At 40.1% G+C, this 288,358-nt stretch overlaps 1 protein-coding gene across 2 annotated transcripts; it reads right to left on the reverse strand.

The window, feature by feature from the left end:
* Positions 1-40,836: 40,836 nt before the first annotated feature.
* On the reverse strand, positions 40,837-199,519 carry LOC124711314. Of its 2 annotated transcripts, none has more exons than XM_047241332.1 (13): positions 199,385-199,519; positions 197,318-197,738; positions 194,263-194,375; positions 193,531-193,666; positions 182,441-182,564; positions 167,939-168,145; positions 149,193-149,349; positions 124,677-124,874; positions 110,985-111,180; positions 90,985-91,195; positions 75,853-76,004; positions 60,116-60,430; positions 40,837-46,048 (listed from the first exon to the last, which is right to left on the reverse strand). In XM_047241332.1, the coding sequence occupies exons 2-13, from the start codon at positions 197,697-197,699 to the stop codon at positions 41,913-41,915; spliced, it is 6,327 nt and encodes a 2,108-aa protein (XP_047097288.1). In that variant the 5' UTR covers positions 197,700-197,738; positions 199,385-199,519; the 3' UTR covers positions 40,837-41,912. The 2 variants fall into 2 exon arrangements, with proteins under 2 accessions (XP_047097288.1, XP_047097287.1); XM_047241331.1 differs by having other exon boundaries at positions 194,263-194,384.
* Between the last annotated feature and the right edge of the window lie 88,839 nt (positions 199,520-288,358).

The following is a 288,358-nucleotide window of genomic DNA, read 5'->3' on the forward strand; positions in this document are numbered from 1 at the left end:
TAGATAAGTTAATGCCAATAATCCAATTGCAATTACAGGTGTTAATACACAAGTAGTTAATGTAGAAATAAACATCAAAGAGAAACTAGCAAACTCAGACATCATAAATGTAAGTAGTTTGGAGGAACACATGGAGGAAATGATAGATCAAAAAGTTGCCACGAGAGTAACCCCTAGGAATGTATCGCCTATTGCGATCCTTCAGTTTCTCCCGGTATATTTCTTGCTCGAACAGTCCACGGGTATACTGCCAGTCCATAGTGTGCAATGGGCACAATATTTTGGTGATCAGACATGACACCATCATAAGGTGTGCTGACGAACTGAGCTCCTGAGGGCAGGTGGCCATGTTAAATCATCTCCCCTTGCAAGGCATTCTCTCCGTGGTCTCCGCCCACACGTCAGCGGTCACTGAGATGCTGGTGTCAGCATCTGTGGTGGCATTGGTGTAATTGCCTCGTCCACCCTGGAAATTAAAAAGACGCTCAGCAAAGGAAACGAGTGGGCGACTAGGACAGATGAGGCAATTCCAGCAACACCACCACAGAAGCCGACGCCAACGTCTCATTGACTGCTGACACGCGGGCACGAACCTCGGAGAGAACGCCTCATGAGGGGAGGGGATTTACTATGGCCGCCCGACCTCATGAGCTCAGTTTGTCAGCACACCTGATGATGGCAACATGTCTGATCACCAAAATATTGTGCCTGTTGGACACTATGGACTGGCAGTACACCTGTGGACTGTTCAAGTATCACGTATTGTTTCTTCCAAATTTTCAGATACCTGAAAGGATATTGATGACTTGTGGAAAGAAATTAAACTTATCCAGGATAAAATAGACAAGAGGGTGACTTCTCCTAACATGGTATTTACTAGTGAAGTGGTGACTGATTTACAATGATGGGTCAATTCAAGTTATCCAGGCAATTCGCTAAGTTTAAACTGGATGGGGATGTACATCCGACTCATTTTTTGAAAAGATTCAACCAGGCTTTGCCAAAGAACTGGGAGGATTCTAAAAAGATCGAATTTGCTGTGGGGGCACCTCGTAGGGGAAGCCTCAGAATGGGGGTACTGTAAATATTGGGAACTTTTCTTCTTGGGGAGACTTTCAGAAGAAATTTAAAGAGAAATACTGGTGTGCTAGTACACAAGAGAAATTAATATCAGATTTGTGGGACCCAAAATATTTCAATAATACATGGGGTACTATGAGAAAGTATTTTGACTGGCATCTAACACAGGTGAAGTACTTAGATAAGCTGATGGAAGAAGAAGGATTAGTGAGAATTTTAATAAGACAATTACCCATTTATGTGAGAAAAGATATGTTATGTAGTGTTTCGAAAACAGTAGAAGAATTGTTGTCCTTTGTGGACACACTGGATACATTAAATTAGGACCACAATGAAAACTTACACTAAAGTGATTGCCCGAACTACAAAAGGAACAGTGGTATTAATTTTAAAAACATGAGGCTAACCTAGCTAGAGTACACCAGTACAACAGAAAAAATGGTAACAACAATTATCAGAAGCATCCACCTTCAAATTTAGGTCCAGTAACTCTGCAGGAATTTGTACCAAGTAATAATAGAACACAAAGTGGTAACATAGTATCTCGATTCGGTAACCAACCCATGATTACCAATAATGAGGAAAACATAGTGCAATCTGGATCCAGATCTGGGGCCCAGGTAATGGAAATACTCTAGGAGGCCTAAGTCCATACAAGTATGCTAACTTTACCCACAAAACACCTACAAAATAATGGTTGAGACATATTATTTGGTTTATCTTGGCTATTAGATTTTAAAGTTACCTTGAACTTTGTCTAAAATGTTTTATGTTTTGTGTTCTGTAAGCTGTAACCAATCTATCAACAAAATGATTGATAACAATAGAATAGAACATAGCTCCAGCATCATGCATAACCCTTTGGTCATGGTGAGAAAAGCTACAAGTGGGGTATGATTAGTGTTAGATGCTCATACATTGAATGAGCATATAGAGACAGAAAGAGAAAGACTGCTTAATATTGATGAATTGTTATCTAAATTTGAAAATGCAAGATTTTTTAGCACAATGGACCTGACTATGGGATACTGGCAAATAAAATTACACCCAGAACATAAAAGGTATACAGAGTTTCTGTGTGATGGTAAATCATATCATTTCAGTGTACTGCCATTCGGACTTAATATTTCTGTAACCATATTTATACATGCCCTGGATGAGGCATTAGGGAGAGATCTAGTGAAGGATTTAATAATATATGTAGATGATATCCTGGTAATATCAGCTTCTTAGGAAGAACATTGCCTGACCTTGAGTAAGACACTGAAAAATTTTAAAAATAAAGGTATTATGGTGAAACTGTCTAAATTGTAATTTGCATGCCATGAGCTTAAGTTTTTAGGTCATATTGTAGTGGTGCAGGGAATTAAACCAGACCCTAAGTGTATCAAAATTATTAAAGAATGTCCACACCCTAGAAATGTAAGACAGTTGAAGGGATTTATAGGAATGACCGGATACTATCACGGTACATACGAGGTCAAGAACTGAATGACCCAAGAGTTTTATGTTTATTAAGGAAGGCAGTACCATGGATTTGGGATCAAGAAGCAAATGATGCATTTGAAAATGCCAAAAGTGCACTTGTAGAATCATCCATATTACATCATCCAATTGTGGATGAACTGTTAAAAATTTCAAGAGATGCATCTGATTACAGTATTGCCACAGAACTTTTCCAAGGAGAGTGGGATCTAAATAAGGTAGGACACAGAATCATAGCTTTGGTAGCTGTAGTCTAAATAAGTACTAACTAAATTACATGGCTATTGAAAAAGAACTATTGGCAGTTATGTGGAGTATCCAGAAATTTCAAACACTAGTATGGGGGTCAGAAGTCCATGTTTAACAACAGATCATCAAGCTCTATCCTTTGTAATGAGTAGTCGATTGTTATACAGTAGATTAATGTGATGGATGCTTTTCCTACAGAAATATGATATTAGGATACAATATGTAAAAGGTTCCGAGAATATTGTACCAGATGCTTTGTCTAGGTTACCCATAAGAATGGTAGAATTAAAATGTATGGAGGGACCGGGCATTATTTTTGCAATTAATTTTATGTCAATAGAATATCCAAACATTAGGGTACAACAGATGGCTCAAAGAATAACAGAAACATCCATCATGATACCTATTTTACAGAAAATTTTTCTATGTTATCTGGAATTCCTCACACCCTAATCAAGTGGGAAAATGGAAAATTATAGGTCATAATTTGTTTTGGAGAGACAGCTTATCGTCACAACATTGGCACTTATGCGTTCTGAAGGTAATGGAAAATGCACTTGTGTGGTATGTTCATATAGGATACGGACACTTCAGAATCAAAAAGTCTATAACCCATATGAATAAGTTTTATTACTTTAAGAAGCCAGGGCATAAAGTAGCATCTTTGATTAGAACTTGTGAAATCTGTCAGAAGGTGAAAGAGAATAATACTCCTGTGAAATATAAAATGTATCCAATTATTCCCAAGTTGTTATATGATCTCATGGCAGCAGATTTCTTTGAGCCAGTTCCAAAAGGAAGGGGAGGAGTATCATACATTTTTGTCATCATAGAGTGCTGGTTGAAATATGTTAAACTATATCCTATGAAAAAGCAAATACGCAGACAGTTAGACACAGTTTAAAACACTACTTTCTGGAAGTAAGTAAACCAAAGTGGTTTCTTACAGATAATGGACCACAGTTCATGAGTAATGAATTTAAGGAATTCCTAGACTGGGAAGGTATTCGACAAGTTTAGATATGTAATTATAGCCCATCACCAAACCCATGTGAAAGAGTTATGAAAGAAATTGGGAAATTATGCCGTACTTACTGCTATGAAAAACATACTTCATGTACAACAAAAGTTAAGGACTTTGAACTCATCCTAAATGAATTTCCCATTTTTATCAACAGGGTTGTCACCTTTAGATGTTGTAGGTAAACCTTTTGTCAGAGAACCTCTCATTAAATTATTTTAGTTGAACCGAGTGTCAATCATGGAGTGAACCAGGAATTAGTTTCTATGAATTTAGTTGAAAAAGTGCAACAAAGAGTGAGTAAGCATAATGAGAAGGCTGTAGAACCTCAATACAAAGTCGATGACCTAGGTCTCATAAAACAACATCTTCAGAGCTTGACTGCGAAAAACGAGACTCATAAATTTTTCCAGAAATATGAAGGACCATACCGGGTACAGACAGTAATCCACCCTAAGATATTATTTTTAGTAGGTTCTGCAACTGGATCAGATAAAGGGAAGTACAATGTGAAAGACATAAAATTGTATATCCCCCAGGGACGTTAACGTTCTGAGTTAACGGTGGAGTGATGACCGTCGGATCCCGAGTTGTTTTCGATGTTTCTTCCATAATAGTTTTTATGCATCAAATTCTTATCAAACTATTCTGTTATCTATCCCCCAGGGACTTTAACGTTCTGAGTTAACGGGCGGAGTGATGACCGTCGGATTCTGAGTCGTTTTCGGTGTTTCTTCTATAATAGTTTTCGCACACTGAATTCCCTTCAAATCTTAAACTATTCTATCATCCCACACTCAAAGATACTATAAAAAATAACATTGTACCAACTAGGATTTGTCATTACATCATCCACAATTGTTCCTGGTGGGGGATTTCCTTATTCCATTCAGTTAGACTACTAACAACCTCTGGCTCCCTATATAATCTCTCATAGAACTAAAGAAGCTTCTGCATACGTGCTTCTGGTACTACTCTTATGTACCTTGCAAAAGCATGCATGAGGTAGAGATTTGTGTAGTGCATTCGCACCTACCTGTCCCCAGGCCCTTCAGTCCCGACTCGCCCAGACTTGTCCCGACTCATCCCGACTTGTCCCGACTCATCCCGACATGTCCCGACTTTGCTCGGCTGCAGCATGAGGTGAAAATTTGCACACATGTTGTCTCCAATCCCCATAATTTGGAACAGCTCTGGGACAAGATATACTAAGACCACCTGGTCAGCTCTTCTCTCCCTCAGGTTCAATCAGCGTGGTCTCCACGTATATTTAGGTCATTTTTTTGCTTGAAATGTTCTTTGTATATAATCTCTTCACCAGTTTCTTTGCAAACCTTTGTGTAGAGGTCTTGGAGAAATCAATGTCATAAATTTTGTATGTTCTATGGATATAAGGTGTCATTACGATGACTGCAACACTGATTTTCTTGAAAGCTGCCTGGTAATCCCTTTATTTATCACATATTTCTGTGTAAATATAGAGAGCTGTGTCCTGGCACATAACTTTCAAAATAATTTCTGAATATATATGTACATGCATAAAAACTGTGACAATTTCACATTGAGTATACACAGGTGTGAGTAATGAAACAAAACATAAGCCAGAGAGGAATTAATTGTGATAATCATTAAGGAATGTTAGTTTAATAAATACTCTGTTGAATTTTAGGATAGTAGACTTGAATTATAGGTAGACGTAGTATCTACTAAGACTATAGAAGTTGAGAAGTAAAGGAGGACTCTAGGGATTAATTGAAGTATTAAGAAGTATATGCGAAGTGTAGAGTAGATTTGTAGCTTTACCAGAAAATACTTAATTATAGTATACATAGGAATGTATACTGGGGTAATGAGCCATGAGGCCTACTCAGAAAGGATATGGGGGTCATACCCGGCATTTGCTAAGTATTTAGGGCAGGCGTACCTACAGGGAAATAGGACGACCTGCGGCCTAAAAAATAGGAATGTTTTATAAAGGGGCATACCTCCCAAAATGGAAAAAGGAAGTGCACTTATATGATCAACCCACAGGCAAGGTATAGGTACTGATCTTAGCAGAAGGGGACCGAAGTCACACATTTTATAGGAATTATTCTGGAAAGTACGAATTCTATGCACAATGAGCATTATTATGTTTTATGTAAGTTTATGAGTGTCAAAAAGAACACTTCCAGAGTTCCTCCAAACTACAACAGATAATGAATGAGTACATACTTAGGTAAGGTAGTACAAAAGGTGAGAACAGAAAGTAGGTTACTCATGTGTCATGAACACCTAGAGTTTACGATTGGAAAGATAGCAGAAAAAAAGAAAAGGACAATATGGCCCTCGTGATTCCTATATATTAAAAGAGCTTACTAAAACCTTGAGGGAAATGCTCACATTTTATTATCAAAGTAAAATGAGAAAAGAATAGCTAAATAATAAGCAAAAGGATATTCACAACTATTGATGGAAAAGACATGTATACTGTTAAAATGTGAATCATTATTATGTGTGATATTACTGTACATAATGATTATGTACAACATATCATGTGTTTGATCTGAGACGAGGGGGGGAGTGGATATGTAGTGATTCGAGAATTTCTGCGTAACTTCTAGAACCACTCGGCCTTCCACCATCTCGAACACACGATATTTTAGATGTGAGTGGGAAAAAGGAACCCTATCTACTGTGCACCACCTGTCTGTGTGCAGGTCTGAAATTTATTGTGAGAAGACTGTAGAGACAGTGGTCGAATGGCACTGACAAGTACTTGTCATTTGATCCATGGAAGTTGTAGTGAAAGCACACAGAAGAACCAAGGAGCTTCTGTGTTATTCTATGCTCTTTTGTAATGGTGACTATTGTTAGTGACAAAAGAACAGTGAGTTGAGGGAGACTTTTAAGTAACTCTTAACACAGACTTTCTAGAGGCAAGACATGTTTATGATTTCTGTGGTTGTTAAACCAACTCTGTTGTAAATGTATCTTAATTGTGTCTAATGTGAGATGACACGGGTGACTTACAAGAAGTCGAATATTTATGTGAGATATGGAAATTTGTTCTTTATGGAAGTTGAAATATACCAACAGTGAACTAATAGTATTCTTCAAGTACCTATTTATTTCACGAGTGGAGAGAGATAGTCTTAATATGTTCCTTTAACTAGCATTATTCTTCAGAGAAGAAGTTTTTAGAGATTCCAGTAGCTGGTTAACCAGCAAAGAAGATTGGCTGCGCATTCACAAGTAAGTCAACTCGTGTAAAAGAAGTGGGAAGGTTGCAATCCAAATTCCCACATTCTTGTCATCAAAAAATGTTAGAACCGTTGTATCACAAACTTACCCATACTTTCACATTTTCCTGTAACTGGCAGAAATTTTCCACAACTGAAAAAGCATTAACTGATTAGCTCACTTATTAATTAGTTTGTGTGATTTGAACCATATCATTTTCCTGTGCTCTAAGTGCTGATGCTTATCACTTTGACTTACATTATAACATGACACAACTAAAAACATAAAAAGCTCAAGCAAACCTTGTAAGGGAACAGCATGCATTTTTGTTGCACTCAGTCCTTTCCTGCCAATACAGTTTATAGATACAAACAATTAAGTAAATAATTCTTATCTTTCTTATTCTATGGTGACAGTCTTATCGCTACATCAGGGCATCTCAACGTGTGGTCCGCGGGCCCCTTAGGGGTCCACCGGCTCTTTCTAGAGGGTCCACGGCCACCCTTCACCAAATCGCATAAAATAATGAGTAAAATTATTGAATAAAAGTGTGAAAATCAAATTCATCACTATTTTTTTTTCATGTGAAAAACATGTGTACTTTTACTTCAGGTCATATTCCCAAGCAGCCTTTGCGGCACCTAAGTGAGAACGCATACACAGTTTAGTGCCAGAGAATGTGGCTTCTCTGATCAACTGTTTCGCAACAATATGGGGGTGAAACTTCCTGGCAGATTAAAACTGTGTGCCTGACCGAGACTCGAACTCGGGACCTTTGCCTTTCGCGGGCAAGTGCTCTACCAACTGAGCTACCGAAGCACGACTCACGCCCGGTACTCACAGCTTTACTTCTGCCAGTACCTCGTCTCCTACCTTCCAAACTTTACAGAAGCTCTCCTGCGAACCTTGCAGAACTAGCACTCCTGACAGAAAGGATATTGCGGAGACATGGCTTAGCCACAGCCTGGGGGATGTTTCCAGAATGAGATTTTCACTCTGCAGCGGAGTATGCACTGATATGAAACTTCCTGGCAGATTAAAACTGTGTGCCCGACTGAGACTCGAACTCGGGACCTTTGCCTTTCGCGGGCAAGTGCTCTACCAACTGAGCTACCAAAGCACGACTCACGCCCGGTACTCACAGCTTTACTTCTGCCAGTACCTCGTCTCCTACCTTCCAAACTTAACAGAAGCTCTCCTGCGAACCTTGCAGAACTAGCACTCCTGAAAGAAAGGATATTGCGGAGACATGGCTTAGCCACAGCCTGGGGGATGTTTCCAGAATGAGATTTTCACTCTGCAGCGGAGTGTGCGCTGATATGAAACTTCCTGGCAGATTAAAACTGTGTGCCCAACCGAGACTCGAACTCGGGACCTTTGCCTTTCGCGGGCAAGTGCTCTACCAACTGAGCTACCGAAGCACGACTCATGCCCGGTACTCACAGCTTTACTTCTGCCAGAGTGAAAATCTCATTCTGGAAACATCCCCCAGGCTGTGGCTAAGCCATGTTTCCGCAATATCCTTTCTTTCAGGAGTGCTAGTTCTGCAAGGTTCGCAGGAGAGCTTCTGTAAAGTTTGGAAGGTAGGAGACGAGGTACTGGCAGAAGTAAAGCTGTGAGTACCGGGCGTGAGTCGTGCTTCGGTAGCTCAGTTGGTAGAGCACTTGCCCGCGAAAGGCAAAGGTCCCGAGTTCGAGTCTCGGTCGGGCACACAGTTTTAATCTGCCAGGAAGTTTCATATCAGTGCACACTCCGCTGCAGAGTGAAAATCTCATTCTGGAAACATCCCCCAGGCTGTGGCTAAGCCATGTCTCCACAATATCCTTTCTTTCAGGAGTGCTAGTTCTGCAAGGTTCGCAGGAGAGCTTCTGTAAAGTTTGGAAGGTAGGAGACGAGGTACTGGCAGAAGTAAAGCTGTGAGTACCGGGTGTGAGTCGTGCTTTGGTAGCTCAGTTGGTAGAGCACTTGCCCGCGAAAGGCAAAGGTCCCGAGTTCGAGTCTCGGTCGGGCACACAGTTTTAATCTGCCAGGAAGTTTCATATCAGTGCACACTCCACTGCAGAGTGAAAATCTCATTCTGGAAACATCCCCCAGGCTGTGGCTAAGCCATGTCTCCGCAATATCCTTTCTTTCAGGAGTGCTAGTTCTGCAAGTTTCGCAGGAGAGCTTCTGTAAAGTTTGGAAGGTAGGAGACGAGGTACTGGCAGAAGTAAAGCTGTGAGTACCGGGCGTGAGTCGTGCTTTGGTAGCTCAGTTGGTAGAGCACTTGCCCGCGAAAGGCAAAGGTCCCGAGTTCGAGTCTTGGTCGGGCACACAGTTTTAATCTGCCAGGAAGTTTCATATCAGCGCACACTCCGCTGCAGAGTGAAAATCTCATTCTGGAATATGGGGGTGGTTTGTGCGCCGGCTCACGGCGCTAGATGCGCTGAAACCTTTTACGCATGCGCGGAGCGAGCTTTGTCGACCAACCACAGCACTCGCTGGGGCACGTATGCAGCCCCAGGCATCATTAAATGTTAAACATGCTTTGTCACTGCACTGCCTATTTCATAACTCGATTTTTGACCTTCAAGTTGTTTTCATTCATCTCTAAACCAAAGGCTATTGATACTTGTGGAGAGGGGGACGGGGGGGGGGGGGGGGGGGGAGTAAGAAGCTTTCATTTCCCATGGGTTTCGCTCTGAAATTTAAAGTTACTGTGCTCCTGACTGACTAAGGGTCCGCCATGGATTTTCGACTGAAGAAGGGGTCCACCAGTTGAAAAGGTTGAGAAGCCCTGCACTACATCCTTCTCATTTAGTCCCTGGACCTCAGGGCATAGGTATGCTTGTTTCTTCAAGCATAGCGAGGATGTGCTGGTATCACCCTATCTTTCTTCTTTTTCTATTTTGTTGTGGTGATACCTTTATCCCTCGGTGCAACTTAAGGGATGGGAGCAGGCAGTGTAGGGATGTCGGTTTCTTCAAGTATAGCAAGGATGTGCTGGTATCACCCTATCTTTCTTCTTTTTCTATTTTGTTGTGGTGATACCTTTACCCGTCAGAGCAACTTTAGGGATGGGAGCAGGCAGCGTTGTCTGAGATGGCACAGTTGGTCAGTGATACAGCTTTACTATTATAGTACGATCAAGCAACTGAATTTCAGCATTCGCTGGGGAGGTGATGCACAACAGAGGAAAGGAGCCCTCATACTGAGGAGTGAACTTTTTAGTCCATCCCATTTTTACCACAGGATTTTGAAGCAATATCAAGTTACCAGGTTTATACAGAGGGAGTGTAGTGCCTTTGTTGCTGCATTCTAGCTGTTTTTTGGCTTTGTAGTTACTGCATTTAACTTGGTTGCATATGGCTTTGAGTTGGTGGGCAAGCTTTTTCACTTCACATATATTTATGTCAGGGGGCAATTTGTCTATTTCAGTGGGTGAATTCATGGGTCTTTCATAGATTACTTCATACAGGGAGTAGCCCATTGCCTCATGGACATGACTATTATATGCTAAGGTGACAAATCCTGCATACCTATCCCAATCTAACTGAGTCTTCCCTACATAATAGGACAGTATTCGCACAATAGTTTTGTGCACTCGCCATAGGAACCCACTGGCTTTAGGGTCACAGGCTGTAGTTTGCCATTTTTTGATTTGTAACATTTTATGAACTTGTGCAAACAGAGCTGACATAAAATTTTAGCCTTGGTCAGTGAGTACTGCCTTGCGACTTTCAAAAGACAGAACCAAGTGATAGACAAAGTCGCAAGCAATAGTTTCAGTGGTCATATCTGCAAGTGGTTCCAAAATTAAGCATCTAGAGAAGTGATCAATAGCAGAAAATATATATTTATTATTTTTGGTGCTTTGTTGAAATGGGCCTCAGATATCTAGAGCCATGATTTGAAATGATTTCAATGGTTCTGGTAAAGTTTGTAAAGAAACTTTAGACCTTGGTGGAGATGCAGACAATTTTGTATATACTTCCTAACACCTATTTTTTGACATCTCCACCAATAATTTGAGGCTATTCTTGCATTCGTAGCTCATCACCCATTGTGACAGTCATAAGACTGTGCTATTATTCATTGTTGCCTTATGAATAGTGTTGTGGCGTAGCAAGACAGCCACGCCACGGAAGTAGCCGAAAGGCACGCGTTTAGCTCACGCAGGCAAGAGATAGGTCTGAAACAGGATACGTAATGAATGCTATAAAGAAAAGTACGTAGCTCCTGGAATACTTAACTTTAATCCATCCTTGTGGCACATAGCTCTTGACGATACAAGTGAGACTCTTTAGATACAAGCTATGTAAGGCTAATGGCGCCTTGCTAGGTCGTAGCCATTGACTTAGCTGAAGGCTATTCTAACTATCTGCTCTGCAAATGAGCGAGGCTTCGTCAGTGTGCAGCGCTAGCTACGTCGTCCGTACAACTGGGGCGAGTGCTAGTACGTCTCTCGAGACCTGCCGTGTGGTGGTGCTCGGTCTGCTATCACTGAAAGTGGCGACACGCGGGTCCGACATGTACTAATGGACCGCGGCCGATTTAAAGCTACCACCTAGCAAGTGTGGTGTCTGGCGGTGACACCACAAATAGTACACCATCTTCTGTAACCAAATCAGATACTGATGCATACCAGTGGTATTCTGTACATCTCTCTTGCGATTCTCTCAGTTCTTCTGTGGAAACCTCATCTGTTTGCACAACTCTAACCTCGCTGCTTAGGCCATAAGCACTGCTCTTAGGTGGCCAGGATTATGCCAAACTGTATAATCATATTCTGACAATTTTAATGCCCATCTAGTCAAGCGACTACTGGGGTCTTCTAAGCTTAACATTCCATATTAAAGCAACATGGTCCATAACCACAGTAAACTGACGTCCATACAAGTAACACTTAAAGTAATTTATTCCAAACATGAGAGCTAGCAACTCCTTTTTGGTGGCACTGTAATTAATTTCTGCTGAATTCATTTGTCTGGAGATGTAACCAACTGGTCTTTCCTCACCATCATATTCCTGACTTAAAACAGCTCTGAAAGAGTAAGGAATACTGTCTAAGATAATAAGTATTGTGCATAAAATATAATATATAGTGGAAACTGATTAAAAATTGCTGCTTAAATAATAATTTAAAAAATTTGACAGAATAATTGAAAGAAATTGGAAAGTACTCATATCGTGAGTGAACTTCAGCTGGCATTAATATCAACAGACCTTCAATATTCAATACATTATTAGATTAGCATTCATAAATTTATGTACATCCTTTTCCTATTACCACTATTGTGCATAGATATTGGTATGACAATACTGGTTCCAGATCACCCATCCACTGCTCACGCAAATTCTTCTTGTTTGCTTCGATCCTCTTGATGCAGGATTCTTGGTGCAGGCAATATGATGAACAGAATGTGAATGTACAGATAATATTTTCTTTCCTAATAAGTTTTTATAACACTTCTTTGATGTACAGTTTGGATACACACTTTTTAACAGTATTAATCCAGTGGAACTTGGCATATGTCTTCCCGCTTGCATTTATAGAGACAAAAGGTGAAAATTAATCAATTGAAGAGCATATCTCTCCTTGTTTTGCTTGTATGACATCATACGGAGGTGCACAGTGTCTGAGCTTATTCCTCTTTTTATAGGTTGATAACCCTGGCTGGTATGGGCATAGCCTTTATTTTTCAGCCATTGCAGTTGTCCTGTATGGTTGTCAGTTTATATAGACATGTCATCTCCTTTAACACATACATACATAAGTTTTCCTTCATAACAAAGTGCTTGCTGTAATTGCATAGTCCCATTATTGTCAGTCAGTATCTGCACAGTGTTAAGTTTGTGAAGCATGCGTGCACAGCTCGACATCCGTTACCATCTGAACTCGCTTTCACATGTTTAATACAAAGCCAGAGGTCACGTGTCATGCATTTACATAGCCTTCACTGCACAAATTCGTGAAGCTCGTGTTCAGCGGCATGATCCTTTGTGAAATCTTTGATGCAGTGACAACTGATTTCCATAGCAGCAGCCCAAGGAATGTATTTCACCTCATCACTCACACTTATTCAGTGGGTACTGACATCTGTCAACTAGTTAAGTTTCTTGCCACTTCTATGAATGTTTTTATGATGTATGTTTTTATGATGTATTGTCATTTTTAGTTCATCACACACACACCCACATATCTCACACTCACGCTTAACACTTTGTAGGCAGGTTTTGTATGTTTTTGCACTTTGTTTTTGAGTGTCTTACAAACTGTTGCACTACACAAAATTTCTGTTGTGTCCTTTCCACATACTATACACATAACAAAATATAAATAAAAATACAACTACAAAAATAAACTTATCCTATTCATTTGATGACATGCCATTATCATTACTTATATACATTATAGTCTGATTGTCATTTTGTTTCAGCACATTTTGTTAAATTATGATTTTGTTACATTGTTCAATTCCAATTATACACACTCTTTACTCTTGTTTGGTTTTACATTCTTTACACAACAATTCATACAATAATAGATTCTTTTTTTCTTTATGGCATAAATTGACATACATTTCATTTCAATTTACAGTGACTTCTTGTCTGAGCACATTTATCAACTTCAAAGAATTAAAGAAGTAAACAATAGTAGCTACAACAGATTCTACACACTACTCAAATAACTACGCATGGCCTTGCCTCTCTAGCATTCTCCAGGATGGATCTACACACAAAAGGGTTGAGGAAATTTCATGGAAAGGCACATATGTGCTTAGTTATGTCTCATTACTAGACTTAACTGTGATCCCAAGAACAAAATAGTTTGTTATTTATAAGCACAATGCAAACCTGACAATACCAATTGTATCAAATACTTATTCAGTGTTTAAAGTGCAGCTCAATATTTACTTGTTATGTTCATTGTATATAGGATAACCATTTCATATGCTGAGGTATACAGAGTTGTATCATCAATACTATATGTTATGTACAATGAGTGTAAAATAATGTTTATATAATTAACAAACACGTATAAAAATTTCAATGTAAATCAGCTGTTCGATGCTTTCGAGGGTAGTCGACACTCACAGTAGATAGGTTTCGACCCCTTGATGATTTGGTAGTGCTCCACCTTAGTTCAGCATCATGATATGTGACATACTGCAACTGTAATCTGCTACACATATTTTCACTCTATCACATTCATACATATCATAAACTTACAACTATATTTACTTGTTGTGCGGTCCTTTCTTATGTTTATCTGATACCTAACATCCAACAAGCATTTATCTTTCTTCATGTTAGGACGTGTCAATACGTCATTCCCTGGAAGAAAACAAACTTAATACTACCTTAAAACTAAATCTTCATAGATAAATGTACAGTGACTCGATGGTCACTAATACTTCTTTCATAGATTCAACCATGTAATCATTTACATCAGTGTGCAGTTGTGCTGTCACAAACTCATTTAATGCCATGTGTATGTCTCTACTTACCTTATAAATCTGAAAGATAAAGAGTGTTATAAGCATGATCCGACCTCTTATTCAGTTTGCCACTTATATTGTAATCGCTTGTTTACCTGCAGCAAGAGTTTTCTAGTCCCTCAATTACAATTAGTGGATGTACTTTCAATACTTAAATTTGTAAGTATATAGATATAATGTACATACTAGTGTAACATCAGTAAATATTATGCAGTTTAGGATCCCTCTCTGTGTACATAATCCCTTAGCTTATCTTAGTTTGTGTGTATTGTGTAGATAGTCATAGTTGTAATATAGACTCTCCCTTAATTACCTATGTCCCTTTTTATGCAATAGGCTTTAAAAATGCTAACGCAGTCTGTAGCTCATAGGGTTTGTTTTGTGTGCTCCAGCACTTTCAGCTGTGTCTGTCTGGTGCACACATGCTCGTGGTTTGTTGACTAGCTTTTTCCCTAATGTGCATGTGCTGCGTTGCTCTATTACCACTAATGTCACGGCAAATTGTGTAGTGCATTGCGTGCTATAGTGCATTTCACAAGTTTGTTTACTCATTTACAACCGGGCTATGTGCAAGGCAAAGTGTTGTGTTTAAAGTATCATCATCTCTAGACACACAAAAGTAAAATTCTTCCTTGTTACATCCACTCACCTTATCATTTACACATTTGACATATAAGAAAAAAAGCACATGAAACAAAAATTTTCCTTATAAACTAACAACATAAATTCTGTAATGTGATTTTCCAGCATCCAAAAGCTAATATTATTATACCTAATTACAGCGTAGAGGGTATACAGCCCTTCTTCAGTATATAAACGTTCTCAAGTCCTTGTGTGGGTAAAGGCCATTGTCTTTACCCATATTTGTGTGTGCTAGTCTGTATGCTTCCAGGTAGGGGATTTTAGTAATTATGTATGGTCCAGTGTATAGTAATTGCCACTTATGATTCAGTTTTCCAGTTTTTGTTCATTTGGGATGTGTTCTAAGTAACACCTTTTGTCCTATGTAAAACTGTGTTGTATGTTTCAGCTTTCTGTCATAAATTCCTGTCCTATATTCAGCCCAGGTTTCAAGGTCGATTACTGCTTGTCAAATTTTATCATCCAGTGATAATTCTGGTATCAGTAACTTGGGTAAAGTTTTTTCCCAATCAACTACTTGTTTGAAATTGACCCATCAGCTCATTTGGTGTAAATTCAGTGGCAAACAATACACTTTCTTACCACCTGTAGTACTCTTTGTCTAAGGTTTGGGAAATAACAATATTTAGTTATTTTATCAGTGCATTTTGCAGTTCTATAATGGACCCATATATTGCGTGTATAAGATAAAATCATCCACATATTCCTCTGACAATCACACATGCCATTGTTCAAGTTTGGGAGAGTTCCTATGGAACAGAATACCTTTGTGAGTAGTGAAAAACCTTTTCAATTTGTCATCACAGTTATGTGTAAGTTTTGCTCTTACCTTACTCCAACATGTGTCTTCCTGCTGTAATTGCTCCCTATGTCTACACATGTGCACATAGTATGGTCAGAGTGTTTTGTCCTCCATCACATAGCTCTTATTTCACCTTCCTGCTTTAAAAGTTAATTGAATTCCTCTAAGCCTTGTGGCAGTCAAGAGAGAGGATCAGCTACTATGTTTTGATTTCCTTTTATGTATACTATTCCAAAATCAAATTCTTGAAGATACATACACCACCTGGCTATCCATCAGTGTAGCAATTTACAAGTTAACAAAAACTATACTCTTTGGTATGTTTTCCCCTAAGGAAATATTCATACATTTTAAAGGACCAAATTACAGCCAAACCCTCCAACTCTGTGACTGAATATGAACGTTCAGCTGCAGATATGGTGCGACTGGTGAAGCTAATTACTTTAGAGATGAAATTTCCCTCTTCTTCTACCATTAGAAAAAGGCATGCACCCAGATCGTGAGAAGACATGTCGATGTATAAACAAAAACCTTTCTCCATGTCTTGTTGAGATAAGATATTAGCATTTAATAATGCTTGCTTGATGTTTTCAAAATCAGTTTGACATTGCTTATCCCATAACCAAGGTCTGTTTTTCCGGAGAAGATTGATTAAAGCATCAATGTTCATACGTTGGTTAGGTATGAATTTCCTGAGAAGTGACACTAGGCCTAAGTATGCCTTTAATTGTCTCTGGTTCTGAGGAACAGGGCAGTACCTAATGGCATCAAGTTTTTTAGGATCTAGCAGTATGCCTTCTGAAGAGATTATATGCCTAAAAATTTTACCTTTTCTTGCCCGAAATTAGATTTGTTGAGATTTGCTATTACTCCATATTCGTAAAACAGCTCAATACTTGTTTAATTAATCTTAAATGTTCTATCCAAGTGGGTATAGCGACTAATAGGTCATCCATGTATACTGTTACCTTACTCAAACATTCAGGCCCTAGCACTCTGTCACGTGCAGGGATTAAATACACCTGCACTTATGTTCAATCCAAATGATAATACTTGAAATTCAAAGCTTCTGCCCCACATACGAAGGTGGTACACTTCCGACTTCCTTCATGTAGTTTTATTTACCAATATGAAGACTGGAGGTCAATTATAGTAAGAAATTTAGCATTATGGAATTTCATAAGCTGTTCCTCTAAATTGTCTGGATGTGTTAAGACTGGTACAATAATCTTATTAATGTTACGTGCATCGAGGACCAATTGCACTTGCCATCTGGTTTGCTTACAACCAAGATAGAACTACAATAAGGGGAAAATGATGGTTGTATTATGTCCCATTCAAGCATTCTGTCAATCTCTTTTCTTACTGCTTTACTCTTTGACCATGGTATAGGGTATGAGATAGAATAAAAAGTTTCATGAGGATACACTTCCATTTTGTAAACGAAATCCTCAATAATACCTGGACTTTTCCAAATAAATCTATATAAGCAAGAATCAGATACCTAAGTTCCACTTGCTGTTCTTGAAACAAGCACTTTGATTCACTTATCTTTGTGCTTATTGTCTTGACGTTTACTTCTTCTACTGGCAATTGTTCATTATTGTATGTGTTGACAAACATAACTATGAGATTTACCAATTGAACTTCAAAGTCATGCATAGCTTCAGTTTTACATCTATTAGTACTTCCCCTGATTAGGTCTATTACAAATAATTGGTTATTTACAGTGAAATGACATTGGCCTTTTCCTATATCAATTTGTGCTTGGTATGTCCTAAACGTATCCATACAGATTAAACAACCATCTATTAATTTCTCTACTATCAAAAAATTGCATCATACAGAAAACTGCCCTAATTGTACAGGAATTAAGGCTTGTATCTTGACTCCTTTCTATTTCTGACCAGTGGCAGGTGTACCTTGCAATTTTGCACTGGCAGTGTGGGTATACATCCACATTTCTTCAATTCCTAAAAGAATCCCTGTGACATCAAATTAGTCATAGCACCTGAGTCAAGCACAATGGGTACATCAAGGTCAAATATTTTGTCTTTAATAGTAGCTTGAACCTTGCTCTCTGTCAAGTTTTTCTGCGTACCCTCATTAACTTGATACAGATCATCTCTCACATCATTAACATGATCATATCTGATAAAGCAAGTCTCGATCAAGCTCGTGTCCCCACCCCCCTCCAAGATGACAGAAAGGGGGCCTACCATGACTGGTTCAAGATTTCTGGCGTCACAGTGGCATTGGTCTCTGGTTTCGGCATAACTTCCACTATGTGGACTGTTGGTGTTTGATTACGCCAATTAGAGTTCTGAGAGGCTCTTGACTGAAATTCTCTTTGCCTCTGCATGTTATTTGGCATAGGTGTATTACTTTTCTGGTTGAATTCTGCTGTCTGTGGGTTATTCGGTTGTCTGCTATTATTTTGTGTTTGCCAAGTAATTGGCTGATTATTGCCAGTAGCTTGTGTCTGCACATACTGTACAGGCTGGCCATATGCTACTCGCTTATTGTAGATGTTTTTGCTAAATCTTGCCCATTTCTTTTATATCCACCTTTGCATTTACGGCTTTCTCCATTGCCATTGTGATTACCATTACCATTACCATAGGTCTGTGTGGGGCAAGGTTGCCACCCATGTTGTACTACAAATCCATTGTTCACTTGTTGGTCCATAAATCCCTTGTCATTATTGGCATATTAACAGGCTTGGGTTGTAATGGCCTCTCTTCATTTATCAAATCTATTGAGTCCAGTACACATAGAAAGTATTCGGTGTTGTGTTGCAGGATGGTAATGAGTTTCTCCCTAATGTGGGTAGGAAGACAGCTCTTTAAAATTTTCAGAATGTCTGCTTGAGATACTGGGTTCATCCAGTATCTGGTTTTATTCAAATATTTTTCAAAATAGCCTCTTAAGCTTCCATACTTGCTATTGAACGGAGCTGGGTTGAATACTTCACGTCTGAGCCTCTCTTGTATGGCCTCAGACCAATTCTTATCCAGAAACGCTCTCTCAAACTGTTCATAATAGTGGCAACATTCCACCATATCCGTAGCCCATAGCAGAACATTGCCCTGTGTATATCCAACAACAAATCTAATTTTCTGGGCTTTGGTCCAGGTACGAGGTAAAGCATTTTGAAATACTCTGATGAAGACCGCAGGGTGTGTTTTTTTCCCTTCCAAAGTAAATATCAGAAATTGTCGACGGCAAAGTAATCCCTCATCTGCAAGTAATGTTGACAAACGTGATGCACTGTCAGTGACAGGCGTTTTTATGCTCATTTGTGATGTAGTGCATGGCAACTGCACTTGCTCGACAGTTGCAACTGCCGGCAAGTGTTGTTGCATTATGCAACCTTCGCTATTTTCCTTCGATGGGCTAACCCCATATTGTGGGTAACCAGTGAAGGTATCTAACTTCTCCAAAAGTATAGGTTTGTTTTCTGTCATATGTTGTTTTGGAATGTCACTAGTTTTCCCATCACTGCCTCGTAACCTTTCCTCTGCTTCCTTTATGCCCAAATCTTTTTTACCTAGAAGATTACTTTCTTTCTCTTTTAGAGCTTCTTCTACAGTATCTACATAAATTTTGTATTCTGAAACTACCTTATCCAGCAGCCCGGTTTCAGCTTTTTCAGTTATTTCCTTTACATCTGCACATAATGCATCTCTTTATTTTTTGCCAAATTCTGTATCTAAACTTAACTGATCTACTCTTAGACTCAACTTGTGAATTTCTGTAGGTAGGTTTTTGCATACATCTTGCAGTTTGCTGACTGTGTTCATTACATTTTTTACTGATGCATCCAATCAGACTGCATCACCTGAACTTGAGAATGTGCTTCACTAAGGTTTTGTAACTCACCTGCAAGTTGTTCCTGTTTATAGTCTATGGATGTTACTTTTTCCATTAATGTATTTATATTGCAGGACATGTTGGTAATTATTTCTTGTTTTAGTTGTTTACCGAGCTCTGTGTACTTACCAGATAATTCGTCAAATAATTCAGTGCAAATAGTTTTGTTCACCTCACTGAACTGTTGACTAATGCTATTCTTGAAATCATGACATCCCTGATTTTACTGTGCAAACTGTTGTGTTATTAGTTGCATGAGCTGTGTCAAAGTATGTGTCTTGCTAGTATTTACATTGCTTTTGTGAACTGTTTCCCGTTCTTGCATTCGTGACGTCGTAAGCAAATAATCAAAGGAATTTTCGGTGTTGCGCACTTCTGTTTCGCTATTTGAAAAAAAATTTCCCAGTAAGACCTGAGAAATTGTCTCATCAAGCATCATAAAAGTGACATCACGATTAGTTATATTACCAATGTCATCATTTTTTAATAGTGGGACGCCAACCTCGTTGTTTTGGTAGCCATCGGCCAGTTTGAAAAACGAAATTTTGAAATTTTGTATGTATTGGTAGTTTTCAATTAAAGCAGTTTTACATGCATATTCATTAATAAACCTGATTATTCTCTGATACAGTCCTACAGAACTTGAATGAATTATTTTGCACTTTAATGTTGATTTTACATAAATTTTTGTCTTTCCTATAGAAATGCACTTTATGAGGATATTAATTAAAAAGTAATAGATATATTTTACTGAGAGAGAGACGGCACCAAGGACGGCTGTATAAGCATACAACACAGCAGCTTCCTACCTTTACTGCTGAAGTCAGCATTCCTGGTGTATCTCGTTTGTAGGCAGAATTTAATTTTAATTTGCTCCTTAAAGTTTTTATTAGTCCCAATCTCATGGACATGTAAGAAATGCAACAAAGGCCTCATTAGTTTCTTGTAATGACAAAATGGACCATTTATCTCAAAAAGGTTTCATCTCAACAATTGAAAGGTCTGTTTATATTCCGCTCAGCGCCATCCTTTGAACGGTCGCCATTGAATAGTATCTGAGTGAATAGGGGGAAGTGCATAAAATATAATACAAGGATTGGAACTTTAATAGTGGCAACTATTTATTTACAGCTTGTACAAAATAGATATGTGTTTCAAAGTTTTACTGATCTTATAAGTAGTCACCAGCATTATATATAACCCATTGGCAGTGATGTGGAAGTCGTAGGATACTCTTAGCATTGCCAGTTGTGTTTACACTGACTTGATGCTTGCTTTCACTCTGGGATGTCCCCATAGTATCAACTATCACCCCCAGTCACAGTTCTTTTAAGAAAATCTGGATTATTTTGGATTCACTCTTCAAGTCACTGCAAAAATTCATGTAATTTTCTCTTGGTCATCTGTGAGCAGGTGAGGAACAAATTTTGCAGATACCCAGGTCACAAGCAAATCTTGGGTTAAAATTTGCTGGACCATACTCCGTGACACTTTTGTTTCCTCAGAAATTTGGTCAGTGGTTCTTCAACAATCTTCATCAATTGCACTTTTGGTTGTCTCAATGTTTTTGTCATTTCTTCCTGTTGAAGAGCAACCAGGATGTGTCATGTCTTCAGTTGACATTGTACATGGGAACAGGTAAAATTCCAGCATATAGGATCGGCAAGAAAATATTGATTTGGATCAAATGGTGGGAAAGATTCCACTTCTGGACACCAATTTGTGCACATCAGGATGGTAGCAGGTGGGCATCTGAGGTGTTTTTCCTACCCAAAAATTGATAAATGCCAGGATTCCTGAGAAAGGTGGGCTTTATTCCCAAAAACTACCACTAAGGGATACAACGTTCATGAAAAATGGCTACGACTATGGAGTGAACCACACATGGCACAGAAAGAGCATTTTGCCGGAGTTGACAACTATTTTGCAGGCCTGGAGAAAACTTATTTTCGAGATGGGATCAAGGCACTAGAACGTCGTTGGACCAAGTGAATTAATCTACAAGGAGACTACACTGAAAAATAAAAAAAAGTTTGTGATGGAAGAACTTTTTTCTTATTCCATTCCAAGAACTTTTCAAACCACCCTTGTATATGTATGTAGAAATTTCACATAGCACAATACTAACCTGTGGCTAAGAAGTTACTCATGTAGAAGTTTCAAAGCAGGAACAGCATCAAGAGAAAAGATGTAGGCAGTTACCTGTGACAAAGGTTTGTGCATTAACACCTTCGTTAAGAAATCAGTTGAAAGAGAAGTTGGCACATTTGCTGGAGTCAGAGCAAAATCTATTGTATCCAGTGTTAGAGGAATATGCATGGTTGTTTGAGGAAAGTTAATACTTGCCAGCGACTGACCTCATACAACATGAAATTGCCATGGGAGATTCTACACCAATAGTGCAGAAGCTGAGTCATTTACCCCATCAATTACAACATGTTGTGGAAGATACAATTCAACAACAGGTTTTAGGAATAATCCTACCCTCCGCAAGCCCTTGGGTGAGTCCAATTGTAACTGTGCACAAAAAATCAATCGATGGGAAGAAAACCTATCATCTGTGTGTCGATATGAGAGTGGTAAATAGGATTACCACAACGGACACTTACCCTCTGCCACATATTGACGAGACCTTAAGACAGATTAAGAAATTGTAAGGCACAAGATAGGCCTAAAATAGCTTTTGTGGTCCCATATGGACTGTATGAATTCTTACAAATGCCTTTGGTCTAAGGAATACGCCTGCCACATTTCAAAGATTTGCTGATTTGTTATTGAGAGGTTTAAAGCCTACTGTGTGTCTTGTGTATCTAGACAACATCATAATTTTTGCATGGAATAGCATGCTAAAAGGTTAAGAAATGTACTTTCTAGATTGCAAAGTGCACATTTAAGTTTAAAATTAGTAAAAAATGTTCTTTTGCACAGTCGCAGGTTCAGTGCCTGGGGCACATTATTAGTTCAGATGGAGTTAAGCCAGATCCTAGGCTAACTAAAGCAGTTGATAATTTTCCAACCCCAAAAAATGTCAAAGAATTACAATCTTCCCTTGGCTTAGCCAATTATAATAGGTGTTTTGTGCAGGTTTATGCCACAATAGCAGAACCTTTAACAAAATTGCTAAAAAAGAGGCAGTATTTGAATCATCAGATGAGTGTGAAGCAGCAACGAGGAAAATTAAAGTAATTTTGACTAGACCACCTTTTATTCTTTTGAAAGATGCATCAGATTACTGTAAAGAATCATATTATCTTTCTTTTCCCTCATTTTGTTTGTCTCTATAAATGGTAGTGGGTGGATGTATGCCAAGTTCTACCGCATTAATAATGTTAAAAAATGTGTACCCAAACTGTACATTAAAGAGGGGTTGTAAAAAGTTATTAGGAAAACCAAGTTTATCTGTACATGCACAATCTGTTCATCAATTCATCTGCCTCAAGAACCATTCATCAAGAGGATCGAAGCAAACAAGAAAAATTTGCATGAGCAGAGGAGGGGCAATTCGGAACCAGTATTGTTGTACCAATCTATATGCACAATAGCGGTAACAGAAAAAGAATGTATGTAAATTTGTGAATGTTAATCTAATAATGTATTGAATATTGAAGGTCTGTTGATATTAATGCCAGATGAAGTTCACTCAGGATATGAGTACTTTCCAATTTCTTTCAATTATTCTGTCAATTTTTTTTATTATTATTTAAGCAGCATATTTTAATCAGTTTTCACTATATATGAGGGTTGGAAGTTTAATAGTGGCAACTATTTATTTACAGCTTGTACAAAATAGATACATGTTTCAAAGTTTTACTGACCTCCAAAGTAGTCACCAGCATTGTGTATAATCCATTGTCAGTGATGTGGAAGTCCTAGCAGTGCCAGCAGTGCCAGTTGTGTTGACAGTTTGAGTGGCACGGTCTATTGCCTGATGAATTTGTAGCAGTTCTGAAGCAAATGCCATGAAGTGTTTCCTTCACTTTGGAAATCAAGCTGAACTCACACGTGCTTAAGTCAGGGGAGTGCAGTAGGTGGTATAGCACTTAGCAGCCCCATCAGTCAAACAAATCAGTAACAGCTTGCACTGTACGTGCTTGAGCATTGCCCAGCAAAATGATGGTCAGGTCCTGCAGAAAGTATCACCACTTCTGTCTCTAAGCTGGTCGTAAGTTATGTTCCAAAAATGAACAGCATAGAGAAAGAAGTGATGACACTTTCTGCAGGACCTGACCATCATTTTGCAGGACAATGCTCAAGCTCATACAGTGCAAGCTGTTACTGATTTGTTTGACTGTTGGGGCTGCTAAGTGCTATACCACCTACTGCACTCCCCTAACTTAAGCCCTCATTAGTTAAACTCGATTTTGAAACTGAACTTCACAGCATTTGCTTCAGAACTGCCACAAATTCATCAGGCAATAGACCGCACCACTCGAACTGTCAACACAACTGGCACTGCTAAGGGTATTCTATGACTTCCACATCGCTGACAATGGATTATACACAATGCTGGTGACTGCTTTGGAGGTCAGTAAAACTTTGAAACATGTATCTATTTTGTACACTGCTTTCAGCAGTGGCAAAAGCATTAGGAAATTTCAATTATTTTTGTCCCCCTCCCCCTGATATTCCTTATTTATCATTCCTCAGTTTATTGGAATTACATACTCTGTGGGAATTACACCCCTCCTAATTGCAATTCCATTTCTGCTGCTATGATTATTGATGATTGATAGATAGTCCATGCCACTTAGGGAAATACATACTGTTCACATGACAATGATGTTTATTAACCTTTCCTTGAGTTGTGGCACCAGAAAATATATGCCCTAAACACTTAGTGTTGTACTCTCCCCCTAATGATAGTTACGACTGTACACAGGCTATTACAAAAATGAGTGGTTCACATGTGGTAGAAAAACTTTGCAGTAAAGTAACCACAATTCTAGAAGTCAGGTATGAAACCAATGGTACATGGGATATGTTGGAACGTGTCAATTTACTAGCAGACCAGTCAATGACAGTATCACCAAACACTGATGATTGTGCCAACCCACAGTAACGCGGTTGTTTGCTGATTGACTTGTTTGTTTATCCATGGTAGACAATGTGGGCAGGGGATAAACTTTTGATAGCAGGGTTTCTTAAGTTACTGACAAGGCGCAACATACATCCACCTGTACTTTCGTGACACTGCAGTTAATTTTGAACCCTCACCTGTTACTTTTTTATTCTACTGCCACACAATAAACTCTATTCTCTTTTTCTCTCTTCTGTCGATGAGAGACTAGCTTGGGTTAATCCAGACTGCACTCCATTCGCAGTACCAGTTCTACCTCACTTTACCAACCAATTACCAATGAGGTATCACTCCTCCCTTTTTGCAGTATGCGTTAACTCTTCCCTGAAGATCTGCCATGAGGTATGTACTGCATCCCAGCCAGACCATGAAGCAAAAGACTTATGTTAACAATTCTGAAGACTGAAGTTTACTCTTATAGTTATCCAAAATGGAGTCATGCACCATTAGTAATACAGTTGTTTCATTTACAAGAATAGCCACTTCAACATCTGTAGGTGCCCCTGTCATAGAGCAGGCAGTGCGTATGTGCAAGAGTTGCACTCGTACCCCTACACCTTCATCATTTCCTCTTTAATCATCATAAACCCTAAAAGTCTTCCCATGTACCAGCCAACTTGCAGTTTATCTGCAGCACTACTACAGGCTTTATTTCTTTCAGCATCCAACCAGATAATCAGTGCAACTGTCATTGTACTTATTTATTAGTCAGGTACGAGGTTGTTGATTGATTCTCTGTTCCTTGAGGGGTGTTCACCCAGCAGGATGTGGTTGGTGATCACAGAGACATCTAGCTGGTCATAGTACTCTCTCCTGATTCATACTCGTACTATGATCTACCTACTTTCTGTCATCTTGCTACTATCCCACAGACACACGCATGCCTCACATGTAACCTGGAAACTATGCAGTTTCATGTAAGTCATAGTAACCTTATTCACATACAACACAAACTCTTATAGAACACACTTACCCTGAGACACACTTCAGAGGATCACACCAGGAGTATTACCTTCTCCTATTTTATTTCTATTCTTCTTATCCAGTCTCCAGCCCTTGGGTTACGGGTAATAATCACAATACTGCCCCTCCGCCAGCAAGCCTTAGTTCAACTAACATACGTTATAACATATCAATTTCTGATTGTGAATAAAATGTTGCACCAGCCATATACTTGGCAGACATGAGGTACCTGACGGCCGCCACAACTCTGCATACCCTTAGCCAACTAACATACATCATAATAAATACGAGGTCTGTTCAAAAAATTCTGGAACTTTGTCCACAAAGTTTTTCTACACTTACATTTTACTTACTGTACATGGTCTCCTCCCAACTGATAGACCACTCCCAATGCCATTTTCACTTCCAGAAGCAGATTTGGAATGCCTCTTGCCAGAGCATGTGAAGCATTGTCTACAAATTTTCTTTTATCTTTGTCCTTTCAATGACATTTTCAACTTTACAAATAAAAAAAGTCTCCATGAGCCAGGTGTGGAGAGTATGGAAGATGAGGCACCACAGCAGATTTCATTTTTTGTACAGTAGTCACACACCAACAAGGATGAATGCGCGGGTGCATTATCGTGATGCAAGAGCCGCGAATTGTCTTCCCACATTTCAGGCTGTTTCCTTCTCAGGATTTCATGACATGATCCAACTGAAATGATAGATTCTTCTGCAATCTGTCAGACAGTCAGTCTTTGATTGGCACATACAATTTTATTGATGTTTCTGACATGAGCGTCATCGGTAGACGTCAAAGGGTGTCTTGAATGAGGCTCATCTTGAACTTTCATCCAGCCATTTTTAAACCATATGACCCATTTGTAACACTGAGTGCGGCTTAACCACTCATCACCATAGGCTTCATCCATCATGTGGTATGTCTCTGTAAGGATTTTCTTGAATTTCATGCAAAATTTACTGCAGACACTTGCTCCTCTAACATTTCACAAACAGTGCAACACAATGTTCTACTCAGTACAGTGCTAAACAATAACTAACAGACATATAAGGACGAAACTCCCGATTGTTACACATTAAACACAGGTGTGTGCAGGGATGCCAACTACATTTCACTGCATCACACCATTGGCACAAAATTATCAATGTTCCAGAATGTTTTTGAACAGACCTCATATACATCCACTCATGGAGCACATCGTCACACTATTCTTCCAACTAAGAAGAACCAGGCTCTACTCAAATAGCAGGAGCTATTAATTGGTCAGTCCTTGCATCTGGAGCTAATATCTCAAGCAGTAAAGCTACAGACAAGACTATGTTCTCGTAACTCCACCATGAAGTACAATTGGAGTGAGACTCATGAGTAAATAGTGCACCTATGAACGCAGCCTGCTCACTAGGCCTCACTAGCTTAAACACTGTGTGTATGAACACAGTCCCACTGCACTTATCAATGTGACCATGTAGTACTAGTACTGGCTACTCATGAATTTCTCAGCTGTCAACTTTATCACTCTCTGCTAAAGTGACAGATAGCCCTGAGGTGTATACGACATTTCCTGTACCCTTGCTAAATGATGCTGTACTTCTGCCTTGTCATTGAGACCGGTCAGTCTTACTTGCTGACTTATCAGCTTTCTTGGTACTCTAAATGTCATTATGACATATCACAAATGGTTTTTGCTTATAAGCCCCAGCAACAGTGCAGGTGCCACTTACAAGGTGGACATCCCTACGAGGATGTCCTTAAATGTTATATGTGTACACTATCTTACGTGCTTCTATCTCATTGATACTTACCTACTAATTTCCCCATGGCTTTCACATTCTGATGACATTAAGTTAAGTCTTCAAACATAATGGACAAACCCATATACGGTACACTTCTGTTGTACATACACACACTATGATTAATCATTTGTCTTATGGGCTTACACCTTTACATACTTTACTTCATTGCAGCTGATCATGATGAACATGTTCTCTCCCAATTATTTAACATATTCTGCTCAGCACATTTGTATGCACGACATTTTGTGGCCTTACACCACAACTGACACTCCCTTCACACGTGGTAACAAGTCTGAACCTAAAATACAATTTGGGTTGCCTTTGTTAGGCACTTACTGTTGCTAACAATGGTATCAGGCAGCATTTGGCAGTCACTTCCTAACCAAAGTTGTACTATCAGTATAGTTGCTCATATTTGACTAAACAGCTAAACATATACACACACCAGAGCATGCCTACACCAATGGGTCACTCTATTCCTTTTTAACACAAGGTTGAGAACTTGAATCGTTAGACTCTATTATACTGGAGGAGTAGCTGCTTTCTTTCATGGCTTCCATCATGCCCCGAGGGAACTGCACTCTAGGTGCACTGTCTACATTTACTGGATGGAGGCTCACAGTTATTCTCCTTCTGCCTTTTACAGAAAGCGTCTGCACTGTGTTGAGGCTTTTCTGGGATTGTTGTGAGACGGACTGCACCTGGTCCTTGGCTATCTCCCCTCCAAATCTAACAAACCTCCACGCATTCTACATTTTATGCTAGCCAAGAGCACCTACAGACAGCCTCAGCTTTCAGATGTAGAAATACACCTGCCACTTCTGAGTATGTTGCACAACTCCTCCTTGCGAGTAGTGAGTGAGCCAGTGCCGGGTGCAATGTCCTGGGTTGCATAGGATGCCATAAGCCTGAACAGAGGATCAGAATTACCTTCCCAGCCTCCCTTATGCTTACCTTCATTCTCCTTCCGACATGAATATTGGTCTGCACCTTGTTTCATCTGACTAGTTTACTGTTGTTTGTGAAACACACCTGACCAATCCATGAGGAAAACACACCTAAGCTTTCACTTAGGCTTCTCTACAGTAAACTGCTATGCAGCTCCACCATACTATATGAAAACTATTAAATTTTATTCTCTCTGATTGTGAGATAAATTCAAACTGTGTTGCTCCTTGCACCTCTGATTCTTTTCTTCTCTGATTTCATCACTTGTACTGGATTCATGTAAATTGGTCCACATGCCTCAACTTTTGGTGAGATACATGCCTAGCTGTTTACTTTGTCATGTAAGTCCCTGATTTAAAATAACTACATTTTTCTGGAAGAAATTTTAAAACCACTATCAACAGAAAGAACATGATAGCTGTAAATGAGATGCATTTATTCTCTGTTGACACACAAACGTTTATGTCCAATTCGCTCATGGACTCATAACAGTCCTTGTGGCTGGACCCTTAAACAAAAAATTGGATTTGAATCTAAAACTGGTCAATACTCACAACTATCTATAATCTATATAAAATACTTATAATTATGCACTTTTGTGGTTGATGAACCATTTACTTTTTCTTTCCTTGTCCATCATACATTCTGAACAAATCTTCAATACCAATCAGCAGATTTATAGCATGAATCAATGTCTCAGTCTGCCTTATCAGTCTTTGTAAGCCTTGAGCAATATCATCCTACAACTATTACTTCACTTGCACACAACTTAACTTATACAAAGCTTTACCAGCTGTACCTATTACTGTAAGGAGTGAGGCCCTTTACGATATTTGATGTTCCACAACTAAAAATGATAAGGGTTACACTTACATCTGCATGTACATATATGTCTGCATTACCAAATGTCTTTTTGTTGTATTTATAGAGTTATGCTCTAAGATTGTCAGCAAGGAATTTTTCTGATGTTTACATGTCTTTGTTGTTGGCTCCATTTTATCTACCATTGTCTGTGAGTCTGACAGTACTACTACTCGATCTGGTGCATGACCACCACCAATATAAACTATACTGCCATTTTGTGTTAGGATTCAGGGCTATCAGCACCCACAAATTTACGGTCAATTTTTCCAACCGATCACTTTGGTCATAAGACCAACTCCAGGTGTCATGCTATGCCCGCATTCCCGTGAGTGCTGACTCACATGATTTGTAAGCATTCGGGACACTGTTCGTTACCTCTGACCAAGCTGATGCTGATCACTGGAATAAAGCCCTCCATCTGGCCACATCTTTTCTTGCCCAAAATAATGAGATCCTTGTTCATCAATAGTGCAACTTTTGCATATCGAAGATAGCTTTCTGGCCACTACCAGAAAAATCCAGAGTGTAGCTATCGAGCTGGTACAACAATATGAAGAACTTAGGAACTCAGTCCAATGTGAAGTAGTCACTGTATATAAGAAATTATCATACCTAATTGTTAAGCTGGAAATAACCAAAGTGTTACAGATCTTGCTATACAATACACATGAACCCAGTTACATGTCAGCACTTCACAATCTATCATTCAGGCTTAGCCCAACCTGTTACTCACCAAACATTAAACATTAAGTAATATTTCCTTTAATTTATTGACTCCTATGCTGATGATTTACCCCATATGGGAATTGACTCTACCATATTACAACTCAGCTACTAGTGTACAGTTTATTGTCAAAGTCTCTGGATGCACTAAACATGCAGGTCTCGTTGCCTGTCATTTGTGCAAACTATGAATTTGAATGTTACAATCTTTGCCCCTTCCAAGTTGCCCAGAAATATGTCCTCAGCAAACCAAGAACACATTGATTGTTAGTAAAGACTGCCACATGCACTTGGCTGTGTCACTTAATATGCTTCAATATTGCATTCGCACTTAATTATTACGTGTGTCCTACCCTGTCTCTTAGCACTGGGATAAATAACTGTGAATCTGAACTATTTTTAGAAGAAACTAAAATACCTCCCAGGCCCTGTACTATTGTCATGATATACGAAGCCTGGTTCATCCCGGTCAGTAAGAACTTACTATATTCTATGCCACAAAACACTATAGTGGCCTTACTTTGTTTGGATCATACATTTATGTCTCAGACATATTGGGTTACTCTGGCTAATAATGGACTTCTCTTTAACAGTTCCATCTGTGACATAGTTGTGCCCAACAGCAAACTATCTGCCTGTCTTATATATGCACATAATGATAGTATTAAGCCTTTTCTGTTTGTCCTGCATGAAGCCCTCCTAGTGTTGATTCACCCTGACAGCCTATGTGTATTGCCAAGTAATACCAAAACTCATCTCATAGAGTCTATAAATCATTTATTCGCTCGAAAACAGGGACAAATTACCCTTGACTATTTGATTGCCCATGTTAATGACTGGAACATTAAAGACTACAAACACTGCATAGTCATTCCTAGTGTTACATCTGATCCCCTTACCCGAGCAGCAGCCATCTGGGGAATACCATGAGTGAAACCGTTAGGAACATGGAATGCTTCAGGCATGAGCCCTCCTTCCTAGCTTAAGATTTGGAAATTTGTGCTAAGTTCCTATGGGACCAAATTCCTGAGGTCATCGGTCCCTAGGATTATACACTACTTAATCTAACTTAAACTAACTTATGCTAAGGACAACACACACACACACACTCATCCCCGAGGGAGGACTCGAACCTCTGACAGGGAGCCATGCAAACTTTGGCAAGGTGCCTCAGGCTGCACGGCACTTCTGATTTAACCATTATGCACTCATAGAAGTTAGTAATCTTACATTTGAATGATGTATTTACATGTTTATGTACTTTACACTGAAGAATTGTTTAATGAAACATAAGATATAGTAATATGGGAATTCTGTGCTACACTTGATCCCATTGGAATAGTGTCTCTACCAAGTGTAGAATTTAATTGCTAATGTTGTATACCATTCTCATGTAAGAGAATAGCATAGATATTAATTAGCCTAGTATTGTAAACTTTTGTCACTGGCCCCAGAACTTGATTGCAGAGATCTTTGTTCTGAAAACTTTGTACAGTTATATGTAAACCCACTTTGTACTGACACTTGCCCATGAGCCCTTGCTGATTTGCCTCTGTGACTGAGTGTTGCAGTCCCCTGCTGCATGCGAGGCCAGACAGCCATCCACAGCAGTGTAAACACTACTGGCTATGACTACAGCCACACTGCTGTGCTCCACACTGAAAGCATGCCAGCTTAGCCACTGCCCAGCTGTTGCTTCTGTGCCATGTTCATTGACTCCAACCACCATCACTGCCCTGGTGATACTTCCATCCCAACAGTGTCACATCACTGTAACAACTCAAAGAACCACCATTTTCCCCTCTATTTTTGTAAAGTTTTCTAACTGTTGGGCTCATTACACAGTCCAAATCCTTTATGTTCTTTTGTAATATCAGACAATATTACCTTGATTTGTACACTCTGAACCACTTAAAGAATTTTATTCCAGCACCCCACAAGAGAATAAGCCCCCTGGTCAATGTTGGCAACCTGTCCAAAGGAACCCTTAACCTTTGACTACCAACAGATATTTCAACATTCATTTGATCCATAAAATGGCTTCTGTGGAAGAGGGAGGGTGTGAGTATTGAGCAACCCGACTGGGAGGGACACTCAAGGTTTGAAGAATCTTTCTTTCAAAATTTTATTATGTTTTATGATTTCGGTATTACGTTCTTTGATGAGGCAGTGGCTGGACCTAGTGGGTGGGTACTGGAAGTTACTTGATGTGCTCCTACCCATGGCTAGTTGTGTGGGTAATGTTTTCACCATGGGTACTGCTGACAGCAGGCACTATTTTATTGCGTTGCTGACCATAGTAGGCCTTGGGGTCCTCCTCTGCCGGCCAGTAAGAAAGACGGAAATTTTCATGTAAGGGACATGGATTGGGCCAGCAAGAAGAATTCTAGGAGAGAGACAGTCACTCTCTTGTCTACCAGCTCTTCTACCGCTTAGATGTGTTTGCTAGCTCCTCTTTTAGGGAACCATGCTCTCAGTCTGACTGTGGCAGCATCCCATTGGCATAGCTCATCTCTTTTGTGGTATCCCTCAATACCAGGGCCTGGAGCAATAAATTTCAAATGTGGCACTGAAGTTCTTGTTATGATTCTCATTTTGAGAAATTCACTAGCTCACCCTAACACTCACATGACGCACCCATTCTAACTCACTTGTACCTGGACATTGTATTAAAATACACTTTTTTACTACAATGGAGAGTAGAAACAATGTACCATCAGTATTGTATAAATGTTTTGCCCAATTTTGGATTTGTTCTAACAAATTTGATTTGATATTAACAATAAATCTCACTTCCTCTAAAATTAATAAAGGAAGAATCAAACCTTCCATAAGGTGACACAATTCAGTCATGGAACTTGTCCCTTCTATTAATATTTTTGTTATTTTTCTATTCAGATGGTTCCAAAGAGCTCAACAGTGTGTGTGATAAGGCATGCATGGAACATTAGGCAGACAAAGTAGCAGGCCACTACTTGTTCTAATACTCCAATTACAGTTGTGATTATTTACAATGTTACAATAATAATTATTAATTAGGCAGCTCAGTTGCTCAATGGGTAAGTGTCCAACGTTGAATTCCAAGGTCCAGCGTTAAATCCCCAGTCAGCCCTAGGATTTTTCTCTTATCTCCTTTCACCTCTGGGCATGATTTGTACATATGAAAACTGCTGCATAAACCCATGTTTCAGAGTCTATGTTAAACTCTAGTTCTCCCTGTAACTGGCCAAGAAAGTCGGTCTGAAGATCAGAGGAAGGCAATGGTAGTGTGACCAGTCATCTCTAGGCTCCCACAATATTCTTGTTAAACTAAGTACAAATAAGAGTAACATTTACATTATCTCATGTGGTGGTTCTCCAATGAAGCCTCATATGCCTTACACCATAAATTCTCGTTTGCAAAAAAAATAATTTTGTTCATTTTAGATTTGAATAAGTAAAACCAATTAGTAAACATCAGTTTATTCTTTTTCTGCTGTATTTTTGTGACAATGCAAGTTGTCAGTAAATGAACATGATTGATCATTTGATAAAGCTCACAAGCCCATTTGAAAATCTATCTGTGAATTTGAGCTAGGACCAACAGATCACCTTTTACCCTAACAATATGTTTACAGTATCAAAGGCCATCAAATTCTGAAGCCCTTACCCTTCTGTCATCATGAAATGGAATTTTCTTACACTTTACTGCATTTATGGACTGCTGAACGTGCTTCACTATGATGAAATATCCCGATATTGTCAGCAAACAATTTACCTGGTAACTCAACGAAAGGTCTCGCAACCATCCTCAACAATTAGTAAATGAAGCCAGAAATATTGTTGGTTGTTAAGGATGCCAAACGAAAATACAAAGTGTATTAAAACAATTTGAATGTTTGAGTTTTGGAAAGATTTTTGTTTATTCAGCTGCACCAATGTTATCCCCTTCAAAATAGTCCCATTAGATGTTATACTTTCATGCCAGTGCATTTTTCACTTCCCAAAACACTTCTGTAACATTATGAAATAGCTTTTCAGTTTCTCAGGAACATGTTTCTCATCTCACCTACGCAAGCAAAACCATGACCCTATGGTTTTTTTTGTTTTTTTGGGAGGGGGAGGGGGGGGGGAGGGGAGGGGGGGAACAGACATAAGATGCACGGGACCATGTCTAGCAAATACAAATTCATAAACAAGCAACGAAGTACGAGCTGGTACATTATTGTTTCACCACAAATCCATCTTTTTTAATTGCTCCACACACGTGGCGATGAACTTTCAAGAAGTAATCCTTATTGATAACTGGACATAGTGGCGAACTCATGGCATACTGTGCCATTGAAACTTAAAATCAGTGAGCATTACCTTCACATATCAGTGCACTTCTTGAGCTTTTTTTAAGGTCTTGACATTCAAGAATGCTGCTACTGGGATGCTTGAGCCTTAGCCTCCGTCATATATGTGCAAGGGGGTACCCAAAAGAAAACGAACGAATTTCTTGGTGGGGAGAGCTTTTGTAGCACCGTGTTTTGCCACTGGGCATGCATAGAGCAAACATTCCAGAGTCAGTAAGCCAAGTGCTAGTTTCAGCAGAGTTTAAAGTGACAAATGTTTTGTGTGATTGTCATTTTTGCAATGGCTTATTTTGATGAACAGCTTGCAGCAGTGAAATTCTGCTTTTTGCTCAGAAAAAGTGGAACGGATACTCTTGGAATGTTAAAAATGGTGTACAAGGATAATACTGTAGGGAAAATCCAAAGGTTTGAGAGGTTTTCCTGTTTCAAATATGGTGAAATGTCAATTAATGACAAACCTTCTTTTGGTTGTCCTCATACAGCCAAAACACATGAAAATGTTGAAAACATTCATGCTATCATCAACAAAGATCAACAACGGACCACTGAAGAAAATTTGGGAATGAAAAGGGTGGCTGCCAAATTTGAGCCATGACTGCTGAACAAACACAAGCATGCTGTGCCTTGAAATAAGAGTCCTAAAATGATCCAAACTTTTTTTTTTGATATTATCGAAGGTGAAGAAACTTGGTGCTATGCTTTCAATGCTGAATCTAAGCAACAAGCAAGCCAGTGAAAGACTTTCAAGTTTGCCTTGCCCCAAGAAAACTCGTCAGGGGAAACCAATCATTAAAACAATGCTGACTTGTTTCTTGAATGAGAAAAGAGTCATCCCTTCAGAGTTTGTTCTGCACAGTGAGACAGTTAACCAGGTTTTCTACTTGTAAGTTTCAAAAAGATTGTGCAATATTGTGTGACGGAAGCAGCCTCATTTGTGGTAATCAGGTGACTGATCTTTTCATCAGGACAATGCCTCTGCTCACACAGCCCTGCCTGTATGACAATTCTTTACCAACATTTCACAGTTCTAAGAATTTTGCAGTAGTTCAACAAAGGACAGGTGATTGGCATGCTTAGGGAACGTCTCAGATGAGTTAAATCAAGAATTTAGACACTGATTTTTCTAATTTGATTGTTACAAAAGTTTACGTTTAGTGCATTTACATCTATGTACTTATATTTGTGCCACTAAAACTGTAACTTCAGTGGTCACATGAATGTTGGGTCGAATATAATCCGACTGCCTAGTTGTTATAATTTATCTCTATTATGTAGTGGCTATAAACTAACCTAACCTGTGTTTCTGAAATGGTATACATTTCCATCCATTGCGTAATCTTGATCACTCAACACTCACGATTAATAAATTTATCTTACAAATCACAAACGCTATCTTTCATAACTAATTTTGATTCTCTTCCATAAGTGAAGCTATCTTTCTTTCATTTTCTCACATCAGTAAATTTCATTATGCAAAGTAATTCACACTTACAAAGCATTTCATGAAAAAATCATATTTTCTCTGACAAAAAACATATTAGCCAGATACCTTAAAGCTCGACTGTCAAAATGGAAAAGTGTGCAGATGGCATTGAGTGAGAGGAATGTCCACATTGTTTTCATTGAGGACATTGTAACACAAGCTATATTAGTAATGATGCTTGTGACTTCTAGAAATACAATAATTGTCATGACCACTGCACAATACACAGCACAAAATTCGAGCTGGTAAAACACTAGCACAAAAAAAGTAAAAGGTAATGTCAGCTGCGGTCATAATGTTGGGCTGCTCAGAAGACTGGATTGTAATCAAGCCTTAAGACACTCCAAGAAGTTCAGAATCAATCTGACAGTTCACAGTGTAAGGTTTGGTCTAAGTCTAGGTAATAGCCATGGATGGGAAATGTTAAAAGGCGGGAAAACTATCTGGAAAGTGATGAGATACCTAGCATTTTTAGGCCAAATGTAGGGCACAATGACATCACTTACAATTTAGTTTCTTTGAAGAAGTATCTTGCAAAAGATATGCAGCAGTACAACCTTCATTTTACAATTGAGAATGACATCAGGCACATTGCTAACAGGATGCTCTTCACATTACTGCAAAAACCATGCCACTCTTTGAACAGTATGGTAAGCCTAGGTTAAGCATTTTGTGGCTTGTATTAACTGAGCTTGGAGAATCACTCAAAGGAAGGGGCATTCACATACAGGTGTGACTGATGAAGCCTCTCTCAGTTATATCATATATAGCATGGTTTGTATCTGAAAGCATCTGGTACGAGGCTACTTGTTCAGCTAACTGCCTGAAGCATCCATTCTGATCAAAGCAGCATCCACCCCATCGCAATGATTTCCAATGTCCTCTACGCATTTTTAGAGTATTTACCAAAAAAACAAGAGCTGCAGAACAAATTTAGTTAATGGGAAAGACAATTGGGAGGGGACATTTGGGAGGGGGAGGGGGAGAGCTACAGTTTGGAGAAAGCCATGGATATTTAAAAAATATATTCAACTCTTCCATCAAAACATTAGAAACGTTGTCTAGAACAGGCAGCAGTCCTGTTCAGGAGATGGCTAGGTGAGTGCGAGCACTAACCATATCGGTAGAGCACTCATGGTAAAATGGGATGGGCTGACATCATTACACTGAGGAAGTGCCAACTGTGCACTATGTTGTTTGCCATACTCTTAGATGTTAGCATATATACTTAATGACAGTGCTTAAAGTGGATACTAGCCTTTTTTACATCGATGAAAGGCAGCATCATGGCAGAGTTATGAACTTCAAAGAAAAAGCCTAACATACCAATATCAATTTACAAGGCATCAGTACAGGATGCCCAGCTAGCTAGCTAGAATGCCACAGCCAGCTGTGTGAAAAATTTCGTAATAAAATAAGCCTTTATACACTCATCTAAAACACGTTATGCAACATACACTTCCACAACTTCACATTTTCAGTTATGCTTATGTTGATGTTTGGAACTACATACTTGTCCAATAGACTTTCTACACAATGAAGAGAACAAAGTCGAACCAAAGTAGCTCAAAAACTGCAATTTTAAAACTTACCTTTGAATTAGCAGTGCTCTGAAAGTGGTACTAGACACTGATACTTTAGTGAAAAGCAAATCAGTGTAATTTATTGACATCCAGTGTTTTTGTGTGTGAATAAAATAGTCACAAAATACAAGATGTCAGTTTAAACTTCAGCTCAAAACTACATCCATCATAAGGCTTGCACTATTCTTAAGCATTATCAGGTTTCATACTTAGCTGCTCCGTGTTCTTCACCCCATTAATTAAAAGAAATGTAAGTCTAAAATAAATTTGCTATGAAAGGTATTAAGCAGCCACCACAAAGCGATACTTCTCTGTAGAACTGACATTAGCAACTGTAGAATACATACACTGACAGTAGTTTCTCATGCCCAGCTGCCCTGTTCCAATTCCTCCTCACCTGCCATTACTCAACTTCAGCTCACTCCTGAGGTGCGAGTGCGAGCCAGTATGCATGAGTAGATTTGTGAGCAGGCCTGGCCTAGAGTGCATGTTTGTGAAGACACTGTGTTTCATATATTTAATGATTTTGTTGCATCGTTGTTCATTGTGCAGATACATGAATCTTCAATTCAGAAAACACCAAGTTCTACACTGTCCAGTCACATTCATGTGATAACCTGTCAAAAGCCTGAATAATCACGTTTTGCAGTGCGGACTGCTACGAGACATGCAGGAAGAAAGTCAATGAGGTTCTGGAAGGTATCAACAGGGATGGGTCAAGTTGACTTCAGTGCCGTGTCCCACTGCACTGGGTTTCTCAGATGAGGATTTATGGCATGTACATCCCGATAAGGTGGCCCCACAGATTCTTGATTGGGTTTAAATCCGGGTAGTTTGGTGGCCAGACGAGTACAGTAAACTCATCCTAGTGGTCTTCAAAGCCCCCCCCCCCCCCCCCCCCCCCCACACAGCGAAGAGTGTGACATCCCACTGCCAAGGAAAAGCAAACTGCTTGTAGGGGTGTATATGGCCCTCAAGGGTAGATGCATGCTTGTGTTTCTCTACTGCGTCTACCAGAATGACTAGATCACAAACACAATGCCACGAAAACTCTCCCTAGACCACACCACTCCCTCTTCTGGCCTAGATCCTTCCGACAACTGTTGCAGGGTGTTTGCTTTCAGACGTATCATGTCATACACGCCAATGGCCAACTGTCCAATGGAGCATAAAACACGATTCATCTGAGAAGGCCACCTATCTCCACTCAGTGGATGCCCAGTTATAGTACTGCACAGCAGTCAGCAAGGTTGCATAAACCAGGCACCTGCTATGGAGGTCCATATGCAGCAATATTCATTCAATGGGAGACACAGTTGGTATCCCCTTGGTTCATCTGAGAGATCTGCTCAACAGTTGCGCATCTATTTGCCCACACACATCTCCGCAACCATCATTTACCTCATTATCTAATGCCTATGGTGCACAACAGTTGCCCAGGGGCCAGTTTTGGGTAGTGCCATTTTGCCATGCACTGAATACTTAAACCAAAAAGCAGCACACAAGCAATTTACTAACTTTACCACGTATATACACTCCAAGAAAGAATTCTGACATTGTTTCTTTGCTCAAGAGGCAGCCCATATATTCATCCACACAATACAGATACACACTTGACAACAGGATGGGGAAAAAGCAAAGCAAATCATTTTACCCATAACAACACAGGATTCCCGTCTCTTCCCCAATGCTCATTGCCTGAGTACAGGACTGATTTACTTCTACCTGCTCTGAGGTTCCAAACAGAAAATTGTGGTTTAGGTGGAAGGTCCTGTTACAAATCTGAGTAAGCACGAATTGCTGTGAACATGTGTGATTCTTTCACCTGCAGTGTCATACTTTACACTTTTGATTCCATAAAATTTGCTAGTGCTCAAAAATTAATACTTGGTACTTTATACGGCAGTCCTTCTCACTTACTCTTTCTTGAATCTATAATATTACCCTAGGTATCACTTTGAAACACACTACTCCCAAAGACATGGTACATTTTAAAACTGTAGTCCAAACTGAAATTTCAAAAGGATATTACTACTTTATTAAAAATGTTAAAAGTTTCATGCAAAAAAAGTACCTTTTCTATAGACACACAGATACAATTCTGGACTGTTTTACATAACATATTTTCTCTCTCCAAATATAACTTGTGGTGTAATCCTTAAAATTCAACAAAGGAGTTATTCTGAAAATTAAACGCTATGACTTCTTGGACCTCTTAAATGGACTTGAAATTCAGGAGTAAAAGTGGTGTTTAAAACCTTTTCATTTAGGTTAAATTACATCGGTATAAGGGTATTTGCTTACTTTTCATTTCTGAATTTAAAACAATTAACTCCTTAAGTACTCTACCTTATCTGTCTCGTAACACATTATGATACTGTTTTGAGGCACTCTTAAAGCACTTGCACACACATTTCATTAAAACCAAGTAATCATCTGCCCTGCTTTGCCTCCCTCCTATGTAGTTTTCGTCTTTTTGTTTTCTCATTTACCTGCCTATTATCTTCTCAATGCTGCTTCTATACAGTGAGTAGTCTTTTCTTATGGTAATGATTCTGTACTCCATCTGGGAGTAGTTAGTGTACTGTTCGTACTCTGTAGTTCAACATGAATGGGGATAGTGAAGAAAAAAGCTGTCTGCTCAGTGTTCACTTTCATATGATAATGATGTGAATATAACCTTTCCAGTGAGAAATTCAGATACAAACATGCTCCATCTCTAATCTACCTATGTTCCACAAATTTAAGGATTGTTTACAGTCATTTCAATAGTAACAATAAATTTGCTTAGTTGCTATAACATCTGACCATGACTGTATCATTCCACTCTCCTTTACACCTTACTACTACTTTTTATTTCTACCCTTTCTTAGCCTTCTATCTTCCAAGATGATGACATCATATAACATATTAAGTAAGCAAGCTAAGTAAACTTGGTAATTGTAATTTTGTAATAGTGCTATGCTTAGCTGAATGCCTTATAGGTGAGTAGGTGCCTTCACTAATTTTTGTTTCTTGAACCATTCTGTTATTTCTGCTACTGTAACAACTGTTAACTTGTTTTAGAAATTTAACACAAATTACAGTTCATCCAAATCTGCTGTTCAAGTAACATGTTGCTTTACTGCATATTCTGCTTGTTTATAAAGGATTTGTGAGGAAAACAAAAATAAACATCACACATCACATTTAATGATAACTAATGATTGGTATAAAATGTATTTTATTCATCCTGACCAATTATCTGCAGCACAGCAGATGTAAAGTGTCTGAACATAAGTAGCCTGTACAACAAAAATTGTCCATCATATTACACAGGATGTGTTATTGTACTACATATAAACTTTCCACTAAGAGACAAAGTCATTACAAACTAACAGTACATAGCAAATAAAGAACAAAATATATGAAGCAAATAAAGAAAATTCAGGTAATTACAAATGGTAGTTCTTTCATTTGCTACATAAATGCAGAGGTGTGTATATAAACATGTGTCAAGAAAAGTTTTAATGAAGAGATTGACAGAAATACAAGTTGCTTCAAAAACCTGTTGTTTGGACAATGCATAAAAATATTAAAGTAGTAATTAAATCAGTCTATCTCACAAATGGAAGATTGACTAGTGACAAAGGCGACACGGCTGATATTATTTCAAATACAAAACTGAAGACATAGGAACTGTAGGAACCTGCATTAACATATAAAAAATAATTAAAAACTCTGCCAGTGGAAGACTAAATTATATCACATAGTTCAAATGCAATATGCCTGAAACCTGTAATACAGAATCTTTGTGAAAACTGACTGCTACAAAAAGTTAGACACATTGTACTTGGATGCTGCATAAAACTAGACGTGGGAGCAAAACCCAAATTTCTGTAACAGCAGAACTGTGGCAAGGAGTGTTGAACTGATTATTATTGCAATTTTACAAAACAGTTCTAGTTCAGCCAGATCTTCACTTGACATGTAAATACTGTTGGATTATATATAATTTCAATAGTTCATATAATATATATACTTTCATATAAAACCTGTGAATACCACAGCACCTCTATTTCACATCATCCACTTTCCCATCCCATGCTAACCCCTTCCAATTACCCACAGAGAAGGAAAGAATTCCAGAGTCTTTTAGACACTATTAACATATTCCACAGGAAAAAAGACCTCTGTATACATAAATAAATTAACTCTTCCACAACACACATGAACAAAGAAAAACTAACTTAACTTGGAATGTGTGTGAATTCCTCTGAACTGGTACCACCAACAACAAAAATCACTGCTCTGATGTTTCCACTTTAGGTTTTTTCTTTTCAGTATTACTTTCCTGATCACCAGTTTCTGCATCATCACTCGCACTCTTCCTCTTTAGTGATTCAGGACTTTTAGAACACTGGGAATCAGAAATAGATGATATACCAATATTACAGTCATCAATCTTTACTTTTTTAGGGCTAACTTCAGTCTCATTTTCACTTTCCCAGACTTTTCTTTTTATAGAAACTTCTGTTCGTTCATTATCAGTATCACTGTTGACTTTATGTTTAACACGAGCTTGTGAATCACTTTCATTTTTCTTTGCCAATGGATCTGAAGTTGGTGAATGTGTCTGATTTTTTTCTGTATCTTCCTTTTCACATGAATTACCATCATCCTCACTGCTGACACATTTTACATCAGGTTTTGACTCCTCTGATGCGGCAGACTGACTAAGATGATTGCCAGCTGTGCCTACACTACTTTCAGAATTTTCAATTACTTTTTCTTCAACAGAAGACTGAAGAGATGTAGATAGTAATACAGAGTCAACATTTGTTGGGGTATCCTGTATTTTTTCTTGTTTTGCCAACTTTTGATCCACCTTTTTGTCACAATCAGGCACATCTTCCTCGGCTAAGCATAATTCTGTACCTGTAAATTTTTTACTTGCTGCACACAATTCAACAGCTTCCTCATTAGTTTTCTCCTTCATAAAATGATGTTCTGACGTTTTAATTAGGTCACTTGATTGAAGCAAAATTTCACCTGCTGCCTCAGTTTCAGCAGTTTCTGAATTAGTTTTCTCAGGAACAAATTCTGATGTACTGCAATCCACAGAAGCTTTATTCTTAGCTGTAAGAGAATTTTGACTAGCACTGATACCATCACTTCCAATTTCTTTTGTAGCCACCTTTTCAAACAAACTCGTTTCATCGGAAGACCTTGGTGAAATTGAAATACTTACACTGCCCTGATTAACTGAGGCTTTGCCAGACAATTCAGATGTATCATCAGCTGTTTTTCTTACAAATAATTCTTCACTTATTAAACCTGTAGATGTTGGCACCTCACAAGACTGTAATGATTTTTCTGTCTTTTCTAATATAGCTTGCTGTGAAGCTAACCTTTTCTCAGATTCCACACATGATACTTTTACACTCTGTGTATCATTCCCCTTTAAGGACTGCTCTACTTCACCTGATTTACCTATCTTTGCTACAATCATTTGCCTCTCTTCTTCCATTTCTATAGTTGCCACCAGTTTGGATCTTGTTGAAGTTTCTGATTCTGAAGTAAATGCTGTTTCTACCTCTTCTGGCAATGCACAACTTGAGTCCAATGGTGTCACAGAATCTTTCACTATTTCTGATGATTCATGGACAGAAGATGAGGCCAATTCAGGAGCAACCAATGTCTTTTGTGCATTTTGACCTTGCTCTTTGTCTGAAGATGTTTCTGCATGAACACATTCAATCATCTTTGCAGGTATCTCACACTCTAACACTGAAGGCACATCAGTAACAGTCTGCTTTGTTACCTCAGATTTTACCGCTTGTTCAGAAGGTCTTTCTTGAGAGAATTTTCTTTTGCCCCCACAATCTTGTTCTGAGAGCTGATCTGAGGCATGTGCAACACTTTCCTCAGATTTAACTGCTGGAGTATGTGGTGCTTCAATTTCCTGCACATCTGCAGTCAATGATGTCCTTCTTAATGGCATTTCTATGCCTGACAACTTATTTGGTTCAACAGTAGTTTTCAGAGCTTTTGATGATGTAGTTTCTAACTCATTCTTTTCTACACACATGTTTGATGGTTCCTTAGTTTCCAAACACCGGTCGACTTGCTGAAGAATTTCTGTTTCAGAAACTGGAGTTTCAGTTTCTTTCTGGTCTTTTTCCAATTTCAGCATCATATTTTGAGACATTTGTGAACTTAATACAGCATGAGCAGTTATGTCCAAGCCTGGTACACCAGGAACCTCAGTCGTTCCTCGAGGAATCTGGAGTCCCGTAGTTTTCATTTCCTGTTCTGTACCTTCAGAAGCCATTGCTAGCTGCTCACCTGTAAACTGATTTAGTGGAGGCACCATACTTTCAAGTTTTTCAGAAACAATCTCTACTGTTGATGTAACTACTTTAGACTTGGCATCTACAACTGACGTTTCTGCTTCAGAATGTGATGAGACTACAGTAGATTTGTTTGATGGTTTTGTCAGTGCTTTCATGGATTGAGCAGTTTCTGATGATTTCGTCACTTCAAGTGTTTCTGTTACTGTCTGTGAAGTTGTCAGATTATTTTCACTTACTGTGCACAATTTAGGTTCTTCAGACTTGACTTCAGCTTCATCATCAGATACAAATGTCCTCTCTGGCACTGGAGTCTCATCTGCCTGTGAATGTGCCAATTCCTTCAAATCCAGCATGGCTGTTCCTGTCTCATTAGTTGTTTCTTTGGACAACTCAGCTGCTTTAGATGTGTGTGTGTTAATACTTGAGGGCGTTTTGTCTGTTCCCACTTCACTTGCACCTGATAATTTATCTGAACGAAATGCAACTTCTGGCATCTGAAGTTCCTCTACTTCTGTTTTTGCAATTGTCAAATTTTTTGTAACATTACGGGCAACTGAAAGTGCACTTTCTGGCTGGGTTAATGGCTCTGGTCTACTGTGAGTTTGATGAACATCCATTTTAGGCAAGGATTCAGAGCCTGCTTTGTTACCCTTTTCAAGGACAATTTCTCCTGTTCGCTTTACCTGTTCTACATTCTCATGCCCAACTTCAGAATCTGTTCTTGCATTTGGAGTACTAACCGCACCATCTGAAATTATGGTGCCTTCAATGGTGACTTGACTTGTTTCTTCACATACTTCATCAGACTCTGATGGGCTCAAAGTGGCTTTTACACTTACTGAGGTAGCCATGAGAGTATTTTTACATTCTGTTTTTTCATTTACAGGTTTATCAGAGCTAACTGCAGGTTTTCTGTCTCCAAGTAACTCTTTCTTGCCCCAATGATCTTCTGCTGGCAAAGTTCCTTTATTTTCTGTTATAGCTGATGATGCAGCTATCTCTGCAGTAGTTTTTTCATGAGGTACCACACCTTGAGCCTTTAGTTCTTCCAGTGCTTTAATTTCTTCAGTTTTACTGGATGCGACTGTCATAACTGGGCTCATTGGTGCTATTTCTGATGTACTTAAAACTACATGCACTGTTTCCAAATTTGTATCCATTCTGTCTGAAGATGATACATGGTTTGAGCTGTCAGTTTGAAGACACACCCTCACACTGGAAGTTTCTGTTTCATGTTGTAGTGTCTTTCGTATGTTACATGGTGAACCATCTGATGGTTCTAAGGAATTGTCTACTGGATTAATGTTCGGTTTTGACATTTCGACATCATCTGATGGCAATGGCACAGCAACTGTGTCTTTAGGGAACTTTCCTTCATCTATAATGGTGGCACTGGCTGTGAGAGGACTTATTCTTGTCACATTTTGTTGATCTGGCACTTTATCCTTTGTAGATGTAATTGCTTGACTCATCGGTGCATCAGATGTAAGGATTGGCTCTACACACAAAGGCACCATAGAACTTGTTATTAATTCTGCAGAAGTGTTAGATATGGACGATGTCTTTTCTGGTGGTAAAACTGTTGTGTTTTGTACTGACTGTGGGAAAACATCCACAAATTTCGATGATACTTCTTTCTTCCCCATATCATCTGACAACTCTCTGGCAAGTCCTAGTTTGGTTTCTGCTGATGCTGACAGATTTGCAGCAGCATCTGTTGCCGCATGCAGCTGCTCCTGTCTAGCACTGACAGTATTGGATGCCTGAGGAACCACATTTGTCGTATTTGGTTCACACTGTACAGCATCCTCTATCTTAATGACTGCTACTTCTATGTCTAATGCTGACTTTTCTGTCAAACTAGATTTGGAAATTATGCCATATTCGCTTGGTGTTACTGACTGCACATTTTTATCAACATCCATAGGAATGATCTCTTCAGAATGTAGTGTTGGATGTAGAGGCAAAACCACTGCAGTTTCTGTTGTTACCTCTGAAGATGGTTCGTCCTTCTCTTCTATCTCCGAAGCAGAAGGTTCTGGTGTTTCCCCTCCTGGCTTGCTTTCAATTTCCATCTGCTCATCTGTAATATCAGAAAATGAGTTCTTATTACCAGCAATTTGGACAGTTGCACAAATATCCACATTAGGTGTTATCTGACTTTGACATTTTTCTTGAGATTTACAGGTTAAAGGTTGCACACTGTTAGTTGTTTCAGTCTCTGCAGCACAGACAGGTTGATACTCAAGATCCACTAATGTATCTGCTTTCTCCAATGACAGCAAATCACCTGCCACTTTATTCTTCAGAACATTTTCCTCTAAACTTCTTTCCAATATATCAGAATTAAGTTCTGGTGTCACAGAAGAACTCTGTTCAGTGTGACACCTCTCATGGTGAACTGATATTTCTTTAGACTCTTCACTGCATGGAAAAACTTCATTTTCCACTTTTGTGGCCTTCAATGTCTGGTCTACATCAGAAATTTCCTCAGTAACACAACTTGTATTTACTTCTTCACGAGCACTAGAAACATAAGGGCCTATGTTCTCTGAAGCACTATCTCTAACTAATGACAGAGAATTTGCAACACTGCTTTCAAATTCCACACTTGGCAATGTATGTCCAGTTCCTTCTGCAGTTTCTTTCTTTAAATCAATGTTACATGGAGAATTACATGCCTCCTTATCTGTGTCAGCCATTTTACTGCATAAGGTATCAGCAACTGATTTTGAAAGTTGTTCTGTTTCTGTAACTCCCATCCCTAATGAGGAACTTTCTTCATGTTCTCTATCAACTGAAGACAGTGTTTCTTCCATACATAATGTAGAAACAGCAGTGGAAGAAATATCACTTTCTTTCTTCTCAACTAATTCACATTCCTCGACATTAATGTTCGATATTTTCACATCCTCCCCTACTTCTTGGGAACCATATGATTTCTCCATTTTGCTGGAAGTAGTATCAGGAACATCAGAAGATTTCACCAGTTTACATGGCTTCACATAGTCTTTTAAATTATCTGCATCAGATCCCGGAGAAACTGCTTTTCTCTTCAGTGATGAGGAACTGTGATATACCAAACCTGTATCACCTGTTTCCGCTTTATCTGTTGAGCTTCCCTCCTTACTAATTTCAGGCGTCACGCTTGATTCTGTAGCTTTTATTTGATCTGAATCAGTCAATGGTGGTAACTGCTGATCTGCCTGAGAAGATCGCTCAGTTGATGAAGTCAATTTATCAGAACTGCCTACTTGATTGCATAATTTGAATTTGTCAACACCCACAAAACTCTTAGGTGTGCCACTTTGTTCTGTGGCAGCAGCTTCTGATTTGTCTGGCTGTGCAGCTACTGCCAAATCATCAGACTGATCAGACTCTCCTGTGGCCGCTGGTTCCTCGCATTTGACTGAATCTGCAGTTGCTGTCGGTGACTCACTTTCATCTGGCTGTGCTGCCACACTTGAACTTCCAGTTTTGTCTGGCCATGCTGCTGCTGGCGGAGCCACAATTTTGCCTTCCCCCGCAGTGTCCACCAGAGCCTCAGTTTCGCTGGGCCTTGTGGTGGCCACTGGAGCCCTACTTTGGTCAGCTTCCACAGTTGTCCCACTTTCGTCAGAAACAGCTACCACCTCTGTCGACCCCAACTCCGACGCAGCAGGAGACGCCTCAGTTTCCTCTGACCTGGAGGCAGCAGACGCCTCAGATTGCTCCTCGCCGGCACCAGACGCCTCAGATTGCCCTGGCTCGGCACCAGACGCCTCAGATTGCCCTGGCTCGGCAGCAGACGCCTCAGTTTGCCCTGGCTCGGCAGCAGACGCCTCAGATTGCCCTGGCTCGGCAGCAGAAGCCTCAGTTTGCCCTGGCTCGGCAGCAGAAGCCTCAGTTTGCCCTGGCTCGGCAGCAGAAGCCTCAGTTTGCCCTGGCTCGGCAGCAGAAGCCTCAGTTTGCCCTGGCTCGGCAGCAGAAGCCTCAGTTTGCCCTGGCTCGGCAGCAGAAGCCTCAGTTTGCCCTGGCTCGGCAGCAGAAGCCTCAGTTTGCCCTGGCTCGGCAGCAGAAGCCTCAGTTTGCCCTGGCTCGGCAGCAGAAGCCTCAGTTTGCCCTGGCTCGGCAGCAGAAGCCTCAGTTTGCCCTGGCTCGGCAGCAGAAGCCTCAGTTTGCCCTGGCTCGGCAGCAGAAGCCTCAGTTTGCCATGGCTCGGCAGTAGAAGCCTCAGTTTGCCCTGGCTCGGCAGCAGAAGCCTCAGTTTGCCCTGGCTCAGAAGCCTCAGTTTGCCCTGGCTCAGCAGCAGAAGCCTCAGTTTGCCCTGGCTCAGCAGCAGAAGCCTCAGTTTGCTCTGGCTCAGCAGCAGAAGCCTCAGTTTGGTCTGACTGACAAGATGCAGCACTTACTTCTGCTACTTCTATCAGCATAGATGTTTCACTCTGGCACGGTTTCAGAACTAGGGTTGTCTGTCCAGCTGCTAAATCTGCACCTGATACAACTTTCTCCATTACATTTATTCCCTCAACTGTCTCAGTTTGGTTCGACTCCAGAGGTATGTTTACCTGACCTGAAGCTACTGCTGTCCCAATATGATTTGCCTCAACTTCACCAGGCTCTGCTGCTGCTTCGATTTTCTCAGTTAAATCTATCTCCACAGATAAATCAGTTACTACTGGTTTTGCAACTTCCTTAGTTTGCCTAGGCTCTGTCATAGCCATCTCTGCCTCAGTTAAACCTGCATTCACAACTGCCACAGTGCATCTTGGCACAACTCCCGCAGCCTGAATTAGGTCGGGATCCGCAACAACTCCAACCACCTCACTTTGGTCAGGATCTGTATAAGCTCCAACCACTTCACATCGGAAAAACTGTGCAGTAGTTCCAGCTGCCTCGGTTTGGTCCGGTTCCGCAGGAGTTCGAGTTACCTCTTTTTGGGCCGGCTCCGCAGTGGCTCCAGCCGCCTCAGTTTGGTCCGGCTCGGCAGGGGCTCCAGCCGCCTCAGTCTGGTCCGGCTCCGCAGGAGCTCCAGCCTCCTCAGTCTGGTCCGGCTCCGCAGGAGCTCCAGCCTCCTCAGTCTGGTCCGGCTCCGCAGGAGCTCCAGCCTCCTCAGTCTGGTCCGGCTCCGCAGGAGCTCCAGCCTCCTCAGTCTGGTCCGGCTCCGCAGGAGCTCCGGCCTCCTCAGTCTGGTCCGGCTCCGCAGGAGCTCCGGCCTCCTCAGTCTGGTCCGGCTCCGCAGGAGCTCCGGCCTCCTCAGTCTGGTCCGGCTCCGCAGGAGCTCCGGCCTCCTCAGTCTGGTCCGGCTCCGCAGGAGCTCCGGCCTCCTCAGTCTGGTCCGGCTCCGCAGGAGCTCCGGCCTCCTCAGTCTGGTCCGGCTCCGCAGGAGCTCCGGCCTCCTCAGTCTGGTCCGGCTCCGCAGGAGCTCCAGCCTCCTCAGTCTGGTCCGGCTCCGCAGGAGCTCCAGCCTCCTCAGTCTGGTCCGGCTCCGCAGGAGCTCCAGCCTCCTCAGTCTGGTCCGGCTCCGCAGGAGCTCCAGCCTCCTCAGTCTGGTCCGGCTCCGCAGGAGCTCCAGCCTCCTCAGTCTGGTCCGGCTCCGCAGGAGCTCCAGCCTCCTCAGTCTGGTCCGGCTCCGCAGGAGCTCCAGCCTCCTCAGTCTGGTCCGGCTCCGCAGGAGCTCCAGCCTCCTCAGTCTGGTCCGGCTCCGCAGGAGCTCCAGCCTCCTCAGTCTGGTCCGGCTCCGCAGGAGCTCCAGCCTCCTCAGTCTGGTCCGGCTCCGCAGGAGCTCCAGCCTCCTCAGTCTGGTCCGGCTCCGCAGGAGCTCCAGCCTCCTCAGTCTGGTCCGGCTCCGCAGGAGCTCCAGCCTCCTCAGTCTGGTCCGGCTCCGCAGGAGCTCCAGCCTCCTCAGTCTGGTCCGGCTCCGCAGGAGCTCCAGCCTCCTCAGTCTGGTCCGGCTCCGCAGGAGCTCCAGCCTCCTCAGTCTGGTCCGGCTCCGCAGGAGCTCCAGCCTCCTCAGTCTGGTCCGGCTCCGCAGGAGCTCCAGCCTCCTCAGTCTGGTCCGGCTCCGCAGGAGCTCCAGCCTCCTCAGTCTGGTCTGGCTCTGCAGGAGCTACAGCTTCCTCAGTTTGAACTTGCTCCACAGCAGCTCCAATGGCCTCAGTTTGACCTGACCCCGCAACGGCTGACACTGCCTCAGTTTGGCACAGTCCCGCAACAACTCCAACAGCCTCAATCTGGTCTCGTTCTGCAGGAGCTGACAATGCCTCAGTTTCGTCTGGCTCTGTTGCAGAAGACAATGTCTCAGTCTGATCTGGCTCTACAGCAGCTGATAATGAATCAATAACACATGACTCCACAACCGCTCCAACTGCCTCAGTTTGGTGTGGCTCCACAGCAGGTCCAACTGCCTCGGTTTGGTCTGGCTCCACAGCAGCTCCATCTGCCTCAGTTTGGTATGACTCCACAGCAGCTTCTACTGCCTCGGTTTGGTGTGATTCCACAGCAGCTCCTACTGCCTCGGTTTGGTGTGACTCCACAGCAGCTCCTACTGCCTCGGTTTGGTGTGACTCCACAGCAGCTCCTACTGCCTCGGTTTGGTGTGACTCCACAGCAGCTCCTACTGCCTCGGTTTGGTGTGACTCCACAGCAGCTCCTACTGCCTCGGTTTGGTGTGACTCCACAGCAGCTCCTACTGCCTCGGTTTGGTGTGACTCTGTTGCAGCTAACAATGCCTCAGTTTGGTGTGACTCTGTTGCAGCTAACAATGCCTCAGTTTGTTTTGGCTCTGTTGCAGCTAACAATGCCTCAGTTTGATCTGGCTCTGTCACTACTGGCAATGCCTCAGTTTGATCTGGCTCTGTCACTACTGGCAATGCCTCAGTTTGATCTGGCTCTGTCACTACTGGCAATGCCTCAGTTTGATCTGGCTCTGAAGCAGCTAACAATGTCTCAGTCTGATCTGGCTCTGAAGCAGCTGATAATGAATCAATAACGTCTAACTCCACAGCAGCTCCAACTGCCTCGGTTCGGTCCGGTTCCACAGCAGCTCCTACTGCCTCGCTTTTGTCCGGCTCCACGGCATCTCCAAGTGCCTCGCTTTTGTCCGGATCCACGGCATCTCCAAGTGCCTCGCTTTTGTCCGGCTCCACGGCATCTCCAAGTGCCTCGCTTTTGTCCGGCTCCACGGCAGCTCCAACTGCCTCGCTTTTGTCCGGCTCCACGGCAGCTCCAACTGCCTGGCTTTTGTCCGGCTCCACGGCAGCTCCAACTGCCTCGCTTTTGTCCGGCTCCACGGCAGCTCCAACTGCCTCGCTTTTGTCCGGCTCCACGGCAGCTCCAACTGCCTCGCTTTTGTCCGGCTCCACGGCAGCTCCAACTGCCTCGCTTTTGTTCGGCTCCACGGCAGCTACAACTGCCTCTGTTTGTGCTGGCTCCACGGCAGCTACAACTGCCTCGGTTTGGTCCGGCTCCACGGCAACTCCAACTGCCTCGGTTTGTGCTGGCTCCACGGCAGCTCCAACTGCCTCGGTATGGTCCGGCTCCACGGCAGCTCCAACTGCCTCCGTTTCGCCCGGCTCCACGGCAGCTCCAACTGCCTCGCTTTTGTCCGGCTCCACAGCAGCTCCAACTGCCTCTGTTTGTGCTGGCTCCACAGCAGCTACAACTGCCTCTGTTTGTGCTGGCTCCACAGCAGCTACAACTGCCTCGGTTTGGTCCGGCTCCACAGCAGCTCCAACTGCCTCGGTTTGTGCTGGCTCCACAGCAGCTCCAACTACCTCAGTTTGGTCCGGCTCCACAGCAGCTCCAACTGCCTCAGTTTGGTCCGGCTCCACAGCAGCCCCAACTGCCTCAGTTTGGTCCGGCTCCACAGCAGCCCCAACTGCCTCAGTTTGGTCCGGCTCCACAGCAGCCCCAACTGCCTCAGTTTGGTCCGGCTCCACAGCAGCCCCAACTGCCTCAGTTTGGTCCGGCTCCACAGCAGCCCCAACTGCCTCAGTTTGGTCCGGCTCCACAGCAGCCCCAACTGCCTCAGTTTGGTCCGGCTCCACAGCTGCCCCAACTGCCTCAGTTTGGTCCGGCTCCACAGCTGCCCCAACTGCCTCAGTTTGGTCCGGCTCCACAGCTGCCCCAACTGCCTCAGTTTGGTCCGGCTCCACAGCTGCCCCAACTGCCTCAGTTTGGTCCGGCTCCGCAGCTGCCCCAACTGCCTCAGTTTGGTCCGGCTCCGCAGCTGCCCCAACTGCCTCAGTTTGGTCCGGCTCCGCAGCTGCCCCAACTGCCTCAGTTTGGTCCGGCTCCGCAGCTGCCCCAACTGCCTCAGTTTGGTCCGGCTCCGCAGCTGCCCCAACTGCCTCAGTTTGGTCCGGCTCCGCAGCTGCCCCAACTGCCTCAGTTTGGTCCGGCTCCACAGCTGCCCCAACTGCCTCAGTTTGGTCCGGCTCCACAGCTGCTCCAACTGCCTCAGTTTGGTCCGGCTCCACAGCTGCTCCAACTGCCTCAGTTTGGTCCGGCTCCACAGCTGCTCCAACTGCCTCAGTTTGGTCCGGCTCCACAGCTGCTCCAACTGCCTCAGTTTGGTCCGGCTCCACAGCTGCTCCAACTGCCTCAGTTTGGCCCGGCTCCACAGCTGCTCCAACTGCCTCAGTTTGGTCCGGCTCCACAGCTGCTCCAACTGCCTCAGTTTGGTCCGGCTCCACAGCAGCTCCAACTGCCTCAGTTTGGTCCGGCTCCACAGCAGCTCCAACTGCCTCAGTTTGGTCCGGCTCCACAGCTGCTCCAACTGCCTCAGTTTGGTCCGGCTCCACAGCTGCTCCAACTGCCTCAGTTTGGTCCGGCTCCACAGCTGCTCCAACTGCCTCAGTTCGGTCCGGCTCCACAGCAGCTCCCACTGCCTCAGTTCGGTCCGGCTCCACAGCAGCTCCCACTGCCTCAGTTCGGTCCGGCTCCACAGCAGCTCCCACTGCCTCAGTTTGGTCCGGCTCCACAGCAGCTCCAACTGCCTCAGTTCGGTCCGGCTCCACAGCAGCTCCCACTGCCTCAGTTCGGTCCGGCTCCACAGCAGCTCCCACTGCCTCAGTTTGGTCCGGCTCCACAGCAGCTCCCACTGCCTCAGTTTGGTCCGGCTCCACAGCAGCTCCAACTGCCTCAGTTCGGTCCGGCTCCACAGCAGCTCCCACTGCCTCAGTTTGGTCCGGCTCCACAGCAGCTCCAACTGCCTCAGTTTTATCTGGTTCTTCAATTGTTTCCATTCCCTCAGTATGGTATGGATCCACAGCAGCTGAAACTGCCTCAGGTTGGTGTCTCTGTGGAGCAGCTCCAACTGACTTAGTTGGGACCTGCTCTGTAGCAGCTCCAACTGCTTCAGTTTGGTCCTGCTCTGCAGCAGCTCCAATTGCTTCAGTTTTATCTGGTTCTTCAACTGTTTCCATTCCCTCAGTATGGTATGGCTCCACAGTAGCTGAAACTGTCTCAGTTTGGTCCAGCTCCACAGCAGTTTCAACTGACTCAATTTGGTCCAGCTCCATAGCAGCTCTATCTGCCTCAGTTTGTTCTGGCTCTACAGCAGGTGACACTGCCTCAGTTTGGTCTCGCTCTTCATCAGCTAGCATTCCCTCGCTATGATCTAGCACCACATGTGAAGCCATTGCCTCTGTCTGATCTGACTCCACAGGTGCTGCTGCCTCCACAAATTCAGAGTCTACAACTGTTTCTGCCTCCTTCGTTCCGTGTAGTTCCTCGTCTCCATGTACCGTGGAAGAGAGCTCGATAGCTTCAGTTTGGTCTGGCTGCAGACCTGCTGCTGTCTTAGCTAGGTCTGGGTCTGGAGCAGCTGCCACCGCCGCCGCCACTGCAGTCGCATCTGGTATCGGAGTTGCCGCCATCGACACAGTTGGGTCCGGTTCTGGAGCAGATTCTGCTGGTGCCTCAGTTGTGGCAGGTTCCCAAGCTGCTGCAGCAGTAGCAGCTTCTGCTACCACCTCTGTCGGGTCTGGTCCCTGAGCAGCTTCTGCTGCCACCTCACTTGGGTCTCGTTCCTGAGCAGCTTCTGCTGCCACCCCAGTCGGGTCTGGTTCCTGAGCAGCTTCTGCTGCCATCCCAGTTGGGTCTGGTTCCTGAGCAGCTTCTGCTGCTACCCCAGTCGGGTCTGGTTCCTGAGCAGCTTCTGCTGCCATCCCAGTAGGGTCTGGTTCCTGAGCAGCTTCTGCTGCCACCCCAGTCGGGTCTGGTTCCTGAGCAGCTTGTGCTGCCACCTCAGTAAGGTCTGGTTCTGGAGCAGCTGCTGATGCTGCTGCTACCTCATCTAGGTCTGGTTCCAAAGCACCTGCTGTTGCCACCCCAGGCCGATCTGTTTCTGGAGCAGCTGCTGCTGCCGCCTCAGTCTGATCTGGTTCCGGTTCTGGAACAGCAGCTGCTCCTGCTGCCACCTCAGTCTCATCTGGTTCCGGTTCTGGAACAGCAGCTGCTCCTGCTGCCACCTCAGTCTCATCCGGTTCCGGTTCTGGAACAGCAGCTGCTCCTGCTGCCACCTCAGTCTCATCCAGTTCCGGTTCTGGAACAGCAGCTGCTCCTGCTGCCACCTCAGTCTCATCTGGTTCCGGTTCTGGAACAGCAGCTGCTCCTGCTGCCACCTCAGTCTCATCTGGTTCCGGTTCTGGAACAGCAGCTGCTCCTGCTGCCACCTCAGTCTCATCTGGTTCCGGTTCTGGAACAGCAGCTGCTCCTGCTGCCACCTCAGTCTCATCTGGTTCCGGTTCTGGAACAGCAGCTGCTCCTACTGCCACCTCAGTCTCATCTGGTTCCCGTTCTGGAACAGCAGCTGCTCCTGCTGCCACCTCAGTCTCATCTGGTTCCCGTTCTGGAACAGCAGCTGCTGCTGCCACCTCAGTCTGATCTGGTGCTGGAGCAGTAGCTGCTACTTCCATCACCTCAACTGGACTTGGTTCTGATGCAGGTACAGCTAGTGCCTCAGTTGGGTCTGGTATTGTTTCTGTTGCTGCTGCCACTGCTTCTTTCAGGTCTGGTTCTTGCGCACTTGCTGCTGCCTTAGCTTGGTCTGGTTCTAAAGCTGCCGTTAAAACTTCAGCATGGTCTGATTCAGAAACTATAATCTCTGTCTCACCATGATACTGTTCAGCAGTTGCCAACAATGTATCTGCTCCTTCTGGTTTTGCAGCTGCAATCTCTATTTTCTCTGGTTTCACTGTCCCAGATTTCTTTAGTTCCACTGATGATGCAATTGCTGCAATGTTTCTCTCTGGTTTCATTTCAACAGTCTCAGTTTCATCAGGCATTGCAGCCATCACACATATTTCTTCTTGCTTTTTGCCCACTGTCCCTGTTTGCTTCTGTTTCATAACTGTTGCCTCCATCTGCAAATGCTCCAAAGTGCTTGCCTCCATTCGCTCTAATTCCTCAGCAACAGGCATCATTTGCACCCGTTCTTCAGTTAAAGGTGCAATGTGCTTACACTCCGAAGACATTACCTCCATTTTCTGTGGCTTCTCAGCAGCTTCCAGCTCCCCTGATACTCCCTGTTGCACCAGCTCCTCAACTGATGGCTCCTTTTTCTCCAGCTCCCTTCGTTCTGCCTGCCCTACCACTGTCTTTGAAAGTTTTGGCTCCTCAGCTGCAGTCGCTGGTTGCTCCATTTCCTCAGCTGTCCCCAACACATTCTCCAGTTTCTCAGCCACTGTCTGCGTTTTCTCTGGCCTCTCATCCACAGCCGTTGTTTTCTCTAGATCCTCACACAATACCTCAATTTCACCCTGCTCTTTAGCCACCTCATCCATTTTCTCTTGGTCGTCAGCTGCTGGTTCAGACTGGCCAGTTTCTGCATTTGCTGGCACAGTTCCGATTCTCTTTTCGGCCACTGACAGAGTTTGGTCTGGAATAGTAACTGTTCCATCACTCTGAGCAAGTTCCAAAACATCTACCAATATATTAGTTTGCTTTGGCGCCCTCGTCAGTGCCTCAGATTCACTTCTCCCTACAACCATTGCCAAATTCTGCTCAGATTCCACTGCCACAGTCTTCACTGGCTCTGCAGCTGCTGACCCAGTCTCCACCGCTTTCGTTTGTCCTTCCTTCACACCAACTGCCTCTGTCTGCTCTAGTCCAGAATCCAATGACTCTGTCTTTCCTACCTCTGATGCACCCACATCTATCTGCTCTCCCTCTGCAGCAGCCGCATCCAACTGCTCCTCCTCTGGAACAACCAACCCCACTCGTTCTTCCTTTCTGGCAGATGCATCCGTCTGCTCCCCCTCGCCGGCAGCCGCATCCGTCTGCTCCCCCTCGCCGGCAGCCGCATCCGTCTGCTCCCCCACGCCGGCAGCCGCATCCGTCTGCTCTGCCTCCACCTGCCCCTCCTCCGCAGCGGCCGCCTCCACCTGCCCCTCCTCCGCAGCGGCCGCCTCCACCTGCCCCTCCTCCGCAGCGGCCGCCTCCACCTGCCCCTCCTCTGTAGCAGATGCCTCCACCTGCCCCTCCTCCGCAGCAGATGCTTTCACCTGCTCCTCCTCTGCAGCAGATGCTTTCACCTGCTGCTCCTTTGGTCCTGCTGCCTCCATTTGCTCTTTGTTTGAATCAGATCCCTCCATTGGCTCTTTCTCAATAGCTATCGACCCAGTTTGCTCTGGCTCTGCATCTGGCACATTCAATTGCAATTTTTCATTACATTCTATTACAACGGTACTCGATTCCTGGCATAGTTTTTCTTGTATTGTATCACAGTTCACATTTTCAGCCTTCATGTGTACTCCTGTCACATCTGGTACTATTTTCCGTATTTTCGACCCGCAGCCATGAGCAAATATATGATCATGCTCTTCGTCAGTTTTTCGAGCAATATGTACCATTAAATCTTTTCCCATCACAAGATATTCAACTGTTTCATCTTTACTCGGTATTGCTGCATTTTGTGCTATGTTGGATTCTTCACAGTGTTTCCCAGTGACAGTGCTGGGAACTGGTTTTGAATGGTGAGCAGTAGATATACAGTCTTCAACTGGTACCAATTCCTCGGTGTTAGCAATGGGTGACAATTTCTCATAAGTTGTCTCATCTTCATTTAGTTTGTGTTTTAGCCCTATGAGTTTAAATGTAATTTTATCGCCACATTTTCCATCAAAGATCTTACTTCCCCCAGCCATCAGCACTAATTTTGTTTCTGTGGCAGTTGTTATTTGCTTTTCAGCTTCTGTTTGCTGATTCTGCTCCTTTTGTGCAGTCTGTGACACTGTATCACTCATGCCTTTAGCATTATCACTTTCTTGATGGAGTTTATGATCACTGCACAATAAATTATCTTCTGGTGCTTTAAGAGCAAAAACTGATTGTTCGAAAACTTTTCCAGATGAATTTGACTGCTGTTCTGTGCAATTTTCTTCAGAAACATTGGATTTACCAGTTTCAGTGACACTAGTCTGAGCTTTAGTTTTCAAGGTAGTTTTGTCTAACCTTGATTCTTTATTTTCACTTAGGGGAACTTCCCTACAGGAATCTGAATCTTCAGCTACAGAGTGCACCTTATTTTCCATACAGCAGTCATCTACCACCAAATCTTTCAATTTGTCCTTTGATGATATATGCGTTTCATATTTCTCAGGACATGTCTTCACAGTAGCAGCATCAACACTTTCCATTTCTCCACCAATGTCTTGCTGAACAGGTGTCACAACTTCCACATCCATTTCAGTCTGTGAAGGGGGTTCATGCATTTCCTTTTTGCTTCCTTCTTTGTCCCAATTTTCTTTGACAACTGTTTCTTTAATCGGGTCATTTACTTTTAACTGTGACGATTTGCTCTTCATCTGCATATTTTGCTCAGATTGTACTGATTCTTCATGGGACTTTTCATTCTTATTATGTAAGTTTGAACTGATATCTGAAGTTGACTTATCAGATATAACATCATCATTTACAATTTCCATTTCATTCTTCACAGCATCTGTGACCAAATCTGTAAGAACTGTTTTTATCTCCTCTTGGACTTCAGAAGTAGCAGATTTTTCATCCAACTCATTCCTCTCAAGTTTGCGTGTGCAAGAATTATGTTCATCAGGTACCGTGCTGACTTCCTGTTCTGATACCAACTTTGCTTCACTCAATGACGGCATTGAATCTGCACCTGGAGATATGATAGTTTTACTCTCTTCTTCTGGTTTTAATATTTTCTGATTTAATGAATTTCCTTTGGGCTGTGGAGATTCTGTGCCTACTTTACAACTAGTATCAACAAAATAGTTTACACTAGAATCTGCACAATTCTGTTCTTTCTCATTTTTCTCCTCCTCCACATTCTGGTTTCCAACTGCACTATCACGTAATGCAACATCAGATTTGCACAGCGAGCGTTTTCCATCCCTAGACTTCATATCCACCTCCACTGACCCCTCTTCTTTAGTTGACTCTAAGGATACTTGATCCAATGAAGACAAATTGGAAGTCTCGTCAAAATTCTCTGCATGCTCCTTTAAACTCCCATTCCCATTATCTTCACAATCTGGAGCACTGTGCAATTCAGAAGAATCTTTATTTATATTTTTATGTTTGAAACCACTATGAGAAGCTGCACAGTCCACACTACATAATTCGTAAGAGCTGGAATGAGACTCCTCTTCTGTGGCTGTAAGTATGATTCCTGTATGGCCCAGATTCTTTTGAGATGGCTTTTCGTCCTCTTTACAATCAGAGGACAAAACAGTACCTGAAACCGCTGACCCTGAAGCATCCTGACTACCTATTTCAGTAACGTGTGGGTTTTCAACTGGTGAAAGAATAGCAACTGTTTCAACATCAGTCTTTATCTCACTTACAGATGAAATCTGTGTTTCAGTCTCTGACTCAGTCTGTCTATCAGGTTGGTCAACAGTATCCAGTGCAGAATGCTTTAAAATCTCACTCCCTCCATCAGTCACACTGGCATCAGTGTTTCCACTACCGTGTTTTAGGTTTTGTTTCACTTCTGTGTCACTTAAATGAGATGTTTCACTACCTTCTGAATGTCGAAAAGGAGAAACCAATGCTTCTGCACATTCCACTGTTGGTTTTTTTACGTTTCCTGTTTCTTCATTATATGTGGAACTTTCTCTGCAAGAAAGTTCACATTTTGTGCTTTCATTTCCATCCCCTGGATGGATTTTAGAAATGTCTGATTGGATTTGCAACCTATCAGTCTTATGACTCTCTTTAACAGTATCAGTCTCCATTAGCACAGAGCTTGTTACACAGCTCTCATCAGTCTCATGTGAACAGCCAATACTGGCTAAAATTTCAGTCTTCTCAGATGAACTACAAACTACGTTTTCCACAGTACCAACAGTGGATTTCAGATCTGTAGTTTCACTTCCATTTAATTTGGAAGACAATACTGAGCTAACAGTCTTTTCCTGCAACATCACATTGCACTCTTGTGTACATGGACGCATTTCTTTGGAAATCTGAGTATTGGTGATGCTAGTTTTAACTTGAGTATTAGTAATACTACTTTCTACATACATTTGCTCTGATGACGCACCAGATGAATTTTCTGTTCTGACCTCAGAACTAACTGAACATTCTACCTTCCCAGCCTGAACTGCAATATTTATGGAACCTTCTGACCCACTGTCATGCTCTGTAGTTACTTCACTGTCATTATTTACACTAACTTTCAACTTTTTCCTACTTGAATCATGGCCTTTACTGTCTATTATGTCACTGTCACAACCTACATCTATATTAGTTTCTTCAGTTTCTAATTTCTTTTTTACGGTCTCTTCCTCCAAGCCTACTGACAGGGATGTAACATGGGCTTGTAATGGGGCATTTAATTTATTGTTTTGTGGGACCACCTCTACAGAAGTTCTTTCTGTAGACCGGTCAACTTTTAAATCACACTGCTTAGAATCTACAGCACTTTGAAAACTAGTCTCCAGTACCTTATCTACATGACGTTGCTTGCTTCCACCTCCAGTGCTCTGACTTTTTGTGTCCATAACATTCTTTACTGCAGATGGATCTTTTTCACTATCACTAGCAACCAGTCTGCTGCTGCGCCTAGTTCTCCTTTCTGGTATAGGGGTAACATCAATTTTTATGCTAGTACTATGGGATGCAGATAAACTCTGTTCAGTCTTCAGCTTTTTCTTATTGGGAGCACCATCCTCAGAATAACTGTCTGATTTCTCACCTGAATCCGTAGTCTTCTTCTCCCTTTTCGTAGCCCTTGTACATATAGATGACACTTGATGCTTTGTAGATGTTACTTGATCTTGTGGTTCCGTTTTGACATCTTCACTCACAGAGGAAGATGCTGAATCTCCATTTTCTGCAGATGACAATCGCCTTTTGGGAGTCCCATTTGGGCCTGTGGGTACATGGTAATCATTCAGCAATGCCTGACTGTAGCATGATGTGTCTGATTTCAGTACTTCACGGACTGCCATTGTAGCATACGTAGAAGATGGTAGACAGAAGTCCAAAATGAGGGCTTTATAAACTCCATCTGTTAAAACAAAATATACATACACATATTTAGTGAAGACTTATTTTAATATAAATTTAAATATTTTAAGGAAGGGCATGTTTTTAGGCTTGTTTGTTTACATGCTTAAAAGAGATGTCAGTAGATTGTTTTACACCATACAGGGTGGTCACAAGCAGTTTGAAAAGCCTATAAGGTTATTCCAGTGTACATTGTCCAGACAGCAACACAAAAATTGGGCATCGGATGATAGTAAGGATTGAACCTGAGCCAACAGCTCAGCAGTCCCGTGCACTATCATCAATGCAATAAGCACAAATGACACTAGTTCGCATCTGGTGGGTCACTTGAATTTACACAAGCAACAGCTGACTGGTTAACTACAATGCTAATTAACTCAGAAATGGCAGAACATATCAAATTTTTTCTTAACAATTCATTCTCAGCACAACCTACCCTGCTACATTCTTATAAGCTTTTCAGACTGTTTCTGACTGCCATGTACAATACTTATTGAATATTTTAGTGCAACGAAATCTTTATATATATATTTCTGTATGACTGACACAAAATACTATTCTATGCCCACACTGACAGGAGATGACAAGACTGACACTGATCAAAACACTGCACCTTTCTCACACACTCACATGGTAGTAAATCCAAAGAGTTTATTTGTTTAACTCATTAGGGAAGTCGAGATTATTCATTGTCAGTACCATTTAATATCCAGTTAAGAATTATTAATATGCACCAATCAAACCACATACAATAAAGCATGACTAGCACATGGTTAGTCCCACCAATGAACACACCTCAAACTCAAAATTTTGTAACCAGTTCTGTCACTAATGCAGGTTACATACTGGAAGTTTCTGTCTCTCCAAACTGCCATGTTATTAAAGCAGATAAATACAGAACACAAAGCAATGATGTTAACACAAGAGCCAGTACTCTATTTTTGAAAAGACGGAATATTTATTTCACCAGCTTACTCAAACACATTTGCCCAAGCCTTCTTAATTTAATTTATTCATGACTCATCATGTTCCACATATACAATAAAGGAGAAATTTCAATGATGTGATATATGTCAAGGCACACCTGCATAGAAGATAACCAAGATACACAAACTCATTCTGTACACATGAATAACAATAACCATTCAAAGTAATTGGATAGATTAAAAAATGTACTCACCAAGTGGCAGCAGGAGCACACACACACACACACACACACACACACACACACGCACACACAAAGGGTTAAGGTATGCAAGATTTCAGAGCCAGTGGCTCCTTCCGGCAGGAGGACTGAAAGGTAAGGAAGAGGTGTGAAGGAAAAGGACTGGAGAGGTTTAGGAAAATGGTTAGATTTCAGAAAAGTCATACAGAATGCCAGCCAGGGGAGACTTACCCAACAGGATAAGAGGAGAAGACTGACTATTTGGGGACTGCATTGGACAAGATTAGAAAACCTGAGAGCTTAAAGGTGGAAGACACAGTTAACGCATACAACAGAGATTATTGCTAAAATATTGTGAACAAATTAATATGAGTGAAAAGCTAAGTGCAATGTCTTGTATAAGAGGTGGGGGGGGGGGGGGGGCATTGAAAAGTAGACTGGTCAGAAAATGAAAGACCCAGAAACCTAAAGCAGAGTGAACAACAGAATGGTTACTGTTACTAAATACCAAGACAGAAGAAATTTGCATAAATGAAGGCCAGGTGGGTGGCAAGAACCTAGAGCATGTTGTAGTGCTAGTTCCCACCTGCAGAGTACTGAGAAACTGGTGTCTGGGAGAAGAATTCAGATGCCACGTGTGGTGATCAGGCACCCAGGTCATGATTATTATGTTGTAGAGAGCATCTCTGTAACAGGACAGTGCGTTCTGCCAGTGTACACACTATGCCCATTCTTCCTAACTGATAACTTGGTGGTAGTCATGAAATGTAAAATGCTGCACAGTGTTTACATAACAGCTGGTATATGATGTGTTCTTTCACAGGTGGCACTTCCTTTGATAGTTTATGTTTTGTCAGTTACAAGGCTGGTAGAGCGGTGGTAGGAGATGCATCTGGCAAGTCTTGCAGCGGGAATGGTCGCAGGGGTAGGAGCCACAGGATAGGGAGATGGGTGCAGAGGGAGCATAGGGTCTGGCAATGATATTGTGGAGATTGGGAGGACGACAAAAACCTATCCTAGGTGTGGCGTGCAAAATCTCAGTCAGAATGGATCTCATTTCAGAGCAGAATTTTAGGAAGTCATTGCCTTGTCAAAGTAGCTGATTAAAACATTTAAGACCAGGATAATACCAAGTGACAAGTGGTGTGTTCTGAAGATGTTTTTGGAGGGATCAGCATACTAGAATTGGATGTGGTGGCATGAGAAATCTGCTTTCTAACTAGGCTGCTAGGTTAATTACGCCCAGTGAAGGCTGAGGTGAGAATGGCGGTGTATTGCTGTGAAGAGTCTGCATCCAAATAAATATGTTCGACTCGAATGCAACGGCTGCATGGGAGAGAACGTTTGAGATGGGAAGGATGGCAACTGTCAAAATGAAAATGTCATCAATGTATCTAAACCAAAATACGGGCTGAAGGCTTACAGATCCCAGGAAAGCCCTCTCCAAGCGAGCCATGAAAAGGCTGGCACAGAAAGGAGCCATCCTGGTTCCCATGGCAATACACCCGGATCTGTTTGAATGTCTGCCCCCTCTTAGGATATTTGACACCCTTGAAAAGGAGTTAAGCAAAACTTCAAACCATGCATTACCATCACACTATCATGAGGCTCTGACCACAATGGTATTTGTATGGTTCTGGGCAATAAATGGCGTATGTACGATTCCAAGAATACTGCTAACAGATTAATAATGTATGGCTACTCAAAAAGAAGGGAAAGATTTCAAATATTTATGGCTTCCAAATTACAAAAGACAGAAACATGACTCCATCGTTCCTGGAAAGGGAAAAGTTGAAATTTTTATGCATTAGTGTGAGCACCACATGTTACACAGCAAATATCATAATGGTGGCTTATTTCCTGCTACACACGAAGCACCTGGTTTCTTGTTACTGAATTCACAGCTTCAACAATGCCATGTCCCACACTTTCAAGAGTGTCAGGCATTGGGGGGATAAAAACACGGTCTTTTAAATAATCCCATAGGTAAAAGTCACACCGTGTTAAGTCTGGAGACCTCTGAGACCACTGACGACGACGTTCATCTAATGCTGCTCCTCTTCCAATCCAATGTACTGGAATGGTGTCATTCAGTTAACATCGGAAGTGCTTAGAGAAATGAGGTAGGGCATCATCTTGCATGAAGATGAAGTCATCTGAATCAACTTTAAGTTGAGGAAAATAACCAGTTTTGAAGACTGTCTAGATAGGTTAGCCCTGTCACAGTTTTCTCCATGAAGAAGAAAGCAGCAGCACCGATGGGTGTATGATACGAACGTTTACTTGGACTGTTCAAATTTTAAACTGTTGTCTGTCCAGAAACGTTGGCATTATGATGCTACATTACATGGCTCTGAGCACTATGGGACTTAACTGCTGTGGTCATCAGTCCCCTAGAACTTAGAACTACTTAAACCTAACTAACCTAAGGACACCACACACATCCATGCCCGAGGCAGGATTCGAACCTGCGACCGTAGCAGTCGGCTACATTACATAATTTGGGAGATATATATATTTGAAATCTGTTCCTTCTTTTTGTCTTCCTTCCGAATAGCAGTATATATAAGCACTGCCATCCGCAAAGTCAAAACAACATGCTTTTCCCCTCCAATCATTGTTTAAATGAAGAAAACTAACGTAGATTATTCCGAGAATGCCGTTCGACCAGCTGTACTAAGATCTAGAAACCATGTGAGTGTCAAAAAGGTGATGATGCAAAGAAAACTAATGAGATTTGTTATATCATAAGAAGCGGCTCGAGAATTCAATGAGGAGGTCTTAAAAGTGTTGCAATGAACACAACAACGGAAATACTGAAGTACCCACCTACATAAAAATAATGTATGATCCCCACTACAAACGAAACAATTTAGAAAGAGCCACCAAACTCCAGAGAGCATACAGAATAAAGTGGAAACACTACAATAAATAAGTGATATCTCATAATGTGAAACTTCGGCATTACAGGACAGCTGTCTTGCCTGAAGCACTACACACATCAGAAACTCCATCTCTAGGTGGCCATTCAATAATCGATGTCCTTGCAAAGAAAGAGTGAAAACTTCGAAGAAAAATTTATGGGCCTTCTAATATAAATGGCATATGGATTAACAGAAAAACTACAGACACATACACAGCACTGGACAAGTTTACTGATGTAATATGTAGATGACACTAATTTTTTTTTTTTTTAATTTTTTTATGTCCATTCTTTTGGCAGGAGGCCTTTGGGATGACTGCCATTTACTATTGTGACAAAATAAAAACACCTACAGCCATCTTTACGATTTTATTTTGTTTTGTTGCAACCAGTTTCAAACTTTCAATGCACCATTTTCTGAGTATACAGTTATGCTGGCAACTGATGTGATATAAAAACTGGGTGATCAAAAAGTCAGTATAAATTTGAAAACTTAATAAACCACGGAATAATGTAGATAGAGAGGTAAAAACTGACACACATGCTTGGAATGACATGGGGTTTCATTAGAACAAAAAAATAAAAAATAAATAAATAATTCACAAAATGTCTGACAGATGGCACTGGACAGCAAAACGTCAGTGACAATTATGTATAAAAGGAGCTGTAATGAGAGAGAGAACCAGATGCGCCAGCATGCTGACGTTACCTGAAAAGGCACTTTTAGTGAAGCTGTATTATCAGAATGGGGAATGTGCTAGTTCAGCATTACGATCCCATTGCCATAGGAAGGGGATTCAAACGGGTAAAGGTCCATTGATAAATGCAGCTGTGGCGAGAAATATCGAAGTTCAAAGCCACGGGTTGTTTAGACGATAGTCCCTGCAGTGGACGACCGAGCACAAGGCGTAATGCTGCTGAGACAGTTCAGGAAGAAATGGAGACTGTAGCGGGTTTGTCTATGCACGGGGAAGTCAGCGCTCATGCAGTCGCATGTCGCACTGGCATTCCATACACTACTGTTCGGTTGGCACTTAGGCGTACCCTCCAATGCTATCTGTACAAAATCCATTGGTATCATGAACTGTTACCTGGCGATTTAGTGATGTGGAGGGCATTTGCGGTGTGGGCGTTTCAAAGGTGGCGGAAGATGATTGGTTGAGTAACGTGTTGTGGACCGACAAAGCTCATTTCACGCTCCGAGGGTCTGTCAATGCCCACAACTGCAGAATTTGGGCTACCAAAAATCCTAGAACTGTCGCGGAAACTCCATTGCATGACGAGAAAGTGAACGTATGGGTTGGATTTACCACATCTACCGTTATCTTTGGGCCTTTTTTCTGCCAGGAAATGCATGATTCCGGTTTTGTAACTGCTACCGTGACGGGTGATATGTTACAGAATCGCATCATCCCCAACCTGGCTGATAAACACCTGATGGAACCTACGATGTTTATGCAGGATGGCACCCCACCCCATATTGCTAGACGCGTGAACAATCTCCTGTGCGCGTCGTTTGGTGGTGATCGTGTGCTCAGCCGCCACTTTCGTCATGCTTGGCCTCCCAGGTCCCCAGACCTCAGTCCGTGCGATTATTGGCTTTGGGGTTACCTGAAGTCACAAGTGTATCGTGATCAACCGACAGCTCTGGGGATGCTGAAAGACAACATCTGACAACAATGCCTCACCATAACTCCGGACGTGCTTTACCAGTGCTGTTCACAACATTATTCGTCGACTACAGCTATTGTTGAGGAATGATGGTGGACACATGGAGCATTTCCTGTAAAGATCATCATCTTCGCTTTGTCTTACTTTGTTATGCTAATTATTGCTATTCTGATCAGATGAAGTGCCATCTGTCAGACATTTTTTGAACTTTTGTATTATTTCGGTTCTAATAAAACCCCATGTCATTCCAAGCATGTGTGTCAATTTGTACCACTCTATCTACATTATTCCGTAATTTATTCAGTTTTCATATACTGACTTTTTGATCACCCGGTATACATATAGGGATAATATCAACCCATACCACATCAACAACAGCCTGAAGATGGCTCATTGAAACTGGTTGCAACAAAATAAAATAAAATCATAAGGCTGGTTGTAGGTGTTTTATTTTGTCACTAAGTTTTATGGCCACATCTACAGAATAGACAAGACTAGGCAAACGAAAAACTAATTAATGTAAAATAATTCAAAAAAGTTAAAAACTGCTTAGTTATAAGAAGTTAAGCAGGATTTACGACAAACAAACGGCACAGAAGGTTATCCATCAGAAAATGCAAAGCCTTTGGAATCCTATATAAAATATCACGCATTCCCACAGAAAGATAAAAAACCATGGGGAAACAGTGTACAGAGGAGCACAAGAAGCAAAAGAGATATTTCATGAAGAGACTTTGTGAAGACAAGATGAAAACAAAGCTGTCAGACCAAGCTAACATGTTCCAAATGCCATCTTTAGCTGGGCGTACTGAAGAAAAGGAAAGAGAAAAGATGAAAAGAAAAGAAGTACTACCTTAATGAACAAATTTATTAAGTTATTACTTTTTGGTAGGTTAAAATAGATTACTGCTATTATAGAATATTTAATATGTTTATGTTCAGTCTTGGAAAAAATTCCTGTTTTTATGTACTTTTTTAATTTGCAACTGGAAGCTGACAAACGTTTCTTCACTGTTGAATTATATAATTTATAGTTTATTTATGAAATATAATTTTGTTAAGACCTCAGCAATTTATACCATTACCATTATTCAATTAAATATGCTTCCTGAAAAACTATTTTTTGTTGTTGACTTGAGAAAACACTCCTCAATTAAGGGTGGATAGCAAGTGAAAGTTCAAGTTGTAGCTCCTGATGCAGTAGGGACTTGCAGCACAATACACTGGGAAGCTATGGTTGCTAAAGAACTTAGCCCACCTCTTCATGAAGTGCCACAAATGTTTATGGAAACAGTTAAGCCAAAATCTATAAATTCAAAGCTTTTTACAGTGTTATGAGAGGAGATGGGTGCTGAACACAATCAACTGCTCTTCTTTTAGTAATGCTCGATGGTTTCTATAGGTGTAATGCACTAGAAAAGTTGTTTGAACTGAGGAATGAGGATTCTTGAAGGTAAAAAGTCAGACTGCTTCAGCAACAGAGATTTTCTATTGAAAATGGCTCACCTCACCGACATTTTTGAGAAACTGCACTTGAAGGTGACCAGTCAAAAGTGCTGATTTGGAATGAAAAGAGGAAGTTGTTCATAAAGAATTTAGAGCTGTGGCAAAACTGAATGGAAAATGGTATGCTAGATATAATCCGGACTCTAGTGTCACTGTTCAAGGACACAGATAATCTGATACTTCCAATGGAGATAAAAGCCTGCCTCCATTACTATGTTGCAACACTAAAGTTCATTTAGAAAAGTATTTTAGCAATTATTGTGGTAAATTTAATTGTATTAAAACTCCATTAAAAATGTTCCCGTGTCATTATGTCCGATTAAAGAGCAAGAACAACTTTATGATCTCATTTGTGATACTTCACTGAAAGCAAATTTAATGAATGGTCTTTGTTGGAGTTTTGGACGTATATCAGCAAAGAATTCCCAATGCTAATGCAATGAAGATCCTGATTCCTTTTCCAACAACCTACTTATGTGAGATTCACTTTTCACTTTTGGCAGCCATGAAGTCTTACTATACTGCGAAGAATTTTGATTGTGTGTTTCTGCTATTACATCATGTCTTGAGAAACTCTCTTTTCAAAAGCAAGTTCATTCATCACACTGAAATTTGTAATCCTGGTTTGCTGAAGATTAACTACTGTTCATTTCATACTTTTTGAATAAATGAAAATATGGCAAAGATAAAGAAATTGTTTCTTATTTTCGCTATAATAATTCATGTAACTTCGGTTTCTGCTGCGAAAAATTAAAAGCCTTATAAACTGGATTTGGTAAAACAGAGTGTAAGGGAAAGAAAATGACTATTTTTAATAATAAAATAGGATTTGGGGGGGGGGGGGCTGATACTATCTTCCCTCATTTAGGGGAGTAGTGGGGCGTGGTGGGGGACGAGTGCAGAGAAAAAAAGTTTGAGAAATCAATGTGCTATATGACTATGTATTAATGTATAATAGGTAACAGACAGTAAGGCATAGTTTTCCTCAAGACAAATATACAGGGTTTACATAAAGTCATACAGATGTTATACATAGTGCATTTTGAAGAGAAACTCTAAAGTTGTTTTTTTTTTTTTTTATTTTTTTAAATATAAGCATTCAATATGCAAGCCATGAGTGACTCGGCAGACATCAATACACTGATCGAATTCTTGCCATACCCATCCCAGCATGGCATCCATCGACTGTGGCAGTCACTTCCCGTATTCTCTCCCAGAGCCCTGCTACATCACGCGGTAGAGGTGGTGCACACACCAGATCTTCCACTTCTCTTTGCCAGGCACAAGCAACCCGTCTTAATGAATCTGTTGCGGCAGTGGTAAATGGCCTTCCTTGTTGGTGTCAGTGCTTACCATACTCGGTATTAAACATCCGCTGAACAGCTGTAGCACACTAGTTTTTGTCAAACTCCAACACACAGAAAGCTTGCTCCGCTCCTGAACTCAACGTGTTTGCAATTACCAAATTACGCTGTGGTGGTATATACTGGGGAGGGGGGGGGGAAGTAACTGGTAACTGAGCTCGCAGTATGTGTGTATTTACCACCCGTGTCAGTAGTTCCCCTAGGTGAATTGATTCACATGTTAACACTGTGGTATTCAATCTGTAAATATCGCTACAGAAGCTGTTGTTCAATTTTCTTTTTCAAACACATCAACAGAAACATCTTGCACCTCAATCTGTTTACAACTGAACAAACCTACTGGTTCTGCAGTACTTCTCAAAAACTTGCGATAGACAATGGCTAACTTCATTTGTTATTTGTAGACATTGGAAAAAAAATTGAATTTTTGCGACAAATGCGAATTCTGCCTCAAAATGCAAAAATGTGAAAATACTTCTTAGATGCTATTTCATAGGGAACTGTATCCAGATGAACTATTTTGTCAGGGATTGTTTGAAATAGTTTCACTTTCTGCACATGAATATCAAAAATGTAATCATTTTCCAGTTACTGGTATTGTACATCACCTGGTAAAGTACAATTTGGAAAGATAATGTGCATAAGAACCTGTCTGCAAAATAAAAAGTGTATGAACACAACAATGTATCAATGCACTCAATAATCTGTTGCCACACCAGTTGTGGGCAGTTGAATGGTCTATTTAAGATACATGATGTGTACATTTGCTAGCCAAAACTCAGAAGATAGTGTACTGTGGATACTTTTAATATGGCAAAATAGATGGCAGATGTTTTGAACTGTGGTTGCATTGAATACAGCCAGAGGTCAAGCCTGAACTATGTTGTTAACAAAACTATACTAACCTCAAAGATCAATTGCACGGTAGCTGTCCCTGAATGATTCGTGTTGTGTATTGCTCACTGCCCCCTTTTCTAATTTTAAAGTAAGTGAAGTGACTAATCCTGGTCCTTCACAAATTTTGATTATGACCCTTAAAACACCAGATGACATTGGCAATCTCTGTGATATGATATCAATTCTGCTGTAGGCTGGCTGCCCTCAAAAAGAGAGGTGGAGCTTGTTATCCATACTCTTCACTCCTTTCTGGCAGTCAAAATTCTAGTTTGTTTATGCTCATGGCCGTCTGCCACTATAGTCTATAGTGCCCACAACTCTGCGCTACAGCAATTAGACAACAAATTCTGTAGTGTTTTTCGTATGTGTCAAAATTCTGCCCTTACATTAAAAATAAAGTTACTGTACATTCGGTTCCACTTCTATGTTAAGTGCTTTAACAGCTCTACCTGTAGCATTGTCAAGTGTGGGTCACGCAACTGTGAATGGTCACAAAAAGTAGAAATTAACTGTCTAAAGATTTTACAATCATTGAACTGGGCAGGGAAAGACAAATAATATACAGAAACACATTAAATCAGAGACACATTCAGTCCATCAGCGAGAAAATGTAGCTACTTTTCAATAGAACCATCATTTTTGAAAGTGTAAAACCGCGAAACAAAGACCATTTTGGAAGAAAAAGATGTTTAAGTTTTTTCAAAATCGAACCCTCCATTCAAAAAGTTCCCAATCGGCACAATTTTTTAAACAGTCAATTTCAAAGAACTAATGCTTCGTCTGTCTTCACTTGTGTAGCATGATAAGCTTTTAAATTTGTGCATCTAATTATTTATAAACAAAATGAACAGACACAAATTTCAACAAAAACACACGAATTTTGAAAAAAAAGGAAGTTTTGTCAGAAACAGACAAATCATTTTTGGCCCCTAGCTATTGGTAGCTTAATGACGACCTGATTACATCGATATTTATCAAAGAAAATAGTTACCTACACCTTTAAATACAGAATCCTGCCTACAAAATAGTACTATATGGATGCACCGTTACAATGAAAACTGCTACAGTGCATACAAAATGCAGTGGCCACAAGATGTGCAGTCGGCTGGCAAAGCATGGTGAGAGCAGCAGTCGTGGGGGGTCGCTCAGAGCACTGTAGGGGAAAAGTCTAGTGCTAGAGGGGAAGCGCCATTCTAAACTGAAGCCTACACTTGTAAATATTAAGTGGGAGTCATCCACATATACACTTGTGTGGTGGCCATCCAAAAAGATCTACTGTAACCTCTGCTTTCATTAGTACCTAAAAGGAATTCCACCAAAAATGCAGTGATTTATTTTTGCTTGGCTTGTTAACTATTAGTAACTTTCAGAGAAACATAACGAGTGGCGAATTTTGAGTAGACCCTACACATTTCTCAGGTTGCCATGACAAAATTTTCTTGTTCTGCCAAAACACAGCAGAGTTTACGATGTCTCACCTCACTAACATGTTGTGCAGACACAGTTGAGAGAGAATTCTGAAAAAGTGGTATATTAAGTCTGTTAAATGAGGAACAAGGCAAAAAAAAAAGTCAGTAGCTTATGAAAAAAGACATCCCCTGTACAAAAAACCTGTAATGTCTTCACAGCTGTTGTTCTAAATCCCATACCATTTCTCGTTTCACCACCTATTGATGGCCCTAAAAATTACATTCTTCCACCAAAAAAAGTTGGTAGTTATTGGAATAACATGGAACATAATGAAGTTTTATACAATAACAATATGGTAAAATACTCTCCTCTTTGCATGCTATCATTTGCCAAAAATCTCATTTTGATATCTGAAATTGTTTATGAAATTCGAGGAATGTTGTTGTTATTTCACTCTTTATCACTGGTGCGGCACAATCGCAAATGATTGTGCTACATCAGATCAATTTCTTAGGACTGGTGACAGATAGGTACCTCTAACAAAGTCTAAAGAAAAATTCAGTATGTCAGCTAAAATTCATGTGCAACAACATATTATGTAATATGCATCAAACGCAAAAATCATAGCAACCCATATTTTTCATTGCACACTTTTCTGAATTTCACACAGTGTCTCACTTTCACATAAATATCACAACAACTATGACCATTAATGAAATGTTGGGCACATCATCATGAACCTGACATATAAAGCTAACAGCAAAGCAAAAATGAAATTGTTTTACCAAATAGTTTCTGTAAAATTGTTTGAGAAAGACTGCAGGGTGCACGCCTCGACTGTCATTGCCGACCAACTGAAAAGTGGCTGAGAATACATTGTTTACACAAAAATTAATTTTTGTTTTGAACAATGAAAAATCCATGATGGAATGTATCAATATAATGAAAATGATAGTTGCTACTCACCATATAGTGAAGAGGTTTAGTCGCAGAAAGGCACAACTGCCAGAGACTGTGGTTGTGTGTGTGTGTCAGTTGCGTTTGGGCAAGTGTGAAGCTAATTGTATGACAGTCTTTTTGTTGCGCCTTTCTGCGACTAAGCATCTCTACTATATGGCGAGTAGCAACTATATTTTTCGTTATATTGTTACTTTTTTTGACTTGACTGTCCATATCACTGTTCCACTGAAACTGATTTTTGTTGCTACCAGCAGAAAATGTCGAGGAGTAAATAGGGAAGCAAGTATACGAATTCCAAGTCTTAAAAAGGCTCCAACAAGATAGTCATTATCTACTTTCACAATATTCTCAGTGCTCACCTCTAATGCATAAACTCAATTTTCTGTAGAGCACTGCCCCATAAAACGACTGCATACGGCAACAGGGAGTGAAAATATGCAAAGTAATACAACACCCTTGTCTTTAGGTCAACACAATGACAGATACTTCTATGGGCAAAACATGTTTAACTGTGCTTCATGCTTATCTTTGTACTGACTTCATCTTAAGTTTTTATCCAGTTGAATCCCATGGAATTTTACACAGAATAATTCATTTAGTGTAAGATCTTTAATGTCTACTTGTAGGTGTAGGACTCCATTTTTGTTTGCAATCACATAATGAGTCTTTGTGGGATTAATGCTTAAATTGTTAACTGTGAACCATTTGTAGGCCTGTTAAGCTATAATATGACCTGACACTTTTACGTTGTGGTTTGTATCGTGGAGTATAAGGCTTGTGACATTAGAAACCCTTAAAGATTCATCAACACAGTGCCCAAACCATGATGCTTATGGTTATCACTCAATTTCAGAGTGGGTAGCACATTTCACCTCCCTATACAAGTAAATTCAAGCATTCCATCATATTAATATATGGAAATGGAAAAGAGCTCTGGAAGAACTAAGTCGAAACAAAGCCCTGGGAGTAAATGATGTTCCATTCAAACTACTGAGAGTGTTTGGAGAGCCAACCATGACAAAACTCTTCCACCTGGCGAGCAAGATGTTCGAGACATGTGAAAACCATCAGACTTCAAGAAGAATGTAGTAATTTAAATTACAAAGAAAGCAGGTACTGACGTGTGTGAAAATTACCAAACTATCAGTTTAATAAGTCAAGGTTGCAAAATACTAACAGGAATCCTTTAGAAAAGAAGAACGAGAAAACTGTCAAAAGTCGACCTCCAGGAAGATCATTTTGGATTCTGGGGGAATGTAGAAACACGCGAGGCAATACTGACCTACTACTTCTCACAGAAAATAGGTTAAGGAAAGGCAAACTTATATTTATAGAACCTGTAGACATGAGAAAGCTTTTGACAATGTAGACTGGAAATTCTAAAAGCAGCAGGGGTAAAATAGAGGGAGCAAAAGACTATTTACAATTTCCACAGAAGCCAGATGGCGGTTATAAGATTTGGCGGGTTTGAAAGGAAAGCAGTGGTTGTGAAGGGAGTGAGACATGATTGTAACCTATCCCCGATGTTATTCAATCTTCACATTGAGCAACAGAAAAGGAAACAAAAGAAAAATCTGGAGTAGGAATTAAAGTCCACGGAGAAGAAATAAAAACTTTGAGGTTTGTCGATGACATTGTACTTCTGTCAGCGATAGTAAAGGACTTGGAAAAGCAGTTGAATAGAATGAACAGTGCCTTGAAAGGAGCACATAAGATGAACATCAATAAATGCAAAACAAGGACAATGGAATGCAGTCGGGTTACATAAGGTGATGCTGAGTCAGCCTGATAAGGAAATGAGACACGTGAAGTAGTAGATAGTTTTGCTATTTTGACAGTAAAATAACTGATGATGGTCAAAGTAGAGGGCATATAAAATGTACACTGGTAAAGGCAAGAAAAGCATTTCTGGAGAAGAAATTTGTTAACACTGAGTACAGATTTAAGTGTCAGGAAGTCTTTTCTGAAAGTTTTTGTATGGAGTGTAGCCATGTGTGGAAGTGAAACATGGATGATAAACAGTTTAGACAAGAAGAGAATAGAAAGCTTTTGAAATGTGGTGCTACAGAAGAATGCTGATGATTAGAGGGGTAGGTGATGTAACTAATGAGGAGGTATTGAATAGAATTGGGGATAAGAGAAGTTTGTGGCCCAACTTGACTAGAAGAAGGGATCAGTTGGTATGACACATTCTGAGACATCAAGGTAGCACCAATCTAGAACTGGAGGGAAATGTGAGGGGTAAAAATCGCAGAGTGAGACCAAGAGATGAATACAGTAAACAGATTCAAATGATGTAGGCTGCAGTAGTTACCTGGAGGTGAAGAGGCTTGCATGGGATAGAGTACCATGGAGAGCTGCATCAAACCAGTCTTTGGACTGATGACCACAACAGCAGCAGCAGCAGCAACACCACTTACTACTACTACTCCTGTACTGTGGAATCACAAAGAGACAAAGGTATTTTGCTCAATTGCCAGTTACATAGCTTCCACAATGATGAGAAGCTTAGAAACATGGACAGTTGGACATTGCATGGTCCATGTATGAAATTCTTGAGGGAACTGTAATTTGCACAACTGTATATGCACATTTAGTCAAAGTGTTTGTCTCAGATAATGTAAAAATTTTTGACCTGCCTTTCATTTAGTCTAATGTATGTTTAATATTTTGCAGCCATTTAAAACAGTTTTTTTTCCCTTTCTGGAACATTGAGCAGTAGATTAAGTCATGGTTCTTAATCCTACAACAAGTGTGTTATTTTGGAGATAAAACTCTCAAAGTGACAGAATATTCAGTGTCATATGAGCCCATGTAACAGCTCCCCATAAACCCACTGTACAATGACACTAACATTCACCTATTGTGGAATGTTCGAGAATGACCTCTATGCCAACCCATATGGATCAGTAAAAGATCTTAGTTTCCCTTGATCCTGACAACTGGTGAATCACCGTCATTCTGGGGTCTACGTGACAGGCTATTCCCTTCTAACCTTTTTCAACCTACCTTCTTTCTTCTTTAACTTTGGCAGTATCGGAATTTCAGCTCCCCAAAATACAACAGTATTGCAGGACTATGAAAATAGAAGGAACTCCACCTTTACATATGAATAATAACTGCCAAATGACAACTCCTTGACCAAAGCAAAAACTGACTGGTAATGAACATATAGAAAAGAATACAATGAGACAGAAGACCTATGGAAACATGAGGCAATAGGTATAAAATAGGTAAAACAAATTTTGATTGTGGGCTAAAGTACAAACTCAAGTTTCGACGATCTCTGTGCACATCTTGCAAAGAAAATGATCTCCCACAATGAAGTCATTAAAGTCCTGTGTTGTGTTTTTGCCTGTAAAAATGTATTTGCCAATTTGTGTAGCACCTGTGAGTTTAGATTTCTTGCTTGACTTGTCAGAATAGATACCACCAAAAGAAACTGCCTGCACTTTACACTGTTCCATGTAATAATTATTTTATAGTTGTGTCATCTAAATAGAATTCAACATTCCACTTTGACATACCTTTTTCATCTTCTGGTGGCATAACTTTCTGCATTTCCTCAAGATCAGAAAGCACCAGAGTAGTTTGTGGATCTGAATAATGCATTATTTTCCAGCTCACATTTGTAGGACGAACTGCAATGTGTCTGTAAGCACCTCCCACGGAATAAGCTCTGAAAAACAAAGATGAAAGATTTGGTATTTGAGTGTACAACCACAAACATGTCTGCTACTTGTGTGATACACCAATGAAACTTCTTTGGAATCACCTTTATAGGGCTTAATGAATTCCATTACACAGTCTCTTGTGTCCTGATGATAATGCAGCCAGAAATATCTCTGAGAACGAAGGAAGTATACCAACAAATTTTGTAAAGTACCTCAAATGTTATTGGTGTATCAAACAAATTTAAATAAAACTAATAAATTATTCAAATTATTTTGCAGCAGTACTAGCTCATGGAGAGGAGATGGGAGGAGTAGGTAAGTAGAGTATGGACATTGCAAACTATTCTAGAAATCCATTAGACGTAGAGTTCACAACTTGGAAGGAGGAAAACAAAGAATATCAAGGTGACTGAATAATGGAAAGTAATAAGACATGTTTTACAATATCCTCCTGAATAAAATTTCTGTCCATTAAAAACACAGTCATATTTCAGATGTTTACCATTTGATTTTCAAACTAGCGAGAGTATCTGTTTTGTTTTGGGGTGCAAAAACAAAGAGTGTCGTATGCACCCATGTCAAAACTGAGAACATAAAGACAAAAAAGGAGTTAAAAACTGACTATATGTTAAGCCCAATCTACAAAAGGAAAGACAGCTAAAAACAGGGACTTGGAGAATGGACAATAAAATGCGCCACAGAGGTCCTGAATTAAAGATTAAATGTCTTTTGCCATATTGCTACAATGGGTAGAAACTAAAACTCAGTCAACAGCCCTCGTGTTGTTCACTAAAATGGCCAATAAGTCACATGGCGAACATAAATGAGAACATAAGTCGTTAAAAAAAGGGCATTCTATCAGGAAATCTGAACCGTCAAAGATTGAGGGGAATGAGCACAAAATGGTGGGGGAGCACCACTTAACAAATGTCGACGGCTAAGAAGACAGTGTCCAATACACAATCTAGCTAAAATGGTCTCATGGTGAGAGGGCCAAGAGGTGGTCGTCCAAGCTGCTAGGAGAGGCTCAATTCCCTGGAGGTTGATCCCATGATAGGAGAACCAGTGCTGATGCCAAAGTGACACTATCTGTCGACAGACGGCAACACAGAGACCATCAGAAGGAATGGAAGAACTAGGAGGCTGAAGTATGAGGTCTGCAGCCTTGGCAGCAGCATCAGCAGCCTTGTTTCCGGTCAGACTGACGCGACCGGGAACACACGTAAACATCACAGTGGATACATCACAAGTGAGCAAGTAACAGCTGTCCTGTACGCATTGCACAAAGGGATAGATGGTGTACAGTACACAGAGGCTCTGAGGGGTACAACGAGAGTCAGAGCACATAATGCAATTGAAAAGCCTCCGTTGCCGGATGTACTGTGCGGCCTGATACAGGGCGAAGAGCTCTGCTGCAAATACTGCGCAGTGCTCCAAAAGCCAATACTGAAAATAGTTGGTGCCAATGACTGACACCATGGTCACTCGAAGAGGTATCAGTGTACACAGAGCTACTATTGCAATGTTCCGTGTGAAAGTTGTGAAACTTATGGCGATATAGTGAGGCAGGGGTCATGTCCTTAGGAAGCAAATGAAGGACAAGGTGGACACAGGCCACCGCACAAAGCCAAAGTGGTGAAGGGTTCACACCCACTGGGAATGTGGCTGGTAGTGTGAAGTTAAGCTGCTGGAGCAAGAGGCACAAGCGAAATCCACAAGGTATAAAAGAAGAGGGATGCGCACCGTACTGGCGATCAAAGGAGTCATCGAAGAAGGAAGCATAGGATGGGTGGTCAGATTTGGCAGACAAACAGCATGTGTACCTGCTGAGGAGGAAGTCACAGCAGAATGACAACTGTAGTTTGGCAGCTTCTGCATACAGACTCTCAACCGGGCTAGTGTAAGAGACACCAGTGGCCAAACGGATGCCACATTGGTGGGTAGTACCAAGATTGTGTAAGAGGGATGGATGTGCAGAAGCATAAACATAACACCCATAGTCTAGTTTCGAATTGACAAGGGACGGGTACAAATGGAGGAGGGTGGTCTGATCTGCTCCCCAGGAAGTACCACTGAGGACACGTAGGACACTGAGGGACCGCATACAGCACACAGTCAGCTAAGACACGCGAGAGGACCAAGGAAGTTTCCTATCAAGCATAAGCCCCAGGAATTTCGTAGTTTCAACGAACCGAAGAGCAACATGCCCAATAAGTAAAGACGGTGAAAGAAACCAATTGCACCAGTAAAAATTCAAACAAATGGTTTTGCCAGCGGAAAAGTGAAAGCCACTGTCGATGTTCCACGAGTAGAGATGATCAAGACACTGCTGAAGACACCGCTCAAGGAGACAAGTCCATGGAGAACTGCAATAGATTGCAAAATCATAAACGAAAAGGGAGCTGGAGATGCCTGGCGGGAGACACAGCATAATAGGGTTAATGGTGATAGCAAAGAGGACGACCCTTAGGATGGAATCCTGAGGCACACTGTTTTCCTGGATAAAGGTGTCCAACAAGGCAGAACCCACACATACCTTGAAAACTCTGTCTTTTAAAAATTTCTGAAGGAAACGGGGGCATGTGGCCACAGGAGCCCCACATGTAGAGAAACAAAGAATATCAATCCTCCAGCGGGTGTCGTAGGCTTTCTCCAAAACGAAAAAACATGGCCAAAGTCTGGTATTTCTAAAAAAAAAAAAAAATCATGACCTGTGTTAACAAAGTGACAGGGTGGTCAACTGCAGATCGGCGTGCTTGAAATCCACACTGTGCAGTGGTTAGTACACTGTGAGACTCAAGCTACCATACCAGCCAAGCATGAATCATCCATTCCATCACCTTGCAAACACAGCTGGTGAGAGAAATGGAGTGATAACTAGAAGGAAGATTTTTGTCCTTACCAGGCTTAGGTATGGGTATGACAGTGTGACAGTGGCTTCATGCCAGTGCCTGGGAAACATGCCCTCTACCCAGATGTGATAGTACATATGACGGTGGAAGTTCTTGTCCGCAAGAGAAAAGCTGTGCAACATCTGAATGTGGACATGTCCCAGCCCTGGGGCGGAGGATCGGCATGAAGTGACAGCATGATCTAGCTCTGCCATTGTAAAGGCAGCATTGTAACACTCAAGATCCTGAGAAGAGAAGCGTATCGGCCAAGCCGCCTCCACTCGTTTCCGATGGAGGAAAGCAGGAGGATAGTGAGTGGAGCTCTAAATCCCCACAAAATACCAGGCCAAGGTGATGCAGATAGCAATAGCGTCCAATGTGAGTTCATCTGCTACTGTCAGGCCAGAAGTTAGGGAATGGACCTTGGTCCCAGAGAGCCATCGGAGGTTGGCCGACACAATGGAAGGAGTGGAATTGTTAAAAGAACCAATAAAGGAAACCCAGCTAGCTTTTCTGCTATCCCAAAGAACATGACAACACAGTGCATGCACCTGTTCATAACGAATGCAGTTTGCCATCGTAGAAAAGCTGTTAAAAACACAGACAGACATCTCCACGCACGCACTGCATCTCTGCCCAGTCCAACAAGGGACCAGAAGACAGCATTATAAAGAGGAAGTGTGCAGAGTGCAACGTACTGCAGCGATAAGGATAACATCTGTAAGATGTTCTACCTGATCATCACAACTGGAGAAATGTTGTTCGCAGATCACCAGGTTAAAAATTGCTAAGAAATAGGCTGTTCTTATTGTTTTTCATAAATTTATGGAGATAACCATCTTTGAAGCTTTCCCAGCCACTGCGTGTAATACAGTTGATAAGTATATCCACATCACACGAGTAGCGCAGTGCAAATGCACTTAATGATTCATTGGTTCACATCTTTTTTTTCTGTTGTTCAATAAGAAATACCTACATCTCGTAATTATAAAAATCATTTTTTTTATGAATAATGCATGCCTTCTTGTTTCTAATTACATATTGGATGCAAAATTCCTGTTTTCATTTCAAATACAAATTATTAATTATCGATGTTTTTATAAAAGACTGTTCATGAAAAGTTGCTTAAATTAAAAAAAAAAATAATAATTTAATTTTTAAGGCAAAAATGAGACACAAAATCCTCTTTATTTGGACCATGTCCATCGTTTTAAGCCACAGAGGAAGATATGTATCGTAGAAACACGAAAAACAATCATTTTCACAGCATAGAGCACATCATCATACGAATGCTGTAGTTTTACATTTGCTTCTGTACAATTACAATATGAACCCAACAGAACTAATCTGGAGAGTTCTGGAGCCAAGTTGTGGGATTTGGCCCAAAAAGTAACAAGACTGTTAAGCTGCCAGATATAATGGAACTAACGCACACAGCTTTTTCACGTGTCACTGCCGAACGATGGCATAATATAGAACAGCTCATCATAAATGAAAAAGAGAAAATGTTGGGCCTGGCTGGCTTCGTGGATTCTGTTGTCGATAGACTCATTATAAAAGTAGCAGGTGGCACTTTCAGAACTGAAATGTATTTCTCAGATTCAGATAAGGAAGGAGCTAAGAGATAAGCAGACGACTGACGGTAATTAATACATTCAGTGGCTTCAGTATTCAACACACACAGCTTGCTCAAAAAAATTACCCTATGTTTAAGTTAGAAATTTTCCTCACTCTTGTTTGTAATTAGAATACCATGTCAGGTGAGAACGAGTGGATTTACACTTTCCGTTTAGTCACCTAAGATGGCCACAGTAGTGTGGGAGTTTCTCCGAATGTTATTTCATTCTCTTTAAAAATTAAATGACATCAGAGCTATATTGTCCTTTTGGTCATCTCTTTTTATGTATGAACTGCAACTGCTCACATCACTGCGGGTTAGCTGGAGCGGTGGTTGGCCAGTGCTGTCCAAGCATGCACCGATAAAGCTGCTGTTCAGCATAATCGCACGGTCTGTGCGCATGTAGCACATCATAAAACGTATTCTTATGATCGCACTTGACAGTACTGGTCACAGCTTGGCTTCCATTCCATATGAAACAAAATCCAATGAGATCCAAGCAAATGTAATGTTTACATCAGGTTTATTCTTATCATGAACAGAGTGTAGTAACTATACATGCAAATCAGGTGTTGTTGGAATTTTCTATGAGCAAATTGTTGTTTGTTTCTAAATTGGTACAGTTAATTTGAAAGAGATCACTCTCCTACTTTATAGAAATATTTTACCTTTTGAAGAACTTAATTCATAAAATCTCAACAAAAATAAACAATTTCTGAAAATATAACTGGATAGACAAATCCACTCACCAAGCAGCAGCAGGAGAAAACACACAAAAGTTAACAAAATGTGCAACGTTTCAGAGCCAGTGGCTCCTCCTCCTGGCTGAAGAGTTGAAGGGGAAGGAAGAGGGATGAAGTGAAAGGAATGGTAAGGTTCAGAAGATATCACTTCCTCTCATTTTTTGGCAGGCTTCAGGAATCCTCATCTGTCTCAAAATATACCCCAAAAAGTAGTACCTATTATTGTGCTGTTTTCTAATTATACAGCTATTAGTTAACCTTATCATGGTGTCTACTGTCTCTCTGACTCCTAATTTTGCTTTTTTTATGCTATTATTTAGTACGTAATAGGTGTATACTTCAGGCAAAATATAATTTCTGATATTACATGCGTCTATAAAATAATAAGTTTTGAACAAAAAGTATGAGTTAATCATTAGTTAGCATTATTTACATCAGCAGCATGCAGTCGGTCCATTTAGCTGCCAAAATATAATCGTCACTTTGTAAGTCAGTAGGAGGCTACCATATTTAACAATCATGCAATTTGCCACTTGTGTTCAGACATCATGACGCTAATATATAATGTGGACAGTGTGTACTTCGGTATCAAAATGTACAGTCCATGCCCGAATTACGTAAGTTAGTGTGCTAGTCTGCAACCAGAGAACTTTCGAAATAGTACTTATCAGTGTAACTTGCTAACCTGGTTCAAATATTTACACTCTTACACAATGTGTGGCTAAATAAGAAGAGAAAGAAGACCAATTACTGCAGTTTGACTGTCATTGCTTAACCACTCAACTTCAAAACCCGAGTTGTCTCGTTTTCATTATTCTGACAAACTTAATGGTGAGTACACTCAGGCAACCTAAGAAAAGACCTACAGAAAAATAAAACCGTATTTATATCTGTTTCAGCATTGTGTTTGGCTGCTAGAGAGCATCTGGTACTACATTTGAAGGCTGGCTGTTGTGTTTTGGTTGAGGTGGCTGTCACTAGGCATCATCTTTAAGCTTTGAATACTCGACAATTAAAGATGGGCTTTCAGACACACTCCTATCTTGTTTAGGCAATGCTTACAAAGAAGGATAGCTATAATGATACCAAGTTTGACACTGAATTTATCGGCTCAGAAAGTGAAGAAGAATGTGATGTTACTTCATTAGAGACTGAAAGTGACAACAGTTCATTAGTTGAGTGACAAGTGCTCGCTAGTGGTACCAGATGAATACATCCACTGTACTCCAGCCAGCTCTTCGAAGATTTATGTTCACAGGAAAGCATTGCACCAGTGGTAAGAGATAAATATATCAATTATGCTCCAGCCTGCTCTTCCAAGATTTATGTACCCAGGAAAGCATTGTGAAACAAATGGTTAGACTTCTCAGCTACAAAGAAACTAAAAAATGACTTGAAGATTCAGGATATTTAGTCAAAGCCCAGCGCATCAGTGTGCACAGGATTTTATTACTGGTGATCTTCATAATTTTGTAACTCAAAATTATGAGCTTCAAAAGCTGTCTTTACATATCCATTGTAATGTCACTCACTAATAAAAACATTTTTTGGAACATAATTTGGGAAAAAAATTGTCAAATTAAGGGGTTAAAATATGTTAGTCAAATTCATTAACAGCTTGAGGACAATAAACAGTGAAAGACCGAGAGCCAACTGAGGCTTACTACCAGCTACCAGGTTACGTAAGTTACAAGTGGGAAAATGTAATGTAAAAATAGTGTTATAATGCATGTTTTATTTTATGCATGATTTTGTGGAAAACTTTTAGCATTGATTTCAAGTGGTCCTGGCTTGGTTCTTCACATAAACATACACTTCACTTTTTAAAACTGACACTACAAATAGGATAAGATGCACATGTATCCTTCCCAAAAAATAATGCACAATGATGGTTGTCAGAGTAGCAGCTGCCCGCCACAGCTTCTCAATCGACACACAAACTTCACTTGTGCCGTTGGTGGCAGTGTCCACAGATCACTACTATGTGCAATGGGTGAGCTGTGATTTTGTCAGTCTAGTGAACACCTAGTTTAACTAATTAGTTGGGAATTTAATTAGTAGCGTACGGCTGCGTGATCTAGAAAAATGGGACCAGAATAGTTTAAGTAATTTAATTTGTGGAGTAGAACAGTAAAGCTATGGAGTAAAACAGTAAAGCATTTAACGAGAAATTAGAAGATACATGAAGAAACTCACACGGTGCCCTTAAACCTGAAGTGGAAGCTACCTTTCCAGCTCAAGGGGATGCTACACTCAAGAAGTTAGAAGAAAGTATGAATCAAAAATTAGAGCCTACTGCTAATGAGTTGCGGTGATTAAACTGCGGACATAAGAATTTAAAAAGGATTTAATGATAACAGTTAACGTACAGAGAAATAAAATTACTGCTATGAAGAAATAATTGAATAATTTGCATAGCAAAGTATAGATAGATATTAACACACAGTGTTTTCATGAGCAATGCGGTACATAATCATTTGAAAGAAGTTCACAATAACGTACAATCCTATGACACCCAAATCTCACGTATACATGAGCAGTCAAATTGTCAGAGGTGGAAAAACTGTTAAATGAAATTTTGAGTCCTCAATCATCCTTGACCAGTTTGGTAGAGAGATTACAGGAGTCTGTTACACGAAGTACAGGATACAGTTGAATCTACTAGTATTAAAAAAAATTCTTTGGGATGTATTGTAGACACAGAAAGGCAATGCAGAAATTATGGGACATCTTAGAAAATGCAAAAATAGAATTTAGAACTAATGAAACTAATAATAATAATGTGTTGGTGTACCTCTAGAGTTTTTTGGAGATATTCAAATGGGAAACAGAATAAACATTTCGAAACAGTTTGCAAAGCTCAAACCAGATGGGGAGGTGAATCCAACACATATGCAACATGGGCACAGATGATACCGAATTCCAGGTCATATTGAATTTGTTACTCCATACGTCCACTGCATCATCACCAGTAGAGATAATGAAGAAGAAATTTATAGGAGAGCCAGTATTAGAATTCTTTAAATGTTCCCCTCCAAAGAAAAGAGGCAGCAGTAATAGACAATAAGATAAAAAGCAAGTTAAAGGAGTCCACACACAGCAGACTACCTAAGTTTAACAACACAGCAGACATGCCTATATTTAGTATACATGACAACTTAGTAAAAGATGTCCATCATAGTTCCAACTTAAAGGAGATGAGTAAGTTCTTTCCACGGTATTGTGGAGCTTTCCAAGTGGTAAGAATACAAAATCCTAAGGCACTGCTCCTGTTGATCCAAATACAGGCCAGGAAAATGAATTATACAATATTGATACAGTTAAGAAATATACACCCCAGGAGAATTTACACACTGCAAATTCGGCAAAATAAAACCACATCTGCAGTCCGAGTTAATGGCTTGGATATTTCTTCTGTAAGTTCCCCATACAAACTCCTTTCCCTTACGTTACTCTATGTTCCGTACCTCTTACTATTCTATCTTATTTAATAACTAAATTGCATCCAAGTTTGTGAAAGCAAGAATATAGCACTCAAAGTTGCTAAGCAGATAACTGGAATTATCCATTTTTTTAAACTATTTATAACATAGGGTTGGTTTCTTAAACAAAAAAGATAGACACATACATACACAGAGACGAAAAATGTCATAGGATACCTCTAATTGTCGGACCTCCTTTTACCCAGCATAGTGCAACTCGATGTGGCATGGACTCAAGTTGTTCGAAGTCCCCTGAATATTGAGCCATGTTGCCTCTATGGCAATCCATAACTGCAAAAGTGTTTAAGTGTAGGATTTGTGCACGAACTAATCTATCAACCATGTCACCTAGATGTTCAATGGGATTCACATTGGGCTATCAGGTTGGCTAAATCATTCACTTCAATCATCCAGAATGTTCTTAAAATCAATTGCAAACAATTGTGGCCTGGTGAGATGGTGCATTGTCATCCATAAAAATTATATTGTTGTTTAGGAACATGAAACCCATGAATGGCTGCAAATGGTTTCCAAGTAGCTGAACATAACCAGTGGACCCTATCCATTCACGTAAAAGCAGTCCACACCATTATGGAGCCACTACCAGCTTGCACAGCGCCTTGTTGACAGTTGGGGTCCATGGCTTTGTGGTGTCTGTACCACATTCAAACCCCACCATCACCTCTTACCAAGTGAAATCGTGGGTCACCTGACAGAGCCACAGTTTTGCAGTTGTCTAGGGTCCAACAGGTATGGCAATGAGCCAAAGAGAAGCACTACAGGCGATGTCAGGCTCTTAGCAAAGGCACTCACTTTGGTCATCTGCTGCTATAACTCATCAATGCCATATTTTACCACAATGTCCTAGCGGATACATTCGTTGTATGTCTCAGTGATTTCTATGATTATTTCATGCAGTGTTGCTTGCCTGTTAGAAATGCTTTCAGTTGTCAAATGAAGGTCATTGGCCATTGCATTGTCGGTGGTGAGGGATAATGCCTGAAATTTGGTATTCTTGACACACTCTTGACACTCTGGATCTTGGAATATCAAATTCTGAAATTATTTGCAAAATGTAATGTCCCATGCATCTAGCTCCAACTATCGTTTCATACTCAAGGTCAGAAATATTTCCACAAAATTCACCAGAGTACAAATAAAAGCTCCACCAATGCGCTGGCCTTTTCTATTATGTGTATGTGATACTACTGCCACTTGTATATGTACATATTGCTCTCCCATGACTTTTGTCACCTCAGTATACATATACTGTTACACATACTTGGGATTTCTTTCTTTTTTTATGAGGAACAATACAAAATGGTAGGGTTTCTACTGCTTTATGCTAGGGGTTCTTTATGGTGAGTTGATAATGATGACAATAAACAGACAGACTTCTGATGATGACTGACAATTTACTACCCAACCTCCCCTTCTTTCACCTGTGGCTCTTTCTTTCCAAACTTGCAACAGATATTTGCTAAGGTTAACTTTTGGGGCCCGCAACAGTGAAGTTGTGAAAAGTCTGTTCATTAGCAAATGTTAAACAACTTCTCCCTCCGGAGCCACAACAAATAGCATTGGCAGACGTGGTAATTCCTTGGGGTAGGGAGTAGTAAGGGATTCTGTTTTGGAGCCATCTTCTTTCTTCCTTCAACTTTAATGAATCTAATCTCTACTTCCTTTCTTCCTTCTCTGCAAAGTGTACAAGTTCTATCTTTTCCTCTATCCATATTCATAAGTTTCTATTGGTTAAACCCTTCTGTTTTCCGAGTGTTTTGATCACAACCTGTTGCAACAGGATGACCGGTAGGACTTGTACATATGGACGTAATTTTCATACCATACATTTATTGTGTTTGTCAGTATGCTGCACGTTAGGTACTTCATACATTGTGGGGGGAAGATAACAGGGAAGAGCCCATGCGTGCAGCGCAAGAATCTGAAATTAACCATACTAACATGAGCGTAACGAGCAGAAGAAGCAGTGCCATTTAGCTAGAAATCAGTAAATTGATACCACAGATTTCCTATCAACAGAACAACATTATGTTACCAACTTTAAATAGAGAAGGTGCTACACAAGGAATAGGAGTGGCAGGTACAAAAATTAGGTTATATTTAAGAAACATAACATTCCATCCGTGTCAGAAGACAGAAGACAGTTAATCACCCGAATATATATTAAGACATATGTGTTTTATGAAGTACCTGAGTATGGAGAGACGAAAATACAGTTATCTTGACTATTGTAGCAGGTTTTGTCACCAATATAAAAATCCACTGAGTTTTCGAAGCATGAAAATGGCAATTTCAGTCCTTGCTTTATACAGTGAAACCTCTATTTTATATTTTCGTGCAGTCCATACTCAAAAAATGCAAAACTGAGGAAAATGCAGAATTAAAGTAAATCTTAAAACCCCCCCAAAATATGAGCAAAAACACATGTAACTGGCATATATGATGATAAAGTGCAATCCTCTCCAACACTTTGTATAAAATCTGTCTAGTTGAAGGAAATTAAATGTATAGTACAATGTTTCTACAACAATTTGTGGTAATGAATTTCATCAGTTCTTAAAATCTCACAGATGAGGAAGTGGTTAAACAATATGCATAAATGTGGAAATCTGCTTAATGACATGCTTTGTCACTATTGCTGTTATTACTTAATGTTTTTCTTATGAGCCACACTTCATATGCTCACTACTGTTAAAAGTGATATTTTGGGCTTGATGAGAGAAACACGAGACATGAAAACATGAGTTTACTTCCCCAATTGATGTCAAAAGCTTATAGAAGCCAGTTCAGTGAATTTCTGTAGACTGTGCAAATTGTAAATTTGAAAGAGAAAGCTCAGGTGCCACAGTTTCGCTTCATGCCTTCGAACACTGCTGCCAATCTTTACGATCTACAGTGTTTGGTGCTTGTGGTGCAAAGTATGTGTGTATGTACTTGTTGCAACTGCATCATGTCAGATTTTAACACGAAAGTCTTTAAAATGTGCTATTGAAAAACCTTTGTTCTACTTCCATGTGTAATCTCTGTCTTACCACATTAGCTGTTGAAAAGTAATTTTCAGCACTTCGCACAATGCTTTCACCCCACTGTCGCTGAAGGGCTACTCCTCCTTGCCACACATCTTGTAGGCAATCTCATTTTACATATGTTAGTGTGGGGTGGTGGCTGTGGTGGCTATTGGGTGACTTAACAAATCGCCAGCCAATAAGAATTCACTAGCCAGAAATGGGCAACGTTTCGTTGATTATGACTGAGCATATTCTTCGAGACTCAGTGTTTGAATTTAAAAGGTTGAAAATCGATTTTGTTGCTTAATATAGTACATCGGAAACACACGCAAAAAGATGAGACTGAGTTCTACGTGGCACAAGAAAAGCTGATGGCTGAGCTCCTACATCATGTATCCGCTTATCCGGAACACATTGTGGGACAGTCTTGTTTTTCCATTACTGCTGCATCCTAGGAGTATTTGTATCATAATTGTGCGGTGAAGCTATATGTTGCAAGTCGTGTTGGCTACACCAATGCGGATTGTGCCAGCATTTTCTCTCTCCCGTCTTCCCTCTTCACAATGCCTAAAATATTCCCTTAACTCCGCCACCACCTCTGGTGTGAACTGTGTGTGTTGCGCCACTTATAACTCATTCAGTCACATCAAATGTCAATAGGAAGCAAAAGGAATAAAGTCAAGTGAGAGGCCCAGTAAGAACTCGAAACCAAGGCAAACATTACTAGGAAGAAATGTAAAATCAGTTGAATTTTTAGCATTGATCCTACTGGTTTTTCACAGGAGCTATGAATTTATGGTGTAGAATCACAAAAAACGTAAAACTGAAGAATGTAAAATCAAAGTTCCACTGCATATCTTGCAGTATTTTAATAATAAAGTGAGCTGTATGTGTTGCTTGGAATAATTTTAAATACATACATAGTAGCATACCTAAATCATCCTAAGAAAAGGGAATGAATATGGGAATATTGTTACCCAAAGTTATACACTAACACCAATGTGTTTTCGTACATCAACAAAATTGTAGGTAAATTTTTTTTTAATGAAGGGTATGGTGTGGTATGTTTTAAAAATGAGGTAAAGAGACACCAGAAGTGAAGTAAACCCTATCTGTCACGATGTGAGAAATGAAACTGCGGTACTGTGCAGACAAATTTTATATGGTGACTCTACCCTGCGTTAGATGAGATGAGGGAGTTGAAATGGGTAGGCAGATCTACAGAGAGGCTGTCTTATGACAGGTCAGGGCATTTAAGGAAAAAATAACAACTGGGGCTAGATATATCCAACAGAGCTATCTACTCCTTTGCTTAGCATCATTTTCATCTGAAGGGAAGAATGGTTGTACAGTAAGTTCTCATAGAAAGGGCTGAAAACAGTTATTAAAGTTGGAGAAGTCGTGCCGAGTCGCAGTTGTTAACTATGTTGGAAGTGGAATCCAAACTAGTTAGCAGCAAACAATTTTACCACAGAACCAATGTGTGGTAATCTGCATTCTGAGTATGCTGATATTTTGTAACTGAGATTTGAATGCATTCCAAATTACATGAAGAAAACAAATCTCACACACTTATACACTAAAAGCACAATTAATGTTATTGAGTGAGTAACAACCGGGCATTAACAACATGGTATGGTTAATTACTAGACCCATCTTTCGTGCTAACTTGAAGAGCCAAGGAAATACTCCATATATTTACTGAGAATAAATGAAATGGATAACAGATTGTAATATAGTAACAGATATCTTACGTTTAATTTTAAAGAATGCGTTAAAAAAGAGTGCCCAACATCTTTCATCTCAGTGGTGGGATCTGTAGTGAGGGTGCTCATGGCTCTTACAAATACTTTACGGAGTGGGGAAAAATGCACTTTGTTCATCCCAATCTGTGATATTGCACATGGTGCATATGCTGTGACGTAACATAGCAGGGGCAAGGAGCACTGTGGTGAGCGCAGCAGCACTTGCTAGCTGTGGACATTTGTGTCTTGGTGACACCTCTTGAAGGTGTCACGAACACATCCAAGAAATTGGACATACTACAACGTAAACACTAAAGACAAAAGAAGACTGCAAATACTCGGCTCTTAAGTAAGTTCAATGTAGTCGGGCTATTGACTGATGTCTCTGAATGAATTTATGAGTTACTACTATTTGGATCAGTCTTCACAACAGATGTACATGGTAGAAACAATACAGGAGATTATAGTTTAAGAGCTGCTCTTCATTCAGCAGCTGGAAGGAGTGTGAGACACTCTTAGAGCAACAACCGGCCTTGGGATGAAGTGAAGAGGAATATATGTTCACGTACGGCCGTGGTATGGAGTATATGGACGACTGGAACAAAACAAAAATGTGGCTGTATTGGAACAAGAATAGTCAAAGATAGCACACACCACAGCACCCTGACAAATCCACCACATAATGTTCCCCCACTCCAGGTCGAGGTGCTACATTCAAGTCAAACACCCCCCCCCCCCCCCCCCCCGCAACACACACATTATATTGTACTAAGGTGCACCAACAATAAAACATTAAAGATGTTTTTAATATTTTATTTCCATCTACATTTTTGTAACATTAATCAGATACATTCAATATTTAAAGCATTTTGCGAACTTGTAAAACCAAAATACAAGTTGAATTTTGTATGCACATGTATACAGGCTCTCATTACCCAAATTGCGAATGTGATTTAGCAGCTTGGAGGGTCTATCGGAAAGATAGAAATTGAGAGATGGTTGTTACATGTGAATTAATTTGTGTACAATGATCCAGCATAGGGAAAAAGGAGGCAAGACGATGACAAGCAGCAAGGAAGGCTAAAATGTGTGATGATGGCAGAAGGTAAACAATATCTGAGTGAAACAATGACAATATTTATTTCATACAGAATGCCACACACAGCATCTGAACTGAAACATGCCTACATTATTTCAATTAGATTTCATGTAACAAAGGTGTCACCCCACTACAGTAAATGTATTTCATTGCCTGCAACATTTGCTCATTCACAACTACAGTAGCTTATATACAAAAAGCAGACTGCCATCCACAGTTGAAAAGCAATCCAAACAAATCTCACAGACTCAGATTTAGCAAGAGCACATGCACAAACACATCATTTTCAAAGTAATTAAATTGTTGCATAACTACGTTTACTACTACTTGTTCAGAAATTTATAATAAAACAATCATTTAAGTTTATGATGTACAAACCTCACACTCTGTTTCAATTTGGCAGGTGACAGCCCATCTGCTTGGAGAAGTTCTTCAAACCATTCTTTTGTTTCATTCTGTGGGTATACTACATCATGGCCAGGTAGTGGTAAAACAATATCATAAATTGTGAAGTCTTTCACATCACTTTCTGAAAGTATTCGCACAGAGGGTTTCTGTCTGTTGCTCGCATTGTCATCAGCAGTATCACCTAAGTGAGAAGTTTTCATAACTTCAAGCTTAGAATACACAGCACATGGAAGATTAATACTTTGCATTTTCTTAATGAATTGCATAAAATTATTTATCTCACATAAGAATCAGTATCTCTATTTGAAGGATTATAGTGACTATTATGTTAGACAATTTGTTAGAGCCATACAGCAAGAGTAAAGTGTTGTTCTTTGTCGGATGTCCATTTTCCACAACATCTGTTCAAAATCTGTCTCTTATTAGGATAGGGAAACTACCTTACAATATATCAAAAAACTTTGACAACAAACACAAATTGTAGTTTACGGTACAGGTACATATGACAGTAATTCATGTTACTATTTATTAATTTATGATGTAACTGCATAGATGAAAAATCTATTCACCAACCAGTGGCTTGTGAAAACACATAAAAGTAATAGAAATGTGCAAGCCTTCTGAGCCAGTGGCTGCTCCTCCTGGCCAAAGGATCAAAGGGGAAGGAGAAGGAATGAGGGGAAATGATTGGCAAGGTTTCAGAATGGAAAGAGCTAGGGAAATGTTGCCCAGAACCCTGAGTCAAAAAAAATTGATGGAAAGGAAGGCTGAGTGTTGGGGGCTGCACTGGATGAGGTCTGAAACCTGAGAGCTTAAAGGCAGAAGACAGTGCAATAAAGAAGACAGAGATTACTGAAAAAAACTGAAAGAGTTAATAAGAGTAGATTACATCTTTCATGGTGGTTTTTCAGTAATCTCTGCCTTGATTATTATCCTATGTACCACCTTTAAGCTCTCAGGTTTTTGAATTTCATCTCTTGCAGTCCTCAATATATCATTTGCATTAGATTACTGCCATAAACAGAAAACGCAATTTGCCAAACTTTTTCCACTCCATTGTGGCAGGTTGCTACACCAACTGGTTTCGAATTATTTCAGAATGAAAACAGTCTTGGTTGAAAAGTTTTTAAATATCAATGTGTGTCACACTTTTGGGGCATCAACAGATTGTCAATAAAAACAAGAAGCCAATCAATTTGGAACAAACAGTGAAATGGAGCTGGAACGCATCCATCATATAAACACACAAAATATAAAGTGGACCTCGTTAAAATGAAGCTGCCACTACATTATCAAGAAAGTGGCATAAAAACTTCAACAACTATCACATTACTCTGAGCACACCAGCCGACTCTGCCATAGCTGTATCAAATAGGGCCACACTTACAAAATAAACACGGTATGAGCCACATGCAGCACAATTTCCATTTAGCCCACACACAAAGAAATATTGTTGTGACTGATCAAGATGCAAGCAAGACAGAGATTATAGTGACTAGTATGTTAGACAATTTACGAAAAGAGATGCCATGACAGTGTGTATGATCAGCATAAGGAACGTTTACTAAACACAAAAACTACATAAAATCAAAATATTAAGATGCATATATGCAAACCATTGCAATCACATGAAACCAGAAGTACAGCAAGGTACCCCTATATAAAGCAGAAAAAAGTAAGTAAAACGCTGAAATCAAGAATATTATGATACAATGCTAAAAGCGTTTTGTATGTTGCTGGAATGATACCTTTTATTTTATGTCCACAGCATTATTTTTAGCTTACGTTCATTTTATTGTGAGGGAAAGATAGGGGATTTCAAGTGGTCTTATTAATGATCTTTTACCATAGGTTACTGTTTTATGTGCCATAACTTATATTTCTTTATTTTAATGACCAAAAATAGCTCTTCAACCTAGTTTGCAATGCTGATGACTGCCCCTTCCCCTGACCCTGATGTTTGCACTTGTTAATCTTGTACACATAGGCTATCCATCCACTTTAAAATTCAGCTATTTTACTTCATATGACTGTTTCAGTGACATATTTTGACTAACTGTTTCTTCATCTCATGATTTCACCTATTTTTTCTGCTCTGCATAGGAGTACCTTAACGTACTTTCGCTTTCATTTGATTGCAATGATTTACATATATTCATCTTAATTTATTAGATTTATGTAGTTTTTCTCTTTCGTAAATGTTCCTTATGCCATTCACGTGCGCCACCTGGGCACATTATACACAGTATTTGCATTTTTATCTGACACAGTAATATCTGTGTATGTGCTGAATGGACATTGTGCCATGTGCAGCACATAGCGCGATTATTTTGTAAGCATGGTCCTACTTTGTACTGCTGTGGAGGAGTCAGGTGGTGTGCTCTAACACAACACATGCAGTCGAAATTTTTCTGCGACCTTGTTGATGATATACTGGCTGTTTTCTTTTCTTTTAACTAGGCCCAATTTACATTCCTCCCCCCCCCCCATGAACCATGGACCTTGTGCCGTTGGTGGGGAGGCTTGCGTGCCTCAGCGATACAGATGGCCGTACCGTAGGTGCAACCACAACGGAGGGGTATCTGTTGAGAGGCCAGACAAACATGTGGTTTCTGAAGAGGGGCAGCAGCCTTTTCAGTAGTTGCAGGGGCAACAGTCTGGATGATTGACTGATCTGGCCTTGTAACATTAACCAAAACGGCCTTGCTGTGCTGGTACTGCGAACGGCTGAAAGCAAGGGGAAACTACAGCCGTAATTTTTCCCGAGGGCATGCAGCTTTACTGTATGATTAAATGATGATGGCGCCCTCTTGGGTAAAATATTCCGGAGGTAAAATAGTACCCCATTCGGATCTCCGGGTGGGGACTAGTCAAGAGGACGTCGTTATCAGGAGAAAGAAAACTGGCATGCTACGGATCGGAGCGTGGAATGAATGTCAGATCCCTTAATCGGGCAGGTAGGTTAGAAAAATTAAAAAGGGAAATGGATAGGTTAAAGTTAGATATAGTGGGAATTAGTGAAGTTCGGTGGCAGGAGGAACAAGACTTCTGGTCAGGTGACTACAGGGTTATAAACACAAAATCAAATAGGGGAAATGCAGGAGTAGGTTTAATAATGAATTAAAAAATTGGAGTGCGGGTAAGCTACCACAAACAGCATAGTGAACACATTATTGTGGCCAAGATAGACACAAAGCCCATGCCTACTACAGTAGTACAAGTTTATATGCCAACTAGCTCTGCAGATGAAGAAGATATTAATGAAATGTATGACGAGATAAAAGAAATTATTCAGGTAGTGAAGGGAGGCGAAAATTTAATAGTCATGGGTGACTGGAATTCGTCAGTAGGAAAAGGGAGAGAAGGAAACATAGTAGGTGAATATGGATTGGGGGGAAGAAATGAAAGAGGAAGCCGCCTTGTAGAATTTTGCACAGAGCATAACTTAATCATAGCTAACACTTGGTTCAAGAATCATGAAAGAAGGTTGTATACCTGGAAGAATGCTGGAGATACTAAAAGGTATCAGATAGATTATATAATGGTAAGACAGAGATTTAGGAACCAGGTTTTAAATTGTAAGACATTTCCAGGGGCAGATGTGGACTCTGACCACAATCTATTGGTTATGAACTGCAGATTGAAACTGAAGAAACTGCAAAAAGGTGGGAATTTAAGGAGATGGGACCTGGATAAACTGAAAGAACCAGAGGTTGTAGAGTGTTTCAGGGAGAGCGTATGGGAACAACTGATAGGAATGGGGGAAGTAAATACAGTAGAAGAAGAATGGGTAGCTCTGAGAGATGAAGTAGTGAAGGTAGCAGACGATCAAGTAGGTAAAAAGGCGAGGGCTAATAGAAATCCTTGGGTAACAGAAGAAATATTGAATTTAATTGATGAAAGGAGAAAATATAAAAATGCAGTAAGTGAAACAGGCAAAAAGGAATACAAACGTCTCAAAAATGAGATCGACAGGAAGAGCAAAATGGCTAAGCAGGGATGGCTAAAGGGCAAATGTAACGATGTAGAGGCTTGTCTCACTAGGGGTAAGATAGATACTGCCTACAGGAAAATTAAAGAGACCTTTGGAGAGAAGAGAACCACTTGTATGAATATAAAGAGCTCAGATGGCAACCCAGTTCTAAGCAAAGAAGGGAAGGCAGAAAGGTGGAAGGAGTATATAGAGGGTCTATACAAAGGCGATGTACTTGAGGACAATATTATGGAAATGGAAGAGGATGAAGATGAAATGGGAGATACGATACTGCGTGAAGAGTTTGACAGAGCACTGAAAGACCTGAGTCGAAACAAGGCCCCGGGAGTAGACAACATTCCATTAGAACTACTGATGGCCTTGGGAGAGCCAGTCATGACAAAACTCTACCATCTGGTGAGCAAGATGTATGAGACAGGCGAAATACCCTCAGACTTCAAGAAGAATATAATAATTCCAATCCCAAAGAAAGCAGGTGTTGACAGATGTGAAAATTACCGAACTATCAGTTTAATAAGTCACAGCTGTAAAATACTAATGCGAATTCTTTACAGACGAATGGAAAAACTGGTAGAAGCGGACCTCAGGGAAGATCAGTTTGGATTCCGTAGAAATGTTGGAACACGTGAGGCAATACTAACCTTACGACTTATCTTAGAAGAAAGATTAAGAAAAGGCAAACCTACGTTTCTAGCATTTGTAGACTTAGAGAAAGCTTTTGACAACGTTAACTGGAATACTCTCTTTCAAATTCTGAAGGTGGTAGGGGTGAAATACAGGGAGCGAAATGCTATTTACAATTTGTACAGAAACAGATTGCAGTTATAAGAGTCGAGGGGTATGAAAGGGAAGCAGTGTTTGGGAAAGGAGTGAGACAGGGTTGTAGCCTCTCCCCGATGTTATTCAATCTGTATATTGAGCAAGCAGTAAAGGAAACAAAAGAAAAATTCGGAGTAGGTATTAAAATTCATGGAGAAGAAGTAAAAACTTTGAGGTTCGGCGATGACATTATAATTCTGTCAGAGACAGCAAAGGACTTGGAAGAGCAGTTGAACGGAATGGACAGTGTCTTGAAAGGAGGATATAAGATGAACATCAACAAAAACAAAACGAGGATAATGGAATGTAGTCAAATTAAATCGGGTGATGCTGAGGGGATTAGATTAGGAAATGAGACACTTAAAGTAGTAAATGAGTTTTGCTATTTAGGGAGCAAAATAACTGATGATGGTCGAAGTAGAGAGGATATAAAATGTAGACTGGCAATGGCAAGGAAATAGTTTCTGAAGAAGAGAAATTTATTAACATCGAGTGTAGATTTAAGTGTCAGGAAGTCGTTTCTGAAAGTATTTGTATGGAGTGTAGCCATGTATGGAAGTGAAACATGGACGATAACCAGTTTGGACAAGAAGAGAATAGAAGCTTTCGAAATGTGGTGCTACAGAAGAATGCTGAAGATAAGGTGGGTAGATCACATAACTAATGAGGAGGTATTGAATAGGATTGGGGAGAAGAGAAGTTTGTGGCACAACTTGACTAGAAGAAGGGATCGGTTGGTAGGACATGTTTTGAGGCATCAAGGGATCACAAATTTAGCATTGGAGGGCAGCGTGGAGGGTAAAAATCGTAGAGGGAGACCAAGAGATCAATACACTACCGTATTTACTCGAATCTAAGCCACACTTTTTTTCCGGTTTTTGTAATCCAAAAAACCGCCTTTGGCTTAGAATCGAGTGCAAAGCAAGCGGAAGTTCTGAAAAATGTTGATAGGTGCCGCCACAACTAACTTCTGCCGTCGAATATATGTAGCGCTACACAAGCATGCTTTGTGGGCACAAAGATAAATACTGGCACCAAAACCTCTGCATCAGTAAATAAATTTAAAAAAAAAGGTAGAAGACGAGCTTTTTTTTTTCTCCGCCCCGAGTTTCGACCACTGCATTTTCATACATTATCCAACGAAGTAAATAAAAATTCCGTATTGTTCATCTTCGAATGTAGCAGAATTTCAATGTACTACGAAAATCCGACTGGCAAGACTGTTAGGGATGTTTGTCAATATGGCCAACTCTACGTTCCGAGTTTTTTCCTACCTGTGAGAAGAGATGGTTGCTAATAGGAACCTGATGAAATGTGAATCACATGCAGTATTCTCTTCACCATAAGAATAATACGAATATAAACATTTTGCCATGTATTCTTTCGTGTTTGCTGCTATCTCATTTAAATCCTGTCTGCGTAATAAACTACAAAACTAGAGTGAGACAACAGCAAACGCGGAAGAATATACGTATAGTGTCATGTTTATATTCGTATTATTCTTATGCCTAATAGTGATACAGTCAGAAATGAAGCATGGCAACTGACTAGATTATAAATGTAAGATGACTAATTTCTGTGCAGAATTTGATGTACTAAAGAAGCGGCCGCAAAGATTTTCAAACGGAGGAAAATTTTCGTAAAACTCTCGTTCAGAACATTTTCTGTCATACGCATGTTCTATCATACGCATTTGGTTCTTGTTGATCATTATCAAAGAAAGCAGCAGTGTAAGTAACAACAAATAGCAGTATCTTGCCATTGTTTCGCTAATGAGACGATTCCTCTTTTTTTTTTAAGCGGCGGTAGCGCGCACAAAAGCAAGTCATGCCGCGAGTGGCGACAGGCCGTAAACACGCACTATCAAAATGCGACAAACAATGCATTACACAGTACAGTAATGCATTTTCAGCTTAGAGTGACGTAAACACCTATAACAAAGAAAACGGCACTTATCAGATCAAAGCAAAATAAGCAATCGATTCAAACCAGACGAAGCACGTAAAAAAGGAAGGGTACCCGTATAAATACGGACGGAGCGCCTGACGCATAGCAATGGCTACCTGGTAAAGCTTAACTGCTAAGCTTACGACTCGAACAAAACTACTGTAGCTGTATCGTCTTTCATTCGACCTAAATTGTCTCTCATATTACAATGGACCAACTTTGTTTCGATTTGGAGTTGCGGCCTAAAACTTTTCTCTCCCCTTGAATTTCGAGTCTCAAATTTCAGGTGCGGCTCAGATTCGGGAAATTTTTTTTCCTTTATTTCAAGTCTCATTTTTCAGGTGCGGCTTAGATTCGAGTGCGGCTTAGATTCGAGTAAATACGGTAAGCAGATTCAGAAGGATGTAGGTTGCAGTAGGTACTGGGAGATGAAGAAGCTTGCACAGGATAGAGTAGCATGGAGAGCTGCATCAAACCAGTCTCAGGACTGAAGATCACAACAACAATTTACATTCTACATTTTTATGATCGATGGATTACATATCCAGTTACTTTTACACCCTTTCTCCATTTTATATGGCTTTATGATGAATGGGCTACATATTCAGCTACTTTTACATCAGTTGCTATTACTTTTAGTTGTTTTTTACCTGGATAGTCTTACGAGATAGGACCACACCCTCTCCACTATTTCTTTGTAGCTGATTGGTTTCTTCTTTTTATCAACAATCTAATGATACCTCAAAAGGGTGAAACAATATTAAATAATATTAGATAACTAGATAACTTTGTAACCAAGACTTGTTTCCATTCTGAAATGATTTTTGCCATCACATCTTGTAATGTCAGTTGGAATCAATTTAATTGCCACACAGATTGACAGTTCAGTATTCAACAAGATACCTATTCCGTATGCTGTGGTTGAGCCCCATCTTGCATGAACCACATTATGCCTGGTCTATCCTCCAATGCTTGCTGAGTGGTGGCAAAATGTTACTGTTTTAAAACTCCAATGTAGTGTTCACTGCTTACTGTTTCTTGCTTGAAGAAAGGACCAATACAGCCTCTGATGCATACTGGAGCTCAAGCTGTAATTTTGGCAGAACGCAGTGGTTTCACTTCACGCTAGTTTTCTTTATTCATACATTCATTCACACGCTGAAATTTGATTTGACTGTGAACCATATGCAGAAAACACCAAATCCTTTATCACCAATTAATGTAAGACTCTGGTTTGCAAAGTCAGCCCTTTGCCCCACAGCATGTAAAGGTTTGACCTTGTGACTGGAAACACACACAGATTGTTTCTCAACTCCACACATCCTCAAATGCTTCAAAAACAGCCTGTGATGCAGTTCTTCAGATAGATTTACTCTGATGTCTCTGAGTAAGTCTCGAAATTGTGGTGACATTTTCAGGACAAATTTAAGTTGGCCTGGACCAACATTTCCATTAATTGTCACTCACACTGCCTGCCCGTTCAAATCTACCAGAGCACTTGTGAGTAGTTTTTGAATCGTGTCATTTTGAACATTAAATCGTCTTTGAAAACTGCACCTTGCTGCTGTAATACTGTATTTTAACCTGTTATATTCCAGTACCAGAAACATACATTCAATAGAATTTGATTTTGGCCTCTTTCTTAAAAGTGGATGTCACCACCCTGGGCATTGGAGTATTATTTATAGGCATTAGGTCTGGTATTACAGTGCATCTGTTAGTAGCTTTTGTAACTATTAATTCAGAACTGCTCTATAATATTCTCACTGTTTTCACAATACATGTACCTTCTGTTGCATTGCATTCTTCTACTAATCTTTGTTTTCATGTTATTTAATATTAAAATCAAGGAGTTCCTGGTTAGCCACCCTGTACTAGCCCAAAACATGTTTAAGTCAAAAGAGTCGAACAATGAAAAGTCCAGGCTGAAACAACAACATTATGGAAAGGATAGACTGCCACTCACCATAGAAGATGTGTTTAGTCACCTGACAGGCATGTTGAAAAAGGCTGCTAAAATATTGAAGGTTTTTTGGACGAAGTCCTTTTTCAGCAGAAAAACACACATATTTACACTAGCACAACTCTCAAACACATAGCCATTGTCTCAGGGCACTGGACACCAACTGTGACTGCATCTGACAAAGCAGCAATCTGCTTAGATGGGTTGTAGGTGTAAGGAGAAGGCATGAGGCGGATGGAGGTGGGAAGGGGAGGGACAGCAGAGTAAGTGTGGGAGAAGATGTTTGTGGTGTCTGTTGGGGCATGCAGGGTCTTGGTGGGGACAGAATAGGGCTGTTTGGTGCAGTATCAGGAGCTATGCTTGAGGATACGAGAAGAAGGCAAAAGAACTTGTAGGGGCTCTGGTTTTAGAGGACATTTGTGATACAAGAGTGGGAGCATGGAAGGGGATACGTAGGTGGGAGACAGGGGCTAGAGAAGGTTGAAGAACAGGGTTAGGAGTTCCTACCTGAGCAATTCAGAAAAGCTGGTGGTGGTAGGAATAATCCAAATGGTACAAGCTGTGAAGCAATCAAAGTTAAGTACACTGAGTTAGGCAGCACATTCAGCAACTGGGTTGTCCAGCTGTTTCTTGGCCACAATTTGGCAGGGGCCATTCATGCACACTGACAGCTTATCTTATCCACGTAGCCTTATATCCACGTAGAAAGTGTCACAGTGGTTGCAGCTTAGTTTGTAGATCACGTGGCTCCCTTCACAGGTAGCCACGCCTCCAATGGGCTAGGTGTCTGTGAAAGGACAAGAGTAGCTAGTAGTGGGATGATGTACGAGACAGGTCTTGCATACAGGTTTATTGCAAGGATGCAAGTTATGATACAAGGGGGTAAGATGCAGGAATGGAGTAGAACAAGGATAGTAAGTAGATTCGGTGGGCAGCAGAACACCACAGAGAGGGATGGGGAGTATATTCCTTATTTGAGGCCACAATGCTAGACAGTCAAGACCCTGTCAGACAATATGATTCAGTTGCTCCAGTCCTGAGAGATACAGAGTCATGAGAGGAGTGCACCTATGTGGTTGTATAGTGGGTATGCGGGAGGTGGTAGAAGACTACAAATGCAAGGAACAAGAGATCTGTCTATCCACATGAATGGCCATCATCAAACTGGCCAAGAGAGCTGGTCCATCCAGTTGCTGAAAATGCCACTCAACATTACATGCTTCACTTTATTGACCGATTCACAGCCCATGCCATCTGGGTTATTCCTACACACGTCAGCTTTTCTGGATTGCGTAACTTTGAACTCTTTCTATAACATGCCCTTTGTTCCCGTAAGCCCCCTGGCCTAAACCGTCATTAGTCCCATCTTCCACCTACCTATACCCTTTCCTGCTCCTGCTGACGTACGACATGTCTTCTATCCCGCCAATGCACCTGTAAGCCCTTGACCCACTTCTACTTCTCTCCTCATTCTTTTTCTGTATAACCATGTCCCCAATCCGTTGAGGCACTGCCTCTCGACACTCTGCTTCACTGTCCTATCCTGTTCCCACCAAGGCCCTGCATGCTATAACAGGTAGCACTAGCACCCACCCCCTCCCCCCACTCTGCTATCCCTCCCCGTCCTACCTCATGCTTCATACTTACCCACACCACCCGTCCCAGCAGACTGCTGTTTCGTCAGACTTAGTGTGTGTGTGTGTGTGTGTGTGTGTGTGTGTGTGTGTGTTTTCCACTACAGAAAGACAGTCCAAAAGATTCATTATTTCAGAACTCTATTATTGTATCTATTTGAGACTGAACACCACCTTTAAATGGTGAGTAGTAATCTATCCTCCATGTTGCTGAAGTTAGAAGAAGATGAAGTTAGAACAGAGGAGCAGATTAGATGTGAGTAAAGTGGAGTAAAGGAGAGGTCAAGTCAACATTAAAAATAAAAGAGGGGGGAAGAAAAGGAGAGGGAATTTGATGAATAAATTAAACAAGGAGTAAGACCGGATTGCTAGGTTGCAGGATCAGTTAAGTAGAACAGGAAACAATAAAACAGGACAGTGAGTACATAAGAAGCTAGACTATCAGTCATATGGGCAAACTGATGCATATATGAATTATGGCAAATAAAGTTTTAAGACTTTGTGATAACAATGGAGAAAGGAGAGGGACCCACAGAAACATGACTGATATATGACTGTGAGGAAACCAATGGAAAAACTTGCACCTTTATACAAAAATAGAACATTATTAAACATGAAGTACTAAGAAAATTCACTGTCACCATACCATAAAATTCTGAAATACTGTGGAATCTCGTTAGCACATTTAGAAAGATCACAGATTTTGAATGTCACAAGTGAGGAAACGTACTACTGAAAAATACCTAATCTCACAATGATTCGATTTATTCATTAGTAAAAATGCAGAATTAAGGGTATGCCGAACTTCCTGACAAGCTATCTCATTAAAGTATAATGGAAAATGCAAGAACATGTAATTTACATGTTAGTATATAAGAAGCCAAAATGTCGTAAATACAGTAACACTGGCTACCCCAATATAATGGCTGTGTGCACTTCTACCATCACCCAACTGGAACGCAAGAAAGTCATGCGACTTGAGAGTGTAGCCTCTAGCACTGAAAACATGAACCTGGTATGACAGACAGAAAAAATAAAAATATTCCAAAATTGAAATTTTTAGTACTGTTTTCAAAACAAAAACACACTGTTCATTTACTGTCTCTGCATCGGTGAATCACTAATGGTAATCTAATAAGAGATTGCCACTTCAACAAACTATTGATACCTCTTTATTGATACCTCTTACATCTTGTTAGCCTAACTACACTATAACACAGTAAGATATTGTGTGCCGTCCTGTTTTCACAAAGGTCTGAAAAACTTAGCAATGGTTGACTATTTCTTTTAGTCTAACTTTACTATTGTTTTGTCCATCTTAGGTAATACGTTCATCAATTCTTCGTCAACTGCAAAACCAAAAACAGTTCTTTACTGTGTCCACTGCTTTAATAACTATTGACACTGTAGGAACTGGCAAAGATTCTTGTTCATCCTTATACTCACTTTCTTATTATTTCTCTGCCATCTGTTTTAATAGGAGCTTCAACTGTCATGGACTGACAAGACACCAACACCTTAGTCACATTCAACGCATTCATCGAAGCTGAGGGAGGTAGGCAGTGTTTTCCTCTTGCCCATTTCTTGCAGCCATTGCTCAACTGCAATTCCTGTTTACTGCCATAAAGTCTTCTGTAAGTATCTGGTGAAACCCAGCCTTCTTTAAATGATATGAGATCATGCAATCTTGCACAGCACCCCAGACACTTCTATAAAATGCATAATGTCCAAGATAGTAACATTTCTCATTGTATTATGAGCAAGTTACTGAACATGGTTGTCCAAAATTCCTTTACCAAAGAAGACCAAGGAAATATTCCAGAATTCAAATCAAGAACAACTGCCAACACAAGTAAGTAGATATCCTCAATGTTCCTCTGCACAGTGAAACAGCTTAAATCACTTATAAATGAAATGTATCCGGTCCTGATGTCAAAGAGTTAGGGGGCAGACATCTCTGCCCAAACTCTTTGCCTTTACAAATGTCTGCTTGTGTCTGTGTATGTGCGTGTGCGTGCGAGTGTATACCTGTCCTTTTTTCCCCCTAAGGTAAGTCTTTCCGCTCCCGGGATTGGAATGACTCCTTACCCTCTCCCTTAAAACCCACATCCTTTCGTCTTTCCCTCTCCTTCCCTCTCTCCTGATGAGGTAACAGTTTGTTGCGAATGCTTGAATTTTGTGTGTGTGTGTGTGTGTGTGTGTGTCTATCGACCTGCCAGCGCTTTTGTTCGGTAAGTCACATCACCTTTGTTTCAGATATATTTTTCCCACGTGGAATGTTTCCCTCTATATATATATATATATATATATATATATATATATATATATATATATATATATATATATATATATATAAAAAAAAGAACCGCAGGTCCCAACACACTTCCCTGCAGCACACCTGAATTTGCTTCTACATCTGATGACGACTCTTCATCAAAGATAACATGTTGCATCCTCCCAACCAAAAAGTCCTCACTCCCATCACACATGTCACTTGAGCATACTTTTGACAAAAAATGAAGGTGTGGTACAGAGTCAAATGCTTTTCAGAAATATACTGTATCTACTTGACTGTCTTGATCCATAGCTTTCACTGTGTCATGTGAGAACAAGGTAAGTTGGGTTTTGCATGAGCAATGTTTTTAGAATCCATGCTGGTTGGCACTGAGGAGATCATTCTATTCTAGATACCTCATCATGTTTGAGCTCAGTATATGTTTTAAGATTCTACAACAAATTGATGTCAAGGATATTGGACAGTAGTTTTGTGGATAATTTCTACTACTTCTCTTGTAGTCATTACTCACGTGTTCACGTTAAACCTACTTTTACATGGAAATGCCTGCACATTTTTTGAAGCATCACAGACTTTTCACCTTCCCAATTATTAGTGCAACATAATAAAATATTTTGCCTTGCTCTACCAAATTTTCCACAATGGTTTTCTCAGCTCTGAACTACAAGGGTTTTGTCTGGCAGATGGTGAAAAGTAAGAGGCCAGTTTCATCTGCATTAAAAATGTCACTGGGGCTATACTTTTCTAGGATTGATGGAAGAGATTTCTTCCATGACTGAACAGTGTCAACGTTTATGCTTCCAGCCTCACACTTTTCTACACTAAATTGCGTCTGTTCTTGAACCTTACAATTCAACCATAAGTAGATAGTTAGAAATTTGCAAGACTCAACTTGAGTGCCAAATATATTCCTTTAGCACGAAACATAGTAAGATCAATTGGAATATTTGAAGCATAAGCTTGTTTTGCCAACATCAACAGCACACGTTATCCATTTCTGGAAACTGGTCGTTGTGCACTCATCTTTGTTTGTCATTTCATCCTACCATACATGGTACTTCAATCATTTGTTTGCTCACCACTGTATTTAATGTTGATGGAGGAATGTTCAGTTTGTTGTGTAGTATCAGCACTCTTCATGTGTCAATTTTTGTCCACTTTCTGAATAACGTTCCACTTTTCTTCATTTGTTAACTCTCACTAGAAATAACACTGGTGACTGAGTTACACACAATTCGGTTTGTTGTTGGGCTGCTACTGAAGTCTGATGTTGTCAGAGCTACTTCCAACCTACACGAACTACTTATGCGCATCATTTCTATCACAGTAAACAATCTGCATGAATAGCTAAGTTGCAGATGTTCAATAGTACTGTCTCCCTGCACGTTTTCACACCCTACAGTACTGAGGAATGTACTAACGAGATTCCACTGTAAATGTTTCATTAATTTTCACAAACCATTATAAAGAAACATGAGGCTAAAATATTTTGAAAATTTCTCAAGAATGACTTAGTATGTTTTTGTGCCCATGTTAAGAGACACTTGCTGAGGCATTAGAATGAAAATTCATTAACTCACAAGGAGAGGTCCTCAGCAGTGGGATCAACTTTTTAAATTCACCTATAGAGTCATGTAGGTTAAGGTCCTAAATTTCACATCCTGCAGCCTTTCTCTCTGGCGAGCCCTCATCTGCGAATAATCGATGAAAAAAAATTTAGGAAATTTTTCACGATGCTCTTCAATTTTAAAAACAACCATGTTGCCGACTGGTTGTGGAGTGTCACACTAAGTACAGGCCTCATGTGCAAAGGGTTGTGCGTTCAAACCTTGTCATGTGCTTTGAAATTTTTAATGTTTCTTTATCAAAATTACTTTGATCACTATTTTCATTCAATTAACTTATTACATGTAATTGTTTTATTTCTACTGCTTTGTTCCATCATTTTTATCAACATAAATTTGATTATTTTTGTTTGTCTATCATACATAATATTTATATATAAAAACAAAGATGAGGTGACTTACCGAACAAAAGCGCTGGCAGGTCGATAGACACACAAACAAACACAAACATACACACAAAATTCAAGCTTTCGCAACAAACTGTTGCCTCATCAGGAAAGAGGGAAGGAGAGGGGAAGACGAAAGGAAGTGGGTTTTAAGGGAGAGGGTAAGGAGTCATTCCAATCCCGGGAGCGGAAAGACTTACCTTAGGGGGAAAAAAGGACAGGTATACACTCGCACACACACACATATCCATCCACACGTACAGACACAAGCAGACATATTTAAAGACAAAGAGTTTGGGTAGAGATGTCAGTCGAGGCAGAAGTGTAGAGGCAAAGAAGTTGTTGAAAGACAGGTGAGGTATGAGTGGCGGCAACTTGAAATTAGCGGAGATTGAGGCCTGGAGGATAACGAGAAGAGAGGATATACTGAAGGGCAAGTTCCCATCTCCGGAGTTCGGATAGGTTGGTGTTGGTGGGAAGTATCCAGATAACCCGGACGGTGTAACACTGTGCCAAGATGTGCTGGCTGTGCACCAAGGCATGTTTAGCCACAGGGTGATCCTCATTGCCAACAAACACTGTCTGCCTGTGTCCATTCACGCGAATGGATAGTTTGTTGCTGGCCATTCCCACATAGAATGCATCACAGTGTAGGCAGGTCAGTTGGTAAATCACGTGGATGCTTTCACACGTGGCTCTGCCTTTGATCGTGTACACCTTCCGGGTTACAGGACTGGAGTAGGTGGTGGTGGGAGGGTGCATGGGACAGGTTTTGCATCGGGGGCGGTTACAAGGATAGGAGCCAGAGGGTAGGGAAGGTGGTTCAGGGATTTCATAGGGATGAACTAACAGGTTACGAAGGTTAGGTGGACGGCGGAAAGACACTCTTGGCAGAGTGGGGAGGATTTCATGAAGGATGGATCTCATTTCAGGGCAGGATTTGAGGAAGTCGTATCCCTGCTGGAGAGCCACATTCAGAGTCTGGTCCAGTCCCGGAAAGTATCCTGTCACAAGTGGGGCACTTTTGTGGTTCTTCTGTGGGGGATTCTGGGTTTGAGGGGATGAGGAAGTGGCTCTGGTTATTTGCTTCTGTACCAGGTCGGGAGGGTAGTTGCGGGATGCGAAAGCTGTTGTCAGGTTGTTGGTGTAATGATTCAGGGATTCGGGACTGGAGCAGATTCGTTTGCCACGAAGACCTAGGCTGTAGGGAAGGGACCGTTTGATGTGGAATGGGTGGCAGCTGTCATAATGGAGGTACTGTTGCTTGTTGGTGGGTTTGATGTGGACGGACGTGTGAAGTTGGCCATTGGACAGGTGGAGGTCAACGTCAAGGAAAGTGGCATGGGATTTGGAGTAGGACCAGGTGAATCTGGTGGAACCAAAGAAGTTGAGGTTGGCGAGGAAATTCTGGAGTTCTTCTTCACTGTGAGTCCAGATCATGAAGATGTCATCAATAAATCTGTACCAAACTTTGGGTTGGCAGACCTGGGTAACCATAAAGGCTTCCTCTAAGCGACCCATGAATAGGTTGGCGTACGAGGTGGCCATCCTGGTACCCATGGCTGTTCCCTTTAATTGTTGGTATGTCTGGCCTTCAAAAGTGAAGAAGTTGTGGGTCAGGATGAAGCTGGCTAAGGTACTGAGGAAAGAGGTTTTAGGTAGGGTGGCAGGTGATCGGCGTGAAAGGAAATGCTCCATCGCAGTGAGGCCCTGGACGTATGGAATATTTGTGTATAAGGACGTGGCATCAATGGTTACAAGGATGGTTTCCGGGGGTAACAGATTGGGTAAGGATTCCAGGCGTTCAAGGAAGTGGTTGGTGTCTTTGATGAAGGATGGGAGACTGCATGTAATGGGTTGAAGGTGTTGATCTACGTAGGCCGAGATACGTTCTGTGGGGGCTTGGTAACCAGCTACAATGGGGCGGCCGGGATGATTGGGTTTGTGGATTTTAGGAAGAAGGTAGAAGGTAGGGGTGCGGGGTGTCGGTGGGGTCAGGAGGTTGATGGAGTCAGGTGAAAGGTTTTGCAGGGGGCCTAAGGTTCTGAGGATTCCTTGAAGCTCCGCCTGGACATCGGGAATGGGGTTACCTTGGCAAACTTTGTATGTGGTGTTGTCTGAAAGCTGACGCAGTCCCTCAGCCACATACTCCCGACGATCAAGTACCACGGTCGTGGAACCCTTGTCCGCCGGAAGAATGACGATGGATCGGTCAGCCTTCAGATCACGGATAGCCTGGGCTTCAGCAGTGGTGATGTTGGGTGTAGGATTAAGGTTTTTTAAGAAGGATTGAGATGCAAGGCTGGAAGCCAGAAATTCCTGGAAGGTTTGGAGAGGGTGATTTTGAGGAAGAGGAGGTGGGTCCCGCTGTGACGGAGGACGGAACTGTTCCAGGCAGGGTTCAATTTGGATGGTGTCTTGGGGAGTTGGATCATTAGGAGTAGGATTAGGATCATTTTTCTTCGTGGCAAAATGATATTTCCAGCAGAGACTACGAGTGTAGGACAGTAAATCTTTGACGAGGGCTGTTTGGTTGAATCTGGGAGTGGGGCTGAAGGTGAGGCCTTTGGATAGGACAGAGGTTTCGGATTGGGAGAGAGGTTTGGAGGAAAGGTTAACTACTGAATTAGGGTGTTGTGGTTCCAGATTGTGTTGATCGGAATTTTGAGGTTTTGGAGGGAGTGGAGCTGGAAGTGGGAGATTGAGTAGATGGGAGAGACTGGGTTTGTGTGCAATGAGAGGAGGTTGAGGTTTGCTGGAAAGGTTGTGAAGGGTGAGTGAGTTGCCTTTCTGGAGGTGGGAAACCAGGAGACTGGATAGTTTTTTGAGGTGGAGGGTGGCATGCTGTTCTAATTTACGGTTGGCCTGTAGGAGGATGCTCTGAACAGCCGGTGTGGATGTGGGAGAGGAAAGATTAAGGACTTTTATTAGGGATAGGAGTTGACAGGTGTGTTCATTGGCTGAGTTGATGTGTAGGTGAAGGATTAGGTGGGTGAGGGCAATGGATTGTTCAGTTTGGAACTGGTATAGGGACTGATGGAAGGAAGGGTTGCAGCCAGAGATGGGAACTTTAAGTGTGAGGCCTTTGGGGGTAATGCCAAATGTCAGACAAGCCTGAGAAAATAGAATATGGGAGCGTAATCTGGCTAGGGCGAAGGCATGTTTGCGGAGGGAATGTAAATAAAACTTAATGGGGTCGTTGTGGGGGTGTTGTGAGGGTGACATGGTATTAGAAGGTGGAAAGTGTAACATGAGGTGAAATGAAAATGAAAATAAAAATATATGGGGAGAGATGAAGGTGAACCGGAAAGTAACTGGAGATCTGGAATGAAAAAAGGCGAAAAGGTGTTGGTTACAGCTGGGCTATGTAGGACTTGGGTTGGTAGACAACGATGTGCATAAAGGTTAGGTGGTTGTGTTGCCGCCAAAACACGTAAAAGGACGGAGAAATTCGGGAAAATTTCGAAAAAACTGCGTGTAGTATATTAAAAGGAGTGGTTTTGTGGTGGCAGATTATGAAAATTAGGCTAACAATTGTCTGACTAAGAAATAATGACGTTAAAACCTGTGGGAAGCGGCTAAAAATTATAAGTGATGTGGGAAAAACGGAAATGGAAATAAAGCGAAAGTTATTAGAACTGGCCGAAATGGTTGTTTAAAAGGTGAAAGGAACTGTTTGTGAACTAGAAACGGTGGATATTATAGCGGCGGTAGTGCTGAAAGCGGAAAAAAAAAAAAAAATTTTTTTTGGTTATGGTTTGGAAGTGCGTTACGTATTATTGAGTATATATAGGCAGGATAAAATGGTATAGCAGATTACGGTAAAAAGGAGAAGGTGAATACAAAGTGAAACTACTGGCAAAAACAGAAAGAGGAAAATAAGACGACAGAATAGATTTCGAAATGCAACAGTGACAATAACAAACATAATTGTTGGATTCAAATGAATGATATCAATATAATAGAGGGAAACATTCCACGTGGGAAAAATTATATATAAAAACAAAGATGAGGTGACTTACCGAACGAAAGTGCTGGCAGGTCGATAGACACACAAACAAACACAAACATACACACAAAATTCAAGCTTTCGCAACAAACTGTTGCCTCATCAGAAAAGAGGGAAGGAGAGGGAAAGACGGAAGGAAGTGGGTTTTAAGGGTGAGGGTAAGGAGTCATTCCAATATAATTAATAATATTTAAATACTGCAAAGTGCCAATGTATCGGTCAGAAAACAAAACACTGAATAACATTTACATTACTGTGCTATTGAGTCAAAAGCGTATTTTTAGTTACAAGATGCACTTTTTTTTGTATAACTTCATAAAAACATTTAAAACATTGTCGTTCCACTACGGGCAAAGTAAGGCAGATGACAATTTAAACAAAATAAGGGATTATAAAGCAAACAAAACTCAAGCAAAATGAGGAATGGAAATAATGAATGCAATAACATGGACAAAAATATAGGGTGATAAAACACATCAAATTAAATCGAAGTTAACACACAAAAACAATTACAATCACATTCTCGTCGATTCTAAGTGAAAAAAGAATGATAGGAAGAAGAAATGTGAGCACTTTGAAAAAGTTAATACATCAAATAAAATGTGACGAAGGAAAAGAAATAAATACATTTAACCCTATTAACTGAATAAAAATAATGATCAAAGTCATTTTGATAACGAATTAAACATAAAAGATTTTAAATCGCATGAAGAGATTGATCCACAATCTCCTGTATATGTTGCCTATACTTTAACCATTACGCTGCACAACTAGTCTACTAAATATCCCTTTCTCAAAGCTGAAGAGCGTCATGTAAAATTCTAACCCCCCCCCCCCCCCCCTTATGATTACTCACAAATGAGTGCTCATCAGTGTGAATGGTGGCAGGGTGAGAGACCGGGGACCTTATCCTACATCACTGAATAAATGATTTCAGAACGTCAATCTCGTCGCTGGGGATCTCCCCTTGTCAGTGTCAAATATGATTTAATAGTGATGTACCTCTACACAGGGAAGTCTGCTAGTGGTTAAATGTAAAGAATGGTTTGCATGATTAAAATAACCCTCTTCAAGTCACTGTAGCATTTGATACCCCACTTCATATCTACATAATATTTTCACATGTGTCTTTCAATTTCAAAGGCAAGTAGAAGTTAAAATCATATGGTTACACAGAAGTAATATCTTGAATACAATTTTTTTCCTTATTTTCTTTTAAATGTTGCTGCAATACTATTATTACAGTTAGCAATGATAACTCTGGTTCCTTAAAACTGTATGTGAATCACTTTCTTACTTGTTTGCTGAGTAGCTGTGGCATCATGGTCACCAACTTCTAGTAATTCAACTGGTTCTGCTCTCTCTTCACCCTGAAGCACCAGGTCACCTGCTATAGGCTGTAAACCAAACTTCTGCATGCGCCTTGACACAACTTTGTTCCATATGAGGCTCTGATATGAATGCAGGTACATAAGACGTGTACCGCGAGGTATCTGTCAGGTTAAAAACAATCAAAATTAATTATAATAGTAACAAAATAAATAATCATGTAAAAAGTGAATCATCTTGAATGAAACCAGAATCCATCTACAAAATCACGAAGTTATGCAGCCACTGTAATCTTCAATAGAATTTTCTTAAGTTAACTGATCATGCTGCCACAATTTTAGATTTACGTGCAGTCACTGTTGCATGTGGCTTTTATCATGATGATGTAACAGTTGCTGAAACATTCATTTAGGTACACGTTACCAGATAGCAACAAGAGGAAGGCTTATCAAGGCCTGTAAACTAGCTTTTGCAACCAGACTTTCATCCATGCATCAAGATAAAGTTAAGCACTAGAAGAATTACAACAATCAGAGCTTCTATGAGACTTGAATTCACAATCCATTCTGGATCATCTGAATAAATTTTGACATGTTAAAGCCCCTTCATTAAGGTAACGTAAAATTCAGAAAGAATTAACTCTTTTCTTCATGAAATCTGAAACACATCGAACATCACTGTCCAGGGTGTCTACGTGGACAAGGAAAAAAAATTCCTGGATTTCCCGGTTAAAAAACACACTTTCTCCCGGATGACAGTATATTTTCCCCTATCACTCTTTTGAATGGTTATGGTTTTGTACACGGGCGTACAATTTCCCGGCACTTTAGAAAACGAAACTCAGAGAACAAGACACGTTTTGGAATTATCTTTGATGTGCGGCAACATGTAGGCTGCGTATTTTCGTATTACGAAAACATACATTGGAAATCCACCAAACGCCACATGTTACTTTCCGAACCATTGAAACCGAGATTTCGATGCGCTTTTGTAAGCCGTTCGTAACTCATGTCACGTGATCTCGCCAGCCGATGACAGAGGATATTCTGAGCATGGGACATGTGATGCAGTCAGCCAGTAGCAACATCAGTGTTAAGTAGCGTGTCAAACAGGGAAAGTTAATAGTTTAAATTAATATACATAGTGTTGTCACAAGAAAAGCAAAGCTTTCACATAAAATATTGGTCTCAAGCTGCAAGAGAAGCTAAGCTTTCGCATATACTGTTGATCTTTTTTGCGCGTGTTACACTTTAAGAGATATCATACAAATGTGCCTGTAAAATTTTTAATAATGACATAAATGTCTGATCTTCAGGGTTCGAGGGTTCGAAATGCTTCTAAATGGCTCGTCATCAGACACCTGATTTTTAAATGGAGTCAAACACTTTGTGATTTAATAAATTCACGGTCCATTCTTGTACGTAGTTCAACTTACGTAAAAGGATATTTACTTTGAAAGTAACGCTTTTCAAACCACCAATCGTAATATCTTCCCGCGACCTGTCACAAATAGGTTCATTTCAGCAGTTGCCAGAGAGTTCAGGTAACAGACGACACCGCGCTTGGGTAGATATCATGACGTAGGAAGCCCGTATGTACGTACGTGTAAAAGATCATCAATGAAAGATGATACAGCAAGAGCATTGGAATTTCGTGAACCATATTAAAATTGCAAATTTAAAGTGCATACTTAAAGGCACACTCGTATGTCCAGATTCCCAATGAAGTACCGTAAACCCCGACCTGATATTAAGCTTTTAAGTGTGGTTTTCAGGATGTAAATTTTCTTGGAGCACCAGGACTGTATTATATCATGTTTGGTTCTTTATTATGGCATAATGCCACACGTGCTAGAAAATGAAAACATGCACTTGAAATGCAGCGAACAGTTGAAGCTACCCAGTACTGTGGAATTAAACATTTCGTTTCAAATACATTGACTGCCTCTGCGGAAAAGATTAGCAAAAGTCAAATTTCTTTAGCAAACAGACAAAAATAACTTCATTGTTCCGCAAGGCGATTAATGCTTGACTGCCAGAAAGGTGGAAATAAAATAAAATCTGAAACTAATGACATATTTCAGCCTTTAGTAATTATGTGAATGTGTTTTAATCCACTTGATAGCTCCCGGCCACGGATATCCATTTTGTTTTCATTTGACGTGAGAGTAAACGAAGGGGAAACAGCAAAATCACTGAACGTAAACACGGGTCACGTGGAGACTACCCACTATAGCTCAGATTGCTCTGCGCATCAGCCCCGGATCTACGACATTTGCGAACCGGGTCAACACTAAAAAAAATTGAATTTTCAAAATATGTTCATCTTGTAGCTCACATCTTTCTGAAAAGTCTGAAACATAAAACATATGTATTCGAGGAAATGTAAGACATATTATTTGGTCTTAAGTACGCCCAAGTGCAGTTCCATGCCTCTTCATAAAGCATTTTTCTACTGCACGTCCAAACTATATTCAGGAGAGTGGAAATTGCAATGTCCTGTGGTGCCTCTCCTGCTCCCAGTCGGCCGGTTTGGCAGCCTCTCTTAAAAAAAAAAATCTTGCAATTAATAGCGGATGGGATTATTTGTAATCGAGAGAACAAGAACTCTTCAGAAAATCTGAACTCTTCATTGCCCCTTAATTAATAACTTGCTGTTTTGTGTGACATAAAATTAAATATAGGATACATAAAACCAGTACTGACAAGAGATAAGCAAGAAATTACACATTTCTTCAAACCTTAGCTCCTAGCATTTTTTTCTCTCTAATCTTGCTACAGCTTTACATGGCGTGTTTTCCTTTCTGTGGAAGGATCTTTTACCTCATCAAAGTTTGTCAAACGTTTTGCTACATGGAAAATCGAAATGTAGTTATCTAATACTGAAAAAGCTGTTAATACAAATAATACCCAAGACTGGTGTGGTTTCTCGATCTGATTACGTCTACTTTGTCACTGCCTGCTAGATAAAACAAAATAGGCCTTTCTAATACGGCAGCAATTTTATAACACACCAAATAAACGAGACTGTTTTGGCACAAATGGTCATTTTTATAACATGACAGAATATAATCCAATAAGTATTAATATGAAATGCCTATTAGGCCTACTACAAGCAAAAAGCTTTATGTTAGGAAATAGTTTCACATTTCATTCATATGCACCAGCTTCTCTAGCATGAGATCGAAAACTAGTATTACAAAATTTTTATATAAGTTTGAAATCGTCTTATTCTTCCGTAATTTGTGTGATGTCCTCGTTTCTTCTCCGTCCTAGTTCTGACAAACAATCCTGTCATCACCAATTCTGTAGCTATTGCTGCCACTGTCAAAATTTGTTCGCCGATTAACTTCACTAACCCTGCCAGAATCACTGGTTTGGTTCTCCCGCAATTATTCTCCGGTTAGGCATTGTTACGTGTACGCACAACACGTTTTCCGCATTACTTCCATAATAGAACTTAAGCGGCTGGTAGCCGGGAACGGTACTACTGGTCCTTACTAGTGTAGCGATCTGGCCAAACATTTTCTGTCAAAACTTCATTTTCTTGGACACACCGAGAAGATAATACATAATCTTTCTCACCTGTTATTCCTGTCAGTCGTTTATTTCCATTCTGATAGTATGAATCTATGGATTTCGCTAGTAATTATAACAACGCTTATCATTCGCACACCCAATCAGCCACATAATCAGACAGCAATTGCCACTCATCCATTTGGCTTTACTCCACTCAGTTCATATAGCCCCGTCCCCTTTTGTCTGTGGAAAGTTTATTTCTAGATGCGACGAGGATTCTCCCGACAGAGACATCACGTACACTAATGCATGCATTCAAAAGTCAGCTTATGATTCATTCAGAAATCAACTTAAAATGTGTTCAAAAACCAACAGAGAAGCGTTTCAAAATCATATGACTAATTGATAGGCAAACGTGTGCTGGATGCTAGGTACTTTGTGAAACAAGCTTTTTTTCCCCTCAATAATATGAATTAGGCACCCCCTTTTCCCGGAAGTATCTAGCTGCTTGCTGCGACTGCTTGCACAGCCAACAGCCACATTCCTGTTGACAGAAGCGGGAGAATCTACTACTCAAACGTGACTCTACTGCGCAAGCGCATGAGCCTGCGCGTTAACTGCTAAAACAAATCTAATGTAAACAGTTGCGACTTCACGCTCATTGGAGGCAATTTGTTGTTATGAAGCACTGCTAGTCTTCCTAAAGCCTTTGACACATTTTCAATCGGCAGACGCTTGCATGAGCACTTGTGTCGTCGTCGTATATGGCGCATTTCCTTTGCAATTTAAGTTATTTTCGTTTTTTTTCTCTCGTTTATGTTTTATTGTTGAAGTATTATTCTGCAGTAGCGGGATACAGTAATATCCTTTGTTAGTGTGTCGGTTCTTACTAGTCAAAGTTACAAAAATTTAACTGAAAACTAAAACAATGAAAAAATCCCGGAATTCTAAAAATATCCCGGGTTTTTCCCAGTTTTCTCCCGGATGAAAAAAATCCCGGGTTTTTCCCGGATCTCCCGGTTGGCCCGGGTCGTAGACACCCTGTTGACATAATTTTGAACTTCCCGCTTTTCAACAAGAAACCCTCCCTACACCAAATTCATTGTATTCGTGGCCACTGTTTGAAACAGTTGGCTCAATACATGAGTAAGTAACCAGTATAGTAACTGCCTTCAATTCTCACACTTACCTGAATCGCATGGATTACAAGCTGAATCCATTCAGACATTCCTATAAAACAGTCTGTACCTCTTTTTACACATCAATTTCTTCTTCAGGGCTACGCTTTTCTGAAACCTGGGATCAAATGAACCTTTGTCTTCCCATATTTTACTCCTACAAAAAGTAACGATGTCATATGGCCAAATATTGTTCTGGATGCCACCACACATGGTCCTGTTGAATGTAGTATGCCATTGCCTTCCTCCAATCTTCTGAACTGACTGACACCACCAGTTACAGGGGGCACTACAGTTTAACATGGATTCCGAACCATGTTGGAAGTCTGAATTTTTTCACACCAACAAACATTGCCAGAGCTGAATGAAGTGAAAAGTGACCCATAAAACTCTAGGGTTGATCAAGAAATAAGCCTTTGGATTTGTATATTTCATTCACTATAAGAACAAACCCAAACACAAACGCGATGACTGATCAGCAGCCATAGCACACATACACCAGTGTTTTTACACTCTTGGAAATAGGACCAATGAATGTATTAGGTGGTATCTTATTACGAAGTCGCTGCACATGAAACTTTAGAATATTCTAATGTATTAACAGGCATCAATGTTTTTCTTAATCATACTTTAGCTATGTAGTTTGCACTTCAAAAATCGCATACAGATGCAGTCTCTGTAGACACTACTTGTGCTCTGATTGTTACACTGTTAATACATACTGTGAAAATGGTTGACACTCCTTCCCGATTTGTAGTGAAATACATGCGCCTAACTCCATTAACACATGGCGCGAGACAAGTTCTTAATGTTTTTCATAAGATTACAAGCAAAATCTGCTTTGAAGGTTTTTTGGAGGCCTAGTATTTACTGAATACGTAAAAGTAACATATTAATATAATAGAGGGAAACATTCGACGTGGGAAAAATATATCTAAAAACAAAGATGATGTGACTTACCAAACGAAAGTGCTGGCAGGTCGATAGACACACAAACACACAAAATTCAAGCTTTCGCAACAAACTGTTGCCTCATCAGGAAAGAGGGAAGGAGAGGGAAAGACGAAAGGATGTGGGTTTTAAGGGAGAGGGTAGGGAGTCATTCCAATCCCGGGAGCGGAAAGACTTACCTTAGGGGGAAAAAAGGACGGGTATACACACTCGCGCGCGCGCGCGCGCACACACACACGCACGCACACACACACACGCACGCGCACACACACACATCCATCCACACATATACAGACACAAGCAGACATATTTAAATATGTCTGCTTGTGTCTGTATATGTGTGGATGGATGTGTGTGTGTGTGTGTGTGTGTGCGCGCGAGTGTATACCCGTCCTTTTTTCCCCCTAAGGTAAGTCTTTCCGCTCCCGGGATTGGAATGACTCCCTACCCTCTCCCTTAAAACCCACATCCTTTCGTCTTTCCCTCTCCTTCCCTCTTTCCTGATGAGTTTGTTGCGAAAGCTTGAATTTTGTGTGTATGTTTGTGTTTGTGTGTCTATCGACCTGCCAGCGCTTTCGTTTGGTAAGTCACATCATCTTTGTTTTTAGATATAAAGTAACAGATATGACATATATGGCACAATCGGTAACAATGGAGTACGATATACAAGTATACTATTGGGCACTTGACCAAATCTCACTGTGGACCTGTTTTTGTTCAGCTTGAATACCTATGTCATTAAAATATGAAAGTCATTAAATACATGCTAATTATCACATATTTAATCATCATTTACCTATAAAAGATGAGTGTCTTTTTGTTTCCAATTACATATTACATGTAAAATTCCAGTTTTGCTTGCAAATATAAATTCTTAATTATCGACAATTTATAAAATACTGTTAAAGATTGTTTAAGTTAGGAAAACCTTACACAAATTTTGTGAAGAAAAATGGAAACAACCAAAGACATTTTATCTGGATATGTCCACTGTTTTATACTACAGTTGTGGTCTCACATGAGCCAGAGTGGTAAGTGTCATAGAAACATGGAAAACAACAATTTTCATGGCATCTAGCACGCTTGTTGATCACCTCATTATCAACATGGTGCACGACAGTTCCAGCACTGAAATGCATTCCTCGATCCATTCCTCAGAGTCAGATATGGAAGCAGTTCAGAGATTACCAGATAACTGATTGTTATACCTTCAGTGGCTTCAATATTTAATTTTCATCTTACGTTCTCCGATTTTAGGTATTTTTATTTTATTTTGATGCCATAAAATTGAAACCTCTGTGGAAAACCCATAACATCAATGTTAACAATTCTCTGATTTTACATTTCTTCCTAGTAAGGTTTATCTCAATTCTACATTCTTGCTTGACTTTATTTCGTTCTCTCCCTACCGAAATTTGATGTGACTGAACAGGATGTAAGTGGCATAAAAAACAAAACATTCACACCACAGATTTTAGCTTCACTGCACAGTTATGATAAGACAACTGTTAGGTAGCGGCAGCAATGGAAAAACACAAGTTGACGCGAAGTGTTCTGGATTGTGCCAATACATGACAAAGGGGCCCAGTTGCCACCTATTCTTGTGCCACTTATAGTTCAGTCTTGACTTTTTGCATGTATTTCCAATACTGATCACAACCTTCCAAATTCAAACACTGAATCCCAAAAGATGTGCTCAGTCAGAATCAATGAAACACTGGCCATTTCCAGCCAGTGACCTCTTTATCGGCTGGCGACTTAAACATGACCCAACATCTAGCGCAGCCACCACACCACTTGCACAGTTTGTTTAGCTCACTATGTCATAAGTTTACAGATCTTGGCCTAAGTAACATTAAAAATTCCTAAAGCACTGGATTATAAACAGGCACAGAAGCTGTAAATCACAGCTGATGCAAGAATTTCATTCTCCTCCTCCTAGGTAACAATTTAACCAACACTTATAACATCAACTGACATAACTAAATTTCCAATTCATAAATAAACATGAAACAAATTTCAAAATTTTACATCATATAATGGACCTATTAGGAAGAAAAAGTGGATTTTGCCACTAGTAATAATCTAGGGTACGTAATTGAAAAGATTATCACTTTTGCTGATATAATGATGATTGAGCCATTTCACAACATAGTACTGTCACAAATTATAACTTAAGACACGCAGTTTTGAGGGCTCTTTCATTTTATGTTAAACTCAAAATCTTTCATTTTATGTTAAACTCAAAATCTTTCATTTTATGTTAAACTCAAAATCTTTCATTTTATGTTAAACTCAAAATCTTTCATTTTATGTTAAACTCAAAAATAGCAAACATTTATAGCCTATATGGTGAAATAAACTGCAAACTATCAAATACAGTGAAAATTGCTGGATTACAACACCTCAGAGGTTTGTAACATCTCAGATGTTTGTTTTCTGCCTGAAGTCAATACCCGCACAGCAAGATGATGTCAAACTAATGCAATGCATACAAATGTATAAAGAGCAAGCTTATTTGTTGGCGTGTTCCAGAGTACAGCTGATGTGATCAGTGTATGGCAAATGGAGTGACTGGCTTCCACTTAGGTTTAATTTATATACTTACATCATGTATGTTCTTCACTACTGTGCATTAATTTTACATAAATTTCTGTTTGGGGCCTGTTGATAGAATCTGGACTGTACTGTGCCTCTAACAACTGCAGCCAATGTAAGCTACTCCATTTGCTATATGCGGCGCCACAATTAACAGGATATGTTAACTGAACAGTTGTGCGATGGCTTGTTTGTCTTTGTCACAGTCCTCCATTGTGTTCAATGTGCTGTAATGGCAGCAATTGTTATAAATGTAATGGGTTGCTGGGACAAAGAAACACTTAAATCACAGCAGGCTGAACTTTATTTCATATTCACTGGCGTTAGTAAGTACCACACATGATGGGAAAACCTGTGCGTGTATATGTGCTTGCATGAAACCATCTGTGTTGCACTACAGCAAGCGATGAGTTCGAAGTGCAAATGGCGCGCACTGGCACCACCGCAGAATGCTCCACTTCCAACCGCTCAGCACAATGAACAAGTAAAAGTTTACAATAAATACACTAGAGGTCACTGCCCTTGCATCACCAGAGTATTGGTTACACAAGGAAAACACCCCCCCCCCCCCTCCCACCTAGATTCAGACACCTTTCACCATATTTCACACTTTTCAATTTAATTCACCATGTTTATCAATTTTTGCTTTTTTTCTGGATGAGTGCAAAGGGAAGATCTCTCAAAAACATATGTTCTGACATATGGTTTGTGGTCATAGCATGTCGGAAAACATGCTTGATTACCTTGTACCTAGATAACAATTTCAATTTTTTGATGAGTTCTTATTTTCTGTTACATGTCTGGTTTTTATGTAAAAAAAAATCTGATTATAGAATGTATTGGCAAGGATTACGATTTTTAATCATGTATGCCAATTACATATGTTTTTGCTTGTATTTTGGAGGTTAAAACTAACCTTGATTCTGCATTTTCCTCAATTTTGCATTTTTAAAAGTCTGGATTGCATAGAAACTTAAAATAGGGGTTTCACTGTACATGGTGAAATCTCTGGGATATGCTTTTACATCACACACAGCTCTCGCAGAAAAATTACCATGTGTCACCTAAGAATTGTTTTGCCGGATTTTATCATTTATTATTTCATTCTGTTTGAAAATTAAATGACATTGGTTGCTATGTTGTTTCTCTCTCTTCTCTCATGATATCGTAACTGCAACTGTTCACATCACTGTAGATTAGTTGAACCACTTGGCTGGCCAATGCTACCCAAGAAGTTAAATGCACTGGTAAAGCTGTTGCCCAGTGTCATCGCTGAGTCGATGTACGCATTACGCCCAGCATAAAACTTATGCTTATTATCAAACTTGACTGTATCCAAGAGTGCTTGGCTTCAGCATCATGTGAAATTAAACCCAATGAAGTTCCAGCAAATGCGAAAGAATACATAGTGTAATGTTTATATCAGGTATCTTCTTACAATGAAAGAGAGATAGTCTGGCACTTTACCACTCTGCCATACCCACGCAACACAGAATTATGAGTTTAGTCATCCACCTAATTTAAGCAACAGCGTGGTTAGATTTTAAACTGTTGCTCAACCAATTTCTTGGCATACAGTTCATATCTGGATCAATCCACGTCAGTTGGCAAAGTGCTCCTAACATGACCCTTTCTTGTCTGACAAATATTTCACGTGCACACCTGGCAGAAATAAAACTAAGCTGTCCAAAATCTGAGTCCAAGATATAAATAGTTAAAAGATTTTAGGAAATGTTTAGTGGATTGTTGCTTAAAGATGTGTTGAAGCAGCAGAGAATCAAACAGGTTAACAGAGAAGGCACAGCAGAATTCCTTGGTAATATATGAGATCAAATTTAACAGATGAAACAACAAGATATAAAAACTCAGCAAGGGGAGCAAGTAGAGGGGAATGTAGATGTCTAAAAAAATAAGACTGACATATTTCTTACTGGCAAAGTAGTAAGATCTAAAGGACAAATGCAAGGTTGTGGAAGTATGCATGAGTAGGAAAAATAAATGTTGCCTACAGCAAAATGAAAAAGTCCTTTGGAGGAAAGAGAAGATACATGGCAAGCCGGTATTAACAAAGATAAAACTGAAAGGTGGAAGGAATATGTAGGAGGACTATACTATGAAAATGAACCAATATTATAGAAAGGGAAGAAGCAGCAGATCTGAAGAAATAGGAAATATGACGCTGCAAGAAGAATTTGACAGAGTATAAAGAGACCTAAGGTTACACAAGGCACATGGGGTATATGACATTCCTTCAGAGTTACTGAGATCCTTGGAAGGCGTATCATAACAAAACTATTCTACCTAATATGCAAGTTATATGAGGCAAGAAAAATACCGAAAGACTTAAAGCAGAAAGTATAACTTTCTATTCCACAGAAGACAGGTGCTGACAGGCATGAATAGTACCCAAGCCATCAGTTTAAGGGGTCATGGCTCAAAACACTAACATGAATTATTTGCAAAAAATGGAAAACCTGGTAGAAAGATGATCTCATGGAATGCTTGTTCATCATTGTTTGACAAAAACACGGAACAGTTACATTGTTTCAGCCACCATATTTCCCAAAAGAGCTTGGGTGGCAAGGCGCACTTGTGTGTGTGTGTGTGTGTGTGTGTGTGTGTGTGTGTGTGTGTGTGTGTAGAGGGATGGGGGCACATTCTGAAACTCTATAATCACTAACTCTAGTGTGTACAAGACATACGATGGTGGAAGAATTCACTGCTGAACAGCAAAGGACAAAAAACTAACATTAAAAATTATTGCAGTATCACCCAAGCCTCCACTTGTGAAGTCCTCCATCTAAAACCATACCAGACTGCTGCAAAGTATTTTTGCCCACAAAATCTTAGGCAATCAAGAGCATACTTAATTAGCCTGAAACATTGCCTGTAGGTAGTTGTCAAAACAGTATTAAACAGGCTTGTTACATCCACTGACAATAGACAGTCGATAGTAGGTAAGTAAAGCTAGACAGTCGATAGTAGGTAAATAAAGCATCTATCAAATTGGCAGGTTTCAACTTAACAGTACTTCACCACACTAGCAGTACTAGAACTTCGCATCTCCCTCCCCATAACTGACAACCTTCAATTTCCTAGCTTTAGTAGTAGTATTAGCAATTTTTTCTTCCAAACATTTTACAATGATAATGGATTTGTCAGCTTAATACAAAGATAAACTTACAGTAAAACCCCAAAATTAACAAAACTGCTTTTAAGGGAATACCATTTTTAACAAATATTTCCATTGACCACAGCAAAACTCCTGTAAGAACAGTGTTATTCATTCCAACTTTTAATGAACCCAGCTTTAAGAGAAGTATACTCTTAAGGAATAAATATGAAATATTCTGCAAACTAAAATCCAGTTTTTATGCAATTCCTAACATATCCAAGTAAGTTTACAATTTCTTTCAGTTTCACACAGGTCGTACTTTGTGTTAAGTGAAAGAAATAAATGGTAACTCATTGTTTCGGTCAGCAAGTACCTAGTTCTTACCTTTTCAGTCAATAACTGTAGCTCCCTTCTAGTGATACTGGCAAATGTATTACACAAATCAGAAACAGATTTCTGCTCTGCCTACCGTACAGTCTGGGTCATGTCATCTGATGTCAGTCACCCAGTCTAAAAAGAGTGAGCCGAGAGATTACGTTTTTTACTGTCAAATTTACCAGCTTTACTTTTGTAGATTTATAGTCTGCATTCAGAGAAAGCTTACAACTTAGCAAAAGCTGATGATAATCGATGACATCTAGATAGTCTTAATGTACAATTTTCTGACATTGCAAAGAAGCAGGATTTGGTACCATCTTCATTGTGCATACTCAAAAAGAAACAAGTGCCCTAAAATACCAGAGCTAGTGTTTCCTCTGGATCCAAAAGAAAGAACACTTACCATGTCAATGTTGAATGATGTGGAAAACATTCTTTTAAAATGCTTTCAATGAAAGGTGGGAGCATTCCTACAAGTGAAAACATGCTTCAACAGAAGGCTCATGTAACAGTCCTGAATAGTCCTCAAGACCAGTGTTGAATAATAAAGTGCATTGAATGGCTGACTGAGTCATTTTACAAGAACAACATAATTTCTCACTTCAGAGTAAGAGTGGGGAAAGTAAGGCTACGGGCACAGAAAGTGTAAACCCTTGTAAAAACATTACATTACCACAGCTGATAGAGGCTTCTAAGCCAAGACATATTTTCAACACAGATGAAACTGGCAATTTATTTCCTGCAAAAATGTGTTCTAAGGAAGGAAGGAAGGAAGTTAGAAAAGGATGACTGCAGTGTTGTGAGAAAACAGCAACAGAAGTGAAAAGTTGCCTCCACTAGTAACAATTTTAAAACTTCCTGGTGTTTCAAACACATAAGAACACTAACCTTGTACTTACAAGTACAATGGCAATGCCTGGATGTTGTCAAAAATCGAAGATTTCTCAGGCAGTTAAGATACCAAAATGGCTACAGCGGGGACGGAAATAGTACTTACTATCAACTTATGGCCTGTAAAGCCCTAGGAAGCACTATTTCTGAGAAATGTAAATGATGTGTTTCCTCCTCTGAACTGCAGAAGTCATCTGCAGCTTTGAACCTGGGCATAATACACTTTGTTAAAGCCAAATACAGAGTAGCAGATGCACGGAAGTCAATTTGATTTCTTGAGAGGAAGTAAGTGACGATACTCAATATTCTACAGGCTATGCGTATGTTTGATGTCATCTGGAACTATGTAACACAATAGCTTGTGTTAAAATTGTTTTGCGAAAGCTCATTATGTACATCAGTTGCTGTTAACCATTGTTCCAGAAGAAGAATGGAATAGCACCAGAGATATTCCTGAAAATATGATATTCCAGGACCTTGTCTGTTGTGCTGACAATGTCCTGACTTTCATGCCTGAGATGAATGTGAGAGGTTTGCAGAACTCGTGAAGGAACTCTGAGCTAGGAAATGGTGGTAACAATAACACAGACCAAGAAGAAGAGGAGGCCTTCGCACCAAGTGTTGTGCAAGGAACTCATGACATCAGAAATTTCTTTTCATCACGTACTACTTTTCTTCTTTAAACGAAGATATAACAATTCTAATATAAACCAACTGGAGTGACAATTTGTCACTACAATATGCAAAGCGCAAAAAAAACTATTCTTGTTTTTTAAAAAAAGGATGTTTTCTGTGATCACTCCTTTCATGCACTTGGGAATAAAACCCTTTTAAGGAAAAAGCATTTGGGTCCTCAGATGCAATAAAAATGGGTTTTACGATATATACCTTGAATTACTAGAAATTATAACGACACAACAGACAAAACTGCAGTTCCGCAAGATCTACTAACAAAACATCAATCTCCTTAGGATCACAGTAAAAAATAACAAAGATAATTTTCAATAATAGTTTCTTAAAGGTACACTTACATTATCCAAAGCATTTAAATAGTTCTTAGGTCCATGACGGCTGAGTCCAAGAAGCAATTTCCCTTCGATCATCTTGTCCTTATTGCGTAGAATTTTTATCGCCTTAGCTGGATCCCTTGTCTCCCACCAAACTTTACGAGCTTCAGCTAAAAAACGTAGTGGCTCACCATCTCTTGGTTTCAGGATGAGTTCCACTGCCTGCAAATTATTGGAATTGTTTGCATTTTGCATTCAACATGCACAAGCTAAGTTACACAGGAGGTAATTCTACTAATAATACATACAAAGCTAATGTGCTACTAATTATTTTACATCTTTTTAAAATAATTTCTAATGCTACACCAACTACACCAATTTGTGTTGCTGCCATCTCCTATCTTTTACTTTGGGAGTCTATAGCTGCCATCACAATACCAATTAGCACACTGGTCTCTTATGTCTATCAAGAATTGGTCCATTAATCTCTTGTGCTCACAGGAAGAAGGTTGCGTATTGTAATGGATAAAGCCAGCTACCATTCCATGCCAGCTGATGGACCACATCTTTAAACTGGTGTAAAGCAGACATCACGGACTGGCTTCAGAAGAAGGGCATCAGTTTACCCCTGCTGAAGCTAAATATGAACTTTTATCCAAGTCAGAGGTAAAGGGTATGATGGAGATCTATGAGTTGGACCACCTAGCAAAGACAGAGACATGAAGTTGTCCAACTACTGTCATAACTGTCAGTACAGTCCTATGGAGTTGGTATGGGCTAAAGTTAAACAGAATGTAAACTGTGTACGAAGTAAAAGGTGCACAACTAATACCGCAAGAGACCTCCACCAGACAGGCACAACCTCACCCGGCACCACTGAGTATGTGCAGCACCCTCCAGATGATACTCATAAATGTTACCTCTTCCTGCTTCCGTGCCACTTTCTCCAGTGCGATGTATGTGTCCACCTATAGTGTGGCCAGCCACCATTGGGAGTGCTGTCAACTGCAAGTGGCACTGCTGCTGCCATGTACTGGTTGACATGGAAATCATTCTGCTGAAACGTTCTGCTGTTACAGTACTGCCCTATCAGACTGGTGTGTAATTATCATAGCAAACAATGGCTACCTCTACGAAACTATAGCAAATAAATGCTTTTCTGCTACTGTGGATCTTTGGGCAGGATTAACAGTAACATTCAGTCACTACATTCACAGTAATATTGCAAAAAGGAGCGAGTTTCACGATTGTCAATGTTGAGTGTCTAATACATGAAGCTCTGGTCTGCATCACAATAGAAGAGCTGTCAAAATGCTGAAGACACATGGAGGAGAAGTGCGCAAAAGACTACACTAAGCAATATTTCAGAGATGCTATAGTGGAATAAATTTTAAACAATTGAGTGAAAACACCAACAGTGAATTTGAATCACAATAAGAGGACGAAAAAATTTAAGTACAGTAAGTATAAAATATTGAACACCATTCAGAATTTAACTGCTGATAATTAGCCAAGCCAATATTTCTACCTCATTGTACATTTTTTTCCTTATAGAGGGTCCTGCGCATACGTTTCCATGTACAAAAAAGCTTTAGACATCTGAAACTAAACAAATGAAACAAAACAGTAATTGTTTTGCATAAAATTTATTTTTAGAAACATTAGGGTACTGATTAAAATTTTAGGTAAATCTGTCAAGAACTCTGACATTTTGGCAACAATATTTCCCCTTCGTAAATTTGACATTTATGTATATATTATACATTTTTGTTGTTGTTGTTAGGGTCTTCAGACCAGGCTGGTTTGAAGTAGCTCTCAACGCTATTCTATCGTGTGCAAGCCTCTTTATGTCCCAACAACTATTGCAACCTACATCCTTTTCAATCTGCTTAATGTTTAATCTCTTGGTCACCCTTTACAATTTTTACCACCCACACTTCCCTCCAGTGCTACACTGGTGATTCCTTGATGCCTCAGATTGTGTCCTGTCAACCAATCCCTCCTCCTAGTCAGGTTGTGCCACAAATTTCTTTTTTTTCCAATTCCATTCAGTACCTCCTCATTAGTTACATGATCTACACATATAACCTTCAGCATTCTTCTGTAGCACCACATTTCAGGGGCTTCTACCCTCTTCTTGTCTAAACTGTTATCATTCATGTTTAACTTCCATACATGGCTACATTGCACACAAATAAGCTCAGGTGACACTTCCTACCATTGAAGCCTATATTCAGTGTCAACAAATATCTCTTTTTTTTTTTTTTTTTTTTTTTTTTGACACTGCCATTCTACATTTTATATCTTTTCTACTTTGGCCATAATCAGTTATTTTGCAGCACAAACAGCTAAATTTATCTGCTATTTTAAGGGTCTCATTTCCTAATCTAATTTTACTCAGCATCATCTGATTTAATTCAGCTACATTCCGTTATCCATGTTTTGCTTTTGTTTATTTTCACCTTATAGGTTCCTTTCCCCCCCATGAACCATGGACCTTGCCGTTGGTGGGGAGGCTTGCGTGCCTCAGCGATACAGATAGCCGTATCGTAGGTGCAACCACAACGGAGGGGTATCTGTTGAGAGGCCAGACAAACGTGTGGTTCCTGAAGAGGGGCAGCAGCCTTTTCAGTAGTTGCAAGGGCAACAGTCTGGATGACTGACTGATCTGGCCTTGTAACAATAACCAAAACGGCCTTGCTGTGCTGGTACTGCGAACGGCTGAAAGCAAGGGGAAACTACAGCCGTAATTTTTCCCGAGGGCATGCAGCTTTACTGTATGATTACATGATGATGGCGTCCTCTTGGGTAAAATATTCCGGAGGTAAAATAGTCCCCCATTCAGATCTCCGGGCGGGGACTACTCAAGAGGATGTCGTTATCAGGAGAAAGAAAACTGGTGTTCTACGGATCGGAGCGTGGAATGTCCGATCCCTTAATCGGGCAGGTAGGTTAGAAAATTTAAAAAGGGAAATGGATAGGTTGAAGTTAGATATAGTGGGAATTAGTGAAGTTCGGTGGCAGGAGGAACAAGACTTCTGGTCAGGTGACTACAGGGTTATAAACACAAAATCAAATAGGGGTAATGCAGGAGTAGGTTTAATAATGAATAGGAAAATAGGAATGCGGGTAAGCTACTACAAACAGCATAGTGAACGCATTATTGTGGCCAAGATAGATACGAAGCCCACACCTACTACAGTAGTACAAGTTTATATGCCAACTAGCTCTGCAGACGACGAAGAAATTGAAGAAATGTATGATGAAATAAAAGAAATTATTCAGATTGTGAAGGGAGACGAAAATTTAATAGTCATGGGTGACTGGAATTCGAGTGTAGGAAAAGGGAGAGAAGGAAACATAGTAGGTGAATATGGATTGGGGGACAGAAATGAAAGAGGAAGCCGCCTGGTCGAATTTTGCACAGAGCACAACATAATCATAACTAACACTTGGTTTAAGAATCATGAAAGAAGGTTGTATACATGGAAGAACCCTGGAGATACTAAAAGGTATCAGATAGATTATATAATGGTAAGACAGAGATTTAGGAACCAGGTTTTAAATTGTAAGACATTTCCAGGGGCAGATGTGGACTCTGACCACAATCTATTGGTTATGACCTGTAGATTAAAACTGAAGAAACTGCAAAAAGGTGGGAATTTAAGGAGATGGGACCTGGATAAACTAAAAGAACCAGAGGTTGTACAGAGATTCAGGGAGAGCATAAGGGAGCAATTGACAGGAATGGGGGAAATAAATACAGTAGAAGAAGAATGGGTAGCTTTGAGGGATGAAGTAGTGAAGGCAGCAGAGGATCAAGTAGGTAAAAAGACGAGGGCTAGTAGAAATCTTAACAGAAGGAATATTGAATTTAATTGATGAAAGGAGAAAATATAAAAATGCAGTAAGTGAAACAGGCAAAAAGGAATACAAACGTCTCAAAAATGAGATCGACAGGAAGTGCAAAATGGCTAAGCAGGGATGGCTACAGGACAAATGTAAGGATGTAGAGGCCTATCTCACTAGTGGTAAGATAGATACCGCCTACAGGAAAATTAAAGAGACCTTTGGAGATAAGAGAACGACTTGTATGAATATCAAGGGCTCAGATGGAAACCCAGTTCTAAGCAAAGAAGGGAAAGCAGAAAGGTGGAAGGAGTATATAGAGGGTCTATACAAGGGCGATGTACTTGAGGACAATATTATAGAAATGGAAGAGGATGTAGATGAAGATGAAATGGGAGGTAAGATACTGCGTGAAGAGTTTGACAGAGCACTGAAAGACCTGAGTCGAAACAAGGCCCCCGGAGTAGACAATATTCCACTGGAACTACTGACGGCCGTGGGAGAGCCAGTCCTGACAAAACTCTACCATCTGGCGAGCAAGATGTATGAAACAGGCGAAATACCCTCAGACTTCAAGAAGAATATAATAATTCCAATCCCAAAGAAAGCAGGTGTTGACAGATGTGAAAAATACCAAACTATCAGCTTAATAAGTCACAGCTGCAAAATACTAACACGAATTCTTTACAGACGAATGGAAAAACTAGTAGAAGCCAACCTCGGGGAAGATCAGTTTGGATTCCGTAGAAACACTGGAACATGTGAGGCAATACTGACCTTACGACTTATCTTAGAAGAAAGATTAAGGAAAGGCAAACCTACGTTTCTAGCATTTGTAGACTTAGAGAAAGCTTTTGACAATGTTGACTGGAATACTCTCTTTCAAATTCTAAAGGTGGCAGGGGTAAAATACAGGGAGCGAAAGGCTATTTACAATTTGTACAGAAACCAGATGGCAGTTATAAGAGTCGAGGGGCATGAAAGGGAAGCAGTGGTTGGGAAAGGAGTGAGACAGGGTTGTAGCCTCTCCCCGACGTTGTTCAATCTGTATATTGAGCAAGCAGTAAAGGAAACAAAAGAAAAATTCGGAGTAGGTATTAAAATTCATGGAGAAGAAATAAAAACTTTGAGGTTCGCCGATGACATTGTAATTCTGTCAGAGACAGCAAAGGACTTGGAAGAGCAGTTGAATGGAATGGACAGTGTCTTGAAAGGAGGATATAAGATGAACATCAACAAAAGCAAAACACGGATAATGGAATGTAGTCGAATTAAGTCGGGTGATGCTGAGGGAATTAGATTAGGAAATGAGGCACTTAAAGTAGTAAAGGAGTTTTGCTATTTGGGGAGCAAAATAACTGATGATGGTCGAAGTAGAGAGGATATAAAATGTAGGCTGGCAATGGCAAGGAAAGCGTTTCTGAAGAAGAGAAATTTGTTAACATCCAGTACTGATTTAAGTGTCAGGAAGTCATTTCTGAAAGTATTTGTATGGAGTGTAGCCATGTATGGAAGTGAAACATGGACGATAAGTAGTTTGGACAAGAAGAGAATAGAAGCTTTCGAAATGTGGTGCTACAGAAGAATGCTGAAGATTAGATGGGTAGATCACATAACTAATGAGGAAGTATTGAATAGGATTGGGGAGAAGAGAAGTTTGTGGCACAACTTGACCAGAAGAAGGGATCGGTTGGTAGGACATGTTCTGAGGCATCAAGGGATCACCAATTTAGTATTGGAGGGCAGCGTGGAGGGTAAAAATCGTAGAGGGAGACCAAGAGATGAATACACTAAGCAGATTCAGAAGGATGTAGGTTGCAGTAGGTACTGGGAGATGAAAAAGCTTGCACAGGATAGAGTAGCAGCATGGAGAGCTGCATCAAACCAGTCTCAGGACTGAAGACCACAACAACAACAACAACAACAGGTTCCTTTCACGGCACTGTCCATTCCATTCAACTGCTCTTCCAAGTCTTCCCCATTTCTGAAAGAATTACAACATCACTGGCAAACCTCAGAGTTTTTACGTCTTCTCCTTGGATGTTAAATCCTACTCCAAATTTTTCTTTGGTTTCATTCGCTGCCTGCTCAGTGTACAGATGGAATAGCATCGGGGATAGGCTACAATCATGTCTCACTCCTTTCTCAACTATGTAATATTCCTGGCTTTACAGCCATCATATTCAGCTACAGGAAGCTGCTCTTAGAGCAGTTGAGAAGGCACCAGTGACAAGATGATGTAATGCGGTGTGAGGTACTGATGACAGATGGTTTGCTCTTTATGGGTATCATGAGAAAGACTGCCTAAATTGTGGTTCTTGTCTGTGATTGGCTACTGCGTTCAGAGGTTGTGCGCCAAAATGATAATCTTCTCTTCTCTTAATAATATTAAAAAATCTAAACAATGTATTTACTTGCAAAAGCAATACTTGTAAAAGCATCTCTCAGTAGCAGGCTATCATGCCACTATTTCAAAAGTGTTAATTGCCAGAATAGTAAACAGTCACTAAACGAAAAGGCAGACAAAGCACTTCAGAGATATTCGAATTGCACCTAGCTTCGATGGTGAGCGAAATGATTTGGCTGTAAGATCAGAGCTGTTTCAGCAATTATGGAAAACAGACATGTTGGTTACCGTGGTCGGTGCCAAGCAAGACTTTATTAGCAATCTCTGATTTGTAAATGTGAGCACTGGTTCAGCAGTCTCGGAAGACACTCTCATATTGTCTGCCTAAATCGTATCGGTTAACGACTTATTTGGATGTGTAATTGAGAACAATTTTATGGTAACTACGCAAAAAGGTAGTTCATTGTTTTGGTTTTTTTGATGGGTATGTGAAGAATGAAAATTGTTTGTGATCCAGAAAGTGGAATATAACTGTGCAGTTTCTCATATTCTACTAACAAGAAGCAAGTGGCAGCCCATATAAACAAACTAATTGAAAATTTTAATGTTCGTATCAGTTCCTCACTAAGAGTTTATTACAGCCTGAAGATAACCGATTCACGACCTACATGCTGCTTTCTGCGCAGGGGACAACAACTATTGTAGTGCTTCGAGAATTTCCGTATAAATTCTAGAACCACTCGGTCTTCTACCATCTCGAACACACAATATTTAAATATAAGTGTGAGGCCTGCACGTCGCCTGTCTATCTGTGCAGGTCCGAAGTGCGTAGTAAAAAGACTGTAGACGTGGCAGTTGAATGGCACCATCAAGTGTTTGCTGGTCGTGCCATGAAAGATCACGGCAGACTCAAGGGACTTCTGTGTTATTCCGTGCTGTTAAAAACTTTGACTATTGTAGTGGAAAAAAGAACAGTTGAAATATTGTTAATTAATGCTTGTCTTGGACTTGGAGAATATAAGATGTGTATTCAGATTCAGGATGAGAATGGACTTGGGTTCTAAGCCAACTTTCTATTATGTGTAAATGAAATTTGTTTCTAACCTTCGGATATGCGAGGAGACTTGCTTGACAGTGTTTGTTTACATGGAGAATGAGATTTGTAAAAGTTTGATTTTTAAATATACACCATTAAGTGAAGCAAAAGAAACTGTGTATGTAAGCTTATTTTTATAAGGAAGAGTCTTGATAAATTCCTGTTCCTAGCAAATATACTTCGGAGAAGAAGAGAAAAGGAGGTTGGAGCAGCAAGCTAACCAACAAGTCGGCTGACAATCTCAAGTAAGCCATATCGTTAAAGAAGTGGGAGTTTACACACATACTTCACCACTTTAAGTAGTCCAAAGCATTAGACTATAGAAGACTGCAGGTTGATGAACATTAATTAGAATAAATGCATTCCACTCAGAGGGGTTGACGTAAATAGGTACCTCGCGTGTACTGCAATCTTAGTACAAATGACATAATAAGTCTACAAACACTATAAACATATTTTTTCCCTTCCTTTAATCTATCTTCTAGTAGAAGTCATAGGGGTCAGTATTACCTCCCGTGTTCCTACATTTCTCTGGATCCCAAACTTATATTATCCGAGGTTGGATTCTACCAGTTTTTCATTCTTTTGTAGAGAATTTATGTTAGTATTTTGCAGCTGTGACTTATTAAACTGATAGTTCGGTAATATTCACACCTGTCAGTATCTGCTATATTTGGAATTGTAATTATTACATTCTTCTTGAAGTCTGAGGTTATTTTGCTTATCTCATACAACTTTCATACCAGGTGGAAGAGTTTTGTCATCACAGGTTCTCCCAAGACTATGAAGTAGGTCTGGCTGAATGTTGTCTACTCGAGGACTTGTTTCTACTGAAGTCTTTCAGCACTCTGTCAAATTTTTCTCGTAGTATCATGTCTCCCATCTCATCATCTTCAATATTCTCTTCTCTTTCTACAATATTGCTTTTGAGTTCATCTCCCTTGTATAGATCTTCTATATAGTCATTTCATCTTTCAGACTTCCCTTCTCTGATTATGATTGGTTTTCCATCTGAGCTCTTGATATTTCCGCATCTGCTTCTCTTACTTCTACACGTATTTTTATTTTCCCTGCATGTTATATCTGCCTTTCCCTTAGTGATATAAGCTTCTACATCCTTACATTTACCCTCCAGCCATTCCTGCATTTCTTCTTTCATAAACTACATTCAGTATCTCCTGTGTTATCCATGTATTTCTACTTGCACTCATCTTTTTACCCAATTGATCATCTGCTGCCTTCACTATTTTATCTCTCAAAGCTATCAAATTATCTTCTGCTGTACTCTTTTCTGCTGTTCTTGCCTATGATTGCCTAAAGCTTCCTCTGAAACTCTCAACAGTCTCTGGTATTTTCAGCTTATCCAGGTCTCATCATCTTAATTTCCTACATTTCTGCAATTTCTTCATTTTTAATCTATAGTTCAGAAACAATAAATAAAGGTTAGAGTCCACATCTGCCCTGGAAATGTCTTACATTTTAAAATCTGGCTCCGAAATCTGTCTAACCATTATGTAATCAATCTGAAACTTTCCAGTGCCTCTAGGTCTCTTCTACATGTAAAACATTGTTTCACGAGTCTTAAACCAGGTGTCAGCAATAATTTAACAGTGCTCTATGCAAAATTCTCCACATTCACCTACAATTTTCCTTCTGTTCCTTTTCCTACTATTGACTTCCAGTCACCTACCACTACATTATAGTTTCAGCTCCCTTAACTATCTGAATAGCTTCTTTAATCTCATCATGCAATTTTTTTTTAAATCTATTCATCATCTGCTGAGCTAGTTGGCATATAGACTTTTACTACTGTGGTGGCTGCGGGCTTTGTGTATCCGGCCACAATATTTGTGTTCACTATGCTGTTCATAGTCGCTAACCCGCATTCCTATTTTCTTATTCATTATTAAACCTACATCTGCATTACCCCTATTTGATTTTGTATTCACAACCCTGTATTCACCTGACCAGAAGTCATGCTCATCCTGCCACTGAGCTTCACTAATTCTTACATCTAACTGCAACCTATACATTCCCTTTTTAAATTTTCTAACCTATCTGCTCAATTAAGGGGTTTAACATTCCACACTCCGATCCATAGAACACCTGTGTTGCTTCTTCTGATGACTACATCCTTCAGAGTAGTCCCCATATGGATATCTGAATGGGGGACTATTTTATCTCCAGAATACTTTAGCCAAGAGGATGACATCATCATCTAACCATACAGAAGAGCAGCATGCCTTCAAGAAAAATTATAGCTGTTTCCCCTTACTTTCAGCTGTCTACAGTGCTAGCAAGGCCATTTTGGCTCATGTAACAAGGCTAGCACATCATTCAATCATTCAGACTGTTGCCCCTGCCACTACTGAAAAGGCCCTCTTCAGGAACCATAAGTTTGTCTGGCCTCTGAACAGATACCCCTCCATTGTAGTTGAACCTATGACAATGGTTATCTGTATTGCTGAGGTACACGAGCTTTTGCCCCCAACAGCAAGGCCAATGATTCATGGGGAAGGGGGGAGGGGGAGGATATACATTATAATATTTTATGTACTATTTTGCTCAACAGTTGCATGTCTATTTGCCTGTATAACAGGTTCATAAAAACGTGTGTATTCACATGCGAAGTTGTGTCAAAATTTCAAAGCACTCAGCGAAGATCTTTCAGATATTTAAGATTATGAACATTTATATATTTATTTGTGTGTATGATTTCTGAGACTCGTTTTAAGTCTCAAGGATCACTATCTGGAAGAACATTTGAAATTGTTAGCAGAGTGTAGACTAATACCAATGCTAATACTATCACATTCTAATCGAAACAGCAAATTGTTACGGAGTTACACACAATCCAGTCACATTAATTTGATCTTCAATGTCACCATGCAATAACCACTCTCCGACAGCAGGTACCAGCACTAGCAGTGGTGGGTATATAAAGCATGTCAGTTAGATGTGAAAAATAGTGTAGTCATTCTCATAGTGCAGAAATTGAGTGATTTATCCCACAGCCAAAAGGGCATGAGCATTGGCTTTCGAGCCAAGGGTGGAAGCATTTCGGAAAAAGTAAAGTTTTGAAACTGTCTGTCTGCTGTTTAGGTAAAGTAAACCATGTCTGAGAAAATGGCGCTATCCAAAACCGGCGTCGAGGCAACTATGGTGCACCATAGGCCATTGATAACACAGGTGAACAACAGCTGCATAGATGTATACAGGTGAATAGATGTGCAACTTATGAGCAACTGACTGCCCCAACGAACAGAGGGGCTACGAACAGTCTCCTGAATGACTGTTCAGTGAATGTTGCTGTGTTTAGGCCTCCGCAGCAGGTGTCTGGTTCATGCACCCATGCTGACATTTGTTCATTGGCGATGAAGGCTCGAATTTGCACACCAATACCACAACTGGATGTCCACTGAGGGGTGACTGGTGGGGTTTTTGAATTAATCACACTTTATGCTGCATCAGATAGATGGCCATTGGCATATGTGAAGTGAAATGTCTCAAAGAAAACACCCTGCAACAACTGAGGGAGCGTTATGGTCTGGGGAATGTTGCTGTGGCATTCCCTAGGTGACCTCGTCTTCTGGAAGGCACAATGGATCATCAGAAGTATGCATCTATCCTTGGACGCCATTTTACCCGACAGGCTGTTTGTTTTTCCTTGGCAAATGGCATCACCCTGAAGGACAATACAAAGAATATCACAGCTCACAGTGTATGTGTTGGTTGGTTGGTTTTGCTTTAGGGCACAAAAACAACTGGGGTCATATGTGCCCAATTCAAAACCATGATTGCAAAGACAGATAGGAGCTAAAAAAACGGTTATACGTCAGTCCCAACTGAAAACAACAGAAGACAGCTAAAAACAGACACATGGAAAAACGGCTGGAAAAGACACCATACGGAAACGGAGGTCAAAGGTTAAAAATTAAATGGTCTTCGCCCTATTGCTTTGGCAGATAAAAAGTAAGGCCCAGTTGACAGCTCGCACGTCATTTGACAAAACAGTTGATAACTCAGACCTCAAACACAAATGGAAATGTAAAAGGTTAAAAAATGGACATTCCATCGGGAAGTGGTTGACAATTAAAACTTGAGTGCAATGTGTACAACTTGGTTGGGCAGCACCACTTAGCAAATGATGATGGCTAAAAAGGCAGTGCTCAATACTCAGCTGAGTTAAAATAACCTCCTGCTAGCAGGAGGGCCGAAAGGAGATCGTCCAAGCCACTGGGAAAGGTTTAATAAGCTGGAGCTTATTCCGGAGAAGAGAGGACCATTGGCGATGCCAAAGGGAGACCAGCTCCTGACAGATGGCAACACAAAGATCATCAGAAGGAATATAGGTACTCGTGGGCTGACGTACGAGGACTGCAACTTTGGTAGCTGCGTCAGCAGCCTCGTTTCCTTGCAGACCGACATGACCAGCAACCCATAGAAACATCACAATGGCTCCACCAAGAGTCAGCAGTTCACAGTTTTCCTGAACCTGCTGCACTAAGGGATGGGCAGTGTACAGTGCACACAGACTTTGAGGAGTACTGAGTGAGTCTAAGCAGAGGACACAATTGAAAAGGCTGTGTCGCCAGATGCACTCTGTGGCCCGATACAAAGCGAAGAGCTAAGTTGAAAATACTGAGGGGTGTGCTGGAAGCTGATATCGAAACACATGGGTGCCAATGACGGAGGAACACCTGACCCCATGGTCAGTTCGAGAGCCATCAGTGTATACAAAAGTACTATCGCTAAGTTCCAAGCAAAGGTCATATAACTGAAGGTGATAGACCAAGGCTGGAGTAGTGTCCTTAGGAAGCAAATGAAGGCCAAGATTAACATTGGCCACTTCACAAAGCCAAAGTGGTGAAGGGTTCACATCTGCCAGGGAAGGTTCTGGTAGTGTGAAGATAAGCCGCCGTAGCAAGTGACGAAAGTGGGCTCCAGGAGGTAACAGACAAGAAGGACGAGCCCCATACTGACAATCATAGGAATCATCAAAGAAGGAGGCATAGGATGGGTGGCCACACGTGGCAGACAAACGGCATGCATAGCTGCTGAGGAGAAAGTCACAGCAGTAGGACAGAAGTAGTTCAGCAGCTTCAGCATACAGACACTCAACCGGAATGGTGTAAAAGGCACCTGTGGTCAAACGGATGTTGCGATGGTGGATAGTGTTGAGACGGCGTAAAACGGATGGGCGCGCAGATGCATAAACAAAGCACCCATAGTCTAGTTTCAAATGGATAAGGTACAAACAGAGGAGGGTGGTTCGATCAACACCCCAGGAAGTACCATTGAGGATAGGTAGGACATTGAGGAACCGCACACAGCGGGCTGCCAGGTAAGATATATGGGAGGACCAAGATAGTTTCATATGGAGTATTAGCCCCAGGAATTTCATAGTTTTAACGAACGGAAGGGCAACAGGCCCAAGATGTAAAGATGGTGGGAGAAACCACTTGTGTCGGCAGAAATTCATACAGATGGTTTTGTCAGTGGAAAAGTGAAAGCCATTGTTGATGCTCCAGGAGTAAAGACGATCAAGACACCACTGAAGAAGCCGCTCAGTGAGACAGGTCCACAGAGAACTGCAATAAATGGCAAAATCGTCAACGAAAAGGGAGCCGGAGATGCCCAGTGGGAGACAAGCCCACACTGTTTTCCTGGATGAAGGTGTCTGACAAGGCAGAACCCACATGCACATCGAAAACTATCTTGTAAAAATGCCTGAAGGAAACAGGGCTGGTGCCCACGGAAGCCCCACATGTAAAGAGAACAGAGGATACCAGTTCACCAGCTGGAGCTGTAAGCCTTCTCCAAATTGAAAAACATGGCCACAATCTGGAATTACCACAGAAAACCATTCATGACGTGGGTGGGCAAAGTAACGAGATGGTCAACTGCAGAACTCCGTGTCCAAAATCCACTCTGTGCATTCATCAGTAAATTGCGAGACTCTAACCACCGTAATAACCGAGCATTAATCATATGTTGCATCACCTTGCAAACGCAACTGGTAAGAGAGATGGGTTGGTAGCTAGAAGGAAGGTTTTTGTCCTTACCGGGCTTAGGTATGTGTATGACAGTGGCTTCAAGCCAGAATCCGGGAAATGTGCCGTCTGCCCAGATGCAGTTGTACGGGCTATGCAGAAAGTACTTTCCTGCAAGACAAAGGTGCTGTATCATCTGAATGTGGATGGCATCCGGCACTGGGGCGGAGGATTGGGATGAATTGAGAGCATGATCGAGCTACCTAATAGTAAAGACGGCATTGTAACTCTCACGATTCGGAGAAGAGAAGGGCCTGAGCCGCCTCCACTCGTTTCCTATAGAGGAAAACAGGGTGATAGTGGGAAGAGCTTGAAAGTTCTGCAAAATGGTGGTCCAAGGTGTTGGAGATAGCAATAGGGTCCACGATAACATAGTCTGCTATTGTGAGGCCACAAATGGGGGAATCGGTCTTGGTTCCAGAGAGCCATGGAGGTTGGCCAACACGACAGAGGAAGGGGTGGAAATGTTACAAGAACTAGTTAATGAAATCCAGCTAGCTTGTTTGCTATCCCGAAGAATGCGACGACACTTCGTACGCATTGTACATAATGAATGCAGTTTGCCACTGTGGGAAGACTGTTAAAAACACGGCATGCCTCATTCCACCATGGGACTGGGACACGACATGGCGAAGAGGAAGTGTGAGGAATGGAACATTCTGCAGCAGTAAGGATAATGTTGGTGGGATAGTCCATCGGGTCACCACAATTGGGGAAATCTTGTTGAAGCTCGGCAGGGAGGAGTAAAGCTGCCAGTCAGCCTTAGTAAGCTGCCATTTGGTTGTGCATACGGATGGGGCGGGAGTCAGCAAATGGAGAGCAACGGAAAATGGTCACTTGAGTAGGTGTCAGAAAGAACAGACCACTCAATATGATGGGCAAGCTGGGCAGTGCAAAAGGATAGCTTCAAATAGGAATAGATGTGCAAGGAGTCAGAAAGGAAAGTGGGTGCGCTTCAGTGTTAAGGCAGAAGAGGAGAACCCCAAAGCGGATGATGCACATTAAAGTCACCGAGGAGCAAAAATGGGAGAGATAGCTGCCCAATAATCTGAAGGAAGTCTGCCCTGGTAACATCGCATGACAGAGGTACATAAATTGTACAGAGGAAGGAAAAGGCAAACTGAAACAGCTTCAAGATGGGTAGTCAGGGAGATGGATTGACTATGAAAGTCATCCCATATAAGCACCAGGACACCCCCATGAGATGGAATGCCGACCTCAGGGGGAAGGTAAAAAAGAATCAGTAAGTAATGCGAAATCTCAAAGCGGTCGCGAGGGTGCAATTTCGTTTCCTGAAGGCACAGTACAAGGGGCTGCTGTGATGCTAAAAGCAGCTGTAAATACTCTTTGTGGGACCAAAGGCCGAGAACATCCCACTGGAGGACAGTCAAAAGGAGGAAGACATGTAGGGGCGTCAAATCGGCGGCCACAGGAGGACAGCCGGTGTAGAGTCGCTACTACAGGGCACAGAAGCAATAGAATCCTGCTCGATAGGGTCCACAGAAGCATTGGCTTGCTTGTGCGATCTGTCTGTAGAGCCCAATGCTTAAAAACGGTTGGTGGTGCACACCGGTGAGACAGAGGCTGGCCGCGGTAAGGTACCACATGGCAACATTGTCGAAGAGGATCTTCGAGTTGGCGAAGGAGAACACTGTTTGCCTTTGGTGGACTACTTTGAGCGTTTCCGGTTAGAGAAAAACTCTGGTGTTGTTTGGCTGGAGGTGCAGAGGAAGTCTTCACGGGAGTACTCCTGTCCTTTCCTGCTTACTGGTTGTGTAGCTGGTAGCTTCACCCCTTAAGATGAGAGTTTGACGGTTTGTTGCACAGAAGAATGGGGGGATGGCAATGCTAACTTGACACTGGGCAATTTCACAATCTCCGAACTGAATTTGAAGTCCCATATCTGTGTGGCCATGTCCTCCATGGAGGGAGGGGTAACAAGAACAGAACTATAATTGCTGGATGGGAGAGTACTCTTGGACAGCCCATTCCTCAAGATACACGGGACAATCCCGAGAGGAGTGCCATGGCCGCCATTGCAGTTGATACAGCGGGGAGGAGCAGGCAGACAATCACCCTCATGTGCATCCCTACCACAGGTTACACATTTGGCTGGGTGTCGACAAGACGTTCTAGTGTGGTTTCAGCAATGACACTGGTATTAGTGCATCGGGTTCGGATTGTATGGACGGACTGTGATAATTTCATAGCCTGCTTTGATCTCGGACTGCAGCACCACTCTATCCAGGGTCAGGAAAAGAGTGCGGGTGGGCACTAAGGAGGAATCTACCTTTTTCATTACATGATGGACGGCAACGATACCGTGATCAGAGAGGTAAGACTGGATTTCGGCCTCTGTTAGACCGTCGAGCAACCTGATGTAAATTACACCACGAGAAAAATTCAAAGCTCTATGGGCCTCGACACGAATAGGGTAGCCGTGGAGAAGTGAGGTAGCAAGCAGTTGTTGTGATTGAGAATCAGAAGCAGTCTCCAAAAGCAAAATGCCATTCCATAAACAAAAGCAGGATTTCACAAGGCCAGCAATTTCATCAACACCTTTCTGAATAATGGAGGGACTGACCGTGGGGAGGGACTGACCGTGGGGAGGGACTGACCGTGGGGAGGGACTGACCGTGGGGAGGGACTGACCGTGGGGAGGGACTGACCGTGGGGAGGGACTGACCGTGGGGAGGGACTGACCGTGGGGAGGGACTGACCGTGGGGAGGGACTGACCGTGGGGAGGGACTGACCGTGGGGAGGGACTGACCGTGGGGAGGGACTGACCGTGGGGAGGGACTGACCGTGGGGAGGGACTGACCGTGGGGAGGGACTGACCGTGGGGAGGGACTGACCGTGGGGAGGGACTGACCGTGGGGAGGGACTGACCGTGGGGAGGGACTGACCGTGGGGAGGGACTGACCGTGGGGAGGGACTGACCGTGGGGAGGGACTGACCGTGGGGAGGGACTGACCGTGGGGAGGGACTGACCGTGGGGAGGGACTGACCGTGGGGAGGGACTGACCGTGGGGAGGGACTGACCGTGGGGAGGGACTGACCGTGGGGAGGGACTGACCGTGGGGAGGGACTGACCGTGGGGAGGGACTGACCGTGGGGAGGGACTGACCGTGGGGAGGGACTGACCGTGGGGAGGGACTGACCGTGGGGAGGGACTGACCGTGGGGAGGGACTGACCGTGGGGAGGGACTGACCGTGGGGAGGGACTGACCGTGGGGAGGGACTGACCGTGGGGAGGGACTGACCGTGGGGAGGGACTGACCGTGGGGAGGGACTGACCGTGGGGAGGGACTGACCGTGGGGAGGGACTGACCGTGGGGAGGGACTGGCCGTGGGGAGGGACTGGCCGTGGGGAGGGACTGGCCGTGGGGAGGGACTGGCCGTGGGGAGGGACTGGCCGTGGGGAGGGACTGGCCGTGGGGAGGGACTGGCCGTGGGGAGGGACTGGCCGTGGGGAGGGACTGGCCGTGGGGAGGGACTGGCCGTGGGGAGGGACTGGCCGTGGGGAGGGACTGGCCGTGGGGAGGGACTGGCCGTGGGGAGGGACTGGCCGTGGGGAGGGACTGGCCGTGGGGAGGGACTGGCCGTGGGGAGGGACTGGCCGTGGGGAGGGACTGGCCGTGGGGAGGGACTGGCCGTGGGGAGGGACTGGCCGTGGGGAGGGACTGGCCGTGGGGAGGGACTGGCCGTGGGGAGGGACTGGCCGTGGGGAGGGACTGGCCGTGGGGAGGGACTGGCCGTGGGGAGGGACTGGCCGTGGGGAGGGACTGGCCGTGGGGAGGGACTGGCCGTGGGGAGGGACTGGCCGTGGGGAGGGACTGGCCGTGGGGAGGGACTGGCCGTGGGGAGGGACTGGCCGTGGGGAGGGACTGACCGTGGGGAGGGACTGACCGTGGGGAGGGACTGACCGTGGGGAGGGACTGACCGTGGGGAGGGACTGACCGTGGGGAGGGACTGACCGTGGGGAGGGACTGACCGTGGGGAGGGACTGACCGTGGGGAGGGACTGACCGTGGGGAGGGACTGACCGTGGGGAGGGACTGACCGTGGGGAGGGACTGACCGTGGGGAGGGACTGACCGTGGGGAGGGACTGACCGTGGGGAGGGACTGACCGTGGGGAAGGACTGACCGTGGGGAAGGACTGACCGTGGGGAAGGACTGACCGTGTTCAGTACGTGAGACCACGAGAAACCGTGATGCAGCGGGAAAGATCTTCGAATCATTAGCCTCATTACGTTTATGTTTCGTAGACTTTGATTGAGAATATGATTGACTCACTGCAAGAAAATCTCCCGTGATTGCCAGCATCTCTGATGGCACACTCCCTTCACAAGGGGGCGCACCGCCCTGTGATTGTTCACACCTCAGGTCATACTTACCGAACATCTGAAAGAGGGACCAATTGGCAATTTGGGAAAGTTGCAGCTTAGGTAATCACCCCTCCCTGGGCCTGGCCTGTACCAGGGGGTACGTGCGAACCCTACCTGTCGACCTGGGGCTGGGAATTACGCATTACCCAATCAACTGTTATACATCAGATGCATGGGCCAGCCTTCAGGAGCGCACAGGGAGGAAGAAGAAAAAGAGGATCCTCAAATGTCAAAGCGGAGGCACGAGAGGAGAAGGGAAACAAAGAAAGGCAACGGGAGCGAAAACTAAAATTGATACTGTTCATACATCAGCGTCTGAATGCAGACCATTCCCAATAATACCCCAGACATGTTCCCCAAGGGAGGGAAAAAAGAATAACAAAAGGATAGACTTGCAGCACAGAAGGAACAATGTATGTGTGTTGTTAGTAGAGCACCACAGAGAGTTTACCATAGTCCCCTGACCACCCAAATCCCCTGATTTAAATCCAATCAAGAACCCGTGAGATCACCTTGATTGGGGAGTTCATGCCTTTTACAACTGAGAAATCTATTGCAGATGACCACATGGCACTGGAGTTGACTTGATTTCACATCCCTGTCATTAAATTAAAAAAACCCTCATTGACTCCGCCTCCACGTTTCGCACAGGTCGGCACTGCCAAAGGTGATTAATGTGACTGGACAATTTATTATTAATGGATGTATTCTGGCACTATTTCTGGATTCCCATTATATGTGGGTACTAAACTAAACTTAATGGAATACAGTAATAAAGAAGTTTCTATATCCAAGATTTACAACCCGAAATCACACCAACAAAAGTGTATGTAGTCAATTCCACTTTATATTTTAGCAAATAAGTTCACTATGATTCCATATCAGTTTCACCTCCCACATGCAATTCAATATCTAAACATACATTTTCAATTTCTGTTATACAATCATTTGAATTTCATCTCCTGATGTCTTCAAAGTTTCTTTGGTTATTAAATGTCTGTAGTTTGTTGTAAGCTTCCTTTGCTCATGAGTAGCAATATAGGTGAAGTGTTTACTTTTAAATCATGGGTCACAGATGGGAGCAATAGTTGCATGAAATGTATCTTCACCGCCTGACACATTCTTAATAGGTGTTCACCAGTGTCTTATGAAATTTTTTAATGACAAAGCTTCATGTAACTACAGAGATGTACATCAGATTGAAAAAATATTTCTGTTTTTCCACAACACTTACTGAAGAGATTGCCCTGGAACACCTATTTTGAGTGACTTTTGATATCCAAGTTTTACTGTTTTGTTTTGTGATGCATTTCCACTAATGTTGTCAAAGGAGATTAAATCAGTTGATGTTAATCACAACAAACCCACTAAGACCTTACGTTACTCAGTCTTTTTGTAGCACTAAAAATAAAAGACTTGCATGATTATATCAATGAGATATCCATATTCAACAGCATTAGTCACCTTGGTAAATTGAGGAAGGTACTGAAGATTAGCTACGTTCTCATCTTTGCCTAGTTGCTAGTGGTGGTAGGGTGAAGATGAAGTACTGGTAAACAGACAGAGTTGAATGGGGCCATATTGTTAGTGTGAACTGCTAAGGCCATTTTCCTGTGAAGTATCTTTAGGTACCCTCCTCTCCCCCCCCCCCCCCCCCCCCCTCAAATACATATCCAAAGAGAAGTACCCAAATGCGTTTACATTCCATAATAGACAGATTCCTTGACAGACTGTAGATGTGGACAAGGAGAAAATTTCCCAGAGTTCCCGGTTTAAAATACACATTTACAGGTGAAAATACAATTTCTCTGTGTTAAGTGAGAGTATACTTTCTCCTAATATCATGCCTTTGAATGGTCAAGTTTTATACACTGGCTCACTGACACAGAACATCCCCACCAGCAAAAAAAAAAAAAAACAAAAATGTTTTGTAAAGATCTTTGATGCACAGCAACATGTATGCTGCATATTTTCGTATTACAGAAGTATAAATAGGAATTCCACCAAATACATCACATTAGTTTCCAATGCACTGACACTGGGATTGAGATACGCTTTAACAGCCAATCATAGATCACATCACCTTATCTAACCAGCAAATGACAGCAAATAGTTAGAGCAAAGGACAGATGATGTATTTAGCCAATAGAAACATCACTGTTAAGTAGTGTGATGACAAACACAAAAAGTTCAAGGTTTGAATCTAATACATATAGTATAGCTACAAGAAATGCTAAGCTTTCACACATGTCAGTCATTTTACTCATGTGTTACCCTTCAAGATATGCCAAACACAAATGCGACAGGGAAATTTTAAATGATGACGTCAATGTCTGCTCTTCTGGGCCTAGAATTTTGATTCTCAAAGTGTTAAGTTTTGAATAAGATTTTAAGAAATTCATTGCAGATTCTCACACAACAATTCATCTTACATAAAATGAAATTTCTTTGAAAGTAATGCTTCTCAAACCACCATTCGCAATACTGTCCCATGAACCATTAGAAACAGGTTGGTTCGGGCAGTTGCCAGAGAGTGCCAGAAGACAAGCATTATTGTGCACACACAGCTACGATGATGTAGGAAGCCCATGCTTGGTGTCTGCTCTGCTCATACACGTTTTGTCGCATTTCTGGTTGAAATTTCATGTGTAGCAGGCCATCACGTGACCATGTGCAGCAGTGCGGCACATTATTCAGAGGGCACATAGGCAGTTATTGTAATTAGGGCAATTGTTTTATCATATCCTATCCAGGTAAGGAATGAAAATTTTTAACAGTCCTTGGAACAATATTCATTTCAAAACTAGACTCTACAATCCAAAGGATCCCAATATATTGCCCTGTGATATGTGTGTGTGTGTGTGTGTGTGTGTGTGTGTGTGTGTGTGTGTGTGTGTGTGTGTGTGGAGGGTTACAGGCTGTGGTGCCACAAGTGGGGGTGGAGTGGACCTATGCACTTGTCAGCTACATCTGATGAAGAACAGTCTGATAGCTGAATATCTCTAGTACAATCTCATTGTGATTCTGCAGCTCAACATCTCCTCAATGTGGTGAGTAGTAACTTATCCTTCCCATATTACTGTTAACTGCTCCACAGACCTCAAGGACCAGTTTCCTGTCTACCAGTGCGATGCACCATGGGGTAATTTACGTAGATTTTATTAACATGTGTTTCTTGCATTAGTTACACTAGCTACTATTTCCTATACTTGTGTATCATTATTAAATTAGTGGGAAATGAACACATTGCATTGTCGCTTGTATAAAAGGCATATTAAGGAAGGTTCAGCATTACTTTGTGAAACAGTTTATAGTTGCTCCTTGAGGCAAAGTGCATTAAAGATAGTGGGGGTTCACCTGTCGGCTCTACAGTTTACAACTATAGAAGCCAAACAGGTCAAAAATAAGTGACTTTTCCAGAAAAATGTAGGAACAAATGAGGCAATATCCACCTTACAACTTGTCTTACAAGACATATTGATGAAAAGCAATCCCAGATTTACAGCATCTGTAAATTTTGACAATGTTGACTGGACTACAATCTTCGAAATTCTTAAAGTAGCATTATATGAGTCATATGACATGAAAGGGAAGCAGTAGTTCAGAAGTTTGAGAGACAGAATTAATCCAATTTCTGATGTTATTCATTATACAGGACACTGAGCAAACAGTAAAGGAAATCAGTGAAAAATGTGAAAAGGGAATTAAGATTAAGAGAGAAAAATAAAAACTTAAAAAAGTTTACCGATAGCATTGCAATTGTATCTGACAGCACAGGACTTTGAAGAGCAGCTGAATGGAATGGATTGTGTCTTGTAAAGAGGTAAGACGAAAATTAAAAGTAAAACAGTGGTAATGGCAGGGTAGTCAAATCTCGAAATGCTGAAGGCTGAGAGCTGTGCCCGCAACAGCATAGCTACTGGCATGTCTAACCCAGCTGGACAGTTCTCAGCAGTGTGTCACTGTGTGCTTCACAATGCTCCCATCTTCCTTTATGTTCCAATCTCTTCCTTTCCATCTACTGATTTCCCTTCCATCACATACTTCACTGATGGAGGCAGGCAATGCCAATAGACAAAGGCAATTGGTTTTTATATCAACGAGGCAGGGCAGGCCCACAGCCAGGCCAAAGCCTGTGTGAGGACGGAGGAGGGTAAATGACTAGGTAAGTTTTGAGGGTTCATACTGAAGTCTAATAGGTATATCCAGTAGCTCAAGTACAGTTTTTGGCAAACATGGCAGCTGTGTTTGAAGCCAGTAAATCCTATCTATCACTGCAAAACGTGGGGGTCAACACCTGGCACCTTAAACTTGGTCCTTATGGCTAGGATATGGCAACCCCGACAGAAGAGCCCCTGGTCCTCCAGGTTGGAGGTGGTCATAGTGCTGACAACCCTACACCATAAAAATTTAATCAAGTTAAAAAATCGACAAATACACCTTGTATACCAGAGAGATTAATTGGAAGACAAACACAGCAAGAAAAACTGATGAACGATTTTGTCATAGCAAACTGGAACTTCCAAAGTCTCAACTGTAAGGGTCGTTATGGTGGTAGCATCAGAGACAACACATTACACAATAGGTGTAGCAGCACTGCAGGAAACTAGAAGGATAGGTGAAGGGAAATGAGAAGCAGATATGAACACAACAATTTTTTATGGAGAAGGATCTGAAAGACAATTTGGTGCAGGTTTTGCCATCAATAAGAGCATGGAAAACAAAGTGAAGGAGTTCAAAGCTGTGAGAAAGCTGTTTGACATACGTGACGATTGAGCAGAAAAGCTATGCCACCACATTCAACGTCCGTGTCCCTACTGAAGACAAAACAAATGATGAAAAAGAAGTTTTATGGTGGGCTAGATCATGTTTATTACGAAGACTAAAAAAGAAATACACATTTACTTCTAGGTGATTTTAACACTGAAGTAAGAAAAGAAAGCATTTACTTTCCGACCATAACAAAATACACCGTGCATGAAGAAATCATGTTAACTGCTTCAGGATGATTACATTTGCCACTACAAAGAACATGAACGGCATAACAACAACATTTACCCATAAGAAATTTCATTTAAGAAAATGATGCTCACTGAATGGAAAAACCATCAATCAGACAGATCATGTAATGACAGACATGCAGTATAGGCAAACAGTGAAAGATATCATGGCTCAAAGAGCAGCACATAGTATGAGACCGGCAATTCTTGGTGAAAACAAAGCTAAACCTAGAAAAGTTCATATCTGGTAAGAAAACAAATGAATGGAAACTCAGTGTTTGACATGGCAAAACTAAAAAGTGTAGAAAAAAATAAAACTTTTTGATATACCACACAATGCAGATAAGCAAAGGCATGGAGAAAGTATCGCACACAACGGTGACAGACATTGTGCATAAAGTGATGTGTAGAAAGAAAAAACAACAGGGAGAAAGATGGTTTAATGAGGAATGTGGAGATGTAGTTAAGAGAAAGGAGAAAGCACACGTGCAATGGCTACATGATAGAGACAATGAAACACTGAAGTGAGCGGGGAGACATCTAACGTACTGAGAACTGAAAACAGAAAATACCTACCTACCAAATTTTCCTGAAAATTTGAAAAGATATGGCCAAAATTCGGACTGTAGGAGATTCTTCCAACACGTGTAAAACCTCAAGTAATTTTTCATTTGTTTTATTAATTCTGGAATTCTATCAACATGCAATACTATTTGGGAACTGCAGATGTGTTAACTTTGTCTACACTAATCCCTGCCATTACTGTTATGATTTGATGAAAGTCACCAGAGAAGAAAATGGTACAGAGAAGAAAATGGTACAGCTGGCCATATGGCTGCTGTTGTTACTCAATGTTGACTTCTTCTGCGAAGTGCTACAATGAATATTTTATGCGTCATTGGAACCTCATCCCATACAATGGAAATGCAATCCTGCATTAATTACCAGTATTATTCTGCTTTGAAACATTGCAAATGCTGCACATATTGTAAGCACAGACTGTCAAGGAATGTCCGTCTGTAGAATAAGAACATTGTTAAGGGCCTGCGATGATAAGTGCCAGCTTAGTGGTCAGCCAGCCTTATGCCTACCACTGCTATGTGGCAAAGGAATCTTTCCCACAGCGGCAAGTGACTTCACTTTATCTTAGCTCAGTCAATTAGCATAGATCTTTTTAAATTTTCTACACTCTTCCTATTACTAAAAACTAAATCAAAATCCCTACATTAGTTTCTGAGATTCTTGATGGATTATGAGTCCAATGTATGGATATAATAATAATTATTTTATTTTTTGAGATATAATTACAAATTTTCCAATTTTTTCCATTTACTTAAACTATGAAACCTTCTTTCTTGCCAAATTTCATTTAAATTTCAAGGCGAAGTGCCCTATAGATTTTGATGAGCGAGTTTGAGAATATCAAAAAATAGCCGTATCTTTCAACTGCATTCAATGGCATATTTTTGCACTGCCAAGGAACCATAGACCCTAGCATGCGTCAAATTCGCGCCTGATACTTCTACTTTTCCTTGGAAAAGGGGTCTTTAACTATAATCCAGACAGATGGACAGACAACACAGTGATCCTACAAGGGTTCCTATTTTACCATTGAGGTAAGGAACCCCAAAAAACTACAACCAAGGATTTCTAATTCAACAGTTCATCAGAGAAAACGAAATTTTTTTCCCGCTTATTTCATACATTCCATATTACTACCTATCACAACAACATCTGATTTCAATATTAATTCTATTGTCAATGTAAAAATGAATTAATATATTGGTATTAAAACATTTTTCTCACCTTCTGCCAGTTACCCAATAGCAGAGCTTTCCCAATTTCATGTGTTGGAACAGCCAAAGAGCTCCCGAATCTCTGAAGTCCATAATAATTCAAGAAACCTTTTGTCTTTAGTGATGTTAGGCCATCTTCAATCTGTTTGTCTGATCCTGTCACATTTCTGAAAAATACGAGAATAATTAATGAAAAATCAACAATGGAAAATTTAGGATGGACTAATAACAATATTATGAAAAGGATAGTTGCTACTCACTGTATAGTGGATATGCAGAGTCACAGATAGGCACAACAAAAAGACTCAAACAAATCTTTCAGCCAAATAAGCCTTCATCAGAAAACACATACACATACACACACGCATGCGCGTGCGACCACAGCCATGGCAGCGAGATACTGTGGTCACGTGTCTGTGAGAGATGCGCGCGCGCATGTGTGTGTGCGTGTGTGAGAATTAGAGGACAAGGTAGGGGGGGAAGGAGGGGGGGGGGGGGGTTAGGATATGGATGGAATGTGAAATTTCAATGAGAAATTGTTGTCTTTTTATATAAGTATTTCAGCTCTTTTTTGCTTCATGTATCTCAGTTTTTATCAAACCAAATAATTCTCAACTATAATGACCTCCATCATATCATAGTGCATCTATTGTGTACATCAGTGTACATCAATATGTGCATGTTGTTTTGAAAAATGACTTAACCAAAGAAAAAATACCAATGCAGAGAAAACACATTTTTGGATAGCCTAATAAAACTATGTTCTTATTCTAGATGCTTTCTGACAATATTTTACAGATGTTATGTATCTGCAAGCATAGGATTCTCGCCCTGCAAGGTTTACAGTAGCTTAATTTGGAACTGTAAGCAGAGACAGACCAAAGGTAACACATTTATACACCAATGTCGTGTTTCATGACTTTTAATACCAAATACAGTACTTCAGCTTCGGAACCATGGAATCCAAAGTGATGTTAAAAACAGTTTTCATTGATAACTAGTGCTGCAGATGGTCAAATAATAAATCAATGTGTTTCAGCAGTGCAGAAAAGCAAGTCTGCACATGTTAGTGGATCATTTTTGATCATGCTAGTGAATCATTTTTGATCATGCTAGTGAATCATTTTTGATCATGCTAGTGAATCATTTTTGATCATGCTAGTGAATCATTTTTGATCATGCTAGTGAATCATTTTTGATCATGCTAGTGAATCATTTTTGATCATGCTAGTGGATCATTTTTGATCATGCTAGTGGATCATTTTTGATCATGCTAGTGGATCATTTTTGATCATGCTAGTGGATCATTTTTGATCATGCTAGTGGATCATTTTTGATCATGCTAGTGGATCATTTTTGATCATGCTAGTGGATCATTTTTGATCATGATAGTGAATCATTTTTGATCATGCTAGTGAATCATTTCTGATCATGCTAGTGAATCATTTCTGATCATGCTAGTGAATCATTTCTGATCATGCTAGTGAATCATTTCTGATCATGCTATTGAATAATTTCTGATCAGAGATCCACAAAACTACCAACCAATATCATTGACATCGATTTGTTGTAGAATCTTAGAACATGTTCTGAACTTAAACATAATATGGTATCTTGAACAGAGTTAATTCCACAAAGCCAAGCAGCATGGATTTCAAAAACATCAAGACATACTGAAAGCTTTGGATCAAGGCAACTAGGTAGATGCAGTGTTTCTTGATCTCTGAAAAGCATTTGACTCATTAACACATCTACACTTACTGTCAGAAGTATGATCATATGAGGTACCAAGCAAAATCTGTAACTGGATTGAGGACTTTTGGTAGGGAGGACACAGCATGTTACCTTGGATGGAAAGTCATTGCCAGATGCATAAGTAACTTTGGGTGTGCCCCAGGGCAGTATGTTGAGACCCTTGTTGCTCCTGTTCTATATTAATGATGTTACAAGCAATATTGATAGTAAATACAGGATTTTTGCAGATGATGCAATTATCTATAATGAAGTACTATCTGAGAGAAGCTGCATAAATATTCGGTCAGATCTTGATAATATTTCAATGTGGTGCAGGTATTGGCAACTTGCTCTTAGTTCAGGAATCTAAAATTTTGCCTATCACAAAATGAAAAAATTACGTACTATCCTATGACTATAATATCAATGAGTCATGTTGGAATCAGCCAATTCATACAAGTACCTGGGTGTAACACTTTGTAGGGATATAAAATGGAATGATCACATAGGTTCAGTCCTGGGTAAAACAGGTGGCAGACTTGGTTTATTGGTAGAATACAGGGGAAGTGCAATCAGCCTACAAAAGATATTGCTAACAAATGCCTCATACGAGTAGTTTTAGAATACTGCTCAAGTGTGTGGGACTCATACCAGACAGGACTTACATAGGAACGTATGCAGAGAATGGCAGCATGAATAGTTTAATCTGAGGGAAAGTGTCACAGAGATACTGAAGGAACTGAACTGGCAGACTGTAAGACAGACATAAACTAGCCTGAGATATTCTATTAATAAAGTTTCAAGAACCAGCTTAAAATGATTACTCTAGGTATATACTACAGCCCCCTACGTATTGCTCACAATGGGATTGAGAGGATAAGATTAAAATAATTACCACACACGGAGAGTTACTCCAACAATCGTTCTTCCTGCACTCCATATGTGAATGGAACAGGAATAAACCCTTATAACTGGTACAATGGGACACACCTCTGCCATGCACTTCATGGTGGTTTGCGGGGTATAGTTGTAGAAGTAGATGATTGCTTGAACAAAGCTGTTTAATTTCTTTCACTTATTCCGGCCAGTTGATGGGTAATTTTCTCTTTAAAACTTGCAACAACCATTCGTTATTTATTTACTTATTAGTTAATTAGCTTGACCAGATTAGGGCTCATTGGCCCCTCTTGCATTTGACCATCTGCCTTTAATGAAGCAGATACTCTAAATGATGTTAATGAGCCATGAGATGCTGTGAATGAGTGCCACAGTGTTCCATCGACGACTATTTGAAACTCGGAAATTTATTGTTGGTTATGATTTGAATCATGTCCAGTATCTGTCACTTAAGCTCAGCTTGGACACAAATGTTGGACAATAGTCATGACTTATTTAAATACAACATTCAACAATTAGTAAAGTCAGTGTAAGTAATTAAAAGTACAAATCAAACAATGGAAAATCCAGGATGGAGTGAGAGTGTGATTTCAGTTGCCTGTGACTGCAGTGTGTGTGTGTGTGTGTGTGTGTGTGTGTGTGTACTGCTGAGAAACGCCTTAATGGCCGAAAGCTTTAATTGTGTAAATCTTTTTATTGTGCCTATCGCAACTCAGCATCTCCACTATATGGTGAGTAGCAACTTTCCTTCTCTGGTATTGTTACAATCCATCCTGGATTTTCCAATGTTTGAAAAGCATTTATTAGCAATTCACTTCCATGAAAGGGACATTAAATGCCCTGAGCGACAGTGAGCCTAAATATTATCTACAAACACAGTGCTCTATTAACTTGTGCAAAAAAATAGGGGCCCTTTTATCCAACCCATCAGTGATGACGTTAATCACTATTTAATCACTTTGAATTGAACATTTCGCAACAAAAATGTATCCTGATTGAGAAATGTAAGTATACTTGTTCTAGTGGATTATCATACACAGAATCATTAATATGTGACAATGATTAGGTTCGGACTGGATGGTGCACTGTGCGCTCAAGCATTACAGCAATCAGATCCTCATTTAGTTTAAGTTTTGCACACTGCTAAGGTTTTCGAGATTTCTCAAGAAGCTCAGATACAAGACTGAGATGTCAGAACAGTCTTCTCAATTGGCAAATACGGCATGACCTGTCCATCTGATGGTCAAACCATAAAAATGTCGCACAGTCCACGCAACAGTACATGGGCACCTACCTGACCAGACAGGAATCAAACTTAGCACCATGAAAGTTCTTCCACCTGACCAAGACAAATTTTATATGTACTGCACCGTTATCTTGACTGTTTCTATATACGTGCTAGAAGTTGTTGCATGCATTATAGTCGTGTATGTCAACAGTGTTTCCACCACGGTCACAGATTTTTGTCAGAGCCACCGATGTCATCAGCAGTGAGTGCACTGATGCAAACAAACAATATCACAGAGTCAACGTACCACCACACTGTCTTACACTGTCAGAAAAAATTCAAAGTATTATCATTTTATTCCTTTCTGATAGGGGGGGCCTCAGTCTAGATTATCATAAGCCAGCATATCTCTGCCTGGGATCTCCATTTTTTAAATCAGTAGCATCAAAGCTGTGCACATACACTCAGCATGAAATTTCAATACAAAAGGGAACCACCGACTGTTGGGGACAGCACTGGACGAGTTTTGTAAACCTGAGAGCTTACAGGTGGAAGATAAGGTAATATGCAAGAGAGATATTACTGCTAAAACATGATGCGTGAGTTAACAAGAGCGAAAAGCTAATGCATCTTACGTGATAGAGGTTGGGGGAGGGGTGGGGGAGGTGAAAAATAGACAGGTCAGAAAATGAAAGATGTAGAAAACTAACAGGGAGTGAAGAAGGGAATAGTTACTACAAAAAAAATTAACATAAATTAAGACCAGGTGGTTGATGAGAACTAAGGACACAAAGCAGAACGTTTCTCAGAACTCTCCCTTAGGAAGCAAAACCCAGCAAAAAGCAACACATTTTGGGAAGATTTTTATGTGCGGCAATGCTAATTGAGATAGTGACATGCTTTTGTCAGTCAATCACAGCTCATGTAACTTTATCTCACCAGCCAATGACAGCAGGTATTCAGAGCATAGGACATGTGATACCATCACTGTTACGTAGTATGAACATACAAATATGAATAGTTAATGGTTTAAAGTAATATATTTACAGTACAACTACAAGAAAAGCTAATCATTCACATCTGGTTGCTCGCTGATTATGCTATGGTGTACAGGAAGGTGTCGAAGTTAAGTGACTAAGTTGAAACAAGACGACCTAGACAAAATTTCCAGTTGGTGTGGTGAATGACAGCTGGCTCTTAACAAAAAAGTTAATACGGCTGAGTAGGAAAAATAAACCCATAACGTTTGGATACAACATTAGTACTGTCCTGCTTGTCACAGCCATGTCATTTAAATATCTGGGCATATAGTTGTGAAGCAATATGAAATGGAACGAGCATGTGAGGGTTATGGTAGGGAAGGCAAATGATCAACTTCTGTTCATTGGGGGAACTTTAAGAAAGAGTGGTTCATCTGTAAAGGAGACCACATATAGGACATTAGTGCATCCCATTCTTGAGCACTGCTCTAATGTTTGGGATCCACACCAGGTCAGATTGAAAGAAGACATCGAAGCAATTCTGAGACGAGCTGCTAGATTAGTTACTGGTCAATTCAATCAGCAAGCAAGTGTTACAGATATACTTTGGGAGCTCACGTGGGAATCCGTGGAGGGAAAATGACATTCATTTTGAAGAACACTACTGAGAAAGTTTAGAGTGTCAGTAATTGAAGCTGACTGCAGAATGATCCTACTGCCACCAACATATGTTTTGTTTAGGGACCACAAAGATAAGATACGAGAAATTAGGGCTCATGCAGAGGCATATAGGCAGTCAATTTTGAGGTTGTGGTTAGGCAAGATCTGAAGAGAATAACTTAAATTGCAGCAACTCAATATTTCTGACAAACACAATTATAAGTTTCACTGCTGAGCACTGAACATTTCGTGAGTTACATGGCTGAATACCTGTTCCATCAAGCACTGTGTGTGCATAACTGCCCTAGAACTCTAGAACTCTCTTTGCACTTTTTTAAGGACAATTAAACTTTCTGCCATCATTCATGCATAATGTGAAACCTATATGACAACTATGAAGTGCTTAAAATTAGATGTAAATTTTGACAGTTCAGTGGACCAAGTGGAGGGAAGCATATTTCACCAGGGCTGCTCGGCACGTAACCTGTCAGCTGCGCAAGCTGGCTGATCTGCCATCCTTCTCAAACTATTTTAAAGAAACTGCATGGTAATAAACTCTGCGAGTCTTGTGCATCTTATAGCTTCATTCATGAGCTTCATGAATAATTACCTTTCATTTCACTAATGGCCATAGTTATGGTGATATTTCAGTATTAGCTAAACTACTGCAAGGAACTCTCATAGTTTGCTGTGAAATATTAGGGCCACTGTGAATTTGTGTTTGGTGTGTGTTAGATCATGTGTCGCTGCATGTGAAATGTAGATAATACATTAATTTAATCTTTAAACATTGAAGGATACCGCTCTCTGTCTCCAATGTTGAGGAAATGTTATGTATATAAAGGGCTCAGTGAAAAAGTCAGAATGAAATATTCATAAATCCCTTGTATCTCAAACTGTCTGAGATATCGAAACAAGATTTTGGCAAATGATAACACTCAAATGGAAGAGTATTTTTCCCTACGATTAATATTCAAAACTTCCGTATCTACCGCAATATTCAAGCAACTTTAAGATTTTTGAAAATAAAACAATGTAATTTTAAAGTACCATCAATACCCTGTGAAATGGAATTGCTGTGGGTTTTCCAACAATATAAGCGAAGAAGCTGCAAATTTATTTTTATATTGAGTGGGCTTTCTTATAACTATTGATACATCTCACCCTCAATTGCTTATTTAATAATATGCTGTTTTATGATTCTGCCACAATTTCAACTGCATCAGAATGTTAATGAGATGTATACCCGTACACTGCTGTGTTTAGGCAAAAGAAGCAGATATTAACATAGTAACAAGAGAAGTAAAATATTACTCAAAATTCGACACAGTCCTTCATGAATCCATGTCTCCTCAATGGCTGACAACTTGAGACCAGTCCTGTGGCGTAGCACTTGCAATTACTACGTTTGTCAGAAGTTCAACCTCACTGAGCATAAATTTCTTGGTTTTTGCCGTTTTACTTTTCACCTTGGCCCACATATTCTCAGTCAGATTTAAATGCATATTAAAAGGACAAAGTCTGATTAAACTACGATCTTTAGCATTACCATTTCGATGACCTGGTAGCATGGAATTTTTAGTTTATACAGTACTACAAGTTCCATTAACTTCGCCTTACACAATATAGGTTGAACTTCATCCAATCAAACATTTCTTTGTAACCAAAGAAAATAGTCACTTTCCTCTGCTGCTTTGTTGGAGCTTTACCCATCACAACCGAGCAGCACTGTGCATTGTCCATTACTATTGTTATATTCAAAGGGATATTTTGCAACAGAACATCACTTTCACAGCTGGTGAACATGTTTTTGTGAATCTCATGTTCAGATGTGCTGCACTATTGTCATTAATGCAGCGCCAACACAAAACATTCATTCACAGTACCTGGCAACTGAAAAACACATTTATATCAGAAAATATCACTTTCCAACAAGAGCTAATGTACGTAGGTACCTCTAATGCAAGACATCACGTAATACTGTTTATCCCCAGCATGGAAACAGTCACTTTACCAACTGAACTGCTGGTGGCAGGGTAGGGAAAGATGGCTTACTATTGGTGTTACCTGGGCAATGGCATCATGTCCCCTCCCGTGAGCCAAATGTCAAAAGTCGCAACTAATTTTAAACACATTATAAAATAAGCGTGAAAAACTAACCTTGAGGAACTTGGTCTTTTTCAGTATGTGTTACCCCTAAGTTATATCACACACAAATATACCAGTAAAATTTTAAATAATGGCATAAATGGCTGGTCTCCTGGGGCCAAAATTTTTCGAAGTGGCTGGTCCTCAGTGTCAAGTTTTGAATGGGAGTCTAGTGCTCCGTGATTTAAGAAACTCATCGCACACTCTCACATGTAATGTAATTCATTTTGTGAAGCAGGAAATTTACTTTGAAAGCTTCTCAAGCCACCATTAGCATTATTTTTCCAGGACCTGTACTAAATGTTAACAGTTGTTGCATCACACTCATCAAAAATAGGCCAACAAGAGAAACGCATCAAAAGCAGTTTGTTGTTACGAAGTATTGTACAGTCTGACATTTTGCCGTCACCAGATGCTTGCATGTGCACTGTGTTTTGTCGTCGTAAATGCCACATTTCTTTTGCAACTAAGGTTTTACTCTCTTGTTTATGTTTTATCGCTGCAGTATTATTCTACAGTAGTAGGTTAAAGTAGAACTATTTGTCAGAGTATAAGTTCTTACTTGCAAAAATTACAAAAATTTAACTGAAAACTAAAACAATGAAAAAGGACCAGATTTCTCCCAGATGTCCCAGTGTGTATACACCCTGCTTTAACTTGGTGTAGTCATATCAACGTAAAAGGCTGAACTGAGTTTACGTAACAGCTGGTATATGACTTTCCTTTGACAGTATATATTTTGCCAATTACAAGGCTGGTATAGGTGGTGGTTGGAGGATGCAGAGGGAAGGTCTTGCAGTGGGACAGTCATTGATGTAGGAGGCATAGGATAGGGAGACGGGTTCAGGAGTATAGGGTCTGACAAGGACATTGCAGAGACTGGAAAGGTGACGAACAGCTATCCTGTGTGTGGTGGGCAAAATCTCTGATACAATGGACCTCATTTCAGGGCATGATTTTAGGAAGTCATAGCCTTGTCAGAATAGCTAATTAACACATTCAAGACCAGGATAATAACAAGTGACGAGAGGTGTACACTTAAGTAGCTGTTTGGGTCTAGGAAGTCTGCTTTTGGATTGGACTGGGGGGGGTGGGGTAATTATTTCAAGTGAAGGCTGACCTGAGAATGGTGGTGCATTGTTGTACAGAATGTGCAACTGAATAAATATGTTTGCCTTGAATGCCAAGGATGTATGGGAGGGTACATTTGACATGGGTAGAACCACGGACCTTGGTGTTGGTGGGGAGGCTTGCGTGCCTCAGCGATACAGATAGCCGTACCATAGGTGCAACCACAACGGAGGGGTATCTGTTGAGAGGCCAGACAAACGTGTGATTCCTGTAGACGGGCAGCAGCCTTTTCAGTAGTTGCAGGGGCAACAGTCTGGATGATTGACTGATCTGGCCTTGTAACACTAACCAAAACGGCCTTGCTGTGTTGGTACTGCGAACGGCTGAAAGCAAGGGGGAACTACAGCCATAATTTTTCCTGAGGGCATGCAGCTTTACCGTACGATTAAATGATGATGGCATCCTCTTGGGTAAAATATTCTGGAGGTAAAATAGTCCCCCATTCGGATCTCCAGGCAGAGACTACTCAGGAGGACGTTGTTATGAGTAGAAAGAAAACTGGCGTTTTATGGATCGGAGCGTGGAATGTCAGATCCCTTAATCGGGCAGGTAGGTTAGAAAATTTAAAAAGGGAAATGGATAGGTTAAAGTTAGGTATAGTGGGAATTAGTGAAGTTCGGTGGCAGGAGGAACAAGACTTTGGTCAGGTGAATACAGGGTTATAAATACAAAATCAAATAGGGGAAATGCAGGAGTAGGTTTAATAATGAATTAAAAAATTGGAGTGCGGGTAAGCTACTACAAACAGCATAGTGAACACATTATAGTGGCCAAGATAGACACGAAGCCCATGCCTACTACAGTAGTACAAGTTTATATGCCAACTAGCTCTGCAGATGAAGAAATTGATGAAATGTGTGATGAGATAAAAGATATTATTCAGGTAGTGAAGGGAGACGAAAATTTAATAGTCATGGGTGACTGGAATTCAAGCGTAGGAAAAGGGAGAGAAGGAAACATAGTAGGTGAATATGGATTGGGGCTAAGAAATGAAAGAGGAAGCCGCCTTGTAGAATTTTGCGCAGAGCATAACTTAATCATAGCTAACACTTGGTTTAAGAATCATGAAAGAAGGTTGTATACATGGAAGAACCTTGGAGATACTAAAAGGTATCAGACAGATTATATAACGGTAAGACAGAGATTTAGGAACCAGTTTTAAATTGTAAGACATTTCCAGGGGCAGATGTGGACTGACCACAATCTATTGGTTATGAACTGTAGATTAGAACTGAAGAAACTGCAAAAAGGTGGGAATTTAAGGAGTTGGGACCTGGATAAACTGAAAGAACCAGCGGTTGTACAGAGTTTCAGGGAGAGCATAAGGGAACAATTGACAGTAATGGGGGAAAGAAATACAGTAGAAGAAGAATAGGTAGCTTTGAGGGATGAAATAGTGAAGGCAGCAGAGGATCAAATAGGTAAAAAGACGAGGGCTAGAAGAAATCCTTGGGTAACAGAAGAAATATTGAATTTAATTGATGAAAGGAGAAAATATAAAAATGCAGTAAATGAAGCAGGCAAAAAGGAATACAAACATCTCAAAAATGATATCGACAGGAAGAGCAAAATGGCTATGCAGGGATGGCTAGAGGACAAATGTAAGGACGTAGAGGCTTGTCTTACTAGGGGTAAGATATATACTGCCTACAGGAAAATTAAAGAGACCTTTGGAGAAAGGAGAACCACTTGCACGAATATCAAGAGCTTTGATGGAAACCCTGTTCTAAGCAAAGAAGCGAAAGCAGAAAGGCGGAAGGAGTATATAGAGGGTCTATACAAAGGCGATGTACTTGAGGACAATATTATGGAAATGGAAGAGGATGTAGATGAAGATGAAATGGGAGATATGATACTGCGTGAAGAGTTTGACAGAGCACTGAAAGACCTGAGTCGAAACAAGGCCCCGGGAGTAGACAACATTCCATTAGAACTACTGACAGCCTAGGGAGAGCCAGTCCTGACAAAACTCTACCATCTGGTGAGCAAGATGTACGAGACAGGCGAAATTTCCTCAGACTTCAAGAAGAATATAATAATTCCAATCCCAAAGAAAGCAGGTGTTGACAGATGTGAAAATTACCGAACTATCAGTTTAGTAAGTCACAGCTGCAAAATACCAACGCGAATTCTTTACACACGAATGGAAAAATTGATAGAGGCCGACCTCGGGGAAGATCAGTTTGAATTCCGTAGAAACACAGGAACACGTGAGGCAATACTGACCTTACGACTTATCTTAGAAGAAAGATTAAGGAAAGGCAAACCTACGTTTCTAGCATTTGTAGACTTAGAGAAAGCTTTTGACAATGTTGATTGGAATACTCTCTTTCAAATTCGGAAGGTGGCAGGGGTAAAATACAGGGAGCGAAAGGCTATTAACAATTTGTACAGAAAGCAGATGGCAGTTATAAGAGTCGAGGGGTATGAAAGGGAAGCAGTGGTTGGGAAGGGAGTGAGACAGGGTTGTAGCCTATCCCTAATGTTATTCAATCTGTACATTTAGCAAGCAATAAAGGAAACAAAAGAAAAGTTCAGAGTAGGTATTAAAATCCATGGAGAAGAAGTAAAAACTTTGAGGTTCGCCGATGACATTGTAATTCTGTCAGAGACAGCAAAGTACTTGGAAGAGCAGTTGAACGGAATGGACAGTGTTTTGAAAGGAGGGTATATGATGAACATCAACAAAAGTAAAACGAGGATAATGGAATGTAGTCGAATTAAGTCGGGTGATGCTGAGGGAATTAGATTAGGAAATGAGACACTTCAAGTAGTGAAGGAGTTTTGCTATTTGGGGAGCAAAATAACTGATGATGGTCGAAGTAGAGAGGATATAAAATGTAGACTGGCAATGGCAAGGAAAGCGTTTCTGAAGAACAAAAATTTGTTAGCATCGAGTGTAGATTTAAGTGTCTTGAAGTCGTTTCTGAAAGTATTTGTATGGAGTGTAGCCATGTATGGAAGTGAAACGTGGATGATAAATAGTTTAGACAAGAAGAGAATAGAAGCTTTTGAAATGTGGTGGTACAGAAGAATGCTGAAGACTAGATGGGTATATCACATAACTAATGAGGTATTCAATAGAATTGGGGAGAAGAGGAGCTTGTGGCACAACTTGATTAGAAGAAGGGATTGGTTGGTAGGACATGTTCTGAGACAAAGAGGGATCACCAATTTAGTATTGGAGGGCAGTGTGGAGGGTAAAAATCGTAGAGGGAGACCAAGAGATGAATACACTAAGCAGATTCAGAAGGATGTAGGCTGCAGTAGGTACTGGGAGATGAAGAAGCTTGCACAGGATAGTGTAGCGTGGACAGCTGCATCAAACCAGTCTCAGGACTGAAGACCACAACAACAACAACAACAACAACAACAACAACAACAACAGAATGGCAACTGTCAAAGTGTAAGTACTATTTGTTTGTTGGTAGGTTTAATGTGGACAGAAGTGTGTAGTTGGCCTTTGGTGAGGAACACCAAGTAAAGTAGCATGGGATTTGAAATAGAACCATGTGGAATTTAATTGGGAGGATTTATTTAGAGATTAAAGGAATTTTAACAGGTCAGCTTCACCTTTAGTCCATATGGCAGAAATGTCATCAATGTATCTAAAACCAAACCAGGAGCTGAGGGCTTATGGATCCCAGGAACCCCCCCCCCCCCCCCCCCCCCAAGTTAGCCATGAAAAGGTTAGCACAGGAAGGAGCCATCCTGGTTCCCAGGGCTGTAACCCCGATCTGTTTGTATGTCGGCCCACGAAAGCAGAAGTAGATGTTGGCAGGTATAAAGTTGATTAATGTGAGCACGAAGGATATCATAGGTTGGAATCCGGAGGGCGCTGACTGTGGAAATGTTCGGCAGCAGACCATGTGCTTGGGGGACATCAGTATAGACAGAGGTGACATCAAGTGTTGATCAATTAAGGCATATATACATTCGACAGGGGCTTCGAAGTCAGAAAATATTGAACAGTGAGAGTGATAAGTTTGTACATCTTAGGAAGATTGTAAGAGGTGGGGATGCATGGTTTGGGTGGGGTAAGAAGTTCTATGGGCTGAGGTGTTAGTCCTTGTGAGGAGACTGATGTTTTAAGGAGGGACTGCAGGTCAGTTTGAATCACGGGGATGGGATCTCGATGGCAGACACTGTATGAACAGGTGTCAGGCAGCTGGCGTAGACCCTCGCCTGCATACTTCCATCGGTCAGCTACTACAGTGGTAGGTCCCTTGTCGAATGGGAGGATGGAGTCATCAGCTTTTAGGGAATAAAGAGCCTGGAGTTCTGCGGTGACAAGCTAGGGTCATGTTGTAAGAACCTGACGGATTTTGAAACAATGCTAGGCGTGAGCAATTCTTGGAAGGTTTGTAAGGGATGATTTTCAAGTAGTGGTGGTGGATCAAGTTAGGATCACGTTCTGAACTGTTCAAGGCAGGATTCAATGTCAGGTTTGCTGTTAGATTGGTTTTGGGACTGGGTTGCGAAGTGCTATCTTCACTCAACATTAGATGTGAAGGAAAGTAAGTCCTTCACCATAGTAGCATGATTAAATGCAGGTTTAGGACAAAGTGAGACCATTGGATAATACAGATAATTATGGAAAGGACAGCTAAGAACACTGTACTGTTGTGACTGGTTCTTGTCATTACGAGTTGTTATTGGTCTGAGAGGCAGTGGTGAAAGCTGGGGGATGGTCAATCTCAGTCTGTAGGAGAGGAGTGGTGGTTGATGGTGTGGCTGTACAACAGACAGCTGCAGACAAGACAGGAAGGCAAAATACAACTTCTGAGACAGATAGGAGAAGGTGGGACAGCTTTTTGAGGTGAAGTTTGGCACATTGTCACTGAGACTGGCATGGCATCCAAGGGAATATGAGGGGCAGATAACTGCAGGATTTTGCAGAAAGAGAGAAGTCTGGGGCATGGAAATTGGCAAATGAGGCATGTAGGTCACAGATTAGCCAGAGAATAAGCAAGAGATTGCTTATTTGAAATTTTAAAACAGGCTGGTGTAGAATAGGATTACATCCAGAACCTGGGACTTTCAACGTTAGGTGTTTGGGAGTAACTCCAACAGACAAACAGGTTTCAAGAAACTGAATGTGAGACACTAGTTTGGTAGTGGCAAAAGCATGTTTTCAAAAGGATTGGATGTATTATGTGATGGATTCATCATGGCAAAAGAGGAGGGTCTGGAGTGCTAGAGATGATGGGAATGACGGAAAAAGGGAAGCAAAGGGTGGAAAAAGATAAACAGAAGAAAAGCAAGCAAAAAGATTGGAAAAATTAGTACAAAGATCATGACAACACACAATGTTTTACAAGAGGTAATGAGTGAGAGAGAATTTCCCGTTAGAAATGTGCCTACATAAAATTGAGAAAATAATTGGAAAAGAAAAAAATAAAATAAAATTGACTGGAAAAGTTATGAAAACATACAAAATTTTAAAATCTGGACAAACAGAATGACCAAGTCTTTGGAGAAAATGTAATCTATTGTGCCTGGCAAATAAAGTAATGTAGGGGACGGCAGTAAAAGTCGCTCAGAGTGGTTTGGCCAAACGCCCAAAAATGTGAAATAATTACGCATAAGTGGAGGGTGGGAAAGAAAATAGCAGTCAAATTTGCAAACAAATTTGTGAAAGATGATGGGGAGAATGCACTGTAGTGTAATAAACTATAAATAAATAATTGTCATAGGCAAATTCATATGTAACGATGGACCAATCTACATGCATGAAGATCAGTACAGACTAACACATAAAATAGAAAACAGAGAAAAGTTTGAACAAGATCAATGACAACAAGACTGACAAGAGTTACATAAGAAGAAATGATGGCCACTTGGGTTAATATATCAATGAATGCTATCAATTTTTGAAGATGTAAGTAACTGGATAGATGAAAAACCTACTCACCAAGGGGCAACAAGAGGTCACACATATTATTTATTATGGCTGACAGAAAAGAAGCGCAGTTAAGTGTTGCACAAACAAGCATGAGCACTAAAAGAGACAGGAAAAAGTACTTTGTAACCAATTTTGACGTAATTTTTGCAAGTTCTTATATTAACTTCTGACTATTTTTAAGTACTCTGAGTTCTTTATTTTTGTCTTAATTTTTTTTAACTACATTGTATTTATTGACATCACGTATCACCTTCATTGAAATTACTGTGGGAAATAAAGTCATTTGCATTAAACCTTTTAAATTTAATCAATGAAGGTAAAAGTAACTCTGCAACCACACACCATTTAAAAGTTTTTCATAGAAAAGCACTTTATTAACTTTAAAGCTCTCTTCTGAAAACCCACTTGTATTCCACATTTGTCTTCAGCATAACACAAGACATTTCAGCTGATGTGGGAATATTACTTTTCTAGTAAACTGTGAAGGGATTTGTATCTGTTAAGGATATCTATGTAGCTGAGACCTACCATTCCCGGTACACTAAACATCTTTACCATGCTGGCATTATATAGCTCATCATCCCACAGCTGAAACAAGAATTCATGACTTAACATCAAGCTGCACGGATCTTTGGCCATAGGAGCTCTGATGCTAGTTTGACAGTGCAGTTTAGTGAGTTCCAGTTTTTTCCTTCACCCCTGACCTAAATATTTGTCCCATCACGCTTTTCAGTGGTTTGCTCACCAAACATTCATTCTTCCACAACAATGAAGGAATCTTTTAATTTAATATAAGAACAACAGAGTTTTATTTAGCAACAGCACATTCCTTGATGTATCTGCAAAACAAACCATGCAAAAAGACACGGTTTGGCGAATTCAATAATGGGATGCATCAAATAAACTGCACATATTTGTCAATAAGCGCAAATATAAATATGATAACCACCAAATATGGCACTGAGCAATGGAAAATTCAGGATGGAATGTAACAATACTATGAAAAGGATAGTTGCTACTCATCATATAGCAGAGATGCCATGTTGCAGATAGGCACAAAAAAAAGACTGCAGAAAGTTAGCTTTTGACCAACAAGGCCTTCATCGAAAACACACACACAAACCACAGTCTTGGCGGGGGATGGTAAAGTGCTGCCTGTGGGAACGTACAGGGATGAGGTGGAGAGAGGGTAGGGCAGCTAGGTGCAGTCTGGAGGTTAGACGAAGGGCAAGGAAGGAGGGGGGGGGGGGGGGGGGGGGGGAGATAGCAGGAAAGGAGAGAAGTGGAAAGTCCATGGGTGTGTTGGTGGAAAAGAGGGCTGTGTAGGGCTAGAATGGGAACAAGGAAGGGGCTAGATGAGTAAGGACAATGACTAACAAAGGTGAAGCCAGGAGGGTTACGGAAACTAGGATATACTGCAGGGAGAATTTCCACCTCCACAATTCAGAAAAGCTGGTGTTGCTGGGGAGGGATCCAATTGGCACTGGCTGTAAAACAGTCACTGAAATGAAGAACAGCATGCTCAGCAATGGGGTGATCTACCTGTTTCTTGGCCACAGCTTGTCAGTGGCCATTATTGCGGACAGATTGCATTCTACATGGGCATGACCACCCGGCTGCTTGCAGTCTGGCCTCAGCAGCCAGAGACTGGTTGTGTATGAGAGTTGCTTTTGTGTGTGTGTGTGTGTGTGTGTGTGTGTGTGTGTGCGCGCGTGCGCGCGCGCATTGGAGGGGGGGGGGGGGGGGGTGTCTTTTTGATGAAGGCCCTGTTGGCCAATACAAACTTTCCGACAGTCTTTTTGTTGTGCCTATCTGCAACACAGCATCTCTACTATACGGTGAGTAGCACCTATCCTTTTCAAACTATTGCTGAAATATGGCACTTTAGTTTCACAAGACATGTGATATAATGCAAATGTGTTTCTGGCAGTAAAACAGATCACTGAGAATGTTTACATCAATATTTATTGAATATTACTTTTAATATTCTGTGAATACAGTCTGCACTGACAGCTCAATCTGTTGCATAGCCAGACATGTAGATTATGTGGAAAGGTGATAACCCGATTGAGAGTTGTTGAAAACAATGAAAGTGATTCCAACCTGTCAATCTTATTACTCGTGAATTATGATTTAAAGTCTGTCATTTGTCATGCATAATGACAGTGATGTTTGTGGGAAGACACGAATCCTGATCCGGGACTGATTGATAGAGGCAAACCATAGAGAAGACATGTTGATTTTATGTTTGCAAAACTTAAAAGTGCGCTGTTTGGTGGTTTCTGTATCTGTATATATATTTCTGTACTATGGAAGTATGCAGTTTAATTACTGATATCTTCAAAATGTATCTTTTTTGTACTATTTGTTATGCAGAAGTATCCGAAAATGTGACTTCAGCAATTACAACTCATCTGAAGTAGGGTGTTTTCTTTCGAGTTCACACAATCGTTTGTTACATTAACCTCAGCCTTGAGGAAAAAGCAAGTCAAAATCCAATTTTGGCATTAAATATCAATTACTTATATTAAAATATTTCCATACTCAGATTTATAACACTTTTACATGGAAACACAATTTCGTAAAAACCTCTTTCACGAAATTTTCCTGCCCCTATCAATTACTCATCAGTAGTAAATCTTATTCTCTTGTGGAACGAACAACGGCATTGTCAGCTGCAAGGAACCCCATCACAAACACGCGGAACGGAGAAAGTGCTGCCCATACACACATCACAAGCAGATAAAAACTTTCCTAACAGTCAGAATGATTATTTCCTTCATAAAGGAGCACAGTTTTTTCTCGGAGTGGTTTACCTGACGTCCAAAAGGGCGCATTCGTCAGCTTCCCGGTCAAAGGTACAAGCATTTCCAAAATGGCAAAGTTTATAAACTGTTTGCGTGCCACCACGGTTAAAGTATTCCACGCATGGCAAAATGGCACTACTGAAAACTGGTACCAAGTTAACTGTGGTGTACCATAGGCTATAGACAGGATGAGTGAACAATCACTGCAGACCCGTGTACAGGCAAATATATGTGCAATTGTTGACCAAATAACTGCTCAGATGAACTAAGGGGCAACCCACAGCATCTCCTCAATGACCATTCTGTGAACGTTGCTGCCTACGGACCTCCACAGCAAGCACCTGGTTCATCTATCCATGCTGACTGCTGTTCATCAGTGATGAAGGTTGAAATTTGTATACCAATACCACAACTGGACACCCACTGAGTGCCAATGGGTGACTTACATTGTATGCTTCATGGAACAGATGGTCATTGCCACGTACAGCGTGAAACATCTCAAAGTAAAAGGATCCAAGTTGGAGGAGAGAGTTATACTGTGGGGAAATATTTTCATGGCATTCCCTGGCTGATTTCTTCTAGAAAGCACAATTGATCAATGGAAGTATCAATCTGTCCTTGGGGACGATGTCCGCCCCCTACACACAGTTTGTTTTTCCTCTGCACAATGGCACCTACCAGAAGAACAATGCAATGTGGCACACAGCCGGAATGTAGGTGCGTGAGGTTTGAGGAACAGCAGGACAGGTTTACTATGCACTCCCCAGATATAAACCCATTCAAGCATCTCAATTGGCAGTCACTCTATGCATCCTCAACCAAGAAAACCAGCACACCTGGCCATGGGACTGTAGCACATGGCTTCACATCCCTGTCAGTACCTTCCAAAACTTCACTGACACTCTTCCTACACTCCTCGCAGCTGTCCACACTGCAAAAGTTGATTATTCAGGCTTCCAACGGGTGCTCACAATGTGACTGGACAGGATATATCATCAATATTGGAACTGCATCTCATGATGGATTTCACAAAATTCAGAAATAGAGCAGAAGTTTGAACAGTAATGTTTTCTGGTTATTAACTGTTCATATGAGGAACTTTTTTCCCTGAGGTGTGGAACTGCTTGTACCCACAATTATCATTTGTTTTCATTAAGGAACTACCTTACCTGTTATACAGCTTAAAATATACAAAAATACATTTTCGAAATTCATACTAATAAAACACATGGTACCTTACAGGAAAATTCTCAAAATTCAGCGTACCTGAGAACAATGCGAAAGCGATTACCACGCAAATCACCAAGTCGTAGCGGCCGCTGATGAAAACTGTAATTACCCATCTCAACACCTCGCAGGCTTCGACTAACATTCACCAATCGTTGAGGTTCCACTTTCCAAACACACATCAGTTGACTTGTTTTGGCACGGCGATCCTTCATTCCTGCATATGTTATCAAATTTGGTTTCACTCTGAAATTATGTAGAAGTAAACAATTAGTTCAATCCAAAGAAGCAGCACGCGCGCACACACACACACACACACACACACACACACACGCACACACACAAAAATCACATCATCTTATCTTATCATGCAGTGAGACTCTAGCAACGTCCCCACATTCAATGAATGCTAAACATAATTCTTCTTGCTATTACAAGGAAACAAACTCGCCAAGTAACTAAGATAAGTAACAGTTCATTCCCCCTGATTCTCTCCAATTATTTTCATTACCAATTAAAATGGAAAACAAAGAGGTAAGAGAAACTATGAGTTATGTAACATGAACTACACTTGCCCAACAACATATCGTCGTCTTCATGCCACAACGAATGTTCATTATATCAGTTTTGAGAAACATGGGAAAACGTTTCGTAGTCTTAAAAATCAAGTATGCCAATTTAAGAACTTGATTTGCACCTGATTTATTGTTACCACATTTACAAATGACACTGTGCATTCATTGTTGTGGAAATGTCAAGACATACTGAATTTTTGCATACATACTAAAAGTAAACAAACATATCTAATGCCACTCCAATTTCACTGCTTCAAAATCAAGAAGAGAAACTCCCAACCAAAGACTGAATCAATAAACAGTGAACAATGTAACGCAAAGAAATCTACCATCTGCATCACAATCCTAGTCTACATCAGGTTCAGGCTACGCATTACGCAGTCTTATTGTTTAACAAACTGTGGTCATATTAATTTCCATTCCCCACATAATCATTGCTTCCCACACATAACGAGCAATTCTTAAGTTTTGCTGCTGATGCCAAAATTGTGTGTGTACACCCTGGGACTGATATTTACTGAAAGTTGTTACTTCACGACATGGCCTTTCCCATTCTGTCTTATGAAAACTCAAGGAGGTTACTTCTGCCATAGTGCAGCAGGCAAACATTCTGCACTGGAATTCATTGGATGTCCTCCTGATCACTGCACGGTACAGCACAGGCAGTATGACAAGGATTCCTTCTGCAACTTCCAATGATTTGTGCCTATCCTACTGAGTAGTACACTGATACATACATACATACATCCTTTTCTATTCTATCTGAAATGAATAGTCAATCTTCCTTTTTGAGTGACCTGTTTCATAAAATGTGTGCCAAATTGACTAAGTCTGGACAGTTCTTGCACAGAATAATACACAAAGACACAAATGTAGAGTTGTTATCCAGACCCATCTTTCAATCAAGGCTGTTCAGAGTTACTGATCATCAAGAAAGAGAAGCAAGTAATTTGCATGCTCATTCTAAGCTACAATGTTGAAATACGGTTTGTATATAGTGAACACATGTTTTAAACGCACAGCTGAGAAGTTATTACTCACATTGTTACATGTAAAGTAATTAAATAATGCTGAAATCTGTAAAATCACATGTTAGAAAATTTTGAAGAATATCCAATCAAGGTATGAAAACATTCATATGTTTGCACAATACACTGAGGGCTCTTATCCCTTTGACTTCTATGGATGTGCTCACTGCATCCCATGGTGAGTGTGGCTTTGTCATTGCCTTATACTGCTAGCGTGAAAGACAATGTGTTCCAGCCACTACCTGCATACTATTTTAGCCACACCGTACAGCTTGCCTGTGTTGAATATTCCTGGAGTGCTGCGTGTGACAACTTTTGTCTGCTGCTGTGGGTTTCGACATGCTGATACAAAATAAGTGCAGTTATTCTGACATGTTTTTGACTTTAAAGTTGCACCAAAATGAATTACTGCACAGAAAAAAACACGGGAGTGTCAACATTGTTTCATGACTAAAAATTACAAATTTCCTAAAGTTTTAGTAGGATTTCAGAAGCCTATTACAAAATCGGTGTGTTGCCTTTAAATTAGCCTCAGTAACTTTGTTGTTCTATAATTACTCTTCCACAAAATCTGCTCTCCTTCATATATTTAAACTCTAATAACTCAAGAACATGATGAATCTAATCATTGTCAGTCATTGGGCACCACAGCAACAACATTTTAGCTCCATGTTTCTCGATTCCTTGTCATGAGACTACTTCGATAATTTTATGAATGATTTTTTTCGTATACAACAGCGTACTGAATATTCTGTCACAGGAGGACATACTGCCAAGTGATGCAACGAGAAGTGGTGTGATGAGGTTACTCTGTCCTACATACGCAGTGCAGCCGCGTTGCGCAACCTGTCAGAAATGTGCCTGAATGGACATTCTGGTCACTATGAATATTTAACCATCAGATTTTAAGAAAACTATTATGCAAGAAAATTTGATTCTTTCACATTTTACAGCCTGATATCTTCATTCGATAAAGAACAGGATTTCTTTTCATTATTCATTACTGTGCTGAAATCACTCGAACCATTGCATGAAATTTTAAGAATTTAAGAACTTAAGAGTGAACTAAAAATATATATGGCACAAAAATTGTGATTAGACGGTCAGCCATCGCTGAGTACGAAACATAGTTAATATATCACAATTTTAATTAAAGGTGAGAGCAGAGCAACCTGTTTGCAAGATTTTGGGTTTTCTATCTATGGGAGGCTTGCACATCGATCGCCCACTGCTTTTTCCATGCACAATGTGAACTGTGTAATTGTAACACCCACCTATTACAATATATCAAAACAAGGATTGTTCAAATAATAGCACACAAAGAAAGTAGTATTTTGCCGTATGATTAATACTGACAGTTTTTTTTTTTTATCTACAGAGAGATGGAAGAGACTACAGTTTTTCATTGGAACAATGTACTACTTTTAACAGTAATTAATATTATCACCAGAAAAAAAATACTTTGGCACTATACACATTACTATTTATGATATTCTCTGTGAGTTACTTGGCTTTAATCAAAATCTATTAGATATTAAATCACAAGATTTAACTACCAAATAACTACTTTTTTAATTATTTCAGTTTCCATCAAGACTTTATTATAATCTTTAGAATGCTTTGTAGCTACACATAATGATATTGCCTGACAACTAACCCCTCCAGCAACATTACTGAACTGGTCTTTAGATGGAGGCATCTGATCCTCTACTTCAGTTTCTTGTATCATCTGATGTCAAGTACAATATGCAACTGCCTGACATCTTAATGATTTCCTCCTCTGTACAACTGTAATGGTGCCATTTACTCAGTCAAAAATGAAGACAAAAACAGCAACACCAATAAGATCACAGCAGCAAAAGCAAACAGACCAAACATGAGAAAGCTACTGAGCACTCAGGATGGAAATGCAGCTACTTCGGCACTACCAGACCGCTATGGGCCTTGCGAATTAATGCCTCCAGAACACACAGAGCCCTGAGCATCCAACTGTCTTAACACATTGAGAGCAGACAGGAGGCAGCAAGTGGCCACACATAGTTTCATTCAGGGCACCTGTCAAGGATCAAAAGTACATGTAAATGCGTCCCGAGGACGTAGCAGCATCACATGTCAACACATCCACAGCAATCAAGGATTTTCTCTCTCAGCAATCACTTCTTTCATCTCTGGCACGATACGTCCGAGTGGAAAAAGATGAACTGCACCATGGTTCGGAATCCCCCTCCCCCCCCCCCCTCCCCCCAATAACTGGCTGGATAAATCTGTTTGAAAGTGTCTGACGAAGGAAAGAGAATACCACCTCCATAGGATCAAGACTGGTAAAGCACTGTGGTGTTTGAACTGATATATATTTTACCTTCTTACCTGATAAAATGCCTCTCAAAACTTCCCAGAGAAGTTATTATACATGTCACTCAGCAATGTGAAGAACACTAATTATTGATTTGTTAGTAGAGGTCCTAAAGAAATGATCAAATCTGACAGGCTATCTAGTATCATTTTCTCTATATATTATGCATTAGGTACCATCCAGCTTGATCAAAGTCTCAGCTCCCATCGAAACATTTTTCTGTTCATTTACTGCATGAGAATTAGGTTTGTGAAGAATGTATTTATCAGGCAAAAAATGACAGACAAAGATCAGAGAAGAAGGAAGATCAACTCTTTTGAGACACTTAGTTGTTGTGGCTCAGTGGAAAACTTAACAAAATCAGTGTACACTATTGGAAATGTGTCTGCACCAAGCCCAAATTTGTTAACAAGCCCAAATTTGTTAAGTGATTACACCTTGTGTTACCTTACCCACAAACAGCAAAGGTTCCTTATAAAATTTTGTGAAAATCACTGGTCCACATATGCTAATATCAAAGACCACTCCAATTAATGAAAAACTTGTGCCTGCTAAATTAAAAACAAATACTCAGCAATAGAGGATCATAACCCTCGGCACACATAGGGTGTAAATTAAAAACAAATACTCAGCGATGGAGGAACATAACCCTCGGCACATACAGGGTGTATACCTGGGAGAAAGCGAGTTTTGGAAAGACCTTTGATGCAAGCAACATGTGCACTGCATATTTTTACATTACAAAAGTAAAAACACGAATTCCACCAAATACAGCACAGCAGCTTCCGGAGCACTGAAATATGGATGGCAATGCGCTTTCATAAGCCAGTCACAACTCATGTCATGTGATGTTGCCAGCCAGTGGCAGGACACATTCAGAGCACAGGAGGAGTGATGTAGTCAGCCAACAGTAACATTAAAGTATTGTGAACAAACAATTAGGAAAAGTCAACACAGTAAATTAAGGCTCATACAGTATAGTTAAAAGAAAAACTAAGCTTTCACATTTAATATTTGCAATCAAAAATTTGTTGCTTTTTTTCCGAGAGAGTGGTTAGGCAGGATCCTAAGAGCACAGCTTAAATTGCAGCAGCTGAATATTGTGAGTAACTGTATTTACTTGAATCTAAGTTGCACTTTATTTCTGGTTTTTGTAATCCAAAAAAACCACCTGCAACTTGGGATCGAGTGCAAAGTAAGCGCAAGTTCTGAAAAATGTTGGTAGGTGATGCCACAACTAACTTCTGCCATCGAATATATGTAGCGCTACACAGTCATGCTTTGCAGGCACAAAGATAAATACTGGCACCAAAATCTCTGTGTGTGGAAAAAAACTACTGCATTTCATACATTACCACATGAAGTAAACAGAAATTCTGCATTGTTCATCTTCAAATGTAGTAGCCTTCCAAATATTCGTAGCAACAAAATAAATTTCTTTACACAAAAATACCAATGATGCAAAAGGCTTTAGGATTGTTGCACGAGTTGATACGTTGGGGCTCATTAAGATTTCACATAGCGGCACCTAGGGAATTGTGGAATTTTGTGAAGTGCTTGTTGGTGTTAGTGAACCACAATGAAGCTGTAGTAGCCACCAGAAAGATCGCGGGAGGCGCACGTCGGCACGGTGCGTCACGGACGGTAGTTGCCGCAAGTAGAGTCCTGTCCACCAGAGGGCACGCGAGAATTCGGACGCGACCTCTGCCGGCATGACAACAACAACAACAACAACAACAACAACTCCGGCAGCACGGGCCGTGCCCAGTCAGTTAACATCGGGCATGCCTAGGACACAGTCCCGGTCTACGCTGAGTGAAGTGCGACGTAAACGTGAACTGTGTTATTACACAATTGGCGACGAGTAGGGTCGTTCTTTCGCGTGTTGCGTCGTCGTTCCGGTTTCGCAGCTTCTCCACGGCATGGAGGATTTGGTGTGAGTTTTGGTTGCGCAGCAGACGGAACTCATGGCCACCATGAAACAAGTGCTTCCGGCGTTGCTCTCCACGCCGTCTGCTCCGGCGCCGTTCCCTCCTCCCTTTCCCCCGTATGACCAGACGGCGGAGGATTGGGACGCATATGAACATCGCCTTCGGCAGCATTTCCAGGCGTTTCATGTTGCCGATGCGAAGGTATGTCATGCTCTCTTCTTGTCTTGGATATCTCCCTCGCTGTATCAAGTTTTGCGGCAGCTAGCGCCGTTGCAGGAACCCTCGTCCTTGTCTTTTGACGCATTGTGTTCACTGCTGTCACGCATGTTGTGACGGCTAGGGTAGGGTTCTATCAATGCAAGAAAAAGCCCCATCAGTCTTACCGAGCGTGGGCCGCTACCCTGCACGGTCTTAGTCGCAAGTGTCATTTTGCCACGGAGCAGTCACGAGAGTCGTACGCCCACGTTATGGTACGCGACGTCATTGTTCGTTCGGCCCCTGATAGGGAGGTCCGGCAACGGGCCCTGCAGTTAGAAAACCCTTCCCTCCAGGAAGTCCTGTCCATTGCTCAATCATATGAAGTCTCTCACGCAGCAGGTCAACAGCTGGAAGCGTGGTGCGACGTCGCGGAGGTTCAGGGCGGCGCGGCCGCGTCCACTGTGTCAGGGGTGGACGACGTGCGAGCGGTACAATCCGGCCGTTACGGCCGCTCCCGCACGGCGCGTAAACAGAATTCCGGCCGCCGGCCCCTGTTGCCGTCCTGTGCGTCGTGCTATATACATCATGATCGGTCAGAGTGCCCCCAGCGTTGGGCCGTTTGTCGCAAATGTAATAGAAAAGGTCACATTGCTAAAGTTTGCCGCTCAGCCTCAAAAGAATCGAAGGAAGCAGGTACAGAGGACATGGACGTTGACATTCAGGAAGTTTCATTGGGCCAGGCTCCCGACGCATCGGCATGCAAACTCTTTATCGAGGTGTCGGTTCGGTCACGCCGGTTACAACTGCAAGTCGATACGGGCGCGGCAGTTTCGTTGTTGAATGCACAAACTTATTCCGACCTTGGATCGCCCCCATTGGCGCCAGTTTACCAGCGTCTACGCGGTTATGGCAAACAGTTCATTCCCCTACTGGGTCAATTCACTACCGACGTGACTTACAAATCAGTCACTTGGCCTATTACTTTTATTGTTGTCAGTGATGCGAGCTCAGCTAACCTTTTTGGCCTGGATGCCTTCCAAGCTTTCGGTTTTTCTATCGCTGACACCATACAGTTGGTCTCCGAAGACGTTCCCTATCAATCATTGGAATCTTTGATCTCCGACTTTCCAGATATTTTTGAGGAGGGCCTGGGGCGTGTATCAGATTTTGAAGCTCACTTAACGTTGAAGGCGTCGGCTCGCCCGCGTTTTCTACGAGCGAGGCAGATCCCCTTGGCTCTCCGCCCTCAGGTAAAGGAAGAGCTAGACCGGCTGACAGCCCTAGGGGTCGTTCTTCCCATTTCTTCCAGTGAGTGGGCTTCGACCCTCGTTATTGTAAGGAAGCCCTCGGGAAAATTACGTCTTTGTGGCGATTTCAAGGCCACCATTAATTCCCAATTGGTGGTGGACACCTATCCTTTGCCTCGTGCTGATGTGTTCTCCTCCGTGGCGGGAGGCCAATATTTTTCGAAAATCGATCTGTCGGACGCTTATAATCAGATACCACTTGATGAGGACTCCAAACGGTTGGCGGTCATCAACACCCCGTTTGACCTTTACCAATACCAGCGGTTGGCCTTTGGAATATCCAGTGCCCCGGCGATATTCCAGCGTTATTTTGAGCATGTCACGTCGACAATTCCTCATTGTATTAATTACCTGGATGACATAATTGTCACAGGCCGCAGCACGAAGGAACACTTGCACAACCTACGCACCCTCTTTCTCAAATTCAGGTCTGTGGGCTTGCGTTGCAACCTGCATAAGTCAACCTTCTTTCAACCATCCATTGAGTATGTGGGCTACACCATCTCTCGGCATGGTATCCAGCCACTAGGCATTTTGGTCCAAGGTATCATCAACCTTCCTCGGCCCGCTTCGCTGAAAGAGTTACAAGCTTTTTTTAGGCAAGATAGCCTATTACCACCGGTTCATTCCCAGGGCTTCCACTATGGCTCACCCCCTGTACTGCCTTCTGCACAAGGGTCTTCCTTTTGATTGGTCGCCTGCATGCGAGCGAGCGTTCACCTCGTTGAAGGGCCTCCTCACGTCAGCCCCTTGTTTGGCTACTTCTGATCCCCATAAGCCGTTGGTCCTGGCTACAGATGCTTCGCAGTATGGGGTGGGGGCGGTCCTGGCCCATCGCAACGCAGATGGTTCCGAGCAACCACTGGCGTTTGCGTCTAAAACGCTCAGTCCCGCGCAGGCCCATTACTCCCAGGTGGAAAAAGATGCTTTGGCCATTGTCTACGCTGTTACCAAGTTTCACCCTTTCTTGTATGGCACGAAGTTTCAGTTAATCGCTGACCATAAGCCGTTAATATAGTTATTTGGCCCTGCCTCTCAGATTCCGGATAGGGCGGCCCACAGACTACAGCGCTGGGCCTTGTTCCTCTCTAAGTACCATTATGATATTCATTTTCACCCGACAGGACAGCATGCCAATGCCGACGCTCTTTCCCGTCTTCTGGTGGGCCCGGATCCTACGTTCGATCGAGAGGAGATTATGTGTTTTCATTTGGATGAGGCGTCCCGCCAAGCGGTTGATGGCTTCCCGATCACTAGTTCTCGAGTCACCAGGGAATCGGCAGCTGACCCGGTTCTCTGGCAAGTTGTTCGCCTCATTCAGCAGGGGTGGTCATCCCGCCCTCCGGGCCGGGCCTCGGACCCTCTTCGTAATTATTTTCTTCTACGGGACCGCCTCTCGGTCTTGGAAGGCGTTCTTCTGGCTACCGATGATACAGCTCCTCGCGTGGTTGTTCCTGCAAGTTTACGACGGGAGGTCCTCACGTTATTACATGCGGGGCACTGGGGTGTTTCCCGTACTAAAACCTTGGCTCGCAGACATGTGTACTGGCCCGGTATTGACAGAGAAATTGAGCACTTGGTGGCTGCCTGTTCCAATGCGGGGCACTGGGGTGTTTCCCGTACTAAAACCTTGGCTCGCAGACATGTGTACTGGCCCGGTATTGACAGAGAAATTGAGCACTTGGTGGCTGCCTGTTCCCAGTGTGCGAGCCAACAAGCATCTCCCAGGGCAGCATTCTCTTCATGGCCGCCGGCAACCCAAGCATGGGAACGTGTTAACATCGATTTTGTGGGCCCGTTTCTCAACGGTTTTTGGCTCATTGTCATTGATGCTTATTCCCGATTCCCATATGTGGTTCGCTGCTCCTCAACCACTTCAGAAGTTGCAATCCAGGCACTAGCAAAAATCTTTTCTGTGGAAGGTCCGCCAATCACCCTGGTCTCAGACAATGGACCGCAGTTTATTTCGCAGACCTTCCAGGATTTTTGTAGACGCTTCGGTATTCGGCACGTTTGCTCTCCCCCCTTCCATCCACAATCGAATGGGGAAGCCGAGCGCATGGTGCGCACATTTAAGACGCAGATGAAAAAGTATGTGCACGAATTTCCTGCGGAGGAAGCATTGACGTTTTTCTTGACGGCATACTGGACCACACCAATGGGAGAACGCAGCCCCGCAGAGCTCCTCCATGGGCGTCAACCTAGGACTCTGCTGCACCTGCTCCGGCCTGGTCCTCGCCAGTCTTCACAAAACAGAGTACCTGGCTTTCCACTGGGTATGTCGGTCTGGGCCCGTGGGTTTGGTCGCAATCCACGTTGGATCCCAGCGGTGGTCCTGCGCCGAAATGGCCGCCGGCTCTATACCCTGCAGGCGGGGGCCCGGGTGGTACGTCGTCACCAAAATCAGCTACGTCCACGTTCGGGCACCCACCCTCCGCCCTCTAGGACACCGGCTTCCCCATTGCCAGCACCTGTGTTGGTTTCACAGGGGACGTTGCCTCCTCTCCCCACTGTGCCTCTGCCGCACTGCGATGGTTCTCAGCCTTGGCAGCCTCCAGTAGCTCCAGCACTGGCGTCGCCATCGTTCGAGATGCCCCAGCGAGAGCCGGCCCCCCTAGCAGGCCCGGTTTCTCAGGAGGTTGGTTCACCTGTGGTCGTCCCTTCCCCTTCGTCCCCGCCACTGGGTCTTGCCCATCCCGGGGTGGAACAGGGTCCGGAGTTCGACAGCTTGTCGCCCGTTCTGTCCCGGGCTCCGGTTGTGGGACGACAGGGGCCTCTTCGTGTGGGTCACTTCCAGCCGTATTCGAAGGTTCCGGCTCGAGGGTTGGCAGATCCCCTCGACTCCGGCCATCCAATGGATGTGGAGGTCATCGCTCCTGCCCGACGCTCCACCTTCCGACGCAGTGGATCACAGTGGCTTCACCCCCCGAAGGAGGAGGAGTGTAGTAGCCACCAGAAAGATCGCGGGAGGTGCACGTTGGCACGGCGCGTCACGGACGGTAGTTGGCGCAAGTAGAGTCCTGTCCACCAGAGGGCACGCGAGAATTCGGACGCGACCTCTGCCGGCATGACAACAACAACAACAACAACCCAGTCAGTTAACATCGGGCATGCCTAGGACACAGTCCCGGTCTACGCTGAGTGAAGTGCGACGTAAACGTGAACTGTGTTATTACAGAAGCGCTTTCATTACAGTGCCAAATTCAAAAGGGGAGTTATTTCTTTTGCAGAACGAAGTTCTAATCATACTGCAGGTCCGCGATACAGGATTGATGACAGCAACGTCAGGCGATAGTGACTGCAGAGAGACAAATTATTTGATGTTCAAGTAGCTGGAAAGCATTTAGTGGGCCAAAGTGTGGCTGGTATCATGCACTAGAAGTGATTTTAAATGAATTTGTCAAGGAACAATGTCAGAAATTCCCGCCTGTGAACGCCAAAATTTAAAAAAATTAAGGAATATGAAATTGCAAGAGAGCAAAATATTGGAAATTTTAAAGCTAGTTGCAGCTGGACTGATCTGTTTATGAAGCGCTGGGGTTTTTCACTTGAGAGGCGAACTTCAATTGCATAGAAGCTGCAGAAAAATTAAGAAGAAAGACTTGTGGAATTTCAGCGCTTCATAATTAGGCGGCACACAGAAAAGCAACACCTTCTAGGTCAGATGCTGACCAAACTCCCGTATATTTTGACATGCCATCAAATTATATGGCTGACACCAAAGGAAAGAAAGACATCTACATCTACATGATTACTCTGCAATTCACATTGAAGTGCTTGGCAGAGGGTTCATCGAACCACAATCATACTATCTCTCTACCAGTCCACTCCCGAACAGTGCGCAGGAAAAACAAACACCTAAACCTTTGTGTTCGAGCTCTGATTTCTCTTATTTTATTTTGATGATCATTCCTACCTATGTAGGTTGGGGTCAACAAAATATTTTCGCATTCAGAAGAGAAAGTTGGTGACTGAAATCTCGTAAATAGATCTTTGCTTTAATGACTTCCATCCCAACTCGCGTATCATATCTGCCACACTCTCTCCCCTATTACGTGATAATACAAAACGAGCTGCCCTTTTTTGCACCCTTTCGATGTCCTCCGTCAATCCCACTTGGTAAGGATCCCACACCGCGCAGCAATATTCTAACAGAGGACGAACGAGTGTAGTGTAAGCTCTCTCTTCAGTGGACTTGTTGCATCTTCTAAGTGTTCTGCCAATGAAACGCAACCTTTGGCTCGCCTTCCCCACGATATTATCTACGTGGTCTTTCCAACTGAAGTTGTTCGTAATTTTAACACCCAGGTACTTAGTGTGTTCTTACATCAGGGGGTGAAAAACAGCAGACGTCCGTCATGCTTGCTTGCACAGCAGATAGACATAAATTACCCCCATTCATAGTTTTCAAGCAAAAGACTTTACCGAAATCGGATGTGTTTCAAAAAACTGTAATTGCATGAGCAAACGAAACTGGGGGGATTTCGGAGGACATGCTGCTGGAATGGATTAGGTGTGTGTGGAATCATCGTCCTGGCACAATGCTTGGTTTACAGTCTGTTGGTATTTGATGCGTATGCAGGCCATACAACACCTGCAGTAAAACGAAAATTAGAGGAAAGCAAAACTGACTTGGCAGTAATTCCAGGTGGGATGACATCAATTCTGCAACCATTTGACTTCTGTTTGAGTAAACCATTTAAGGACAAGCTTAAACGCATGTACACAGACTGGCTTTCGAAAAGCGACAGACAACTGATACCAAAAGGACATGTAAAATGTGCAAGTTTGTCGCAAGTGTGCCAATGGATTTATGATGCATGGAAGTGTGTTCCAAATCAGACTGTGCAACAAGCATTTTAAAAATGTTCAATATCCAATGCACTAGATGGTATGGAGGACAATGCTCTGTATGAAGACATGAGCAACAAAGAATCGAGTGACAGTGATTCAGAAACATAACTGATATTTTAAACATTTCGTATAAGATGTATTACAAACATAATAAAATTTTATTTTAAATTTCAGCATTTAATTTCTAAGTAATTTTCATTCTTATTCTATAAGTGTTGCTACTCTGCACTGCACAGGATAGAAAAGCGTGGAGAGCTGCATCAAGCCAGTCTACGGACTGAAGACAACACATTCTTCGTTTGAAGTCATCACTAAAAATCCTCTACGAAAATCCGACTGGTAAGACTGTTTGGGATGTATGTCAATATGGCCAACTCTACGTTCTGAATTTTTTCCTACCTGTGACAAGAGATGGTTGCTAATAGGAACTTTTATGAATCTTAAATCACATGCAGTATTCTCTTCACCATAAGAATAATACGAATGTAAACATTGCGCCATGTATTCTTTCATGTTTGCTGTATCTCATTTAAATCCTGTCTGCCTAATAAACTACGAAACTGGAGTTAGACAACAGCAAACACGGAAGAACAAACATATCATGTCATGTTTATATTCGTATTATTCTTATGCTGAATAGTGATACAGTCAGAAATGAAGCACGGCAACTGACTATATTTTTAAATCTAAGATTTCTGTGCAGAATGTAATTTACTAAAGAGGCGTCTGCAAAGATTTTCAAATGGAGAAAAATTTTCGCTCGTTCAGAACATCTTCTATCACATGCAGTCTATTTTTGGTTCTTGTTGATCATTATCAAAGAAAGCAGCAGTGGAAGTAACAACAAACAGCAGTCTCTTGCCATTGTTTCACTAATGAGACAGCGAGCGGCAACAGGTCATAAAACACTCATTATCCGAATGCGACAAACAATGCATGACACAGTACAATAATCCATTTTCAGCTTAGAGTGACGTAAACACCTATAACAAAGAGCGGCACTTATCAGATCAAAGCAAACTAAGCAATCGATTCAAACCAGACGAAGCACGTGACAAAGGAAGGGTACCCATACAAACACGGATGGAGTGCCTGATGCGTAGCAATGGCTACCTGGTAAAAATTAACTGCTAAGCTTATCACTCGAACCAAACTACTGTAGCTGTATCTTCATCCATTCGACCTAAATTGTGTCTCATGTTGCAACGGACCAACTTTGTTTCGATTTGGAGGTGCAGTCTAAAACTTTTCTCTCCCTTGAATTTCGAGTCTCAAATTTCAGGTGCAGATTAGATTCGAGTCCAGCTTAGATTCGAGTAAATACAGTATAAGCAAGCACTGATTTCTTTGAATAAAAGGTGTCTTGTGTCAAAAGTAGATCACAAGGAAAATCAGATGAGAGTTGCTTAGAACTACAAATTGGAGTGGTGATTAGGTGATTCCAGGAAAGTATATTAACTCTGAACGATAGGTCCCACAATAGTCAAGACTATAATACAAAAATGATTATTATGTTTGGTTTGTGGGGCACTCAACTGCGCGGTAGTCAGTGCCCGTACAAAGTTCGACTTTTGACACAGTCCAATTTGTTTCACAATCCAGTCTAGCCACTGTCACGAATGATGATGATGATGATGATGATGATAACACAAACACCCAGTCCCCGGGCAGGGAAAATCCCCAACCCGGTCAGGAATTGAAACCAGGACCCTGTAATCCACAGGCAACAACACTAGCCACTAGATAATACAAGAAACATGGAATGATATAGAATAAGAAGTTTTAAGTAATTTTATAACTGTGAGATGAGGGAATAAAAATATTCACATGAATAGCAGCAATACATTGAATTCTATTTTTTAAATTATAGTCACATACAATAGCAACACCTTACTAGGATCCTGAATTTACCTGTCATTCCTTCACTTATCTTCTGATTTGAATATTACAGGCAAATTCAATTACTTTCCTACTAACTTATAGATTTCTTGAGTACACGGGTATCACGAGGGTTATCTGATATGAAACCTGTAATGTCAAAACATTCTTATTTATCTCTGCCAGCATTTACTATAGGAGTGAGCAATCTTTCTTTAAATTTTAGCTGCAACATTGCTTCCCTTTCCCATTTGTGTTCTTAACACATTCTGAAAAGTTTCATTTCTGTCAATTGGTAAGTTAGCATTCTTCTTAGTTCACTTATTACCACAGACCTCCACCTACTTCTTTTTATAGCTTAAGAATTGGCTAAATTAAAATAGTTGTTCAAAACGATGCCCCACCAAAACTACAAACCTTAGTCTACTTGCAATGAGGTTAACAGTTTCCATGGTGTCCATATTTTCTTTGTGTAGAATAAAGTACACATACTCCCCACCTCTATCTGCTGGCCACGGCACAGAACGCCTCTCCTGCTTTCCTGTAAAAAAGTTAATTTCATTTCAGACATCAAGCAAATGCCAACAACACTGCTTATTAAAATTTAGTGGGAGATAAATCATTTTGTTAAGAAATGAGTAATCCAACTTCTCTGTGTCATATAAAACATATTCCTGGCAAAGATATATTGTGAAAGAAAAATGTTACATGTGATGAGTGTAAATGTTTACTTGCAAGTTGTTAAAATATGCAAACAGGTGGTATCTATGACTAGGTAATTTTGTTTACGAGACACTATGCAGAGTTATGATTAAAAATCAGATAACAATGTTAGGCAACTGAGTATCATCATTTTCATATAAATTAAGCAATTTAAGCAACACACACCACTTGCTGGCATACTGAAGTCAGTGGTGACTTCAATCTACCCTCGTTATGCTGGAAAAATTATATGTTTAAAGCCGGCGGCAGGCATAAAACGTTATCCGAAATTGTACTGAATGCTTTCTCAGAAAATTATTTGGAACAATTAGTTCATGAGCCCACTCGAAGCGTAAATGGTTGCGAAAGCATACTTGACCTCTTAGCAACAAATAATCCTGGACAAATAGTGATTATTCTGAGGAATACAAGTTAGTGACCACAAGGCAGTTGCTGCTAGGCTGAATACCGTAACACCTCAAACCATCAAAAAGAAACGTAAAGTATATCTATCTATAAAAGCTAATAAAATGCTCTTAACGCCTTTTAAAGAGAGAGTCTTCACTCCTTCCAATCTGATCATGTAAGAGCAGAAAAGTTGTGGAACGTTTTCTAAGAGATAGTATCGACAGCAATTTAAAGATATATACCACATAAATTAATAAGTGATGGTACTGATCCCCCATGGTACACAAAACCAGTCAGATCATTGTTGCAGAAGCAACGAAAAAAGCACGCCAAATTTAAAAGAATGCAAAATCCCAAGATTGGCAAAGTTCTATAGAAGTTTGATATTAGCATGCACATCAATGCAAGATGCTTTTAATAATTTCCACAATGAAATTCTGTCTCGAAATCTGGCAGAAAACCCAAAGAGAGTCTGGTCATACATAAAGCACACCAGCGGCAAGACGCAATCAATACCTTCAACTGAGCGATAACAACGGTGAAGTCACTGATGACAGTGCCACCAAGGCAGAGTTATTAAACACGGTTTTCCGAAACTCCTTCACCAAAGAAGACCATGTAAATATTCTTGAATTCCAATCAAGAACAACTGCCAAGATGACAAACAGAAGTAGATACCCTTGGTATAACAAAGCAGCTTAAATCACTTAATAAAGGCAACGCCTCCGGTCCAGATTGTATACCAGTCAGGTTCCTCTCAGAGTATGCTGATACAATACAATAACTCCATATTTAGCAATTATATACAACCACTCGCTCACAGAAAGATACGTACCTAAAGGCTGGAAAATTGCTCAAGTCGCACCAAAACCCAAAAAGGGAAGTAGGAGTAATCTGCTGAATTACAGGCCTCTATCACTAACATCGATTTGCAGTAGGGTTTTGGAACATATACTGTATTCGAACATTATGAAGTACCTCGAGGAAAACAATTTATTGACACACAGTATGCACAGTTTCAGAAAATATCGATCTTGTGAAACACAACTAGCTCTTTATACTCATCAAGTAATAAGTGCCATTGACAGGGGATGTCAAATTGATTTCATATTTTTATATTTCCAGAAGGCTTCCGACATCGTTCCTCACAAGCGTCTTCCAACCAAACTGAGTGCCTACGGAGCATAGCCTCAGTTGTGCGACTGGATTCGTGATTTCCTGTCAGAAAGGTCACAGTTCGTAGTAATAGACGGAAAGTCATTGAGTAAAACAGAAGTAATATCCAACTTTCCCCAAGGAAGTGTTATAGGCGCTCTATTGTTCCTATATTAATGACATAGGAGACAATCTGAATAGCCGTCTTTGACTATTTGCAGATGATGCTGTCATTTACTGCCTTGTTAAGTCATCAGAGGATCAAAACGACTTGCAAAATGATTTAGATGAGATATCTGTATGATGCGAAAACTGGCAATTGACCCTGAATAAAGAAAAGTGTGAAGTTATTCACGTGAGTACTAAAAGAAATAAGCTAAATTTCGATTACACGGTAAGTCACACAATTCTGAAGGCTGTCAATTCAGCTAAATACGTAGGGATTACAATTAGAAATAACCTAAATCGGAATGATCACATAGATAATATTGTGGGTAGAGCAAACCAAAGACTGCGATTTATTTGCAGAACACTTAGAAAGTGCAACAGGTCTACTAAAGAGACTGCTTACACCATGCTTGTCCACCCTATTCTGGAGTATTGCTGTGCAGTGTGGGATCAACATCAGGTGGGACTGACGAATGGCATCGAAAAATTACAAAGAAGGGCAGCGCGTTTTGTATTATCGCGAAATAGGGCAGATAGTGTCACAGACATGATACGTGAATTGGAGTGGCAATCATTAAAACAAAGGCGTTTTTCGTTGCAATGGGATCTTCTTATGAAATTTCAATCACCAGTTTTCTCCTCTTATTGCGAAAACATTCTGTTGCCACCCACCTACATAGGGAGAAATGATAATCATGATAAAATAAGAGAAATCAGGGCTTGCACAGAAAAACTTAAGTGCCCATTTTCCCGCATGCCATTCGAGAGTGGAACAGTAGAGAGACAGCTTGAAGGTGGTTCACTGAACCCTCTGCCAGGCACTTTATTGTAAATAGCAGAGTAATCACGTAGATGTAGATGCGTAACACAAGAATCAGCTTAATTTTTCGAGGAACTCCTCCACAGAATAGAAGGAGTGCCCCATGAGGAAACTCTTCAGTTTTGAATCCTTGTGGTAGCTCACTGAAAATGGATGCAGCAGTATACTGCACATCTTTCTGCAAAACTGCAGAAGAGTCAAGGAAGTGCAATCCAATTGCAGATTTAATTTCTGCCTAGTATTAACTGAGTGAAAGCTGTTAATTCTTGGGAGTAAGCTGATATTGTTATATATATATATATATATATAATGGAAGGAAACATTCCACGTGGGAAAAATTATATATAAAAAACAAAGATGAGGTGACTTACTGAACAAAAGCGCTGGCAGGTCGATAGACACACAAACAAACACAAACATACACACAAAATTCAAGCTTTCGCAACAGTTGCCTCATCAGGAAAGAGGGAAGGAGAGGGGAAGACGAAAGGAAGTGGGTTTTAAGGGAGAGGGTAAGGAGTCATTCCAATCCCGGGTGCGGAAAGACTTACCTTAGGGGGAAAAAAGGACAGGTATACACTCGCACACACGCACATATCCATCCACACATACAGACACAAGCAGACATATTTGCTGTGTCTGCTTGTGTCTGTATGTGTGGATGGATATGTGCATGTGCGCGAGTGTATACCTGTCCTTTTTTCCCCCTAAGGTAAGTCTTTCCGCTCCCGGGATTGGAATGACTCCTTACCCTCTCCCTTAAAACCCACTTCCTTTCGTCTTCCCCTCTCCTTCCCTCTTTCCTGATGAGGCAACAGTTTGTTGCGAAAGCTTGAATTTTGTGTGTATGTTTGTGTATCAACCTGCCAGCGCTTTTGTTCGGTAAGTCACCTCATCTGTCTGCTTGTGTCTGTATGTGTGGATGGATATGTGCGTGTGTGCGAGTGTATACCTGTCCTTTTTTCCCCCTAAGGTAAGTCTTTCCGCTCCCGGGATTGGAATGACTCCTTACCCTCTCCCTTAAAACCCACTTCCTTTCGTCTTCCCCTCTCCTTCCCTCTTTCCTGATGAGGCAACAGTTTGTTGCGAAAGCTTGAATTATGTGGTAAGTCACAGCAACTTTGAGACACTAACAAGCACAAACACACACACAAAATTCAAGCTCTCCCTTAAAACCCACATCCTTTCGTCTTTCCCTCTCCTTCCCTCTTTCCTGATGAAGCAACCGTGGGTTGCGAAAGCTTGAATTGTGTGTGTGTGTGTGTGTGTGTGCGTTTGTTAGTGTGTCTATCAACATACCAACACTTTTGTTTGGTAAGTTACATCACCTTTGTTTTTAGATATATTTTTCCCATGTGGAATGTTTCCCTCTATTATATATTGAGAGGCCATTGTCAGAATACCCCGACAGGTGACCAGGGTCAACAAGAGGTTCGTGAACTTACACCACTTACTGCCTGAACTGCCCGTTTCCGAGCCAAAAATATTTGATTTCGGATTAGTTTATTTTCTACAAGCCACAAACTTGTCATGAACTGCGCTATTTGAAATAGTGCCAATGCTGCACACAACTTCCTTTATCAGGCTAGTATTATCAGCAAACAGAAAAATTTTAGAATCACCTGAATACTTGAGGGCATATCATTTATATACAAGGGTCATTCAGTAAGTAATGCCCCACCTTTTTTCTCAAAACATATGTATTGTTCAGAGTCAGAATTTGGTGACAATATGCATCAACATATTTTATCCATGTCCTATTTTTCTATGTAGTCTCCATCACATTCTATGGTCGTACACCAACATTGTGGAAGATCATGTATTCCCTGCTGGTAAAAGCTCTTGTCCTGTAGGCATAGCCATGTTTTCACTGCATGACTGACAACTGTAGAGCCAATTGTCGAGTTGTGACGCGCCGGTTGGCACGAATAATGGCATGCACACGATTCAGCATGTCTGGGGCAGTGTGTGTGAGACAGGATGTCCTGAGCGGGGCTGGTAATGGAGCTCTGTTTCTGCATTTCCTGAGGCTGCAACTTTCTTTACCCATCACCCATCTGTACTCTCGACTGCAGCATCGCCATACACTGCACACAAACGTTTATGAATGTTCACCATGGTTTCTTTTTCTGCACACAAGAATTCACTAACAGCATGCTGCTTTTAACTTGAGTCTCATGTAGACACCATTTTGAGAATGTACTATGGCTGTACCATCTGCCACAATGGTTCGAAACTTCTCCAGCGCGCAGAACAAACTTCAAATGTGAAACACCAATAAGGATGTTTGTCTATGTATATTAATGGCTTTTAAAAAAGTGTGGGTCATTACTTATTGAACAACCTTTGTGAATAAGGAACAGGAGTGGCCCCAGCACTGATAGCTGGGGCACCCACCATATGACTGCGCCCCGTTCAGATCCCACATCATAGCCATTCTCAACCCAGGATAACGACATTTTGCTGTCTGTTATTGAAGTAAGAAGTGAACCAATTGTGAGCTACTTCCTATATTCCATAATGGTCAAACTTCTGGAGGAATATTTTGCGACCAACACAATCAAACGTCCTAGTTTAAACCAAAAAGATGCCTGGCTTTCGAAACCTTTTGTTTAATCCATCCAGTATCTCAGAGAAAGAGAATATAGTATTTTCAGTTGCTACACCACTTATAAAACCAAACTGTACATATCTGATAGCTAATTGTGTGGAGTAAAATAATCAATTACCCTTACACAGACAAACTTTTCGACAATTTCAGCAAACACTGATGGCATAGAAATAAGTCTAAAATTGTCTACATTATCCCTTTCTACTTTTTTATACAGCAGCTTTACTACTGCGTACTCGAGTTGGTGTGTATCGAGAGAATTTGATATTTCATTGAATTATCTGCCTTGTGGCGCGTGTGCAGGGATGGGGTGGGTGTGCTTCGCATACGCTTCAAAGACTCAAGTGCTGGGGTTCTTATTGAACTGCTTACAAAATTATGTTGCCACTGATAAAGACTAAAAAAGTGTCTGTACTAGTCTGGTATTTGTGAAATATAAACAGAATTGACAACAGAAGCTGGAAATCATGTGTTACCAATAATAAATGTACACTTGAACCAAATTTTTAACTCAGTGGTGTTGCATCTGTTAACATTTAATTTAGCAACAAACCCAATAATTAAGTAACAACCCAAACAATTTTTGTCAAGAGACTACAAGATTAAATTGCTATTGAGGAACATCGGTCACCATATTAATAACATTGCATGTTCTACTACTTCTTCAGTATTAAGCTCATTAACGCACAGACTTTAATGATTTACAAGTAATATCTTATTTTGAAAAGTATTGCTACCTGTCAGATTACTCCAATAGGTGCAATACTGTTACCATTTTTTGTATTAACACACTGGCTACTGCGAGTCCGCCAGCAGGCAGAGGACCATGTCTAACGCACTATGCCTGCCAGCGGCAACACACTCCACTCTGTCGCAACACACTCCACTCTGTCCAGTACAGAATATTTTTGGATGGTTTGTAAAGTTGCAAAAAACAAAGTCCATGTTAAGTAATGTCAACTTTATAAAGAAATACAAATTAATGCACAGTACTGAACCACATATAGTGAAGCACATGACAGCTGTGCACATAGCATCAAGCGTATACCTCTGCTGCGTCCACCAGCAGCCTCTTGTCAGTCAATACATCAAGTGTCACATTTACTTGTTACCTTCTGTGAAAATTGAATGGACATTTAAACAAGTGGTGGTACTGCTTCCTAAAGGAAGAAAAAGTATTGTATGTTGCACTAGATAGCCCATAAATGTTTGTTATTGGCTAGAGTACAAATCTGAACAATACTTGATGTGGAATGGAACAGAATCTGTAACACAAAAACTCCATTTTTTGATATTTACCGTTTTCTGTCTGAAGGGTCCAACTGAGCAACTAAACTCAAAATTATTTGCAATTTGATCAAGACTTCATGCAACAAAGTTATTTTAGGATGTGACGTTACAAGTATTTGTTAAAATGCGAAATACTAAAAAAGTTCCCTGAAATTATACAAATTATATTTTATCGTAAAGTAATTAGATGAACTCTTAAATTATTATAAATTTGTATTGGTGGTGGTCAGAAGTAAAGCAGTGGTAGTCATGTGACAGAGTCTATAAGAAATCATGTTCAGCAGAGCACAGGAGCTTTGGCCGCTGATCCTTGTCTTTCTAGGTTGTTGTTTGGGCAGCATGTGCGCCACAAATTCACCAAATTTCAGACTGTGATTTTGTGAATTAAGAGGTATGATATGCGAAGATTTTAAGACTTTTAATAATAATGTGATTGAATTAGTCCAATGACATTGTGCCGTAAATAATCACAATTTTAGTGAATATTGCTGCTAAGAAATCAGGAGTGCTGCCAAAACTATCTGTTAATACTCATCAGTCCACCACACCCAATTTTTTTTATGCTAGAAGCATAAATAAAGCTGTTATAACTCGTTGGATATTTTATCATTCACTTTCTCTCTACCAACACAAGGCAATGAATGGATTCGGCACACTGAGGAATAGTAAGGGCTTTAGAGCATCACTGTGTAGCCAAACCCTTTTGAGCAGGCCATGTAATCTATTAACAGCTGCACATTGCCCTTACTTGCTGGGTTGTGCTGCATGGAAAATTGACTGAAGCGAGTACTAAACACGCGCAGTTAACATCCTAAGGATATTATGTGTGTGTTCAGACACAAAGAACAGAACAAACCTTACAAAATTCTACAGACAGACAGACATAAATGCTCAGTAATATCACTGTGTTTCTACAATTGCTCCATTAGATGGCACATCATGAAGCATACTATGTCCATGGTATGAAGGATGTTCAAAAGAAGAGATACCAAACAACACTGTGGGCATAACTGATGTCTTTATTCAAAAGTTATCATCACAGACCCGAGCACAACTATCCCACTGTTTATGAGCCAAATGATTCCCCAGTCTCACAATTTCTGTGGCTGTAATGGGAGTCAATCCTCCACAACGTGTCCAGTTTGTTGTCCAAGTTGAAGTGCTTCATTTTGAGTTTGTTTTTAGTGGATGAAACATATTAAAAGTCACAGTCTGGGCTTTAGGGTGGTACTCAAATTGCTCCCACTGAACTTGATCATTAAACTGTGTAACCTTGGAGACGTGTAGACACATGTTATAATGGAGCACACTGACTCCATCATTGTTAATGGGTTTTCCTTGTTCGAGAAATTCACTGAGTATTAGTCCTTGGGCACTGAAAAAGACAGTGAGCTTCACCTTGCATGCTGAGGGCACTTTTCTTTTTAGGGGCAGATGATGACACTAAACGCATATCCCAAGATGTCTCATTAGATTACCCTAAAGCAAGGTATGTAAATTTCAGCCTGTTTGGTTGTTACATTTCATACCTTTTCATTTGAACACACTTTATATTTCGCTTTATAACCATACTGTAGAAAATGTCAAAGGCATCTTCCAAAAAATTGGATAATAATCCTTAATGGTCATTAAGGATCTTAAGACAGCTTGCACAAAAACAAAGATTTTTAACATATTAACTTGTAAGAGTAATTTAACTGGATAGATAAAAAATGTACTCACCAAGCAGAGGCAGAACAAACATGTGAAAGAAAGTCGTAATTAGGCAAGCTTTTGGGGCCATTGGCTCCTTGTTCAGGCGTGAGGGTTGAAAGGGAAGGAAGAGGGGTGAAGGAAAAGGACTAGAGACTTCTAGGGGAAGAGATAGATTTAGGAGAGTCACCCAGAATCACATGTCAGGGGAGACTTACCGCACTTACCTGTGCCATATGTCTCCCCTGACCTCACAACTATAATAAATGATCTAATTCTTGGAGACAATTCTTAATTAAAAACATTTTATAGACACTTAGCGGCAGTGTAAGAATGGGAATTTAAAATACTTGCAATGAAAAAGTTATGTATATCGAGCCTGACAGCAGCCCATAATGACTGAACACATCTTTCAAAACTGTCTCCTAGGCTCAAACTGTAGTAACTACACAATTTGCATGAGATTTTTAGCTGCAAAACAAGTGCTTAAACTGTTGTGTCAACTGCACACTCTATGAGCAAGACTAGTAGTACATATTATTGTAATTATAAGGCGTTGTATAGTGCTTGCTTCCTGGAACGCGAAACAAATTGTCAGGTTTGAGCCCACGTCATTTTTCAGAATGTTAAGATGTTAGCACTAACTGACAAGAAATTGCCCAAGAACTCCTTTGGTGAGAAAAAGATATTCACCAAACTTAGTCTCAGCACAGCAGTACTTTGGAAATTTGTCACTCAGTGCTGACGTCTTAACAGTATGAATACTGAGGAGAGCTGAAACTTTACATAATTTGCTCTGTATTTCAGGACACAAGCGCCAACCAAAACCTTATAATTACAAATTGACTTAGATAAGCCTTATGTAAATAAAGCCACACTTGTAGCTGCAGGCTTGTATAGTCAAGCGATTTGTTCAAGCACGGACAAATACTCTAAGCACCACACTTGTATATGCATCGGTTTGCACTTCAAATAGTGGGAGTTCTTTGAAGACAAGTGGCTTGTTTCACCTGGCTATATGTGTGTGTGTGTGTGTGTGTGTGTGTGTGTGTGTGTGCGCGCGCGCTTACTTGCATGCGCACGCCTACACACACACACACACACACACACACACACACACACACACACACACACACACACATGTACGCAAGCACATCAGGCATGGGGTGGGGAGGGGGGAAGAGGCAACAAATGTGGGGTAAAGGCTGATATCACTCACAACAAACTGAAAACATGTGATTGGTAGAAATATTTCAAGATTGACAAAAATGTTGCAATTACCTACTCACATCAATCTTGGGTTAAAAAGGACACAATAATTTGGGAAGTTGTTATGCCACACAGAAGACTGACAGTATTATTACAATTTCTCACATCCACATGGGGCTATGAAGTATCTACACACCTGACAAATACTATGAAACGGATAGCTTGCAACTCACCATATTCAGGAGACACTAAGATGCAGATAGGCACAACAAAAAGACTGCTGAACATTTGAGCTTTCAGCCAAAAAGTCTTGTAACATAGAAAAAATAAACACACACATTCACAAAAGTACAACTCATACACACAAGACAACTGTCACTGTCCACTGTGACTGGATGGGTTGATGCGTTGTTTGGGGGAGGAGGCCAGACAGCGAGGTCATCAGTCTCATCGGATTAGGCAAGGCCAGGGAAGCAATTCGGCGGTGCCCTTTCAAAGGAACCATCCCGGTATTTGCCTGGAGCGATTTAGGGAAATCGCAGAAAACCTAAATCAGCATGGCCAGACATGGGATTGAACCGCCGTCCTCCCGAATGCGAGTCCAGTGTGACTGGACTCAGTCGCCCAAGAGTGGTTGTGTGTAACTTGCGCCGGCTTGAATGTGTATGTTATCTATTTTTGAATAACGCCTTTTGGTCAAAACCACACAAGTTAGCAGTCTTTGTTATGCCTTGATTACAGCTAACCATCTGTAATACTTGAGAGCTGACTTGTGTACTTCATATCCTTCTGTCCTTGACTGATAAATATCAGCGACTTTCTCTCTCCTCCAGTTGGTTCTGGGTGAATTTATCTTCTAAATAATGTTTGCCTATGACAAGGTAGTTTGTCTAGTATCTTATTAAAAGTAAGATATATTCAGTATCTGTTTTTGCCTTATGACAGGGTTTCATTATAATGCTGTTGAAACTTAGCTAGCTTTCATATAAGTGAACAAACGTTTTTGGCAATTTGTGATTGACCTACTTCGTGTCACTTGAAATAATGCCACTATTAAGACTGCCTCATATTGTTGGTACGCACACTTAAACCTATGTACTTTGGTATGCTTGCACAAGCTTGCACGACTGAAAATCAAAACAAACATCAAGCAGCTTCAACAGTCATAACGTTCACGTAAAATTACTCAGGGACAGTGTAAGCACACTTGCACAAAATGCTTCATGTATCTGTGTGTCGAGCATGCAGTTACATATATGGCTGCCTTAAAGGGTGAATCACTCAATATTTCAAAGTCAGTTGCATTTATTTTGAAAAACTCTCTGACCAGCACAGTACAACATTATAGGTATACAAGGGGCAACTACAAAGACATGTTGGTTAACTTGTAAACACCTTTACAAAAGTAGGTTCTGAAACTGGCCTAAAAGAAAATATACTTCCTTTACATACCTGCCTTACTGGATCTCTTAACAACAATGTACTTTTTGCCATCCTTATCAACAGTGTTGCTAATCAAACGAGATTTTCCACATTTTACTATGGCAGTGTGCAACTTGCGCCTGTCTTCTTTGCTCATGTCAGTGGCCTGTCAACAACAGACGTAATTACAGAGAAGTTCGATAAATTTCAACGTAAGTTAGGGATGAGCAGGGAGTATACAGACAAGAGTTTCCAACCCAAAACAGGAAGTAACAATTGGCTTATCAAACAGACACACTCAAGTTTTCCCATAATAAAATATAAATGAAAACATGACATCTGATAGTGGTAGTCTTGCTACTAAGTTTCATTATACAAATTGACTGGAATGGCATTACTGCTACTGTGACAATAGTTGGCGACATACTAACACAGACAGTGAGCTATTAGAAGCTTACAAGGATGCAGTTAACTCATGAATTATACCAAGTGCAATACACTTCTGACATGGCAATCCTTTCAAATACCACAGTTCAGTTCATCACCACTTGCCATGAAGTCATTGCACAGGATCAAGTTGTACTGAAATTGAATGTTTCACATGAGTTTATTAACTGTTCTGGTAGAAGTCAACAACAAGCAAGAGACTTTCCATAAACGTATATTGTACTGTAGAAAGCCTGTACAAAATAGCAGTGGCCTGTGAAATTGGCGATACAATTTCTGCAACCTTCTTTTAAAAAAGTCACAATGTAAGCTTACCTCAATTTCAACTTCCTCACCATTAGAGTCAACGATTTCCATCAATGTTTTATATTGCTCTTCAGAAAGTGTTGTTTTGAGATAATCATCTATGTCTTCCTTTGTCTCTGCTGCTGCAGCAACTAAGCAAAATGCAAATAGTCAAGTTAAGTCGTTCAAGAAAACAGATTTCAAACACAGTACTACAAATTATGCGATAATAAACAATGTCAGATATGTCAGCCATTAATTTGTACATTGAAGTATGGAAATACATCCAAGTACAAGATGTTGAAAAATAAATACAAAGTATTACATACCAAACAACCCCGACAAATTCCTAAAATGAAAAGAAAACTGCATGTAAAATTATTAAATTTTGCACATATTGTCTGCACCTTATTGGCTGAAAAATGTATGTAAATCATTAACAAAATGATGTTTAGTTCTTCACATTTCACTCCATTTTATCTGTCTTCACAAGCAGCTGATGAGGACACTAATCAGATGAAGTCACATTTATTTCTCTCTCTCTTTACTTCAATTTGTATGTTACGCAGGAAATTACCAAGTTGTTCACTGCTGTGTGTGTGTGTTTTATTAATATTCAACAGCTAGGTTATCAGTGCCCATGTTAATCCTAAGTACAAATACGTCAAATCACAGGAACACTAGATGCCATATCGAAGTAAAACCACCGGATAGACAGCCAAAAATTAATTTGTAACCTTCACACTATGGCAGATGAAATCCAGACTACATTTCCTATTCCTCTGAAGGTATTGATCACATACAATGGAGATGACACACAGTATATTAGCAACATTATGAAATAAAAACAAAACTACTTAGAAGAATATAGAGATTCAGACAAGATCAAGTACCAATAATGATATGCAACTGCAAATTTCAACATGAATACCATTCTGTCAGTCATAACTTATTTTGCAGTAGCCACTAAAGAAAGCTGCCCAGTTTTTCTCTTGAAAGAGGAATGGCACTTACCATACCAGAGCTTAAAAAAACATCCAAATGAAAAACCTGTTACACTACATTCCCTCGCAAACAACTGACAGCATAAAAAGGAATGACAGCATGGGGAGGGGGGAAAGGGGGAGGTAGGGGGAAGAATATTGCTGGACAGCTGGAGCTAGTGTGGAAAAATTTGTCAAAATAATATATACAAAACAAAAATGAGCAAATTAATTTAAACCTGACAAAATCTGCATAAGACTAAAAATAAAAGTTTTAATCAGTTATAAACAAATTTAGATTCTTGCCTTGAAATATACAGAGACAAATAAGCATTAACTGCTGTGGAAAAAAATGCAAGGCCTAATTCCAACTTTAATAAACAACAAAGAAAATGTCATAGCAGTTGAATAGTTTTTTATTCTTTTTCATCATATTGAAAACCTTATTTTTACTTCACTGTGTAATTTTACACACTGTAATCATCAGCTTCTATGTTCAATGTAAGGAGAATTAATATCCATGGTCTGTATTCCAATATTTTCCAATAACATAAAAATTACCATATATGTATTTGTCAAGCTGCAAGAACCCAGCACACTTTAATCTTTTCGCAAAATCCAGAGCTGAAGGTACTAGATATACCCTGGAAGTGATAACTCAAGCTGGTGTTCTCAGAAAAGAGAAAAATTTTATTCTTTTGTAAGTCTCCATTCAAACCACCTCCTGATTATTACCAACAATTACACAGAAGCCTAGAGAGATGCAATATCCTTTGACAACATTCAGTCTTCAGTTTGGAGTATTCACAGGGATTATTTTTCTACATAGTGGTTCATGTAATTATCGTGAAAACTGATGTTCAATGGGCTGTTGCACTTTGAAGCTCGATGGCAATTATACGAAGAAATACTGACACTTTGGAAAGTTACCTCCTGTTAATACTTGTTTTTCAGACATACCATCTGAAACCCCTAGTTCTGTTATCTCCCCTCACCCACAAATGGTATTCACAATGAACAACCAACATAAAATACTTTTGAGACATTTCAGATTATATACAGAAGCACATACAAAAGGGCTGTAACATTTCCAAGTTGTGTTTCTAAATAATTATGCCCCTTACTTCTGTATTTGAAATGAAGAAACAGTTATTATAAATTTAATGTGATCCTCTCTCTAAAAGAAAAGTGGCATGTTGCATTTGCAGGGACATTACATGCAATCTCATGGGATTTTCTGGTGTGTCATAAACCAAATTAACACAATTGGTTATAAAATATTCTTTATTTGTAATAGCTTTGATCAACAAATTACAATTTTCATCCCTTACAGTTTATATGGATATAATTCACAATGTGTTAAGGTAAATATTACTGTCCTTATTCAATAAAATATCTGAATATCATTAGTTGTTTCTCACACAGAACAACATTCAATGACACATTTGCTGAAGAAAAAAACTGCATAATTACAATTATAGTACTGCATTTGTATCATAGATAATTTTAACAACTTTATCTCTGCTTGTAACAAGTGAATATAATAAAGTATTCATAGACAACAATAACATGCTCATATCTGCTGTACTTTCAGTACATTTCTACCACATTGGAACAAACCACATAAGTAAGTTATGAACAAGATGCCAAGAAGATCAATGAGATCAGAAACAAGGAAAACCACCAAAAATACAATCTTCATACTAAAGACTACACCCAGAACACAAAAAAGGAAAGATAAGAGATCTGAGCCAAAAACTAAATTACATTAGCTATAAAAGCATTCCAAAAAATAAATAGCAACACACACACACACACACACACACACACACACACACAGAGATAGAGAGAGAGAGAGAGAGAGAGAGAGAGAGAGAGACGTTAGTTAAAGAAAAATAAGAACATTTCTTACCTGCTGCTTTCAAAATTTCACTGTGCGATAAAAAAGAACGATCTGTAATTTTACAAGACTATACTCCTAAAATTAATTAAGAAATTCACTGACTTCGCATCTGCCAGGACAGCACATGCTTATACATATGCAACTATAAACTGCATGCACTTCAAGAAACTACGGCAAAATCAAGAACAGAAAAGTTTACCTGGAGCCTCTGGTGCCTCTAAGGTAGTCAATGTCACAACATTTCCATCACAATCAATTTCATTAACATGAAAATCTGAGTACCGTTGTTTGATAATTGCACTAAAACCTTCGTGTTTGCTGATATACTCCGTTATTCCAGCTCCATGTTCTGTTAACCTCAAATTCATTGTATTCTGAGTAGTTGCATTCCCCCGTTTCTTTTCCTTAGGCTTTGACTTTGAGCTTTCTGCAACTTCTACTTTAACAGCCTCAACAAGTTTCTTTTTGTCATTCTTTGATAATCTGGTTTTCCTAGGCGAGAATGCCTTAGCTTTGGCTGTGGCCTTAAATGTTGGTTTGCCACGATCAGAGTGCGATTTGTTTCTGTTCCTTCGGTTCATTATGCACCTTTATGTTGTACCTTTCATACACGTAAGACCCTGAAAGTAAGTGAAACTTTATCAATAAACCATTTCAAACATAGACTGTCTAACTTTAATAACGTGTCACTTCAAACAAAATAAATAGTCCATCATTAGAACACATGGGAGACCAGTATAACTCTGATGAAGGGGGGGGGGGGGGGGGAGGGACGCCGGCACTGCTGAGGTAATGAATACCGGTACTCACCATAAGAGTATCACACGAAAGATCAAAGCACCCAATGTGTAGCACATTTCTGGACCATTTAGCCAGATGCCACCTAACGTTTACAATGTGTACTGTGTTTCCGAACAATTTACAAATTGTCCAACATACATTCACTAGGCCTAACAAAAACTCTGAGGAAAACTGTAAATACTACAGAACTAGGGCAAAATTTAGGCCAACCTATGTATGTATTTCAAAACCCTAATCATCATAGCTACTAAGCAGTAACACAATACAGGAAAGCACAAAGGCCCTGAATGATGCAATATTTCCATTGTGTCACAAATTCAATCATGAAGCAAGAAAGCCAATAGTATAGAATCACTGTCACACGATTCTGTTAAAACTCTATTTAGAGAACTAGGAAATCTTTGTTACTGCTTTTGATTTTGGAAGCACGGAAACAATGACTAAACAAACTACGCCGTTTCCGTATTGATTACGTTACAAGCGAAGTGCCCACACCGATTTTCTTAACTTCATTACTGACAAACACTGTTATACACTCAATAAAACCTGTAATCCGAAACGGGAACACTAAAATTTGTCAATGGCAGCAAGTCAGCAGTCCCAATGACATAGGGTACCGTTTTGTTCTCTTTTTCATAAACCGATATTTCTTAACGACGTAACAAATAATATCTACTACTACTTGGAAATAACACCACTAAATCTTTAATTCTGCGTGAATTCCGCCTGAAATGTAGCGCGATTAGTAGTCACATATAACAAAAGTTTAATGTAAAATATTGTTAGTACTAAAAGCAGAACAAGCAAGGGCTAGAGCAATCTTTCATCTGATAACTATAATTCGTAAAATATTGTGCACTATAGAACGTCAGCCATAGCAGGCTTACTCATAAAAATTTCCAGAAATATCAGTGGTCACGACTGTTGTTATGAGTCTCTACTTTTATCTTATTAAGAGACGAAGAAAACAATGCTTTTAAGACAGCTCTGTAACACATAGCAGCTCTTATTAAAATGCCGACGGGACTTAAATGTGTTTTATGCATTTTATGCACTATTTCTAAACTTTTGTATAATGCTTCTGACTAAGACAAATTAAAAAGCATGTAATTCGTACACTTGCCAACAAACAAAGGGATAGAAAAGTAGAAAGGAAGTTAAAATTGCCTGTTGGCGAACTCGTTTGACAAGCCTCCGACATGGCCACAATTCAAACGAGGTCCATTACTTAATGGATGCTGTATGAAAGTCCAGAAACAACTGTTTTCATGTGAGATACTCATGTACCTAAATATTCAGCCAAATGTTTTGATAGTTGAAAGGCAAAAAAACATAAATGCCGGTATTAAGAGGAGGAACAAGATATTATTGTGCCGCTAATTTGATACACCGAAGATGAACCGATTGGTACTAATGGTAATAATATTTAATATTAACAAAAAAACACGCAAAGGCAATTACTTACGGAAATACTGAGATTGCATTCAGCGCAAGTGTAAAAAACCTATACTTCCAAATCTCATACACACCCGGACCGACACAAGGAACACGCACAAACCCGCAGCACCATCCATCAGCACACAAACCAACATAACACAGTGCATCCACGAATCACAAGTGATTTCACAGTAGGCCAATCACGTAGCTCGTAGCACCGCATATAGCTAGTGATCCGCCTGCCAACGCCGCGCCAATAGGAGCTTGCCCGCACTATTCAAATCGAGATTTCAAGAACAAACGTCAGCCAGTTTTAAAATATCGTGTGAATTACTTTCGTTGTCTTAGAGACAAAGCTATTTCCCTCTACACTGTTATCTTTACGACTCAGTCAGGGAATAAAATACAAAAAATATGGATCCTTTTTAAAGAATATAACATTTCTTAAATTCTGAATACTGTTATGAGAACCCTATAGATCCTACTACATGTATTGTTATTTTCCACAAATGAATACGAGGTTAATACGGTAAATAAATAAAACCCTAAGATTAAGATGACAAAACAATATGATCACTGAAAGTATGCACAGGGAACATAATTTATTGCTATTTACAAAAAACTTCTCACTCCAGCCCGCCCTCAATATATACGTCAAATAATTGTAAAATTTGTATAATGTACATTTTTTGATATTAAGTTTGATATTGTACTAAAGTATGAAATTGTAAACTTCTTATTAAACACTAGAACTGGTACGCCCAACATTCATTACTACAATCGTTAACAGCCATTTGATATACACTGCTGGATAAAGGTCTCATCTAGACTTCTCCATCCATATGAATTTACATCGTTCCTGCATTTGTACTTTATAAAGAAACAAAGAACAAAGCGACCAGATATGCATGACACTTGGATAATATTACACGCCATTGTCAATTAATCTAAACTGAATGCTGTACAATTGACTCGGCACTCTTCAGTTTGTCACTTAAGCAAACTCTAAAAAGTAAATAAGATGATTGTTATGTATCAACATGATAACTGTAATAGCTAACGGTTCTCACTTGTTACTAATCTGACTAAAATACTGGCTATAAAATCATTCAAACTTATCAGATAGTAGCAAAATAATCATTATTGATAAAGATTGTAATTAGTCAACCAGAGACTTCTTGGTCTTACTCATTGAGCTCTTTGAAATGAGAAAAAAATAAGAGTATTATAACCATGAAATCGCTTCCCATAAGTGCAACCTCTTGTCCACATTGTTGGAGATGAGCAATGGCACAAAGTAGGGAACTGCCTGATGTGGCAATATATATTGGGGACTACAAGTGCTCCAGCAGCTTTTCTGTAGATGTGAAGGCCTAACAGGAATCCTGAAAACTGATGGCTAATGGGCTTTGGAAATAAAAACTTACTGATTGAGGTGATGCAATGGTTAGCACACTAGACTTTTATTTGGGAGCATGGCGCTTCAAAACTGTGACTGCCCATCCTAATTCAGGTTTTCCCTTATTTCCCTAAATCGCTCCAGGCAAATGCCAGAATGATTCCTTTGAAAGGACGTGGTTGACTTCCTTCCCATCTGTCCTTAATCCAATGGGACTGATGACCTCGCTGTTTGGTTGCCTCTCCCAAATCAACCAACAAACCAAAGAAAAATCCTGGTTAAAAATTATCTGTCCTCTGGAAGTGCTTGCAAGTAAGGCTGATAAGCATAACTTAAAAATTACTCTAGTTGTAAAACTTCAGCAAAAGGAAGCTGGACCTAACAATGGTGACAAACATGGCCAGGGACTGCTCAATGATAATGGACAAACAAATCATGGAAGAGAGGGTACAGATATAAAGCACAAATCAGATTTGTGTTTTGGAGTCTGGAATGGACACACAAATAATAGAAGAAAGAGTAGAAATATAAAGCACAACTCATATTAATATTTTGGAATGTGGAATGTGATGTTTCTGCATTGCCCAGGAGGCCTGAGGATGCTACTAGATCAAACAACACAGCAGAAACGAAGTGTTATAGCTCTCCAAGAAGTAAGGTGGACTGAAAACAGAATCCTAGAAAAGTGATAAACTAGCATGTTCTGTAATAGCACTGTGAACAACCATGATTTTGGAACAAGGTTTGTAATCCACTGACGGTGTAAGTACCTTGTAACTAAGTTCATGTTCATCAATCCTAGGCTCTCAACACCCTGGATAAAGGGTAAATTTCTCAATTATTCCATGTCAGTACTCATGCACCAAACAAGGAACCTGAGGAAGAAGGAAGGGACTTATTTTATTAGCTCCTGGAAATAACATATGATAACTGCCCAATCCATGACATAAAAAATTGTGGCTGGTGATCTAAATGTTCAAGTGAGAAGGGAATAGATATTTACACCAGCAAACATAGCACAATCAATGATAATGGAACAAGGTCATCTTATTCACAATATGCTAAAACATAATTGTGAGTTTCTCACTGTCCCATGTAAAGATATTCATAAAGGAACATGGAAGTCACCAAATGGGAACATTGTAACCAGATTGATCACGTAACAATTGATGCAAGTCATAGGTTGGACCTTTTGGCTGTGAGGAGCCTTGAAGGCCTCAATGCAGATTCAGACCACTTTTTAATATGGGCACAAGTGAGAGCTAGAATCTCCAATGCATTCAAAGAAACTCAAACAACCGGAAATACAATGTAACAGATTTAAAATCATCTGCAATCACAAACCAGTGCCAGGAGAAGATATCATGGATCACAAGAAGGGTTGAAGAGTGTGACATTGAGGATCAATGGAGAATGATAAAAAATGCAGTGGAAATGTCAGAAAATGAAACACTGGGAATTGAAGCAAGGTGCATAAGATCCCCATGGTTTGATACTGAGAGCCAAATAGCTACAGACAAAAATTTGGCATGAAGAAGAATATGACAGCCAAATTGTACATGAGCACTGGTGGAAGTTTATGAGAAAAAAGGAAGGCTGAAAAGAGGATTTATCTACAAAAAAGAGAGTGGATGAAAGAAAACATTAAAAAACTGAGTAAACTTTATGGGAAGGTGGGAAGTGGGAAATCTATCTTGGAAAAGGATGAAACAGGGAGGGAAAGAGCTCTATGAGATATGGTACTGACATTTTGATAAACTCATCAACTCCAAAATGACATCAAGAGATCCCATATGAGCACAAGGATTAAATGACTTGGACAAGAATACTGTCCCATTGACTCTGGAAGGAATCAGAATTGCTTTGGAAATTGAAGAACAGTAGGTCACCAGGAACAGATAATAGTCTAGCAGTACTATTCAAGCAAGGAGGCTTTCAGATGGAACAAATTCTCCTAAAACTGGTCATTTCAGTATGGGATGAAAAGAAAATGTCCATCAGTGGAGAGAAGGAATTATATTACCTGTATACAAGAAAGGAGATTTGTTAAAATCTGGCAGCTATTATGGAATTATGCTGCTAAACTCAGGATGTAAAGTATTCTCCTACACACTATTTGATCATCTCCTTCCAACTGTTCAGAGAGAAATTGGCTCATACCAATGTGCATTTCTCTCAGGTAAATCAACAATACATCAGATCTTCACTCTAAGGTGACTTTTAGAAAAGGCAGTTGAATCTGTGGTTGGCATGCATCACGTTTTCATCAACTACAAGTTAGTATATGATAGCAAACAATGGAAAAAAGGAATATCAACTATGTAGGAAAAGACAGACTGCTACTTACCATGAAGAAGAAAAATCAAGTTGCAGACAGGCACAATTAAAAGACACTCACATACAGCTTTCAGCCACAGCCTTCATCAATAAAAAAGACACACACATGCACCATTCACAAACACACACACACACACAAACACACACACACACACACACACACACACACACACACACAACCACACCCACACACACAAGCAAGTACACCTCATGCACACTTGACCACCAACTCCAGCATCTCGGATCGGAATTCATACCGCCCCAAGATGCTGGAGTTGGTGGTCATGTGTACATGAGGTGTGCTTGTGTGTGTGTGTGTGTGTGTGTGTGTGTGTGTGTGTGTGTGTGTGTGTGTGTGTGTGTGTCTTTTACTGGCAAAGGCTATGGCTGAAAGCTGTATGTGAGTGTCTGCAACTTGACATGTCTTTGTTATGGTAAGTAGCAATCTGTCTTTTCCTACATTGTTCAGTATATGATAGTGTAGGTGGAGAATGATTGTATCATGCCTTTATGGAACTAAGAGTACCTGGAAAACTGTCCTGACTTTTGAGAATTATAGTGAATAAGATACGTAGTAGTATAAGAATGGGAGGAATGGTGCCTGATCCACAAGATATAGGGCCTACAAAAGGGTGTAAAGCAGGGATATGGACCAGTGTATCTCCTTTGTAATGTTGCCTTGGAGAAGGTTATGAGAGGTGCAAACCTGCTGTGCAGGGGAATCATCTTTTGTAAGGCAGTGCAGATACTAACTTATGCCAGTTACAGAGATGTAGTTGCAAGACCTAGGAAGGCAAAGGAGGAGACATTTGTCACACTTGAGCAGCCCAGTAAGAATATGGGACTAAATATCAACTAATGGTAAATAAAATATATGCCTACTGAGAAAGCATGCAAAGAGAACATTCCACTCTCAGTAAGAGTGGGTGACTTTCTGACTTTTGAGAGAGGTGATCAGTTCAAATATCTGGGATCAAAAGTCAACCATTCAAATAATACCTCTTATAAAATGAAGCAGAGATTAATGGTAGCCAACAGAGCCTATTTCGTATTTAAAAAAGTCATTTTCCTCAATACATTTAACTCATGTTTCCAAATTAATTATTTATAAAACACTTATTGTAAGTCCAATTTATTACTTTATTACTAGATCTGTGTCATTTACCAGCCATGACTGGACAGACTGCATCAAGATTAATTATGTATACCGGTATACATTTTTTAAAAAAATTCACAAAATTAAGTCATTTATACTTAATAGAAACAATATTTGTTTGTCCATTCACTTTGGTCACTATTAAAGAATTCATCAATGGAGTACAATGGGCATTCTTTCAGGTCCTGTGCTACTCTCCTTCTGAATGTTCCTAGCAGCAGGGATTGCACTTCTTGAGGCAGTGAGTTGAACATCTTTAGAGCAACCACTGGAAAACTGTCTTGTGTTCCCGTCAGTCGACACCTGGGTATTTTGATGCTCCTCTTGTTACGAGTATTGTGATTGAGTATATCTTGCCTGAAGACTCCTTGGTTTTCTTTCACACTGATGAGACATAAAAACACATACTGGCTGAAGACTGTCATAATTCCTAACTGAGTGAATATAGGCCTGCAGTGCTCCTGTCGTTTGCTTGATGTGATTATTCTGAGAACTTTTTTCTGTAGAATTAGCACATCCTTACAACCTGCAGAATGTCCCCATAACAGTAGGCCATAATTGATGTGACTATGGAATAGGCCATAATATACTGTTATGAGATATCGGTCACTCAATACACCTTTTAATCTCCTCAGAAGGTATATTACATGGGAGAGCTTGGAGCACACATGCATTGTGTGTTCGTTCATTGTTAGTTTCCTGTCTATCATGAAGCCCAACAGTTTGACAGCCTCCATATTATCATGTTGTTAAGGGTGCATATCAGATGTTGTGTTTTTTCTTCATTCATTTTCATTTTATTTTTGATGAACCATTCTTTAATGTTTTGGAAGAGTACATCTGTTTCTTGGAGTGATTCTGCAGCAGTTCTTCCTTTGGCAAAAAGGGTGGTGTCATCAGCAAACTGTAACATATTGTTGTTATAACCCATATCACTGACATAAATAAGGAACAGGAGAGGCCCTATGACGGACCCTTTGGGTACTCCATATTCCAGCTTTTGTTCTTGTGATGTTTCTCCATGAACTGATACCACTTGTCTCCAGTTTTCCAGATAAGACTGAAAAGTTGCCATAACAACACCTCCGACACCATAACACTTCAATTTATTGTGCAGTATCCTGTGGGAAATGCAGTCAAATGCCCTGCTAAGATCACAGAGTGTCAGTGCCACACTTTCTCTGTCTTCGAATCCTTGCCTTATTTTTCTGCTTAAGTCTAGTGCTGCCGTAAACGTCGACTTTCCCTTGTGAAAACCATGCTGTGTGTCCTGGAAGAGCTTATTTACTTCAAAATAATTCTGTAACTGGAGTTTCATAACAGACTCCATAACTTTAGCTAGAATAGGAATGATAGAAATTGGTCTGTAGCTGGACACTTCACATGGATCACCTTTTTTGTAGATTGGTACTGTGCTTGCTAGTTTAAGAAATTTTGGGAAGACACCAGAGGATAATCATTTGTTAATTGCTATAGATAATGGTTGAGCAAGCTCTAGAATAATTTTCTTCAGCATTGTGCAAGACGTTCCATAGATATCTTTGCTCTCTGAGTTTTGTATGACTTAACTATTTTTACGATATCCTTAGGGTGCACTTCCTTCCAGTTTTCAAAAGTGCTATTGGTTGTATTTGTCATGTGACTTGCGGGGACTAAGCCTGAGTCAGGTATTTTATTAATAGTATCTTTCACTATCCTAACAAAGTACGGATTGAAGGTGTCAGGGCTACCGGAATTTAAGGCTGAGATGGGCTTTTTTCTGCACTCGTTTACCAGATTCCAAGCTGCTTTGCATGGATTCTGAGCCTCTTTAATGAACCTGTCATTGTATCTCATTTTTGCCTCCTCCACTTGCTTTCTGTAAATTCGTTTGGCTCTTACATAGTTACAATGAAGCAGGTCTATAGATATATGCTTCAGAAAGAGGATAAGTTCAACATACAACCTGATGGAGTAATGAGAGACATGCAGAAAATGGGCTGTAGGAGGTGGAAAGTTCGACCACTAAATAGTGGTAACTGATGGAGAATTATCAAAGATGCAAAGGTTCACAATGAACTGTAAAGCCACAGAAAAATTAGAAGAAGATGAATGAGAATGATGAAATCAAGACACTGAAGTACAAAGCAAACAATTTTGCACAAAACTGTTCTGGAAAGTATGGGCTTTTGCAATGACGTCTCAGTATAACTCCTCAGTTATATGTTTCATTGACAAAAGCCATTCTCTTTTTGGACCCAATAGTGCATATCATGGTCACAGTACCATGCCAGAACAAGACAACAAAATAACTATATTTGGAGTCACAAATGATGGCAGTTGAGTTTAAGCTTGTTCTGCGCATCTACATCACGCATTCTCTAACAGCCAATGAGTGTTCATTAATTTTCTAAGTACTCTGCTATGAACGTCATAACCAAAATGTGATTGTACCGAGCTATTTAGTGAATTTTTATTCCATTTGTTGTGAGTTATCATGCCTGATGGTGGAGTTAAGTGACAAATTCTGCACATACAAATGAGAGACATAATTTGCAGTATACACACTTTCTTCAAGTGCAGAGCAGAGCAGAGCTTACTGCAACTATCACTTGGAACCAGCAACAATCCAAACCCTGCCAATGTCTCGAGCTGCGCGAACCGCCGTCATTTGTAGATCAGACTATAGACCTTTGCAACTTGACCATACCAATGAAACAGATCATACACTCGAATAATTTGAACTTCCTAGCTGGTCCTTTGTAAACACAGAAATAGTCAAATTTAATAGAGACTTGGAAAGAATCTGCTGAAAATACAGAAATCTAATACCTATAGAAGTAGGTAGTCTAAACAGGGAATTCCATACATGACCTGTCTTCCATCAGAGTCATAAAAGTGAGAAACAGAAAATCTTAAATTTATTCAGTTATGTGGAAAAACACAGATGAACAACATTCCAAACATGTGACACTACTGCCATATAATAAATCTGACAGTTAAAAAAAACTGAAGGAAGGTGCTAGTTCATTATTGAGACTGAATTGGTCCACATCTAACACATTGGAGTATGTGGAGGAAAATTATTTAGACCAACATCAATTACTACACTGAGCTTCAGTCTATAGTTCAGACAATCTGTAAGTATACAGATTAACACCAATTTATTGCAAGAAAGACTTGTTGCTTCACATCCTTGGGTGTAAACCTGAAATTTGTCCCACAAGTGACCCGTGGGTGGCGCTAAGAGGGCAACAAACCTGGCAGCCAGATAATCTTTCTAGATCTCCTGGCTACTTGAGAAGTACATAACTGAGAGGAAACGACTCATAATCACATCAAAATACGCCAATTGAACATTGAGGGCATTAGTAAAAGCAAATGCCAAATTCTTCAAAAGTTACTGACTGAGCACATAATTGATGTGGTTGCCCTACAGGAATCCCACACATATCATGAAGATCAACTATGCTCCAGAGGAAAAATATCAGGACACAATATCATTGGTGCAACATACCGCCATGACCATGGAGTAGCCACATACGTCAAAAACAAAATAGAGAACGCTCGCCTGCTGTCATTTCCACAGATGACAATATCCACTCTGTGACAATAAAAATAAGTGAACTGGTCATAAGTAACATTTACAAATCACCAGGATCTGCACGGCCAGCAGATGTTCTCCAATCACAACGCCATCCCGTGGTCTTTGTAGGGGACTTTAACAGCCACCACACGCAATGGTGATACAGGACAACTGATACAAATGGTGAAGCCTTAGCAAACTGGTGAGAAGAAAACAACATCCATTTCATTTTTGATGCTAAAGATTGTGGTTCCTTCAGATCTGCAGCTTGGAAATGAGAGTATGACCCAGACCTATGCTTTGTCACAGCTGATGAGAATCACCATCTGGTCAACATAAACCAAAATGTTTTGCCAGATTTCCCTCACAGTCAACACCATCCAGTCCTAGTAGAAATCAGCACAAGTATTCCATTGATAAACTCAACTCCTTGACCCAGATGGAACCTACACAAAGCGGATTGGAAAGACTACTATGAAGACCTCGATAAATGCCTGGTATGGATCCGTACATCTGCTGATAGCTATAAAAGATTTGTGGGAGCAGTCATCAGTACAGTAAAAAAGCACATACCTAGAGGATACCACAAAGAGTACATTCAAGGCTGGGATGAGAAATGTGAGGAACTGTATAATGACTACCAAAGCAGGGGTGACAGAGAAATAGCAGATGAACTCATACACAGCCTTGATACTGCATGATGACAGAAGTGGATGGAAACTACTCAGGCTATGGACTTTAAAGTATCCAGCAGAAAAGCATGTCCACTGCTTTGAAAATTAGGAGGAGCCAGCCGTATCACTCAAGAAGAAAACCCCACAACACCTAACAAAATTGCTTTGCATATTGTAAAAACATCTAAAGGAGTAAACCACCAAGAGACAACAATGTGCATTAAATGTGAACTTAGAAAGCTAAAAGCAACAGCCTGTGTTGACATTAAATATTCATGTTACATCACTCCCGAAGAGATCTTGGCAGTAATAAAGGACACAAAACCTAGTAAAGCCCCCGGCTCAGATGACATCCTCCCAGAATTTCTTATCAAGTCTGTAAAATATACAAAAATATGATTATCAAAGTTCTTCACATCACTACTGTAGACAGGAAACATACCTCAAGAACGTAAATGTGCCAAGATAATTGCCCACCTAAAGACAGGTAAACCGGGAAATCTTGCACAAAACTACCAGCCCATAGCACTGCTTAGCATGGTGTACAAACTTTGGAATGAGTACCACTTAACAGGATTGGTCAAACAATACTCACAGCCATCCCAGTAGAACAAGCCAGTTTTCATACCAACCAAAGCTGCAGACCAAGTCCTGTCCCTCACAACAGATATTGAAGCGGGATTCCGAAAGAAATTAAAAACATCTGTGGCCTTCATTGACTTGTCAGCAGCCTATGATACCATCTGAGACAAGGCCTACTCTATGAACTGATGAAAATATTTCCCTGTCAAAATGTGACAAAGGTTATTTGTAACATGACTGGTAACAGAGGATTCCAGGTCGTCATGGGAAAAAGAGTCAGTAGCCAGAAATTCCTTCAAAATGGCTTACCTCAAGGCTTGGTATTAGCCCCACTGGTTCTCAGCCTATACATTGCTGACATGCCAGAAACAGCTGGTAGGAAATTTGGCTAAACTGATGACTGGGCCACTGCAACACTGCACACCAGTTTTGATACAATGGAGGAAACACTGACATCCGATCTGTCTGCCCTGGCAGCATACCACCCTAGATGGAGGCTTAGACCTAACATCACGAAGACAGAAGTAACTTGCTTCCACCTCAATAACAGAGAAGCCGACAGAGCTCTGGAAGTATACCTTGATGACACATGCCTCAACCACAACAAGGAGCCAAGGTACCTAGGGGTCATATTAGACAGAACCTTGTCATTTAAAGCACACCTTACAAAAGCAGCTGCCAAGGTGAGAACAAGAAACAACCTCATCCATAAATTCTGCAGAACCACCTGGGGATCAACAGCAACTACTCTGAGGAAGTCTGCACTGAGCCTGGTATACTCTGCAGCGGAGTACTGTGCACCAGTATGGCTAAACAGTAGTCATATGATTAAATCGATGTCGAATTTAACACCACCATGTGCATTATTTCAGGAACTGGTAGGTCTACACCTAACATACAGCTACCTGTCCTGAGTCATATACCACCTCCAAAAATATGACGAGAAGCACCCTTGGCCAGCGAATACAAGATTGAAGCATACCCTAAACTACTAGTACACATCAATATACCTGATCTAAGTATCAAAAGGCTTCGTTCAAGACATCCTTCTCTTGCTCTCAACAGCCTCACTGGGGATGACATCAAATCCTGGAGAAGACCAAAACACCTGAACAACTTGCCACTTAATGCCTTGTATTACTCAGGCAGTTCCTGGGTTTGATCTGCATGGCAAGACATGGTCAACTCTGAACCAACTAAGAACTGGGCATGGAAGATGTGCTGACTCATGGTTCAAATGGGGCTACTGTCTTTGCCAGTATGTGACTGTGACATGCCTAAGCAGACCATCCAACACATCAAGAGATGAATGCAGTGCCACAGCATTAAGTGGGGACTTTGAAGAATTTCTCATGGCATTCTAAAAATCCATAGAATGCGTAGAAGGACTAGATGTTTGTCTGTGAATATATGTAATGTTGCGTAATGTAGAATAAAGTGATCCAATACTGAAATGTACTTTAATGCCATACGCTAAATAAATAGATTAGATTACATTAGTTTTTCGTTCCATAGATCCTTGCTGAGGAGATCCTCGTGGATGTGGAACATGTCAATCTTTCTGTCTGTCTTTTTTTTTTTTTTTTTCAAAAGCTGAAATAACAATACTAATCGTATGAGTATATACAATACATCAATTGTTTCTATTAAAAAATTCATCAATGGAGTAGAAGGAGTTAGCCACTAGTAAGTCATTCAAGCTCCTTTTAAACTGATCTTTATTTGTAACTAAATTTTTTATGTTTGCTAGCAAATTGTTAATGATGAGTGTTCCTGAGTAGTGGACCCCTTTTTGAACTAAAGTAATTGCTTTTAAGTCCTTGTGCAGATCATTTTTGTTCCTGGTATTGTATATATGAACTGAGCTGTTTGTTGGAAAAAGAGATATATTATTTAGAACAAATTTCATGAAGGAGGTTCTTTGAAGAGGTTTCTATAGGACATCCATGAATTTACTCCACAAATAATATGTGTTACATGCTCTTGGACTCTGAAAACTTTTGTTTGACTTGAAGAGTTACCTCAAAATATTATACCATATGACATTATGGAATGAAAGTAGGCAAAGTAAGCAAGCTTGAATTGCAAATACAGGTTTGTTAAGGCATTTCTGCAGTTCTGTGGTGTGCTCCCCCCAACTGAATTTATTATCACGTTGAAATCCTAGGAATTTAAGACTGTCAACGTCTTTTATCTGCTCTTCTTCATACTTTATGCATATGCTGGGTGGAAACCTCTTACAGGTTCTGAATTGCATGTAGTGAGTCTTCTCAAAGTTTAATGTCAGCAAGTTGGCTTTAAACCATTCATTAATATCCATAAAAATATCATTAGCAGATCTTTCTAGAACTACACTCGATATACTATTTATTGCAATACTTGTGTCATCTGCAAAGAAAAGGAACTCTGCTTCTGGCAGTGAAACTGATGAGAGATGATTAATGTACACAATAAAAAGCAGTGGCCCTAAAATGGATCCTTGTGGGACACCACATGTAATTTCTTCCCCTTCTGATGATGACTGATGACTTAATTCACTAGTCCTTTGCACTGACTCCCTTTGTTTCCTCTTAGCGAGGTATGACTTGAACCAGTTCGTAGCACTGCCCATGACACCATAGAATTCTAATTTATTTAAAAGGATGTTGTAGTTCACACAATCAATTGCCTTTGACAAATCAAAGAAAATACCCACTGCTTGTAATTTGTTATTTAATGAATTAAGTACATTTTCTCTGTAGGTGTAAATAGCCTTCTTGATATCAGAACCCTCCAGAAATCCAAACTGTGTTCTTGATAATATGCTATATGTGGTCAGATGGTTGAGAAGTTGCCTGTACATTACTTTTTCTAAAATTTTTGAGAATGCTGGCAAAAGTGAAACCGGTCTGTAGTTTGATGGTATCTCTTTATCCCCTTTCTTGAATAGAGGCTTAACATCTGCATATTTTAGCCAGTCAGGAAAAGTCCCAGTTATAATTGACTGGTTACACAAGTAACTTAGAATTGTACTAAACTCTCAAGAACATGCCTTAATTAACCTTGCTGATATTTCATTGTAACCACTAGAATGCTCTGTTTTTCAAGATTTTATTATGGAAGTTATTTCTTTTGGTGAAGTGATTGACATATTCATGTACCTGAAGCTATTTGTAAAGGCTAGTTTCAGATATTCAAGGACATTATTTACTGATCCTGACAATCCCATTCTATCAGTAACGGATATAAAGTACTTGTTAAATAGATTTGCCACACTATGTCCATAGGTTACTAAGTGTCATCTACCCTTTTGCTCCTGTTCCTTTCTGGTTCTACTAGTCTCCTCTTTCACTATATCCCATATTGGTTTTATTTTGTTCCCAAACATTGCTATCTTCTTCTTGTAGTGCATTTGTTTAGATGTCTGAATTACTTTTTTTTATATTTTACAGTATTCCTTGGATTTCGGATTTAGTAATAATAATAATAATAATAATAATAATAATAATAATTTTATTGTCTTTAAGCCATTACAGCAATAGACAAAGTCATACATATAATACAATACAGTACAGTACATGTTATAGAAGGACAGAATTGTTAAAAACTTTACAGTTTAATACCACAGGTCATGAAATCCTTTACATTGTAGAATGGGTTTATAACTAACCAGTCATAAAGTGTTTGTTTGTATTGTTGCTCTGGTAAATTTTGTATACCTTGTGGAAGTTTGTTAAATAATTTGTGGCCCATAAGTTCATAACTGTTGACTGATTTTGACAGTCTGTGGTAGGGCATATAGATAGAGCTGTTTGTCCTAGTGCTGTAACAATGCATATTTGCCCTGCGTTTTACTTTAGGTAAGTTCTTTTTTGTGTAGATTAAAACATAATAAATATATAGGTTTATTACTGTCATGATTTTTTGTTGAGTAAACAAAGGTTTACAATGAGCCTTGTATGGTGAGCCTGTAATTATCCTAATAGCTTTCTTTTGCAGCAGTAGTATATCATGCACACAAGTGGAGTTTCCCCATAAAATAATGCCATAGGATATGATGCTTTGGAAAAATGTGTAGTAAGATACTCTAACATAATTTTTAGGTACACAGTGCATTAATCACCTTAACAAATAGATTACCCTAGACAATTTACAGCTAATATACTTAATATGTGGATTCCAAGAAAGTTTATCATCCAAATATATCCCCAAAAATTTAACACAACTAGGATAATCTGATGGAAACTTGTCTTTTAAACTAAATACCATCTGCTGGGTTTTGCTTTCATTAAGCAAGAACCCATTTGCTTTAAACCAGAGTGAAGCTTGCTCAATTGTCTCTGTAACACATGTTTTAAGGCTATTAAGATCATTACTGCTGCTCAGAAATGTTGTATCATCAGCATAGAGTACTGTTCTGGATTTGATAAATGATGGCAGGTCATTTATCATTATTAGGAAAAGGAAAGGGCCCAGTACGGATCCCTGCGGAACACCTACCTCAACTTGTTCTATACTGGACATTTCTTTCCCAACACAGACGGCTTGCTTACGGTTTTGTAAATATGATCTTAATAGCTTAAGGCTGTTACCTTTAACACCGTAAAAGTCCATTTTTTCGAGTAGCAGTGTATGTTCTACACAGTCAAAGGCTTTGCTTAGGTCACAAAAAGTCACTTGGGCAAAGCATTTATCTTCAAATACTTGATGGATGTATTTAACAACATTGTCTATGGCATCAATGGTTGACAGGTTTTTCCTAAAGCCATACTGTGATCCACTTATTAATCCTATGTTATCAAAGTAAACAGATAATTGTTGGTAAATTATGCATTCTAGAACTTTTGAGAAAACTGGGACTATGGATATTGGCCTGTAACTAGAGACACAATTTTTATCTCCTTTTTTATGTACTGGAACTACCCTAGACAGTTTAAGCTCATCAGGGAAAAAACCCTCCAGTATACACTTGTTTATACAATACGTTAGGGGGTACACTATACAGTCTATTACTTTCTTAAGCATGTTACAAGACAGGTCGTATATGTCTACACTGTCTGATGATTTTAACTGCTTCACTATTCTTAACACAAAACCAGGTGAGATCTCAGAAAAATTGAAAGTACTTGTGTTTGTTGATGACCTAGCAACATTTTTTGACAGTAACTGTGATGAGCTGATTTCAGGTTTAATTATAGCACTTCCTACTTCCTCAACTGATTTAATAAAAAATTCATTAAATTCCTGGGGAGAGATACTAATTTTGTCACTTCTTTTATCTTTGGCGACACTATTTATTAGAGTCCATGCTGCTTTGCACTTATTGGTGGATTTCTCAATACTTCTGAGATTGTGTGCTTGTTTGGCTTCCACAATTGCTTTTTTGTACTCATTCCTAGATCTAACATAGGCTAGTTTAGCATGGTTGGTTTTCAGATTTTTATAAATATTGTACAACAACATAACTTGGTTTTTCATAGTAGACAGCTGTTTTGTGTACCATGTATTTTGTCTATTTGGAACTTTTGCTTTTAGGACTCTGTCAGTTACTTTGCATTTCTTTATTGGTATGCAGTCATTAAAGTGTCCAAAAAATGCTTTGAGAAACCTATCAAATAGTACCTTTGCTGGCAGATAATTGCTTAGAGTATAATGTGTCTCATCATAACACAGGCCAAACCAATCTCTGTTAGAAAGGGACGTACGAAACCTGTCAATTTTCTCATCTGTGACTGGTCTAGTGACCACAACATCTGGGACAAACTTATTTACATAACTCTTATCAAGAGGGAACCTACTTGTATAATTTAAAGATACTGAATCATGATCAGAATACGGAAATACTGTCACAAAACATGATTCTTCTGTTGTTTTAAAATTTACAAAAATATTGTCAAGACATGCATGTTCTCTTGTAGGTTTGTTATTGACTGAATGTATGTTGCACTGTCTTAGTAGGTTTTGGAGTTCAGTGACAGTACGTTTTTGTGTTGTGACATCGAATTCAGCATTCACATCTCCACCTATCACAATATCATAATGTATCCATCTAGTATCTGTAAGTACATGTAACAGCAGGTCCAGTTTTTCTAAAAATACATTGGTTATACCCTTAGGTGATCTGTACAGGGAAATTACAACTAACTTAAAACTGTCTATTACTATACCAGCAGCTTCAAAGTTCTGTTCATCACACAGAAAATCTAGATCTAATCTATTGAATGTACTGCTAAATGACTTGTTAACATATATTACCACACCACCTCTTAAATGCAATTTTCTGCAGTAGCTACTGGCTAGAATATAATCATCAAATTTAATAAATGTAAGTTCACTCTCACTAGCCCAGTGTTCACTTAAACAAAAGATATCAAACCTATTTTCTAATCCAAAGTCATTGACAATAAATTCTTTATCCCTTACTCCTTCAATGTTAAGATAACAGATTATAAAATCAAACCTGTCTTTCTTTACAGATGAACTATTTTGCTGAGAGGCTATTATATCTCTGGCACTATTTATCTTTTGGGCTTCTTCCCCTTGCTGCCTTCTACTAAAAAATCATTTAGACGTAATGGAGGTACAGTTTTCCATTTGCCCGCAACACTTGATACTGCTTCTACTCTTGGAGGTCTCTTCGCGTCTTCTTGTTCATGGCATGATCTAAGTGGCTGGGTTCCCACTGTAGGTAGTTCAAATGTTGCTGCAGAATGGACAGCTGGATCACCTGTTGGTACACTTGTTGCTGAATATGCTGCCACTTTTGCTGTTTCTGTTATCTTAGTTCCTGAACGAGGTGTTCTACCTGTTGTAACTGTAGTTACAGCTTCCTCTCTCCCAGCACATTCTTTTGTAATCAGTGATACCTGATGCTGTGTTACTGCTGCAACTGGAGTACATGGTAGGGAAGATACTCTGCAGGTGTCCTTTACCAGTGGTAGTGGAATAGGATCACTTTTCTTACATATAGGAGAAACAATATCCACTACCATTTTGATCTTTTGACTGAGCAGCGATTTGCCCCATTTATTTAAATGCATACCATGTGTTGTGAAGTGCTGTCTTTCAAGATCGTCAGTACTGAGGAAAAAAGCGTTTGGAGTGGTCTTGCAGATCCTTTCATACATCCTGTTTGCTTTTTGGATTTCTCTGTTCACACAAGAAGATTCAGTAAGGTCATGTCTGTGTGGAATGCCTACAACAATAACTTTTTGATCCTCTGTTGTACGAAGCACATCTCTTAGCACTCTGTTTGCTACTATTAGTTCATTCTTATATACGTCGTTTGCACTGCCCAATATTACAATGCATTCACTTTGTGTCACGCTATTATTGTTTTTATAGTTTTTCAAAACTTCTTTTAGGCCTGCTCCAGGTTTCACAACACTTGTCACATTGAGATCCTGCTGGAAACGAAGAATTCCTGCAATTCCTCTTCCGTGGCTGTCAGCAAGCAAAACTGTAGGCCTACTAAAGTTTTTAGGAGTCACTTTGTTTGCAACATCGAGACAGTTACGTTTTACTGACTTATTGCGCTTTGTAAATTTCCTGTCCGCCGATTCCGATTCGTAGTCTTGGTGTGAGTTGCTTGTTTCAACATTTTTAAGTTCACAATCTGTAATAAGATGTTGAAACCGATTTCTTAACGGAACTTTTAACGCACTGGAAACAAATTGATCCTAGTTGGAAAGTTTACAGTGTGAGTGTGATGTTCAGAGAGGCAGATTATGTCAATTTGGTTAGATGAATTCATTTCATCAATACAAATGAGTAGATCATCAACTATATTTCTGAGTGTGCTTCTGTAGTGTGCTTCTAGTTGGTGAACAGTGGCTGTCTACTGAACAATTACAATTAAATGTACCAAATGGATATGAACTGGTAACTAGTTAGTGCAGAACAAATTTAAAACATGGTGGTTTCTTAACAAAAGATTGAAACTAAGTTCCAAAGTTACAAATTATTCTTTAAATTACAAATTATGTCCTTTGTGTGGCCTGAAGCTGCAGCAGTCTTACCCCCCTCCCTCCCGCCTCTAACCCCTCCCCCCTGTCCACAAACACAAAAAAAGGAAGCTGTGCCTCTGTGTCATTCTCCAAATTACAATGAAAATTATTTTATAGAAACTCAAGAGAAACAGATAAAACTCTGTATGAATATAAACTGCAATGTGTTAATATTTGGTGACATTAATAGTGACATTACATAAAATAAGGGAAAGACAACCAGTCACTCACAGTAGGTTGATATGTGGAGTACAGAAACATACAACAGAAAGCTGCATTCAGTAGCTCTAGTTACTAGGCTTACCATGGTCTGAAGATTGTGCACTTTGGTGTCTGTGTGACTGTGTGTGTAAAGTGTATGCTATTGCTGGAAAAAGAGCTAGAGCTTGAAAGTTAGTGTGAATGCCATTTTCTGTTTTGTGTTTCTGTGCTCCATGCATTGGTCCACTATAGGTGAATGGTTGCTTTCCTGCTATTTTATGTATTGCTCCACCCAGGAATTTCATTTAATTTACTGCAGATGTAAGGTTTTAAATTAGAACAATATGCTGTTTATCAAATTTGTTAAGATCATTCAGTTTTTACTGTGTCAACAATACATCAACAAGATTGTAGTGTGTATGGATAATACAGGGTGTCACAAAAAGAATGACTTGATTTTAACTTTTAATAATATTGAGACAAATGCCACGAGGTAACTGAAACAGTGCTACATGTAATTGGCATGGTCTGGAGTTTCAGAAAAAAATCTGCTAGATGTCGCCATGAGCACTGACCTGGAGCATGCTGCCAGTCTCATGCAATATGGCATCCACACAACAGAAGGTGTGTTGTGTTATTGAATTTGGTCGTACTCAGTCAGTGGGCATTTCATATTCGATTTTGTACTAAATCACCATCACCAAAGAATGATCAGTGGTAGTATAAACAGTTTGAAGAAATGGGGTGCCTCTGTAAAGGCAAAAGCCCTGGATGGCCACACATTTCTGAAGAAACAGTGGAACATATCCAATGAGCATTTGAGCAGAGCCTCCACAAGTCTATGCACAGTGCTAGCCAAGAACTTGCGTTACCGTGCATGCCAGTGTGGCGTATGTTATGGCATTATTTAGCCCTCAAACCATACCAATTACACTGGTACAAGCTCTTTGAGATACTAACAAAGTGAAGTGAGTGGACTTTAGCAATGCTATTCTAGAGGACATGGAAGATGACACTTTTATGTCACAGTTGATATTCAGCAATGAGGCAACTTTCCATATTAGCGGTAAGGTTCACCATCATAATGAGCATTTATGGGGGCTCAAAAATCCTCATGAAACAATTGAACATGAATGTGATTCACCAAAAGTGAATGTTTTTTGTGCTATTTTGCAAAGCAAGGTTTGTGGACCCTACTTTTTTGATGAAGAAACCATAACAGGACAATCATACCTTGCAATGCTACAGAACTGGTTATTCCTTCAACTTGGCTCTGACAATTTCGTCTATCAGCAAGATGGAGCACCACTGCACATGCACAACAATGTGTGCAGTTTCATTAATGCCAATGTGCCACAACATTGGATAGGCCATACAGGACCATGAGACCAGGCTTTACACTCTTGGCCTCCTAGGCCCCTGATTTAACACCATGTGATTTCTTCCTGTGGGAATATGTTAAACAATGTGTTTATGTTCCTCCCTTACCTTGTGACATTGATGAACTAAACACCAGAATATCAGCTGCTGTAGCTTCAATGGCAGAAGACACCTTACACTCAGTTTGGGATGAATTTTCCTATCGGCTAGATGTCATCTGTGCAGCCAATGGAGGACATATTGTACAATTATAATGGATTTATATAAACTTCTGTCTTTTCTGAGTAATTTAGTATGCAATTTGTTGGTGTTAAGCCCTTCTTCCTAATAAATAATTTTATTAAAAATAGGGTCATTCTTTATGGGACACCCCGTAGAATAAGCAACTTTCAATTAAGCAAATGCAGTCCAGTACTATTAATCTAGGTATCTCATATCATGAAAACTATCTGTAAATAATAAAATAAACACATAATCCCAGTGCCTGTGTCATTAAGAAGTATGATGCAATGTTCCTTCAGATATGCATACATGTCCAAAGAAACAGGCACTGCAGCAACTGCACCCATCAAGAAGCACAGGAAATCTATTCATAGTTGCTAATATCGGCCACCTTTGGTTGTATATTAGAATGACAACAATGAAAATTTGTGCTAGACTGGGACTCAAACCCAGATTTACCATTTTACGTGAACTGTCACCTTAACCACTCTGGCTATCTGTGCATGAATCACAGCCAGATCCAAACTTTCCTATATCGACATCTTCATGTCACAACCTACCCTTGCACATAACATATTCCCATCCATGAAGGGCATATTTACTGAGAGTTGAGGGTCTGGTGTTGGTGAATAAATACAATATCACATTGCCTGCGTTATTAACAAGTATGATGCAATGTTCCTTCAGGCATACATGTGAGTCCAAAAATGTACAGGACTGCAGTGACTACAGCTGTCAAGAAATACAGGAAATGTGTTCACAGTCATCAATACGAACGAACTTTGACTGTATGTTAGAATGCCAGCAATGAAAATTTGTGCTGTGTTTGAGTCCCAGTACAGCATTTTCAATGTTGTCATTCTAATACACAGCCAAAGGTGGTTCATATCTGCAACTGTGAATACTTTTCCTACAATAAAGTAAACAACTATTCTGCTGAAAATGAAAGACTAACCTGAATCATTATTCACCACAAATTAAACCACCTAAGAAGCAGAGTAAACTTAATAAACTAAAATAAACTAATCATGCAGGTCATGGAAGCAAATGAGTCAAGAACTAAGTTTTGAAACTGCTGTTGTACCACAGCCTCTGTATTGTGGTTGAAGTTACAAAAGATGTCGTCACAATTTGATGCAAGGAGCATAGCATATGTAAGCCATTGAGGGATTCTTTGGCAGGAATGGCTAGAGATGATGTTGCAGGAGTCACTGCTGAGGCCATATTGTACGCAAAGTTACCAAATATCTAGTTCACCCCACTGCCAACAGAACTGAGCATCACTGACACAGCAGAACTATGAAGCCAGGCTGGAGCAAAGCTGAACAGGGCTGCAACACGGCTTAGCCCAAGCACTAGGCCTCCCCCCCCCCCCCTCCCCCGTCCTATGTGACAAGGAGCACTAATCTGGCAGTACAACGATGGACCAAGCCCACATAAGCAATGCCCATTTTAACCAGTCAGTATCATTCAGTGCCTGCAGCCAGCTACAAGGGGAAGCCATCGTCCTGAAACAGGACATCTCACTGCCATGGCTAGACCCTGTCTCCATTAGGCTTTGGGCCTCCCAGTTGTGTCTGCATGTGTATGATGCTGGGAGTCAATTGGTGCCTTCCAACAGAGGGGCCACCTATTGTCTCACTCCCATCTAATGTGGGTCCTGAATTTGAAGGTCCCTGGTTCATGCTTGAGCTTGCCTAGCTGTCTTGTGTGGACAAGCTCTTCTACTGCTGGTTCATCTTGTGTGGCCACATGCGACTGCTGGCAGCCACTGACAGTGCTGAAATGTTTAGACTGCACGCCTTGGCACACCCTGCACTGGGACCTGCACCTATGCCAGCCAGTGCAGGTGTCCTTCCTGGAAGCCACCACAGCTGTATGTTGCCATGACTGGAGCCATGGCTTGGCAGTTCATTGATGCCATGCTACTGATGGCAGAACACTGCCTTGCCACCACCTGCACATTCTGTGAGCTGATTGCTCCAACAAAGATTAGTAGTAGTAGTAGTAGTAGTAGTAGCTTTATTCATAGATCAATTAAAAATAAGATAATTCATATACACATGTATCTACAGACTTGTAGTTAGAGACAATCATTAGATTTACTCCTGGTATACATTACTTTTTATACAAATAACTTATTAAATAATGTAATGACACACTGTTCACTCATATCTCACTATCAGTCACTGCACACACTATACACACACTGTTTCATGACACTTCACTCACTACACACACACACACACACACACACACACACACACACACACACACACACTGGTGATCTCTGGGTCTTTTTCTGTACCACAACTTCCCATTTGCTATCCTGAAAAACTGAGTCAGCATCCCTCTATAATGAGTGAGATGTTGAGCTCAGAAAGAGGAAGAGGTGTTAGTATTGTGCTATGCATAGCTTGGGGGTAATTATTTCTTGAAAGGAAAAAAACTTAAAGTGAAGGTGTTATGTGGAATGTTGGATATTTTATAATAATAATAATTATTATTTATTTGTATAATTTTTTATCAAACCCCTACTCTGTTTTAGCTAAGTAATCCTTCAATGTACAAAATGTATTGGATAACAAGTACTTTTTAGCTACCTTTTTAAATAAGTGTATTTTTGCATTTTCTTTAATCTCTTTTGGTAATTTATTGTACAGTTTTATTCCTTGGCAGAATATGCTGTTTTGAGTTTCATATGTATTTTTTCTTGGTAAATGTAATTGAGTCTATCTCTTGTTACATGTTCGTGGACAGAGCTGTTTGTGCAGTAATTACCAATGTTATTTTTTATGTGTACAACTGACTGGTAAATGTATTCACATGGAGCAGTTAAAATCCCCAGTGTTTTGAGCAGATCTTTACAATGAGCTCGACTAGTATTTTTGATTATTATTCTTATGGCTCTTTTCTAGAGTTTGAAAATTGTGTTAATATTTTGTGCATTTGTTCTCCCAAAAAGAATACCACAGCTAATATGAATAATATGTAACCAAAAGACTCAGCATGTTACACACTGATGATAGGATTCTAAGGGCATAACATACTGATGACATTCTGTTAACAAGTACCTTTGTGTGTTCACACCACTTCAATTGAGAATTAATATTCATTCCTAGAAATTTTGCATTTGTTACACAGTCTTTAGAGGTGCCATCTACATTTAATTTAACATTGTCATTTTTCCTCTTCAAACTAAAATTCATGGCATTAGTTTCCTTTATGTTCAATGTCACTTTATTGTTTATTGACCAATCATAAACTTCCTTTCTCAGCAAAGAGTTCTCTTCTCAGTGAATATAATATTGCTGTCATCAATGAAGAGAATTTTTTCACCATAAGTAACACTATTGTAAAAGTCATTGATGTATATCAGGAACAGTATTGGTCCTAATATGCTACCTTGCAGAACCCCTATATTAATGTATTTTGGTTCTGATAAGTGTGAGATCAGAATATTTACCACTCACCAGGGCTGGTGCCAGATTCTGACCACCATCCACTACAACATCATGCTGTATGTTGGTGAGTAAGTGTATAATACTGTTACCCTCTTATTTTATCAGAAGACATCCCTCCCAGGTTCCTTAACACCCCACTACTGCAGCCATGCCCCAGTTTGAGAGCTGAATGCCATCTTGTTCTCTAGGAGTATGGTTCCTCCAACCACCAGAGGTTTCATGCCACCCCAATTGCTCTACAGTGCTAATGGAAACCTTTAATGAACTTTCTCCTGCACATTACTTGAAGCATTGTGAACAGAAACCCCTACTAAAGCTAACAGACTATGCAATTAGTATACAACTCAACTAAATAATATAAGTATCCTGAAGCTCCAGTGCTGTGACATGTCAAATAAACAGTAAAGCTTATTAGGAAATGTACATAATGGTAGAAAGACATCATAAATCAGTACTCAAGTTAGCTAAATGTGAGAATGCACTCTTAATGCACCAAACAGGTGTAAATCAACATAGGAGGTCATTAAAACAGAGGTAATCTGTTAAAGGAAAGCAAGTGCTGTTCCACTCCCAGCAGGTGTTATTCAATCTGTATATTGAGCAAGCAGTAAAGGAAACAAAAGAAAGATTCGAAGTAGGTATTAAAGTCCATGGAGAAGAAATAAAAACGTTGAGGTTCACCAATGACATTGTAATTCTGTCAGAGACAGCAAAGGATTTGGAAGAGCAGTTAAACGGAATGGACAGTGTCTTGAAAGGAGGATATAAGATGAACATCAACAAAAGCAAAACGAGGATAATGGAATGTAGTCGAATTAAGTCGGGTGATGCTGAGGGAATTAGATTAGGAAATGAGGCACTTAAAGTAGTAAAGGAGTTTTGCTATTTGGGGAGCAAAATAACTGATGATGGTCGAAGTAGAGAGGATATAAAATGTAGACTGGCAATGGCAAGGAAAGCGTTTCTGCAGAAGAGAAATTTGTTAACATCGAGTACAGATTTAAGTGTCAGGAAGTCGTTTCTGAAAGTATTTGTATGGAGTGTAGACATGTATGGAAGTGAAACATGGATGATAAGTAGTTTGGACAAGAAGAGAATAGAAGCTTTTGAAATGTGGTGCTACAGGAGAATGCTGAAAATTAGATGGGTAGATCACATAACAAATGATGAGGTATTGAATAGAATTGAGGAGAAGAGGAGTTTGTGGCACAACTTGACAAGAAGAAGGGACTGATTGGTAGGACATGTTCTGAGACAAAGAGGGATCACCAATTTAGCACTGGAGGGCAGCGTGGAGGGTAAAAATCGTAGAGGGAGACCAAGAGATGAATACACTAAGCAGATTCAGAAGGATGTAGGTAGCAGTAAGTATTGGGAGATGAAGAAGCTTGCACAGGATAGAGTAGCATGGAGAGCTGCATCCAACCAGTCTCAGGACTGAAGACCACAACAACAACATTAAACTCATGTTTCACTAACCCCCTCTCAGGTATCAACTTAAGGGAAGATGTGTGCAAAGCTGAAGCACTGCTGTCAACTTTAGACAATATGTCAAATGGTACTTTTAGGTGGACTAATGTAACTAGTTGACAAATCAATGATTCAAGAGACAAACTCAACAACTTAAGAACCAAAGATTGTTACAGTATCTTAAACTTTGTAATTCAACAAGTAAGACAAAGAATTTCAGTGCCACTAACAAATATCATAAAGAAGATGTTAGATGAAGGTGTCTACCTAGAAATCTTGAAAATATCTATAATTAAACCTGTTAATAGAAAGGGCAACATGATATTATGAGATAATTACTGATTCATGTCAGTTACCCCAATAATATCTAAAGTACTGTATGAAAAGTAGTTTAGCCAACATTTTCAGCACTATAACTTACTCGTTTCTGCATGGTAGGTTTTGGTCTGACATATAGTAATAACAACAACAACAACAATAATACTAATAATAGCAATTTTTTCACCATTGAATGATTCATTGCACATGTATAAGAACAGGTAACAATTCTTAATTTGGTTGCAGCCTTTTAACAAGTAATATGGCTTTTGGAATGTACATGTTTACTATAGTAAGTACACCGGTTTCTGGCAGCATTTTGTGCTCCACAGATGATTCTTATACCCCATATAGGAAAAGTAAAATACTTATTTAGATTTGCTGTGGTTGTTGTTCTTCAAATTTCTATTCTGTAATTCAGGTCAGAGGAAAATAAAGCATGATATGCAGTCTTTAGGACAACAGTGTCTTTGCAGAACTTGCTAATTATGTGAATTCTAAATATTTTCTTAGACACCTTACATGCTAGAGTGCCAACATGTGTACATTTTAGATTCTTTTGAATTGTTAAATTGAAGAATTTTACACTAAACTCTTTTTTTCTAATTTGATTTGATTTCATTTATTTTAGTGGTCCTGTAGATCATACAATTTGTACAGCAAAGCACATCGTGATATAGGACAAGTCAATTTGAAAAATTATGTTAAGATGATATATGAAGATAGATGACAGTAGTGGTACGTAACTCACATAGCAGAATACATGTTGTTGTTGTGGTCTTCAGTCCTGAGACTGGTTTGATGCAGCTCTCCATGCTACTCTATCCTGTGCAAGCTTTTTCATCTCCCAGTACCTACTGCAACCTACATCCTTCTGAATCTGCTTAGTGTATTCATCTCTTGGTCTCCCTCTACGATTTTTACCCTCCACGCTGCCCTCCAATACTAAATTGGTGATCCCTTGATGCCTCAGAACATGTCCTACCAACCGATCCCTTCTTCTGGTCAAGTTGTGCCACAAACTTCTCTTCTCCCCAATCCTATTCAATACTTCCTCATTAGTTATGTGATCTACCCATCTAATCTTCAGCATTCTTCTGTAGCACCACATTTCGAAAGCTTCTATTCTCTTCTTGTCCAAACTATTTATCGTCCATGTTTCACTTCCATACATGGCTACACTCCATACGAATACTTTCAGAAATGACTTCCTGACACTTAAATCAATACTGGATGTTAACAAATTTCTCTTCTTCAGAAACGCTTTCCTTGCCATTGCCAGCCTACATTTTATATCCTCTCTACTTCGACCATCATCAGTTATTTTGCTCCCCAAATAGCAAAACTCCTTTACTACTTTAAGTGCCTCATTTCCTAATCTAATTCCCTCAGCATCACCCGACTTAATGAGACTACATTCCATTATCCTTGTTTTGCTTTTGTTGATGTTCATCTTATATCCTCCTTTCAAGACACTGTCCATTCCATTCAACTGCTCTTGCAAGTCCTTTGCTGTCTCTGACAGAATTACAATGTCATCGGCGAACCTCAAAGTTTTTATTTCTTCTCCATGAATTTTAATACCTACTCCGAATTTTTCTTTTGTTTCCTTTACTGCTTGCTCAATATACAGATTGAACAACATCGGGGAGAGGCTACAACCCTGTCTTACTCCCTTCCCAACCACTGCTTCCCTTTCATGTCCCTCGACTCTTATAACTGCCATCTGGTTTCTGTACAAATTGTAAATAGCCTTTCGCTCCCTGTATTTTACCCCTGCCACCTTTAGAATTTGAAAGAGAGTATTCCAGTCAACATTGTCAAAAGCTTTCTCTAAGTCTACAAATGCTAGAAACGTAGGTTTGCCTTTCCTTAATCTTTCTTCTAAGATAAGTCGTAAGGTCAGTATTGCCTCACGTGTTCCAGTGTTTCTACGGAATCCAAACTGATCTTCCCCGAGGTTGGCTTCTACTAGTTTTTCCATTCATCTGTAAAGAATTCGTGTTAGTATTTTGCAGCTGTGACTTATTAAGCTGATAGTTCGGTAATTTTCACATCTGTCAACACCTGCTTTCTTTGGGATTGGAATTATTATATTCTTCTTGAAGTCTGAGGGTATTTCGCCTTTTTCATACATCTTGCTCACCAGATGGTAGAGTTTTGTCAGGACTGGCTCTCCCACGGCCGTCAGTAGTTCCAGTGGAACATTGTCTACTCCGGGGGCCTTGTTTCGACTCAGGTCTTTCAGTGCTCTGTCAAACTCTTCACGCAGTATCAAATCTCCCATTTCATCTTCATCTACATCCTCTTCCATTTCCATAATATTGTCCTCAAGTACATTGCCCTTGTATAGACCCTCTATATACTCCTTCCACCTTTCTGCTTTCCCTTCTTTGCTTAGTACTGGGTTTCCATCTAAGCTCTTGATATTCATACAAGTCGTTCTCTTATCTCCAAAGGTCTCTTTAATTTTCCTGTAGGCGGTATACATATAGGATATATAGACAAAATATAAAAAAGTTGGTGTGTGATGAGAGATGATGGTGGTGCATACTGCACATAGCAGAATACATATATGAGATACAGACAGAATATTGATAAGATACAATAATTAAATTTTCTTACTAAGTAGAAACATCTACAACTGAATAAACAGCTTATTGCAAGTAATTAAAATTTTGTTTCAAGATATTCATGTACGGAATAGAAACAGTGATTTAGTAGCAATTCCTTTAGTTTAATTCTCATTATTTTTGGGTTTTTGCTTGTTTTTCTGTCTGTTGGGAGGCGGCTGTATACTTTAATGCCCGTACATTTAACGCCACTTGCATATAATTTTGTGTTGTGGGCTACAATTTGTAATTGTGTTTTGTTTCTGGTGTTTCTGGTGTCATGTGTGTGGCGGTCTGCATTTCTGTCGAGGGCGTCCAAGTGCTGTACTGTAAAATAAGCTAGTTCCAATATATAGAGGCATGGCAGTGACAGGATTTTTAGCTGTTGAAATAGTGGTTTACAGTGTTCAGTTATTTTTTTTTACATTTCATTATTCTTACTATTCGTTTTTGTAACTTGAAAATTCTGAGAGAACCAGAGCTCTTTCTCCGGAAGATAGGCCATAGCTCAAGACAGACTCAAACAGGGCATGGTACACCAGCTTCAAGGTATCTACACTGGCTGTGTCTTTTAATGATCATAATAGATAGCAGGTTTTACCAAGCTTTTGTGACAATATGTGGTTTCCAATTTAGTGTGTTACTGATGGTAAGTCCAAGAAATTTGGTATCCTGCCTATTCGTAATGTCATCTTTGCCAATATCTATAACTGCATTGAAGGGGGTTAGATTTTGTCTAGTACAGAAGTTCATACTTACGGTTTTTTGAGGATTTATGAGTAGTCTATTTGCTTCAAACCACAATTGTAAATGACAAGTAGTTTCATTAACTGCATCTTGCAATGTGTCACCTCTACTGGTTATCAGGATATTTGTGTCATCTGCATACAGAAAGGAGCTGGCATTTTGTATGTGTTCTGGGAGATCATTTATGAACAATATGAAAATAACAGGGCCAAAGACAGATCCCTGAGGGACGCCATTTGTTGTATGTAGTATATCTGACCTGCAGTGCGTGAATGTCTCTGATTTTCTTATTTCTACATATTGCTTTCTTTGACTAAGGTAGCTATGGAACCCATTGTGGGCTACACCTGTAACCCCATACTTAATGGAGTTTCATAAGCAGTAGCTTGTGGTCGAACATGTCAAAGGCCTTGGAGTGATCAAGAAAAATACTGACAGCAGGTTGTTTATGGTCAACAAGACTTGAGCACTTTTCTAGAAATGCATACAGAGCATGCGTGGTGGACCTATTTTTCCGAAATCAGTATTGGGAAGATGTGATTATGTTGTTAGCCTATGTATAGTCTAATTTCAACATTTAAACTACTCTTGTTGAACTGCATGATTGATGTTTTACTACAGCTTACATTTAAGTGGCTTTCATTAAAGTACTGAACAGTTTCATTTGTCACATTTTTAGAGTGGGTCTCTAATTTCTTAAACGATTCCTTTTTACACACAATGGATGTATCATCCACATTCGGAATTATTTTGGAACTTTGAGTGCAATATGGCATTACATAAATGAAAAAAGAAGAGGACCCAGTACTGAGCTCTGGGGCACTCCACATTTTATATTAGTGATTTTGGATTTGTGAACACCACTTCCAGTTTTAAGCAGTACAATCTGCTTTCAGCTACTCATGTATGATTTTATTGGGTCATGAGCAGTGCCTCTGATACCAATGTTCCATAGCTTTTCTAATAGGACTGTGGCCTTCATACAGCCAAGAGCTTTCTCAAGATCAAGGTATGCTTATTCACGATGCCACTTATTATCTCTTCAATTAACTGAGCAGCTGCTGTGTTTGTTGATTTACATTTTAAGAATCCATCTTTATTTCCAAACATTAGGTCGTTCATCTGGAGAAAGTTGTTAATTCTGCTGTATATGACTTTTTCAACTATTTTGGAAAAGACGGGAAGTATTGAGATTGGTCTGTAGTATTGAATTTTGAGTTTGTTTCCTTTTTAAAGATTGGTGTTACCTGAGCTATTTTTAGCCTGTCTGGGAAGTCACCTAATTCTATTACATTATTTACTGCTACAGACAGAGGTACAAAGACATTTTGTCTCCACACTTTTAACACATTAATACTGAGGCCATCATGCACTGCAGAACTGGAAGATTTTAGAGAGAGAACTATGTTAGTTATTTCTTTGCAGTTTGTGATGGCTAGATATATGCTATCTCAGATGGACTTCTTTTAAAATTATGCTCTAGGGTGTTATGTTTGTCACTGATAGCTTCCCCTACTGAAGAAAAATGTTCATTGAATATATTTGCAATTTCAAATTGATCTTTTGTAGCATCATATTGTGGTCAATAATAAAGCCCATACAAGATTTCTCTCTGCCTGTTCTAAAATTGTTTATCACTTCCCAGACACCTGCAGTAACAAGTTGCTTGTAACATAGTTGACCCTGGTCTGTATTAATAAATCTTTATAGTATTCTTGATAAGTTTTGAAGGCCTCCTTTAGTTTGTGATTTTGTCTATTATTCAACATTGCACTATGGAATAATTTTAAATTTTCCCTTGTTTCAATGACATCATTATTTATCCAGATACTTTTGTTTTAATTTTTAGTTTGTTTAACTTCTGTGGCTACAACTGGGCATGTGGCATCAAAACAGTAATAGAAGTCAGCAGAAAAGCTGTCATAGGAAAAGCTATCATTCTCAAACCATGGTATGTGTGCTAACATGCAGCTCAGCCTATTGATGTTATCATTATCATTACTCATAGTTTTTGTGCTTATATATAGTTTCTTTTTAGTGACAAAGGGCACCTCATTTGCCTCCAATTGAAGTTTTGCAACATGGTGATCAGAGATGACTAGTTTGAGAACAGATGTATTGTAGGAAAAATGGGTCAAGTTTGTTATTATGTTACCAAGACACATTTTGTTATTGCCAATCTTTCGAGTTAACTCATGGATAAGTGGGGTCAGACTGAATTCATCGAGTAGGAGGTGTAGCTTTTTGCTGTTGGTATTATTGGTTAATAAGTCTATATTTATATCCCCTGTTATTATAGGGTTTACATGGCCATTTAACCCAGAAAATATACAGTCTATATATCAGCAAGTCAGATAGATTTTTGAAAAATATGTCCATAAATGCCTAGGTGGCCTATACACACCCATTATTGCTATATTTTCTCCAGCCCATTACAGATTTATTGCAGCAACTCCTGTAATTCCTTCTATCAGTATGCATTTACCTCTCTGCTGTTGAATCAGTTGAAAGCATTGTAGTAAAAGTATATAAATGCTATGAGAATAGGACAGCTCTGCAATGCTATATGACTCGAATAAAGCCTTTGACACAGTCTTCCATGACACACTAATTAAAAAGCTACACCACGATGGCATGAGAGAGAATGCCCTTGGCTTACAGCAGTGAAAGGAAGCACTGTGTATGTGTGTGTGTGTGTGTGTGTGTGCTTGTGCATGTGTGTATAGACCAGGGCCGGCCAAACGCTGCACAGTGTGCAGACGTGCAGAAGTGCTGCACATGTGCGCACGTGTGCGACAGGGAGCGACAGCGACATCTGTTATTAGACATGTGTCCTAAATGAACGGCGACTGCTCCACTTCCCTGTTTATGTGATACAAGCAAGAGGAAAATTGGTCATTAAACCAATTGTTTCAATGTATACTTACATTTAGGGTTGTTTTTTTTTAATGTGTGAAGGGCTACGCTCAGCTGAAGTCGATAAAACATAACATTCATTTAACTGTCAGTTATTATGCAGATTTCAGATGGAACTGATGAAAGATATAGCAATAATGGTATTGAAATAACAGGTGATCTTCGAGAGGTCTGCAGTTATCATTCTGTTCAGAGGTCAGTGAGACAGAAATTATGTAGGTGTAACTGAGAGCACCAAGAATTAGTTATAGAAAACCTTGCATTAGTTTAATGTTATTGGAAATCATGAATAAGGTTTGTTAGAAGTCGCTAAGTGCTCTCTTTCTTAAATACTAGCTCAAAAACATTAAGCGTATTAAACGTGCCGTCAGTCAAGCTGCATTAATAAAAACCCACGGTTGTTAACTGTATTACTTGTCTTACTGGGTTAAACTGTTAACATAAAAGTAAATGTCTCAATGAGTAGACTGTGACAGTATTTTAAATGTTTAATACGTGAAATACCTTCCCATGGTTGGCTTGCAAGCTGTGGAAAGAGCACTATAATGCGCCAGTACAGAGTATCCCAGCAAGTGGATAAAGCGACATCTGTGCGTAGAAACATGCACTACATGAACGCTGATGGCTGCGGCGTGCACGCTGTGACCCGGAAGTTGCACACGTGCAGGAGCACCACACGCATGTCGAATTTCTGGCTGGCCCTGGTATAGACAGTCAAGAATAAGATTGTTTACACCATAGTGGACTGCATCAGGGCTCAGTACTTGAATCTTTTTTCTTAATTATATATATGAATGATCTGCTCACAGTATTGAATTGAAAAAGTGCTCTGTGCAGATGATATGACACCAATTGCACAAAATAGCAGTCTGGAGGAACTACAGCTTAGTGCAGCAACAGTAGTAGACACATGCAGTACATGGTTTAAGGCAAATGCACTGCAGGTAAATGATACAAAAATTGAAGACATACTGTTCATTTTCAATGCAATGAAACAATAAGTTAGTCAAAATTATCAGTTTTCATGTTTACCAAAGTCTTACATGTGATACTCATAGTACCAAACTATGCAACAGACACTCCTGAGTAGTACACAAATTGAGAAGCCATATCTGCAAAATGATCTTCTTAAATGCATGCTTTGTCTTCTTACATTCATATCTGGCCTATGAATTCAAGATTGGTGTCAACTTCCATTTACAGTACAAGCTAATGAACACTGCTATAAGGGCCAAGAATATGTAATAAAATGTTTTTTTATTTTGGAAATTCACCAGTGCCCCACTAAAATATAGTCTGCAATTGACAGTCAGAGCTTTGGATTGTCATACAGAAGCATACTAGTACTGGCACTAACATGCCTTTTGTTGTACTAAATGTTAATGTGCAGTGTTTAAGAACTAAGGTGGACCTTTAATAATTCTTTGTAAAAGAAGTGAAACCAGATGTTTTGTTTATCTGTGAGCATTGGTTGACTGACACAGAAGGTGACTCCTACAGATCTGTTGAATACTTGGACGTGGTGACTGAACGATATCAAACCACTACAACTCATGGTGGTATGTCAGTGTATGCAAACAAAAATCTTAGTGTAAAAGAAATTGACATAAAAAAGTAGAGTACTGGATCTTGAACTGGCCACAACATTTTTAAAAAGTGTTGATCTCATTGTTATCTCCACATACCATTCACCAGATGGTAACTTTGAAAATTTTATTACACAGCTGGAGGAATGTTTATGTTACCTGACATGCCTTAAGTCTAAAATTGCATTGTGTGGCGATTTCAGCATACATATAAGTGATGGAAGTGCTAAAGAGAGGGTCTTTATGAGCTTAATGAAAGCTACAGGCTGTTTATAACAAACCAACTTCCAAAAAACAGTGATGCCTGTCTAGATACAGTTATCAAACTTCAGTGCATGGGATTATAATACCATTGTAACTGAACCATTGATAGCATATCACAGCACATTACAAATGGAACTCAATATGAAGACCAAGAATAAATTTAAACCAAGCACTTGGTACTCAAATTACACATTCAGCAGAAGGATTACAAAATAAGAAAGACTAAATGACCTGAAATCATCAGTATTTGGTACAAACTGGCAGCAGAAAATGGCAGAAATGGCAGCCAGTGACTCATCTGAATATCTGTTCCAAATCTTAAGAATGAAATTGGGTGGCATGTTTCCAATACTCCCCATGAGGAATCCTCAAGGGAAATCACAATGAAGGGAAAAACCTGTTGGAGAGTAGATGTGGTTACACCTGATCTACGTAAATTAAAATGCTTAGTCGTAACATTCAAGGATCAGACAGAGACAGCTTTAGATGCTCCAAGTAAAGAGCTGCTTCACTGTAGCTACTTAAGAGCAAAGGGAATTCACAAAATAAGATTGGAGGATGCAAAAAGTAATACAATGACAGGTTCATTAAACAGGCTCACAATTCATGTAAATCAGCTTGGAATCTGGTAAATGAACGCAGGAAGAAGGCTACCTCCAACTCAAATTCATGTAGTGCTGATGCCTTCAATCAGTACTTTATTGGGATAGTGAAAAATACTGTAATTGAATTTTGGACTCAAACTTAGGTCCTACAGCTCATACATAAAATGTACATTCTAGGCCAACTAAAAACTGAAATGAAGTGCACCCTAAGGATATTGTAAAACTATTGAATTCATATAAACATTCAGGGCAGGCAAATATCTATGGCATGTCCTGCAGAGTCCTGAAGAAAATAATTCCAGAATTTGCCCAATCACCATCCATAGTTATTAACAAATGTTCATCCTTTGGCGTCTTCCCATAATTCCTTAAACTGTCACAGACAGAATGAGTCTACAAAAAAAGTGACCCATGTGAAGAGTCCAGTAAAGATCATTTTTACAACTGATTTATTTCATGTACCATAGGTCCAACTGTCTTGGGTTCACAAGGACATGAAATCAACAGGTTTTTACAAATACAATATAATAATATTATAGCATATACAGACAAATGCGTATGTAATTATATAAAAATTTGTACAGTAAATTCTTTGAGCAGCAATACAGAAGAAAGACGATACATAATTTCTTAGAATCATTAAAACACCATGGAAAACAGATAGAGAAAACAAACAGGTACTCAGCTCAAGTTAAATAACATTTTTAGTGGCAGTATGTCGACTTGTATTATATAATATTAAAATTTTGCAATTTATTTATTTAAAAATTCATCTAGCTGTAAAAAGCTTTTTCTAGCAGAAGTATTTTTAGTGCTTTCTTAAACTTACTGTTGTTATGAAACTCTGCCTTTGTTTCAGGAGGAAGAGCACTGAAGAGTTTTGTTGCAGTGTAGTTGACACCCTTTTGCACCATGCTCAAATTTCTGTGCTCACTGTGTATGTCATTCTTCCTCTGTGTGTTATGCTCATGATAATTACTGTTTGGTTGAAATATCTATATGTTTTATAGACAAAACACTTGAGAGAAAAAATATATTGGCATGTAATTGTATATATTTTAAGTTTTTGAAAGCTATTTCTACATGAGTCTCTTGGGTGCCGATCCACATATAACTCTTACTAAAGCTCGCTTTGGAGCAGTGAACACTTTCCTTGCCAATGGCTGGTTGCCCCAAAAAATAATGCGGTATTCAATGAGTGAGTGAAAACAGCCATAGTATGCCACTTTTGCAGTGTTAGGTTCAACAAATGTAGTGATAACCTGTAAAGCACACAAAGCAGAACTAAGCCTCTTAAAGAGACCTGTAATATGCAAAGACCAGTTCAGTTTCTTCTCAATGTGCACTCCAAGAAAATTTGTTTCCATTCTTTCTATTGGCTGATTACCACATGTCACACTTGTCTCTCTCTTTTTCTGATTTTGTACAGAGCTGAATAAAGCTGGTCTTACTGGAGTTTAACGAGAGACCATTAACCTTGAACCAATTAACCACATCTGAGAGTATGTAATTAATTGATTCCTCAAGATTACTATCTGTTCTACTACTCATAAAATTTGTGGTATCATCAGCAAATAATGTAAATTTACACGGCAGGCTTGTACATGATGGTAGATCAGTTACAAAAATCAAGAATAATAATGGCCCAAGAATTGAGCGCTAAGGCACTCCACATGTAATGGAACTCCATTCAGAATGTGAGGAAATATCACATACTGTTTCCTCTAAAAGTTACTCAAATTAAACAGAAGCCTCTAATAAAACCATGGATTACACAAGAATAGCTCCAATGCTGATGATTTAGCTAAATACAAGGAATACTGTAAAATATTAAAAAGTAATTCAGACATCTAAACAAATGCACTATGAGCAGAAGATAGCAATGTTAGGGAACAAAATAAAAACAATATGGGATATAGTGAAAGAGGAGACTGGTAGAACCAGAAAGGAACAGGAGCAAAAAGCATTAAGGGTAGATGACACTTAGTAAACTATGGGCATAGTGTGGCAAATCTATTTAACAAGTACTTTATATCCGTTACTGATCGAATGGGATTGTCAGGATCAGTAAATAATGCCCTTGAATATCTGAAACTAGCCTTTACAAATAGCTTCAGGTACATGAATATGTCACTCACTTCACCAAAAGAAATAATTTCCATAATAAAATCTTTAAAAACAGAGCATTCTAGTGATTATGATGAAATATCAACAAGGTTAATTGAGGCATGTTCTTATGAGTTTAGTACAATTCTAAGTTACTTGTGTAACCAGTCAATTATAACTGGAACATTTCCTGACTGGCTAAAATATGCAGATGGTAAGCCTCTATTCAAGAAAGGGGATAAAGAGATACCATCAAACTACAGACCGATTTCACTTTTGCCAGCATTCTCAAAAATTTTAGAAAAAGTAATGTACAGGCAGCTTCTCAACCATCTGACCACAAATAACATATTATCAAGAACACAGTTTGGATTTCTGAAGGGTTCTGATAGCGAGAAGGCTATTTACACCTACAGTGAAAATGTATTTAATTCATTAAACAACCAATTACAAGCTCCAATAATATGCTTTGTAAAATCAAAAAATTATGTTGGAATTTTTTATTTTCCTTATTTGATGATACTTATCTTTTAAAATATATTCAGTGATGAGTTAAAACAAATAATTATTACTGCAGTAAGCAGGTTAACTGAAAATGAGTGGTGTAAATCATGACAGTGTTACGATGCTGCGCGCACACTTAGAATTTGTCCCAGTGTGTGAACCTTCAGGTAAAGTCTGGTGCCTGTGGACCAGGGCTGCAGCCATGGCAACATCAAAAGGACTGGAGGACTGGAGTAGAAGTGCCTGAAACCCTCCATCTTACATCACCTTGCTGCTTCAAGACATTACAATGCCACAGCTATATAGAGCCCACCCTGCTATCACAGTCATTCAGTGAGGATAGGTTTGTTCAGTGCTTGCTGCACATGTGCTTAGTGTTCCAACTTTAGTGGACTATTTTATATGACTACATTTTATTCATTTACTTTAGTCTCTTAGTGTATTGTGAATTAAGTTTGCAATGGATAAATTTGTTACCAAAAATGCCAGCTTGGATTTTAATACCACAAGTCAACCTCCAATAATTATTGTGTCATCAACTGCTTTATTGTCTTCAAGTGGGAACCATTCACAGCCGAATCCTGTACAATCCAGTAAGGGAAGATCATTTCAGAAGTCTTGTTTAATCAAATATACTTGGCTAGAATATGAAGCATCTACCCAAAAACCTGCAATGCGGCAGATGCTAAAAATCTATTACAATTTTCTTCAAAAAAAGAAGATGCATTAAGTTGTGTAGGGTTTCCTAACTGGAAAAAGGCTTTGGAAAAATTCCGTCTTCATGAAAATACATTTACGCATAAAGAAGATGTTGTGAAACTAAATTCTATCACCAACCAAAGTGTGGCCTCCCAATTCAATGAACAGTTAGATAGTGATATGAAGAAAGGCTGGTTAGGTCTGGAAACAATTTTTACTACCATGTAATTTCTATGGTGACAAGGATTAGCAATTAGAGGGCACAAAGATGTAAACTCAAATTCTTTTCAATTGTTGGAACTCCAAACGAATGACATACTTGAGTTTAAAGATTGGACAGGGTGTTCGGGGTATAAGTGGATGTCCCACAATATTCAAAACAAGATCATTAATCCACTAAGAAAGTCTGTGTTGAGAAAGGTATTGGCTTCAGTCAAGAAGACTGAACATTTTTCTGTTATGGTTGATGAAACAAGTAATTCTTTAATTCATGAACAAGTGTCATTTTGTATTCATACAGTCGATGATTCCTTAATCATCAACGAAGACTTTATTGGCTTATATAAGACCCCCAACACTGAATCACAAACTCTGTTTAGTATTTTAAAAGATGTTTTTGCTCATCTCCATTTGTCAATGGATAACTTAAGGAGACAGTGCTACGGTGGTGCCTCAAATATGTGAGGTTAGTTCTAAGGACCAAAAAAAGTTAATTTTGGATATACAACCAAAAGCACGTTGTGTGCACCGCACTGCTCACAGTTTAGACTTGGTAGTTGTAGACAGTCTCCGGTATCTTACATCTATGAGGGATATTATGGCTTATGACTTAATAAATACCATAAGGGAATCCAACAAAAGGAGGAGACTTTTCAGAAGCATACACTGTGAGAGTGCCAATGACCAAGCTGGTCTATGACCCCTTTGCGCAACCTGATGGACTATGCAAGCTTCTAGTATCTTGAGAATATTGAAAAACTTTGAAGAACTTCTAGAGTTTTTTTGAAACATTTTCTGCAGAGGATGAAACAGAGGGAAGTTACAAATGAGCAGGCTATGTACTTTGAATCAATGTTACAATTCAAGACTTACTTCTCTTTACAGCTTTGTTGCCATGCAATGAACCCAGTCGAGGATGTCAATGAAAAAATTCAGTGCCGCCATCTAAATGTTGCTGACCTGGAAAAAATATATATGAGGGCTTGATTTGTATACTGAATGGAAGGCATGATACCTTTGAACACTTTTGGAAATTGTGTTTAGAAGAAAAACCTTAAAAAGTTGATGATCCTTTGATTCCTCAGAATTGAAGTATACCAAAGAAGTATGAAAACAATGAAGCCAGTGCACCACACACTTTCAAAAAGGAATACTGCAAAGCAATTTACATTGAAGTTTGTGAAATGGTGCAATCTTGCATTACTGAGTGGTTTGCTTCAACTGAACTCACACAGGTCATTGCAGTTTATTTATTTATTTTGATCCACAGATTACAAAAAAGGTTTTTTTGTTCCAATTTTCTGGATAAGTCAGAGCCTTACTTACTAAGGTTACATATTATTGGCTGGCACTTTTATCTACACAACTTTTTCTAAATTTAGTTGAGAGAACAGAGTTACATATATGGACTATACATAAAAAATAGTTATTGCCATACTTAGATTAAGGAATTTACAGTTTGTGACATAGTATTCCTTATACTATTACAGTTTGTGACACAGTCTAAGATTTGAAATTACATATATTTTTAGATAGATGGTCTTCCATCATATGAGTTTACTAAATCTAGAAACTCATCTATTGAATATACAAGATTGTTTAGGAGCCATACTTTTAATTTCGTTTTTAGTTTTGTAATGGGCAATTTGGAGATATTAGGATGGAAGCAATTCAGTAGTTTTATGCCTGCATAGTGAGGGCTTTTCTCATAAAGTGATGTTCTATGAGAGATGATGTGGGGTCTCTCTCTACCTCTAGTGTTGTGATCGTGTATTTCTTTATTACATGTTTTGTTACTGTTTACTGCCATAATGATTATCTTCAGCACATACAAGTTATGAACAGTTAGTATTTTAAATTCTTTAAACAAATTTCTGCAGGACTCCCTGGCACATTTCTTTCCCATAATTCTAAGTGCCTTCTTTTGTAAGATAAGTACACTTTTCATATTATCTTTACTGCTGGATCCCCATACCTCTATTCCATAACTTAGATGGGATTCAAACAGTGCAAAATATATTTGCCTCAGAGTGGTGATGTTACAAAAAGGTGTAGTTTTCTTAGGACATATATGGTAGTACTTAGCTTTTTGCAAATATCATTCACATGATCAGACTAGTTTAACTCTGCATCAAGTGTCAGGCCAAGATTTGGTTTTCATGAGTTTTTCGCCTCCCAAGATCAAATTCAATATAGACAGATTTATTTGTGTTTAATTTTAGTTTATTTTCATTAAAATACTGCAGAATTAAGCCTGCTGCAGTATTGGATTCCACTTCGAGCTGCGAATAGCTTGGATTGCAGCATATTAATGTGGTATCATCTGCATCTAAGATAGCTGTTGCATGGTTTGTTATGGACTGAATATCATTAACATAAATAATAAAAAGAAGTGGTCCTAATATTGACCCCTGTGGAATATCAAAATTTATGTCAGTGGTGTTTGATTTGTATGCTCCCTCAGTAGTGCTAATAGACACAAACTGCTTCCTATTTGTCACATAGGACCTAATCAGATTATGGGCTGTGCCTTGAATGCCATAGTTTCACAGTTTGTCCAGAAATATGGTCATATCAACCCAGTCAAATGCTTTTTGTAAGTCCAGAAAGATGCCACATACATGTTCTTTATTATCTATTGCTTGAGTGACACCTTTGATTAAGTTTGATGCTGCTGTAATGGTGGACGACCCCTTGACAAACACATACTGCCCCTTAGAAATCACTTTTTTACATCCCAGGAAGTTCCAGATTCTTATGTATATTACTTTCTCAAAGATTTTGGATATTATTGGAAGAACAGAAATGGATGGAAAGTTTTCTACTAGATTCCTGTTTCCTTTTTTAAAAATAGGCACAACTCGAGCAATTTTCAACTCATATGGAAATAGACCATCTTCCATATGAGAGTTGATAACTGTTGATAAACGTGATGCAATTTTATGTATACATTTCTTAAGAGTGTCCAGACTAAGACCATCATATCCATTCTTTAAGCTACTCACTATTTTAATTATTTCTTCTTTACTTGTTGGCATCAAAAATATCCTTCCTGACACTGGCGTTCCTCTGAATTTGTATTTATGATTTTTAAGCTGATTGTTTATGCTGGATCCAACAGAGGCAAAGTAATTGTTAAATAGATCTGCTATCTTATTCTGATCAGTTTCTATTGTGCTGTTTATCAGCAAGTGATTTTCAGCTGTATGTTTCTCAAATTTACCTATTTCTCTATTTACTAGTGACCATGATGTTTTGGAGATATTATTTGAGCTCTGAATGATACTTACAAAATGTTTCTGTTTTTCCAAAATTAGGAGGTCTACATAGTATTTCTGATACTTTTTGAACTCTTCTTTTAATTTTTTATTGCTCAAGTCATTTAACATAGCATACTCATACCACCTTAGTTTTTCTCTAGCCTCAGTGACTGAACTTGATATCCAGTTTCAGGTTACAGCATGTGACTGAATTCTCTTTTTTATTAATGGGCAGGCTTGGTTAAGAATGTAGAATAGTTCACTCGAGAATTTGCTTTAACTATGAAGTGTCATTAGAACACTGTTCCAATCCACATTCCTTAGCATATTATTCAAATGAGTTATATTTTGATCTGTATTCATCCTAATATATCTATAACAACTGTGTGTAGGAACCTTTTTTATGTGCACACTTAGTTCTACTGCATGGTGGTCTGACAAAGCACTTATAAAAACAGAAGATGTAAGATTGTAAAGACGAATACCAGTGATTATGTTATCTATTGCAGACTGGCATGTTTCAGTCTCCCTGGTTGAAGTGTTTGTCAGGTATCTTACATTATATTCAAGCAGAGTATTCTTGAATTGTCTAGTGTGTAATTTATCTGCTAATACATTTATGTTGAAGTCTCCTATAATTACTAACTTGTTCACGTGTGATATAAAAACATTCTCTATCTTAACAAAACTTTGTTAAGAAAACTTCGAAGTTTCCACTTGGCGGTCTGTATAAACATATAACATAAATTTCATCATTTGGTACCTTTATACATGCTGCACGTAATTCAATTTTTCCTTCTAATGAATATTTACTTACATTTACAGAATTAAAATCAAATGTGCTTTTTACATACATTGACACACCCCCATCTCTGATAGTAGATCTGCAAAACTTATTAGCTAGTACCATGTTTAGAGGTTTAAAAAGTTCTAATTTGGCATCAGATAGCCAGTGTTCACTAATACCAAGCACATCAGGCATAGTTTCATTTACAAACACATCTAATTGTTCATATTTCTTGCTCAAGCCCTGTACATTCTGGAGGATTATTTTAAAGTTGTAAATACCTTGTTGTATATTTCTCTGCTTTACCGGCTTACATAAAGGTCATATCTCTGTTTCTCTTGTGGGCTTCCTCCTCTTTCTGGTTTCCACTAAAAAATCATTTAGATGGGATGGAGGCACTGGCTTCCGTCTGCTGTCTTCAGTTTTTTTAGTTGACAGTACTGGTTCTGCTAATGTTGGAGTTGATTGTGCTGCTATTGTGGATGGTTCTGCTGTTGCTAATGATGGTTCTGTTGCTTTTGATTTTCCTGCTGGTATTAGGGCTGGCTCTGTAGTTGATGGAGCTGTTACTGCATTTGTTATTGTTAGTGTAACTGTTCTTGATGTTTTTACTACTTTTGGTGGAGTTGGTCCAGCTACCATTGATTCTGTTGCCGCAGCTGGTACCAGAGGTGGCTCTGCTGTTGATGTACTGCTGCTGCTGCTTTTGTTGTTGTTGTTGCTGTGATTGTTTCTGATGCTTTTAACATTTTTTGTGGGAATACTTCTGCTGGTGCTTGCTTTAAAACTGTTGGAGCTAATGGTAAAGACATGCTGTCACTATGTTTGTTCAGTCTCTGTAACATTTCACTGATTTTCCCACACAAAAGTTTTTTGCCCTTTTTGTTCAGATGCATCCCATGTCTCGTGAAGCAGTCTCTCTTAAGAAATCTGTATAAAGAAAGTTTGTATTTGGATACATTTTGCATATTTCCTGAAATTGTGAGTTGGCTTCCCTAATTTCAGCGTTTACACACGAAGTGGGGATAAGGTCATGTCTACAAGGAATGCTAGTGACAATCACGTTCTGCTTCTTAGTATCCTCCAGAAATGTCCTTATGTTGCACACAGCATTCAGTAACTCATTCCTGTACACATCATTGGCACCTCCAATTAATAAAATATAACAATTTGTGCTTTTTTTTGTTGTCTTTTATGATGTCCTTTATAATTTCCTGCATTGGAGCGCCTGGTTTTACACAACTGTAGGCTTTTAAGTCATGATGATTATTGAGAATTCCTGCAAGACTGCGTCCATGGCTATCAGAGTAAATATTTACCTCATTTTCTGTGTTGCTGGCAGAGTGTGATGTTGTTGGCGTAAATACTGATGTTTCAGCCGGTTCAGTAAGAAGCTGAATCATGTTTTATAATAATTTAATGTACTTTATAGCTGCTTTTAACTCTTTGAATACTTCATTTTTCTCATTTAGTTCGAGTTCAGAGTTGCACATCTCTGTGGCAGCTTCTCGGCTGTTACATGGATGATTACAGTCACATGAAAGTACATTATTGCGATTTACTTTCGTGAAGCACCTTGAATGATACCATATATGTTTACTGGACGCGTTCTAACACCGGTTTTCACTTTTTCACCACATGAGTGCCACTTCACTGACGATAAAAACTCGTAGTTTATGGAGCCATTTTCTACAACTTGTATACATGCTGCCGTCTTAAAGTTGAACAAGAGTGCTTGCTTTTAGTAAACAGAGGTGAAACAAATTTGGAAAAATCAACTGAGTTTTTCAAAAATGACCTAGACATTGGGAGATTGCACTTATACTTGAATATTTAGCTGCTATCACTAATAAAAAACAACTGGTCCTAAAAACTATGTGTGATGTAAGAAAGTACATTAGACAAGAGCCTGCAGTTAGAGACATTTGTGTCATGAGGTAGTGAAGTGCATTAAGCTTCTCCAAGTAGTTCCAATCACGACAGCAACAGCAGAATGGTCATTTAGTGCCCTTATATGTCTGAAGTCTATCTCCAATCAACAATGGGACAGGAGCAATTGAACATCTTGGCTGTCCTTCATGCCCACCGAGATGTTTAGGATGAATTGGATGTCTGACCAGTCATCAATGATTTCATATTCAGTAATCCAGACAGACAGTCGACATTTGCACCTTTGTAAGGACACTCTAGCCCTAATAATGGCATTTAGAGCAATATTAAACTTTATGAAATAGAGAATTAAATACATACATAATGTTAGATTTTCAGTTTCAGAATATTAGTACTAGTTTAGTACCATATTACTATATTACTATAGTATTGTATTAGTTATTTTGAAATACTTAAATATTTATAGGGTGTAAGACTCAATTAAAACCTGCTATTTGGCTGAAAGTAATAGGCATACTGTATCAACGTTATTACCTGTAGTAAAATATTAAATTTGAGATATTGTTTTTATTTAATGAACACTAAGCCTTATTCAAAGTAATTTTAAATTAGCTATTTCACTTATTAATCAAAGTGCTATTACTGTGCGACAGCAATATTTTATGTTTTATTTTTTTTAATGATAGTTCAGGATTTATTTAAATATAATTTCAGTCTTTTCTGAGCTATACATTTACTGCTCTGTAATAGTCTATAAGCATGATTATTACTGTAAATTAAATTAGCTTTTTATGAAAATACAATGCATGTTTATGTTTTGTTTCTTTTTTCAAAGCCAAAAAATGTGTGAGGCTTGTCAAGTTTCCTGGAGAGTCCAGTTTTTGGGGTTCTAATGTTGATCGTATGACTCCTAAATGCTTAAAAAATTTTAAAACTGACTATTTTTCATCTAAAATTTAGAAAATTTCCTTAGGGAAGACCCCCAGTATGCCCCCCCCCTCACCCCCCAATATTTTTTATAAGTTGGCACCGCTGAATACGGAGTATTATAAGATTCTGATCAACAACATGTATTTGAAGCCCCTAAAGGATTGCCACAAAAATAAGAGATTATTAGAACTAAAAGAGAAAGTCTAAAAACAAAACTATACCTAAACACTCTCACTGCTATACAATAATACACAAAAAAAATTTCTGGATCAGGCATAAGCAGAACAATCAAAAAGGATGCTAGGATGCTCATAGCTTACTTCATTTGCTTGTGAACCAGCTTGACTTGAGAAAGAGGGACCATGTTTTGCTCCCTGAAGTGGGGTCCAGCACAAATAAAATAACTGAAGTTAAAAACTTCAAAATCTGTAAAATCCCAAGAACATCAACAAAAATTTACTAATGATCTTATCAGCCACCTTACTAATGGCACTAAAAATCTTCATTATGACCAGATGACCCATTTTAAAATTGTTGCAATTCTTCCTATGTCATACTGTTTAGCCTCCTGGACATGAGCTCTAAGAGTGTTGTCTGTAGCGAGCTTCCAATTGTGAATCAACTCCACATGAATTACTTTATCTGATAACAAATCGTTAATCAAGCCCAAATTAGTCAATGAAGAATTTACATTAAAAATAGGAAGCAACTCAGCTGGGGTGGCCTTATGCACCTAATGCTTAGCCATATTGATGGCCACCGTCAGCCAATGCAGGGACTTACTGATCACGATGAGCAATGATAGTAGCTCTAAATGGTTCAAATGGCTCTGAGCACTATGGGACTTAACATCTGTGGTCATCAGTCCCCTAGAACTTAGAACTACTTAAACCTAACTAACCTAATGACATCACACACATCCATGCCCGAGGCAGGATTCGAACCTGCGACCGTAGCAGTCGCACGGTTCCGGACTGCGCGCCTAGAACTGCAAGACCACCGCGGCTGGCTAGTACCTCTAAGATTCCTATTCAATCTGTCAATAGGAAGGAAGGATTGGTGTCACAGGGGCTATTGAAACAATCTTGCATTCCCTTTCCCATATAATACCTCTTAAAGGCTTTAGAAACAAACCTCATTGCATTATCCATGACATTGGATGCAAGAAGACCAATCTTGGTGTTTTGGGGAGCCTTACTAGTTGCAAAAGTCTTACACAGTTGGACTCTGTCCCTGATCTCTGCATCCATATTCTTTCAAATAGATTTATCATGAATTTTCTCTCAAGTCTTACAAATTCCCAGATACACTCCACACAATGAGGTGCGAAAATACTAGAAAAATGTAGGTCATCAACAGTTGAAGGATGACAATCTTAGCATTTTTATTTTACCGGGCCACACAACAAAAGAGCCTATTGTTTAACAGGTACAGCTTAACTGTCTCCCCTTTCTCTAGTCATTTTTTGATAGGTTTTATCTCAGTGTCCTGTTCCTGATGCTCTTGGATCCCTTGAAATAAAACTGGACATTCATGAAGTATAAAGCTGATGAGTTGTTGCTGTATCCATGATGAGGGAATACTGGTGTCCTCCTCTTCAGTTTTCTCAACAAACATTCATCTTAAATGATCAGCTATCTGATTGTCAGTACCATATATGTTAACCACCTTGAATTCAAAAGCCAAAATCCTGGCAGGTCAACAGGCTATCCACTGAGTTTCCCAAGGTTGCCTTATAACAACTCAGTTCTTGGCTGTCCATTTCCATCTGAAACTTGTAATACTTTAACTTCTCTAGACTGAAGAAGATGGCAAAGGGCCTCCATCTCATAGACCAAATATTTATGCTCTAGCTCATGAACAGGTGTAAGGTGCAAGCAATAGCCTGTCATCCTCCATGGTCTCCCTGGAGTAAAACAGCCATAGCCCTGACATTTATGGATCTGTCTGCATTATAAAGGGTTTCTTAAAGTCAGTTAAAGCCAATATTGGTGCTGCATTCAAGGATTCATTCTATGTCGCAAACACTGCTTCCTGGGAATCACCCCTCTTCAATTTTTGCCACTTTTCCCTTAATAAATTCAGTAGGGCAGCCTTATGAGAAAATTTAGGAATGAACTCTTTGAATAAGTATGCCATCTGACAAATCTCATTATTTTTTTAACATCCTTGGGTGGAGAAACTGCCAAAATAGCATTCTACCTCTGGTGAAACTGTATGTCCCAAGGACCACATACTGGGACACACCAGCTTCGCCTTCTCATGGTTAGCTGTTAATTCTGCCTCCTACAGTTTCCTGGGAGCCTCTCTCAAATGCTCCAGATGTTCCTGCAAATTGTGACTGTAAATAACTCAGTCATCTGGATAATGTTACACAAATCTAAATTTCATGTCAGAAAATATCTTATCAATCAGCTCTGACAAAACTGCAGCTCCAGTGGGTAATCAAACATTTCTGGCAAAGGTTCCAGATTTTTCTATCATAGTCAGGATCCAAATGTTGCACATCAATGTTATGGATTTCACCTTTCCCTCAGAAATAGCACTACACCTCAGTCCCATAGTATATTTCTCAACACTACTGCCTAGCCTAATCTCCTTATGCTGACAAAAGGAATTTAAAGAAAAACTGTTATCCATCAACTAGTTACTATTCTGATCTTTCTTATGAAGTCTGAGGCTAGAATGCAAGGTGTCAATAAATTTGATAAGACTTTGACTTTGGTTTTTCAGGAACAGCCATTAATGTTAATCTTCACAGAAATGACCCCCTTCAGGCCAATGAAAGTGTTGTTAGCAGCAGTACAGCTGCTTTCCTCTTATTTCAACACATGCCATTTACAAATATTCTGATTTTCCTTAAACCAGCCTTCATCAATCACATTAATGATACTAACCAAATCCAGAAGGGCAAAAACCAGCTCACTATTGACATAACAACAAATGAAAGACAACCCCTTTCTATCCTTCTATTCTTACTGCATGTGCCACAAATCTTATAAGCCTTTGTTCTACTAATCCTACTCCTTTTAGCTAGTTATAACAGTTACTGACCTTTGGTTCTTTGCCTGCAATTCCTGCTAACATGGCCCTCCTCTCCACAATTAAAGCATTTAATTGACTTGCCTTTCATTTCTCTAGAAGCTTGATATGGATTTCTTACCAGCAGGCCTGAATTAACTTCCTCTCTTTTGTTATCCACATATCTGAGTCTGGAATATGTGTTACTAATTGATCCAGAGTTTGAAAATCATACAGCCCTTCCCTAAGAGTGGCATTTTGTCTGTCCTCCATCCTTAACCCATTTAGAAACTGTTGCACCACTTGCACTTCAGTCTATCCCAAACACAAAGCCTCCACACTGCCTTTTACCCCATTAACATACTTCACTGTTAATTCATTCCTTCCTTGTTCCCTACCACAATTCTCATGAACTAATTCACATAATTCTCTAGGCAGAATCAGCTCTTCTACTAACTTCCTAAAAATACTGGTAAAATTAGAATCCCGATTAATTGCCTTTCACCGTAACTGCAGCAAAGTGCCTTTTTCCTTAATCACCATTACACAGAACAACTGATGATCAGAAACACCCAATATCTCATGTTTATTCTGCAGTTTTACCATCAAAAGCACTAGCTTAAGCACTTGTGGAACTGACACCACTTCCCAGCACGTTTGTTCCTACAGAAATTTCTCCAAGAAGCTGTTGAGTTCTGAAAATTATATTCCTGGATAAGTTAATCATTCACAATCACCCTGCTGCTGATAACCTTTTCCCCCACCTGCAACTTCTTCATTAATCCCCAGCATCTGTTGGCTAAATTTATTAATTTGAATCACCAACTCAGTGATTTCAGATTTAGTTTCACCACTGACTGCCCCTCTCATCATCTTGTAATGTAATGTGTTGGACCATATGGAGCAGGTTTTGTAGTATGCGATACATGATAAAACAGATGTGGGTAGTGTATAAGGGCACTTAGTGAATAAGGCAACTTAGTGCAACAGTATGAAGTAGTTGTAACAAAAATGTTAAAGTATGTCACAGTCCACTTAATGTGTGTTCTTAATTAGGTAAAGTGCTGTACATTTAGGATAAGTCCTTATCACTTTGATATGAATTTTGGGATGTTTCGAGGATAAGGAACAAGTTCTGTAATCAGTGTTAATAGTGTATAAATGTTAGTAACCTTCTTCATTCAGTTTTGTGATTATAATTCAATTAATAAAATTCATTGTTTACCATAACGCAAATTAACTGTGTAAACCATTAATTGTGGAAAAGCTTAACATTTACATATCTTTGCAAGTCAGGACAACGTATCCTTATGGAACTAAAAACCTGCAACTAAACTAGTAATTAATGTTTCTGGAACATTCTATACAGAAATTCTGTGCAATGTCCACATATTACGAAAACTAGAGAATATTTGTTCAGACTGGAGACAAAACCTGATTCAGAAAGACAATTTGTATCATAAATAATGTTTGACAATGATTCACAAATTTTTTGTAAGACGATTTAAAGATTTTGTGATGTACATAATTATTCTGCATTTGAGTCTTCAAATGTTGTAAAATGTCATTTTGAACATTTGAATTGTAATTTTTATGTTGTAGAAATATTACCAGCTCAAAATTGTTGTATGATTAATTAAATTATGTAAAGATTTTTGAGAACATTCTGGACTGAATAATAACAACTTAATTGTTAGCTGTATGTATGTTTCAAAGTTGCTCTTGTAAATGATGGTTAATTTCAGAAATATGCATTATAATTGTACTCGTTTTAATTTCTATTAAAACTCTGTGATGTCAGTTTTTACTGGATTAACATATTGCAATTGTAACATCAAATAACATAATAATGTCAAAGAATGTATTTCTTAAAAGATGTATAAATACACCTTGTCCAAAACTTTTAGGATTACAACAAAGAAACTACGGGACTGGCGCCAGACCTGTACACGACTCAATGTCACCCTCCCTATCAACTCCTTCAAGTACTGGTCCACCTTCCATCACCTTACTGGTTCCCATTCTGCACCCCATTACCTCCTTCTCCATAATGACTGCATTCTTCCTGTCAACCTCCGTAAGGCCAACCACTTCACTTCTCATCTTTCTGAGGTCTTCTCCATCCCTGATGATTTCCACTTTGATTATTCTCTTTTTCCCACCGTCATGGAATGCGCTGATACCTCAGTTGCTTTACTTGCTCCTAGTCTCCAGTACTTGGGGTAGTTGCCCCCTCTGACATCGACACTCCAATCACAGCACAAGGCATTAAACTTATCCTCCGGTCAAAATGCAACACAGCCCCTGGTCATGACTGTGTCACCTACTTCTACCATAGAGAAAGCCCCTTCTCCTTCTTGACTGTCCTTGCCAATCTCTACAATGTCATCATTTCTTCCGGCTTCTATCCTGACCTGTGGAAGACTTCCTGGATCCTCTTATTCCTCAAACCCAAGGAACCCCATTCTGCTGCCTCTTCCTATGTCCCATCTGCCTCACCTCCATCTTCAGCAAGGTCTTCAAATCCATCCATTCTCATCATATCCATCAGCACCTTAGTCACCACCACATCCTCTCCCTTACCCAGTGTGGCTTCCAACCCTCCTTCTCCACTGAAGACCAACTCCTTAACCTCGTCTACCTTCTCTCCCTCCAGCTTAACTCCCATCACTCCACCATTTTTGTTTCCCTTGACCTCCAAAATGCCTATGACCGTGTATGGCATCACGGTCTCCTCTTTAAACCCCAAATCAACACCCTGCCTATCACTTTTGTCCATCTGGCCGCTTCCTTACTCTCACGCTGTCCTTCCTATGTCACACTCCACAATACCAACTCCCGTACCTTTTATCCCACTGCTGGTGTCCCCCTGGGCTCCATCCTCTCCCCTCTCCTCTACCTTCTGTACACTGCCAATATGCCCAAGCCACCCTCTCCTGTCCACCTCCTCCGATATGCTGATGATGACTTCCTGGCTGTCTATCCTACCCTTCAATGGTCCCAACACACCCTCCAAACCCACCCTGACCAGTGGTTCCTTCATATCAACCCCTCCAAAACCCAGGCAATCATCATAGGCTGCATCATCTGCTCCTTCCATCTCCATGATATCTACCTTACCATTTATGGTCATCCCATCCAGCTCACCCCCACCCTGAGAAACCTTCACCTCATCCTCAATTGTCACCTCACCTGGACCCCTCATCTCCTGACCATCCAGCAGAGAGCCCATTCCCACCTCGGCCTCTTGAAACTCCTGTCTGGCCAGACATGGGGATTGCACCTTCCACCATCCTCCACCCTCATCTGTCCTATCCCCTTTTATGCCAGCATTGCATGGCGTATCCACCTTCCTTCCCCTTTATAGCCTCATCCCCTTCCCCCAACCTCCTCCTTTTTGTCCAACATCCTTTACACCACCCGCAGGCTTGATAACCCCCATCCCCTGGTTTCCTCCTTCCTCTCCACCCCCTGCCCATTGCCGCACCTCCATTGCTGTATCCCTCACTGTCTCCACCTCCACACCCTTCATCTCTTTCAGCAGGGCAATTTACAGCACTTCCCGCTCCTGGATGTTGAACTTCGCCATGACATCTACCCTTCCTTCCAACTGCCTTGTCCCCCCCCCCCCCCCTGCTCCTCCAAAGGGCCCTCTTTTTCCTCTCCCCTCCTTCTCCCAGAGCAGATTTCCCTCCTTCCCCTTGGTCCCTGCACCCTCTCCTTGACTGTTTCCCTCCCACATCCTTCTTCCCTGGCCCTCTTTGGCACTTTGGCATGCCCCCCACCCATTTCCCCCTCTCCTCCCCTCACATCCTTATTCCCTTCTCCCTCGTCTCCATGCTCCTGGCAGATCCTCTCAGTTTGCTCATTGTAATCAGTGTGCTATGTCAGTGTTGTATTTGGTATAGTTCTCCCATGCGTCAAGAGCTGTGATTTTAATTGTGTGTTGGACTTATACACAGTGTTACTGTCAGTAATTGTTATGTGCTACCCTGTCTGTCAATACTCTTATGCTCCAGTCATACTTTGCCTTGTGTTCTTTAATTGTCCCAGTGTGTGGTTTTTTTTGTGTGTGTGCTACTTTTTTATGGTTTTTATCTCCATTTTACAGTTGCCCCCCTTTTTGTCTGTTCTTTTTCATACTATTCCCCATTTTTATATCTATGTACATCATATTTTCTCTTTTCTGTTATTTTAAATGTCTTCTTTGTATAATTACTGCCTTTCAGCTGAAGAGCAGTGCATATGCTGCTGCCAGCCTACCCAAAATGGGGCATTGAAACACAATAAAGGAAAAAAAAAGTTTTTAGGCAGTGTGATTGGAGGAGTATCTGGTGCATTCCAGTTCCTGGGAACTTGTGACACCTGGCTGGTATGTGTAATAGTGATGGCCAAAACTGCAATTTTCCAGTATGAGTGATTTCTCTGAATGCTACTTTTCAGTATCTGTTATTCTTAACTGTGATTTGTCGCAGTTAAGAATCACAGTTAATGAATCCAGGTCTTGTATCCCTCCACACTCTACCACTGTGATTTCTGCATGGATTTCTGCGATTTCTGTGACACCTGCAATTTATCACCGTAACAAAAAGTTACCTTTGTCCACACAGAAAATTGCATCTCAACAAAACTGTCATTAGTAAGTATGTTTTACATTTGTTATTCCATTGACTTTAATTTTTTATTACAGAAACGATTGTGAAAATATTAATAGTGCAATTAATATGTAAGTAGCCATACAGTATTGTAATAGTGCATGTTTAGAAAACGAATTCTAATGCATAATACTGTTATGTTCACAGATACCCGAACTGCATTTGTCACTCAGTATACTGATAATTCAAAAATCATTGTCAACAGATCCAGAGAAATTGCCACTGCCTCTTTAGACTGTCTTCCTCAGATGAGGGGTTAGTTTCTAAGTGTTTGGATGAACTTAATTACTTAAGTTAGATCGTTCTTGCAAATGTGAAACATACTCATTGAATGGCTTTCATTACAGGAAATATTAGCAATACTACTCTGCCAATTACATTGCCTGTAATTAATGACAGCAAAAATGTTTAATAATCCTTATGATTTTGCAGACATGGTTCCGACTCTGATTAATGGTTGCTGTACGTATCTATCCACGTCACTGCTCTTGAGAGAGAATTGTGAGGATTCAAGACAACTCTTAGGGGATTTGCAGTTTAGAAGTGCCATAATTATGAGATAAGTGTGCAGAATGAGTGACTTAACTGTGTTTAATTGAAGTTATTATGCGATTTTAAATGAATGATAAATGTTAAATACAGTGAGTGAATAATGAAATTCTCATTTTCCACATGTTAAGTTGTCCCATACTCGTAAATTTTATGCTATTAATTGTTGGTAAAGACCTGCTGGAGAGTGACCTGCCCCCCCCCCCCCCATTTCCCTGCAATCATGGTGTGGTGATGCTGACCTGTAACATAGCCCAAGGTCTAGAGTATGCGTTTTGAGGCTGTTGATATGAAAGTGGGAAGCACAGATCTTCCTGTTTTCTGGTTAAATCAGGAATTGTTTGTGCAGTTCTTGAAGGTAACACAGGAAAAGCTTACTTGTGTAGGTGGTTCTAGTGTCTGCAAAAAGCTCCTGTGCATGTGTGTTTTGTTGTGTGTGTGTGTGTGTGTGTGTGTGTGTGTGTGTGTGTGTATGTGTGTGTGTGTAGAACACCAGGTATAAAATTTTTCTCCAGAGTCTCGAACTGTGTCGGAACAAAAGAGAGGCATTTATATGACTCATTAGTATTGTTTTCATTTCATTACACTTATACAGATGTCTGAGTTCTGCTGTGTTAACACTGCAAAGTCCTGTAGGCATGTTGAGTATTAACCACAACTGTCATATTGGAAGTAGAATCAAACACATTTTTTAGTTTACTTGTCTCTAAATGATATTTTCAAGAGGAAAAGGCAATGTTGCTTCTTGTTGATGTAATACATTCAGTTTCACAGCTATGTTTTGACCAACCATAACTGGTGCTGAATGTGCATGTCATCATATAATATGCACACACAGTACATTGGATGCATGACCTTGTAGTTTGGTCCCTTCTCCTGCCTTTAAACCAACCAACCAACCACAATACATCAGTCTCGTGAGAAACAAGGATCTTATAGCGAAGTATGAAGATCGGTCAATAGATGGCACTAGGCAAAGAATGTTAACTGTGCCTTTCAGTTACTACTTGCAACTTCTAGCTGTGGCTTGTCACTGAAATGCCAGCTAATACAATAGCATGACACAAGGTTCACAGAAAGCAGTACAAAATTCAGCCAACAGATGGCACAGGGTGTTAAATGTGAAATGCAACTTGTGACAGCTTATTGTGCCTGAAATTGCAATTAGATTCTGTAAAGTTGTTATTGTGATATCTGTGACTTCTCAACCACTGTGATTTCTAACAGATACGTGATTTCCTACCCACCACTAGTGTGTAATAAAGAAGTGTTGTCAACAGATTAATTGGTGTACATCTGGTAATGACCCCAAGAGTTTTTGCAGCCAAGTTATCACCTCCAAAAATGTAAAACATGGTATGATAAGCTGTACTATGTTAAACCTGAACTGATGGGATTGTTATGTTAGATTTGGTGAAGGAGCTGGTATGAGAAGTTACATTAGATTCGATGTTGGATCTGGGCTTCTGCACCCGGTTACGTTTTAAATGGTTTGATAACCTGGGAGGGTTACATTTTAATCTGATTTAGCTAAAGGAAAACTGACACTGGAATAAATTGAAATGTGAGATACTTATAAATGTAAATAAACCAGTGACCATGTTTCAGCCACAATCCAGGATCAAATATTCTCCTTTAGTAATGGAAGATTGCAATAGGCTAAAATTAAACAGAACTTGAAGCAGAAGATAGAGAACTGTAATGGGGCCACAGCCAGGCAGCTGGTGCTGGTCACTGAAATGCATGATCAGCCCCTGCCTCACAGGTGCCAGAATCAGCCTGCCAACATTGCCCCTGCTAACATAACAACATTAGCTGAGACACCGCTTCAGCAATCAGTGCTCTCGCATTCTAGTGGGTGGGGACATCACATGGGTATGGCAATGTGACCAGTGAACTACCAATGAAGCCATGCCTCAAACATCACCGTCACTCCAAACATTTCGACAAGACTCCAGAACATGGCTCTTCTATAGCTGTCAGCATCAATAATCTGGCTATGAACCCACAGATCCATCATATCATGATAGTTGTCGCTGGGCTGTCTGATGATGCACAACTTGTGACAGTCAGCACCACATCTATGATGCTGTTCCTACTAGACTGCAAAACAACTGCCGTCTGAGAGCTGGGCCCTTGCACTCAGGCTCCATCTAGCTGCTGTGCCTCCATCTGGCCTCTTGATACTGCCGACCACCAGCATGCTGTGGCAGTGGAGCTGCACCCTACTATCCATGAGGAACACCTGCAACGGCATGTATATACCTGTGTACTTGGATCAGAGGATCATCTCCCTTTGTACGCAGTCTGTTTGTTTCAGACACACTGAACTATGTCTGACTGAGGTTGTCAATAAAGTGTTCTGTCAACTGACTGCATTCATCACCCATTCTCCAGCAGCAAGCCACTTGCTGAAGCCTTACAGCATGATGTTACAGATCATGCTATTTCATATCCCTACAAACTATTACACCAGATATTTGTATGATTTGACTGATTCCAATGCACTGTTTTACATTTGTGAAAATTAAAAGCAAGTGACAAACCATTGCATCACTTTGAAACCTTATCACGATCTGACTGAATATTTGTGCAATTCGTTTTTCAGACACTAGTTCATTGTAGATAACTGCATCAACTGCAAAGAGTTACTATTAATATTGTCTGCAGTGTCTTTAGTATATGACACGAAATGCAAGGATGTGACCACACTGCTCTGGGGCACAACTGAAGTTACTTCTGCATCTGACAGTAGTTCTTAATCCTAGATAATATGCCTCACTCCAGTCAAAGTTCTTGATTGTACTTCCAGTAATAAGCATACCTGTGTATCTGCTACTGAGTCAACAACCTTTCATAAGTCAAGAAACACTGCATTTATGTTACTACCTTGACCCATGGCTTTCAAGATGTCACATGAGAAAAACAGGAGTTAGGTTTCACATGGAATCCACGATGCTCGGCATGGAGAAGATCATTCTGTTTGAGATGCCTGTTTACATTTGTGCTTGGAATATGTTCTAAGATTATACAGCAAATGGATATCAAGGACATTGGATAATAATTTTATGGATCATTTCTGCTGCCCTTCTTGTAGATGGGGTGTGTGGCTTGTCCTTTCTGCTAATCACTGGGCCCACATTTTTGTTTGAGGGTTCTACAGTGTATTATTGTTAAAAGTGGTGCTAACTCAGCCACAGATTTGTTAAAGGATCTGATAGGCAGTACATCAGTTCCTGGAGTTCTGAAGAATTTTAATAATTTTAGCTACTTCTCATTGCCACTGACATCAATATATATTTCGTATAGCAGGAAAACTCAGGTACAATGAAAAGAATTTAGAAGCAAGCAAGACCACTTACCAAATAGCAGAAGCCTCTTTCAGAGTAAATAATTTGTCCAGCTAGACTACACACACACACACACACACACACACACACACACACACACACACACACATGTGTTTTCTTTCTTTTTTGTGTGTGCCTGTCAACAACTGAACACTTTTGCTATTTGGTAGGTGGTTTCCTTTACTCCCAAATCATTTAATATTTGTTTCACTGATCTTTGCAGTGGTAAGAGAATTAAGATAGGGCAATACTCCTGGATTTTACTTTGTAAAGGAACATTGTAAATGGAATTCAACATTTCTGCTTTTGCTTTGTCACATACAGTCTCACCCACAAATGACAGTATGCAATGTTTGGTACCACTAACAGCCTTTACATAAGACCCAAATTTGTTTGGGTTTTGTGGAAGATTATTTGATGATATTCAGCTTTGATGGTCATTGAAAGCTTCATGCATTGCCCTCTTGACAGCCAAATGTGTTTCACTCAGCATCTCTGTATCTATAGTACTATGCTTTATTTTACATCTACTATGCAGCAATTTATTTAGAAGTTCCTCTAGTAGTTTCTTTACTGTGACTTTATATCATGGAGGGTCACCCCCATTATGAACTGTTCTACTGGGTACATTTCTATCCAATGCATGGTTGACTATTCTTTTAAGCTTGAGCCATAGTTCCTCTGCATAGTCCTGCCCCATGCTGAAAGTTTCAAGTTTCTCATTGAGATATGACACTACCACTTTTTTTATTTAGTTTGCTGAACATATATATGTCTTTCCAGTAGTATTAGTTGTCCTTTTTAGCTTGGTAATCATTGTTGTCACAACCGCATAATGGTCACTGATATCAGTTTCAGTGTGGACATCCTCAACGAGGTCAAGTCTGTTGGTTACCATTAGAACCATATTTTCATCATGAGTGGGTCTCCAAATTATGTATTCTACACTGAGATTCAAACGTTAAGATAAAGCCAGTAAAACTTAAATGGGAACTAGAAAAACCGAAAACTTAGATACTGGCAAAGTACTGGCATGAAACAGACAACCTAGCTAAAAATTTTCAACATGGTGGAATAAATGAAGACTGGGATCAAATTTAATCTGGTATATACAAAGCAGCAGAAATGATAGTTGGAAGAACTGAACCCAAAAACAAGAGGAAATGGATTACAGCAGATATTATTGAGCTTATAGAAAACAGGAGATTGTACAAAAATGTAACTGATGAACAAGGAAAAGCTGAATACAGAAGACTAAGGACTTCAGTTAATAGAGAAGCTAGGAAAGCAAAAGAAAATTTTCTTGGAGAAATGCGCAGGGAAGTGGAAGAAAATATGCAAAATGGAAGAACTGATTTAGCCTACAGAACAGCAAATCAATTTTTTAACAAATGTAAAACAACACTCTCAGGTACAATAAAAATAAAGAGGGGAAAAGGCTGTTTGGTGAAGACATGGTGAAGAGATGGAAAGAATACATAGAGGAGTTGTATGCTAGAACACCTTTTTTGAAGAAAGTAATAGGAAGAGAAGAGAAAGTAGACAAAGATGACAAGGGAGATGACATTCTGCAAGAAGAATTTGACAGAGCTTTAAAAGAACTATGGGACAACAAAGCAACAGGTATTGATGACATCCCTGCAGAACTAATAAAGAATGGTGGTGACAGCATGAAAATTATGCTGCTTAAACTTATTAGGTCCATCTACACTCCTGGAAATGGAAAAAAGAACACATTGACACCAGTGTGTCAGACCCACAATACTTGCTCCGGACACTGCGAGAGGGCTGTACAAGCAATGATCACACGCACGGCACAGCGGACACACCAGGAACCGCGGTGTTGGCCGTCGAATGGCGCTAGCTGCACAGCATTTGTGCACCGCCGCCGTCAGTGTCAGCCAGTTTGCTGTGGCATACGGAGCTCCATCGCAGTCTTTAACACTGGTAGCATGCCGCGACAGCGTGGACGTGAACCGTATGTGCAGTTGACGGACTTTGAGCGAGGGCGTATAGTGGGCATGCGGGAGGCCGGGTGGACGTACCGCCGAATTGCTCAACACGTGGGGCGTGAGGTCTCCACAGTACATCGATGTTGTCGCCAGTGGTCAGCGGAAGGTGCACGTGCCCGTTGACCTGGGACCGGACCACAGCGACGCACGGGTGCACGCCAAGACTGTAGGATCCTACGCAGTGCCGTAGGGGACCGCACTGCCACTTCCCAGCAAATTAGGGACACTGTTGTTCCTGGGGTATCAGCGAGGACCATTCACAACCGTCTCCATGAAGCTGGGCTACGGTCCCGCACACCGTTAGGCCGTCTTCCGCTCACGCCCCAACATCGTGCAGCCCGCCTCCAGTGGTGTCGCGACAGGCATGAATGGAGGGACGAATGGAGACGTGTCGTCTTCAGCGATGAGAGTCGCTTCTGCCTTGGTGCCAATGATGGTCGTATGCGTGTTTGGCACCGTGCAGGTGAGCGCCACAATCAGGACTGCATACGACCGAGGCACACAGGGCCAACACCCAGCATCATGGTGTGGGGAGCGATCTCCTACACTGGCCGTACACCACTGGTGATCGTCGAGGGGACACTGAATAGTGCACGGTACATCCAAACCGTCATCGAACCCATCGTTCTACCATTCCTAGACCGGCAAGGGAACTTGCTGTTCCAACAGGACAATGCACGTCCGCATGTATCCCATGCCACCCAACGTGCTCTAGAAGGTGTAAGTCAACTACCCTGGCCAGCAAGATCTCCGGATCTGTCCCCCATTGAGCATGTTTTGGACTGGATGAAGCGTCGTCTCACGCGGTCTGCACGTCCAGCACAAACGCTGGTCCAACTGAGGCGCCAGGTGGAAATGGCATGGCAAGCCGTTCCACAGGACTACATCCAGCATCTCTACGATCGTCTCCATGGGAGAATAGCAGCCTGCATTGCTGCGAAAGGTGGATATACACTGTACTAGTGCCGACATTGTGCATGCTCTGTTGCCTGTGTCTATGTGCCTGTGGTTCTGTCAGTGTGATCATGTGATGTATCTGACCCCAGGAATGTGTCAATAAAGTTTCCCCTTCCTGGGACAATGAATTCACGGTGTTCTTATTTCAATTTCCAGGAGTGTATAACACAGGAGAGATACTGACAGACTTACAGAAATTTATCATTGTTCCTACACCAAAGAAGGCAGCAGCTACAAAATGTGAACAGTACCAAACTCTAAGCATAATATCATATGCATCAAAAATTCTCATGAAAATAGTTCTGAAGAGAATTGAAGAGAAGTTGGAGGATATACTGTGTGAAGATCAGTTTGGTTTCAGAAGGGAACTGGGAACAAGAGAGGTGATTCTGGCAGTGAGACTAGTTATCAAAAAGCAATTATACAGAAAAAGAGACCAACTTATATTGCCTTTGTAGACATGGAAAAGGCATTTGATAACGTTATCTGGCAAGAAATGTTCAGAGTGCTGAGGAAAAGTGGAATAAAGTACAAAGACATCCATGTGATACTCAGTTTCTATAAGAACGAGGTGGCAGTGATTAGGAACTGTCACCAGGAACAAGAAGCAAATATTAGAAAAGGGGTAAGACAAGGATGTGCTCTCTCTCGTCTTATACTCAATGCTTACATCCAGGAAGCTATACTCCAAGTTCGAGAAACTACTGAGGTGGGGATCAAAATTAATGAGCAGAAGATAGACATGCTACATTTTGCAGATGATATTGCTGTAGTCACAGAGACAAAAGATCTAGAGGAAGTCCTCAGAAAAATGGAAGAAATTCTATGCAATCAATATGAAATGAGAATAAACAAGAAAAAGACTAAAGTGATGGTATGCAATACAGGAGCAGAATATGAACTTCTGAGAATGAGAATTGGAAGAGAGGAGCTGGAAGTGATAGAGGAATTTACTTACCTGGGATGCAAAATCACAAGGGATGGTAGAAGCCGGAAAGAAATTGTGAGCAGAATACAAATGGACAAAATTGTATTTAATCGGAGAAGGAACTTACTCACCAGCAACAACATCAGTCTGAAAATAAGGAAACATATCATGAAAGGTTTCGTTTGGAGTGTGGCCCTATACTGATGTGAAACTTGAACAATTGGAAGAGAAGAAGGAAGATGGCTAGAGGGCCTGGAGATGTGATGCTACAGAAGAATGATGGAGATTAGCTGGAGAGACAAAGAAAGAGGTGCTTAGAATAGTACAGGAAACCAGACCTCTGTGGAGGCACATCCAAACAAGATGAGACAAACTTGTAGGGCACATCCTATGACACAACAACATCATTGGAACAGTAGCAAAAGGAGCTACTGAGGGAAGGAATCAGGGGGGGTGACCAAGGATATCATACATGCAACAGATCATGAATGATGGATGCAACACATATGTGGAAATGAAGAGGAAGGCAGACAGAAGAGAGGAATGGCGCTCTGCTGCAAACCAACCTCAGGGTTGAACACTAAAAGAAAAGACACTGATGGAAAAAAAATTGCAGCACCAAAAAATAATTAATGTAGAGTAATGAAGTTTTGGGGAATACATTTGTCTAGGTAACATATTTAAGTGATTAACATTGCAAGACCACAGGTTCATTTAAGCATGAGATAAGCCATCACAAATGAGAAACATTGGTACATTAACAACTAGTGTACCTGGCAGAGCATTGAATGCAAGCATGCAAACTTGCATGCATTGTGTTGTACAGGTGCCGGGTATCAATTTGTGGGATGGAGTTCCATGCCTGTTGCACATGGTCAGTCAATACAGGGATGGTTAATGATAATGTCCATATGTGCTTGACTGGACACAAATCTAGTGATTGAGCAGGCCAAGGCAACATATTGACACTCTGTAGAGCATGTTGTGTTACAACAGCGGTGTGTTGGTGAACATTATCCTGTTTGAAATCACACCCCAGGCCATAACACAAGGTGTAGGTGCAGGCAGGTTGATTGCAAGCCCTCAGGTGGCCTCCTCCTTACTAACACACACGATCATTGGCACTGTGACAAAGCCAGCTTTCACCAGAAAATACAACAGACGTCAACCTTGCCCTCCAATGAGCTCTCGCTTGACACAATTGAACTCTCAGTTGGTGGTCGTTTGGGGTCAGTGGAATGGATACTATTAGTCATTTGGCTCAGAACTGTCCTTTAAGTAACTAATCTGAAAAAGTTTGTTGTGTCCCAGATGTAGCAACTGCTGCTGAAAGGCTGTTGCTGGTGCAGTACATTGTGCCAGAGCCATACACCAAACATGATTGTCTTACCTCTTGGTAGTGTTATGTGGCCATTTGGAGCCCAGTCTTCCTGCTACCATACATTCTCATGATCACCACTACCAGCAATCATGTACAGTGGCTACATTCCTGTCAGGTCTTTGCAGAAGAAAGATCCAGCTTCTCATAGCTCTATAACTTCTCACAGCTCTATTACGTGACCTCAATCAAACTCAGTGAGGTGTCAATGGTGGTATCTTTGTTGGCTTAAAGGTGTTCTCGACTAACATCAACTCACCATGTCCAATCTCAAAAATAACTACAGTGTGTTTAAAATTAGTTGCGACTTTTGACATTTGGCTTACTGGAGGGGCGAGATGCAGTTGTCCAGGTAACACCAATGGCAAGCCATCTTTCCCTACCATGCTGCCAGTGGTTCAGCTGGTAAAGTGCCCCTGTTGCCACACATGAGTAAACAGTACCATGTGTTGTCATGTATTAGATGTATCAACTTTTGTCAGCTCTCATTGTAAAGTCATATTTTCTCACATTGAAATGTTCTGTAGTCCTCAGGCATTGTGAACAAGCATTTCGTGTTGGTGTTGCATTAATAACAACAGTGCAGTACATTTGAATACAAGATTTTCAATAAAAGTGTCATAGTGTCATCCAAGAACACATTCACTGGCTGACAAGACAACGTTGTGCTGCAAAACATTCCTCGGGGTTTGGCAATAATAATGGACAAAACGTATACCATGCTGTTGTGATGCATAAACCTCCAACAGTGAAGTGGAGGTAAGCTGATATTTCTCTCTGGGTAGAAAGAAATATTCCATGAGATAAAGTTTGATGTCGTGTGTATAAGGCAAAGTTAACGGAACTTGTAGTGCTGTACAAGTCAGAACTCCATGCTACCAGGATGACAAACTGGCTAACGGTAAAGGACATAGTTTAATAAGGCTTCCTACATATCATGCTCATTTAAATCAGACTGAGAGTATACAGGCCTATGTGAAAAGTAATGTCGCAAAAAACAGCAAGAAGTTTAAGGTCATTGAGGTTGAAATGATGACAAAAGAAGCCACTGCATATGTTACATGATAGGACTGGTCTTGAGTTGTCAGCCATACCAGGAAGGTAGTTGAGGAGCCATTCATGAAGGAGTGTGAAGAGTTCTGAGGAATACATAGCTTCTCTTGTTGCTATGTTGAAATCTGCTTCTTTTGTCACAACATGGCAAAGTTTAGAAATATTCATCTCACTAACATTGTAATGCGGTTGAAATTGCGACAGAATCCTGAAATATTGTATTATTAAACTGACAACTGAGTGTAAGTCAGGTCAATAGCTTATGAAACAGACCATTATCAGTACAAAAATAAATGTGTACCTTCATCACTTATATTGTTACAAAACCCGTAGCAGTTCTCTTTTCACCAGCTACCGATGGTCCTCAATAATTACATTATTTGATTGAAAAAATCTTTAGTCTCCTGAATATCACAGTAGATATGTAAGTTTCACCTATGAATCATATGGCAAAACACTGTTGTCTTTGCACACTATTATTTTCCAAGATATTGTTTCAATACCCCAAAACATTTATAAGATACGTTGAATTTATGAATATTTCATTCTAGCTTTTTCACTCATGCACGATTTCATGGTAGAGTGCTTGACATACATTCCATTCTTTCAAGACTGGAAACAGGCAGCTGGAACCTTCCAAATTTAAAGAATAATTCAATATATTACCTACATTTAATCCACAGGAACATCTAACCTAACATGTACCAAACACAAATTCATAGCGACACCTGTTTTTCACTGAAAACTAAGAATTTCTTGCATTAGTTTACCTATTATTGAAACATCACAATGGCTCTGACCATTAATGGAATGATATGTGATATGTGGTTTATTCATCTCATTACATACAATTTTCAAATTATTTGATTTGATGTACAGGAGACATGTCAAGGTTTACAAAAGAAACTTTTTTCACTTTTTTAAGAGAAATACAAAAGTTTACATTATATTTTACATTTCTAAGTTACAGCTACACATGTACATAAAATAATACATGTAATACAATCCCTGTGTTCAGATTGTGAAGCTGTCCTCAATGAATTCATGGACAGAATAATAACAGTTTTCCACCAGAAGAGTAAAGAGCAATCTTTTCAGTGAACCAATCTCCATTTTAAATATATTACTGCCTTTTATTTTATTGAAAATTTTTAACCTCATATACTCTGGTGTTTGGGAATAAAGTTTTAAATGATGTGTTGGAAGTTTGAAGTTATCTCTGTGGTGAGTGCTGTAGTTGTGGTCAAAGCGGAAAGTGTCTAGTGTATGTTGATTTCTATATAGAAACACCACCATCTCATATATGTAAAGTGAGGGGATAGATAGTATTTTTAAATTTTTTAACAGTGGTCGACAGGATTCCCGTTTTTTTGCAACACACATGTTTCTAATTACTTTCTTTTGTAATACTAGGAGCCTAGTGACATTTGCTGAATTTCCCCAGAAGATTACGCCATAACGAATAACTGACTCAAAGTAGCAGTGATAAACTAGCTTTCTGGTATCCATGTTTGTGGCACCTGACAAAATACACGTTGCAAATGCTAAGTTGTTCAGTTTATTTGCTACGTAATCTATGTGTACCTTCCAATTTAAATTTTTGTCAAGATTTAGACCTAAGAACTTCACATGGTTTGCTTCTGTGATATCCTGATCATTGCAAGTTATCTTTATTTCACTCCTTTTACTAATTTATCTTCAAATTGCATCATTTTGGTTTTAGTTACATTTAGTTTTAGTCCATTTTGATAGAACCAAGATTCAAGTTTTTCTAAAGTATTTTTGGCTTTTTCTGGAATATTTTCAGATACCTCATTTTCAATTAGAACTGATGTATCATCAGCAAATAAGACTGAATGAACATCAATAGTAAGTGGTAGGTCATTTACATAAAAAAGAAACAGATAGGGACTCAATATCGAACCTTGTGGGACTCCTTGGGGAACTGTTTTCCAGTCTGATGAATAATTGGTTCCATTTGAAGTTAAAATTACTCTTCATTTACTACCTGACAGGTAAGAGCTAAACCATTTTAAAGCAGTGTCTCTGATTACATACATCGGTAATTTGTGGAGGAGTAATGCATGGTTCACTGAATCAAAAGCTTTAGTCAGATCACAGAATATACCTGTGACCTTTCTACCTTTATCTAATGTGGAGCATATTTTTTGGATAAACTCATTTATAGCATTTACAGTGCTTTTACCCTGTTTGAATCCGAACTGGTTTTTAAAAATTACATCATTTACAGTAAGAAAATTATTAATTTGTTTTGCTGCAATCTTTTCAAACGCTTTAGAGAAGACTGGCAAGAGAGAGATAGGGCGGTAATTCCTCGTATCTTCTGTCAATTCTTTCTTGAATAGAGGTTTGATCTCACCATATTTCAATACCTCTGGAAAGCACCCCTGTTCAAAAGATTGATTTATAATAGTTGACAGTGGTTGGGAAATAATATCATACACATACTTGATTACAGATGTTGTTATTTCATCCCACCCATGTGAGGTTTTGTTTTTTAGGGACAATATTTCCTTTTCCACATCCCTTTGGGTGATTTTTTCAAATTGTTTAAAAGATGTGTTCTGGCTGTTTTCCAAATTTGTGATGCCCTGATAGAACGTCATATCCACATCTGATCTTACTACATTTAGGAAGAATTCATTGAAACAACTTGACATCTGAACAGGGTTTACTATAATTTCATTTTCATGTCTAATTTTCAAAATCTCATGAATTTTTACTTTGGCTCCTAGTTCAGACTGAACAACTGACCACACTGCTTTTGTCTTATTTCTGTGTTCTCGTATGAATTTATTATTTGCATTTTTTTAGCTGCCACTACAACTTTCCTAAATACAGCTTTATACTGTTTGACATAAACTTTCTTTTGCTTATATCTACGAGGCAATGATTCATTAAATACCTCTAAGAAACAATTTAAGAATTTGTCATAGTTTATCGAGCTTGAACTATTGTAGTATACAGGCCAGCTTATTATACTTAATTTACTGTGGAATAAATCCATTTTACTTTTACTGAGATCCTGTTTTATACGCACTTCTGGAGGCTTTAGGTTATTTGCTTTTGGGAGCTCAATAAACAGAGCTGAGTGATCTGAAATACTGAAGTCTAAGCAGTATTTGTGCTTATTTCCACTGTCAAATTTGTAGTTAGTAATAATATTATCAATGCAGGTCACTGATCTGCTGTTTTCCCTAGTGCCTTCAGAAAAATTTAGCTTGAAACCAGATTTCTGAATCAAGTCACGAAATTTTGTGGAATCATTACTTTCAACTAAGACATTTAAGTTGAAGTCTGCTGCTATAACAACTTTTTTCTTACTTTCTTTCTGGAGTTTTTCCAGGAGGCATTCGAATTTGGCTAAAAACACTTTTGTTACCGCACATCCAGGAGTTCTGTAGATTGCTATAACCAGTGCATTCAGATCACTTAGTTCTACAGAGCAACTTTCAAACACGCTCTCTTCATTTAAATAATTAAAACTATCTCTTACTGTATAACTTACGGAAGAATTGACAAGAATGCAGGAGCCTCCACGAGATTTGCTTATTCTACAAAAGCCGGCAGCTACCTTAAAATTATTAATGCTATTTAGTACTTTTATACTATCTTCTGTTAACCAGTGTTCATTTAGGCAGATTATTTTAATATTTACGGATTCTGAAAGCAGAATTTTTAGTTCGTCAATTTTTGAGAATTTAAGATTTGGTAGTTCTGCCCCTAAGCCATTTATATTCCAGTGCATCAATAGATCATTTTTGCTTTTAGTTATTTCATGTGCATCTTTTGTTTGGTACCTAAACTTTTTATTTTCAGTTTGAATTTTTTCTTTGTCACCCCTATCACAATGAATTAGTTTCCCTTGCTTCTTAGGACTTTACAAACGTTTTACAGATAGGCAGTTCATCATGAGGCTGGCAAATTAAACTTTGAAATGTTTGAGAGTGACAGTTTAGTACCAAATAGTTTCTTTAAAATCGTTTCAGAATGATCAAAGATCGGACGTCCTGCTGTTCAAGCAGCCCTGCCAGATTTCACACCGAATAGGACTGGCATTATACTGTGGTCACCTGCTGATGCGCACAGCACACAGTGGCAACTACACTTCCCTCCACTTGTTTCGTACTGAACTGTAAAAAGTAGCAACTTATTTTAAACATACTATAATGCTCATGACCATTATAGCATGTACTTAATACAAAGCTGATTTGCATCCTTGTAGTGATGCTACTAGCACCACTCTTAAGTAATTGGCTTGAAATTTGCACAGAGATAATCTTTCAGATGTAGAAACACACCTACCAACTTTTGTTTCTGTTGGCCAACCCCTTCTTGGTGCTGTGATTTTTTTCCCTGTCAGCATAGGAAGTTTTCAGAAAAGGCATTCAATAATGTTTCACATGATGTCTTGTCGTGCCCACCACTAACAAAATTTTAATTATCCCAATTGATTGTTATATGATCAAACTCTCCTCTGATGTCTTTAGTATGATCAAGGAGCTTAAATCCTAGCGAACTGGGATTTTCTCCAAGTTTTTCAGTTACAGCATGAAGGGAATATGGATCCAATTTGTTCCAATATTACACTGATACTTCCAGGTCTTCTATAGCTGTTGTTATCTGGACCAAATACAGAGTCACCTAATCTAAAAAAAAAAGCCTTGTGTGCACCCCATAATATCACAGCTTCTGTTACTTAAATAACATGGACAGGGTTGTGTAACTCAGGATTTCATGTAAACTCAGGATTTCACTTAAACAAGTGGGAAATTGTGATATACACAAAGGAAACCAAACATCATCATCATGTTCCTGATATCAGCTGACAGCATGTGCAATGTGTGGGGTGGATAGCATTGAGAAACACTTTTTATGTTATGAAACAATGTATTCACAGGAATTTATAAAGAAAATATCTACATCTACATCTACATCTAATTTCTGCAAACAACCATGAGGTGCTTGGCAGAGGGAATGTCCAATTGTACCAACCATTAGGGTTTCTTCCTATTCCATTCATGTATGGAGCACAGGAAGAATGATTGTTTGAATGCCTCTGTGTGTGCAGTAATTATTCTTATCTTATCTTCACAAAACCTATGTGAGTGATACATAGCGTGTTGTAGTATATCAGCAGAGGAATCATTAAAGCTTGTTCTTGAAACTTTGTTAATAGACTTTCTTCAGATAGTTTACATCTGTCTTCAAGAGTCTGCCAGTTCAGTTGCTTCAGTCTCTCTGTGACACTCCCCCACAGATTAAACAAACCTGTGGCCATTTGTACTGCCCTTCTCTGTATATGTTCAATATTCCCTGTTATGCCTCTATGGCATGGTCCCAAACACTAGACCAATATTCTATAACCAGTCACATGAGTAATTTGAAAGCAATCTCCTTTGTAGACTGAGTGCACTTCCCCAGTATTCTACCAATAAACTGAAGTCTACCACCTGCTTTACCCATGACTGAACCTATGTGATCATTCCATTTGATATTCATATAAAGTGATACATCTCGATATTTGTATGAGTTGGCTGATTCCGGCAGTGACTCACTGATATTATAGTCATAGAATATGACATTTTCTCATTTTGTGAAGGGCAAAATTTTACATTTCTGAACATTTAAAGCAAGTTGGCAATCTCTGTACTACATTCAAATCTTGGCAAGATCTGACTGAATATTGATGCACTGCATCATCTGCAAAAAGCGTTAATATTGTCTGCAAGGTCACTAATATACAACATGAAGAGCTAGGGTCGCAACACACTTCCCTGGGGCACACCTGAAGTTACTTCTACATCTGACAGTGACTCTCCATCAAAGATAACATGCTGTGTTCTCACAACCAAAAAGTCCTCAATCTGGTCACAAATTTCAGTTGATACCCATATGATCATACTTTTGACAAAAAGCATACATACAGTACTGAGTCAAATGCTTCTTTGAAATTAAGAAACACTCCATCTAGCTGGTTGCTTTGATCCAAAGTGTTCAGCATGCCATGTGAGAAAAGTGTGAATTGGGTTTTATACGGTTGTTTTTCCAGAATCCATGCTGGCTGGTATTGAGGAGATCATTCTGTTCGAGATACCTCATCATGTTTGAGCGCAGAACATGTTCTAAGATTCTTCAACAAGTTGATGTCAAAGGATATTGGACAGTAGTGGATCACTTCTACTACCCATCTTGTAATGGGTGTGACCTGTACCTATTTACAAGAATGGGGCATCGTTGTCTGTTCAAGGGATCTATGATAGAATATAGCCAGAACAGGGGCTAACACAGCTTCATATTCAGTATAGGATGTGACAGGGTTTCCAGTACAACCTGGAGCTTTGTTCAATTTTAATGATTTCAGCTGTTTCTCAACACCACTGACACTAATACGTACTTCAGTTATCTTTTCAGTGGTACAATGATTTAATTGGGGCAATTCTCCTGGATTTTCCCTTGTAAAGGAACATTTGAAAATGGGGTTAAGCATTTCAGCTTTTGCTTTGCTGTCCTCAATTTCAGTTCCTCTCATTCACTAGGGACTGGATACTAACTTGGTGCCACTAACAGCCTTTACATATGACCAACATTTCTTTTGATTTTGTTAAATATCATTTGAAAATAGTCACTGAAGGCATCACACATTGCTCTCTTGACAGCCAAACACATTTCATTCAGCATCTTGCTATCTATAACCCTATGCTTTATTTTACACTTGTTATGCAGTAATCTCTGTTTCTTTAGAAGTTTCTTTACAGTGGTGTTCCCTTTATGAACTGTTGTACTGAGTACATATCTCTTCAGTGTGTGGTCAACTATCCATTTAAACTTGAGCCAGAGTTCCCCTACATGCTCCTGACCTGTGTTGAAAGTTTCAAGTTCCTCATTGAGATCTGACACTATTGTTTTTTTTTTATCTAAATTGCTGAACATATATATCTTTCTGCTTGTTCTAGTTGTTCTTTGTACTTTGGTAATCATTGTTGCCACAACCACATCATGGTCACTAATACCAGTTTTGATGTGGACATCCTCAAAGACATCAGGTCTACTTGCCATTAGATCCAGCATATTTCCATCATGAGTGGGTTTCCTAACTATACGATGCAGATAGTTTTCAGAGAAGGCATTTAGTAATGTTTATCAGGATGTCTTATTGTGCCCATGACTGACAAGACTGTAATTTTCCCAATTACTGGTTGCATGAATGAAGTTTTCACCAATGATTACCGTATAACTGGCAACCTACATACAAGTGAACTGAGGTTTTCTCTAAAACTTTTGGTTACATCAGGAGATGAGTCCAATAGGCAATAGCTGGATCCATTACCATCTTATGACCACCCCGATACTGAATCTTGTCCAAAAAATCTCACATGAAGCTTCAATTTCTATTTTGGTGAATTTGAGTTTCTTGTCTACTGCGACAAATACACCACCTCCATTTCCCATTTGCCTATCCTTTTGGTATACACTTAAATTTTCATCACATATCTCACTGCTATCAGTCTCAGGCTTCAACCAACAGACTCATACAGTAGAGATAAACCGAATGAGGTTGATCTTTTGTTAAAAGACTGGCCTGGTACTTGAAAGTACTCTAATGCTTATCAGGTTGTCCTGATTTAAATTTTCTACTTGTTCCCTAAATTTCTTCAGAAAATGTTGGGAAGACTCATACTATAAGGCCATGATAAACTAGCCCTATTAATATGTAAATACTTGTATGTATTATTTATGTCTTTCTGTTTAATCTATAAAATCTTGACAAATCTGATAAAAGTAATCCATATATGAATAAAACTACAAAATAACAACTCTATTACTGTGACTTGAGCCATCTCTGTAATCAGTCAGTACTTGTACCCTATTTCCTTACAGACTTAAATACACTATAGTAATACCAGTCTATAAAACTGGAGATAAGCCACCATTAATTACAGACCAACAATACTTCTTCTTCCTGAGCAGAAGTTTTAACTGCTTCTCATTTTAACTTTTCAGATGATTCCCCACAAAAAAGTAGTGCAAAACCTCATCATCATCATAATCATCATCATTGTTTAAGACTGATTATGCCTTTCAGCGCTCAGTCTGGAGCATAGCCCCCTTATAAAATTCCTCCATGATCCCCTATTCAGTGCTAACATTGGTGCCTCTTCTGATGTTAAACCTATTACTTCAAAATCATTCTTAACCGAATCCAGGTACCTTCTCCTTGGTCTGCCCCGACTCCTCCTACCCTCTACTGCTGAACCCATGAGTCTCTTGGGTAACCTTGCTTCTCCCATGCGTGTAACATGACCCCACCATCTAAGCCTGTTCACGCTGACTGCTACATCTATAGAGTTCATTCTCAGTGTTTCTTTGATTTCTTCATTGTGGACACCCTCCTGCCATTGTTCCCATCTACTAGTACCTGCAATCATCCTAGCTACTTTCATATCCGTAACCTCAACCTTGTTGATAAGGTAACCTGAATCCACCCAGCTTTCGCTCCCATACAACAAAGTTGGTCGAAAGATTGAAAGGTGCACAGATAACTTAGTCTTGGTACTGACTTCCTTCTTGCAGAAGAGAGTAGATCATAGCTGAGTGCTCACTGCATTAGCTTTGCTACACCTCACTTCCAGTTCTTTCACTATGTTGCCATGCTGTGAGAATATGCATCATAAGTACTTGAAACCATCCACCTGTTCTAACTTTGATCCTCCTATTTGGCACTCAATCCGTTTATATTTCTTTCCCACTGACATTACTTTCGTTTTGGAGATGCTAATCTTCATACCATAGTCCTTACATTTCTGATCTAGCTCTGAAATATTACTTTGCAAACTTTCAATCGAATCTGCCATCACAACTAAGTCATCCGCATATGTGAGACTGCTTATTTTGTGTTCACATATCTTAATCTCACCCAGCCAGTCTTTTGTTTTCAACATATGATCCATAAATAATATCAACAACAGTGGAGACAGGTTGCAGCCTTGTCTTACCCCTGAAACTACTCTGAACCATGAACTCAATTTACCGACAACTCTAACTGCTGCCTGACTATCCATGTAAAGACCTTTAATTGCTTGCAAAAGTTTGCCTCCTATTCCATACTCTTGTAGAACAGACAATAACTTCCTCCTAGGAACCAGGTCATATGCCTTTTCTAGATCTATAAAGCATAGATACAATTCCCTGTTCCATTCATAACACTTCTCCATTATTTGCCATAAGCTAAAGATCTGGTTCTGACAACCTCTAAGAGGCCTAAACCCACACTGATTTTCATCCTATTGGTCCTCAACTAATACTCGCACTTTCCTTTCAACAATACCTGAGAAGATTTTACCCACAATGCTGATTAAAGAGATACCTCTGTAGTTGTTACAATCTTTTCTGTTTCCATGTTTAAAGATTGGTGTGATAACTGCTTTTGTCCAGTCTGATGGAACCTGTCCTGACTCCCAGGCCATTTCAATTATCCTGTGTAGCCATTTAAGACCTGACGTTCCACTGTATTTGATGAGTTCCGACTTAATTTCATCCACCCCAGCTGCTTTATTGCACTGCAATCTATTGACCATTTTCTCCACTTCCTCAAATGTGATCCTATTTCCATCATCATTCTTATTCCATTCTACCTCGAAATCTGAAACATTACTGATCGTATTTTCACCTACATTGAGAAACTCTTCAAAATATTCCCTCCACCTGCCCAAGGCATCCACAGGATTCACCAGCAGTTTTCCTGACCTGTCCAAAATAATTGTCATTTCCTTCTTATCTCCCTTTCGAAGGCTGCTAATTACACTCCAGAATGGTTTTCCAGCAGCTTGACCCATAGTCTCCAACCCGTTTCCAAAGTCTTCCCAAGATTTCTTCTTGGATGCTGCAATTATCTGTTTGGCTTTGTTTCTTTCTTCAACATAACTTTCTCTGTCTACCTGAGTTCTAGTATGTAGCCATTTTTGATACGCCTTCTTTTTCCTTTTACAGGCTGCCTTGACTATGTCATTCCACCAAGCTGTTTGCTTCATCCTACTTTTACACACTACTGTTCCAAGGCATTCTTTAGCCACTTCTAGTACTGTGTCCCTGTACCTTATCCATTCCTTTTCCAATGACTGTAATTGACTACATTCAACTAACTGGTACCTTTCTGAGATCGCTGTTATGTACTTGTGCCTGATTTCCTTATCCTGAAGTTTCTCCACTCTTATCCTCCTACATATGGACCTGACCTCCTGCACTTTCGGCCTCACAATCCCAATTTCACTGCAGATTAAATAATGATCAGTGTCATCAAAGAATCCCCTGAATACACGTGTGTCCCTCACAGCCTTCCTGAATTCCTGATCTGTTATTATATAGTCAATGACAGATCTGGTTCCCCTGCCTTCCCAAGTATACCGGTGAATGTTCTTATGTTTAAAAAAGGAGTTTGTGATTACTAAGCCCATACTGGCACAGAAATCCAGGAGTTGTTTCCTGTTCCTGTTGGCCTCCATATCCTCTCCAAATTTACCCATAACCTTTTCATACCCTTCTGTTTGATTTCCAATCCTGGCATTAAAATCACCCATGAGCAGAACACTGTCCTTGTCCTTTACTCTAACAACTACATCACTGAGTGCCTCATAAAAACTATCCATCTTATCTTGATCTGCCCCTTCACAATGCGAATATACTGACACAATCCTAATTTTCTTGCTAGACACTGTCAAATCTATCCACATCAGTCATTCGTTTACATACCTTATTGCAACTATGCTGGGTTCCATTTCTTTCCTGATGTAAAGCCCTACACCCCAGTGTGCTATTCCTGCTTTGACTCTTGACAGGTAGACCTTGTATTCTCCTACTTCCTCTTCTTTCTCACCCCTTGCCCGAATGTCACTAACAGCTAAAACGTCCAGCCCCATCTTACTTGCAGCCTCTGCCAGCTCTACCTTCTTCCCAGAGTAGCCCCCATTGATATTAATAACTCCCCATCTCATTACCATTTGTTAGCCAAGTCGTACCTTAGGAGTCCCTGGTTTTTCAGTTAGAGGTGGGACTCCGTCACCTCCAAAGGTCCGAGCCATTTTGATCTGATTGTTGCCAGCATCATATTTAAAGTACCAGGGAAGCAGGTTGCTAGCCTTACTTGCCCCGAGTCCCATTGGGTTTTACCCCTAACGGTTGAGGGACTAACCAGTGGATTTGGTAGTCTTTGCCATATGAGCACAAAGGTGACCATGACTCAGAATACGTCTGAGATGCCCAGCCTTATTCCAAAGTAACTGGTATCCCGACTGTCGGGACCACTTACTTGGCCACTCACATGTTGCCCGTGGTTCATGAACTAGGACATGACTACAGGAACCCACACCATGAACCACAAGTACAAAACCTCAGATATTAAATTATGGCAGATTTAGAGAAGAAAAATTCTCCTTTTGGTGTATTCAGTAACTTTGCCAAATTGATTATAAGGACTAAAAAATGCTACTTGGCAATGCAGAATGTTATTCCATTAATGACATCCCTTTTGCATGGATAGTCTTACTTTCATAATGAAAAACAGATATTTACATTGGCAGACTGTCCCAAAAAAAGTAGTCTCAGAGTGTGGGAGATGAAATGTGGGGTCTCTCTGATGTCAACTGCTGGACCTACTCTTATTCTGAAACTAGAGACATTATCTTCCATTGATTTAAAAGGATTATTCAAAAACTGCAACATTTAGTGCCAACACAAGTGAGCTAACCAAGAGCTCAAATACAGCCTTACTACATACACTTCAGGTGATAACTGAACAGATCAGTATATGTTTCACAGCTATCATTTAAGCCTCAAGCTCATAAAGACTCTTGTTGTGTTACATGAGACAAGCATTGACACAAATGAGACAATATCTTCTGCACCAAAGAAAGATTCTTTATCCGTTGCTGAGAACTGCACTATTTGAGGAGTTCTCTTGTAAAATATACCCGCTTAGCCGTCATCCAGATGATATGTCACCTTAGTGATGTAGAGACAGAATGTGGATTTAGTCTTCCCATAGACTTTAACCACAGCAAAGTCCACTGATAATCTCAGCACAGCACAGCGAAGTCACCACCCTGGAGATCTGTATGTATGTGCTGTCACTGCCCATATCATACTTGAATAGGTTTTCTGGATAGTCAATACTTTCACCTAGTGACAATCTGATTTGCTAGGGGACTCTCCTCTCTTTATTTGGTGTGGATGTGAGGACAGTAGATTTAAGACTCCAGCCAGTATGTTTACTTTTATCATATGCTGAAACTGCAGCTGTAGATTGTTGAATATCATTTGAAGGCCAAGATTGAGAATGTTCAAATTTATGATTGGAGGGCAAAGAGGTAGGTTCAGAGATTTCTGCAGTTGCTCATCCATATTACTTTCTGGATCAGAAGCTCTGGCTGTTTCTTTAAGGAGAGCATCGTTACCATTCTTGCTCAGCCTGTCTTAAAACACAATGAGTTGTTGTACATCAGGATCATTCATGTCAGCTACATCTCTGTCCTCTTGGTCTGTCACTACAGCTGGCAAGAATACTTCTTTGATGAAAATACTGGCACCAACAGGGAAAATTTCTGTCACTCTGAACCCTTCAGTGGCCTTTTCCACAGTCACAGATTTCTGAAAAGCTTGATTTACCGGGTCAGCAATATGATACCCATTAAATGCCTGACCAGAGTGTAATACTATCCATTGATCACACAAGGCATCACAATAACTCTTAAAAGATGTGAAGAAGTTCTGGTCAACAGGCTGCAGTTTGTGACTTCCATGTGGTGGCAGAATGAGCATTTGAAGTTTGTTACATTTTTCTCAGGTGATTGCTTCTAGGGAAATGTGTGAGATATGGTTATCTAATATCAGCAAGACTGGGTTGTCTTGGTGTACTTCCTGAAGCACTTCACATACACAGGAAATATGTCTTTGTTCATGTAACCTAAGATGATTTCCTGTGGCACTCATACTGCACGTAACAGTCACTGTTTTGCCTTGCTCAGCTGAAACCTTTTTTGACAACTTTCTTTTGTCTACAGAAACAATATGTTTACTGTATTCTTTGGGACTATCTGAATACCTGTTTAATCCATATTATATATCCAGTTTGGTAGAAAATCATACTTTAAAATGGTTTATATCAAAGTGTGGAAATACGGAGGTATCTGTTATTTACTGTGTAAGCTTAGGGACTGATGACCTTAGCAGTTAAGCCCCATAAAATTTCACACACATTTGAACATTTTATGTCCACTATTGTTCCTCATATATGTAAACAATCTTCCACCTGATATACAACAAGCAGAATGAGTTCTTTTTGCAGATGATACTAATATTGTAATTAATCCAAGCACACATACGGAAACACAAGAAATGGTAAACAATGTTCTTAAAAGTATCATTGACTGGTTTTCTGTGAATGGTTTCACCCTCAATTTTAGAAAGACACTACATATTCAGTTTTGCACATCTAGGGGTACTACACCAATTATAAGTGTAACACATGCTGAAGAAATCATAAATAGGGCAAGGAAGTTTAGAGACTTTAAAGTCAGGCCATAAAACCTCCAATCTAGGTCTTTGTAGTGTTTGACCATTTCCCGTTCTTCCTCTGGTGTGAGTATGTGTTTGAAGTGACCTAGAGATGCAACACCTCTTCCACTTTCAATCACTTCTGAATTTTGGATTCATCATAACCAAGTGTGCAACCAATTTTCCTGAAAGACATGCCATTTTCCTTCATCAGTTACTCCTCGATGCCCATATCAGTAGCTTCAGCCTCAAATTCTTTTGTTTCTAGTTCCTAAAATGGACAGAAAAAAGTGTTAGAATCATGTCCACAAAGACCTTTGCCCCATTAACTCTGAGGGCTTTTGCCCCAAATGCAACAGTTAATTTTCATTACAAATTCTCACAAAACACCAATAGAAACTGACCTAGTGTCATGCCACAACTTTACCTCATAGTCCTACATTTTCCATGAAGTTTTGGGATTATATACAGATTTCATAAACTTCTTGACATAGTATTTCAACTGACAACCATTCAACCATCTTCAGGCGAGTGTTTGGTAATGAAGATTGCTAGTTCAGATCACTAACAGAGACACATGTGCAAAGACAACTACTACATGAGCAACCTCTGTCAAGCTTTGTGCTCTCTTTGACTATTGCTCCATCTATGGTGTGAAAACAAATGGTTAATTGTGATCCCACATGAACACTCTTGTCAGAATGCACAATCACAGAGACAAAATTAATAAAATTAACTGGTGCAAGGCATGTCATTATTCGTAACATTTTTCCTTTCTGATGACATTAAAGACATCAGCGGTTCCTATATCTTATCCAGTTGAAAGCCACCATCATGATTAATAAGATCTTCTACCAAATGTATTTCCACTGATTCTTTAATAATTGAGTCCCAGAAGGATCTCAATGAGGCCAAGATTTCTGTGGCAGAATAATCCTTGGAATATGGAATGTTCTGTTGAGCAAGGACAAAGCCAGGATTGTATTAAAGCAATGGGAGGGGGGGGGGGGGGGTCCGATTTGTGAAAGAGGATCTTAAAAAGACTCACGTTTTTCATTAACTCTGAAAATTTCCAGAAAGATGATGTACCATTTTACTTGACAATGAACTTGGGAGTTTTCAATAAGTGGTGATATAATCTCATTACTGGGGAGTGCTGTAGTTTGATAAACTGAGAAAAGTCATTTTCCTATCTGCTTTCACCTGCACGAGTAATTTAATGCTTGTCTTCTTTCAATCTGGAATTAAGGTGAGGAACTGATCAGGAGTGGATGAGTGCTAATTTTTGGGGCATTGGGATTATTAATGTTAGGACTTTAGAGTAAAGAGATCACTGTTCAACAGAAAAGCTAGAACAGTTTCTGGCGGTGAAAATGCAAAGGATCTGCAATTATTCAAGCGTGCACTTTCCCAAATTTCCTCATTTAAGTATGCATCTATCACTTTTTGCAATGTAAGAAAGATCATTTTCTGCATTAAATAACGTCCCAACAGACAAAATCATGAGCCTAAAGGAGGAGAATTTGGATTATTATTTATTTATCACATGGCTTTTGTGTTGGCAGTCTCCAAATAGATGCTCGGCTTACCTTTGATGCAGCTCTTTCCAGTTACGCAGAGGGACTGCATCTTTAAAGGAATAGGAATATGCCATGAAAGAAAGGCATTTGGAAGGAACTGGCTGTGGTCTGTAGTAAGAGACCAAGTCTGGCATTTTCCTGAATTGAAAATGGGAAATCACAGAAAACAATTTTCAAGGTTGCCGACTGATGGATCCAATCCACCTCACCTCCTGAACCCACGTATTGTTAGCACAGCAATTCAACATGCAGAGCTACTGCAAACTGGTGAATAATTTGGAAAAATAGGTTGTTGTACATTGTTTTAAAATAAAATAAGTAACGACAAAAGACAGAATTTTGACACTGCATGTTTTTCCTTTACTTGTGCATGTTTAGTCATTTATTTTATGATTTAATTGTGCAGGGAGTTGCCGGCTTCAGTTATTATAGTATTACAAGAGTGTAAACAGATTTTGGACAAAAGGCAGAGGGATGAGCATATAGTTGTCTCTGCCAAATTCAAGCAGTCTGCTGAAAAAAATCTTTTAGTAACAAACAAACTATAGAACATGCTGTCCTCACATACTGCTTCCACACTCTACAAACACCTCCCCATTGTTCCATATCATAGCTGGTTTTCATATCTGAGTACCATCCTGGTGACCAGATTGGTCAATATTTTGCCATCTGGGCTTCTAATAGTAGGATATTGAACAAATTTTTAAAGGAAATACAACCATCACCATTTGGGCGATATTTCTGTTGATTGACACAATTTTTTGGTCACACAGACAAATTCACTGATTTTAATTTAATCCTTTTTGTGATGAAATTTACCACTCCACTGCCATGTGAAAAACTGAAGTTCTACCAGCCCCCAAATAATGATTCCTGTGCTAACATTGAACTGCTGTAGATAGGCAAATAGGCTATTACAGTAGGGTGAACACATTTTTAACTTGCCATAACACCTGCTGTTGAATCAAAATTGGTTTTCCTCTTCTTTCTTGTTACAGACTTATCCATAATTAGAAACTATCCCAACAGCACAAAGCAATAAACATTAGCATTTACATTAGAGTCAACTACAAGTAAAAACGGAACTGATTAACAAAGCAACAACTGAGCTCAAGCAAGGCCAACAACTGGTCTTGGCTAAAAGAAGGATGGGCAATAGCTAATAGTGGTGTGGATGTATAGATAGTTTAAATATATCACTGGCCTTGTTGCCTATTGATAGTGTGTATTCCTTTTCCATTGTTTGCTTGAAAGTCAAAATATCTTCAAATTAAAAAAAAAAAAAATGGTTCAAATGGTTCAAATGGCTCTGAGCACTATGGGACTTAACTGCTGAGGTTATCAGTCCTCTAGAACTTAGAACTACTTAAACCTAACTAACCTAAGGACACCACACACTTCCATGCCCGAGGCAGGATCCGAACCTACGACCGTAGCGGTCGTGCGGCTCCAGACTGTAGCGCCTAGAACCTCTCGGCCCCTCTGGCCGGCATTTAAATTCACTACATAGCAACTAGGTCATATGTAATTTCATTTAGGTGATTTGGGACAGATTTGGGGGGGTGGGGGTGGAAAGGAGGTATTGAATAGGTATTGTAGGCAGGTGGAAAATGTAAATAATAATAATTGCTTGAATAATTAAAAAAATTGATTTAAAAGAATAGTTGAAAGAAATTTATAAGTAATTTATGTATCAGTACACAATCCTGGGTAAACTTTAACTGATACTAATGTCGGCAGACCTTCAAAATTAGCAAATTCAAGGTCAATATTCATAATTTGCATTACATACTAATTCACATTAATTCCATTGTGTTTAGTCTTGATTATGACAATGTCAATGCAGAATCGCTCATCCAGAATATCGCGTAAAATTCTTCTTGTCTGCTCCGAAACTCTTGATGCAGGATCTCAGCAGTGAGTGAAATGATGAACAGATAGGAGTGGATGTCTTAAATGTGCAAATCAATTTTGCTTTTCTAATAAATTTATATAGCACTTTTAATGTATGGTTAAAATACACATTTTTTAATGATGCTGGTATGACGAATCCAAGCATATATTGGTGCACTACCACTTATCGAAAGAAAAGGGTGAAGATACAGGAACTAATAAACTGAAGCATGTATTTCTTATTCTGTTTCATACAGATCAAATCATTATACTTGTCAGAAAACAACTAGTTAATTTATATTTGGTGGGGTCTATAACCCAATCTGTTTACATGTAGTTTATATATAAGAAAAGAAAAAAACGAAAAAATAATTTAATTCAATAGACATTTTCAATTTTTCACAGCCTAATGAATAGTCCATTAAATTTTGGGCATGCAGCTACATAAATAAAATTTCTACCACTGATGTTTCGATCATGTATTGTCTGACAGTCCTTAGTCACAAAAGTGACAACAAGGTGCCAGGCACAAATTATATGCTGCAACATGGCACTATGTGCCTGCGAGTTACAGATGCTGGTAAACAGCAAAGAGATGCACTTACATACATGCAGCATGTGGCGAAGGTGTACATATGTTCGATTTGCTTATCGATGTATATTCAGTGGTAATAACACCATGATGACCTCTCTGCAGTTTAATTATCTCAAGAACTGGATTACATGCTTTGTCCAAATTAAAACCAGTATCTCCATTTATTAAATTGTTAGTTAATCTAATCTCTTGAAGACAGAATCCCAAAACAAAGAGGTGGATGTTAGAAACTTCACATCACTGAAGTTCATGGCTGACTTGTCTGGCTGTGATAACTGTGTGTATCTTCAATGTTTCACACATCTCTCATGGATGGTGCATGTTGTTTGGCCAATGTATGACTTCTCACAATTTCCACAAGGAATCTGATACACACACACCTTACATAGCAGTAAATCATCCTTTACAGAACCAACCAAGAGATGCCAGAAGATCACCTTAACACAGTGTTTCTTGAGAGTAAAGCCTGCCTTTGAGGAAAGAGCACCCACATATGACAGAAATGCACTTGATCTATAGGAAATGCTATCTTCTTCCCCATCACATACCTGCACTCTAGGTTTTACATTGAATGCTCAATGAATTTGTTGTGGAGAAAATCCATTCACTTTAAAAATGCTCTTGAGGTATCTGAGCTCTTCTTGCAAACTATCTCTTTATTGGATAGACAATAGACAGTGTGCCCAAAGCAGTAAGGTTTTAAGGAAGCCTATGGTCTGCGAAGGGTGATGGCAGCCACTGGCAAGTAGATAAGGATTTGCATGTATAGGTGTACAATATACGACATGTCCAAATGTACTGTCAACTTTACAGGGAACGACAACATCCAAAAAGGGGAGGCAGACATCTTTCTCAGTTTCCATAGTAAATTTAATACTAGCATGGATACAATTTATATTCTCAAGAAATCGATGTAATTCATCCATCACGTGCAGCCATACTACAAATGTGTCATCCGAGTACCTCCAAAAGACCACTGGTTTAAAACCTGCTGAGTCCAATACCTTGTCCTCAAAGTCTTCCATGAATAAATTAGCTAACAGATGAGAGAGTGGGCTTCCCATAGCAGCTCCATCAATCTGCTCGTAAAATTCACCATTACATTGAAAATAAGATGACAAAAGTGGATGTTCAAATAAGACAGTGATGTTCTTATCAAAATGTTGGCCAATAAGTGATAAAAGAGTCCTTTAAAAGTACCTTGGTATATGATGATATGAGTACATCCGCACTATTTAGCCTGACATTGCTGAGTCTCTGATTAGAATCCCTAGAATTATGAATGTGGTGACTACATTTTCCTACCAAAGGTTTTAATAAGGAAGCTAAATATTTGGCAAAAAAATACATTGGTGAACTAATGGTGCTCATTATAGGCCTCATAGACAGATCCTCTAGACACTCATCCTTACCCATCTTGTGTACTTTAGAAAGACCGTAAAATGTCGGTGGGAACTGCACCTCACACTTTTATACTTATGACATCCTTTGGTAGTGATGAATCATTCAGGAAGGCAGCATTCCTTATTGACACCTTGTTGGTAGGATCTTTGTTAGTCTTCTGGTATGCACAAGAACTAAGTAAACCACATATCTTTTCCTTAAAGACTTCTTCAGGCAAAAGGATGGTACCTTTACCTTCATCAACATGCAAGATGACTGTGTCAGTATCCTCACACAACTTGTGTATCACAAATCTCTCTTCTTTCGAAACATTACTCCTTTGTGGATGATATTTCATAATTGCTTGGTGGCTTTCATGTCTGATTTATTTAGCTGAATCCTCTGATAGCTGTCGGATAGCTTCTTCAATGGCACTGATGAAAGGCAATATCAGCAAAATCTGTGGAGTAGGGGCAAAATTTAGCCCTTCACTTAAGAAAGATAATGTAGATTAATCCAGATCCTTACCTGTCAAATTTATGACAGGACACTGAATAACAGAGACCATGTGAGAAGGCTGGTCTAATCAGCTGTACTTGGTAGTCTGTCTTTTTGTAGCCACTTCATGAACCCAGTCAGATTAACCCATGTCGTGCCATCAATCCAGTCCCATGAGTCAGGAGGTAAAGCAGCTGCTATCTTCAAATTAAGATGATACATGTGTTCAGAAACAATGTCCAACTTCTGATGAGTAAAATGAACTCTTTCTCTGACAACTGCAGAACCAGCCCTATGTAAAATTCTATTTACTGCAGTGTTCTTGACAAAGTGAACCAACCTTGCAAATTTTGGAATCATTCCATGGTCCCGGCACTTCAGCAAGAAACTCAAGGACCACAATAATCTTACTCTCTGGTGTCATAATTTGTCCAAACTACGGACCCATGAAACCATTTCCTCCCTGTAGAGGTACTTGATATGCATTTCCAACTTTTCGCTATGTAATGAAAACGAGATCGACAGGAAGTGCAAAATGGCTAAGCAGAGGTGACTAGAGGATAAATGGAAGGATGTAGAGGCATATACCACTAGGGATATGATGATACCACCTACAGGAAAATTAAAGAGATCTTTGGAGGAGAGAGAACCACCTGTGTGAATATCAAGAGCTCAGATGGGAAACCACTACTAAGCAAAGAAGGAGAAGCAGAAAGGTGGAAGGAGTATATGGGAGACCTATTCAAGGGCAGTGTACTGGAGGGCATTATTATGGAAATGGAAAAAGGCATTGATGAAGATGAAATGGGAGATATTATACTTCATGAAGAATTTGACAGAGCAGTGAAAGACCTAAGTAGAAACAAAGTCCCAGTAGTAGACAACATTCCATTAGAACTACTGATAGTCTTGGACAAGCCACCCATGACAAAACTCTTCCATCTGGAGAGTAAGATGTATGAGACAGGCAAAATACCTTTAGACTTCAAGAACAATATAATAATTCCAATCCGAAAGAATGCAGGTGTGGACAGGTGTAAAAATTACCGAACTATCAGTTTAATAAGTCATGGTTGCAAAATACTGACATTAATTCTTCACAAACGAATTGACAAACTGATAGAAGCTGACATCAGGAAGGATCAGTTTAGATTCCATAGAAATGTTGGAACATGTGAGGCAATACTGACCTTACGACTTAACTTAGAAGATAGGTCAAGGAAAGGCAAACCTACATTTCGTACATTTGTAGACTTAGAAAAAGCTTTTGGCATTGTTGACTGAAATATTCTCTTTCAAATTCTGAATGTTGTGTGTGAAATACAGGGGGCAAGAGGCTATTTACAATTTGTACAAAAATCAGACGACAGTTATAGGAGTTGAGGGGCATTAGAGGCAAGCAGTGGTTGAGAAAAGAGTGAGACAGGGTTGTAGCCTGTCCTCAGTGTTATTCAATCAGTGATGTTGTTCAATCTGTACATTGAGCAAGCACTAAAGGAAATGAAAGAAAAATTTGGAGCTGGAATTAAAATCCATGCAGAAGAAATAAAAACTTTGGGGGTTGCCAATGACATTGTAATTCCGTCATGGATAGCAAAGGACCTGGAAGAGCAGCTGAATGGAATAGACAGTGTCCTGAAAGGAGGATATAAGATGAACATCAGCAAAAGAAAACAAGGATAATGGAGTGTAGTCAAATTAAATCAGGTGACACTAAGGGCATTAGATTAGGAAATGAGACATTTAAAGTAGTAAATGAGTTTTGCTATTTGGGGAGCAAAATGTCTGATGATGTTCAAAGTAGAGAGTATATAAAATGTTGACTGGCTATGGCAAGGAAAGTGTTTTAAAAGAAGATAGATTTGTTAACATTGAGTATAGATTTAAGTGTGAGGAACTCTTTTCTGGAAGTATTTGTACCGAGTGTAGCCATGTTTTGCAGTATAACATGGATGATAACTGGTTAGACAAGAAGAGAATAGATGCTTTCAAAATATGGTGCTACAAAGGAATGCTGAAGATTGGATGAGTAGATCATAGAACTAATGAAGAGGTACTTAACAGAATTGGGGAAAAGAGGAATTTGTGGCACAACTTGACTAGAAGGAGGGATCGCTTGGTAGGACACATTCTGAGGCATGAAGGGATCACCAATTTAGTACTGGAGGGAAGTGTGGAGGGTAAATCTCATAGAGAGAGACCAAGAAATGAATACACCAAGCAGATTCAGAAGGATGTAGGTTGCAGTAGTTATTTGGAGATGAAGAGACTTGCACAGGATAGAGTAGCATGGTGAGCTGCATGAAACCAGTCCCTGGACCAAAGATGACAACAACAGCAACAATGAATAGTCCATTAAATTTCGGGCATGCATCCATCCAATTAAAACATATTCCACTGACATTTTGGCTGAGTACTGTCCAGCCATCCTCATAGTTAGCCACAGACTGAAGACAAGATGTCAAGTGTGGACTTATATGCTCCAACACAGCTCCTCAGGAGCATTTTTAAAGCAAATAGATTTTCTCTGCAACAGATTCGTAGAGCATTCAATGTAAAACCTAGAATGCAGGAATGTGATGGGGAAGAAGATAGTAATTCCTTTAGATAAAGTGTGGTTTTGTCCTATGTGGGTGCTCTTCCCTCAAAGGTAGGCTTTATTCTCAAGAAACACTGTGTTAAGGTGATTGTTTGCCCTCTCACAAAGATTGCAGCTTTACTTGGTTTTGTAAATGATGATTTATTGCTTCAAAAGGTGGGTTTGTATCAGACTCCTTGCGGGAATTGTGAGAAGTCATACATAGGTCAAACAACATGCACCATTCATGAGAGATGTGTGGAACATCAACGATACACACAGTTATCACAGCCTGACAAGTCAGACGTGGCCGAACCTTGTACTGATACAGAGCATTCCATGAACTACAGTGATATGAAGATTCTGACATCTACCTCTTTGTTTTGGAATTCTGTCTTCAAGGAAGCTATAGAGATTAGATTAGCTAATAATTTAATAAATAGAGATGTTGTTGTTGTTGTTGTTGTTGTTGTGGTCTTCAGTCCTGAGACTGGTTTGATGCAGCTCTCCATGCTACTCTATCCTGTGCAAGCTTTTTCATCTCCCAGTACCTACTGCAACCTACCTCCTTCTGAATCTGCTTAGTGTATTCATCTCTTGGTCTCCCTCTACGATTTTTACCCTCCACGCTGCCCTCCAATACTAAATTGGTGATCCCTTGATGCCTCAGAACATGTCCTACCAACCGATCCCTTCTTCTGGTCAAGTTGTGCCACAAACTTCTCTTCTCCCCAATCCTATTCAAAACTTCCTCATTAGTTATGTGATCTACCCATCTAATCTTCAGCATTCTTCTGTAGCACCACATTTCGAAAGCTTCTATTCTCTTCTTGTCCAAACTATTTATCGTCCATGTTTCACTTCCATACATGGCTACACTCCATACGAATACTTTCAGAAATGACTTCCTGACACTTAAATCAATACTGGATGTTAACAAATTTCTCTTCTTCAGAAACGCTTTCCTTGCCATTGCCAGCCTACATTTTATATCCTCTCTACTTCGACCATCATCAGTTATTTTGCTCCCCAAATAGCAAAACTCCTTTACTACTTTAAGTGCCTCATTTCCTAATCTAATTTCCTCAGCATCACCCACTTAATTAGACTACATTCCATTATCCTTGTTTTGCTTTTGTTGATGTTCATCTTATATCCTCCTTTCAAGACACTGTCCATTCCATTCAACTGCTCTTCCAAGTCCTTTGCTGTCTCTGACAGAATTACAATGTCATCGGCGAACCTCAAAGTTTTTATTTCTTCTCCATGAATTTTAATACCTACTCCGAATTTTTCTTTTGTTTCCTTTACTGCTTGCTCAATATACAGATTGAACAACATCGGGGAGAGGCTACAACCCTGTCTTACTCCCTTCCCAACCACTGCTTCCCTTTCATGTCCCTCGACTCTTATAACTGCCATCTGGTTTCTGTACAAATTGTAAATAGCCCTTCGCTCCCTGTATTTTACCCCTGCCACCTTTAGAATTTGAAAGAGAGTATTCCAGTCAACATTGTCAAAAGCTTTCTCTAAGTCTACAAATGCTAGAAACGTAGGTTTGCCTTTCCTTAATCTTTCTTCTAAGATAAGTTGTAAGGTTAGTATTGCCTCACGTGTTCCAGTGTTTCTATGGAATCCAAACTGATCTTCCCCGAGGTTGGCTTCTACTAGTTTTTCCATTCGTCTGTAAAGAATTCGTGTTAGTATTTTGCAGCTGTGACTTATTAAACTGATAGTTTGGTAATTTTCACATCTGTCAACACCTGCTTTCTTTGGGATTGGAATTATTATATTCTTCTTGAAGTCTGAGGGTATTTCGCCTGTCTCATACATCTTCCTCACCAGATGGTAGAGTTTTGTCAGGACTGGCTCTCCCACGGCCGTCAGTAGTTCCAATGGAATATTGTCTACTCCGGGGACTTTGTTTCGACTCAGGTCTTTCAGTGCTCTGTCAAACTCTTCACGCAGTATCATATCTCCCATTTCATCTTCATCTACATCCTCTTCCATTTCCATAATATTGTCCTCAAGTACATCACCCTTGTATAGACCCTCTATATACTCCTTCCACCTTTCTGCTTTCCCTTCTTTGCTTAGAACTGGGTTTCCATCTGAGCTCTTGATATTCATACAAGTGGTTCTCTTCTCTCCAAAGGTCTCTTTAATTTTCCTGTAGGCGGTATCTATGTTACCCCTAGTGAGATAGGCCTCTACATCCTTACATTTGTCCTCTAGCCATCCCTGCTTAGCCATTTTTCACTTCCTGTCGATCTCATTTTTGAGACGTTTGTATTCCTTTTTGCCTGTTTCACTTAATGCATTTTTATATTTTCTCCTTTCATCAATTAAATTCAATATTTCTTCTGTTACCCAAGGATTTCTACTAGCCCTCGTCTTTTTACCTACTTGATCCTCTGCTGCCTTCACTACTTCATCCCTCAAAGCTACCCATTCTTCTTCTACTGTATTTATTTCCCCCATTCCTGTCAATTGCTCCCTTATGCTCTCCCTGAATCTCTGTACAACCTCTGGTTCTTTTAGTTTATCCAGGTCCCATCTCCTTAAATTCCCACCTTTTTGCAGTTTCTTCAATTTTAATCTACAGGTCATAACCAATAGATTGTGGTCAGAGTCCACATCTGCCCCTGGAAATGTCTTACAATTTAAAACCTGGTTCCTAAATCTCTGTCTTACCATTATATAATCTATCTGATACCTTTTAGTATCTCCAGGGTTCTTCCATGTATACAACCTTCTTTCATGATTCTTAAACCAAGTGTTAGTTATGATTATGTTGTGCTCTGTGCAAAATTCTACCAGGCGGCTTCCTCTTTCATTTCTGTCCCCCAATCCATATTCACCTACTATGTTTCCTTCTCTCCCTTTTCCTACACTCGAATTCCAGTCACCCATGACTATTAAATTTTCGTCTCCTTTCACAATCTGAATAATTTCTTTTATTTCATCATACATTTCTTCAATTTCTTCGTCATCTGCAGAGCTAGTTGGCATATAAACTTGTACTACTGTAGTAGGTGTGGGCTTCGTATCTATCTTGGCCACAATAATGTGTTCACTATGCTGTTTGTAGTAGCTTACCCGCATTCCTATTTTCCTATTCATTATTAAACCTACTCCTGCATTACCCCTATTTGATTTTGTGTTTATAACACTGTAGTCACCTGACCAGAAGTCTTGTTCCTCCTGCCACCGAACTTCACTAATTCCCACTATATCTAACTTCAACCTATCCATTTCCCTTTTTAAATTTTCTAACCTACCTGCCCGATTAAGGGATCTGACATTCCACGCTCCGATCCGTAGAACGCCAGTTTTCTTTTTCCTGATAACGACATCCTCTTAAGTAGTCCCCACCCGGAGATCCGAATGGGGGACTATTTTACCTCCGGAATATTTTACCCAAGAGGACGCCATCATCATGTAATCATACAGTAAAGCTGCATGCCCTCGGGAAAAATTACGGCTGTAGTTTCCCCTTGCTTTCAGCCATTTGCAGTACCGGCACGGCAAGGCCGTTTTGGTTATTGTTACAAGGCCAGATCAGTCAATCATCCAGACTGTTGCCCTTGCAACTACTGAAAAGGCTGCTGCCCCTCTTCAGGAACCACACGTTTGTCTGGCCTCTCAACAGATACCCCTCCGTTGTGGTTGCACCTACGGTACGGCTATCTGTATCGCTGAGGCACGCAAGCCTCCCCACCAACGGCAAGGTCCATGGTTCATGGGGGTGGGGGGGAGGGGGGGTTAATTTGGACAAAGTATGGAATCTGGCTCTTGAGATATTTAAACTGCAGAGAAGTCATCATAGTATCATCACCACATCGATAAGCGAATCAAACATCTATATGCCTTCACCACATGCTGTGCATGTGTAAATGCATCTATTTGCTGCTGACAAGCATCTGTAACTCACAGGCATGTACTGCCACGGTGGAGCTTAAAAAGCCACACTTGGCAATTTGTCATCAGTTTTGCAACTAACTCTGAGGATACCCAGACAATACATGGCCTAAATATCAGTAGACGAAATTTTATTTGCACAGCTGCATGCCCAAAAATTAATTGACTGTTCATTACGCTGCATAAAGATGGAAATACATGTCAAGTACTTCTTTGGGGCAGAGGGCTGGCTTTGCTAATATATTTTTGAATAGAGCCAAATAGATCCTCCAAATGTTTATAATTAGTACAGAATTTATATTTGTTTATACAACAATAGAATTTATATTAGAAAACAATTACTGATTTTGCTCTATAATGAAAGATACTAACTAGTGATAGTCAAAATAAATTAGAAAATCAATTTCATATGTAAAACTAAGCACAAAATTAGATATGGTGTTAAATTCTTTAAAACTGAGGGCCAACCTTGCTCTTCTTTGAAAATGCAGATTATACTTGCTTATGTTAATGGTAATCAGTTAAAATTGAAAAAATGAATTTTAAGAAGGCAGATGGCAAAACATGAGGGGAAGTAGAAATATCCCAGCTTGCTTCGCCACAAGATGTTTCACTGCCTGTCTTTTCCTGTCTATGATAGAGAGAGGACATGGATTTCTGTTCAGATCACTAATAATGTGAAATATATTAATTCTGATGGTACAAAGTCAATGTCACTTATTATTTCTTTATTTCACCTGGCCTTATCTCTCTGCATCACCAGCACCTTAATACTTTGGAGAAGCAAGAAATTTAAGCAGAACAAGCTGGCTGCCTTAACATTGTCTTTAAAGAAGAAGAATAGCTAAAAAACTTCAAGACTCAAAAAACTATCAAGTAGTAATACAACTATATGTTACAGGACTGGCTGGAATCTGCATCGCTGTGAGTAAATTAGCTGAGATGCATGCTCCTGAGTGAACTCACTATTGTTGCACCTCTTGTGCAGTGCCAGTAAATTTCCATGATAATTATTATTTGACCGAGCGAGGTGATGCAGTGGTTAGCACACTGGACTCGCATTCGGGAGGACGACGGTTCAATCCCGTCTCCGGACATCCTGATTTAGGTTTTCCGTGATTTCCCTAAATCGTTTCAGGCAAATGCTGGGATGGTTTCTTTGAAAGGGCACGGCCGATTTCCTTCCCAATCCTTCCCTAACCCA

The sequence above is a fragment of the Schistocerca piceifrons genome, chromosome 8 (assembly GCF_021461385.2).
Source record: "Schistocerca piceifrons isolate TAMUIC-IGC-003096 chromosome 8, iqSchPice1.1, whole genome shotgun sequence".
NCBI lineage: Eukaryota > Metazoa > Arthropoda > Insecta > Orthoptera > Acrididae > Schistocerca > Schistocerca piceifrons.

Coding starts and splice junctions, on each gene's coding strand:
- LOC124711314 (XM_047241331.1), bottom strand. CDS start 197,699: ATGAACCGAAGGAACAGAAACAAATCGCACTCTGATCGTGGCAAACCA. Junction 149,350..167,938: donor CGCTTTCGCATTGTTCTCAG/GTACGCTGAATT, acceptor CGTATTTTTCAG/AAATGTGACAGGATCAGACA. Junction 91,196..110,984: donor CACAGCTACTCAGCAAACAA/GTAAGAAAGTGA, acceptor CTTCTCACTTAG/GTGATACTGCTGATGACAAT.